The sequence below is a fragment of the Microcaecilia unicolor genome, chromosome 2, assembly GCF_901765095.1.
Source record: "Microcaecilia unicolor chromosome 2, aMicUni1.1, whole genome shotgun sequence".
In the NCBI taxonomy this organism is placed as follows: domain Eukaryota; kingdom Metazoa; phylum Chordata; class Amphibia; order Gymnophiona; family Siphonopidae; genus Microcaecilia; species Microcaecilia unicolor.
The window spans coordinates 45,343,833-45,547,497 of NC_044032.1; the positions used below are offsets into that span (position 1 = coordinate 45,343,833).

The following is a 203,665-nucleotide window of genomic DNA, read 5'->3' on the forward strand; positions in this document are numbered from 1 at the left end:
TCCCCTCCGATTCCAGTTCTAATGCTCCTGCGACGAAGCCCGGGTGCTACGAAGACAAGCAGCCGCCTCTAGAAACACAGTGCCTCCAGCAGCTGGTGTGTCTGTCCCAGCTCAGCGATTCCAGGAGGGGAGGGAGGGAAAAGGAAAAAAAAAAATAGCGTGAAAGGAGCCTTGACTGGGGTGTGATGTATGGAAGAGCACTTCATGATGTCCCTGCAGTGATGGGCAATTTGGTTAAAACCAAATAACAAACAGCATTTTGTCCTGAGAAACGCCTGACAATAATGCTTTAGATTACCATTGATATGCAACGTGCATTCTCTCGCCCAGGCAAGGTCACTATGCATCTTTTCAAGGACAGAGCTGGCAGTGCCTGCTTACTGATGGACTGCAGGCGCTGGATAGCAGCTTTAGTGCCACCCACCCCCAAAGCCATTCTTATTACAGGCTTTTGAAAGCTTATTTACGTCCTTCTACGGGTAGATCCTGGGTTTCGAACACTGAAGCTCTGCTCTGATTCATTTGACACAACAGGAGCACTTGGCAAAACCCACAAACCTATTCTTTAGGTTAGAGAACGATGCACCCTTGATTCTGCAGCCAGTTCTGCTTCTCTGAAAAAACTGAAGGTTGCCTAGTGAATCATGTGTTGCAAGAGGCACAATAACGACACCCTTAGTTTACTGTGTTTCCAAATGCATCATTAATGTAAAAAAAAAAAGTCAGTCTTTTTTTTTTTTTTTCTTAATAGTGAAGGGCTCTGTGCTGTTCTGTTATCCCTTTTTATTCTTTCCATCCCAATGAAAGTTGGAAAGAAGTATTAGGGCTGAGCACTTAAATGTATATTCAAAATTTAAATAAACTCAAACTGAGCAGCATAAAAGTGGGTAAGCAATGGGCTGGATTCAGGCAAGGAAAAAAAAATCGTAGGAGCTTAGCAATGATTTTCAGCATTAGGCTCATACATTTTCAACTGAAAACTTAGGCTCCTAAGCTTAGCTGAAAAATAGGGCAAAAAATTAGGAGCCTAAATTAGAAGTCTATATTTAGGCATTCAGCTTTTTGCAAATATTGGGCCCTTCATTTCTATAGGACAGGAAGTTGTCCCATCTAATCACCTGCTTCTCTGTGACTTGATCAGCTCTCTTATGCTCCACCAACATAGCCTTACCATTGGCTGGATCCTATCTACACTGGAAATATTAAGGACAGGCCCACTAATATAGGAGGGAGAATTGGAGATCTGCAGATATACTGGCCAATGTTCAGTCACGGGCAGAAATAGGCCTTGATATTCAATGCTGGGTCGTGTCTGGGCACCGGCCTTGAATATCAGTGGCTGACCAGAGTGAGTCAGGCCATCAGCACTTATGTAGGTTCCATCGGATAGTCGGGAGGTGCATAAGACACTTATGCAGGCCCCAGCTGAATATTGGCCAGGACCCACATAAGTCCCGTGCCCATATCTTCCCTCCCATTCTCAGTACAAGTACCATGAGATTGCCACTAGAGGTAGCATCAGCCATTTATACCATGGAGTTGCTTGGGGCAGGTGTGAATGGGGTTCGTTCCTTCCCTTATTGCCTCGTTAGACCACCAGGGAGTTCAGATAGGCCAGGAGGGCTATTCTGACTGGGGATGGGTGGGAGGAAGGTGTTTAATTGTCGAGGTGGGGGATGGCTGGGAGGAGAGATCAGAGCTTGCCAGGGGGCATCAAATCATATGCCAGCTGGTACTGGAAGTTATGCTGGTGCCAGCCAATATTCAGTGCCAGAACCTGCATAAGCTAACTGGGCAAAGTTAGGATTGCTTTTTATGCAGTCCTACATGCAGGTACAGGACAGGCATTAAATATTGCCAGAATCCATATAACTCCCATCTCCTTCCCGACTCCCCCCCCCCCCCATAACATTCCTGACCTCCCACTTGTGACATGGCTGGTGAGTGTTGATATTCAGCGGCACTGTATGGTTAAGTGCCGCTGAATATTGGCATCTAGGAAGGCACAAGTAATTTAAATGGACAGGAACCTCTCCTGCCCATTTGAATTGCTTTGAATATTGACCCCAGCGTATTTAAGTATATTTTGTAAAAAAAAAAAAAATTTTTTTTTTACTTTTATTAAAAGTGCCAAGACATGTTAAGGGATTTATTTTTCTGGAACCCCTGGTCTGATTTGGCCTATTTTTGAATTCACTGTGTCTTTTTACTGGGGTTTCATCCTGGGGACATTCCATTAAATGTTCTGAGTTATTTTGCTCCCAGACAGACATTCCCAACTCCTTTTGTATAATTCTTTCCAACCTGATGGAATGTTGCTACTATTGGAGATTCTAGATGGAATGTTGCTACTAGTCATAGTATTTTTGGAAAGCGAAAACAGACGCTTCACATCTACACGTTCAACTCCACTCATTATTTTATAGACCTCTATCATATCTCCCCTCAGCTGCCTTTTCTCCAAGCTGAAGAGCCCTAGCCGCTTTAGCCTTTCCTCATAGGGAAGTTGTCCCGTCCCCTTTATCATTTTCGTCGCCCTTCTCTCCACCTTTTCTAATTCCATTATCCAGCTTATTTTCGAAAGAGAAAGAAGCCCATATTTTGACCCAAATCGGGAGATGGGCGTCTTTCTCCCATGTGCGACCAAATCGGTATAATCGAAAGCCGATTTTGGCCATCTTCAACTGCACTCCGTCGCAGGAACGAACAGTTGACGGGGGCGTGTCGGAGGCGTGGCAAAGGCGGAACTGGGGCGTGGTTATCAGCCAAGGAGAGATGGGCATCTTTAGCTGATAATCGAAACAAGAAGGGCGTTTTGGACAAGAATTTGGTCTGCTTTATTTGGACCCTTTTTTTTTCAGGTCTAAGTCCCAAAAAAGTGCCCCAACTGACCAGATGACCACCGGAGGGAATCGGGGATCACTTCCCCTGACTCCCCCAGTGGTCACTAACCCTCTCCCACCAAAAAAAACCCACTTTAAAAACTTTTTTTTCCAGCCTCTATGCCAGCTTCAAATGCCGTACCCACCTCCATGACAGCAGAATGTGTTCTATCCTGTGACAGCCTTTCCCTGGTTCTGATGTGGCTCTTGGGTGAGCATGACACCTTTTCTGTTATGCGCACTGCAGAGTCACATCGGCAATGCATTGTGGTGGGTGTAGGGTATTGGGCTCCGTGATTCCAGCAGCTTGTGTTAAATGCTCACGATGTTGGTAGTTGGTAGGCTCTACTCCCATGGTGCTTTTCCCCCTGTGGTCAGAGTGTGCCCTGTTTTGTTTCCAGTAGTCCATGAGGTAGTAGCCATTTTTGTAACACAGTTTTAGATCCCTTTCATGTGTTAGCCACATAGCACAAAGGCAGACGGTCTGCAAACTCCAAGATGGAAAACAAAAAAAGCAGATCATGTAGAAGTAAAATATAATTTATTTAAACAGTATGTCAATACTCATGAAAATACAAACAGCCCGACACAGGCCGTGTTTCGCCCAACTGGGCTGCTTCAGGGGCTATGAAAAGATAAAATATATAAATATTTGTTATAATATTACACATGTAGATAACATATATACTATATATATATACACATACATGTATATACACACACAACAATTATATCGTACATATATAAATTAGAAATAATACATCATCTAAAATTATATTAAATGTTAATCAAACAGATATCAAAAAGAATAAAAGGAACAGCTAGCGTTTAAAATTGAAAATTGTGGATTAAAATGTCTCATATACACATACATAGACGGACAAACATAAACTAAGACACCCACCTATACTATTCCCTTCTTGGACATCAATATATGTATTCAACAAAATAAATTCATTACGGATATCTATCGTAAACCCACAGACGTTAATAAATATTTACACTATGAAAGTTGCCACAGGAAAAGTTTGAAAACCAACTTACCCTACAGTCAATTTTTGAGATTGAGACGACTCTGCTCAGACTCGAGAACATATATAGACAGATCTAAAGATATGTCCAAACGTTTCATAGAAAAGGGCTATCCGCAGAAATGTGTAAGAGAAGGCTTTCAGAAAGCCTCGAAATTTACAAGGGAAACATTACTTAGACCAAGTCATAAAACCAATACAGATAAGATTGTGTGCACATTACCTTTCACTAATATGTCTTATTCCATTGTTAGTATAATTAAAAAACATTGGCACTTATTGGAAAATTTAGAAATATTCGACCAAAAGAAACTCATTGTTGCTTACAAACGAGAGAAAAATTTGAGAGATCTTCTAGTTCCATCTACACTACCGAATACAGATCTAATATAATAAAACGCACCGTGAACGTTCTGAAGACAACGTTCTGTGAAGCCGGAAGCTTGAAGCCGGAAGCCTGAAGCCCTGAAGCCTTGAAGCCATCTGACGTCACTCCCAGGCTGAGGCTGAAGGGTTCGTGGATTCGTGGTGTGAAGCCTTCAAGCCAGCCAGCCGTCTCTGCCCCGCCCTCTCGACAAAACAAACAAATCCGGAAGCGAAACGTCAGGGAAGGAGGCGGCGCTCCCGACGTCTAGCCTTCCCTTCGCTGTGTTCCGCCTTAAAAAGAAGGCGGAACACAGCGAAGGGAAAGCTAGACGTCGGGTGCGCCGCCTCCTTCCCTGACGCTTCGTTGCCGGAACCACGGAGGTAAATTGAAAAAGAAGAAAAAAAAAAAAACAAAACGATGCATGGATGCGAAGGGGGGGGGGGGGGAGAAGAGGGCGGGCCAGGCTGGGACATGGGAGAGAGAGTAGCATGGATGCGACGGGGGGGGCATGGAAGGGCGAGAGGGGACTTGCTGGAAAAGGATGAATGGAGGCGGCAGGGGACAGAGGAGCATGGATGGGTATGGATTGGGAGGGCAGGGCACAGGGAGAGAGGGGAATTACTGGAAATGGATGAAGGGAGGGGGCAGGGGACAGAGGAGCATGGATGGGCATGGATTGGGAGGGCAGGACTCAGGGAGAGAGGGAAATTGCTGGATAGGGAAAAATGGAGGGGCCAGGTGACAGATGAGCATGGATGGGCATGGATTGGAAGGGCAGGACTCAGGGAGAAGGGAATTGCTGGATAGGGATGAATGGAGGGGACAGATGGGCATGGATGGATATGGATTGCAGAGCAGGCCTCAGGCAGAGAGGGGAAATGCTGGATAGGGAAAAATGGAGGGGCCAGGTGACAGAGGAGCATGGATTGGAAGGGCAGGACTCAGGGAGAGGGGAATTGCTGGATAGGGATGAATGGAGGGGACAGATGGGCATGGATGGATATGCATTGCAGAGCAGGCCTCAGGCAGAGAGGGGAAATGCTGGATAGGGAAAAATGGAGGGACCAGGTGACAGAGGAGCATGGATGGGCATGGATTGGAAGGGCAGGACTCAGGGAGAGGGGAATTGCTGGATAGGGATGAATGGAGGGGACAGATGGGCATGGATGGATATGGATTGCAGAGCAGGCCTCAGGCAGAGAGGGGAAATGCTGGATAGGGAAAAATGGAGGGGCCAGGTGACAGAGGAGCATGGATGGGCATGGATTGAAAGGGCAGGACTCAGGGAGAGGGGAATTGCTGGATAGGGATGAATGGAGGGGACAGATGGGCATGGATGGATATGCATTGCAGAGCAGGCCTCAGGCAGAGAGGGGAAATGCTGGATAGGGAAAAATGGAGGGGCCAGGTGACAGAGGAGCATGGATGGGCATGGATTGGAAGGGCAGGACTCAGGGAGAGGGGAATTGCTGGATAGGGATGAATGGAGGGGACAGATGGGCATGGATGGATATGGATTGCAGAGCAGGCCTCAGGCAGAGAGGGGAAATGCTGGATAGGGAAAAATGGAGGGGCCAGGTGACAGAGGAGCATGGATGGGCATGGATTGAAAGGGCAGGACTCAGGGAGAGGGGAATTGCTGGATAGGGATGAATGGAGGGGACAGATGGGCATGGATGGATATGCATTGCAGAGCAGGCCTCAGGCAGAGAGGGGAAATGCTGGATAGGGAAAAATGGAGGGGCCAGGTGACAGAGGAGCATGGATGGGCATGGATTGGAAGGGCAGGACTCAGGGAGAGGGGAATTGCTGGATAGGGATGAATGGAGGGGACAGATGGGCATGGATGGATATGGATTGCAGAGCAGGCCTCAGGCAGAGAGGGGAAATGCTGGATAGGGAAAAATGGAGGGGCCAGGTGACAGAGGAGCATGGATGGGCATGGATTGGGAGGGCAGGGCTCAGGGACAGAGGGGAATTGCTGGAAAAGGATGAATGGAGGGGGCAGGGAACAGATGGCCACTTTCACTCTGACTCTCAAACACTCACTCTCACATACACTCTCCCAAACATACACACTCAGAGGAAAACCTTGCTAGCGCCCGTTTCATTTGTGTCAGAAACGGGCCTTTTTTACTAGTGTATCACTAAGAAACCTTCCTAAAGGACATTTTCTGTGTGGAAAATGTTCTGTATGCAATGTGAACATTAAGACCAAGTGTTTATTTATACAATCTGCAAACAAAGAGATTCACTTACACCATTTTTCTAACTGCCAGACAAGCAAGGTGATATATGTTGCTATATGTCCCTGTAATTTAGCCTATATAGGCAAAACAAAGAGGAAATTTAACATTAGAATTATAGAACATAGGAGCGCCCTTAAAAATCAAGTTTTAGAGAAACCTTTAGTAGTGCACTCACTAGCCTTAGGTCATAAGTTTGATGAGTATAAATTTTGTGCGATCTATGTATACAAGAATAAGTGGAGAGGAGGCTCAGCAGACACATATTTATTACAAAAAGAGCAGGAATTTATCTATAATCTAAATACCCTCCATCCACATGGTTTAAATGCTGATACGGATCTGTCTGTTTTTCTTTAAAAAAAATGTTATAATTAACATTGCAATTTTTCTGTATGTCTCTAATATATGTTAACAAGTGTTTTTATGTAATATTCTTAATGAATAATAAGACAGACATCTAAGACATCCACCATACATACAATTCATTTATTCCACTTTTTTTCATTAATCATTCCTTTAATCTGTTTTTTTATTATCTACTTTTTATTATATAATTTTTTCACGGATTGATTTATTTATATATTTAAGTATTCCGTTCACACCAATGACCCTTGACCCCCCTATTTCTGTTTCGATTTTTGAACTATTTGACCCTCTATCCCTGTATAATAAATATAGGAAAGGTAGATTCACAAGACATTTCACATGAGAAAGATCTGCTGAAGTCATCATTTGGGCATTACTAAGTTTGTTTTAGTAGTCTGAAGTACGATAATCGTGATGTCATCAGCTATAAAATCTATCTATTTTTAAAAACCTTTTTTATTAAACTTCTCATTTTACATGGTTCCCCTTTCCCCTTTTTTTGAACCGGCATAGTACTGGTGTTAGCAAAAGTGAGATTTTCATGTTTTGAAGCTTGACCTTTGAACCCCCATTTCCTGTTTAAAACTTCCTCTGTTCACTGCCGGCTTTTTTCAGCGATTTCAGAGATACGTGACTGTGGTACTGGCTCTATGTAAGTAAACACTTTTTTATTCTAGCGGTTTCAATGGCGAGCATGAAATGTTTTTTTAAGAAATATATAGGATGCTTGAGGAATACAAATTTAAAGGAAAGCGTCCGTTGTATTGGCCTAATACAAGCAGTATTTTGTTCTCATCCTTTCTATTGGCAAGCATGACAGATATAAATTTAGAGAAACGTGACAGCACTTCTTTTCGCGCGTTTTTCAATGATAAACACGATATATAAACTTAGCACTGGCCTTATATAAGCTGCACTTCTGTTTTATATTTCTGTATACAAGTAGCATTTCTATTTTTGCTTGACGAATATAAGTTTAAAGGAAAGTGTCCTTAATACTGGCTTAATACAAACAGCATTTTGTTCTCATCCATTTTTAATGGCAAGCATGACAGATATAAATTTAAAGAAACGTAACGATAGCACTAGCCTTATATAAACTGCACTTCTGTACTATTTTTTTCGCGCGTTTTTCAATGACAAACTTAATACTGGCTTTTTGGAAGCAGGCTTTTTGGAAGTAGTCTTTCTTCAGAAACGTGACGACAGCACTGGCTTCATATTGAGGCAGCCATGGGCAAAGAAAGTGTTAACTCTGAGAAATAATTATATATATATAAGAAATGATATTAAAAGCTTGAAGTTTGAATTCTTTTCACTCTGCCAGCAAAGTAGTGAAGGAATGCAGGCTGTAATTAATTAGAGTCTAGTTTGGCCGAGCTAAGGTTAGGAAAGGTCAGTGAGAAATGAAACTCTGTCCCTTGTGAATTGCCAATGCTAGCTGGCACATCTGTAAATTATTAGGCTTACTGAATAGTTTTGTAAGCAGGTACGAGCCAGACATATGACATATTGTAGTTTAAGAATAGGCTGAAATACTATTTAGAAGTGCTTAATATGTAGATAGCTTAGATATAGATATATCTGATTATGCTTATTTTAGAATATGTTGTATTCTGTGTAAATTAATAATTCTGTGTAGGATGTTTGTTCAACTCTGTGTTACTTTTAAAATGATCCTTTGTCTGCTGAGTAGGGCTACAGTGAAGGGGGGCCAACATGTGTTTTGAATTAACTATGGTCTTAGCTAGTTCTGTGTATGGAGCTGAGAGGTGAAAAAGGTCAGAACTAGTCAGCTCTCTTCTCCTTGATTAATTATAGGTAAAATGCAGGAATGGTCTTGGAAGTGATAGCCTGATATGTATGCTATTAATTAAGATTGGCTTTTGACCTCTTTAATGAATGCCAGAGTTTAGTTAGCAGTTAGTACTAGGAATATGAGAAATCAATCATAATAACATGTAAGAGACTGGAGACCAAATGTCTGGCTTAAGGGGCCCCAGGTCAGAGGTCAGTTTAGGATGTCTGGAACCTAGGTAACTGATATTCAAAAGTAATGATTGGTTGAGGCAAGGTAGCCAATCTAATTCCTTAACCAATTGGAGAGTAAGGGGGCTGGGCTAGGCTAGGCTGGATAGAACAGTATTTAAGTAGGAGCAGAAGCAGTTTACGTCAGAAAGAACTCAGAAGGAGCTCAGAAGAAAGAGAAGGACAGAAGGAACAGACAGAAGAAGGAGAAGACAGCATAAGAAGAGAGGCAGCTGAGACAAAGACACAGAGAGCTGAGAGAAAGACCCAGAGAGCTGAGAGAAAGAGAAGAGAGCTAGAACTGATGTCTTGCTTTGTTTGCTGGCAAATAAAGAAGATTACTCTCTCATTCTGGTGTGTGCTGTCTGACTCCTGAAGTATCACAAATTCCTATCTCAATTCCTGCAACAATTCTTGGTGGCAGCGGTGGGATCCTGAATCCTGCATTAATCCCAGCACCTAACTGACTGGAGAACATTCGCCGGGTATGTATTCTGTATTTTGTATTGTAATCCTAGCTAGGAAGTTGTAAACCAGCCCCTCAAGAAGGAGGGAAGGAGAATCTGATCAATTCTCAGCAAAGGCCCTAGTACCTTCTAGTCGCGGGGACTAGAAGCGAAAACGCTTGAGCTTATCTGTATTTGAGAAATCTGAAATTGTTGGGTGGGATTTTCTGTATGGAATGTGTGATGAGTGAATGATTAAATGAGTGCGGACTTCTTATAGCTGCATTTCCAGTTAACGCGAGTTCAATTGGTCAGCAACGGAAGGAAGCGATTGTTGTCTGTCTACCTAGTGTCTCGAGAGTGCAGACCCCTTACTGCATTCTCAAAAATTCCCCCCCTTTTTGTGTGTTGTAACTGTAAGCATTATGGGTGGGACATCATCTAGACAAATTGTTACCCCCCTAGATTGTATGCTTAGAAATTTCAAGAAAGGTTTTTTAATTAATGACTATGGACAGACTTTAAGCTCAGGTACTTTAAGAACCTTGTGTGAAGTTGAGTGGCCATCTATGGGAGTGGGGTGGCCCCCTAGTGGCAGCTTAGATATTGAAGTAATCCGGAAGGTATACAGCATAGTTGTAGGAGAATCAGAATATTCTGAACAACTCCCTTATATAGATTCCTGGGACAGCCTTGTGACTGACCCTCCCTCGTGGTTGAAAACTTATATGGGATCCCCAGTAAAATTCATGTTAGGTCGTGTTCAAAGAAAGATTAGAAAATCTAAACTAGAAGAGGGAAAGAGCCCCAGGAAGCTTACCACCCAATCGGTGGCTTCCGCCCCTACCCTGTCCGAGAAACCCATACTCTCTGATGACCCCTCAGACCTTGAGCCACCACCTTATGGCCCATTGTTGGGGTTTCGTGCCACCCCCAGAGATCCACGCCGCCCAGCCCAAGCCTCTCCAGCACAGGCTTCTCCGGATAGTTCTTCCCCTCCTGTGCCAAACCTGCCACACCCTAGGTTGGACTTTTCACCTGGCCTCTACCCTTCTGTGCCAAATCCTCTCCTGTTAACCTCTGTAGACCCACTTTGGGCTCCACTCCCTGACTCCTCAACTCCTGACAGCCCAGCCTCTCCCTCTAGTACCCCTACCCACTCATTAGGGGCCCGGCATCCCTTTCAATGGACTGACTCACCTGTGACCACCTCTCAGTCTATGAGTACCCCTCCCCATCCCTCAGGGGTTCAACACACCTCCACTGAATGGGTTAGACCTGCTGCAATCACCTTTGAGCATGATAGGAGGGTAGCTCCTAGCTCTACCTCAGGTTCCATTCCCACCTCCTCGAGAGTTCTGCCACTTCGTCAGGTAACTACCACTCGACCGGATCCTAATAATCAGGGTCAGGTTATACAGGCACAGGCCTATCAGTATGTACCCTTCACAACCACTGATCTCCTGAATTGGAAGACGCATTACCCCTCTTATACTGAAAAGCCTCAGGCAGTGGTGGACCTAGTGACTAGCATTATGGCCACCCATAACCCAACCTGGACTGATTGTCAACAACTTCTCCTGACCCTCTTCACAACTGAGGAGAGGCGGAAGATTTTGCAAAATGCTGAGGCCATCACGCGAGAGCGTGTTCCCGACGGGACACAGGATCCAGAGGGATCGTTAGAGCTCGGTTTCCTCGCGCAGCTCCAGCTTGGGATCCAAATGATGGGCAGCACTATGAACTGTTGTCTGGCTATTGCCGGGACTTACTGGAAGGTATGAGGAAAGGCATAAAGAGGCCCATTAATCTGGCAAAGGTCTCTGAAATTCTCCAAGGGGCAACTGAATCCCCTGGGGCCTTTCTAGAGCGACTAATTGAAGCCTACAGAACATACACCCCATTTGACCCTGAAGCCCAAGAAAACCAGAGAATGGTGAATAGCGCATTGGTGGCCCAGAGTATGCCAGATATCCGGAAGAAGTTGCAGCGTCAGGAGGGATTCGCAGGGATGAATACCACCCAGCTAATTGAGATCGCAACCAAGGTTTTCATTAATAGAGATCAGGAGGTGCGCCGAGAGGCTGACCGGAAGATGCAGAAGAAGGCCGACCTTTTAGCGGCAGCCATTACTAATTCCACCCTTAACCGAGGTCGACCTCTAGCTAATGGGAAGCCAAAGTGGGACCCCGGACCACCAGCCAGGCCCCGAGATTCCTTCAATCAATCCCGGCCAAGGGGGGAGAATCCCAGACCAAGATTGGAGAGGGACCAGTGTGCCTATTGTAAGGAAAGAGGGCACTGGAAAGATGAATGCCCCCAGAGGCGCCAGGGACTGAGAAGGGGACCAGGAGATCGAGGAAGCCGAGGCCGAGTTCGAGAGGGAAGATATGAGCCTCCTGAATCTGACATCATCGGGATAGCCGAGATGGCAGAATGGGACGAATAGGACAGACCGGGTTCCTATAAACTGGGCTCCCAGGAACCTATGGTCAAGCTAACTATAGGGAGCCGCTCAATTCCATTCATGATTGATACAGGAGCTGAACATTCTGTTGTGACAGAGCGATTAGCGCCTGTGTCTGGAAAAACTGTCCGAGTGGTGGGAGCCACGGGGGTGCAGAACCGGAGGCCCTTCCTGACAACCCGTAGATGCCAATTAGGCTCACACATAGTCACTCATGAATTCCTGTATATGCCAGACTGTCCAATCCCTTTGTTAGGTCGAGACCTGCTGTCCAAGCTTAGGGCCCAAATTTCTTTTGACTCTGATGGCCAGACTTCAGTCTCCTTTCGGCCTCCGACATCCAGCCCTAAGGGTATATTGAGTTTCTGCTGCCCTCTTGAAGAAGAATGGCGGCTGCATCAGTCGCATGGCCAAGTTGACCTACCCCTGGCAGACAGCTTTCAGGTCAGTGGGGTATGGGCAGAAGATAATCCCCCAGGGTTGGCCCGAAATATTCCTCCTGTACATGTAGACTTACTTCCAAGTGCCCGGCCAATCCATCTTCGCCAATACCCAATTCCCAGAAAGGCTCTGGAAGGGATTCAAGCACATTTGAATCGTCTGTTATCCCATGGAATTATTCGACCTTGCCAGTCTCCATGGAATACGCCACTATTGCCAGTTCAAAAGCCAGGGACTGAGGACTACCGGCCAGTCCAAGACTTACGAGTGGTCAACAAATCCACTATCTCATTACATCCTGTAGTGCCTAATCCATATGTCCTGCTAGGATTGATACCTTCTGGGGCTACCCATTTCACGACACTAGACCTAAAAGATGCCTTCTTTTGTATTCGGGTGGCCCCAGCCAGTCAATTGCTTTTTGCCTTTCAATGGGAAAACCCAGTAACAGGAAGGAAGCTTCAGTATACATGGACTCGCCTGCCACAGGGGTTCAAGAATTCCCCCACCATTTTTGGGACTGCCCTAGGACAAGACCTTAAGACTTTTAAATCTGAGCCTTCCAGGCGAGTTTTACTCCAGTATGTAGATGACCTCCTGATTGCAGCAGTGACCCAGGAAGAGTGTTTTGAGGCTACTAGAGAATTGCTGGAGCTACTCTTGGATGCAGGCTATAAGGTCTCACGCTCAAAGGCCCAACTTTGTCAGTCAGAAGTGAAGTATCTGGGCTTTTGCATTTCCCAGGGAAGTCGGAGACTGGATGCTAGTAGGAAGCAAGCGGTAGCTGCAATTCCCCAACCCAAGTCCAGAAGAGAAGTTAGGGAATTTCTGGGAGCAGCCGGATTTTGCAGAATTTGGATTCCAAATTTTGCATTGATGGCGAAACCCCTTTACCAAGCCACAAAGGGGGGTGAAAAGGAACCATTTGAATGGGGACCTACTGCTCAACAATCCTTCATTGCCATAAAGAAAGCCCTACTCCAAGCCCCTGCGTTAGGCCTTCCTGATGTGGAGAAACCTTTCTCACTGTATGTCCATGAGCGACAGGGGGTTGCTCTGGGTGTGCTGACCCAGATGATGGGATCCTGGCAGAGGCCTGTTGCATACCTGTCTAAACAGCTGGATGGAGTGGCTAAAGGATGGCCAGCCTGTATGAGGGCCATTGCAGCAACAGCCTTACTGGTCCAGGAAGCTGATAAGTTGACCTTGGGGCAAGAACTGGTTGTTAAAGTCCCCCATGCAGTTCTCACCCTCATGGAGTATAAGGGCAACCACTGGTTTACAAATAACCGTATGGTTAAGTACCAAGCCAGCTTGTGTGAGAATCCACGGATACACCTGGAAACAGTGGCTACATTTAATCCCGCCACTCTTTTGCCAGCATCTGAGGGACCACCAGATCATGACTGTATCCAAACTATGGATGAAGTGTACTCCAGTCGACCAGATCTTAAAGATGTTCCGTGGAGGGACCCAGATGTAATTTATTTCACAGATGGAAGTAGTTATGTGGAGAACTCCAAGCGATTGGCAGGCTATGCTGTGGTGACAGAAGACAAGGTGATAGAAGCAAGAGCCCTGCCCCAAGGAACTTCAGCCCAGAAAGCAGAACTTGTGGCCCTCATACGAGCTCTGGAGCTAGCAGCAGGACTGGTGACTAACATTTATACTGATTCTAAGTATGCTTTCACAACCCTACATGCTCATGGAGCTTTGTATAAGGAAAAGGGACTCATAAATGCTGCAGGCCAACCTGTTAAGTATGGACCCGAAATACTTCAGCTGCTAGAGGCTGTGTGGGCCCCTAAGAAGGTAGCTGTCATTCATTGCAGGGGACACCAAAGGATAGATACTCCAGTGGCCCGAGGGAATCGCCATGCTGATCGGGTGGCCAAGGAAGCTGCTCGAGGACCCCCAGCAAGTACTGTGACCCCCCTGTTCCAAATTCGACTGCAAGAATGGACACCTATGTATACCCAAATGGAAGAGAAATGGGCTCAAGAAGAAGGTGCAGTAAGGAGACCTGATGGCTGGTTACATCTCCCTGATACCAGAGTTCTGGTGCCACGCCACCTAGCTTGGCCTGTAGTGTCTCAAGCTCATGACCTATCACACTTAGGGAAAACAGCACTAGCCCGCCTACTCAATCGAGTAGTGGTGCTGGAAGGATTGGATAGTCTGGTTGCCACTGCCTCTGCCCGATGTACTCTCTGTGCCCAGAATAATGCCCGTCAGGGACCCCGTATTCCACCAGGAGTTCAGTCTAGAGGTCTAACACCCTTTGAGTCCCTAGTTATAGACTTCACAGAAATGCCCAGGAGTGGTAGGTTCCGATACCTCTTAGTCATGGTCTGTACCTTTTCTGGGTGGGTGGAAGCATATCCTACAGTCACTGAGAAAGCCACAGAAGTAGCTCGAGCCCTCCTTAGGGATGTCATCCCCAGGTATGGACTGCCCCTTGCCATAGGTTCAGATAATGGTCCCGCCTTTGTTGAAGCTACACTTCAGGCCCTGTCCCGCGCATTGCGCATTACCTGGAAATTGCATTGTGCCTATCGTCCCCAGAGTTCAGGGCAGGTTGAGCGAGCAAACAGAACCTTGAAAAATAGCCTAGCAAAGATTTGTCAGGAAACCCAATTGAAATGGCCACAGGCATTGCCACTAGCCCTCTTTCGCCTCCGATGCACCCCAACTAAAGGAACAGCCCTTTCTCCCTTTGAAATTGTGTATGGGAAGCCCCCAGCCATTTTACAGGGAATTAAGGGAGACATAGGGATTTTAGGGTCTGCCCAGGTGCAGGAACAGGTAGCCCTCTTGGGTAAGATAATTTCTGAGCTTCAGTCTTATGTGAGAGAAATAAACCCTGTCCCCTTCCAGGCTCAGGTACATTCCTTCCTGCCAGGGGATAGAGTTTGGGTGAAAGACTGGAAGCTCCAGCCTTTGGGGCCCCGATGGAAAGGACCTTTTACTGTTTTGCTTTCTACCCCTACAGCTGTGAAGGTCGCAGGGATTACTCCATGGGTCCATTGGTCTCGAATTAAGTCTGCTGATCAGACTGAGCCCAGCACGGATCAGACGGAGCCTAAACAGTGGAGAGCAGAAAGTGATCCAGCGGAGCCATTGAAGTTGCGCTTGACCCGAACCAAAGAATCTACTAGCTGAAAAGAAGGGTCAACTGCATACTGCAGGAGCGGCTGAACTTCGGCTTCATACTGAGACTCTTTCTTGCCGGATTCTGGCTTTCCTGGAATTTGAGAGCTTGATCCTTGTCAGTTGAGGGTCTATCCCAACTGGTATAAGAACTCAAAGACTGAGAACACTATATTAGAGTAATCTGTGATTAGCACAGACTGTTGAAATATTACTGCTTAATTAGTTTGCTGTATTTGTTTTAGATTAGGAAGAAAGAAAATGTTAGTAGTTTGGATGCTTTTGTTGTTTTCTACTCCTTGCCTCCTTGTTCCTAATATCCCAACTCGCTCCAACCTTTGGTTACACTCAGTCCAGGAACTAATTAGCCAGGCAAAGATTACTTCCCCTTGTATTGTGTGTTCCCGATTTTCTCCTTATACTACAGATGTCCCAGCTGTTCCTGTTCCTGTGCAACTCCCAGCTCTTATACCTCCCTACTTTTCGAGTTCAGGTCCTTGGAGCCAGGATTATACTTGGTGGTCCTTTTATAATGCTACTTCCCCCTCTGAATCTTCTCTAAGGCCAGTTTTTACGTCTCCCTATCCAGCTTCTGGAGTGTTTTGTTTAACAAGAAGCATCTCAACTGTTCTTCCCATTCCCTGTAACTATACTAATGTTCTCCCAGAAAAAGGAGAATCTGTGTGGGTAGTTTCTCCAGGTACTCCTATGTGCCCTGCTACCATACCTGTAGATTATGACCCAGGTGATTATCTGGCTCCTAAGCGTACCACTGAGAAGACTATAGTGTCCAAGCTTATTTTCTACTTTCATAAGTCCCCGGGGTATGAAGAGTTACTAACAAATGAGCAGCCTGTCACAATTGGGGATTGGCGCCTATGGTGTGCAAAGTCTCCATTTCGTCTTCGTTCCCCCTGGGATAGGGGCTCGCATTATGGGCACCCTAAGTACCCTGTCCAGCCTGAGCCAACATTTATTGGGAACTTTCCTCACCCTCTCCTTGGTCATTACTGGCTCTGTGATAATGTCCTCCACATGATTCTTCCCTCCACATATGATTTTTGTGTATTGGTAACCTTGAATTATTTTCCTAAAGTTATTCCTCTTAAGCCGCTATCCCCGCACCGCTCTAAGCGAGAGGCTTTGTCCTTACCTTCCTCCGTTGCCACAGAGGATGAGGCGATTGAATTAGCCCTCCAGTATATTAATTCTACTTATCCTCTGACTAAAAAGAGACTTGTAGCCCTTTCTGCCACGGCCTGGATTCCAATTGGAGGCCCGGTAGCGGGTATTACTGAACTAGGTATGGCTACCCGGAGACTTCAATCCCTACTCCATGTTTTAGTTCATGAGCTGAACGTGGTAGTCAATGCATTGCAGGATCAAATTAATGAATTAAGTATAGTTTCTCGGTATAATCGTATGGGCCTTGACTATCTCTTTGCAGCCCAGGGTGGTCTCTGCACAGTGCTAAATTCTTCAGAGTGCTGTACTATTGTCATAAATAGGACGCATGTAGTTAGGCATGCTATGGATAAAGTCCTACAGTTGGCCAGCCTTAATGTGGAGGATTACCGAGGAGGATTAGATCTTACCTCCTGGTGGTGGTCATTGACCTCCTGGATACGTCCCTTGTTCATTTCCCTAATAGTCTTAGTTTTAGCAGGGTTTTTGTTTTGTTTCTTGGCCTCATGTGCTTCGGCAGTATGCCGTCGAACCTTAACAAGTAGGGTAATGGTGATTCACAAGTCTATTCCTAATTAGGATCACTATAATCTCCAGAGTTTGAGTTGTGAGACTTATTTCTGCATAAGCTGATTTTAGTCTCAAAGGGGGGAATGAGGCAGCCATGGGCAAAGAAAGTGTTAACTCTGAGAAATAATTATATATATATAAGAAATGATATTAAAAGCTTGAAGTTTGAATTCTTTTCACTCTGCCAGCAAAGTAGTGAAGGAATGCAGGCTGTAATTAATTAGAGTCTAGTTTGGCCGAGCTAAGGTTAGGAAAGGTCAGTGAGAAATGAAACTCTGTCCCTTGTGAATTGCCAATGCTAGCTGGCACATCTGTAAATTATTAGGCTTACTGAATAGTTTTGTAAGCAGGTACGAGCCAGACATATGACATATTGTAGTTTAAGAATAGGCTGAAATACTATTTAGAAGTGCTTAATATGTAGATAGCTTAGATATAGATATATCTGATTATGCTTATTTTAGAATATGTTGTATTCTGTGTAAATTAATAATTCTGTGTAGGATGTTTGTTCAACTCTGTGTTACTTTTAAAATGATCCTTTGTCTGCTGAGTAGGGCTACAGTGAAGGGGGGCCAACATGTGTTTTGAATTAACTATGGTCTTAGCTAGTTCTGTGTATGGAGCTGAGAGGTGAAAAAGGTCAGAACTAGTCAGCTCTCTTCTCCTTGATTAATTATAGGTAAAATGCAGGAATGGTCTTGGAAGTGATAGCCTGATATGTATGCTATTAATTAAGATTGGCTTTTGACCTCTTTAATGAATGCCAGAGTTTAGTTAGCAGTTAGTACTAGGAATATGAGAAATCAATCATAATAACATGTAAGAGACTGGAGACCAAATGTCTGGCTTAAGGGGCCCCAGGTCAGAGGTCAGTTTAGGATGTCTGGAACCTAGGTAACTGATATTTCAAAAGTAATGATTGGTTGAGGCAAGGTAGCCAATCTAATTCCTTAACCAATTGGAGAGTAAGGGGGCTGGGCTAGGCTAGGCTGGATAGAACAGTATTTAAGTAGGAGCAGAAGCAGTTTACGTCAGAAAGAACTCAGAAGGAGCTCAGAAGAAAGAGAAGGACAGAAGGAACAGACAGAAGAAGGAGAAGACAGCATAAGAAGAGAGGCAGCTGAGACAAAGACACAGAGAGCTGAGAGAAAGACCCAGAGAGCTGAGAGAAAGAGAAGAGAGCTAGAACTGATGTCTTGCTTTGTTTGCTGGCAAATAAAGAAGATTACTCTCTCATTCTGGTGTGTGCTGTCTGACTCCTGAAGTATCACAAATTCCTATCTCAATTCCTGCAACAATATAAGCTGCACTTCTATTTTAGTTTTTTGTATACAAGTAGCATTTTTATTTTCGCGCGTTCTTCAACGGCAAACATGATACATAAACATAATACTGGCTCTTTGAAAGCAATCTTTCTTCAATGGCGAGCAGAACCAAGTAAAAGAAATATAACCGTGATATTGGCACTTCTGCTCTAGCATTGTCTTGATGGTAAGCACGATAAGATGCCATCATTGATTCTCCAATAAGCAGTACCCATTATATATTACACTATCATTCCTTTTTCTATTAGGTCAGCGGATTATTATATATTGGAATCTCTGATCAAGCTGTTTTTTCCAAACAATTCTCCATATATGTGAGTTAAGATCATTTTTTGGATTTTAGTTTGTCGTATTTCAGTAGTGGATAAGCTCTTTTAATTAATAGGAACTCTTTTATCCATATTCATTTTTATTTTTATAGCTATTGACAGGACTTACTCCGTCTGCCTAGTATTTGGCAATAAAGGACTCCTGTATAGGTGGGTGTCTTAGTTTATGTTTGTCCGTCTATGTATGTGTATATGAGACATTTTAATCCACAATTTTCAATTTTAAACGCTAGCTGTTCCTTTTATTCTTTTTGATATCTGTTTGATTAACATTTAATATAATTTTAGATGATGTATTATTTCTAATTTATATATGTACGATATAATTGTTGTGTGTGTATATACATGTATATGTATATATATATAGTATATATGTTATCTACATGTGTAATATTATAACAGACAATATTTATATATTTTATCTTTTCATAGCCCCTGAAGCAGCCAAGTTGGGCGAAACACGGCCTGTGTCGGGCTGTTTGTATTTTCATGAGTATTGACATACTGTTTAAATAAATTATATTTTACTTCTACACGATCTGCTTTTTTTGTTTTCCATGTGTTAGCCACATTACAGAACTTAGTTCTTCCCTTGAATGTGGCTGAAAGAGGGCCTTGTACAACATTCTGCCAGCTCTGACCTACTGCTCATCTCAGTACCAGGGAGACTCTTTGCCAGTGGGGCACAACCTCTGATCTGCAGTTAACTGTGAGTAAACGTGCGTATTCAAATATAGGACTTTTTCAAAGAGATTAGTCTTCAGGTGTCAACTGGTGTGCCAAGGTTATACAGCAGCAACAAGTCCTAGAACCTGTGTGTATGCAGGTCCCTGGAGCACTTTTAGTGGGTACCGCAGTGCACTTCAGGCAGGCGGACCCAGGCCCATCAGCCCTACCTGTAACACTTGTGCTGGTAAATGGGAGGCCTCCAAAACCCACTGTACCCACATGTAGGTGCCCCATTCACCCCTAAGAGCTATGGTAGTGTTGTACATTTGTGGGTAGTGGGTTTTGGGGGAGAGGGGTTGGGGGCTCAGCACTCGTGGTAAGGGAGCTATGCATTGGGAGTGTTTTTTGAAGTCCACCGCACTGACTCTAGAGTGTCCAGTTGGTGTCATGGCATGTCAGGGGGGCGAGTGTACTAGAAATCCTGGCCCCTCCCACGACCAAATGGCTTGGATTAGGACGTTTCTGAGCTGGGCGTTTTTAGTTTCCATTATCCCTAAAAAAAAAAAAAAAAAACGCCCAGCTCACAAACGACTAAATCCATGGCATTTGTTCCGTACAAACCATATTTTAGAAATGAAAGATGGACGCCCATTTTTTTTTCAAAAATATGGTCTGTCTCACCCCTTCACGTACCCGTTCTCGGACATAGACGCCCTTGGAGATGGGCGTTCTTGTTCAATTATGCCCCTCTGCATCTTTTTTGAGATGCGGCGACCAGAATTGAACACAATATTCAAGGTGCGGTCGCACCATGGAGCGATACAAAGGCATTATAACATCCTCATTTTTGTTTTCCATTCCTTTCCTAATACCTAACATTCTATTTGCTTTCTTAGCCGCAGCAGCACACTGAGCAGTAGGTTTCAACGTATCATCAACGACGACACCTAGATCCCTTTCTTGGTCCGTGACTCCTAACGTGGAACCTTGCATGATGTAGCTATAATTCGGGTTCCTCTTTCCCACATGCATCACTTTGCACTTGCTCACATTAAACGTCATCTGCCATTTAGACGCCCAGTTTCCCAGTCTCATAAGGTCCTCTTGTAATTTTTCACAATCCTCCCGTGATTTAACGACTTTGAATAACTTTGTGTCATTAGCAAATTTAATTACCTCACTAGTTACTCCCATCTCTAGGTCATTTATAAATATGTTAAAAAGCAGTGGTCCCAGCACAGAGCCCTGGGGAACCCCACTAACTATCCTTCTCCATTGAGAATACTGACCATTTAACCCTACTCTCTGTTTTCTATCTTTAACACGTTTTTAATCCACAATAGAACACTACCTCCTATCCCATGCCTCTCCAGTTTCCTCTGGAGTCTTTCATGAGGTACTTTCCAGCTTATTTTCGAAAGAGAAAGACGCCCATATTTTGACCCAAATCGAGAGATGGGCGTCCGTTTCCCGTGGGCGCCCAAATTGGTATAATCAAAACCCGATTTTTGGCGTCCTCAACTGCAGTCCGTCACGGAGACGAACAAAGATCACGGGGGGGGGGGGGGGGGGTGTCAGAGGCATGGCGAAGGCGGGACTGGGGCGTAGTTATTGGCTGAGGAGAGATGGGCGTCTTTAGCTAATAATCGAAACAAGAAGGGACTTTTAAAAAAAGATTGTATTGGGAGGCAAAAACACATAGTAAACATTTTTTTTAGGTATATTAAAAGCAAGAAGTTGACCGAGGGTAAAAGTTATAATCAGGGAAGTCAAAGCCATAGCAGAGAGATTAAATGAATTCTTTCCTTCGGTCTTCACCAAGGAAGATTTGGGAGAGATACCAGTGCCAGAAATGGTATTCCAAAGCTGACGAGTCAGAGAAACTGAATGAAATCTCTATAAACCTGAAGGATGTAATGGGGCAATCTGACAAACTGAAAAGTAGCAAATCTCCTGGACTGGATGGTATTCATCCCAGAGTATTGATAGAATTGAAAAATGAACTTTCTGAACTATGTAATTTATCTTTAAAATCAAGCATGGCACTGGAAGATAGGGTATGATACATACCTGTAGCAGTTGTTCTCCGAGGACAGCAGGCTGATTGTTCTCACGACTGGGTGACGTCCGCGGCAGCCCCCACCAACCGGAAATAAGCTTCGCGGGACGGTCAGCACGCAGGGCACGCCCACCGCGCATGCGCGGCCGTCTTCCCGCCCGTGCGCGACCGCTCCCGCCAGTTGAATGACTAGCAAAAAGTATGAAACACACAACTCCAAAGGGGAGGAGGGAGGGAAGGTGAGAACAATCAGCCTGCTGTCCTCGGAGAACAACTGCTACAGGTATGTATCATACCCTTTCTCCGAGGACAAGCAGGCTGCTTGTTCTCACGACTGGGGTATCCCTAGCTCTCAGGCTCACTCAAAACAAGAACCCAGGTCAATTAAACCTCGCAACGGCGAGGGTATAACAGAAATTGACCTACGAAGAACAACTAACTGAGAGTGCAGCCTGACCAGAATAAATTCGGGTCCTGGAGGGTGGAGTTGGATTTACACCCCAAACAGATTCTGCAGCACCGACTGCCCGAACCGACTGTCGCGTCGGGTATCCTGCTGGAGGCAGTAATGAGATGTGAATGTGTGGACAGATGACCACGTCGCAGCCTTGCAGATCTCTTCAATAGTGGCTGACTTCAAGTGGGCCACTGACGCTGCCATGGCTCTGACACTATGAGCCGTGACATGACCCTCAAGAGTCAGCCCAGCCTGGGCGTAAGTGAAGGAAATGCAATCTGCTAGCCAATTAGAGATGGTGCGTTTCCCGACAGCGACCCCTAGCCTGTTAGGGTCGAAAGAAACAAACAATTGGGCGGACTGTCTGTTGGGCTGTGTCCGCTCCAAGTAGAAGGCCAATGCTCTCTTGCAGTCCAATGTGTGCAACTGACGTTCAGCAGGGCGGGTATGCGGCCTGGGGAAGAATGTTGGCAAGACAATTGACTGGTTAAGATGGAACTCCGACACCACCTTCGGCAGGAACTTTGGGTGGGTGCGGAGCACTACTCTGTTGTGATGAAATTTGGTATATGGAGCATGAGCTACTAGGGCTTGAAGCTCACTGACCCTACGAGCTGAAGTAACTGCCACCAAGAAAATGACCTTCCAGGTCAAGTACTTCAGATGGCAGGTATTCAGTGGCTCAAAAGGAGGTTTCATCAGCTGGGTGAGGACGACGTTGAGATCCCATGACACAACAGGAGGCTTGATAGGGGGCTTTGACAAAAGCAAGCCTCTCATGAATCGAACGACTAAAGGCTCTCCAGAGATGGCTTTTCCTTCCACACGATAATGGTAAGCACTAATCGCACTAAGGTGATTCCTTACTGAGTTGGTCTTGAGGCCAGACTCTGATAAGTGCAGAAGGTATTCAAGCAGGTTCTGTGCAGGGCAAGAACGAGGTTCTAGGGCCATGCTCTCACACCACACGACAAACCTCCTCCACTTGAAAAAGTACTCTTTTTAGTGGAATCCTTCCTAGAGGCAAGCAAGACCCGGGAGACACCCTCAGACAGACCCAACGCAGTGAAGTCTACGCCCTCAACATCCAGGCCGTGAGAGCCAGAGACTGAAGGTTGGGGTGCAGCAACGCTCCGTCGTTCTGCGAAATGAGAGTCGGAAAACACTCCAATCTCCACGGTTCTTCGGAGGACAACTCCAGAAGAAGAGGGAACCAGATCTGACGGGGCCAAAAGGGCGCGATCAGAATCATGGTGCCGCGGTCTTGCTTGAGCTTCAGTAAGGTCTTCCCCACCAAAGGTATGGGAGGATAAGCATACAGGAGGCCGGTCCCCCAATGGAGGAGAAAGGCATCCGACGCTAGCCTGCCGTGTGCCTGAAGTCTGGAACAGAACAGAGGCAGCTTGTGGTTGGTCTGAGAGGCGAAAAGGTCCACCGAGGGGGTGCCCCACGCTCGGAAGATCTTGCGTACCACTCTGGCATGGAGCGACCACTCGTGCGGTTGCATGACTCTGCTCAGTCTGTCGGCCAGACTGTTGTTTACGCCTGCCAGGTACGTGGCTTGGAGGAGCATGCCGAACCGACACGCCCAACGCCACATCCCGACGGCCTCCTGGCACAGGGGGCGAGATCCGGTGCCCCCCTGCTTGTTGACGTAATACATTGCAACCTGATTGTCTGTCCGAATTTGGATAATTTGACAGGACAGCCGATCTCTGAAAGCCTTCAGTGCGTTCCAGATCGCTCGGAGCTCCAGGAGGTTGATCTGCAGATCCTTTTCCTGGAGGGACCACAGACCCTGAGTGTGGAGCCCATCGACATGGGCTCCCCACCCCAGGCGAGATGCATCCATCGTCAGCACTTTCGTGGGCTGCGGAATTTGGAATGGGCGTCCCAGGATCAAATTGGTCCGGATGGTCCACCAGAGCAGTGAAGTGCGGCAACTGGTGGAGAGGCGGATGACATCTTCTAGATTCCCGGTGGCCTGGAACCACTGGGAAGCTAGGGTCCATTGAGCAGATCTCATGTGAAGACGAGCCATGGGAGTCACATGAACTGTGGAGGCCATATGACCCAGAAGTCTCAACATCTGCCGAGCTGTGATCTGCTGAGACGCTCTGGTCTGCGAAGCCAGGGTCAAGAGATTGGTGGCCCTCGCTTCGGGAAGGTAGGCCTGAGCTGTCTGGGAATTCAGCAGCGCTCCTATGAATTCCAGAGACTGAGTTGGCTGGAAATGGGACTTTGGGTAATTTATCACAAACCCCAGCAGCTCCAGAAGTTGGATAGTGCACTGCATGGACCGGAGGGCTCCTGCCTCCGAGGTGTTCTTGACCAGCCAATCGTCGAGATATGGGAACACGTGCACTCCCAGCTTGCGTAGATAGGCCGCTACCACCACGAGGCACTTGGTAAACACTCGTGGGGCAGAGGCGAGCCCAAAGGGCAGCACACAATACTGAAAGTGCCGTGCGCCCAGTCGGAATCTGAGATACTGCCTGTGAGCTGGCAGTATCGGGATGTGAGTGTATGCGTCCTTTAAATCCAGGGAACATAGCCAATCGTTTTTCTGAATCATTGGCAGAAGGGTGCCCAAGGAAAGCATCCTGAACTTTTCTTTGACCAGGAATTTGTTCAGGCCTCTCAGGTCTAGGATGGGACGCATCCCCCCTGTTTTCTTTTCCACAAGGAAGTACCTGGAATAGAATCCCTGCCCTTCCTGCCCGGGTGGTACGGGCTCGACCGCATTGGCGCTGAGAAGGGCGGAGAGTTCCTCTGCAAGTACCTGCTTGTGAAGGGAGCTGAAAGACTGAGCTCCCGGAGGACAATTTGGAGGCAGGGATGCCAAATTCAGGGCGTATCCGCACCGCACTATTTGGAGAACCCACTGGTCGGAGGTTATGAGAGGCCACCTTTGGTGAAAAATTTTTAACCTCCCTCCGACCGGCAGATCGTCCGGTACGGACACTTGTAGGGCGGCTATGTTCCCGTGGATCCAGTCAAAAGCCCGTCCCCGGCTTTTGCTGTGGAGGCGCAGGGGGCTGCTTAGGCGCACGCTGTTGACGAGAACGAGCGCGCTGGGGCTGTCCCTGTGCCTGACGAGGCCTTCGGGCCGGCTGGTTGTACCTACGCTTTGCAAAAGAATAGGGTGCAGCCTGCCGTGCCCGGGAAAAACGCCCACCCGTGGGGGCGGGTGCTGAAGGCGCCCGGTGGGAGAGCTTGTCGAGAGCGGTTTCCCGCTGATGCAGTTGGTCCACCATCTGCTCGACCTTCTCACCGAAAATGTTATCCCCCCGGCAAGGGACGTCAGCCAGTCTCTGCTGGGTGCGGTTGTCCAGGTCAGAGGCACGCAGCCATGAGAGCCTGCGCATCACTATACCTTGGGCCGCAGCACGAGATGCCACGTCACAGGTGTCAAAAATCCCCCTGGACAGGAACTTTCTGCACGCCTTCAGCTGCCTGACCACCTCCTGATAAGGCCTGGACTGCTCCGGCGGGAGCTTATCGACCAGGTCCGCCAGCTGTTGCACATTGGTCCGCATGTGGATGCTCATATAGAGCAGGTAAGATTGGATGCGGGTCACGAGCATGGAGGATTGGTAGGCCTTCCTCCCAAATGAGTCCAGAGTGCGAGACTCCCGCCCCGGGGGCGCCGAGGCGGTATCCCTCGAACTCCGTGCCCTCTTGAGAGCAGAATCCACGACCGCTGAGTCATGGGGCAACTGGGGCCGCATGAGCTCTGGGTCAGAGTGGATCCTGTACTGGGACTCTGCTTTCTTGGGAATGGTGGGATTAGTTAGTGGTCGCACCCAGTTCCGGAGCAGCGTCTCCTTCAGGACATTGTGCAGCGGTACCGTGGAGGACTCTCTAGGTGGTGATGGATAGTCGAGGACCTCGAGCATCTCGGCCCTCGGCTCTTCCACAGAGACCACGGGAAAGGGAATGCTTATAGACATATCCCGCACAAAGGAGGCAAAGGAGAGACTCTCAGGAGGTGAGAGCTTCCTCTCCGGTGACGGCGTGGGGTCCGAGGGAAGGCCTGTAGACTCCTCGGAGGAGAAATATCTCGGGTCCTCCTCTTCCCCCCACGAGTCCTCGTCCTCGGTATCGGACATTAGCTCATGTAGCTGAGTCCGGTACCGGGCCCGGCTCGACGTCGAGGCACCAAGGTCTCGGTGTCGTCGAGCGGTGGACTCCCGCGCCGGCGGGGACGGAGCTCCCTCCATCGACGTCGACGGGGACTCCACCTGCGTGGCTGTCGAGACCGGCACCGCAAGCGGCGGCGGTGTCGACTGCCCCGGCGCCGGGCTAGAGCTCGCCGGCGCCACAGTCATCGGCGCCGAGGGCGCAAGCACCCCCGGCGCCGGCACAGCCTGGCGCATCAGCCCTTCCAGGATCCCCGGAAGGATGGCTCTGAGGCACTCGTCCAGGCCCGCTGCCGGGAAAGGCGGTGGGGCCGGTAAGGGTGTCGGTGCCGGAAGCTGCTGGGGGCCAGGAGATGGCACCGAGGTGCCGGAACCCCGACGCGTCGGTACCTCCACCACCGACGGAGATCTCTCCTCTCTGCGATGACGCTTCGGCGTCGACTCCTCTTCAGGGTGCACCGAGGGCTCCCGGTGACGGCGCTTCTTGTCTTTTTTCCGGTGCACGTCACCGGTGCCGGAGGGCATGGAGGAGGAGGAGGTCGATCCCCCTCGGTCTCGGGGTACCGGGTCCGACAGGGTTCGGTCCCGTGGCTCACGAGTTGAGGGAGTGACCGGGGCCGACTGCCCACGCGGTCTCTCTACCCCACTCTCGCCGGCGGACCGGCGGGCCGACGGGACCTGTTCTCCTGGGGTCGCTGCCATCGGTGCCGATGTCTCGGGCATCGATACCGGTACCGAAGAACCGGCCTTCGATACCGATGCCGTCGAGGTCGACGTCGAGGGGCCGGCGCAAGTTCCAAAAAGACGGTCCCGCAGAACTTGCCTCGCAACCTGAGTCCGTTTCCGGAGACCGAGACACAAAACGCACGACTTGAGATTGTGCTCCGGCCCGAGGCACTGGAGGCACCAAGCGTGGGTGTCGGTCTGCGAGATCGGCCGGCCGCAGCGACCACACTTTTTAAATCCACTCGGGACCTTCGAGGACATCGACGGAAAAATCGCGTCGGCGAAGTCAAAGTCGGCAATGGTGGCTAAAATCACACCACGAAAATTGTAACCGACCGAGCGGCCACTAGGCCGCAACGAGGCGTCCCCGCTAGAAAGCGAGGGAAAAGAAGGAGCGCGTGCTCCACACGCGCAAAATTCTTTTTTTTTTTTTTTTTTTTTAAAAGAGAAAGAAGAAAAAGAAGAGGCCGAACAGGCCAAAAGCGACGATCCGCGTAAACGCGGTCGAAAAAATCCGGCGGCTGAAACGAGAGAGAGGGGAAAACACAACTCTCTCAGTCGCGGAAAAAAAGTAACTGGCGGGAGCGGTCGCGCACGGGCGGGAAGACGGCCGCGCATGCGCGGTGGGCGTGCCCTGCGTGCTGACCGTCCCGCGAAGCTTATTTCCGGTTGGTGGGGGCTGCCGCGGACGTCACCCAGTCGTGAGAACAAGCAGCCTGCTTGTCCTCGGAGAATGGAGGGTAGCCAATGTAACACCGATATTTTTAAAAGGTTCCAGAGGGGATCCGTGAAATTATAGACCAGTGAGCCTAACGTCAGTGCTGGGCAAAATGGTACAGACTACTATAAAGAACAAAATTTCAGAGCATAACCAAAAGCATGGATTAAGGAGACAAATTTATTTGCCAACATGGATTTAGTGAAGGGAAATCTTGCCTCATCAATCTATTACATTTCTTTGAAGGGGTGAACAAACATATGGATAAAGGTGAGCCAGTTCACATTGTGTACCTGGATTTTCAAAAGGCATTTGACAAAATACCTCATGAACGACTCCAGAGGAAATTGGAGAATTATGGGATAGGAGGTAGTGTTTTATTGGTCAGTATTCTCAATGTAGAAGGGTAGATAGTGGGGTTCCCCAGAGGTCTGTGCTGTGACCACTGCTTTTTAACATATTTATAAATGATCTGGAGATGGGAGTAACTAATGAGGTAGTTAAATTTGCTGATGACACAAAGTTGTTCAAAGTAGTTAAATCGAGAAAGGATTGTGAAAAATTACAAGAGGACCTTACGAGACTGGGAGTCTAAATGACAGATGACAGTTAATGTGAGCAAGTGCAAAGTGATGCATGTGGGAAAGAGGAAACCGAATTATAGTTACATAATGCAAGGTTCCACATTAGGAGTCAGTAAGAAAGGGATCTCGGAGGTGGCGTTGATGATATGTTGAAACCCTCTGCTCAGTGTGCTGTGGCGGTTAAGAAAGCAAATAGAATGTTAGGTATTATTAGAAAGGAATGGAAAACAAAAATGAGGCCGTTATAATGCCTTTGTATTGCTCCATGGTGCAACCGCACCTCGAATATTGTGTTCAATTCTGGTCAACGCATCTCAAAAAAGATGTGGAGGGGCATTTTCGATATGACGTATAAGATTGACTTTGGACGTTTTGCAAAAATCGTCCACAATCGGAATAGTAATGAAAGTCATTTTCAAAAAAGAAAAATGTCTATCTTTTGTTTTTGAAAATAGAAGGTCTTTATGATTTGGACTTTTTGTTTTTTGGTCCATTTTCAAACAAAATACATCCAAATGCAAAATGCCCAAAATCAAGCCATTGGGATGTAGGAGGAGCCAGTATTTTTAGCAGACTGGTTCCCCTGACATCCCAGGAAAGCAATAGGGCACCCTAGGGGGCACTGAAGTGGAATTCATAAAATGCACCCAGGTGCACATCTCACCATTGCTCCCTTACCTTGTCTGCTGAGCCCCCAAAAACTCACTACCCCAAACTGTACATCACTACCATAGCTTTAACGGGTGAAGGGGGCACCTATATGTGGGTACAGTGGGTTTCTGGTGAGTTTTGGAGAGCTCGCAGTTTCCTCCACAAGTGTAACAGGTAGTGGGAGGTAGGAGCCTGGGTCCACCTGTCTGCAGTGCACTGCACCCATTACTACACTACTCCAGGGACATGAATTCTATTCTGATGGGCCTGAGTATGACATCTGAGGGTGGAATAGAGGCTGGCAAGTAATGGGGGTTAGTGACAACTGAGGGAATAAGGGGTCATTCCTGATTCCCTCCAGTGGTCATTTGGGGCACCTTTTTGTGTGGAGTGGAGGAGTAGCCTAGTGGTTAGTGCAGTGGCCTTTGATCCCGGGGTAGTGGGCTCAATTCCCACTTTAGCTATTCATTATAAAAACAAACAGATCTAGCTCAAAACGTCTAAGTTTTAGTCCTGGACTGGTTTTGTTCCATTATGGCTAAAAAAAACGTCTAAGTCTTGGGCATTCTTAAGACTTAGACGTTTTTTTAGCCATAATGGAACAAAACCAGAATGCCCAAGTTCTGCCCTGAACACGCCCCCTGGTACACCCCCTTGAAATTTGGACGCACTTCTGAGGGACTTCAGAGAAAAACATCTAAAAATAAGTTTCAAAAATACTGATTTGGACGTTTTTGTGAGAAAAATGTTCAAATGCAGACTTATACTTTCTGGACGTTTTTCTCTTTTGAAAATCAGCCCATTAGTGGAATTAGAAAAGGTACAGAGAAGGGCGACGAAAATGACAGAGGATGGGATGACTTCCCCATGAGGAAAGGCTGAAGCGGCTAGGGCTCTTCAGCTTGGAGAAAAGACGGCTGAGGGGAGATATGATACAGGTCTATAAAATAATGAGTGGAGTGGAACATGTAGACATGAATTGTTTGTTTACTCTTTCCAAAAATACTAGGACTAGGGGGCATGCAATGAAGCTACAAAGTAGTAAATTTAAAATGAATCAGAGAAAATCAACGTGTAATTAAATTTTGGAATTCATTGCCAGAGAATGTGGTAAAGGCGGTTAGCTTAGCAGGGTTTAAAAAAACGTTTGGCCCGCTTCCTAAAGGAAAAGTCCATAGACCGTTATTAAGATGGACTTTGGGAAAATCCACTGCTTATTTCTGGGATAAGAAGAATAAAATGTGTTGAACATTTTTGGGATCTTGCCAGGTACTTGTGACCTGGATTGGACACTTTTGGAAACAGGCTGCTGGCCTTGATGAACCTTCGGTCTGTCTCAGTATGGCAATACTTATGTACTTATGTTATCCAAATGCTTTGTTAAGAATCCTAATAATCACCAAAACACTGAAATATTACATCTGTGTGCGTACTGTTAATGCTACACAAAATTAAATAAGGGATGGTTCTTTATTTCATTTTATGTAATATTATTATTATTACACATGCCTGTATTATGATTTTAAAATCAGACTGATCCAAATATAGACCATGCTACCAAAGCATACATAAGTTCATGAATGTTCATATCTCAAGGATGCCAGGAAGTAAATGTGTGTAGTGGTTTCCAATAGCAGCTTTAAACATTTCTTCAATAGAAGCAGAGACAAAATGAGCTGTAGAAAGTACCAGTGCTCTAATGTTATGAACATTGATATGAGCTTGTAAAAGACTGTCCTGCTTTGTTATAGTAAATTGATATACTTTCTGAGATCCAGTTTGTAATGTGCATTTTATAACTGCCATCTAATTCTATTCAGGTCTCAAGAGATGAATAGTTAAACAGATTCTCTGATAATACTTGGTTCTGTCTAATTAAAAGGAAAATTACTTTTTACAATGCAAGATAGGAAGGACCACTGGAGCTCTATGAATATGAGGTCTAGAAAAGAAATTTGGAAATGTGCAACTCCTTTTTGCTTTGGAAGGAGATAGGACTTGGCTATGCTGAATTTGAAACGGGCTGCAGAAGGTTGGTACTTATGTGATGTAGAACAGGTAAATGTGAATCAATTTTGTACTCTTTCAAAAAGTGCATAGACTAGGAGACACTCAATGAAGTTACATGGTAATACTTTTAAAACAAATAGGAGGAAATATTTCTCAACTCATTACCAGAAGATGTGATAATAACAATTAGAATATCTGAATTTTAAAAAGGTTTGGACAAGATCCTGGAGTTAAATCCATAATCTGCTATTAAGATAGACATGGGGAAACCACTTCTTAAACCTGGGATTGATAGCATTGAATGTTGCTACTATTTGGGATTCTTCTATGAAAAAAAGTGGCTACTTAGCTGCACAAGCAAACAAAGCACTGGCTGAAGGAAACTTGAGCATCTGACGCCTACATGAATTTTAGCGTTTCGGTCTATAGACCTGCTTCTGGGGAATATGAGACAGTTGCCAATTTTCAAACTTAAAACGTAGCAGAATACCGTCCAAACTAGAGTTGTTTACTCTGAATGGTGTTCTGCCATGGTTTAAGTGTGAAACGGGTGACTGTCTCAGAATCCCCGGAAGCAAGTCTATTGACCGAAACACTAAAATTCATGTGGGCATTGGGTACTCAAGTTTCCTTCAGCCAGCGCTGTGTCTGCTTGTGCAGCCAAGTAGTCAGTTTTTCCCATACACTTATCTAATGTGATAGGAGCTGTTCCTAAGAAGGTTTGTTATAAATACCGGGTGCCATTTTGGATGCGTTAATATTCTGGTTCTACCTCCTGACACAATGAGTTTGCGAAACAAGTGGCCCTTGGGGTTTTGGCAGTGCTGGGAGTCACCTTTGGAGAGTATGGACAGAGGAGTTTGAAAGTGGGGACTGTTCACTGGAAGTTTGAAAGAGCCGGGTGAGTGTCGGCACGAGGATGCTGACCTTCTATAAACAAAGCTAAGTACTTGTGGAACTGTATTTTTGTGAGATTTGCCCAGCTGAGATTTTTAACTAATTAGGAGAGGATTTGGAATTTTTTTGTATGTTTGAGATATTTTTGACTGTTTCAGATTGCAAGTGTTTTTGTTACTTTTTCCCAGTTTTTTTGGATGGCAACTGTTTTTCTCCAATTTTTTGGAGTTTTTCGGTTGCTTTCTCTTTTTCTGGAGTTTATGTAATAAGTCCAATGATAATAATATGGACTCTCAGTTGAGATACTGATATTTAGTTGTCAGCTACCGTGCTTATTGAGCTTTGAGGCTTTTTTTTGTTTGTGTTAAAACATTTTTTGGTCCCAACTATCAAAACTGACTGTTTACCTGTCCTTTAGATTGTAAGCTCTTTGAGCAGGGACTGTCCTTCTATGTTAAATTGTACAGTGCTGCGTAACCCTAGTAGCACTTTAGAAATGTTAAGTAGTAGTAGTAGTAGTAGCTTATGATCTGATTCAGCCACATCTGATTGGCAAATTATATTTTATAAGGTTGACATTTTTTGAAAGTTTGCTGGCCCTGGTGATATTATTGTAAAAGGCTTTAATAGTAGGTAAGCACAGTAAAGTCACAAAAAATGTTCTGAATTATTATACAATTTGCATTTAAGTTCTCTAATAATGTAAAATATATACAGAAGGAAGAGGAAAACATTGAGGCAAACAGTCCATATCAACACAGTAAAATACAGTAGAGTCTCACTTATCCAATGTTCTGGATTATCCAACATACCTCAATGAGGTCACAGAATTGTCAATGAGATGCACACAGGTTTCTCTTGTCTGGCATTACACTTACAGTGGGGGAAATAAGTATTTGATCCCTTGCTGATTTTGTAAGTTTGCCCACTGACAAAGACATGAGCAGCCCATAATTGAAGGGTAGGTTATTGGTAACAGTGAGAGATAGCACATCACAAATTAAATCCGGAAAATCACATTGTGGAAAGTATATGAATTTATTTGCATTCTGCAGAGGGAAATAAGTATTTAATCCCTCTGGCAAACAAGACCTAATACTTGGTGGCAAAACCCTTGTTGGCAAGCACAGCGGTCAGACGTCTTCTGTAGTTGATGATGAGGTTTGCACACATGTCAGGAGGAATTTTGGTCCACTCCTCTTTGCAGATCATCTCTAAATCATTAAGAGTTCTGGGCTGTCGCTTGGCAACTCGCAGCTTCAGCTCCCTCCATAAGTTTTCAATGGGATTAAGGTCTGGTGACTGGCTAGGCCACTCCATGACCCTAATGTGCTTCTTCCTGAGCCACTCCTTTGTTGCCTTGGCTGTATGTTTTGGGTCATTGTCGTGCTGGAAGACCCAGCCACGACCCATTTTTAAGGCCCTGGCGGAGGGAAGGAGGTTGTCACTCAGAATTGTACGGTACATGGCCCCATCCATTCTCCCATTGATGCGGTGAAGTAGTCCTGTGCCCTTAGCAGAGAAACACCCCCAAAACATAACATTTCCACCTCCATGCTTGACAGTGGGGACGGTGTTCTTTGGGTCATAGGCAGCATTTCTCTTCCTCCAAACACGGCGAGTTGAGTTCATGCCAAAGAGCTCAATTTTTGTCTCATCTGACCACAGCACCTTCTCCCAATCACTCTCGGCATCATCCAGGTGTTCACTGGCAAACTTCAGACGGGCCGTCACATGTGCCTTCCAGAGCAGGGGGACCTTGCGGGCACTGCAGGATTGCAATCCGTTATGTCGTAATGTGTTACCAATGGTTTTCGTGGTGACAGTGGTCCCAGCTGCCTTGAGATCATTGACAAGTTCCCCCCTTGTAGTTGTAGGCTGATTTCTAACCTTCCTCATGATCAAGGATACCCCACGAGGTGAGATTTTGCGTGGAGCCCCAGATCTTTGTCGATTGACAGTCATTTTGTACTTCTTCCATTTTCTTACTATGGCACCAACAGTTGTCTCCTTCTCGCCCAGCGTCTTACTGATGGTTTTGTAGCCCATTCCAGCCTTGTGCAGGTGTATGATCTTGTCCCTGACATCCTTAGACAGCTCCTTGCTCTTGGCCATTTTGTAGAGGTTAGAGTCTGACTGATTCACTGAGTCTGTGGACAGGTGTCTTTCATACAGGTGACCATTGCCGACAGCTGTCTGTCATGCAGGTAACGAGTTGATTTGGAGCATCTACCTGGTCTGTAGGGGCCAGATCTCTTACTGGTTGGTGGGGGATCAAATACTTATTTCCCTCTGCAGAATGCAAATAAATTCATATACTTTCCACAATGTGATTTTCCGGATTTAATTTGTGATGTGCTATCTCTCACTGTTACCAATAACCTACCCTTCAATTATGGGCTGCTCATGTCTTTGTCAGTGGGCAAACTTACAAAATCAGCAAGGGATCAAATACTTATTTCCCCCACTGTAGTTAAAAGGCAGCAGTGCTAGGTAAGATTATTGGGCACATTAAGGGGTCCTTTTACTAAGATGCACAGAAAAATGGCTTGCGGTAGTGCAGGCGTGGGTTTTGGGTGTGCGCCGATCCATTTTGCAGTGCACCTGTAAAAAAGGCCTTTTATTTTTCAAAAAAAAATGGATGTGTGACAAAATCAAAATTTCCACGTGTCCATTTTGGGTCTGTCAACTTACCGCCAGCCATTGACCTAGTGGTAAAGTCTCGCATGGTAATGACCTACACGTGCCAAATGCCACTTGGCGCGCTTCCGAAAATAAAAATTATTTTTCAGCCGTATCAGATGCACGCCAAAAATAAAATTACCACAAGAGCCATGGGGTAGCCGGGCAGTAACTCCATTTTGGCATGGCTTAGTAAAAGGGCCCCTCTGTTTTAAACTCTTTTTTACTGCTTCCTCTTTTGAAGCATGCATTCAATATCCTTCTATTTTGTCCCCCATCCACTGTTTCTATATTATCAGACTTTCCAATTATCTTACAACCTGTTGGTTCTATTTACACCTGATAATCATTGCAAAAGAACATAAGAATAGCCATACTGGTCAGACCAATAGTACATCTAGCCCAGTATCCTGCTTCCAACAGTGGTCAATCCAGGTCACAAGTAACTGGAAGAAACCCAAACAGTAGCAACATTCCATGCTATCAATTCCATGGCAAGCAGTGGCTTCCTCCATGTCTATATCAATAACTGACTATGGACTTTTCCTCCAGGAACTTGTCCAAACCTTTTAAAATGCAGATACACTAACCACTGTTACCACATCCTCCGTCAACGAGTTCCAGAGCTTTACTATCCTTTGAGTGAAAAAAATATTTTCTCCTACTTGTTTATAAAGTATTTCCATGTATTTCATTGGTCTTTGTACTTTCTGAAAGAATGAAAAATAGATTCACTTTTACCCATTCTACACCACTCAGGATTGTGTAGTCCTCAATCACATCCCCTTCAGCCATCTCTTTTCTTTTTTTTTTATTTTTGCAGATTACAAACAAGCTAATAAGATTCACAATAAAATAAAACGTTCCATCAACAAATGAAAGCAAAAAACCAAAAGACCACATCACGGAAAACTGATCTAACTGTGCAGAATAAGAGAAAAAGAAATAACAATATTATAGGGTTACATAAGAATAATGTTAAAAACTTCACCCAACAATTTTACCCATCTTCCCCAAGAAAAAGAAAAAAAAAAAATAAGAGATAAACTACTTGTTCATAAGGAAGGCCTCCAAGAAGGCTCATTATAAATATAATTAATGGTAGGAAATTAAGGACCCCTTTTACCAAGCTGCAGCAAAAGGGGGCCTGTGCTGGCATCAGTGCATGTTTTTCACATGCACCGAGGCCCCCTTTTACCGCAGTGGGAAACAGGGTAGACTTTCAGGCAGGAAATGGCCGTGTGGCAAGTAAAGCACTTGCTGCATGTCCATTTCAGGGGCGGGGGGGGGGGGGGGGGGGGAGTCTTTACCACCACCCATTGAGGTGGTGGAAAGGGCTCCTGTGCTAACCCAGTAGTAACTGGCCAGCGCACAGCACTGTCTGATTAACGCCAGGTACCTTCCGGCACCAGATATGATGGCACGCTAGGGGTGGGAAGTACAGCCGGGCTGCTGCGGTAGTCTGGCAGTACTTCCTGTTTAGCGAGCAGTAAGCCCGCATTGGGCTTACTGCCACTTAGCAAAAGGGGCCCTAAGCATCTACAAGTAGTAAGTTCACATGGTTTTAAAGGAAATTGCTCAATTAAACCTCCAAGGACTAGAGGAAGGAACCCTTTCAATGGGGCTAAATGAAACCCCCAGACTTGAGACAGGCCAGGTTGAGGAGTTAAGCTGAGTGGAGGAGTGGCCTAGTGGTTAGGGTGGTGGACTTTGGTCCTGGGGAACTGAGTTCAATTCCCACTTCAGGCACAGGCAGCTCCTTGTGACTCTAGGCAAAGTCACTTAACCCTCCATTGCCCCATGTAAGCCGCATTGAGCCTGCCACGAGTGGGAAAGCGTGGGGTACAAATGTAATAAAAATAAATAACACTCTTCTTAATACTCCTCAATGGATAAGCACTTGGAACTGGAGTAACCAAGTGCTTATTAGATGGGGTAGAAGCTGCCTTGGCCTTGACCTTCCTTTTTACCACTATGAAAGGAAGACAATCTGAACGAACTGCTTATCAGTCTTACCATGACTTGGCAACATCCTAGGACCAGGCTGGCTTATGTGAGGGAGAGTCTACAGTTGTACCCACCGGCACTTTGCCAGGCACACACTGAACCATTTCAGGGATTGGCCGGGCCGGGGTCTATTTTGGATGGCCCAGACCCGATTTAACCCTGCCAGTATTTCAATTACATGCTCTAATGTCAAAGCCACCCCAGCCTTGGTTTGTCAGGTACTGCGGCTTTGGAGACGTGTGCTGCCTGTCTCAGTGTGGGTTCACCTTCAACCCTGTGCTTGCTGAGTACTGCTGCTTGGGTTTGTGTGAGCTTACTTCTTCACCTTGCATGTGTGTGTGTGTGTGTTATCAGCGCAGCGTGTGCTGCTTGTGTCAGTGTGGGTTCACCTTTAACCCTGTGTTTGCTGAGTATCTCCTAGGCAGGCTGTTGCTGCTTGAGTCTGTGCAAGCTTGCTTCTTGACCTTGTATCTGCCAGAGTTCCTAGTGCAGAGTGTGCTGCTTGTGTCAGAGTGTGTTTGCCTTTAACCCTGTACTTGCTGAGTATCTCCTAGGCAGCATTTTGCTGCTTGAGTCAGTGCAAGCTTGCTTCTTGACTTCATGTCTGTGTGAGTTTCAGCGCAGCATGTGCTGCTTGTGTCAGTGTGTGTTCACCAAGTATTCCCAGGGAGCGTGTGGCTGCTCATGTTTCTGTGGGCTTGTCTTCAGTGCTTGCTTCTGCCCACTTCTTGTACTCTTTTTTTTTCCTTTTCTTGTTGTTTGGGTGCCAGTTCAGCCTTAAGGTACGGATTCCAGTTCGACCAGTTCCCCAGGAGTCTATGTGTGGACTGCTGCTTTTTAACATTTATAAATTGATCAAGAGATGGAAATAACTAGTGAGGTAATTAACTTTGCTGATGACAGGAAAATTAGGTTCTTACCTTGGTAATTTTCTTTCCTTTAGTCATAGCAGATGAATCCATTACGAATGGGTTGTGTCCATCAACCAGCAGGGGGAGATAGAGAGCACTGAAAAACCATAGTGCCTCATGGCCAGCTAGCTCCATCTGCCTCTTCAGTATTTGAAGCTTCCACCAAAGCAGTGTTACACCGCAAAGTAGCACAACATGAACTTTCCTCACAGCGGATGAACGCCCCAGAACAGGAGCAATAACACAGAGGAGGGACGAACTCAACCTTCTGTAACAGAACAGAAATCCTGAAGACTTTTTTTCCAACTTCTCCCAATGAGGGAACATATCTACAGGAAAAACTGACCATAAAACAACATCAATAAATCACTGAGGGAGGGCTCATGGATTCGTCTGCTATGGCTAAAGGAAAGAAAATTACCAAGGTAAGAACCTAATTTTCCTTTCCTTGTCATCAAGCAGATGAATCCATTACGAATGGGATGTATCAAAGCAATCCCTAGATAAGGTGGGAACAAGCCACACCACGCACCAGCACTTGTGCTCCAAAATGTGCGTCTCTCCTGGCAGCCACATCCAGCCTGTAATGTCAGGCAAATGAGAGCTTAGAAGCCCAAGTAGCTGCACTGCATATCTCTTGAAGAGAGAGTGCTCCAGTTTCAGCCCAATAAGATCACCCCACCCCTCACCTATCCACACCCATCCTGTTAGAATATCAATGATATGCTTTGATGTTCCCATGCATACCTCCTACCCACCCCCATCCTCCCACCCTGTCAGACTGTCATAGTAATGCTTGAATGTTTTCACTTATATACACTGTCAGCTAGCACATTTGCTTATTTCCGATCTGACGAAGAAGGGCAACCTTCGAAAGCTAATCAAGAAATGTATTAAGTTATGTCCAACAAAAAAGGTATCATCTTATTTTCTTTTCCATGTTTTATTTTGTTTGATTTCTATTGATAGCCCAATAAGAGGAAATTGCTCTAGTGGAATGTGCCTTGAAGGCTTCAGGCGGAGGCCGGCCAAACAGCAGATAGGCTGAAAAAATAGCTTCCTTGAGCCAACGGGCTACAGTGACTTTAGACTCTGGAGACCCTCTGCGTGGACCTGATAACAGGACAAAAAGATGATCAGAGGTCCTAAAACCATTTGTCATGCTCAGATACTGCAACAGAGCCCTTCGCACATCTAGGAGGTGCAATTGCCCAAAGGCTTCCGGAAACTCCTCTCTGGAAAAGAAAGGCAAGAAAATAGGCTGGTTTGGGTGAAACACTGAAACCACCTTAGGCAGGAAGGAAGGCACCGTACGTAACTCCAGACTCTGAGAATTGCAGAAAAGGGTCTCGACAGGACAGCGCCTGGAGCGCAGACACCCTTCTCGCCGAAGTAATGGCCACCAAAAAGACCGTCTTTAGGGTCACATCCTTCTCTGAAGTTCGCCTTAGCGGCTCAAAGGGCGAACACTGAAGGGCCTTTAAAACTAACTCCAGGTTCCAGACCAGATATGGAGCCCGCATGGGAGGACGGAGCTGAAGCACCCCTCTAAGAAACTGTGCCACATCCGGATAAGCAGCCAGGGAGAGGCCAGCGACCTTCCCTTGAAAACATGCTAAGGCTGCCACTTGAATACGAGGGAATTATAGGCAAGGCCTTTTTGTAAACCATCTTGCAAAAAGGTCAAGTATCGGCGAGACAGAAGCCCATATAGGTGTAATCGCTTTAGCAGCACACCAAGCCTCAAATTGGCGCCAAATCCTGGCATAAGCCATGGAAGTGGAACGCTTGTGGGCCTGTAGGAGAGTGGAAATGACTTTACTGGAAAAACCCTTGTCTCTCAATTGCGCCCTCTCAATAGCCATGCCGTAAGACCAAAGCGGCATGCATCCTCCATGGTCACCGGTCCCTGTGACAACAGATTCGGTACCAGAGGCAAAGGAAGGGGAGCCTCTACCAGCATCCGCCGGAGGTCCGAATACCATGGCCTCCAGGGCCAATCCGGGGCAAAGAGAACCACCTCTCCTTGAAGCAGCCAAATCCGCAGGAGTACTCGCCCTATCAAGGGCCACGGAGGGAACACATACAGGAAGTGATTGATGGACCACTCTGACTCCTCGGGTGTCAAGAGACCCTGGGCACGCCTTCCCCAGCAATGTGCACCCCAGCCTTTCAGGCTGGCATCTGTTACCACCAGGCACCAATCGGGGAGCGCTAGCGGCATTCCTCGCCGCAGCATGCTGTCTGAGAGCCACCGCTCCATACTGAGGTGGGCCGCAGGGAGCCACGCGAGTCTGCACTGATAATCCTGAGAAACTGGAGACCATTGTTGAAGCAGGGAGCACTGCAGAGGTCTCAGGTGCGCTCTCGCCCAAGGCACCACTTCCAAGGTGGCCATCCTCGACCCTAACAGCTGGACAATGTCCAAAGCGCGGGGGCGAGGCATCCTCAGGAGCAAACGGACCTGGTTCTGAAGCTTGCACCGCCTTTGCTTGGGAAGAAAAACAAACCCCGAAGCTGTGTCGAACTGGACCCCCAAATATTCTAGAGATTGAGAGGGGATCAGATGACTTTTGGCCATATTGACGACCCAGCCCAGAGACTGAAGTACTGAGACCACTCTGGCTGTTACTTGATGACTCTCCTCTGTCGAGTCCGCTCTGATGAGCCAGTCGTCTAGGTACGGATGAACCCGAATACCCTCTCACCTGAGAAAAGCAGCTACTACCACCATTACACCTTGGAAAAGGTTCGGGGAGCTGTGGCGAGGCCAAAAGGCAAGGCCCGAAACTGGAAATGTTTTCCCATCACCGCAAACCGAAGAAACCTTTGGTGCGGGGGCCAAATAGGAATGTGCAAGTAAGCTTCTTTCAGGTCCAGAGACATGAGAAACTCTCCTGGCTGTACCATCGCAATGACGGAGCGCAGGGTTTCCATGTGAAAATGCCGCACTCTCAGAGACTTGTTGACTTCTTTTAAGTCTAGGATGGGCTGAAAAGACCCTCCTTTTCACGGCACCACAAAGTAAATGGAGTAACGGCCAGAGCCGTGTTTGGCGGGAGGCACCGGGGACACCGCCCCTAGGTGAATCAAGCCTTGCAAGGACTCCTCTACCGCCGCCCATTTGACGGCAGAACCGCATCGGGACTCCACAAACATGTCTCTCACCGGGGCACTGAATTCTATTCTGTAGCCATCTCTGATCAGGTCCAAAACCCACTGATCTGAGGAAATCTTGACCCACTCCTCGAGAAAGAGGGAAAGTCGTCCTCCTATTGCAGGAATCGAGGAGAGGGCCGGCGCACCATCATTGAGAGGGTCGCCCTTGAACTCCAGGCCTTGAGCCAGTCGCTGCGGAATGTTTGTCCGAACGAAAGGAGTTCCTCTGCTGAAAGCGGGCACGAGAAGTGAACCCAGCAGAATGCCCCGGGCGGTACCTTCTAGCTTCACGGAAGCGAGGTCTGTAAGAGGAGGGAACCGCCTGACCCTTGGAGAGAGGCCTCGGCCTATCCTCGGGTAAGCGCTGGGGTTTAGCATCCCCCAGGCCTTTAACAATTTTCTCCAACTCCTCATCAAATAGGAGAAGGCCTTGGAAGGGCAACTTCACCAACCTTTGCTTAGAGGCCATGTCAGCCGCCCAATGCCGTAGCCATAGAAGGCGGTGAGCCGCCACCGCCATAGCCACCTGTTTAACCGAAGCTCTGACCAGAACATAAAGGGCGTCAGCCAAGAAAGACAAGGCCGACTCCATCCGTGGAGCCACCTCAGTAAGGGGCTCCGCTCCATCCCCGGGCTGTTCCACTGCCTGTTGCAACCAAGCGAGGCAGGCTCGGGCAGCATAGCAGCTGCATGCAGACGCCCGTAAGGATAGGCCTGAAATTTCAAAGGACCGTTTCAAAGCTGATTCCAGGTGTCGGTCCTGCATGTCCTTCAGGGCGACTCCTCCTTCAACTGGGAGGGTAGTCCTCTTTGTCACAGCCGTGACTAGGGCATCCACTTTAGGCACTGCTAGGCGCGCCAAATGCTCCTCACTTAGAGGGTATAATTGCCCCATTGCCCTGGCGACTTTCAAAGGCCCCTCGGGGTCAGCCCATTGAGCCGAAATAAACTCTTGGATGGAGTCATGCAAAGGAAAGGCTTGAGCAGGCTTCTTAGTACTTGCCATCCTCTGATTACCAGAGGAGGCTTCTCCACTCCCAGGATCTTCAATAGAGAGGGCCTGCAGGGCATCAGAAATAAGAGCTGGCAGCTCGTCGCGGTGGAAAATCCTCACCGCGGAAGGATCATCTGGATCCAGTGGCAATCCTGCACCTTCCCTGGCTCTTCAGACCACGAGGGCCTGCCAGACCCCTCAGAATCCTCACATCCCGACCACGGGGGGGGGGGGGGGGGGGTGGCACCACTCTCTGAAGGGGAATTAACCCTTCTGCGCTTGTCTTGCAGCCAGCTGTCAGGGAAAAACGTGCCATTCCCCTGGAGGGAGAACAGTTAGCAGGGCAGAATGAGACCCCTGCAGGAGAGCTCTTTTTAACATGAATGCTTTATGCAGCAGTAACACAAACTCAGGGGAGAAGGGCTCACCCTGGCCTCCCGGTTCCAGTCCGGGGATAGAAGCTCCCCTGTTAGCCTCCACACGAGGCTCCCCTCCAGTTTCATACCCCTCTGCTTCTGCAGGGGTCGCGCCGTCCAAAATGGCGCCTGCTGCCAGCTCCACTGAGTGGGAAGAAACCTCGCTCGCCATGCTCGTGCTAGCCCTGACGTCTGAAGAACACGATTTACAGAGCCCTGCTGCGGATCTGCACTTGCCACAACGGGAACAGCGCTTAACAACCTCTGCAGCCAATGCCGAAAACAGCGGAAAATTCAAAATGGCGGATTTGCACTAAAAACGTCCCGATCGACCCACCTCGATGGGGATCCAAGATGGCCGCTTGAACCGGTAGCACGTCTCCACGCTTGGATAATTCTTGCAATGCCCAAACGACGAGGGAAATCAGCTGGAGCGGCTCCCCCAAGCCGACTTACCTCTACGCTAGTGGGACCTATAGATTCCTTTTTGAGGGGACGTGATGTGCCTGGAGGATCGGTGAGCGGCGGCGAGGACGACAAGTGGAGAGCCAGAAACGCTGCCCCTGCTAGATGTGACCTTAAGCCCCGATCAACGAGCTCCTCCCCCGCAGCCCCAGAGTGTTTCCTCTCCAGTTATGGCGTCGTCTCCGAAGCTGCCAAAATCGGGTGCTGCTGAAGGAACGTCGGGAGCTGGGGAAAACTCATTGGAGAGAAGTAGACTTGAGGGAGTTAACCCTCGAGTTCCTCTGGAGGAAATAAGTCAAGCTGCTGGAGGGACGATGACTGAGACAGTGAATTCAGCAGGGAAAGAGTTGTTTACTGCAGGTACACAGAAACAAGGTATGGTTTTCCTTATCCTTTTTAGAAGCCAAACCAGCAGAGATAACCCTGGAAAGTTTGTGGGCTTTGACTGCTAATTTGGGGAAGGTTTTATGCCCTCAAATTCAATACTTAGAATCCCGTGTTAAACACTTGGAACAAGCTGCTGAACTTGTGGAATCTGATAAGAAAGAATCCTTTGAAAAAGTGAAAACTTTGTCAACTCAGGTAGGGCAAGTACAAGAACTACAGATTATGACAATAAAAGATATTTCTATTTTGAAAAGAAAAATGGAAAATTTGGAGAATGTACAAAAATCAAATAATTTGAGACTTTTAAATTTTCCAAGGGCGATTACTGTTTCACCAAGAGAAATGTTTAATAGATACTTGAAGGAAATCTTGGGATTTACGGATGATACCTTACCACCTTTGACTAAAATTTACTATTTGCCCAAAAAGGAAGTCAATGATCCAGATCAACAACAAACGGAACAACCATTGGATGTCTCAGCACATTTAGAGACTCCGACTATAGATTTGACATCAGCAACTTTATTAATAACTCTGGCAATGTCTATGGATAAAATGTTAATTATGAAAAAAAATTTTCAAAGAAGAGAAAAAGAATTTCAGGGATTCAAAGTCTGTATATTTCCAGATGTTTCTAAAGACACCCAAAAAAAACGTAGGCAATTTATTTTATTAAAACCAGGGGTGCTCAAGTTGGGGGCAACTTTTTTCTTACGATATCCTTGTAAGTGTATTGTATACCATCAAGCGGTTAAATATGTGTTTTTTGAATCAGTCCAACTTTCTGAATTCATTACAGCCAGAACTCCTTAAAGGTTAGCTCTGAATAGGATTATAGACACAGACAATAGACCGGTTTAATTTCCTTTTGTATTTACCTGAGTTAATTCTCCAATTTTGTTAATCTTGGATCCACAAAGCGTGGACTTGAGTGTACTCAGTCAAGTACTTGTTTCTTTATATTTGCTACTAAAATGTTATTGATGAAGGTACCTTTTCTTGTTTCAAATATATGTGTTATAATTATTTGAAATTAATAAATATATATAAAAAAAAAAAAAGTCCCGATCGCAGGCCTTCTCTGGAGGAGCTACAAAACGCTCTTACCTCACCAGACCGAGTCCACAGAGCTCCGGTCACGCTGCACAATCTGAAGAAAACCTCTTTTCTGGAATCGCAGCACAAAAGCACGGCGCAATTGTTTTTAACGCTGTGAGGAAAGTTAGAGGCAACACCAATAGCGGCAAATTTCCAACTCCAGAGGATCAGTAGAGTGGGAAAGGCAGGGAAAGGACAAACCAATGTGCCTGCATCCACAAAGGAGAGTGTGGGAAAAGACAGGGAAAGGGCAAACCTGTGTGTCTACATCCTCATCGGGGGCCGGGTAAGGCAGGGAAAGGGCGGGCCTATGTGCCTTTAAAGTGGAGATGCAATAGCCCCCAACACCCCTGCTATCACTGGCCAAAGCACAGGAGCCACCCCAGGCAGATTTTTTGAAGGAGCTGAATAAGCTGCGACCACCCTGCTGGGGAGATAGAGAATACTGGAGAGGCAGATGGAGCTAGCTGGCCATGAGGCACTATGGTTTTTCAGTGCTCTCTATCTCCCCCTGCTGGTTGTTGGACACAACCCATTCATAATGGATTCATCTGCTTGATGACAAGGAAACAAAGTTACTCACTCACAACAGACTGTGAAAAATTGCAAGAGGAACTGGGAGATCAGGCATTCAAACAGCAGATGACAATTAATGTAAGCAAGTGCAAAGTGATGCATGTGGGAAAGAAGAACCCAAACTATAGCTACATAATGCAAGGTTCCACATTAGGAGTTGCTGCCCAGGAAAAACATCTAGGATACGTTGAAACCCTCTGCTCAGTGTGCAGCAGTGGCTAAGAAGGAAATAGTATGTTTGGAATTATTACGAAAGGAATGGAAAACAAAACTGAGAATAATATGCCTTTGTATCACTCCATTGTGGAATTCTAGTCCCCGCATCTCAAAAAAGATATAGTGGAATTAGAAAAGGTACAGAGAAGGGCAGTGAAAATTAAGAGTATGGGACAACTTCCCTATGAGGAAAGGCTAAAGAGGCAAAGGCTCTTCAGTTTGGAGAAGAGACTGCTGAGGGGAGATATGATAGAGGTCTATAAAATACTGAGTAGAGTGGAAGAGACAGACTTAAATTGCTTATTTACTCTTTCCAAAAATACAAGGACTAGGAGGCACACAATAAAACTACTAAGTAATAAATTTAAAACAAATCTGAGAAAACAATTTTTTCACTTTTTTACATGTAATTTAACTCTAGCATTCATTACCAGAGATTGTGGTAAAAGCACTTATCTTAGCAGAGTTTTTAGACTGGATAATTTCCTAAAAGTCCATAAGTCATTATTAAGATGGACTTGAGAAAATCCACTGCTTATTTCTAGGATAAGTGGCATAAAAAGCGACGTTACTCACCTGTAGCAAATATTCTCCAAGTACAGCAGGCCAAATAGTCTCACAGTTGGGTGACATCATCTGACTCAGCCCATGGCAGATGCTAGCAAGAAGACTGTAGAAATTTCTAGCAGCATCCCTCTGTATATGCACTGGTGCCTCATGTGAGCGCAGGTCTCTTAGTCATGTAATATAACTAAATTTATTTTATTTTTTATTTGTACCCCGCGCTTTCCCACTCATGGCAGGCTCAATGCGGCTTAGGTACTTATTTGTACCTGGGGCAATGGAGGGTTAAGTGACTTGCCCAGAGTCACAAGGCGCTGCCTGTGCCTGCAGTGGGAATTGAACTCAATTCCTCAGGACCAATGTCCACCACTCTAACCACTAGGCCACTCCTCCAAAGAATTCAATGCCAAGGGGAGGCGGGATGTTTGTGAGAATACTTGGCCTGACTCCTCGGAGAACACCTGCTAAGAGTAATTTTGTTTTCTCCTAGGACAAGCAGGCAAGTTCTATTCTCACAGTTGTGAAACCCTAGCTAGCAGGTTCACTGAAAACGACGACACTAGGACAATAGGGACTTGAAAAGCTGAGGCCTTGAAGTCAATCAACCTGAAAACTATATACATTATAGTTAAGATACAGCCTAGAACAGAACAAAACTGGGCCTGGGGGGAGGGTGGAATTGGGTTCTAGAAGCTGGGCCTGGGGGGGGGGGGGGGAAGAGGGTGAAATTGGATTCTAGAACCTAAACAAATTCTGCAGAAACGTCTGACCAAATCAGCTGTCACTTTGGGTATCCTGCTCAAAGCAGTAGTGAGATGTGAATGTGTGGACAGGCCACATTGCAGTTTTGCAGATCTCCTCTAAGGAAGCTGACCTCAAGTGAGCCACAGACATCGTCATGGCTCTGACATTATACTCTTGACATGACCCTTTAGAGTCATCCCGGGCATAAGAGAGATGCAATCTGCTAGCCAAGGCCACATTGCAGTTTTGCAGATCTCCTCTAAGGAAGCTGACCTCAAGTGAGCCACATACATCGTCATGGCTCTGACATTATACTCTTGACATGACCCTTTAGAGTCATCCAGGGCATAAGAGAGATGCAATCTGCTAGCCAATTAGAAATTGTGTGTTTGCCAATGGCTACCCTCCTCATTCGGTTTGGTTCAAAAGAAACAAAAAGCTGGGTGGACTGTCTATGGGCTTTAGTCTGCTGTAGCTAGGACAAGCCTCGCTTCCAATCTAAGGTATGTGGTACTCGCCAGGATGGGCATGTGGCTTTGGGAAAAAATGTTGGCAGAACTATTGACTAAGATAGAAGTCCGATACTACCTTAGAAAAGAACTCGGGGTGTGTGCAGATAATTACTCTATTGTGATGAAACAAGTGTAAAGTGGATCCACTAGTGGGGCCTGAACTCGCTGACTCTGCAAGTTGAAATGACCGCCACCAACACCACAACTTTCCAGGTCAAATACTTAAGACAACTGGAGCCAAGCAGCTCAAAAGAAGCTTTCATCAGCTGGGTGAGGACAACTTTGAGATCCTATGACAGCTAGATGTTTGATTGGGGGGGGGGGGGGGGGGCGGCTTTGTCAACAGCAAACCTCTCATGAAGCAAACCAGAGGTCTTACAGAGATGGGTTTAAGTCCTATACGTTGATAAACACCAACTATGCTAGAATGAACCCTTACCGAGTTGGTTTTCAAACCAGATTCATAGAGGTGCAGGAGATATGAAAAGTTATTCCCTTATTATACTTCCTCTGTGCACATCCCTATGAACAAGTTGGCGGCATTTTTAAAAGTTTAAAAAAAAAAGTTAACAGTATCCACCCCACCTACCTACTACTATTATTTCTAAAGCGCTACCAGGGTTGCGCAGCACTGTACAATTAACAAAGGACAGTCCCTGCTCAAAGGAGCTTACCTCCTCCCCGCTCCCCTGAGCCAAATGGTCCCACTCCCAGCATATACCTGAAGGCAGCATCCCTGGTGGTCTAATGGATTCTTCGGGGAGGGAAAGATCCCCAGTCTTTCCTGCCTGCTGCCGGAAATGACCCTCCTCCTCCCGCATCTTCTTTAAAATGGCTGCAGAGACATACAAGGGTGGCCTCGCAAGACTTTAGCTCTTTGGAGCGTGGACATGGTTCTACTGAGCCAAGGCAGGCACAGACTCGCTTATTCTGGTCTCAGTACGAACAGGATCTAAGGTCTTGCTCTCACACCAAACAACAAACTTTCACTTAAAAGAGTAACACCACTTAGTGAAGTCTTTTCTGGAAGCCAGCAAGACGCGAGACACACGCTCAGACAAATCTATGGACCTGAATTCTATGCTCTCAACTTCCAAGCCATGAGGACCAAGGATTGGCAGTTGAGATGGAGAAAGAATCCTTTATTCTGTGTGATAATGGTCGGAAAACAGACCAATCTCCATGGATCTTCAGAAGACACCAGATTCCTCAGCCAATAAGGGAATCTTTAAAAATGACTGCCGAGACTCACTCACTTTGAATTGGCCATGTCGACACTAGCACATGGACAGCCGCTAGAGTTGCTTTGTAAACAGACCCCTTAGTGATTTAAGCTAGATAATTGAAATATGGAAGAAAAAGCAAAAGGGCTGGGATAGACAGGAGTAGTGGGAGGTGGGATGAGGTAAAAATTAATGCCATGAGTTTATTTGAGAAGATTATTTCTTTAAAGGCTAGACTGAAGATGTGAGTTTTCAATACATTTTGGAATAATAATCAATCATCGGTGTAGTTGATGGTTTTAGGTAAGGAGTTCCAAATGTTAGTGCCTTGATATGAACCGTTAGCAGTATGGAATGCCAAACTGATCCATCAGGCCCAATAAAATATTATGGCCCACAGTATCAAAAGTACTAGACATCAAATTGTAGGATCAAGATTTTTTTGCCCTGACTTAGGTCCGTTCTGAGGTTGGTAACTAGGGTGGTAAGGACTGTCTCTTTACTATGTGAGGATCTAAATCCTGACTGAGAACTATGCAAGACAGTATGAGCCTGCAGATAGTCCATGAGCTGACACCAGGCCTTCCATAACCTTAACTAACAATAGTATGGAGGCCACTGCCCTATAATTATATACTTCGTTTATGCTACTCTTGGGGTTCTTAGGAATAAACATGAGAATTATTTTTCCTTTGTCTGTAGGGAATAAGCCCTGAGACAATATGAAAATGTTTAATCAAAAGACAACTAATGAAAAGGTCGGGTGCCCACTCAATTAGATAAGACAAGCATCAAGAAGACAATGCAAATTAGAGTACTTTGAGAGAATTTGACAGAATCAATAGTTGGCTAAGAAATGTGTCACTGAAATATGAGATTGATGATATTGTTAATAAGGCAGTGCTTGGCGGTATTTTTTCAGTTAAAGAACAGAGGTTCCTATGCCACCCGTGTCCCAGTATCCCTTATATTTACTTTGTGCCTAAGGTGCACAAATCTTTAAGCGACCCTCCCGGCCGCCCAATTGTGTCCACTCGCAACTCGGTGTTGGAACCGTTGTCTAAATTTATAGACAGGATGTTAAAATCTTTTGTGAGAGATTCTACACATTTCATACAGTTGCTTGAAGGTATACATTTAGTTGATTGCCAAGATGAGGATTTTATATGATTGGGTTAGACGTAGTGGCGCTTTATACAAACCTGCCTCCGGATAAACTGATTGAGTTGGCTGGTGAGTATTTGTCTCAGGTCAGCATTTCAGAATCCAAACAGATAGTTTTGGGTCAATTATTAACTTTGGTTATATGTCATAACTATTTTCAATTCCAGAACGAGTTCTATGTGCAGAAGAGAGGGGTGGGCTTTAGGTGCGACCGTAGCCCCGTCTCTTGCCTGTCTCTATATGACTCGGTTTGAAGAAAAATTTGTATATGCCTCACCATGGCATGATATCGTGCTATGGAAGAGGTATATTGATGATGTCATCATGTTTTGGCACGGGCCTAAAGAAGAAGCACTAAGATTTATAGGGAGTCTTAATGGAGCTGACCCTCATAATAAATTTACTTCTCGCATTGCTAAGTATAATATTGTTTTTGGACATTCAAATGATAAGGACGGAGCAGAACATTTTTTCCACTACAATTTATAGAAAAATAACAGATCGCAACACATTACTTCATTACACCAGTTTTCACCACGCTGCCCTTAGATGGGGGGGTTCTGGTTAGCTAGTTCTTGAGATTACGCTGCTTATGTTCTACTAAGGAGGAATTCAAAGTACAAGCTAGGAAAATGACGCAGCGCTTCTTGAACAGAGGGTACCCTATTGGGGTCATTAAAAAGGCATATAAATGAGCACGTTATGCACACAGGCTTTGGTTGCTTCTGTCCAGACACATAATTACGCCTAGCCCTTTATCATGTGTTCTCCTGTTTTCTCGCTGTGCCCCTAAAATTGGTCATATTATCCATAAATTTTGGCATATCCTGGCTGTGCATGCTGAATTTGCTGAGCATCCGAAGGTCGCCTGCTCCCGTAGGGCTAACCTGGGTGAACTGTTGCATAGACCCACTGTGAGTGGGGATGATGGTTTTCATTACCCATGTGGGAAATGTGTTTACTGTAAGTTTTCGTTGCCTACACGATGGATATTGATACGGTTCCACTAGGAAATATTATTTACGAAATAAAACAACTTGTACCAGTGAGGGCTTTGTATATTGTATTATGTGTCCGTGTGCTCTATATTACATAGGACACACTAAACGCCAGTTAAAGAATAGGCTAGCTGAGCATGTAAGTAATCTCAGAATTGGTAAAAAAAGATGCGCCTTTAGTCACTCATTGGACACAGTTTAAACATACTATTGATGACTTGAAATGTGTGGTATTGGCACAAATTTGCCCTGAGAGGGTTGTGATATCACCGCACAGTTGTTTTCTATGGAACAAAGGTTCATTTTCACATGGGATACGGTGGCTCCCAGGGGACTTAATTTAGTGGTAGAATGGATATAACTGAAGAGTTAAGCAAACAGGTGAATTTAACTGTGTGAGCGCCAGGATACAATGCAGGCGTTCTGGGGATAGTCAGGTATTATATTGTTTGAGATGGTCGGCAGAGATCCCCCCTGCGGACGTCTGTTCCCGAAGGTAGGCAGCCATAAAGTATGAAAAACATTAGATAATGAAGATATGAGAGATATGGTTAATGTGAACTTATAGGTTGAAATAGTATGTGAATGATTTTTTGTTACACGTCTCGGGAGTTGCTCCTCCTGATGAAGGGCAACAAGAAATGAGGTCTCACATTGAGAACCTAAAGCAAAATCAGCTGTTGAGTGTCTGGTGATATCCTACGGAAGCTCTCTTCAAGCTGCGCTTTGCTATCGATCTATCCCACTTTGATTCTTTACAACAGTGGATCCCTTTTGGAAAACGTTTTGCTTGCAAATATTGTAGTACAGAGGAGGCATAACACAGAGGATATGGTATCCCAAAGGGACTAATTTTGAGCTTGAGAAACTGTCCTGAGCTTGCCAAATGGACCTAAGTGGAAGCAAATGAAGTATATGTCTGTAATAGTTCAGATATATTGCTATAAAGAAAAAAATAGTGGACGTGGAGGGACATAATCGAACGGAAACGCCTATCTCCATGGGTGTTTATCTCTGAGAACGGGTCCGTGAAGGGGCGGGCTGAACCGTATTTTCGAAAAAAATGGACGTTTTTGAGCTGGGCGTTTGGTTTTTGTAGCGATAATGGAAACTAAAAACACCAAGCTCAAAAACGTCCTAATCCGAGCCATTTGGTTGTGGGAGGGGCCACGATTCGTAGTACACTCGCCCCCCTGATATGCCAGGACACCAACTGGGCACCCTAGGTCAGTGTGGTGGACTTCAGAAAAAGCTCCCACATGCATAGCTCCCTTACCACGGGTGCTGAGCACCCAACCCCCCTCCCCCAAACCCACAAATGTACAACACTACCATAGCTCTTAGGGGTGAAGGGGGCACCTACATGTGGGTACAGTGGGTTTTGGAGGCCTCCCATTTACCAGCACAAGTGTTACAGGTGGGGGGGGGGGGGGGGGGGGGATGGGCTTGGGGCCACCTGGCTGAAATGCACTGCGGTACCCACTAAAAGTGCTCCAGGGACCTGCATACATGCAGGCCTCTAGGACTTGTTGCTGCTGTATAACATTGGCACACCAGTTGACACCTGAAGACTAATCTCTCCGAAAATGTCCTTTATTGGAATAACCACCTTTACTCACAGTTAACTGCAGATCAGAGGTGGTGCCCCACTGGCAACGAGTCTCCCTGGTACTGAGATGAGTAGTAGGTCAGAGCTGGCAGAATGCTGTACAATGCCCTCTTTCAGCCACATTCAAGGGAAGAACTAAGTTCTGTAACGTGGCTAACACAGGAAAGGGAACTAAAACTGGCTTACAAAAATGGCCACTACCGCATGGACAACAACAGGAAACACAACAGGGCACACTCTGACCCAGTAGGCAGGGGGAAAAGCACCATGGGAGAAGAGCCTACCAACTACCAACATCGTGAGACTGCAACACAAGCTAATGAAATCACGGAGTCCAATACCCTACACACACCACAATGCAATGCTGATGTGACCCTGTAGTGCACCCAAGAGCCACAACTGACCCAGGGAAAGGCTGTGACAGGATCGAACACATTCTGCTGTCATGGAGGTGGGTACGGCATTTGAGGCTGGCAAAAAGTTTTTAAAGTGGGTTTTTTTTTTTGGTGGGAGGGGGTCAGTGACCACTGGGGGAGTCCGGGGAGGTCATCCCCGATTCCCTCCAGTGGTCATCTGGGCAGTTGGAGCACTTTTTTGGGACTTGTTCGTGAAAAAAAAAAGGGTCCAAAAACTGACCCAAAATCACGGTAAAAACGCCTTTTTTTTCCGATTATCAGCTAAAGACGCCCATCTCTCCTTGGCTGATAACCACTCTCCAGTTCCACCTCCACCACGCCTCCGACACGCCCCCGTCAACTTTATTCGTTTCCGCGACGGAGTGCAGTTGGAAACGCCCAAAATCGGCTTTCGATTATACCGATTTGGGCGCCTTTGCAAGACAAACGTCTATCTCCTGATTTAGGTCGCACTATAGGCATTTTTCTCTTTCGAAAATAAGCTGGATAGTATGTGTGGGTGGCTTGATAATGATATGAAAGGCTTGGATGAGTTCCTTAGATATCAGGATAGGTTAAGAGGTATGTATGTATATGTTATAATGATGATTAAAACGTCATTGTGATAAGAATAAAAAATGAGTACGGATGTATTTTAGAGTGTGGATATTGTACTCTAATACAATTAATGTACCCCTATTGAAGTAGATAAGAAAAGGAGGTCCAAACCCTACCTGCATGCGAGCCTAGGGAAAAACCATGAACAGAACTAAGATGGTTGGCGAAGGAAATAGCACCACTTAGTTTCCTTTTAATTTTAATAATTTTCTGCTCAAAGTAGCTTGCAAACTGGTCTGCAAATGGGATAGGACAGACCACGGCTACTGAATAGGTGCTGAGCATGGAATTAACTAAGTGTAACTTCCAAATGCTTAGTTTGGGGCTGCCTATATATTTTGCATAGTAAGCAATATTGACTTTCCTAATTGTGTGCTTATACTCCTTACACAGACTCCTCCAGGTGGCCCAACTATTCTTAGATTTACCCCAGAACCTTCTTGACGTTTACATTTTCCCTTCGCCTCTAGAATTTCAGCTGTAAACCAAGAGGAAGGTTTCCTAGAAAACCTGAGTTTTGTTTTCTCAGGTGCAATTCTATCTAATGTTGCCCTGCTTGACCGGACCTGGGGCCTACTTTCAGCACTCAATATTGAGAGAGGTGGAGACCTTCTGGATACTGATGCATGCCCAGTGGTTGTTAAAATCTTAGCAGCATTGAGGTCAATGCTTCCTGTGCCGATGTATCAGCCTTCAAAAAACAGAAACAAGAGGCAGACCTACTGAATTCCAAAAGCTCCCAGAGATTCAAACATCTGGGTCCACAGATGTTGGAATCTAAGGGAGCTTTTGGAATTCAATAAAGACTGTTTGCTTCTCACCAGGTCTGCCTCTTGTTTCTATCCTTCACATTGGATTTGGTGGACCGCTTGGCCTTGTTGCTTTCTCTCTTGGCCTTTGAAGAGCCAGTCTTTCTTGATGGACCTGATGCACCCTCCATGTTCTCAGCTGCAATTTTAAACAGAAAGAACAAGAGGTAGGGTCATGGTGAGGTCCAATATACAAGGAGTGCAGGTCCATTACTGAAATCACCCGATTATATTGGGTGCACCATTTGAAGTCACTGGAGGTCTTCTTGGAAAGTGAGAAAAGAATTGCAGCACAATTAAATTCAATTATGAACCTCAACAAGGGGCAGTGTTCAAACTGAGGTCAGCACTCCAGCCTAAGCAGGCCTAGCAATTTATGAAAAATAAAGGAAATTTTAAAAGCCAAAAATCACAACCCCCCTCCCCCCAAATTACAAACAGAAAAGGGGGAGGGTAAAATAAAAACAAAACTAAAGCAAAAATACCCACATGAGAAGTACTGTGAATAAGAAACACACACAGTAAGGAGAACACAATGACATGTCCTCCTGCTCTGCAGAAACACGAAGACTTGGGGACCCACACTTGTGCATCAGACAGGAAGGCATCAGTGCATGTGCGCTAGGACACTGCTAGAAACTTCTACAATCTTTACGCTAGTCAGCATCCACACCGGGCTGCGTCAAGAGGATGTCACCCAACTGAGAATACAACTGGCCTCCTTGCCCTTGGAGAACCTGTTTTACTTTTTTTGGAATCTTGCCAGGTACTTGCAACCTGGATTGAAACAGGATACTGGGCTTGATGGATCTTCGGTCTGTCCTAGTATGGAAACATTTATGTTCTTAAATCTGTGATAAGTAGTTCTATATACAGGTCATTATTAGGAATTTAAACAGGAAGTACACCAAGATTAGCTCTTTTTATGTTTACCAACATAAAGAATGTCGCAAAGAATTATATAAATGAGCTTGACTGATATCCATCTCATTTGTTGCCTGTCGGCAGAGACAACTTTCCTAAAAAGGAAGAGGAATCCACTAAATTGAGAACACATGGGAACAAAGTTAACATTTTACATGATTCTGAAAAGCAAAACAAAAAATTGGGTCAATTGTTTCAGGACAGAATTTCTATGTAAAATTGTTAGACCCATTAGAATGGATACCAGCCTCCATCCCCTCTTCCAGCATTTTGCCACAAAGCAACTGAAGTAGAGACAGAAAAATAACCAAAGCAGACTGCAATGGCTAGTACCAAAGACTATTTCAAAGCCATCTCCTGATAATTCTGAAGTCAGAAACACACCCTCCCCACACACACATACATTCTGAAATCTTATTTTCCTACACATCTCTACACACACACACAACCGTCCCAAAATTGTACCCCAGCTACCTACTCACATCTCAATAAATACAGCTATTTAACTATATATACTACTACAAATAACATACCAGCACCTCCCAAATATCGACAATCTATCCCATCTCTCCACACACCTCTCTCACCTGCCAGATACACATTTGTACAATGCACACCTACATACTCCCTCTCACATTTTATTGTATTCCTCTATCCACACTGACTCATAAATAACACATCTTTCATACACAAGTTCATCATGCACCACACAATACTCTCTGCCATACCCTCCAACACCCATACACACTTCTTTTACACATTTATTGGAAAGCATTCCTAAAGTAAACTACTTGCTTTCCCTACTTTATTACTTATCTTTTGTGTAGTAAACCCATTATATCCTGGGAAGTAGCATCAAAAGCTAGGCCCTAAAACCCAAAGTAGGTATGTAGCCATACCAGCAAGATCTTGACAATTCAAGGCAACAACTTTAAGCAGTTCATTTCTCCAGACAACAAAGACACCAAGGAGACTTTATTGGAGTTCCTGGCCTGCTAAAGACATGATAACCAGAAACAAAATGTAGATGAGGTATAAGAAATTATTAATTTAAAAAAATATATATACATTGTCAAAAAGAAACAAGCAGCAGCAGCTTGGAGTTATCAACCTGAAATATAAATTTAAAAAGGCCTAGAGAAAAATAAATTATTAACAGAAGGTGATACAATCTCAGTCTTGACAATAATTGATTCTTCCTTAAACACAGCAAAAAGAAACTGAGGAGCTATGTTACTAAAATATCCAAGCTGAGTTCCCACTTGTCCAGATTTTATGTCAACAATTTTTGTTTGCTGTGTCCAGATGGCAATTACTAATCCCTAGAGCCACATTTATATACTACCTCTTTCTTCTCAACAGGAAAGCAAACATTAAAGTGACCCCCCCCCCCCCCCCAATGGATTATGCCAGAGACCAGCCAGCACTGTGCATTTCAAACTTCGAGACTGCAGCTGGGCAACAGGAGAGCTACACCTTAAAAGCAATGAAATAACACACACATAAAATCAGATATGGATATGAAATACAGCTCACCTGAATCAGGGTATACAAATAGGTCCAATTATGGTCTGTGGAACTTTAGAGAAACTTGTTCCTGAATAGTTTGTATCATACATCTTATATGTGTAACTATTGGAAAATATATTACAGTGGAGTCTTACTCTTGATATGAATTTTATTTTACTTCTTTCAATTTCATAAAATATTCCTGGGCAGAACAGGTTAAGGACACAGCAGCTTAAATTATCTGGTCTTTCACAATTCAATTACTCGTGAATTATGCTGATCATGCACAACTATTTATCAGAGCAATTTAGAAGTGATATAAATAAATGCGCATGAATTTTAATTTAAGTAGCATGTATCTCCTATATTTGTACATGCAACATTATCAAGGAAAACATTTTGTTCCTGCTACAGTTAAAATATCACGATAAAAAAATATGGAAAACTCAAAATGTTGCAACTATTGTATAGTAAATTTGCATTTGTCACAGCTGTTTTACATACTTTTATTAACTAAATAAAAGCCAGTTCTAAACATTCAAGGATAATTTTAGTAACCCAAACATCAGCCAAGTTGCTGAATACATGTTTTTCTTTCATCCAAGATCAACAACTTATTACCTTAGAGGGGGTAAGTGCTTTTTTAATTTAAAAAAAATATATATATATTTACAATTTTATTGCTAGGTAATGCAGCAAAAAGAACTTAAAAAATAGTTGCTGTGTTTATTCAGCAGTGTATCAAACAAAACCAACAGCGGATACACTGAAGTGTAGTGCTGCTCCGTTTCCTGAACGCATTCTAAGCACATTATGTTCAAGAGTTAATCTTTATATGTCCACGCAGTACCTATGCTTTACTTTGTTGCCCATACACTTGAAGGGAAATGAAAGCAAAGATACATACCTGTAAGCAGGTATTCTCCGAGGACAGCAGGCTGATTGTTCTCACTGATGGGTCGACGTCCACGGAGGGCCCAGGAACGGAGATTTTCCAAGTAAAATCCAACAAAGCTTTGCGGGAGCTTCCAGCGCACGGGGCACGCCCACCGCGCATTGGCGACCGTCTTCCTGCCCGTACGCATCCGTTCCCACTCAGTTATATCAAACAGCAAAAAAGAAGAACAACAACAAACAACTCCTCCAAAGGGGAGGAGGGCGGGTTTGCGAGAACAATCAGCCTGCTGTCCTCGGAGAATACCTGCTACAGGTATGTATCTTCGCTTTCTCCGAGGACAAGCAGGCTGCTTGTTCTCACTGATGGGGTATCCCTAGCACCCAGGCTCACTCAAAACAACAAAGAAGGTCAATTGGACCTCGCAATGGCGAGGACATAACAAGGATTGACCTACGAAGCAGAACATCTGAGAGTGTAGCCTGGAACAGAATAAAAATGGGCCTAGGGTGGTGGAGTTGGATTCTAAACCCCGAACAGATTCTGCAGTACCGACTGCCCAAACCGACTGTCGCGTCGGCTATCCTGCTGAAGGCAGTAGTGAGATGTCAATGTGTGGACTGATGACCACGTCGCAGCCTTGCAAATCTCTTCTATAGAGGCTGACTTCAAGTGGGCCACCGACGCTGCCGTGGCTCTAACACTATGAGCCATGACATGACCCTCAAGAGTCAGCCCAGCTTGGGCATAAGTGAAGGAAATGCAATCTGCTAGCCAATTGGAAATGGTGCGTTTCCCGACAGCGACTCCCCTTCTGTTGGGATCAAATGACACAAACATTTGGGCGGACTGTCTGAAAGGGCTTGTCCGCTCCACATAGAAGGCCAATGCTCTCTTGCAGTCTAATGTGTGCAACTGACGTTCAGCAGGGCGGGTATGAGGACGGGGAAAGAATGTTGGCAACACAACTGACTGGTTCAGATGGAACTCCGACACCACCTTTGGCAAGAACCTAGGGTGAGTGTGGAGGACTACTCTGTTGTGATGAAACTTGAGATAAGGAGCATGCACTACCAAGGCTTGTAGCTCACTGACTCTACGAGCTGAAGTAACAGCCACCAAGAAAATGACCTTCCAGGTCAAGTACTTCAGATGGCAGGAATTCAGTAGCTCAAAAGGAGGCTTCATTAGCTGGGTGAGAACGACGTTGAGATCCCATGACACTGGTGGAGATTTGATAGGGGGCTTTGACAAAAGCAAACCTCTCATGAAGCGAACAACTAAAGGCTGTCCAGAGATAGGCTTACCCTCTACATGCTGATAAGCACTAATCGCACTAAGATGAACTCTTACTGAGTTGGTCTTGAGACCACGCTCTGACAAACGTAGAAGGTATTCAAGCAGGGTCTGTGTAGGACAAGAGCGAGGACCTAGGGCCTTGCTATCACACCAGACGGCAAACCTCCTCCATTTGAAAAAGTAACACTTCTTTGTGGAATCTTTTCTGGAAGCAAGCAAAACCTGGGAGACACCCTCAGAGAGACCCAAGGAAGCGAAATCTACACTCTCAACATCCAGGCCCTGAGAGCCAGAGACTGGAGGTTGGGGATGCAGAAGCGCCCCTTCGTTCTGAGGGTCGGAAAACACTCCACGGTTCTTCAGAGGACAACTCCAGAAGAAGAGGGAACCAAATCTGACGCAGCCAGAAAGGAGCAATCAGAATCATGGTTCCACGGTCTTGCTTGAGTTTCAGCAAAGTCTTCCCTACTAGAGGTATGGGAAGATATGCATACAGAAGGCCCTTCTCCCAATGCAGGAGAAAGGCATCTGACGCTAGTCTGTCGTGGGCCTGAAGCCTGGAACAGAACTGAGGAACCTTGTGATTGATTTGAGTGGCAAAAAGATCCACCGATGGAGTGCCCCACACTCGGAAGATCTTGCGTACAATGCCCAAGTTGAGCGACCACTCATGAGGTTGCATTATCCTGCTCAATCTGTCGGCCAGACTGTTGTTTACGCCTGCCAGATAAGTGGCTTGGAGAAACATGCCGTGATGGCAAGCCCAAAGCCACATCTGGATGGCTTCCCGACACAGGGGGCGAGATCCGGTGCCCTCCTGCTTGTTGATGTAGTACATTGCAACCTGATTGTCTGTCTGAATTTGGATAATTTGATTGGACAGCTGATCTCTGAAAGCCTTTAGAGCGTTCCAGACTGCTCGCAACTCCAGAAGATTGATCTGAAGACCTTTTTCCTGAAGGGACCAAAGTCCTTGAGTGTGAAGCCCATCAACATGGGCTCCCCACACTAGGAGGGATGCATCAGTTGTCAGCACTTTTTGTGGCGGAGGAATTTGAAAGGGACATCCCAAGGTCAGATTGGATCGAATTGTCCACCATTGAAGGGAATTGTGAAAATCGGTGGAAAGGTGGATCACATCCTCTAGATTCCCTGCAGCTTGATACCACTGGGAGGCTAGGGTCCAATGAGCTGATCTCATATTAAGGCAGGCCATGGGAGTCACATGAACTGTGGAGGCCATATGGCCTAGGAAACTTAACATCTGCCAAGCTGTGATCTGTTGAGACGCTCTGGCCATGGAAACTAGAGACAGAAGATTGTCTGCTCTCGTCTCGGGGAGACAGGCGTGAGCCTTCCGAGAATTCAGCAGAGCTCCTATAAATTCTAGTTTTTGAACTGGAAGAAGATGGGAATTTAGGTAATTTAAAATAAACCCGAGTAGCTCTAGGAGTTGAATAGTCATCTGAACGGACTGTAGAGCTCCTGCCTCTGAGGTGTTCTTCACCAGCCAATCGTCGAGATAAGGGAACACATGCACTCCCAGTCTGCGTAGTGACGCTGCAACCACCGCCAGACATTTTGTAAAGACTCTGGGTGCAGACGCCAGACCAAAAGGCGCTGAGAAGGGCGGAGAGTTCCTCTGCAAGTACCTGCCTGTGCTGGAAGCTGAAGGACTGAGCTACCGGTGGGCAATTTGGAGGTCTGGAGATCAAATTGAGGGAGTAGCCTAACCAAACTATTTGAAGAACCCACCGATCGGAGGTTATGATAGGCCACCTTTGGTGAAAAAAGTTTAACCTCCCTCCAACGGCAGATCGCCCAGTAAGGATACTTTTTTGGTGGCTATGCTCAACTGGAGCCAGTCAAAAGCCCGTCCCTTGCTTTTGCTGGGAAGCTGCAGGGGCCTGCCTTGGCGCACGCTGTTGACGTGAACGAGCGCGCTGGGGAGGAGCCCGAGAAGGCTTTCGAGAAGGAGGATTGTACCTACGCTTGCTATAAGCATAGGGAGCATTCTTCCGTCAACAGAAAAAACATCTACCTGATAAGGTAGAGGCTGAAGGCGCCCGGCGGGAGAGATTGTCCATAGCAGTTTTCCGCTGGTGGAGCTGATCGACCACCTGTTTGACTTTCTCACCAAAAATATTATCCCCCCGGCAAGGGACATCCGCAATCCACTGCTGGGCTCAATTGTCCAGGTCAGAGGCACGCAGCCATGAGAGTCTGCGCATCACTATACCTTAAGCAGCGGTTCTGGATGCAACATCAAAAGTATCGTAAGCACCCCTGGACAGGAATTTACGACACGCCTTCAGCTGCCTGACCACCTCCTGAAAAGGCCTGGCCTGGCCTGCCCCAGAGGGAGCTGATCGACCAAGTCCGCCAGTTGCTTCACATTGTTCCGCATGTGGATGCTCGTGTAGAGCTGGTACGACTGAATCTTGGACACGAGCATAGAGGACTGATAGGCCTTCCTCCCAAAAGAGTCCAGGGTTCTACATTCTCGCCCTGGGAGCGCCGAGGCAAAGTCTCTAGAACTCCCGGCTCTCTTGAGAGCGGAATCCACAACCATAGAGTTGTGAGGTAACCGCGACTTCATCAACTCAGGTTCTCCGTGAATCAGATATTGGGACTCAGCTCTTTTGGGAATGGTGGAATTATTTAGTGGTTTCGTCCAGTTCCTTAGCAGTGTCTCTATGAGGACACTGTGCAAAGGAACAGTGGTCGATTCCTTAGGCGGTGAAGGATAGTCAAGGACCTCGAGCATCTCAGTCCTGGGCTCATCCTCAGATACCGCAGGGAAGGGAATTGCCTCAGACATCTCCCGGACAAATGAAGAGAAAGAAGACTCTCCGGAGGAGAAAGCTTTCTTTCTGGCGAAGGAGTGGGATCAGAAGTAAGACCACAAGACTTCTCAGAAGAGAAATACCTGGGATCTTCTCCTTCATCCCATGAGGCATCCTCCTCGGTATCGGACAAGAGTTTTTGAACTGCAGTCCGAAACCGGGCCCGTCTCGATGCCGAGGAACCATGTCCTCGATGGCGATGTTGAGAAGTCGACTCCCATGCCGGCAGCGATGAAGCTCCCCTCCAGCGATGTCGACAGGGAGTCGACCTGGGTGGCAGCCGATGCCGAAGGCGGTACTGGCGTCAGAGACATCACCACAGGCACGGAGCCAGCTGCCGCTTCCAACGACGTTACCGAGGGCACAAGCACCCCCAGTACCGGGGCAGACTGAAGCTGCAGCCCCTCCAGAAGACCTGGAAGAATGGCTTGGATGCGCTCGTCTAGAGTCGCTGTCGAAGAAGGCTGTGGGGTCGATACAGAAGTCGGCATCAGAATCTATGGAGGTCTGGGAGGCGGTACCGGGCTGTCCGAAGATCGACGCACCGACACCTCTTGGATGGAGGGTGAGCGTTCCCTCCCAGCGTCGACGCCCCGGAGCTCCCTGTACCGTGCCTCGAAGGAGACCAATGACGATGCTTCTTCGCTTTCACTCGAAGCACGTCACCAGTACTCCTCGGTACCGACGCGGACGTGGAATCCACACACCTCCTCGGGGTCGGGTCCGACAATGGACGGTCCTGGTGGGCCTGTACAGCAGGAGCCTTCGAGAGAGGTGGAGACCCACTCAACAGCTCACTGCTCCCAGCGTGTGGTGATGTTCGGGCAGCCATTACCTGCGCTCCCGATGTCAATGCCATCCCCGGAGCCGATGTCAATGCCGAGGAATCAGGCAGAGCTCCGAAAAGACGATCCCGAAGAGCTCTTCTCTATGCCTGTGTCCGCTTTTTCAAGCTCAGGCACAACTTACAAGCACCTGGGCGATGGTCAGGTCCAAGGCACTGGATGCACCAAGCGTGCGAGTCAGTACCCGAGATCGACCGCTGGCACCGAGCATACTTCCTGAAGCCGCTGGGAGTCTTCGATGACATGGGCGGAAAAATCGCGTCGGCAAAATCAAAAGGCTCGATTGTGCCAAAAAGAGGGCACAAAAATGAGAATCGTGTACGCAACGAAAGGAAACTTAAAAGGGACTAAATCTGAAGAAATAAGGTTTTTTGTTTTTAAACTTGGAATATAAAAAGGGGAAAACAGTGATGAGAAACAAAAAGAAAGCGCGAAACAGCTCAAACACTCGGCAAGGAGTTTCTCTGGGCCTGAGGGAGAAAGACCGACACGCAGCTTCTCTCCTCCACGGAAAAGAAGAAACTGAGCGGGAACGGCCGCGCACGGGCGGAAAGACGGCCGCGCATGCGCGGTGAGTGTGCCCTGTGCGCCGGAAGCTCCCGCAAAGCTTTGTTGGATTTTACTTGGAAAATCTCTGTTCCTGGGCCCTCCATGGACGTCAACCCATCAGTGAGAACAAGCAGCCTGCTTGTCCTCGGAGAATCAGTCTATCTTTAATGAAAATAAATACCAACATAAAACTGAACAAAAATGGAACTCTACAGTTAGCAGCAGGACAGTGAACTTCGTGCTACTCCATCATGAACTTTTCTCTTTTAATTTAATCCAGTGAGATGATGTCGGAAACGGCGCTTCCACTGCTGGTTATGACTGCCGTCTCATTCTTGTCTGAAGATCCAACTAGAGTGCTGCTCTCATAGTGGCTGGTCAAGGTCAAGATGTTTCCAGCTGTGTTTGTTGGAAGTGCCGAGGTAAGACTATCCAAAAACATAGGGGGACAGTACTGCTTGAAATAAACAATGGTACTGATAAGAACAAGAAGTAAATAAACGGCTACAAGTCCTGGTTGAAAGTTACCTTCAGGATTTTTTTTTTTTTTGTAGTGAAACTGACACCATAAACCTAAATCTGAATTTCTATGACATTTTTCATGAAACTTGGATTAAAATGTGTTTTAATTACAACATGGCAGCTACTACAGGGTAACAGAAAACAGAGCTATAGAGAGAACACAATATAGTTTCTGATAAAAATGAAGATTCATCATCATAAATGGCTAAGGGATGAACTAAATGTGGAAAGGCCTTTCCTTATTAGTAAAAAATGAAATAAAAATTGCATCCAATAGAAAACAATTCTGCATTTTTGTTTTTTAACTGAATATGAATTGCAATTATTTTATTTGTATTTAGCTCACTCCTTTCCAGTATTAGTTTAAAAAGATATTGACTCCTATTTGTTTCAGGGATGTTTTGATTTGAAGTGTTACTGTTTAGTTACTTCTGTGATGTCACCAACCACTGTGAACAAACAGATCTCTGATTTCAATCAGCAATGCTTTACATTCTAATTAGACAAATTTTCTATAAAAGACTCCTTTGCCAAATGATGAAGGTGTCTTATTATCATCACCCAATTACAGCTGTAAAAACGCAGGCACAGGAAACAAGAGCAGCTTTCCCAATGCCACAGATCACCACAGGAAGGAGATCTGAATTCATTTCCCGAGTTCTCTGGACTAGAAGTTCTAGGGTCCCACTAACAAACCACACCTCTTAATTGGCATAAAGGGAAAACATTGCAAGCTCAATATTCAAGAGATTTACCCGACAAAGTATATTTTAGCCAGGTAAATCTTAGCCGATTAAAATAACCCCTTTCACTTAGCTAATTTTGTGTGGACAACTTAATCTGCACAAATACTAGTCCAAAATCTATCTACATAAAATCTGTTAGAGTTTCAAGTTATTTATACTCGATATACCACTGAACAGAGGCACAGCTTGGGGGTTATTTTAAATTAATGGGTTATCTTATCTGTTCAGCAAGATTTTGAACACTGGGCCCATATTTTATTTATTTATTGCATTTGTATCCCACATTTTCCCACCTTTTTGCGGGTTCAGTGTGGCTTACAATATTTTATGAATCATGGAAATACAATTTGTTACAACTCAATTATGGATTACATTGTGATGAGTTATGCGAGACAAAGTCAAAGTATCGTTAAGGAATATAATAATGGAAGAGAGCACTGAAACATTGGAAGGAAATAACAGAAACAAAAAGGGGCAATATATAATAACAGGAAAACATTTGGTATACATTTTCTGTGAGTAAAGGTATGAGTGTGGTGAGATTACGGGGGATGAGAATTCAGAAGTGGCTGTATTGATGCATTACTGAACAGTGAGTTTGGGCTTTATATGTTTTGGGTCTTTCCGTAAATTTTCTCAAAAAGATGGGTCTTCAATAGTTTGCGGAAGGTGGCTTGCTCGTAGATCGTTTTCAGGTTGCACGGCAGTGTATTCCAGAATTGCGTGCTCATGTAAGAAAAGGTTGACGCGTGCGCCTTGTATTTCAAGCCCTTGCAATTAGGGAAGTGGAGGTTGAGGAAAGTTCGGGATGATCTTTTAGCATTTCTGGATGGTAAGTCTATTAAATCAGACATGTAGGCTGGGGCTTCACCGTGAATGATTTTGTGGACTAATGTGCATACTTTAAAAGTAATGCGTTCCTTGAGTGGGAGCCAGTGTAGCTTCTCTCATAAGGGTTTTGCACTTTCATATTTTGGTTTTCCGAAGATGAGTCTGGCTGCTGTATTCTGAGCTGTTTGAAGTTTTCTCAGTATTTGCTCTTTGCAACCTGCGTATAGTGAGTTGCAGTAGTCCAGATGGCTGAGTACGAGGGATTGCACTAGGCTGCGAAAGACGGATCTTGGGAAGAATGGTCATATTCTTTTCAGTTTCCACATGCAGTAGAACATCTTTTTGGTTGTGTTGTTTGCATGAGTTTCGAGTGTTAGGTGGCGGTCGATAGTGACTCCAAGGATTTTGTAAAGCTGTCAAGATATATATACACACCAGGCCAGGCCAGTAGCTCTACGGTGGTGCACTGTCAGGCAGAGGATCTTGGATTCCCAGCTCAGGTGTTCTGCAACCTGGATCAACCACAGCCTAGGATGCTACAGCATTCATAAACCCTGAGGAAGGATAGATTTCTTCACTGTACAACAGTGACGTTAGAGAATGACACGGGGACCCGCAGTAACCGTGGGCATGGGGACGGGGGACAGAGCTTGCGGGGACAGGCAGGGATGGGGACCGAGCCCACAGGGATGGGGACCTCATGTCATTTTCTACTTTGAAGCCTGTTAATGAACTGGACTGTTATTTATGTTTGAGTGATGAAGACAATATTTTGATTTTTTGGAAAAACAAGCAACTATGCTGGCCCAACTAGCAAAATTTGCATGGGGGATCCTGTACATCCTACCAGACATCTTCTAAGAAAACATCTTCTATTGCAGGAACGACTGCGGAAGACAGGAGAGCTAGACTGAATCCTGACATTGTTGATGACTTATTCATTCACAGATTTAAAAATTGTAACAGTGCTTTATAGGGCATATTTCTCCCCTCTAGGGCATACAGAATGGGTTGCATTTTGCACTTCCTGGACATTTTAACAGGGTGGATTAGGATTCCTTCAGGTAGCAGAAATAAGCTATTGTTGGGGTTGGAAGGGTAGAGGGTGGTGGTGAGGAGGGTTATTATAGCTGCTCGCTGTTATTGTTGTTTTCTATTTGCAATTTATACACAACAGTTGCATAGCATATTGTTCCTTTTTATAGTTTAATAAAAATATTTAAATATAAAATCATAATTGTTCGAGGCTTCTGCAGATGAGGACAGAGCCCATGGAGATGGGGGAGAGATGGAGCAGAACATGCAGGGACGGGGCGGGAGAGGCAGAACATGCAGGGGCGGAGACAGAACCCACGGTGACGGGGACAAAACCTGCGGGAACAAACTTTGTCCCCGTGTCATTCTCTAAGTGACATCCAGTAAGTGGGTTTAGGTCTGGTGTTTGCTAATTCTAAAAAAAGAAACCAGGGCCCAGATGCTCAGAACTCCGACCCTGTACGAAACAACGCAGGAAAATACCGCCACAACAGCACCAAGGAATTACTCCTAATGTTCAATGCTAATAGTATGCAAATGATATGCGCTCTATTATTTTCAAGCATTAGGCAGTAAAGCGGGAGGATGGTGCCTGGCACATATGCCCAAGAGGTGGAGTCCAGAACACCGGAAAGGACGAGGGAAGGAGATGGAAGAGGTGTTAACTGCATCCATGGCTCAGAAAGCAGGCTAGAATCCAGGTCAGAAGGCTGCAGAAATGCTCGGCTCATGCACAGGTACCAGGCTGGCCTGTTCCTCACTCACATCTCTCTCTTTAGCAAGCAGCTTACGAGATCCCTCCAGTATTTGGTGTCACTAGGCCTTTTTCTGTTGCCCTGCAGCTGCTGCTGGCACTGCCTGGACAGATTTCTCCTTCATCATTTCAAAACTGCTTTTGTCAGCTCTGTTCCTGCCATCCTCACTGCCCGGACACCCTAATGCCAGCTCCGATGCAGGAGCAGCACCACTGTTTGGCGTACTGCTCGCCGAGCATTGGGAAGGAATAGCTAATGAGCTCATCAGCATGCATTTGCATTTTTATTGCGCTACTCCTTTCCATGCTCAATTGTTCCTGCGCTCCAAGCTTTTGAACATCCTGCGTCGGTCAAGAATGTGCTAGTCAGGCGATAATGGCCTCTAGCACCCACATTTACTTTTGAGCATCGGAGCCCAGGTGAACAGAACCTGGCCAAAGACAGTCACAGCTATGACTGTGGGTCAGAGTGACTTTTTACTTTGTCTAGTTAGGGGTTTATGTGCATTTGCTCTGAGCTATTTCTGTAACAAGACCTGATGTGACTATATTCTTGCTATCCTTGTACATTACCTTCACTATTATAAATAAAAATAATTGCCCTATTTTTACAACAGACTGTGGAGTTAGCTCTTTATTATTTGAGTATTGTGGGCTTTGATCTAATGATAAGGGGAACATTCGCTTCCGACACGTCACTCACTAATTTTAGTCTTGTCTGAGACTAATTTCTTTTAGAAATTATACTAAGTGTCAGGTACCCCAATAACACCCCAAAAGTGTGTTATCTATATACGCTCTACAGACAAGAATCCTGTATTTAAAATAATGTACTGGATCAATACGAAGTCCAAAAAGAAATAACTGAAACTGAGGTTGAGTGATCCTGAGATCCAACAAGCAACTGTCTTGCTGGGATCAGAATCAGCTTATGATGTAAAGTCAGCGTGTCAAAGACTTGAAACAATCCTGTAATGGTTGCAAGCCAATATTCAATGAACAGGTAGGAAAAAAAAATCAGTAAGATGTCATCTGTAAAGAAAAACAGTTTATTACTGAATGACTGAATAAATGTGGATAGTGAGCTTAAGTAAATATTAAAGAGCAAAGGAGAACGTATAGAGCCCTGAGGGACTCCAGAAAATGAGACATGCTTCAGAAGTAGTGCATGATCTACCAGATCGAATGCAGCAGAAAGAATCAATGAGACTATCAAGGCAATATTCCCAGAGTCCAAGACTGCATGAAGTTCAATGATAAGGGCGGTAACTAAAGTTTCTGTACTATTAAAGTGACGGAATCCTCCTTGCCACAGATAAAGAATCGAAGAATGTTCCACATGGGAAGAAAACTGCTCATATACAATTTTCTCCATTAGCTTACGCATGAAATATATGTTAGAAACTAGACAATAATTCACTGGAAGAGAAGGGTCCACTATTCATTTTTCAGAATTGGCTGAATAAAGGTGTTTTTACCAGCTCAAAAGGGACTTCACCCGAAGCAAGACTTAACCATATGCAAGGTAACAGGCCAGAAGAAGACATTTTCAGCCATCAAGATAAAAAGGGATCTAATGGGCAAATAGTAAGTTGCACTGAATTCAGACAAGACGTTACGGCTGTGAGTGCCGGAAGATTGAAAGAATCCCATATTATAGATAAGCCTACCATAGTTGGAGATAGCGATATTACACTCTAAGAAGAAATGCCTGCCTTACTATGGAGTTACTATATCTTTATTCGAAAGTAACTGGGAATTAACAACAGAGAGATCTGAGCAGTACAAACAAGCAGAACTTTTTTTTCAGCAAGAGAGTAACAACTAGTGCTCTGCATAATTAATCTTGATACAGAGGAAAAGAATTCTACTTTGTCCTAAGCCAAGCCAAATGACCTTTTATTGCTTCTATTGTTGAGAGGAGAAACTTCAGAGAGCTTCAAAGGTTAACAACATATAGGACTAACAAAAAAAAAATAAGAGGACTGGTACAATTTGCATTTAGATGAGAGGACAAGTTGTTTAGAAAACTAGGGCGGTTATACCAATTATCTTTTCTCAACATATACAATTATCTTGTTTATGTAATATAAATTAGTGTGAATTTTATTCAGAGTATAATTTTGTACATGAGTAAGTACTTAGTCAAGACGTATTAGTGGTAATATTCGAAAGTAATGGGATAAATCATCAGCCAATGGTAATCGGTGACTCTCTAAGTTGCCTGAGACAATAGCAATGAGACACCTGGTAGGAGTAACTGAAGTAGACAGAACAGAGGAGTATTTCCTCTTAGCTAATTTCAAGCGAAAATTATAAAGTCAAAGTTCAGCTTTACAGTAATAGCCAAGTTCAGATGTTCTATGCTTATGCCAAAGACATTCCACTCTCCTTAGCTTCCGTGCCAACAAACGGAGATCTTGACAGTACTAAGAATTTCTGGGACTGGCCCTTTAAGTAATAGTATGCATGGGTGCAAAAGTATCTTGACCCCATTGGATAGAAGAATGCCAAGTACTAATTTGGTCTTCCAGAAAAAGAAAATCTGCAGGAGAAAATTGAGTAAGTGGGGTGCAAGTATCAAGTTTAAGAAGATGTAAGATGGCAAGATAAAATTGTTTGAGGACAGAGGAAGAATGGATGGCGATGCAGAAATTGTCATCCAAAATGTTACAAGAAAATGATCAGACCAGAATAAATGGGTATTCCTAAAAGTCATGAAAGAAAACGTTGGAGATGGGCCTGAGAGAATCACATCCAAAGTATGACTGGCTACATGGGTAGAAAAGTTTACTTGCTGTGAGAGCCCCAAGTCTTCCAAAAATGTGCAGAAAGATGATGGTTTACTTTGAGTTGGTTGATCAACATGTGTGACAAAACAGTAGGTTTTAAGCCTGTAAACTGCATCGATTATTTCTTGATGTGTATTGATGTGAACAAATTTCCTGAGCCCATACGCTATGCGCCCTCCCTGCCCATCTTAAAATCCTTACTCAAAGCCCATCTCTTCACTGTAGCTTTCGGCACATAACCACTTACCTCTATTCAGGAAACCCACACTGCCCCATTTGATTGACTGCATACTTGTCCTTTACATAGTAACATAGTAGATGACGGCAGAAAAAGACCTGCATGGTCCATCCAGTCTGCCCAACAAGATAAACTCATATGTGCTACTTTTTGTTTATACCTTACCTTGATTTGTACCTGTCCTTTTCAGGGCACAGACCGTGTAAGTCTGCCCAGCACTATCCCTGCCTCCCAACCACCAGCCCTGGCACAGACCGAATAAGTCTGCCTAGCACTATCCCCTCCTCCCAACCACCAGCCCCTCCTCCCACCACCGGCTCTGGCACAGACCGTATAAGTCTGCCCAGCACTATCCCCACCTCCCGCCACCGGCTCTGCCACCCAATCTCGGCTAAGCTTCTTAGGATCCATTCCTTCTGAACAGGATTCCTTTATGTTTGTCCCACGCATGTTTGAATTCTGTTACCGTTTTCATTTCCACCACCTCCCACGGGAGGGCATTCCAAGCATCCACTACTCTCTCTGTGAAAAAATACTTCCTGACATTTTTCTTGAGTCTGCCCCCCTTCAATCTCATATCATGTCCTCTCGTTCTACCTCCTTCGCATCTCCGGAAAAGGTTTGTTTGCGGATTAATACTTTTCAAATATTTGAATGTCTGTATCGTATCACCCCTGTTTCTCCTTTCTTCCAGAGTACACATGTTCAGGTCATCAAGTCTCTCCTCATACGTCTTGTAACGCAAATCCCTTACCATTCTCGTAGCTTTTCTTTGCACCGCTTCAATTCTTTTTACATCCTTCGCAAGGTACGGCCTCCAAAACTGAACACAATACTCTAGGTGGGGCCTCACCAACGACTTATACAGGGGCATCAACACCCCTGAGCTCTTTTGAGCAGGGACTGTCCTTCCTCGTTTGAACAGCGTTGCGTAACCCTGGTAGCGCTTTAGAAATGTTAAGTAGTAGTATTTCTCCAGTTGGCCAGCAGGTGGTGCATGTTTATATTTAAAGCTGTTACAGAGAAAATGACTGTTCCTTCTTCAGTTAGCAAAGAGAGGAAGTAACCTGAAGTGATGTATAAGATTCAAAATTTGCTGTTCTGATTGGCCCAGGAATTCAAATCCAATCTGGAAATACTGGATTTCTCTCAGTCTCAGATTGGGATGGAAGAGAGACCCTGTGAGAAGTTATATTCTATAAGCTGTGAGCAGCTATATTTCCTGTATTCTCCAGGCTCTATTCAGGTAATGAACAAATGTTTAGATAGCATTATAATTTATCTATATTTCAGTTACCTGTTATTGTTTGCTGATTGCACCTTTTCTGTTCATTGTTCTAATTTTTCATGACAATAAACATTTTTAGTTTATTGTCTCTGCTTGTCTGGACTGACTAAGAATCCTGGTGGTTTATGTGTTGGATCTGCGAGTGCTTTCTAGGAACTGTGGGACCACTGAAGTGTGGCCCCCCAGTATCCTAGAAATCACTGGGGAATAATTTGAGAGTGGGAGACTCGCCCAGAGGCAGTTGAGACCCAGTTGGTGGGAGGAGGGTGCAGGAGGACCTGAGCTGTGCTGGGGATAGACCATCTAAGTGTCTACGGGGTAGCCCCAGGTGTATGGCTACGCATTTCGTGATAATATGAATATGAAAGTCCCCCACGATCAAGAACTTAGGGAATTTCACAGTTATGTCAACTTAACATTTGTAATAAAACCTCCCATAATTTTGGTGTTAAAGAGGGAGAATGGTTAAAGACAATCTGTGTAAGTAACATAGTAGCATGAGCAAACATTGATGCAGCAATTTTGACTGTCGAAAACCAGGAGGGTAAACTAATCATGTCTCCCCCCCCCCCCTTTTTTTTCAATCCTGGAGGTCATCTGCTGATGAAGCAGTTTACCCTCAAGGGTAACTGGGTGGGGGCAGTTCCAGCAAAAACAGGCTGCAGCTCCAGGCTGATCTGTGGTGGTGTCTGCTGATCACAGCACTAAGGAGGCATCGTTGAGCCCTGTGGAGAGCAGCTGCCCTGCAGCCTGGTTCTGCTGGAGGCGGGCCTGATACACAGAGTTTTGTCTGTGTTTTGAACCAGACCCCAAACCAGTTACTGGAGGCCAAGCCAGTTGCCATATCTTCCCCTGCTGAAGCTGACAGTGGATCGGATTATTTCAGGGTTCTTCTCCCCCATTTGAAATATGAACAGATTATATTGTCTTTATATATTAAGTACTGCTGTGCTGTGAACTACAAGTCCATGAATTTTTGTAGTTTTTCTGTAATTGGCCCTTTCTGAGCACACGTTTCCTGTTCCCAGTGTCTGATTGGTTTTCATTATTGTCCTGCCTGGTCTCCAAGCATGTGGGGTAAGGAGCCTGTTCCCCTTCTCCCATCGTGCCTGTGAAACTGAATTTGCCATGCTGTGATCCTGCTGCTTGTGCCTTTCAAGTGCCTGCAATTTCATTGCATTTTTACCAATATACATACTTAAAACATTACCAGCCAGCTTTGTGTAAGCTGAATTCACCAGCTTCTCTTGCCTGAGAGAGCTGGTTACAGAATGGGCCCTTATTCTGCAGCAGAACTGATTATTTCCAATTCATCTCAATAGCAAGTTTTGTTTTTCTTTTCCTTTAAGTGCATTAAAGAACAATTAGATCAAGAGTTTTGAATCTACCTGGTGATATTAATACTGGTTTAACTGTCAAAGCATTGTGAGATACTCTGCCAAGACAGAAGGCAGGTCCTGGATTTTGCTGGATTTGGCAAGGAGAAAGAGCTGGAGAACTTGAAGGCCAGCCGTTATGACTATGGAGTTACTCTCAGAGTCAATACTAGGAATTAATTCTTCCCTCTGAACAGTGGTTTCCAAACTGGTAAGCGATTCTTTTGTGACTACCCAGGTACTGGACAATCAAGCTCAGATTTTGGAATGCCATGTCTCTAAAATTGAGAATGTGGAGTCTGGAATGGCTGCAGTACTGGCGGGTAATGCAACCTTGATGAAGGACATTGAGTTATTACATAGGAAGATTGAATTTTGACAGAACCAGTTACTCATTTAAGATTTTTGCATTTTCCCAGGTCCCCTATCACAGCTACTGTTACAGTATGGAAATATTTTCTGAAGGTATTGGGAATGTCGGCTTCAGTTGCTGCCACCACTTGTTAGAGCCATCTATGTGTCAACTACAGGGAGGACTAGGACTGATCAACTGGAAAGTCAAGGACAAGATGCGAGATCTTTGAACCTTACTGGTTTTCCAGAATCATCCTTGGAGGTAATTACACAGAACACCATATTGGTGATTACCTTTGCATTGCAATCTGATTGCAACCTGGTACTACATATATTTGAATGATGTGTTTTGGGGGAGGGCTAAGGTACATTTATTTCCTGACTTGTCAACAGCAATGCAGAAGAGGAAACAAATGCAAAGTGATGCACATTGGGAAAAATAATCCAAATCATAGTTATCTAACATTAAGTTCCACCTTAGGAGTCAGTACCAAAAAAAAGATCTAGGTGTCATCATGGACAATACATTGAAATCTTCTATCCAGTTTGCGGCGGCAGCCAAAAAAGCAAACAGAATGCCACAAATTATTTAAAAATGCCTGACTGTACAGTAAATTTGTTGTAGTCCCGCCATTAATTTTTTTATTGCCTTGATTTGGCTCCGTAGATTCCATGGTCTCTGTATTTAGCATTATGGTGTTAAAAACTTATTTCCTAATTTCATGTATGTATGTGCATGTATATGCATGTGCATGCATGTGCCTGTTAAAATTAAGCATCTAGCACCAATTTTAAATACTAAGCATGTAAATTATGTGTCTAAGCTTAGTCTATGAACTGCAGCCTGGAAGACTTTTAAAATTTCATACTTAGTGATAGAACAATTCAAAACATTACAAACCTCATTCTAAAAACATTGCTGATAAAACCAAATAAATGCTAAGTAGCAGGACATCAAAGAAAACTGATAAATTGAACCTGCAATTTTTTTTTCATTTTTTTTAAACAATTTCAATCTTATATATTTACCATTCATTGTATTTCAAATAAGGGACCTTACCTGTGGATCAACTGGAATTAGTGAAAGTAAGTCCAAGCCTAAACAGATAACATTGTAATATTAATACTCTCCTAGAGGTTTACTGAAAGGTGCAATATAGCATACAGCAGCAATAACTTTCTAGTTAATTGCGTTTGCTATTAGAAAGTTTGAACTATCGAATGTACCAAATACATTCGGTAAATAGCCATATGTACCAAATACAAGGTATTTAAATTGCATAAAATCTGTGTAGACTCCAAATAGTTTACAGTTTATTAGTTGTAAACTGTAAATAGCCATATGTACCAAATACAAGGGCAATATGAAGCAGTGAACTAGTGATCACTTCTTCATATTGCCCTTGTATTTGGTACATATGGCTATTTACAGTTTACAGCTAATAAACTGTAAACTATTTAGAGTCTACACAGATTTTATGCAATTTAAAGAAGACACCTGTGAGGTTTGGAAAGATCATTTACTACAAGATCTTGGTTCTTTAAAAGGAAGCACAAACTCTCCCGTTAACTTGTTACTGTAACTAGTTTAACTGAATTAAAAATGAAATTGCAGAACAATTTACTGCCTACCTCATAACAAATCCTCTGTACCAAGAATATAGGCAAGATGTAAATGAGTGAAACATAATTCAACACCATTTTTTGTGGGTTGTTTGAAAGATATAATAGCCTACAAAAACTTCAGTTTTCTCCATGACCAATACTGCTAAATTGTTTTGTATTGTAGAGTTCTGTTAAGAAACAGAAAATGTCAATTCTGCAAATATGATCTACACAGACAGACCCAAGCAATCTTAAAGAAAGTTCTTACATCAATCATAACATTATATTATGATGCAAATGTATTTATTTCAAAAATCGCTTTTTTACTAATAAAGCACAGCAAACTATCAAAAACATATAAGACATAACTCCACATTCATACATTCATTCCCCACATCTCTAACATCATTAAAAAAAACCTTGTCCCATGCTTAGGAGTCAGTCCGTGGTGAAAGTTACTGCAATAAAATCGCTAATCCTCCAAATGGTCCAAATTAGTCTGTTTCTTTATTTTATTTATTGCATTTGTATCCCACATTTTCCCACCTCTTTGCGGGCTCAGTGTGGCTTACAATAAGATATGAATAATGGAAATACATTTGTTACAACTTGGTTATGGGTTACATTGTACAAGTTATGCGATACCATCGAAGTATCGTTAGGAATTTAACAATGGGACTTCAACATAGAAGCATTGGAAGGAGACAATGGGAAGCATTGGAAGGAGACAATGGGAAGCTTAAAGGGCAGTATTAAGACATAAAGACATATAGTGTACGTATTTCTGTGAGTAAGTGTATGAGTGATGAGGAATTACGGGGGATGAGGTCGGAAGTGGATGTATGGTGCCTTGATGAACAGCGAGTGTGGACTCTATGTGTTTTGGCTCTTTCCGTAAATTGTTTCAAACAGATGGGTCTTCAATAATTTGCGGAAGGAAGCTTGTTCGTAAATCGTTCTTAGGTTGCACGGCAGTGTATTCCAAAGCTGCGTGCTCATGTGAGAAAAGGTTGACGCGTGTAGCGTCTTGTATTTCACGCCCTTGCAATTAGGTTATGTCTTACATGTTTTTGATAGTTTGCTGTTCTTTATTATTAAAAAAGCGATTTTTGAAATAAATACATTTGCATCATAATATAATCTTATGATTGACGTAAGAACTTTCTTTAAGTTTGCTTGGATTTAATATTGAGAAAGTATTGTTTGACTAGATTCCTGTGTAAGTATTGTTGATCTACATAGACAGACATCACACTGAAGTTTTACACCTAAACTCATTCTGAATATCATGCATCTGGACAGCCTGCTAGGTCTTTAACTTTAAATCCTCAGGTTTTCTTCTAGTATACAAAACACCAAACCCACTTACATATATGGAATAAATACATAAATGTTACAGACACACACCTGAATGCCATTGTGATAAAAGGGATCGTAACTGCAACTGGAACCAGTAAGCATGGAGGATCCTTACATATGAGGCTATGCGGGGGCAAATCTGAGAACAGGTAGATCTTACAATAATATTGGGAATGGGCAGGCTATATGGGCCCTATGACCTTTTTCTATCATCGTGCTCTCTGTTTCTGCAGCAACTATCATCAATCAAAGGGACGTCTTCCTCCATAAAAACAAATATCTGTGACCTTCTTCGTGTTGCCATACAATGTGTATACATAAAGGAAAGCAGACTATTGCTTACCTGAAAAAGATCATATTGCCTACCTGGTAAATCTGAAATATTTGATATTGGTGGATGATGGAATGGCAAGGTGTACTCTGATAATGACGGAGGTATAGAAGTTGGGTCAATCATGGTCATACTTGGCACTCCAGATGGTTGATAAGTTAGGACTCTGTTATAAACAAAACAGGAAATTACCGATAAAGAAAAATTGCCTAGCTGTAAACTGTGGTAAAAAAAAGTCATACAGATTTGGGTCACAAAGCTCCATCTTGAACCTACTTGGGCTTTTCCCTGCACAATGGTTTCCCATAAGACATCAGACCCACAGCTTCTCAGTTTAATATTTAGCAAGTAAAGAACATGTATTTATGTCTGGCTTGTATTTATGTTTGCTATGTATGCCATTTTGAGCTTTTTAAAAAATTATTATTATTAATGCATTCTCAAATACCACAAACAATTAACAAGCATAAAGAGTCAAGTTCACATGTATAGAAAGTGAAGATACTTACCTCTAGCAGGTAGTCTCCGAGGACAACAGGCTTTATATTTTCACAATTGCATAATGCGGCCCCGTGCTGCTTGATATAGAGCTTATAACAAGCTTAACAGAGCTTTGTGGTATGCAAGACATGCTCCACCGCACATGCGTGTCTTCCTGCCTGCCACGAGAGCACTGTTACTGAAGTTAAATACTACAGTATAAAAAAATGAAAAAAAAAAATAGGAAACAACTCAAGGGGAGGTCGAAGGGTTTGAGAGAATATAAGGCCTGCTGTCATCGGAGAATACCTGCCACAGGTATCTTCACGTTCTCCAAGGACAAACAGGCCATTAATTCTCACAATTGGGGTATCCTTAGCATCCAGGCTCAACGAAAACAACAAACACTGGTCAAATGGACATTGCAACAGCGAGGACATAACTCAGAGTAACCTGAAACTATATACAAACTGAGAATGCAGCCTGGAAGAGAATAAAATGGGCCTTGGGGGGGGGGGGGGGGGGGGGGAGTTGGATTTTAGACCCCAAACAGATTTTGCAACACGGTCTGCCCGAATCGACTGTCGCGTCGGGTGTCCTGCTGAAGGCAGTAATGAGATGTGAATGTGTGGACTGAAGACCATGTCGCAGCCTTGCAAATATATTCAATGGAGGCTGACTGCAAGTGGGCTACCAGACACAGCCATGGCTCAGAAACGGTGAGCCTTGACATGACCCTCCAGGGTCAGCCCAACCTGGGCATAAGTGAAAGAAATGCAATCTGCCAGTAAAAGATGTGTGTTTCCTACTGGTGACCCCCAACCTGTTGGGATCAAAAGAAAAAAAAAAAGTTGGGCAGACTATCTATGGGGCCTTGTTCACTCCAAATAGGCCAAAACTCGCTTGCAGTCCAAGGCATGCAAGATACTCTCGCCAGGATGGGTATGAGGTTAGGGAAAGAATGTTGGCAACTCAATCGACTGGTTCAGATGGAACTCCAACACGAACTTTGGCAGGAACTTGGGGTGCGTGCAGAAGGCTACTCTGCAGTGGTGAAACTTAGTATAAGGTGCATCCATCACCAAGGCCTTAAGCTCAATGACCCTACGAGCTGAAGTAACAGTCACCAAAAATATGACCTTCCAGGTCAAGTACTCCAAATGACAGGAATTCAGTGGCTCGAAAGGAGCTTCCATCAGCTGGGTGAGAATGACGTTGAGGTCCCACACAGGTGGAGGTTTGACAGGGGGCTTTGACAAAAGCAAACTTCTTGTGAAGCGAACAACTAGAGGCTGTCTAGAGATGGGTTTATCTTCTACACATTGATGAAAAGAACTAATTGCACTGAGGTGAACCCTTATGGAGCTGGTCTTCAGACCAGACTAAGAGAGGTGAAGAAGGTATTTAAGCAGGGTCTGTGTGGGGCAGGCAATAGGATATAGGGCCTTGCCCTCACACCAGATGGCAAACATCTTCCATTTAAAAGAGTAATACCTCTTGATGGAATCTTTCCTGGAAGCCAGCAAGACCTGGGAGAAACCCTCAGAAAGACCCAAGAAAGCAAATTCTAGGCTCACAACATCACTGTGAGGGCCAGAGACTGAAGGCTGGGATGTAGAAGAGATCCCTCATTCTGTGTGATGAGGGTCGTAAAACACTCCAATCTCCACGGTTCTTCGGAGGATAACTCCAGAAGAAGAGAGAACCAGATCTGCCATGGCCAGTAAGGTGTGATTAAGATCATGGTCTCGTGGTTTTGCCTGAGTTTCAACAAAGTCTTCCCCACAAGAGGAATGGGAGAATATGCATACAGAACTCCTGTCCCCCAATGCAGGAGGAAGGCATATGACGATAATCTATCGTGGGCCTGAAGTCTGAGGGACTTTGTGGTTTAGTTGAGTGTCAAAGAGATCCACAGACAGGGTGTCCCCATGCTCAGAAGATCTTGCGGTCAACACCCATGCTGAGACCACTCGTGCGGTTGCATAACCCTGCTTAGGCTGTCGTTTATTACATCTAAAGGTTTTGTCTCCCTGATGTAGCATTTATCCAATCAATATTGGGAAACTGAAATCACCCATTATTATAGTGTTGCCCAATTTGGCAGCTTTCCTAATCTCTGTAAATATTTCTTCATTTGTCTGTTCATTCTGTCCCAGCGGACAGTAGTACAGCCCTACAAGAATACTCCTTCCCTTCACACATGAAATTTCTATCCATAATGATTCCATGCTGCTGTTTCATGTGGAATGTTTATTGTATTTGACTCAGTTCCCTCTTTAACATAAAGCTCAACCCCACCCCCCACCCCACAATTTGATCCTCTCTATCACTGTGATACAATGTGTACCCTGTTAACACAGAGTCCCATTGATTGTCCTCTTTTCACCAAATCACTGAGATGTCTATTATATCTATATCATCATTTAGTGCTATATAGTCTTCCATCTTATTTGTTAACATAGGGGCTCAATTTTCAAAGCACTTAGCCTTCCAAAGTTCCATAGAAACCTATGGAACTTTTGAAGGCTAAGTGCTTTGAAAATATGCGTCATAGTAACATAGTAGATGACGGCAGAAAAAGACCTGCACGGTCCATCCATTCTGCCCAACAAGATAACTCATGTGTGCTATTTTTTGTGTATACCCTACTTTGATTTGTACCTATGCTCTTCAGGGCACAGACCGTATAAGTATGCCCAGCACTATCCCCGCCTCCCAACCACCAGCCCTGCCTCCCAGCCACCGACTCTGGCACAGACCGTATAAGTCTGCCCAGCACTATCCCCGCCTCCCACCACCGGCTCTGGCACAGACCGTATAAGTCTACCCAGCACTATCCCCGCCTCCCACCACCGGCTCTGGCACAGACCGTATAAGTCTGCCCAGCACTATCCCTGCCTCCCAACCTCCATCCCGCCTCCCACCACTGGCTCTGGCACAGACTGTATAAGTCTGCCCCGCACTATCCCCGCCTCCCAACCTCCAGCCCCGCCTCCCACTACCGGCTCTGCTATCCAATCTCGGTTAAGCTCCTGAGGATCCTTTCCTTCTGAACAGGATTCCTTTATGTTTATCCCACGCATGTTTGAATTCCGTTACCGTTTTCATCTCCACCACCTCCCGCGGGAGGGCATTCCAAGCATCCACCACTCTCTCCGTGAAGAAATACTTCCTGACATTTTTCTTGAGTTTGCCCCCCTTCAATCTCATTTAATGTCCTCTCGTTCTACCACCTTCGTATCTCCGGAAAAGGTTCGTTTGCGGATTAATACCTTTCAAATATTTGAACGACTGTATCATATCACCCTTGTTTCTCCTTTTCTCCAGGGTATACATGTTCAGGTCAGCAAGACTCTCCTCATACGTCTTGTTACGCAAATCCCATACCATTCTCGTAGCTTTTCTTTGCACCGCTTCGATTCTTTTTACATCCTTAGCAAGATACGGCCTCCAAAACTGAAGACAATACTCCAGATGGGGCCTCACCAACGACTTATACAGGGGCATCATCACTCCCTTTCTTCTGCTGGTCACACCTCTCTCTATACAGCCCTTCTAGCATTTGTATACAGGTACTTCAAATTATGTTTTTTCCTTGGATCTACAAGCTGATTACAAGTTGAAGGGGATAATGCGCATCCTTTATCCTGCTTTCTCATTAAGCACACCTGCTTACTTTCAGCATTGTTTAAACCTCTCTACTGGGATTCCCTAAATGTCCTGTTTCAAGACCTATGCATCTCTCTGTACAATGTAGTATGTTGGATTAGATTTTCCTCCACCTTGAACTTTATGATTAACTGGACTACAAATGCCAAAATGAAATTAAATTACAGAATTGGCAGAATCATATACTGGTGTAGTCTACAGACCTCAAACTCAAATGGAAGAACTGGACAGAGACTTCATCAATGCTATTGCAAAGGAGGCAATGATACTGGATGACTAATCTACCATAAGTAGATTGGAGTACCTCCATCTGTAAATATGGAAACCCACCAAGGAAGGGTTACTGCTGGATTTAATATTTATGGAGATTGTCTAATGTCTGGGTGGGCAGCCATTTAGGCAGTCATAACCATTGCATGGTATGGTTTGATATAAGGGGAAATGTATAGGCTAGTTACACCAAACCCAAAGTCCTAGATTTCAAAGACACAGACTTCAGCAAAATGGAGAAGTACTTGAAGGAGAACCTGGTAGGGTGGAAGGAGACAAAGGAAATGGCAACAGATTTTTATGTAAGTAAAGTACAATTAAAAGGAAACTTGGGGGTGACGTCATGTCCGTGAGAGGTTGAAACTCGCGACCTCTCCGGCTCCCGACCTCCTCCAAAACCTGGGAAATGGAACCCCCTGAGCCGCAAATCGCACCTTCAGTGACGGCAAGACTCCCAGCAGCAGGCGAAAACACCCGCGATTTGTTCGGCGGCGCAATGGCGACGAAGACCGCGCTTAAAGATAAGCTCCGAGGCAGGGGAGGAGAAGACAAGATGGCACCACCTGTAAGCCCACCCGGCCCGCCAGCAACGTCAGCGTGGGTTGCCGAAATCACGGCAGAAATGTCAGTAATAATGGAGGCTTTGCTGGAACGGCGGCTATCCCCTATAGATTCAAAGCTGGAGAAAGTGCAGGCTCAGCTGGCTGACCTCTCGCGTGACTGTGCTGTATTCCAGACGCGAGTAGGCGAAGTAGAAGACAGAATGGCCGAGGTAGAGGGCTCACAGACCTCCATGAAGAAGCAACTGCAGGAGATGGAAGACAAAATCGAAGACCTAGAGAACAGGTCCCGGAGGAATAATATCCGTATGATTGGTCTGCCGGAAAGTGTTGGAGAACGGGGCTTAGAGGTCTTTCTGACTAGGTGGATTACAACTGAACTACATCTCCCAGAATCCACGGGGCCCCTGCATATAGAACGGGCGCACAGGTTGGGAGCTAAAACAACTGGTTCAAATAAACCTCGGGTGGTGATAATGCGCTTTTTGGACTACGCCCAGAAGCAAGAGGTGCTGCAACAGCTCCGATCTGGTAATGCCTTAACATATGAAGGGTCAACGATTCGCTGCTTTCAGGACTACTCTGCAGGGGTGGCAGCCAAACGCCGTAAGTTCTCAGAGGTCTGCTCACAATTGTTTCACAAAAAAATCAGATTTGCACTGCAATACCCCGCAAAGCTGCGAGTGACCTATAATGGCACCTCAAAAATTTATGTAACGGCTGAAGCGGCACAGGATTTCTTGAGACAATTGGAGGCAACAACACCCGAGGAGCGCTGAATAGCGAGAGGATTACAATTTCCTGAGTGGAGATGCGGAGTCGTGAGGCGGTGGCCTAGTACGGAAAGATGCAAAGAGCGTCTCTGCTTAAATCAATTAACAAGGCAGCTTGGGTGACCATGGAAGAGAAAAGACACTTGAACGTGGAGAGATATCAATATTTTCTTTTTGGACTGACCCAGTTGGGGGATTAAGTTAAGTTAATACAGCAGCAGCATTAGTTCACCAAAGAGGCGAACTACCTGGCTACGGAAGGACTGCCTTGTTTGACTGCTGCAGCTGTGAGGTTAGAGTCCCTGGATGCTGGATATATTTACTCGCAGAGGACATGGATAAAGCGTGGAGTAGGTAAAACCCTGGTGAGGGGGCTACGACACTACAATTCTTGACCAGCTGAATATTTGGGGGAACTGTTTACTGTTTTCTGTTCTATTTGTTAACTGTTTAAAAAAGGAGGGAGGAGCGAGGGAGGGACGTAAGGAAGTTATGGTCCCATTTAGTGGGCCCAGATATAGGGGACAGGGGGGGGTTAGGGGGGGAGGGGAGATGGGAGGAGGGAGGGGGGTTGCGGGTAGTGGTAAGCAGGGGATGAGATTTAAAAGGAGAAGTGGTAAAGGACGACAACGAGGATTTGCGTGGGGCCTAGTAATACCGATTTCCCATGAAAAGGGCATTGTGGGTAAGGAGCGGGATACAGTGGGATTGGGCTTAGGATTCAGAGCTTTTGAGGACAAGTTGGAATTAAGAGCCAGAGAGGGCAGAGGCTGGGCTGCTCTCTTGGCATATAAAAGCAGTCTTATATGGCATCAACTATTCAATTATATATAACAAAATAGTAAGAATTATATCATGGAATGTAGGCGGGGTGAACTCGCCCATAAAAAGATCTAAGATACTACAACAGCTAAATAAGCAGAAAACAGATATTGCACTCCTACAAGAGACGCACTTAGACCAAACCGAGCACGCCAAACTCAGCACATGGTGGGTAGGGAACTGTATTGCTGCAAACGCACAGGGAAAAAAGGGAGGAGTAGCGGTGCTATTTCGAAAGGGTATAGCCTCAGCGATCAAACCACTACTGATTGACGCTGCAGGACGATATGTCATTCTGGAAGCGGTTGTCGGGCGGCAGAGACTGCTAATCTGTAACATATCTGCCCCAAATAGCTACGATCGGAGATTTTTCCAAAGCCTGCTCAGCTTCTTGTTAAAACAACCACACACAGCTATGGTAGTGGGGGGAGACTTTAACGCAGCCTGGGACCCCTTACTGGACAGATCAGCCCCGGGGGCAGCTTCTTACTATAATAACAAAGGGCTACTGCAGATGGGCCAGTTGTTAGACCTCATTGATGTCTGGCGGGTGTTGCACCCAGGCGAAAAAGACTATACTCACCTTTCACGGGCCCATTCAACTCAGTCGCGAATTGACTATATTTTGACATCGCGCCAAATGTTCGGGGAGGTGACCACGGCAGAAATTGGACCATATGCGGTATCTGATCATGCCTGGGTCAAAATTGAGTGGATGCCTGGGGGTATGGCCCAACAGAAATATAGGTGGCAATTCCCCCTGGAATTCAGTTCGGATCCAGTGCTTAAGGGCCGCTTGCACGCTAGCTGGGCAGAATATAACACACATAACCAAGAACACTTAGACGACCCTGTTTTGTTCTGGGAAGCGGCTAAGGCGGTTCTCAAAGGGGAAATTATAAGTCATGCACATTATGTGAGGAAAGCACGGGACAGAGAGATATTACGTCTCAGTAAACAACTGTGTCAGGCGCGAAAGAGGTATGGGGACACACATGCAATAGGAGACAAGCAGCAAGTGCTAGAGCTTCAGACCGCCCTGAACGTATTGTTACAGGGGAGGGCACAAAAGTCCCAGACCTACTACCGCTACATGCTTTATAAGCATGGTAATAAAACGGGCAGACTGATGTCGAAAGTAATTACTCCTCGGGGTGGGACACGAAATATCTTGGCACTTCGGAAAAAAAGGGGAGGTCTCCACACAACAGATAAGGCAATTTGTGACACTTTCCAGACATATTATAGGGGGCTATATGCCGCGCCAGAGGAAGAGGGCCTTCCTAGCCAGATGTACTTAGATAACATAGCACTGCCAAAACTCACAACACAGGAGCTGGACAGCCTTAACCAATTAATAACGGAATATGAGGTTAGTTTGGCTATAACACGAAGCCCACGGTTAAAGGCCCCAGGCCCAGATGGCCTTCGAGGGGAATTCTATAAATTGATGGAGGAAGGCGTTATACAAGCCCTTACTAGATTTTTAAATCAACTAATAGAGAAACAGGCAATGCCCCCCGATTTGAACCGAGCCCACATAATAGTCCTGCTAAAGCCTGGGAGGGACCCTTTAGAGCCGACCTCGTACCGCCCTATCTCCCTACTGAACTATGATGCTAAGCTGCTGGCGAAAATTTTGGCCAACAGGCTGGCAAGACTGTTGCCTAGATTGATCCATGAAAGCCAGGTTGGCTTTGTGGGAGGTAGGGCGGTGAGCAAAAATTTGAGGAAGATCCTGACATCATTGGAACAAAACTCACAGGGTAACACAGCGTCATTGCTTGTTAGCTTCGACGCGGAAAAAGCTTTCGATAAAGTCCAATGGGACTTCCTCTTTGCCACCTTGGAAGGATATGGTTTCTCCGGGCGGTTTGTCGAAGCGATTCAAGTCCTATATGCTAATCCTAGTGCAACGATGTGGATAAATGGGCTGGAGTCGGAGAGCTTTCCTATTAGGAGGGGCACGAGGCAGGGATGCCCACTATCCCCCCTTCTTTTTGTACTGACTTTAGACCCCCTTATAAGAGAGATTATGGAAAACCCTATGATTCAGGGAGTCACAGTGGGACCCCACATTTTTAAGATCGCAGCATTCGCAGATGATCTCCTGGTACACCTCACGAACCCGAGAGAATCGCTAGACACATTATTGGAGGCATTTCGTGAATACGGAGACTATGCAGGCTTTAGAATAAATTTGGACAAGTCTGAGGCTCTGGCCTCGCCAGCGATGAGCCAAAGTGACTGGGGACCTGGGTTCCCATTGAAATGGGCCAAAGATTCTTTTAAATACTTAGGCATTAGACTTGCAATGAATACCTCAGATCTATATCAGCTAAATGTCAAGATCCTACTAGAACATACTAAGAACAAATTAGATTCTTGGATGAACCTCCCTTTGTCTTTGATGGGGCGAATACACCTAATACAGATGGTGCTGTTCCCCCGCTGGCTATATGCCTTACAAACACTGCCAATCCGCTTGACGAAGACTGATTTGAAACGAGTGACCCGCCTTTTTAGTCGATTCTGCTGGGCAGGGAAGAAACCAAAATTCAGACAGGACATGTTAGTGGGAAGCTGGAAGCAGGGAGGCATAGGTTTCCCGGACTTGTTCCTATACAACCAGGCATGCCTGATGCGACACCTGGGGGATTTCTTTCAAGACACGCAATATTACACACCCTTAACCGTTGAGAAGGCCTTTTTTGCGCCTTACGATGTGCAGGCACTTCTCCATTTGCCTCGTCGCCTCATCCCGTTCAAATTTAAAAAAAGCACTTTACTTCAACCTCTTAGAGAGACGTGGCAATGGTGGATGAGGCAGCTGGGAGGACATCCACACGTCACTGACCAGATACCGATTATAGGCAACCCAGTATTTAAAGCGGGGTTGGACAACCCGGTCTTTGGTGAGTGGCAAGGGCTGGGTATCACGAAATTGGAACACTTATTAATGGAGAATGGGGAGATGCAGACATTTAACGCCCTCCAGGACAAGGTGGGGGCAACATGGGGCAATAGGTTCGCACATGCACAGGTTACACACTACATGAAATCCCTAAACCAGGCAGCTCTGAAGGGGCGAATGGGGGAAGCAATTCGAGGTTTTTTTGAGGAGCTGTTGACAGAGAGGTACTCGGTATCGGGTCTGTATGCAGCTTTGGCCCGGCGTCAACCCAAGAGACAATACGAGGATCTCAAAAACAAATGGGAACAAGATATAGGGTCCTCACTAACGTCTTGGGATGTGGCAGCTACATTGAAAGGCATTAGTATGCTAGTACAGGATGAAAGGCTGAGAGAATGCGGATATAGGGTAGTCCTCCGAGGCTACATGTCTAAAGCGCAGCTGGCTCATGTGCAGGGGCCAGACGGTTCAGATTGTTCCAAATGTGGAAGGGGTCCCTGCTCACTGTATCATGCCCTATGGCAATGTCCCAAGGTGCGCGCATTTTGGCAGCGGGTAAAGGGTTTTTTAAGCCGATTGGGGAATAAGATTCAAGGGACGGACAGGCAGTTTCTGCTGGATCAGCCAGGAGCCTTTGCTCCGCTGCGTGCCCCCGCTATAAAACTATGCAGGAAACTGAGTTTGGTTGCTCGGAAGTGCATTATGCAATACTGGACATCTCCAGAGGAGCCGGCCTACTGGCACTGGCGAAACCAAGTACACCTATTGGCCTCCTGGGAAGCAAGAGACTCCAAGCGATCGCCCAAACGCAGAGCACAATTTCTCCAGATCTGGATGCCATATCTGCAAGCCCTTAGCCCAAGGGGGCGTAGCTTACTCCTCAATGCCTGATAAAGTTGAAGCGAAGTGGTGGGGACGGAGGAGGCCTGGAATTAGAGAGTGAGACAGATCCATCCGCTGCTTGCCGGGAGGGGGGGGGGGGGGAGGTTGAAGGGTGGTGGGAGAGGGAGTAGCTAGAGGAGAGATGCGGGAGGGGACTGGACGTCTTGAGAGTTGGATGTTCTGGTGGAGGTAAAGCTCTGATAATAAGTCATCGCTGCAGGGACCAGGAACAAGATTTGATCCCTCGGTTAATGAGAAGTCCTATCTCGATGGAGACTGGATATTGAGTAGCTGATAGATCTTTAGGCATAGAGGGTCCTGAATAGCTGCATATCACAGCCTAACCAGTACATCAACACGAAGCTCCCACGCCTGCGGAACATATTGGGGATGGGGCGGAGATTGGGAGGGGGGAAGAGTGGTGGGGAAAACAAAATAAAAGTTTGACCCTGGTTAAATTTTAGGATAAGTATGTATAGTCCACTAGAAACGTTCTGTAATACTGTTTATATTATTGTGCTGTACCATATTGAGGTGTCAATAAAATAGTTGAAACATAAAAGGAAACTTGGTTCTCTAAAAAGGTTGCTGCAAAAAATAAAGGAAAAAAAGGATATCACTCACAAAATACAGAAGACCTCAAAGAACAAAATATACCACAAAAAGGTGAGACAGATGAAGAAAAACCAGGATAGCAAAAGTACAAGCAAAAGAAAGAAAAAACTGCAAAAGATGTGAAGTGACAAGAATTTTTCCCAACTATATTGGCAAAAGATTGAAGGCTAGAGGTAGAATTACAAGACACAAAGATACTAACAGTAAATGTGTAGATAGTGATGAAGGAAAAGCAAGATTCCATAAAGGGATAGTACAAATACAACACCATTCAGAGTTTTTAACAACTTCTTGCAAAAGTGAATATGAACAAAGCTATGGTACCAGATAAGATAGAGAGCCAAGGGTATTGAAGGAGTGCTTAACAGAATTGTTGAAGACTGAAGAAGTGCTATAGGATTTTAGAAAGGCTGATATGGTACCGCTTCACAAAAGGCGGTAACAGAGAAGAGGTGGGAAACTACAGACTGGCAAGTCTTACCATGGTGGAGGAAAAGGTAATGGAGATGCTGCTGAAGGAAAGAATAATCAACTTTTTACAATCCGGCAAGCTACAAGATCTGAGGCGACATGGTTTTTACCAATGACAAATCATACCAAACAAATCTGATGTTTTATTTCATATGCAATCGTTTGTTCAACAGTAAACATAAAAACAAGCAAGCAAGCATTATATCTCCTCATCTCAGGAATACTCAGTCTACCCCACTTATCAATACCTTTTTTAACCTATTTGTGACATTTTTATTGCAGATTATCCCAAAAAGTCTCCAGTTCAATGTGGCTTACAATATAGATTGAATAGGATGAAAAATTACATTGTCATAATACGTTAGATTGCGTAACAAGGAATAATGGTAAAATTATGTCTTACCTGATAATTTTCTTTCCTTCAACGCAGCAGATGAATCCAGGAACTAGTGGGTTAAGTCTGCCTACCAGCAGGTGGAGATAGAGATAAACAAACTAAAGGCAGTGATGCCAGACGGCCAGCTCCTTCCTCAATTAGTATGTCATTCGTAAGCATTTGCCAAGGCCAAAAATATGAAACCAATAACAACCAGAACCCATCCTCACTATGAAAAACAGAGAACCAAATAAGAACTTCAAAATAACTGCAACTTGATCCAGAAATTGGAATCCTTTCCATGTTCCCATATCTGTCTGAACTCTGCAAAAGAGAACCCGGAAGGAAAAAAATAGCCACACTGCGCGGAAAATAAAAAAAACGTCGGCTGAACTAGGGAGGGATCCTGGATTCATCTGCTGCGTTAAAGGAAAGAAAATTAGCAAGAAAGACATAATTTTACCTTCCTTGTCACTTGCAGCAGATGAATCCAGGAACTAGTGGGATGTACCAAAGCATTCCTTAAGTAGGGTGGGAAGCCAACGCTCCCTGCACCAACACTCCCGCCCCAAAACTCGCATCCTCCCGAGCTGACACGTCTAGCCTGTAATGCTTTGCAAAAGTATGACAGGATGCCCAAGTAGACGCCCAATAAATCTCTTCCAGAGATAAGGCTGACGCCTCCGCCCAAGAAGCCGCCTGTGCCCGAGTAGAATGCGCCTTAAGGGCCACTGGAGATGCCCGCCCTTGTAGCAGATACGCTGCTCCAATGGCTTCCCTAATCCAGCGAGCAATGGAAGCCTTAGAAGCCGCCTCGCCTCTTTTCGATCCCGACAAGAGCACAAAGAAATGATCCGAGCGTCGAAACTTGTTAGAGATCTGCAAGTACCGAAACAAGGCTCTCCGCACGTCCAGGAAACGCAGCGAGGCAAACTCCCCCGGATAATCCTCTCTTCGAAAAGACGGAAGATAAACCGCCTGATTGACATGGAAAGCTGAAACCACTTTAGGTAGAAACGACGGCACCGTCCTGATCAACACCCCTGCTTCAGAAAACTGCAAAAAAGGATCTCTGCAAGACGAAGCCTGAATTTCAGAAATCCTCCTAGCCGAAGCAATGGCCACCAAAAACACTGTCTTAAGTGTTAAATCCTTCTCAGAAACCTTATTCAACGGCTCAAACGGTGGGGCCTAGAGGGCTCGCAGTACCACATTCAAATGCCACGCCGGGCACGGCTGCCGCAGAGAAGGCTGAAGCCAAAGAGCCCCGCGTAGGAAACGGACCATGTCAGAGTGAGCTGCTAAAGAGGAACCGTCCAGTTTGCCCCTAAAACAAGCTAGCGCGGCCACCTGCACTCAAAGGGAATTATATGCCAATCCCTTTTGAAGACCATCCTGAAGGAACTCCAGAATAACCGGAATGTCCGCCCGAAAAGGTGACTCAGCATGCAAAGCACACCACGCCGAGAAAGCTTTCCACACTCGCGCGCACGCTGCTGAAGTAGACTGCTTCCGTGCCCCCAAAAGAGTGGCAACGACTGGTTCTGAAAATCCCTTCTTCTTCAGCTGCTGCCTCTCAATAGCCAGGTAGTAAGACCAAAGCGGGAGGGATTTTCCATCTGAATTGGGCCTTGATGCAGCAGATCGGGAGTCACCGGAAGTCACAATGGTGGCTCAGAGAGTGCTCGAACGAAATCCAAATACCACGGCCATCGGGGTCAGTCTGGGGCCACTAGAACGACCGGCCCATGATGTCGCCCTATGCGGCAAAGAACTCTCCCTATCAGAGGCCACGGAGGAAAAACATACAGTAGCAGTTGTTCCGGCCATGGCTGGAGAAGAGCGTCCAATCCTGCGGATCCTGGCTGTCGTTTGCGGCTGAAGAACTGGGGAACTTTGGCATTGCAAGCCATGGCCATGAGATCCATTACTGGTCTTTCCCAACGTTGACAGATCAGCCAAAAAGCCGAGTCCGACAGCGTCCATTCCGCTGCGTCCAAAACAATCCGGCTGAGAAAATCCGCTTGAACATTGTCTTGACCTGCAATGTGCGCTGCCGACAGACTCTGAACATGCGCTTCCACCCATACTAGAAGTTGAGACGCTTCCACTGCCAAGGGAAGACTGCGAGTGCCCCCCTGCCGATTGATGTAGGCCACAGTCATGGTGTTGTCCGAGAATACACGAACGCTTGCCCCTGCAGAAGGTCCTGAAAACTCCGAAGCGCATTCACGACTGCTCGCAACTCCAGACGATTTATCGGCCAAGTCGCTTTGAGAGTGGTCCACGATCCCTGGGCTACTCGATGAAGACAATGGGCTCACCAGCCCACAAGGCTGGCATCCGTCACGACTACCACCCAACTGGGAGACGCCAGAATTCTGCAAATTGGCTGACTGGAGCCATCACGCGAGACTGTCCATGGCCCGGCTCGACCAAGGAAGGCGTCGTTGATAATCCAGTGATGTCGGCGACCATCTGCTCAAAAGGAAATTCTGAAGAGGCCGCATGTGAGCCCTTGCCCATGGAATGACCTCTAAGGTCGCCGTAATGGAACTGAGGAGCTGAACATAGTCCCACACTCGGGGAGCGCGACTCAATAAGGTCCGTACCTGAGAAAGCAATTTGATCCTTCGCCCCTCGGGGAGAAACACCTTCCCCCGCTTCGTATCGAATTGCACTCCAAGATACTCTAGACTCTGAGTAGGAACCAGATGACTTGTCCATACTGACCACCCAACCTAAGGATTCCAACATCGCAATTACTCAGTCGGTGACCACTCGACTCTCCTCTGCTGTCGTCGCCCAAATCAGCCAGTCGTCGAGATGTGGATGCACTCGAATCCCCTCCTTCTGCAGGAACGCCGCCACCACCATCATGACCTTGGAAAAAGTGCGTGGGGCAGTGGCCATTCCAAAAGGAAGGGCCCGAAACTGGAAGTGCTGACCCAGCACCGCAAATCTGAGAAATCTCTGATGGGGCTGCCAAATGGGAATGTGGAGGTAAGCTTCCCTCAAATCGAGAGCCGTCAAAAACTCGCCTGGTTGAACAGCAGCAATAACTGCCCTTAATGTCTCCATGCGGAAGTGGCGAACCCGCAAAAACTGGTTTACTTTTCTGAGATCGAGAATAGGCCGAAAAGCCCCTCCCTTCTTTGGAACCACAAAGAAGATGGAGTACCGACCTGTGCCCCTTTCGAGAGGAGGAACAGGCACGATAGCCTCTATCCTTAGAAGGTCTCGCAAACACTGCAGAACCACTGTCCTCTTGGCCCAAGATACACAGCGGGCCTCCAGAAAAAAGTATGTGACGGGAGAGAAGAATTCTAGCTTGTAACCTTCTCGCACCACATCGAGGACCCACTGGTCCGAAGTAATTCTGGCCCACTCTGGAAGAAACAGAGAAAGCCGACCACCGATCTGCTCTCCTCCCGAGTGGACCTGCCCCCATCATTGAGGCCCGAGAAGGAGCCCCCTGACGAGAGGGGGGTCCATTCGGACACTTCTCGTTGTGAAAGGAAGAACGCTGCCCAAAACAAGGACGCTGAAAGGCTGCGTTGGACCACCCCGGGCGATACCGTCACGTCTCTCTGAAACGTGACCTTGAGGCTCCCTGCCTGGAAGTAGACTTGGGTCTATCCTCCGGAAGACGCTGAGATTTGGAATCCCCCAAATATTTAACAATCTTTTCTAGGTCTTCCCCAAAAAGCAAAAAGCCTTTCCCTCGGAAAGGCAATTTAATGAGCTGTTGCTTAGAGGCCATATTTGCGGCCCCATGACGGAGCCACAGAAGACGCTGAGAGGAAAACGGTCAAAGCCATGAGTTTGGCCGAAGCACGGACCAAATCATACAAGGCATCCGCCAAGTACGCCAACCCAATATCCATCAGCGACATCTGAGGAGTTCCCGGCATATCAGACTCCGAAATCGAATCCATGACAGAATGTAGCCAACTGAGACAAGCTCTAGCCACATAAGAACTACAAACAGAAGCTTGAAGTGTCAAAGCAGCCACCTCAAAGGCATGTTTTAAAGAGGCCTCTAGCTGTCTGTCTTGCATATCCTTAAGTGCCACACCACATTCCACTGGAAGAGTAGTCTTCTTAGTGACTGCGGTCACCAGGGCATCCATCCTAGGCAGAGCAAACTGCTCTAAACGGTCCGCTGAAACTGGATACAGCCGGGCCATAGCCCTGACCACTTTCAGCCCCCCATCCAGATCCGCCCACTTGTCCAAAATCAACTCTTCAATAGCTTCATGTACCGGAAAGGCCTTAGAAGGGCGTCTGGTACTAGCCATCATGGGGTTGCCTGCCTGAGAAGCCGCAAGCTCAAGGTCCTCTATATTCAGGGCTTCCAGTGCCTGAGAGATAAAGGAGGACAACTTCTCCTTATGGAAAGTCCTCAGGCGGAAGAGTCCTCTGGTTGGTCAGTGAGGACACCATCCTCCACCCCCGTCTGCTCTGAGAGAGCCACCACAGAAGAAGCTGCAGGCGACCATATGCAGGACCCCTCCTCAGACCCCAAAGAAAGCCTAGGCTTTTTAAGGGAGGAGAAATCCTCTGGGGAAAAACCCAAAATCTCTTGGTTACCCCCAGACCCCTTGAGAGGATCAAAGGCCAAAGCTGTTGTAGCCGCGTGAGTGGGGGGGGGGGGGGGGGGGGCAAGGCCCTTTTCAACAAGAACGCCTGATGGAGTAGCACAACAAACTCTGATGAAAACCCTTCCCCCGCAACGGAGGTCGCAGCCATGGGACCTTCACCACTGCCCACAGTGACTGACGGCCCCTGATTCCCCTACCAGCAGAGAAGCTTTGCCCAAAACCGCTACCGGAGCCGGCTCCGCGACCGATCGCAAAATGGCGCGAGAATCACCAGGCTCCAGGCGGGAAAGCACGCTCTCGAGAGGGGGGCCCACCGCTCCGTCGAGTCCCGCAAAATCAGCGCACCCCGCGCTGCAAAGGCCCGCCACCGAACACCGTTTCCTGCATCGGCAACAGTGTTTTACCACCTCCGCTACCATCGCCTGCCCCCGAACAGGAACCCAGCAGGACTTACCCGGACCGGGAAAGCGCGGGAACTAACAGCTGAGCCGAAGAAAAAAAACTCTACGACTCCACTTCGAGGTAGGCTCAGACAAGCAGGCAACAGAAAACAGGACGCGGACAACAGGAACACAAACCTGCTCTCGGCAAAAACACACTTCCCTGTGCTTCTCTGTTTCTCTTCTTTTTTTTTTTTTTTTAGTGAGGAGGCAGAAACAAACAGGGAAGGAAAGGAACAGCAAAAGCCTGTTGAGAGGGAATTTGAGGTGCAGCAGGGACCCAGCAACTGCGTATGCTGCCAAAGGGTACACCACCAGTCCGCCACCCCGCTCAAACTGGCCACCGGCTCAGGAGCACCCTCAGAGGCCTTGGGCCCAGGAGCTGGAGAAAAAGCAGTCCACCACCTGCTGAGATAGAGACATACTAACTGAGGAAGGAGCTGGTCGTCTGGCATCATTGCCTTTAGTTTATCTCTATCTCCACCTGCTGGTAGGCGGACTTAACCCACTACTTCCTGGATTCATCTGCTGCAAGTGACAAGGAAAGATTAATAGAAGGGTTATAACAATGTACAATTTAATAAAGACATAACACAAGTAAAAAGATAAAGTTGTCGACCAGTTAATTAGATAAAAAAAATTAGACTAATGTGAAGAAATTTGAAATGAATTTGTAAACAGATGAGTTTAACTTCTTTCAAAATTGCATATAATTAGAATGAAATCTAATACATTTATGGAGAGAGTTCCAACATTTAGTTCCGATGTAGGAGAAATCTGAGGAAAGTACTGATTTGCAGCAGACATTTTTAAAATTCTGCAGGCGGAGCCTGAGGAAATCTATGGCTCCAAGGCAGGCATTACATGAAGGCAATTCAATTAGACAGTGCATATAATCTGGAGCTAGTCCATATATTATTTGAAAGACAAAGGTACATATCTTAAACGAAACCCTAGTTTTACCAGGAAGCCAAAACAATCTAATTAGCAGAGGAGAGACTCTGAAATTTCAAATGTGGAACTTTATAATTAAATTGGGCGGCTGTATTTTGAGCAGTTTGAAGTCTATTTAGGACATGGCTCCTTGCAACCTGAAATAAACAGCATTACAGTAATCTAACTGGAAGAGAACTAAGGACTGAACAAGGAGTCTTAGGATACCAGATAGGAAATAAGGCCTGATGAGTTTAAGCTTCTAGGAGGTCGAGAATGATTTGGCAATGACCTTGTTCCTTGTTGCTCAAATGTAAGCTGCTGATCTATAGTTACACCTAGAATCTTTAGCGTGGATTCAATGGGATAGGATATTTGATTAATATCTCTGTTAAGTCTGAACTCAGATACTCAAGATTTCATAAGGTCAAGTCCAGATTTGATATGGATCAAAATTTCAGACAGCATTTACTAAATGGTAAGTATACAGTGATCGACAAGCACAGAACAAAAAGACCTCCACAAAGGTCAATGCAAGAAGGCAAACACAGCGAAGTCGACACAAAGGGTGGTGTAGAGCAAACTATGGTGTAGAACAAACGTCCAAAGGACTCAAAGAGTTCACATGAGAAGTTTATTTAAAAAATATGCAATGGATTCAACACAAATCATGTTTCGGACACGAGGGCCTGCATCAGGAGTCTCTGTATAGTATACAAGTTAAATTTCTCTGCGTTCTATGTCGTCTGAGAAGGATGACCCTGTATCTGGTGTGCAACATAGTAATGTGCACAACAGCATCAGAGGGCCGTGGAGGAGAGACAGAATCAGTCATCTTTACTTGGTAAGATCTGAACTTAACCAATCATAACACATCTTGGGCTTTGGCAACAGTTTTAAAGTGTGTGCTGATTTGTTTTTATTATCTTTTTAATAATCATTAAGGGGAAAGAGAAAGGGGACTTGATATACCACCTTTCTGTGGTATTTTGCAATTACATTCAAAGTGGTTTACATATATACAGGTACCTATTTTGTACCTGGGGCAATGGAGGGTTAAGTGACTTGCCCACAGTCACAAGGAGCTGCAGTGGGAATCGAACCCAGTCCCCCAGGATCAAAGTCCGCTGCACTAACTACTAGGCTACTCCTCCACTAGGCTTCTCTCCCCCCCCCCCCCCAAGTTAAACCCACAAGTGGCATGAGACTAGCAGTATCTAATCCTGTAAAGGTTGGACGTCAACATATGAGATGTGGTACTAGCTTGAAGTGAACAGCGTAGCTCAATGCCCTCGCTTGAACGTGGGACCAGCAGAACAATACTAATGCTAAGACAAAGAACATAAAAAAGAAGTGATACTTAGAAATGGGGGACGAGGAAGTGACGTCAGCCCTAGAGATGGCAGCTTGATTTATGAGCTCTGCTGTCTCCGGAGCAAAAAAGAAGCTTCCCCTGCGTTTAACTAAGAACTTTACTCACCTAAACGGCGGAGAAACCATCGGAACGATGGCAGCGAAGAAAAAGTTGGCGAAGTTCAAATTCGGGGCTGATACGCCCAATGCGAGCGAAGGATCGCGTCTCCGGACACGCGGTGCAAAGATGGCCGCCGAGGAGAGCGAATCCGACCCAGATCCCGAAGAGCAAATGGAACGCGAAACGGAGCTGAGTAAACGGGATTTCGTACGTTGGTTTAAAGATCTTAAAACTGAATTGGTGGCGACTCGGCGAAGTATTCAAACCGCTGTAACGGAGTTGCACGAAGAACTAAAAGAGATTGGCAATCGTGTGGCGGAGAATGAGGAAAAAACGGAGGCAGCAATGGCGGAAGTGAAAGAACTCCGGGGAGCGCTTCGAGCTGAAAAACAAGTAAGAGCAGACTTGGAAATAGCGCTGGAGGATCTGGAAAATCGCACAAGACGGTGCAATTTGAGATTTAGGGGCATCCCCGAAGAGGACCAGTATAAAGATCCAGAAAAGGTAGTGAAGGAAATTTGCGTTTTTTTACTACAGCAAGACTCTAATGGGCAGCAAGAATTAGAGCCCATAGAATTGGAAAGAGCCCACAGAAGCTTAGGGCCACCAAGAGGGGGATTGCCCAGAGACATAGTGGCATGCTTCCATAAATATACTGTTAAAGATGTAAACTGGCGGTCAGTTAAAGTTAAAATCTTCCAAGATTTAGCAAGGAAAACATTGCAGAAAAGAAGAGACTTTAAAGACATTACTGCTTATTTACAAAAGGCAGGACTGCGATATCGTTGGTTATTCCCATTTGGATTACAGATTACAGTGGGAAATAATACCAAACGCCTTCACACACATCAAGGAGCGTGGAAACTATTGAGAGAAATGGGATGTACGGATGTTCCCAGAGATGAAGAGGCGAACAGGCAATCTTCTAACAATTCGAGGAGGATGGAGCAGAATGGCTGGCAGAAGGTTGGGGAAAAAAAAAAGCAGACACCCCCAAGGGAGGACAGAGATGAAGATCAGTCAGTAGCAGTCACCTGAATGAGAGCGATATAGCTGCTGGATTTGAACTATTCATGTTTTGATTGGAGTTGGTGAGAGACATGGGGAAAGGAATGTTATATGTAGATGTTAAAGTAGAAGAGAACAAATGTTAATGATTAAGTTGGAAACGCAGGGGGTTAAGATTCTATGGATAAACATTAGAGTGGTCAGGCTCTGGGGAAGGCTAGCTTCCTAAAGGGTACGACTGGCACGAGACGAAGTTTGCCAGTTACAAGGGGGAATAAGGGGGGGGAAGGGGGGAGGGGGGTTGGGGTTGGGAAAGGGGGGGAGTACGAATTGGATCATGGAATGTTAATGGATTAAATAACCCGGGAAAGAGAAGTATTATATTTAGGGAACTGCGGAAACTGAATTGGGATATAGTAATGTTGCAAGAGACACACATTAAACAAAGTGATGAATCCCTGATCAAGAACAAGGGCCTGGGTACGGGGTACGCCCTAGCAGACTCCAGGGGAAATAAGACGTGAGGATTGGTGATTTATGTGAAAGATCACTTGAAGTTTAACAAAGAAGCAGTTTACAAAGATAAAGAGGGAAGATGCTTAGCAATTAAAGGGAATTTGAATGGTCGACAGGTTACATTTATTAATGTATATGCTCCTAATGTGGGGCAGGGAAAATACTTTGATGGGCTACGGGAAGAATTGCTCCCTTTTGTGAGGGGGGGAGTGTTGATGGGGGGGGGGGGGACTTTAACCATTCAGTGGGATCGCTGGACCACTCCATTAGACAGAAGGGAGGGGGCGGATATAACGGGCGACAATTCCACAGATTAATGAGAGAATTGGATTTGATTGATATATGGAGACTGAAACATCCGGGCAGACGACAATTCACGCACTATGCTCACGTACAGGGAACATATGCGAGAATTGATGCTATTTGGGGGAGCAGGAATGAGTGGGGGGAAGTGCGAGACGCAGAAATTGAAAACATTCATGCTTCTGATCATGCACCGGTTTGGGTGAAGCTAGATGGGTTGGGGGAGAGGAGGGGAAGTCAAATTTGGAGATTAAATGAATCCCTCTTAGACAAGGTCGAAGACTGCCAAGAAATAAGATCCACCATTAAAGAGTATCTAGAATTAAACGATACAGGGGAAGTGTCAGAGGGGATACTCTGGGATGCACTTAAAGCGGTGGTGAGGGGGGTGTTTATACGTAAAGGAACATACCTGAAGAAGAAGAGGGCAGCTCACGAGATTGAAGTAAGGCATAATTTGGCGAGACTAGAAGCACTACACCAGAGGGAGGGTAAACATCAGCAGCTTCTGGAGCTTAAAAAGTGGAGGGGAAAGCTGCAACAAATTCAGCTGAGAGCAATGGAGTTCCAGAGGCAATTACTACAACAGAGATTCTTTGAATTCAGCAATAAAGCGGGTGCTATGCTGGCAAAAGGGCTAAGGGATAGAAGGATTCGAAACACGGTTACTAAAATAAAAGGGCCAAAAGATGCAATGCTTCACCAAGATGGGGAAATTAGAGAGCAATTTGTAAAATTCTATAAGACATTATATAGCAAAGAATCTAGAGCCTCCAAAGGTGAAATTAGAGAATTTCTACAGAGTCTGGGATTGAGGAGGGTTACGGCCCAACAAAGGGAGAAAATTGAAGCTACGGTGACCCTAGAGGAAGTAGTAAAAGTTATCAAAGGGCTGAAAGGGGGGAAATCCCCTGGGACGGATGGGTTCACGGCCAAATATTATAAGCTCTTTCATCAAGAGCTAGGGCCACTACTGGTAAGATTGGGCAATGCTTGTTTTGTAGAACAGGGTTTACCGCCAAGCATGCATGAAGCCGGAATATCGGTGCTCCTAAAACCTGGGAGAGATCCAACATTATGTGGCTCCTACCGCCCGATTTCTTTGCTGAATGTAGACGTAAAAATTCTGGCCAAGCTTATGGCAGATAGATTGAGTGAGATTTTGCCTTCTCTTATTCATGAAGATCAATCTGGCTTTATACGTCAAAGACAAGTGGCAAATAACATTAGAAGAACTCTTAATTTGATTTGGGGAGCGCAGACAAGGGGGGATCCCATGACACTTCTCACAATAGATGCGGAAAAGGCATTTGATAGAGTGGAATGGGATTACCTATGGGAAGTAATGCTGGAAATGGGACTAGGAAGACCTTTCGTGGGGTGGGTGAAAGGGCTATATGAGCAGCCAGTAGCAAGAATTAAGGTCAACGGGGGATGGTCAGACATATTTAATATACAAAGAGGAACTAGACAGGGGTGCCCCCTCTCCCCGTTATTATTTGCTATCTCTATTGAGCCTTTAGCTCAACAAATTCGGGAGCATAAAGAAGTGAAAGGAGTTCGGATGGGAGGGCAAGAACACAAGTTAGCCCTATTCGCAGATGATCTATTATTTTATATAGGCTCCCCGGGGAATACCCTACCAGTGCTTACTAGAGAGTTAAACATGTTTGGAAGAATGTCCGGGTTTAAAGTAAATTTTGACAAATCGGAACTCATGGGGATAATAGTAACAGAGCAAGAGGTGGAACAAATGAAAAGATCCGGGTTCCGTTGGACCGACAGAAGTTTTCGGTACCTAGGTATACATATCCCAAGTGATCTAAATACACTATATCAGTTAAATTATGTACCACTAATAGCGGCAATCAGGAGAGATTTAGCTCACTGGAAGAAAGGATGGTTGTCGTGGTGGGGCCGCATAGCGGCGGTAAAGATGAATATATTACCAAGGTTGCTCTTCCTCTTTCAGACTTTACCAGTCGCGGTTCCTAAGAGGGAGTTACAGAAAATACAAGCAGAGGTGGGGGAATTTGTTTGGGGAGGGCGCCCAGCTCGACTATCAAAGAAAATAATGTGGAAGACGGTAGAACAGGGAGGAAGGGGCATGCCAAATATTAGCTGGTATTATTGGGCGGCACAACTCAGGCAAATTGGGGTATGGAGTAGTGTGGACTTGTCGCCCGTAACGAGATTTGAGCAGATTTTTGTCCAGGAGGGCAATCTGGATGCATTGCTTTGGGGTTCGGCCCCGGATAACATGTATAGATCTTTGACCCTAAACCCATTTATTTCCCACTTACTTACAATATGGGGGAAACTTAAGAAGAACATGAGGGGTACGCAGGCCCGTTCCACCTATGCCTGGATAACTCAAGAATCAGGATTCCCTGGTGGGCGGGAGAATAAGACATTTACAAGGTGGTTCGATAAGGGGTTGATAAGATTTCGAGAACTAATGGAAGAGGGGAACCTTAAGAGCTTTGAAAAGTTGCAACAAGAATACAATCTCCCACAGACTGACCTATATGCATACTTACAAGTAAAGAATTACATGAGCAAGGAAAAGTGGTTTAAAGATAAAGGGTTGGAGGGCGAGAAGTTTGAAAATTTATGGGGAAGAATAGGAGAGGGTGGGAAAGGAATCACAAAGCTATATGAACATATAAGGGGCCCTGAGATGGTAAAGCTTCCCTATATGAAGGCTTGGGAACAAGATCTTAAAATGGAAATAAATGAGGGACAATGGAGGAAAATATGCAAAGAGGTGAAAAAGGCATCAGTGTGTGTCCTCATTAAAGAAAATGCCTATAAGGTCTTGAGTCGCTGGTATTTCACTCCAGACCGAATAAAAGCTATGTATCCAAATGCCTCGGATACCTGCTGGAGGTGTGAGGAGGGGAAAGGAACATATTTCCATATTTGGTGGGAATGCCCGAAGATACAGATATACTGGGAGTTAGTTACTGGTTATATATCACTAGCGGTAGGATTTCAATATTCCTGTGAACCCCTATGGTGTTTATTAGGCTTGGGAAAAAAAGGAGGGAAGAAATGGCAAAATAGAATTATACGAATGGGCCTGGCGGCAGCAAAAACAACCATAGCATTGAAATGGAAGCAGAAGCTGGGCCCTACAGGGCAAGATTGGAAGGGCAAACTTCAGTTAATGACGAGGTTGGGAAAATTAACGGATAGACGTAAGGGTCATTACAATCCGGAAGCAGAAGAGTGGTTGCACTTAGCAGAAATTTGGAAAGATGATTAAAGGAGCAATACACTTGGAGTACAAGATGAGGACGGGGAAGGGAGGGGGGAGGGAGAGTGGGGAGGTTGGAGGGAGGGGGATCGAGAGCTCAGGGGGGGTGGGAGGGGGGGACAAAGAAGAGGAGGGGTTTAATAAAAAAAAAAAAAAAATTGGATTGTGATATTGCATAAATGTTGTTTTTCTTTTTTGAAATTTTCAAGGAGTATTTTACTCCAGATGTTGTTACTCTGAAGTGTTAATAAAAAACTTTTATAAATAAAAAAAAAAAAAGAAATGGGGGACAATGTTTCTAATGTCACAGTAAGTGGTCACCTGAAATCATGTGATCAACAGATAACTGTAGCAAAATGTAAGATCAAAGGCAAAGAGAGATCTAAGAAAAATCAGGGTCCTAAATATGGCAGTATTAACTTTGCTAAGATGGGGGTGGTGAGAGGTGAATACCAAAAAAGGCAGCGACGACACTGGAAGATTAAGTAAAGCAGAACAGCAGGCTAAACTAAAAGGATCTGCTAGAACACATGTTTATACTAAAAAAGAACATAAAAATAAAAGGATTAAGAGAACATACATATTTGTAAAGAGGTAATTAAAAATGAAGGATAAAAGGTCATTTAAAAGGTAGAATGGATCTCAGAGAGAGCATGAAAAATACCTGAAGGTCATCAGCAGTGCAGCACTACTTCAAACTTATGATAAAGTGCCTTTTTCCTGTTTATTTTCCCCTGAAAGGCTTTTCTTTGGTACTCCCTTCCATTCTGTCCTCAACAGTACGCTCTCCTTTGCAGCTTCATTTAGATCTATTTCCAATATTACTTTATGACCACCTGCCATCATGAGAAGTCAATGAGTGGTAGCCTAAACCTGAGTAGCAAGCACCTAAACCAATAAATCAAATCTAAGCCCCCTATTTACAGTGTCACAAAGCTAACTGAGAATTCTTTCAAAGATTTCAGGGCTGTTTTGTCAAAACAACATTCAGAAACGGAGGGGAAAAAAAAACCCCAAAGCCATATGAACTTCAAAATCACCAACCCATTGCTTGGGCTCTCCTGGGCTTCAGTCATAAATATGCATTTCTTTTTAGGAGGGGGTTCCTTCTCTTCATCTGAAGAAGTGTCTATTGTCAAATCAATCACATCTGCTTTCTTCTGGCTTATCTGACTGGTCATCTTTGTGGAACAAGGCTTGTTGATAACACTGGAACCTGCAAAAAGAAAATATTCAACAAAAAGGAGTAAAGCTTGCACAAATTTGTCTACTGTGCAAAGTTTCCACTGGTTTATACATTAACTTATATGTTAATATATATCAGTCCATATACTATGGTCAATATAGAGTAGCTGCTAAAAAATATAACAACTCTGAAGTGGGGTGGTATTATAGGTTTAATTTCAATTTTTAAAAGCTGTTATGCTACTAGGAAAAAAGTATTTCTGAGAAGTGACATCTGGGGGTTGAGATCTGCACTCTGATAAAGCTGAGGCTTAATGCCTATAAAACATGGTTAGTATTGGCAGCAGATCTGGACATAACAGCTGAAAATCAAAGCTAAACAGATCCCATTTAAATTTAAAATACTTTTCTAAAATTAGATAATAAGATAAAATGAGTTTGAAACAAAAGTATTAGGACCAATGAGGAGGCAGACAAGTCATGAGCAGATTGCTCATGTGAAAAGTCACTGCTGAGGTCATTTGATATTATTGTAGCAGTTAGGAGTGCTGAGTGTTTTGGGCTGTAGCATTTTTTATGGCTCCCGCTCTTTTATTAAACAAAGCTAAATATTCTGACAAACTAATGTAACTAGAAGCAAAAGCAGGCAGAAACTGTCATGCTGCCACAAAAATACAGAAATCTGCATCTGGATCATGCAGAATCAACATCCATATTGAATAAAAACAGATTAAAGGTTTATCGACTCTAAGAATAAAATCAAGAAGCTTAGGCATGAAAATCACCCTTATCCTTGCTCTGTTGGGCTTTACTGCCCAAATATAGTTTGGATGAAGAGAATAGTAAAGACTATCTAGAATGCAGTTCCTCATACCTGCTACTCACTGCCATAATCAGTCTCTGATGTTCACTATAATTAATGTTTCTGTTTTTGGGCTGTAACCAGAAACACCAATAAAACTGCCCCACTGAAAAAAAAAAATGAAATCAATGTCCAATCAGCACTCCTTTTCTGATCCATTTGCCTGCCTTCAACCCGCTGCTCTCTCTTTGCAATTCTTCTGTGGTGATGGCACCTCAGGTGAACAATTTCAATTCAACCTGTAGATTCCTAGTTTCCTCCTTATACAGGCTTTAGAAATTCCTGAAAAAAAGATTTTGAACGGCATTTTTGATATGAAGTCCAAATGGAGAAATAAACATTTACTGGAAAAAGTTTAAAACCTGGAGTCCATACCTGAAGAAAAAAACCAAAACATTTTCCGATATTTGAAAATGCCCCCTAAAAAAGTTTTAAAGAAGACATCACAAAAACTTCCTAGACATTCGGAGATAAACCAATCGAAAATACTCTACACAAAACGTCCAACAGCAGTACTGGTCCCCGTGTCCCAAACATATCTGAGGCAATGGCAGTCCACATGCAAAAAGCTAAGTTACATACCTGTATTCTCCGAGGACAGCAGGCACATCATCCACGGATCCTGGTGTGGACACTACTAATTGCACTGCCAAATCTTTGAGGCAGTGCCCACCACCATGCGTGTGAAGGTAGCTTCTCGCCTGATGCTTAAACATGGGACCAGCAGAACAGTAGTAACGCTAAAACAACTCGAAGGGTGGCGGGAGGGATATGAGAATAAATGCCTGCTGTCCTCAGAGAACACCTGCTACAGGTAAGTCACTTACCTTTCTCCGAGGACAAGCAGGCATAATATTTTTACATGTGGGATTCACTAGCTACCAGGCTCACAAGATAAATGAATCGTTTGGTAACTAAGTAGCTCACAAGATAAATGAATTTTTTGGTAACTAAGTAGCTAGTGAGCCTGGTGAAAATTTGGGGATGGAGAGCAGAGGTGACTTTTAAATAGTAAAAAGATTCTGCAGGACTGCTTGTACAAACCAGCTGTCCCACCTAGAATGCTGCTCCAGACAGTACTAAGCACTAAAAGTAGGGATAGAAGACCATGTTGCCTTGCAAATGTCTTCAATGGAGGCAGGGTGGAAACGGACTACTGAAGCCGCCATAGCTCTTACATTGTGAGTAAAGAGCTATGTTGGTTTCAGTAGCCCATTTCCATGAAGGGTAAGCCCAGCCTGAGTATACACGCAGGCAATACAGTCAGCCAACGAAGTAGATACAGTACATTTGGTGATGGGTATCCCTAATCTGTTAGGATCAAAGGATACAAAAAGCTAGAAGACTTCCTAAGTGGTTCAAAAAGGTTTCCTGAGAGCTGTGAGGATAACACCATGATCCCAAACCACAGGGGATGATGGTATTTCATACCAAATCTCCTCTCCTTTCATGAATCTTACTATCAAGGGATGAACAGAAACTGGTTTATTATCAACCTTGAAGTGAAATGCACTAATGGCACTTACTCTGATCGATAGTTTTGAGACCAGAATCTGAAAGATGGAGGAGGTAACCCATAAGGGTAATCACACAGCTCCTTGTAGGGTCGAATGCTCTGGATGCACACTAGAGGAAACACCTTTTCCACTTGAAACAGTAATATCTCTGCGTAGAAGTTTTCCTAGAGGCTAGAAGTATCCTAGAGATTCCTTCAAGAAGGTTTAAGGAACAAAAATCTATGTCGTGTAGAACCAAGCCATCAGGGCTAGAGAGCAAGGGTCTGGATAGAGGAGATCCCCCTCATTCTGTGTTCATAGAGTTGGAAATGGATCTAATCTCAATGGTTCCTTGGACAATAACTCTAGGAGAAGGAACCAGATTTGATGAGACCAGCAGGGAGCAATTAGAATCTTGCCCTTGGTCTCGATGCAGTTTGAGAAGCATTTTCCTTACGAGAGGTAGTGGGAGAAAGACCAATAGAAGATCTGTCCCTCAGTGGAGCAAGAAGGCATCCAGGGCTGAACAGATGGGAACATATATCCTGGAACAAAGGCAGGAAAACTTGCTGTGCTGAGAATGCAAACAGTTCTATTTCTAGGGTCCCCCACAGTGAATGATACATACCTGTAGCAGGTGTTCTCCGAGGACAGCAGGCTGATTGTTCTCACGACTGGGGTGACGTCCGCGGCAGCCCCCACCAACCGGAAAAAAACTTCGCGGGACGGTCGGCACGCAGGGCACGCCCACCGCGCATGCGCGGCCGTCTTCCCGCCCGTGCGCGACCGCTCCCGCCAGTTGAATGACTAGCAAAAGATGAAACACACAACTCCAAAGGGGAGGAGGGAGGGTAGGTGAGAACAATCAGCCTGCTGTCCTCGGAGAACACCTGCTACAGGTATGTATCATTCACTTTCTCCGAGGACAAGCAGGCTGCTTGTTCTCACGACTGGGGTATCCCTAGCTCTCAGGCTCACTCAAAACAAGAACCCAGGTCAATTGAACCTCGCAACGGCGAGGGTACAACAGAAAATTGACCTACGAAGAACAACTAACTGAGAGTGCAGCCTGACCAGAATAAATTCGGGTCCTGGAGGGTGGAGTTGGATTTACACCCCAAACAGATTCTGCAGCACCGACTGCCCGAACCGACTGTCGCGTCGGGTATCCTGCTGGAGGCAGTAATGTGATGTGAATGTGTGGACAGATGACCACGTCGCAGCCTTGCAGATCTCTTCAATAGTGGCTGACTTCAAGTGGGCCACCGACGCTGCCATGGCTCTGACACTATGAGCCGTGACATGACCCTCAAGAGTCAGCCCAGCCTGGGCGTAAGTGAAGGAAATGCAATCTGCTAGCCAATTGGAGATGGTGCGTTTCCCGACAGCGACCCCTAGCCTGTTAGGGTCGAAAGAAATAAACAATTGGGCGGACTGTCTGTGGGGCTGTGTCCGCTCCAAGTAGAAGGCCAATGCTCTCTTGCAGTCCAATGTGTGCAACTGACGTTCAGCAGGGCGGGTATGCGGCCTGGGGAAGAATGTTGGCAAGACAATTGACTGGTTAAGATGGAACTCCGACACCACCTTCGGCAGGAACTTTGGGTGGGTGCGGAGCACTACTCTGTTGTGATGAAATTTGGTATATGGAGCATGAGCTACTAGGGCTTGAAGCTCACTGACCCTACGAGCTGAAGTAACTGCCACCAAGAAAATGACCTTCCAGGTCAAATACTTCAGATGGCAGGAATTCAGTGGCTCAAAAGGAGGTTTCATCAGCTGGGTGAGAACGACATTGAGATCCCATGACACTGTAGGAGGCTTGATAGGGGGCTTTGACAAAAGCAAGCCTCTCATGAATCGAACGACTAAAGGCTCTCCAGAGATGGCTTTACCTTCCACACGATAATGGTAAGCACTAATCGCACTAAGGTGATTCCTTACTGAGTTGGTCTTGAGGCCAGACTCTGATAAGTGCAAAAGGTATTCAAGCAGGTTCTGTGCATGGCAAGAACGAGGTTCTAGGGCCTTGCTCTCACACCAAACGACAAACCTCCTCCACTTGAAAAAGTAACTCTTAGTGGAATCCTTCCTAGAGGCAAGCAAGACCCGGGAGACACCCTCAGACAGACCCAACGTAGCGAAGTCTATGCCCTCAACATCCAGGCCGTGAGAGCCAGGGATTGAAGGTTGGGGTGCAGCAACGCTCCGTCGTTCTGCGAAATGAGAGTCGGAAAACACTCCAATCTCCACGGTTCTTCTGAGGACAACTCCAGAAGAAGAGGGAACCAGATCTGACGGGGCCAAAAGGGCGCTATCAGAATCATGGTGCCGCGGTCTTGCTTGAGCTTCAGTAAGGTCTTCCCCACCAAAGGTATGGGAGGATAAGCATACAGGAGGCCGGTCCCCCAATGAAGGAGAAAGGCATCTGACGCTAGCCTGCCGTGTGTCTGAAGTCTGGAACAGACTTGTGGTTGGTCTGAGAGGCGAAAAGATCCACCGAGGGGGTGCCCCACTCTCGGAAGATCTTGCGTACCACTCTGGAATGGAGCGACCACTCGTGCGGTTGCATGACTCTGCTCAGTCTGTCGGCCAGACTGTTGTTTACGCCTGCCAGGTACATGGCTTGGAGAAGCATGCCGAACCGGCACGCCCAACGCCACATCCCGACGGCTTCCTGACACAGGGGGCGAGATCCGGTGCCCCCCTGCTTGTTGACGTAATACATTGCAACCTGATTGTCTGTCCGAATTTGGATAATTTGGTAGGACAGCCGATCTCTGAAAGCCTTCAGTGCGTTCCAGATCGCTCGGAGCTCCAGGAGGTTGATCTGCAGATCCTTTTCCTGGAGGGACCACAGACCCTGGGTGTGAAGCCCATCGACATGAGCTCCCCACCCCAGGCGAGATGCATCCGTCGTCAGCACTTTCGTGGGCTGCGGAATTTGGAATGGACGTCCCAGGGTCAAATTGGTCCGGATGGTCCACCAGAGCAGTGAAGTGCGGCAACTGGTGGAGAGGCGGATGACATCTTCTAGATTCCCGGTGGCTTGGAACCACTGGGAAGCTAGGGTCCATTGAGCAGATCTCATGTGAAGACGAGCCATGGGAGTCACATGAACTGTGGAGGCCATATGACCCAGAAGTCTCAACATCTGCCGAGCTGTGATCTGCTGAGACGCTCTGGTCTGCGAAGCCAGGGCCAGGAGATTGGTGGCCCTCGCTTCGGGAAGGTAGGCCTGAGCCGTCTGGGTATTCAGCAGCGCTCCTATGAATTCCAGAGACTGGGTTGGCTGGAGATGGGACTTTGGGTAATTTATCACAAACCCCAGCAGCTCCAGAAGTTGAATAGTGCACTGCATGGACCGGAGGGCTCCCGCCTCCGAGGTGTTCTTGACCAGCCAATCGTCGAGATATGGGAACACTTGCACTCCCAGCTTGCGTAGGTAGGCCGCTACCACCCCGAGGCACTTGGTAAACACTCGTGGGGCAGAGGCGAGCCCAAAGGGCAGCACACAATACTGAAAGTGCCGTGCGCCCAGGCGGAATCTGAGATACTGTCTGTGAGCTGGCAGTATCGGGACGTGAGTATATGCGTCCTTTAAATCCAGGGAACATAGCCAATCGTTTTTCTGAATCATTGGCAGAAGGGTGCCCAAGGAAAGCATCCTGAACTTTTCTTTGACCAGGAATTTGTTCAGGCCTCTCAGGTCGAGGATGGGACGCATCCCCCCTGTTTTCTTTTCCACAAGGAAGTACCTGGAATAGAATCCCTGCCCTTCCTGCCCGGGTGGTACGGGCTCGACCGCATTGGCGCTGAGAAGGGCGGAGAGTTCCTCTGCAAGTACCTGCTTGTGATGGGAGCTGAAAGACTGAGCTCCCGGAGGACAATTTGGAGGCAGGGAGGCCAAATTCAGGGCGTATCCGCACCGCACTATTTGGAGAACCCACTGGTCGGAGGTTATGAGAGGCCACCTTTGGTGAAAAAATTTTAACCTCCCTCCGACCGGCAGATCGTCCGGTACGGACACTTGTAGGGCGGCTATGTTCCCGTGGATCCAGTCAAAAGCCCGTCCCCGGCTTTTGCTGTGGAGGCGCAGGGGGCTGCTTAGGCGCACGCTGTTGACGAGAACGAGCGCGCTGGGGCTGTCCCTGTGCCTGACGAGGCCTTCGGGCCGGCTGGTTGTACCTATGCTTCGCAAAAGAATAGGGTGCAGCCTGCCGGGCCCGGGAAAAACGTCCACCTGTGGAGGTGGATGCTGAAGGCGCCCGGTGGGAGAGCTTGTCGAGAGCGGTTTCCCGCTGATGCAGTTGGTCCACCATCTGCTCGACCTTCTCACCAAAAATGTTATCCCCCCGGCAAGGGACGTCGGCCAGTCTCTGCTGGGTGCGGTTGTCCAGGTCAGAGGCCCGCAGCCATGAGAGCCTGCACATCACTATACCTTGGGCCGCAGCACGAGATGCCACGTCACAGGTGTCATAGATACCCCTGGACAGGAACTTTCTGCACGCCTTCAGCTGCCTGACCACCTCCTGATAAGGCCTGGACTGCTCCGGCGGGAGCTTCTCGACCAGGTCCGCCAGTTGTTGCACATAGGTCCGCATGTGAATGCTCATATAGAGCAGGTATGATTGGATGCGGGTCACGAGCACGGAGGATTGGTAGGCCTTCCTCCCAAACGAGTCCAGAGTGCGAGACTCCCGCCCCGGGGGCGCCGAGGCGGTATCCCTCGAACTCCGTGCCCTCTTGAGAGCAGAATCCACGACCGCTGAGTCATGGGGCAATTGTGGCCGCATTAACTCTGGGTCAGAGTGGATCCTGTACTGGGACTCTGCTTTCTTGGGAATGGTGGGGTTAGTTAATGGTCGCACCCAGTTCCGAAGCAGTGTCTCCTTGAGGACATTGTGCAGCGGTACCGTGGAGGACTCTCTAGGTGGTGATGGATAGTCGAGGACCTCGAGCATCTCGGCCCTCGGCTCTTCCACAGAGACCACGGGAAAGGGAATGCTGATAGACATATCCCGCACAAAGGAGGCAAAGGAGAGACTCTCAGGAGGTGAGAGCTTCCTCTCCGGTGAAGGCGTGGGGTCCGAGGGAAGGCCCGTAGACTCCTCTGAAGAGAAATATCTAGGGTCCTCCTCTTCCCCCCACGAGTCCTCATCCTCGGTATCGGACATAAGCTCATGTAGCTGAGTCCTGAACCGGGCCCGGCTCGACGTCGAGGCACCAGGGTCTCGGTGTCGTCGAGCGGTGGGCTCCCGCGTCGGCGGGGACGGAGCTCCCTCCATTGACGGGGACTCCACCTGCGTGGCGGTCGAGACCGGCACCGCAAGCGGCGGCGGTGTCGACTGCCCCGGCGCCGGGCTAGAGCTCGCCGGCGCCACAGTCATCGGCGCCGAGGGCGCAAGCACCCCCGGCGCTGGCACAGCCTGGCGCATCAGCCCTTCCAGGATCCCCGGAAGGATGGCTCTGAGGCACTCGTCCAGGCCCGCTGCCGGGAAAGGCGGTGGGGCCGGTAGGGGTGTCGGTGCCAGAATCTGGTGGGAGCCAGGAGACGACACCGAGGTGCCGGGACCCTGTTGTGTCGGCACCTCTATCACCGACGGGGATCTCTCCTCTCGATGGAGACGCTTCGGCGTCGACTCCTCTCCGATGTGCATCGAGGGCGACCGGTGACGGCGCTTCTTATCCTTCTTCCGATGCCCGTCACCGGCGCCGGGAGGCATGGAGGAGGAGGATGACGATCCCCCTCGGTCTCGAGGAGCCGGGTCAGACAGGGTTCGGTCCCGTGGGCCATGGGCTGAGGGAGTGACCGGGGCCGACTGCCCACGCGGCCTCTCACCTCTACCCTCACCGGTGGACCGGCGGGCCGACGGGACCTGTTCTCCTGGGGTCGATGCCATCGGTGCCGATGTCTCGGGCATCGATACCGGTACCGAAGGACCGGGCGTCGATACCGATGCCGTCGAGGTCGACGTCGAGGGGCCGGCGCAAGTTCCAAAAATACGGTCCCGTTGAACTTGCCTCGCAACCTGAGTCCGTTTCCGGAGACCGAGACACAGGGGACACGACTTGAAATTGTGCTCCGGCCCGAGGCACTGGAGGCACCAAGCGTGGGTGTCGGTCTGCGAGATGGGCCGGCCGCACCGACCACACTTTTTAAATCCACTCGGGACCTTCGAGGACATCGACGGAAAAATCGCGTCGGCGAAATTAAAGTCGTCGATGGTGGCGGAAATCACACCTCGAAAAAGAAAAACGACCGTGCGGCCACCAGGCCGCAACGCAACGTCCCCGCTGGAAGCGAGGGAAAATGGGAGCGCGTGCTCCTTTTTTTTTTTTTTTTTTTTAAGAAAGTGGAGCGCGCGGCAATTCAATAAAAAAGAAGAAATAAAAGAAATTCGCGTAAACGCGACGGTTTTTCCGGGGCTGAAACAGAGAGAGCGGCACAGGCACGACTCTCTCCAGGCGTGGAAAAAAAGGAACTGGCGGGAGCGGTCGCGCACGGGCGGGAAGACGGCCGCGCATGCGCGGTGGGCGTGCCCTGCGTGCCGACCGTCCCGCAAAGTTTTTTTCCGGTTGGTGGGGGCTGCCGCGGACGTCACCCCAGTCGTGAGAACAAGCAGCCTGCTTGTCCTCGGAGAATGCTGGAATATTCAACGAACTACAGAGATGCTGAGGGACCAAAGGCGAGGCTGACAGTCTCTCCTCAATTTGTCTGGTATAGCAGTAGTTAAACTTTTTTGGTTCGTGGCGCCCTTAGTGTCCATGCAATTTTTCATGGCACCTTCTCCCACAAGGTAATCTGGAAGCTATAAAGCAGCCCAAAAATCAAACAAAAACAGGGTGGAAGATAGAAGGCATTGAAAACAGTAGCCTACAAAACCCTTTAAATTCTAAACCTGTCTCTATTTAATTTTAAGACATGAAAAAATCTATTTCATTATAAAAATTCCAACAATCAAAATACAAATCACAAAAATTTTCACAGCAAGATTAACTTCTGAATACAATAATACATTTGCGGTTTATATTTTGTACAAATAAACATTAAGCAAGATGGTGATGATGTATGGTTTAACAATGAAGCAAGTAGTGGGAAAGTATGACATTAGAACTGGAACACTAATACTAGCTGTTAGAAAGTTTTAGCTTTGACATTCAGTAACTCGGGTAAACATACTTTCCATTTTAGCGCACTGTGAGCTGGACACATTCAGAGATTCCTTCTTTGGCCTCATGGGACACCAGGATCCATCCTCCTGAAATTTTATCTCATCCACATCTGAGCATTCATTAAGGATTTCCATGAAAAGTCTGGAAAAGAATTATTTTCAATAAATTGCTTTCACTATATCCCCAATGATGAGTAATGTGTTGCAACTGAAGAGTGGTCATTAATTTCTAGGCGGAGAACAATCACACGTTATGAACAGCTACGTACTCTAAAGGAAAAAAACCCTGCAGTTAAGATGGCATTACTAGATTGTACAGGCTATAGTTTTGGTAATTTGCTTACTGCCTTTTGCTAGAAGGATGTTGGGGGGGGGGGGGGGGGAAAGAGTGCGATAGCAAGTATTTAGTGATACACACTGAAGGTCGTGGCAAGCATACAGAAAGAGGGGGGGGGGGTCTGCTCAGAAATGAAAGGAGATGATCACGTAGAAGTTATGTAAATAACAGGAATGTCTCTTATATAAAATACCAGGCACATAGTATAGCTCTATTATACAGGTTATAAACTGGTTTGGGGCAGAATTTGTTTTCCTCAAAAAGTGTGGAGACGTGAGAGGTCAAGATACCTCTTGACCGACTTTCACTAACCATGCATATCTGAACTGGACTGTACCATTTTTATGCACCTTCTGCCAAAATAGGTAGTAATAAAGGGTATCACCTTAGTGAGGGGCAGTTAACAAAATTAGCTAATGTTATGTTCTAATCAGTGTTACATGTATGCACTAACAAAACATGTATATATATTATCCTGGGTCGTACTCAGTGGTGTGCTGGAGCCGGCTTGCACTAGCTCGCAAGAGCCGGTTGTTAAATTTTTTTTTAACATCTTATGAGCCAGTTGTTCTGGCACGATGAGCTGGCTCCAGTAAACAAGATAAGCATGGCAGAAGGGCGCCACAAGCCATGCTTACCCCGCTTACCTCACCTCCCACAGCCCTCATTTGCCTGTGCCTGCCCCGTGCCACCCTGGGGGGGGGGGGGGGGGGGGGGGGTTAAATCTTTTATTTACCTCCGTTGCAGCGGCCACGTCAGTGGAAGCCCTGCCCATCTCTAGCCTTCCGTTCGTGAGTTCATTCCCTGAGTCCCGCCTTTTTTTTTTACGTCATTTCCTCTTTCCGCGAGGGCGGGACTCTGAGGGAACGAACTCATGAAGGGAAGGCTAGAGACGGGCAGGGCTTTCAATGACGCGGCCACTGCGACGGAGGTAAATATAAAAGATTTAAACCACACAGGGTGGAACTGTGGCAGGAACAAAAAGGGAGATGTTGGGGGGAGAAGAGGGCAGGCAGGTGAACATGAATGGGAGGGGAGAGAGGAGAATCGCTGGAAATGGATGGGAGCGGGAGGGGAGGGGAGGGGAGAGAGGAGAATCACTGGACATGGATGGGAGCGGGATGGGAGTGGGAGGGGAGAGAGGAGAATTGCTGGGTATGGCTGGATGGAGGAGGCAGAGGAGAGAAGAGAATTGCTGGGTATGGCTGGATGGAGGAGGCAGGGGAGAGAAGAGAATTGCTGGGTATGGCTGGATGGAGGGGGCAGGGGAGAGAAGAGAATTGCTGGGTATGGCTGGATGGAGGGGGCAAGGGAGAGAAGAGAATTGCTGGGTATGGCTGGATGAGGGGGCAGGTGAGAGAAGAGAATTGCTGGATATGGATGAATAGATGGATGGAGGGCAGAGGAGAGGAGAGTTGCTGGACATGGGTGGGTGGATGGAGGGGAGGGGAGAGGAGGGTTGCTGGACATGGGTGGATGGAGGGGAGGGGAGGATTGCTGGACATGGGTGAATGGAGGGAAGGGGAGAGGAGGATTGCTGGATATGGGTGAATGGACGGGAGGGCAGAGGAGAGTTTCAGGACATGGATGGAGGAGAGGGAAGACAGGAAGGAGATGCACGTGGATGGAGGGGAAGGGAGAGAGAAGAAATGCTGGACATGGATGGAGGGGAGGGAAGAGAGAGGAAGGAGATAAGATGAGGGAAAAGGAAGAGAGGAGAAAAACTGCACATGGATGGAGAAAATAGGCAGAAACTGGATCCACTGGACAGTCAAGCCTGCGGAGGACCCAGCTTTTACTTATGGATGTAGGGCAAGAAATGAAGAAGAAAGGAGGAAAGTAAATAAATAAATGCAAAGGAAGTCCTGGAAACGGAGTTAAGAGAACAGATAGAGAGCACCAAAATCAGATACTGGGCCAGCATGATCAGAAAAACAAAGTCCCCAGAAAACAAAGGTAGAAAAAAATCATTTTATTTTCCTCATAGTGTTTGGAATATGTCCACTTTGAGAATCAGGTGCTCAACGTTAAAAGTTTATATTTATTTACTTATTTATGGCATTTTATCCCACATTAAACATGAATTAGATTGGAACCTGGGAGCATTTAATTTTTTTTTCCTGGCGAGAGTAATGCATTGCCCCCCCCCCCCCCCCAGGCTCCCTCCCCAGCTATAGCTAGCGAGGTGGATGGGAGTGGGGGAGGGGAGCAGAGGTGGACCGGGGAGAGAGCCTGTTGTTAAACATTTACCAGCACACCACTGGTCGTACTTATAGATATCACAATATTGTAACGCTATAAAAGGTGAGGAACAATGATTAATAATTCAGAGAATCTGATTGCTGAATCCCTCTCTCTCAGTGCTGATACAATAAACACTTTCTTATAATGCTATGGGAACTGGCTATTTAATTCTCTACCGGTGCTGGTAGATGGAAATCTGGAGACTTTAAATGGGACTGTTTTGGATTGCCCAGGGACACTGGTTACCACTTGGAACCATGAAAGAAAACTTCTCACTACAGTGCTTTGTATGGCTGGGTTTTATCTGTGGTCCCTTCAATGCCTCATCTTTCACTTTTCTTTCCCCTTGCTGGTACAAAGCCAATATAGCAATATAGAAACTTTGAAGGTGGGAAAAAATGTGGGATACAAATGCAATAAATAAAAAAAGGTGGTTTATTTAACTGAATAATTTGACCAAATATTTCAGCTTGCACTTTTGTTACTTCCATCTCACAGATGGAAATTCTTCTGTTCTTATCTGTGTTTCATTCTCACCAAATATTTCAGCTTGCACTTTTGTTACTTCCATCTCACAGATGGAAATTCTTCTATTCTTATCTGTGTTTCATTCTCAAGGTTGGTTTCAGGGCTACCCTTCTTTCCAGTTTGAAGGATCCTCTAACCCCCTCTGGGCAACATTCCTCTTTCATGATTGAGGGTTTTCCCAGGTCTGTCCTATCACTAGCTAAATTTAAAATCATACAGAATTTTCCCCAAGAATAAAATTTTACGTCCTGTGTTTCTTAGTTTATTGTACAAATATATTTCATGTATTTTGGATATCAGTGTACCTCCTACATCATTCATCCCAGAAATGTGTGGGGATTACTTTTACTTAAAAAAAAAAAAAAAAAAAAAAAGGAAAACATGAAATCAGCTGGAAAAAAAAATACATTACTATTTTTACATTACTAATACCAGTGCTTTTAGGGCCCCATTTACTAAGCTGTGCTAGAGGCATGCTAGTGTTTTTAGCACACGCTAACCACGTAGATGCCCACAGTATTTCTACACAGTGTGTGTTAATTTTTAGCATGCGCTAAAAACACTAGCACATCTTAGTAAACAGGGCCCATTTACTAAAGCTTAAGATGTGCTAATGAAATTAATGCATGCTAAATGTTAGGAAGCCCATAGGTATAAAATGGGCTTCTTAGAACTTAGTGCATGCTAATTCTATTAGTGTGCACTACGCTTTAGCAAGAGGGCCCATGTAACTATAAATAAACTTCTGACATTACAAGAGGTTATTCTCTGAAAGCACTTGGCACACAAGAAAAAACATACCTGGTTTAATATGTAAACAGTTTCTCTCAGTGTTGAATGTACATATAATTGCTTACATCACATGACAGTAAAACTGATGGTGTTAGATCTCTGTAAACCAGAATGCCTTACTAAACTGTTAACTCAGCATGGTCTACTTTTAAAGAGGACTCCTAATTCAGGATTTTAGGAGAGAACCAGCTCCTCTTTAGCTAGTTTAACAAAGGACAGATCTAATTATTTTGACTCATTTGAATACAAGTTAAACCAAAATATGGAGTAAAATAACTTGCTGAATACATTTAAAAGTTTAGAATTCAGTCTGATCTCAATTATTATTAGAAAGAACAAGGAGTTTATGTGTAAAACAACCTTCAGACATTTGGTGTCAGATGATTCATCTCAATAATGCCCTCCTTTAAGGTTAACAGGTTAGAGTGCAAATAAGTAATTAGCCTCCCACCAATATGGGGGCTTCGGTTACATTCTGTTTCAATGTCTACTGCACTTTGTACAGGGAGTATTGAAGTCATTTGGGGAAAATTAATTACTTCTTACCCATCTAGTATCAGGGTTTCATATGCAGCCTTTTTATCACAAACAGGGCAAATCCATGTAGACTTCTTTTCATTCATTTGTAGGTAAAGCGCAGCATCAAAACACTGTAAATGTGTGCAGGTCACAGCCCGGCATGGAATTGTCAATCTCATTTTGCCTAGCTGAAGAGCACAAGATTCATTCAGAATTACTACAAAGAAAGAAAAATAACTTTTCTGCACCCAATCATGGCTTAGCATAAAATTTCAAGTTCTAATTAAGTTTTATTTTGTTCATACAAATTTCCAAATATCAAATCTACCAGGAACCAGATTACCCAAATCTAAATTTGTAGGGTCACTGCCAGGAATGAGCGACACTTGTTTATCAATGTCATACAGCAGCAGCATTAATCAATAACAAATGTGAGGCATCACCAAAGAATCAGCAGCAGCTCACCAGGTCTGGTTCAGCACACAGAATGGGTTTATACTGTTACATCAATTAGTATAATTCTGCTGTTGTACTATGAATTTACACAAGCTACAAAGTTACTTCTGTTCTTGTGGAGGTGGACAGTATTATATTTAAGTACTATACATCTGTGTAGGGAAAGGTATTTCAAAGTGAATTAAAGTGGTAATTCAACAAATACTACAACTTATTAGAAGGCAAGCAACTTGGCCATAAGCTTATGAAATTTTAATTTTCTAAGTTTCAACTTATAAACTGCTATTAATCTTTATTTTTGATGTTTTGGTATGTTATGACATGCAGTCAGATTATAATTTGGAAATTTCTTCTTCCATCCTTAACTATATTAAGGTTTACTTACTAAATAGCTTTACTTACAGGGCACATCAAAGAAACTCGTAAACTGGTTGTAGCAACTTCGCTGTCAGGATCTGCAGTAAGTTTTTCTTTAACTGAGAACAAAGTTATACATACAAAAAAATAATAATTCTGGTGTGCTACATGAAACCAATTCTTTAACAAAATCGCAGCAGGTGATATTCAAAAATGCTGCGTTTCTAAATTTGCTAAATTTTGCACATTTGTTTAGCATATTAACACAGCATCAAGTACACAGCATACTTCCCTTAACTTAACCCCATCCACTTGTTTGTGCCCAGTAAAACTTGGCAATTAATCTAGATGCTCAGCAAGGGGGGGGATTTTCATTTAGATGATCTAGGCAACTAGATATTTTAAATATAAATGTGTGCACAAATGACAGCAGAAAAAGCGGTTGCTTACTTGTAAGTAAGTGTTCTCTGAGGACAGCAGGACTCAAGTCATCACATATGGGTAAAATCACTGTTGGGAGTCCAAAAAGTACCTCAACAAATTTTCCAGAAGCATTTGAGCCACTCATCACACACGTGTAACTGTTCATGCCTGCCGCTGTCACGTGGGACTTCCGCAGTCCATTACTAGCTATAAGAAACTAATGAGTTGTAAGGGACTCGGAGACCTACTGTCTTCAGAGAACACCCACTACACGTAAGCAACTTTGTTTTCGCTGAAGGCAAGCATGACTACAAATACTCACATACCAGACTCTCTAGCTACAGGTTTCCTTTAACATAAAAAGTGTAAAGAACAAGTAGTGTCGCAACAGGTATTTTTAGGTATAACTTGTCTGGAATGTTTTTACGTTTGGGGAGCGTGCCTGGATTGGCCACTGTCGGTGACAGGATGCTGGGCTAGATGGACCTTTGGTCTTTCCCAGTATGGCACTACTTATGTACTTATGTACTTATGTACGTATATTTTGGGTAGCAAGAGGCTATGTTATTGCTGTCTTCTCATTTTGCTAGCCAATGGCAGTCCTTATCCTGTTTAAGTCAAAAGAAACAAAAAGCTGGGCGGATTTTCTATAGGCTTCAGTGTGTTCCAGATAGAAAGCCAAGGCTTTCTTGAATACAATTTCACCTTTATGGGCATGAGGTTTAGGAAAAAGGGTTGCAAGGACTATTAACTAAGAAGGAACTCTGACACAACTTTGGGAAGGAACATTGGATGGGTTCGAAAACCAGTCTGTTATTTAAAAACAGTACAAGATAAACCAGTTACTAGGGCCTAAAGCTCACTAACTCTGCACGCTAAAATAACTGCTTAGGTAAGTGCTTATTTAAACTTTGGCAGATGTTTGGAGCAATGGCTACTGGACAAAAGGGCTTTATGAATTATCATACACGCCTTGGTGCTTTCACACTACTGTACCACTGTAACTCTTTGTTCAGGGGTCTGACTCAGAGTTCAAGCGACTTCAGCTGATCCAGAACATTGTTGTCAAGCTCCTATTTGGGGCGAAGAAATCTGACCATATTACCCCTTTATTGCAAGCCGAACATTGGTTACTGATCACTTTTAGAGTAACCTTTGAGATATTGGTAACGATTCATACGGTTCTTCAGGTGGGCTCCCCTTTGTTTTTATCTTGGGTTTTGATACCCTATATATCCTTGCCAGGGCTTTGTGTTCAGTGCAAAAGGGCCAATTAGTGGTACCTTCCTTTCATCAAGTCTCCCTGAGCTCTTTACATAATTCTTTGTTTACTATAGTGGGTCCTATGCTCTGGAACCAGTTACCAGGTTTCCTACGGATGGAAACTTTGATTGTAACATTTAAGCAGTTTTTGAAAGCACATCTTTTTTTGTGAAGCTTTTGTTGTAGACATTTCAGTTTGCTCTTCTTAGGCTGTTTTTAGCTGTGAGCAGTGGGGTGAGGGATTATACACCGGGACTAGGGACACGTGATCTTAGCAGTACTTTCACTTTTATCTTTCTTTACTTTATGTTGTTGGCATTCTTTTCGGACATCAATCCTAACTTATATTTTATATTGTATCCAGCTTTGACAGTTTTCCCTAAGCGGTTAATCAAATCAAATAACCTAAACCTGATGTAGTTCTGAAAGCTATAGCTATTCTGCAAGCAGTTTTAGATTCTTTAATTTGTAATTTTGTATCTCTTACCTTTTCATTACTTTTTATTCTTCAATTTATTTAGGGCTGCATTTTGACAAAATTTGTAATTGCAATTGCATGATTAATCATGTGATTAAAGGTATGTTGTCTGGGGGTCTTCTTTTTTCCCACTACAGCTCCTTGCTACTCTGGGCAATGAAGAGTTAAGTGACTTGTCCAGAGTCACGAGGAGATGCAGCGGGGAATTTTTTTTTGAGTAAGTTAACATACCTTTAATCGTGATGAAAATTTCAACTGAAATGCAGTCCAAAATAAAAGACCTTCCAGGTCAGGTACAGCGAATGCTACATACCTGTAGAAGGTATTCTCCGAGGACAGCAGGCTGATTGTTCTCACTGATGGGTGACGTCCACGGCAGCCCCTCCAATCGTAATCTTCACTAGCAAAGTCATTTGCTAGCCCTCGCGCGCCCGCTCGCACCGCGCATGCGCGGCCGTCTTCCCGCCCGAAACCGGCTCGTGCCGGCCAGTCTCATATGTAGCAAGACAAGAGAAGGGAAGACACAACTCCAAAGGGGAGGCGGGCGGGTTTGTGAGAACAATCAGCCTGCTGTCCTCGGAGAATACCTTCTACAGGTATGTAGCATTCGCTTTCTCCGAGGACAAGCAGGCTGCTTGTTCTCACTGATGGGGTATCCCTAGCCCCCAGGCTCACTCAAAACAACAACCATGGTCAATTGGGCCTCGCAACGGCGAGGACATAACTGAGATTGACCTAAAAAATTTACCAACTAACTGAGAGTGCAGCCTGGAACAGAACAAACAGGGCCCTCGGGGGGTGGAGTTGGATCCTAAAGCCCAAACAGGTTCTGAAGAACTGACTGCCCGAACTGACTGTCGCGTCGGGTATCCTGCTGCAGGCAGTAATGAGATGTGAATGTGTGGACAGATGACCACGTCGCAGCTTTGCAAATTTCTTCAATGGAGGCTGACTTCAAGTGGGCTACCGACGCAGCCATGGCTCTAACATTATGAGCCGTGACATGACCCTCAAGAGTCAGCCCCGCCTGGGCGTAAGTGAAGGAAATGCAATCTGCTAGCCAATTGGATATGGTGCGTTTCCCTACAGCCACTCCCCTCCTATTGGGATCAAAAGAAACAAACAATTGGGCGGACTGTCTGTTGGGCTGTGTCCGCTCCAGGTAGAAGGCCAATGCTCTCTTGCAGTCCAATGTGTGCAGCTGACGTTCAGCAGGGCAGGAATGAGGACGGGGAAAGAATGTTGGCAAGACAATTGACTGGTTCAGATGGAACTCCGACACAACCTTTGGCAAGAACTTAGGGTGAGTGCGGAGGACTACTCTGTTATGATGAAATTTGGTGTAAGGGGCCTGGGCTACCAGGGCCTGAAGCTCACTGACTCTACGAGCTGAAGTAACTGCCACCAAGAAAATGACCTTCCAGGTCAAGTACTTCAGATGGCAGGAATTCAGTGGCTCAAAAGGAGGTTTCATCAGCTGGGTGAGAACGACATTGAGATCCCATGACACTGTAGGAGGTTTGATGGGGGGCTTTGACAAAAGCAAACCTCTCATGAAGCGAACAACTAAAGGCTGTCCTGAGATCGGCTTACCTTCCACATGGTAATGGTATGCACTGATTGCACTAAAGTGAACCCTTACGGAGTTGGTCTTGAGACCAGACTCAGACAAGTGCAGAAGGTATTCAAGCAGGGTCTGTGTAGGACAAGAGCGAGGATCTAGGGCCTTGCTGTCACACCAGACGGCAAACCTCCTCCATAGAAAGAAGTAACTCCTCTTAGTGGAATCTTTCCTGGAAGCAAGCAAGATGCGGGAGACACCCTCTGACAGACCCAAAGAGGCAAAGTCTACGCTCTCAACATCCAGGCCGTGAGAGCCAGGGACCGGAGGCTGGGATGCAGAAGAGCCCCTTCGTCCTGTGTGATGAGGGTCGGAAAACACTCCAATCTCCACGGTTCTTCGGAGGATAACTCCAGAAGAAGAGGGAACCAGATCTGACGCGGCCAAAAAGGAGCAATCAGAATCATGGTGCCTCGGTCTTGCTTGAGTTTCAACAAAGTCTTCCCCACCAAAGGAATGGGAGGATAAGCATACAGCAGGCCCTCCCCCCAATCCAGGAGGAAGGCATCCGATGCCAGTCTGCCGTGGGCCTGAAGCCTGGAACAGAACTGAGGGACTTTGTGGTTTGCTCGAGATGCAAAGAGATCCACCAAGGGGGTGCCCCACGCTTGGAAGATCTGACGCACCACTCGGGAGTTGAGCGACCACTCGTGAGGTTGCATAATCCTGCTCAGTCTGTCGGCCAGACTGTTGTTTACGCCTGCCAGATATGTGGCTTGGAGCACCATGCCGTGACGGCGAGCCCAGAGCCACATGCTGACGGCCTTCTGACACAGGTGGCGAGATCCGGTGCCCCCCTGCTTGTTGACGTAGTACATGGCAACCTGGTTGTCTGTCTGAATTTGGATAATTTGGTGGGACAGCCGATCTCTGAAAGCCTTCAGAGCGTTCCAGATCGCTCGCAACTCCAGGAGATTGATCTGCAGATCGCGTTCCTGGAGGGACCAGCTTCCTTGGGTGTGAAGCCCATCGACATGAGCTCCCCATCCCAGGAGAGACGCATCCGTGGTCAGCACTTTTTGTGGCTGAGGAATTTGGAAAGGACGTCCCAGAGTCAAATTGGACCAAATCGTCCACCAATACAGGGATTCGAGAAAACTCGTGGACAGGTGGATCACGTCTTCTAGATCCCCAGCAGCCTGAAACCACTGGGAGGCTAGGGTCCATTGAGCAGATCTCATGTGAAGGCGGGCCATGGGAGTCACATGAACTGTGGAGGCCATGTGGCCCAGCAATCTCAACATCTGCCGAGCTGTGATCTGCTGGGACGCTCGCACCCGCGAGACGAGGGACAACAGGTTGTTGGCTCTCGCCTCTGGGAGATAGGCGCGAGCCGTCCGAGAATCCAGCAGAGCTCCTATGAATTCGAGTTTCTGCACTGGGAGAAGATGGGACTTTGGGTAATTTATCACAAACCCCAGTAGCTCCAGGAGGCGAATAGTCATCTGCATGGACTGCAGGGCTCTTGCCTCGGATGTGTTCTTCACCAGCCAATCGTCGAGATATGGGAACACATGCACCCCCAGCCTGCGAAGTGCTGCTGCTACTACAGCCAAGCACTTTGTGAACACCCTGGGCGCAGAGGCGAGCCCAAAGGGTAGCACACAGTACTGGAAGTGACGTGTGCCCAGCTGAAATCGCAGATACTGTCTGTGAGCTGGCAGTATCGGGATGTGTGTGTAGGCATCCTTCAAGTCCAGAGAGCATAGCCAATCGTTTTCCTGAATCATGGGAAGTAGGGTGCCCAGGGAAAGCATCCTGAACTTTTCTTTGACCAGATATTTGTTCAGGGCCCTTAGGTCTAGGATGGGACGCATCCCTCCTGTTTTCTTTTCCACAAGGAAGTACCTGGAATAGAATCCCAGCCCTTCTTGCTCGGATGGCAAGGGCTCGACCGCATTGGCGCTGAGAAGGGCGGAGAGTTCCTCTGCAAGTACTCGCTTGTGCTGGAAGCTGTAAGACTGAGCTCCCGGTGGACAATTTGGAGGTTTTGAGGCCAAATTGAGGGTGTATCCTTGCCGGACTATTTGGAGAACCCACTGATCGGAGGTTATGAGAGGCCACCTTTGGTGAAAAGCTTTCAACCTCCCTCCTACTGGCAGGTCGCCCGGCACTGACACTTGGATGTCGGCTATGCTCTGCTGGAGCCAGTCAAAAGCTCGTCCCTTGCTTTTGCTGGGGAGCCGAGGGGCCTTGCTGAGTCGCACGCTGCTGACGAGAGCGAGCACGCTGGGGCTTAGCCTGGGCCGCAGGCTGTCGAGAAGGAGGATTGTACCTACGCTTGCCAGAAGAGTAGGGAACAGTCTTCCTTCCCCCGAAAAATCGTCTACCTGTAGAGGTAGAAGCTGAAGGCTGCCGGCGGGAGAACTTGTCGAATGCGGTGTCCCGCTGGTGGAGATGCTCTACCACCTGTTCGACTTTCTCTCCAAAAATATTATCCGCACGGCAAGGCGAGTCCGCAATCCGCTGCTGGATTCTATTCTCCAGGTCGGAGGCACGCAGCCATGAGAGCCTGCGCATCACCACACCCTGAGCAGCGGCCCTGGACGCAACATCAAAGGTGTCATACACCCCTCTGGCCAGGAATTTTCTGCACGCCTTCAGCTGCCTGACCACCTCCTGAAAAGGCTTGGCTTGCTCAGGGGGAAGAGCATCAACCAAGCCCGCCAACTGCCGCACATTGTTCCGCATGTGTATGCTCGTGTAGAGCTGGTAAGACTGGATTTTGGCCATGAGCATAGAAGAATGGTAGGCCTTCCTCCCAAAGGAGTCTAAGGTTCTAGAGTCTTTGCCCGGGGGCGCCGAAGCATGCTCCCTAGAACTCTTAGCCTTCTTTAGGGCCAGATCCACAACTCCAGAATCATGAGGCAACTGAGTGCGCATCAGATCTGGGTCCCCATGGATCCGGTACTGGGACTCGATCTTCTTGGGGATGTGGGGATTAGTTAAGGGTTTTGTCCAGTTCGCAAGCAATGTCTTTTTTAGGACATGGTGCAAGGGAACAGTGGACGCTTCCTTAGGTGGAGAAGGATAGTCCAGGAGCTCAAACATTTCAGCCCTGGGCTCGTCCTCCACAACCACCGGGAAGGGGATGGCCGTAGACATCTCCCGGACAAAGGAAGCGAAAGACAGACTCTCGGGAGGAGAAAGCTGTCTTTCAGGAGAGGGAGTGGGATCGGAAGGAAGACCCTCAGACTCCTCGTCAGAGAAATATCTGGGGTCTTCTTCCTCTTCCCACGAGGCCTCACCCTCGGTGTCAGACACAAGTTCACGGACCTGTGTCTGCAACCGTGCCCGACTCGACTCCGTGGAGCCACGTCCATGATGGGGGCGTCGAGAGGTAGACTCCCTCGCCCGCATCGGCGAAGCTCCCTCCGCCGACGTAGTCGGGGAGCCCTCCTGGGAGGTGGCCGCAGTCGGTACCGCACGCGGCACCGACGTCGGGGACCTCACCCCGGGCGATGGGCCAGCCGGCGCCACGCTCGACGGTACCGGAGGCGCAAGCACCGCCGGTACCGGAGGGGTAGGGCGCAACAGCTCTCCCAGAATCTCTGGGAGAACGGCCCGGAGGCTCTCGTTCAAAGCGGCTGCAGAGAAAGGCATGGAAGTCGATGCAGGCGTCGACGTCAGAACCTGTTCCGGGCATGGAGGCTGTTCCGGGCTGTCCAGAGCGGAGCGCATCGACACCTCCTGAACAGAGGGTGAGCGGTCCTCTCGGTGCCGATGCCTGCTGGGTGCCGACTCCCTCGGCGACCCAGAGCTCTCGGTACCGACACGGGAAGGGGACCGGTGTCGATGCTTCTTCGACTTTTTCCGAAGCATGTCACCGGAGCTTCCCGGTACCGACGAGGACGTAGAATCCAGCCGTCGCTTCCTCGGGGCCGAGACCGAAGGAGGTCGGTCTCGGGGGGGGGCTGTACCGCAGGAGCCCTCAGGGTAGGGGGAGACCCACCCGAAGGCTCACCGCCACCAGCAGGGGAATGGACAGCCCTCACCTGCACTCCTGACGATGCACCACCGTCCGACGACATCAGCAGACAAGGTCCCGGTACCACCGACGTCGATGCAGCTATCCGATGTCTCGGCGCCGATGCAGAGGGCCGATGCCTCGATGCACTGGCGGCCGAGGATGAAGCTCTGGACGCTGAAGACGTCGATGCACACGATACCCCCGGTGCCGATGCCGACGAAGAGCCCGAGAACAAAACGTTCCACTGGGCCAATCTCGCTACCTGAGTCCGCCTTTGCAAAAGGGAACACAGACTACAGGCCTGAGGGCGGTGCCCGGCCCCCAGACACTGAAGACACGACGCGTGCCTGTCAGTGAGCGAGATTACCCGGGCGCACTGGGTGCACTTCTTGAAGCCGCTGGAAGGCTTCGATGTCATGTGCGGAAAAATCACGCCGGCAAAATCAAACTTTGAGGGAGAAAAATCTCGACCGAGGCCGAAAGAGGCCTACCCCGACGACGAAAGAAAACTTACCGGGGCAAAGACTGAAAATATGGGAAGGGACGAACGGAACCCGAAGGGCCTTCCGGAGCACTTCCCACACTTTTGAAAGATTTTCCGAATAAAAAATAACACGCCAAAGAAACAAGGACGCGCGAGGTCGACTTTCCGGGGCTCGACACGGCGAAAACACGACCGTACCGAGTGCGGACAAAAGAAGACTGGCCGGCACGAGCCGGTTTCGGACGGGAAGACGGCCGCGCATGCGCGGTGCGCGCGGGCGCGCGAGGGCTAGCAAATGACTTTGCTAGTGAAGATTCCGATTGGAGGGGCTGCCGTGGACGTCACCCATCAGTGAGAACAAGCAGCCTGCTTGTCCTCGGAGAATTAAGTGACAGCTATCTAGTAGCTTGAAAGGAGCATTCTCAGCTAGGTCAGTACAACATTGAGGTCTCATGTGGGAGGCCTGATGAGATGTTTGATAAGCAGCAAGCAAGGATGTGCAGAAATGAGTTTACCTTCTATCTAATGATAGTTCTAAATGCACTAAGGTAAAACCTTACTGAGTTTGTCTTGAGAACTGCCTCTTAGAGACGTAGAAGATATACAAGCAGTTTTTGTGTAGAGCAAATGAAGGGATCTACGGCCTCACCCTCACACCAGACAGCAAACTTCTTTCATTTAAAAACATATACCCTCAGTGAAAACTGCCTCTTAGAGACGTAGAAGATATACAAGCAGTTTTTGTGTAGAGCAAATGAAGGGATCTACGGCCTCTCACCCTCACACCAGACAGCAAACTTCTTTCATTTAAAAACATATACCCTCAGTGAAATTCTTCCTAGCAGCTATCAAGACAATGTCAGACAAGTTCAGGGACTAAAGGCTAGGGAACTGCAAGTTGGGATGCAATAGAGTGGTTCGTGGGTGATCAGTGCTAGAAAACAAAAACTCTTGACTCATAGGACACTCGACGGAAAGGTGCAACTGAAGTTGGAACAGCACTTGTCTCGGTCAACATGGGGCTTTGGGAATCATGGCTCATGAACCTGCCGGAGCTTCAGAATGGTCTTTGCTATGAAGGGTATCAGAAGATACACACAGAAGACACTGTTCCCAATGCAGAAGAAGGCAGGCAGGCATCCGAAGCTAATCTGCCATGGAACCCTATCCTGGAGCAAAACTGAGGCAACATCTTGTCGAAAGGAGTGGCAAAAAGTAGTAGTAGTAAATGGCTCATTTCCACATTAAAAAAAAAAAACAGTAGCTTATTGTAGGGTGCAGTGCACAAACAAATCAGAACATAACACAGTCTCCCAATAAAGAAGGTATGCCTCCAGTCCTTCCTACATGTTTACCTAACACATGGCCGTCTGGTTGTCCATCTGAACCACAATGACTGTAACAACCAATCCCTGAAAGCCTTTAGAGCATTCCAAATGTTTTTCTGGTGGATGTTTTCCTTAGCAGACCATATACCTTGGGTAGAAAGCCCACCTAAATGAGCTTCACAGCCCAGTCTGGGCACATCTGTCATTAAAGAGTTGGAGGGATTTGGAAAGAGATTCCTTCTGCCAGATTAATTTATCCACCAGGACAGGAAGTCCTATAGATGACTGGTGACAAATATGGTAAGACCAACAAAGAAAACAGAAGAACAAAGTCCCTTGAAATCACACAGATCAAACACAGCAAAGGTGACACTACAAATAAAGCTAGATGTACAAATTGTGAAGAAATTTATTCTAACATACAAAGACTAGAAACATGCTGTTTTTTGGCCTCAGGAGTCTAAAAATAATACAAATAATAAAATAAACATACTAAATAAAAAATGACAGTTACAAAACATATAGTTATATCTATAATACATGAATAAAAATTAAGGTAAAACAAGCAATACATAAATATTAAAACCAACAAATCAAAGTGCAACATATTACATACAACTACTAAAAACATATCATTAGAAAAGAGGTGTTCCATAACAATATACCGTACACATCATGTAAAAGACTGGTCATGGAGAATACACTCTCTAAACAGAGTAAAATCATATAAATTAACAGAATGATAAAGAACAAAGTAAAAAAAAATTAGCGAAAGCCCTGTCAACAAAAGCCAGATCTCTAATCTGTTACTGTTAGGCAGTCTCAACATATAAGAACAATCATACTGAATCAGACCAATGATCCATCTAGCCCAGTATCCTGTTTCCAACTATGCCCAAGCAAGGATACCATACCATAGCTTCCCCATGTCTGTCTCAATAGCAGACTATGGACTTTTTCTCCAGGAACTTGTCCAAACCTCTTTTAAACCCCGATACACTAACTGCTATTACTACATCTTCCGGAGCTTAAATATTTGTTGAGTGAAAAAAATTTTCCTCCTTTGGTTTAAAGTATTTCCACGTAGCTTCATTGAGTGTCCCCTAGTCTTTGTACTTTTGGAACGAGTAAAAAATCAATCTACTTCTACTCAGGATTTTGTAGACCTCAATCATATCTCCCCTCAGCAGTCTCTTTCCCAAGCTGAAGAGTCCTAACCTTTTTAGACTGCCCTCAAATGAGAGGAGTTATATCACCTTTATCATTTTGGTTGCTCTTCTTTGAACCTTTTCTAATTCCGCTATATCTTTTTGGAGATACGATGACCAGAACTAAACGCAATACTCAAGGTGAGGTTGCACCATGGAGCAATACAAAGGCATTATAGTATTCTTAGTCTTACTCACCATCCCTTTCCTAATAATTCCTAGCATCCAGTTTGCTTTTTTGGCTGCCGACGCACTCTGGGCAGATATTATCTACGACACCTAGATCTTTTTCTTGGGTGCTGACCCCCAAAGTGGACCCTAGCATCAGGTAACTATGATTCAAATTATTCTTCCCAATGTGCATTACTTTGCATTTGTCTACATTAAATTTCATCTGGCATTCGGATGCCCAGTATTCCAATTTCCTAAGTTTCCCTGCAACATTTCACAGTCTGCATATGTTTTTACAACTTCTAATAGTTGTGTCAATTGCAAATTTAATCACCTCACTTGTCATTCTGATTTCCAGATCATTTATAAATATGTTAAATAGCATCAGTCTACTCTACTATTTACCCTCCTCCATTGAGAGAAATGGGCATTTAACCCTACTCTCTGCTTTCTAATAACTGATTCCTAATCCACGATAGAACATTGCCACCTATCCCATGACTCCTTAATTTTCTCAGGAAAGTTCATGAGGAACTTTGTCAAAAACATTCTGAAAAACAAGGTATACTACATCAACCGGCTAATCTTTATCCACATTTATTCACACCTTCAAAGAAATAAATTGGTGAGACATACAAGATACATGACAAAAAGATATTGCCAATACCTCCTTGCAACCAAATTGGATGTTACTCTGGAATACAATAACTCGTCTGCTTCTAGCAGCCAGCCTCTTTCAGTCTTTATTCTTTTTTCTACACAAAACTCCAATGACCACTCGGAAAATGTGGCATGCTAGACTACAAGATTCAGATATCTGCTGGCATTGCGCCCAATCCTCTGGCACACTGTCTTACATGATATTTTCACTACCCTCAGATTAAATCATTCTGGTCTGACATAATGCTCACAATCCAAGAAATAGATAACTGTGCATTTGACATTTCAGTAGATGTTATCTTACTAAATTCTTTACATCCTGGATTTGCTGAAACTCTCTGTAAACCTAAACTGATTGATGCTTTAATCGGTATTGGCATACAACACATTCTTAGGAATTTTTTTAAAACACAAAATTTCTCAACTTCTGGTGAAATAGTTTGCCTTCACAGATGCTACGAACTTTATATGGCTGAAAAAAAAAATCATACCTACTATGTGGGAACCAACTGAACTATTTTCAAAAAACATCAACTTAATCTAGAATAAGTTAATTAGGATAAGTCTTCTCTTTTCTCTCTCTCGGCATTGGTCTCTCTATCATTATTAATGTCTATTTACATTTGTTAAATTCTACCTGTTTTAATATTTTTGTTGGTTATTTGTTGTTTTATATAACTTTAAAAAAACAAAACTGAACTAAAAAAGCTGCACATATTAAATATGTTCATGAAAAGCAAAATTCAAACATTTTAAACCTTCAGAAACAGAAATCCTGACAAAATTTAGAGGCAAATCTTACCTCTCCATATTCTGCTCTCTTCCCCATAAACACCGCAAACAGCAAATACAAAGTAAACTGATGTTTTTAGCATGCATACTTGGCATGTGCTAATTATCAAATAATGTGAGAGGTGTGGCAGCCGTGTTAGTCCACTCTTAAAGGTTATCAATAGAAATCAAACAAAATAAAACATGGAAAAGAAAATAAGATGATACCTTTTTTATTGGACATAACTTAATACATTTCTTTGAAAGCTAATCAAGAAATGTATTAAATTATGTCCAATAAAAAAGGTATCATCTTATTTTCTTTTCCATGTTTTATTTTGTTTGATTTCTATTGATAATCAAATAATGTGGAAAGTCACTTTGAAAAATTTGCATAAGGTATATGGATTAAAAGTGCCCATAGTTTGTAATTATATGGGCCTTTTGAAAATTGCCTCCTAAAAGCAGTGCACAATAGAATCTAATTGACCATGTATCGCTGAAACAAGTGTCCAAAGAAGATCCAATAGCATCCCAAAATGTTATGTATGTATACTTCTTAATATGGCATTCAGTTTATAGATGGATGGCGGTATATCAAATGCATTATCCTGAATCAAAAGTGCACTTAAATTCCAAAGAGAAAACAGGCTGCACATAGTTGCTGTGATCTTCTTTCTCTAAGACACTGGTTACATATCCTATTCCACAGGGTGTAAAACAATAACATACAACATAACTACAATGTTTTTACAGGCAAATGCAAGATATCTGACATTTCAACAAATGTTTCAACTGAAAAGTAAAGTTTACTTACTCAGTGCTCTGGAATGATCTGGATTTCGAATGCCTTTTAATTTCAACTTTTGCAACAACATTGCAGAAGTGAGTTGCCGTACAAGATAAACAGACATGGAGTAACTCTACAAAGCAAAATAAAATACAACTTGGAAAAGAAACATCTGAGTTTTATTAGCAAAAGAAATATCTGAATTTTATTAGCAACAATTCTAGAAGTGTTCATTTTCAGAAATGTCCCTGTGCAAAATTTCAATACAGTTGGGCAATCATTTTTATTGTTAAGAACATCACCTGTTTGTGAATTCTTCTATACAGAGGGAACATTTTAGCTTATAGGAAAAAAAATTCATAATTTGCTTCACCAATTTGCTACATCTCTTTGAAGGGGTGAATAAATATGTAGATAAGGGCGAGCCGGCTGATGAAATATATCTACAGGTGAGGTTTTAAAAAAAGGTAACCGCCTACAGGTTTTTTGAGTTTTCTTAGGAACCACTTTGAATTTCAACAACAAATTTTATGTACATACTCATCATCTAATATAATAAAACGCACCGTGAACGTTCTAATGAGGACAACGTTCTGAAGTCACTAAAAAACACTCCCTGAAGGGTTCGTGGGGTTCGTGGCGTTCGTGGTGTGAAGCCACCCAGCCGTCTCTGCCCCGCCCTCGCGTCAAACGTCATGACGTCGAGGGCGGGGAAAACACACGGATCGCGAGGGCAGAAAAAAAAACAAACGGATTGCACCCACGCACGGTGCGTTTTACTATATTACATTTACCTCTGTGGTGGCGGTTCCGGCAGCGCAGCGTCAGGGAAGGAGGCGGCGCTCCCGACGTCTAGCCTTCCCTTCGCTGTGTTCCGCCTTCTTCTGACGTCAATGATGACGTCAGAAGAAGGCGGAACACAGCGAAGGGAAGGCTAGACGGGAGCGCCGCCTCCTTCCCTGACGCTGCGCTGCCGGAACCGCCACCACGGAGGTAAATAAAAAAAAAAAAAAAAAAAGAAAAGGGATGTTGGGGGGATAGAAGAGGGTGGGCAGCAAAGTTGAACACTGGGAGCAGGAGGGCAGGGGAAAAACGACAGCATGGATGCGAAGAGGAGGGGGGGGGGGGGGAAGAAGAGGGCGGGCCAGGCTGGGACATGGGACAGAGAGGAGCATGGATGCGAGGAGGGGTCATGGAAGGAAGAGAGGGGAATTACATGAAAAGGAAGAATGGAGGGGGCAGGGGACAGAGGAGCATGGATGGGCATAGATTGGAAGGGCAGGACTCAGGGAGAGGGGAATTGCTGGATAGGGATGAATGGAGGGGACAGATGGGCATGGATGGATATGGATTGCAGGACAGGCCTCAGGCAGAGAGGGGAAATGCTGGATAGGGAAAAATGGAGGGGCCAGGGGACAGAGGAGCATGGATGGACATGGATTGGAAGGGCAGGACTCAGGGAGAGGGGAATTGCTGGATAGGGATGAATGGAGGGGACAGATGGGCATGGATGGATATGGATTGCAGGACAGGCCTCAGGCAGAGAGGGGAAATGCTGGATAGGGAAAAATGGAGGGGCCAGGTGACAGAGGAGCATGGATGGACATGGATTGGAAGGGCAGGACTCAGGGAGAGGGGAATTGCTGGATAGGGATGAATGGAGGGGACCGATGGGCATGGATGGATATGGATTGCAGGACAGGCCTCAGGCAGAGAGGGGAAATGCTGGATAGGGAAAAATGGAGGGGCCAGGTGACAGAGGAGCATGGATGGACATGGATTGGAAGGGCAGGACTCAGGGAGAGGGGAATTGCTGGATAGGGATGAATGGAGGGGACAGATGGGCATGGATGGATATGGATTGCAGGACAGGCCTCAGGCAGAGAGGGGAAATGCTGGATAGGGAAAAATGGAGGGGCCAGGTGACAGAGGAGCATGGATGGACATGGATTGGGAGGGCAGGACTCAGGGAGAGGGGAATTGCTGGATAGGGATGAATGGAGGGGACAGATGGGCATGGATGGATATGGATTGCAGGACAGGCCTCAGGCAGAGAGGGGAAATGCTGGATAGGGAAAAATGGAGGGGCCAGGTGACAGAGGAGCATGGATGGACATGGATTGGAAGGGCAGGACTCAGGGAGAGGGGAATTGCTGGATAGGGATGAATGGAGGGGACAGATGGGCATGGATGGATATGGATTGCAGGGCAGGCCTCAGGCAGAGAGGGGAAATGCTGGATAGGGATGAATGGAGGGGGCAGGTGACAGAGAAACATGGATGGCCATGGATTGGGAGGGCAGGGCTCAGGGAGATAGGGGAATTGCTGGAAAAGGATGAATGGAGGGGGCAGGGGACAGATGGCCATGGATTGGGAGGGCACGGCTCACACTCTCTCTCTCATATACAATGTCTTTCTGACTCTCCCTCTCACACACTCTGTCTCACACTGTATCACATTCACTCTCTATGTGCCACACAGTCACTCACACACTCGCTTGGTCTCATACACTCACTCTCACAGAGAATCTGTGTCTCACACACACTCTCTCTCTCGCCCACACACACACACTCTCTCTCACACTGTGTCTCACATACACACTTGCACACACTCTCATTCTCACACACACACTCTCTCACATACACACTTGCACACACTCTCATTCTCTCTCTCACACACTCACACTTTCACTCTGACTCTCAAACAGTCACTCTCACATACACTCTCCCAAACATACACACTCCAAGGAAAACCTTGCTAGCGCCCGTTTCATTTGTGTCAGAAACGGGCCTTTTTTACTAGTACTTACATATTACTATTCAGCAGCATTTAATTATCTTAAGCTATTTTGATGTTACTAACATTTTAGTGTTACTACCCAGTGATTTTTGTATGTTAATACTTGAGCTAAAACACAGTAAAATAACATTCAAACAATATAACTAAGTCAGAATTTTGCTGTCATGTTGACAAATTTTCTACACAGTGCTGAGCTTCAAGTTCTTGAAATGATACGTAGCCACTATCGCCTTTGCTCCTAAACCTTGCTCACACGGTGTCTGGATTCTCATTTTGTCCACTACCAATAAGTTGCAAATGATTGCTGTTCCAATCCGAAATGCTTTTAAAGAAATTTCCCCAAATTCTATATAGTGCGCCTAGTGTTCCATACCGAAATCCAAGTGTATTTTATAACCACACACATAACTTAGTTGGCTTAACAAGCTAATCAGCATTGATAACAGGTCTTAACAAGCAATGAGCACTAATTGGTAATTAGAATTTACAGGCACAACTCGCTAAGTACATAAGTATTGCCATACTGGGAAAGACCAAAGGTCCATCAAGCCCAGCATCCTGTTTCCAACAGTGGCCAATCCAGGTCACAAATACCTGGCAAGATCCCAATACCCGCTTACTCCAGAAACAGTGGATTTTCCCCAAGTCCATTTAATAACGGTCTATGGACTTTTCCTTTAGGAAGCCGTCCAAACCTTTTTAAAACTCCGCTAAGCTAACCGCCTTTACCACATTCTCTGGCAACGAATTTCAGAGTTTAATTACACGTTGAGTGAAGAAAACTTTTCTCCGATTCATTTTAAATTTACTACATTGTAGCTTCATCGCATGTCCCCTAGTCCTAGTACTTTTTGGAAAGCAGAAACAGACGCTTCACATCTACCCGTTCAACTCCACTCATTATTTTAGAGACCTCTATCATATCTCCTCTCAGCCGCATTTTCTCCAAGCTGAAGAGCCCTAGCTGCTTTAGCCTTTCCTCATAGGGAAGTCGTCCCATCCCCTTTATCATTTCGTCGCCCTTCTCTGTACCTTTTCTAATTCCACTATATCTTTTTTGAGATGCGGCGACCAGAATTGAACACAATATTCGAGGTGCGATCGCACCATGGAGCGATACAAAGGCATTATAACATCCTCATTTTGTTTTCCATTCCTTTCCTAATAATATGTAACATTCTATTTGCTTTCTTAGCCGCAGCAGCACATTGAGCAGAAGGTTTCAACGTATCATCAACAATGACACCTAGATCTCTTTCTTGGTCCGTGACTCCTAACGTGGAACCTTGCATGACGTAACTATAATTCAGGTTCCTCTTTCCCACATGCATCACTTTGCACTTGCTCACATTTAGACACCCAGTCTCCCAGTCTCGTAAGGTCCTCTTGTAATTTTTCACAATCCTCCCGCGATTTTACGACTTGGAATAACTTTGTGTCATCAGCAAATTTAATTACCTCACTAATTACTCCCATCTATAGGTCATTTATAAATGTGTTAAAAAGCAGCGATCCCAGCACAGATCCCTGGGGAACCCCACTAACTACCCTTCTCCATTGAGAATACTGACCATTTAACCCTACTCTCTGTTTTCTATCTTTTAACCAGTTTTCAATCCACAATAGAACACTCCCTCCTATCCCATGACTCTCCAATTTCCTCTGGAGTCTTTCATGAGGTACTTTGTCAAACGCCTTCTGAAAATCCAGATACACAATATCAACTGGCTCACCTTTATATCCACATGTTTGTTCACCCCTTCAAAGAAATGTAGTAGATTGGTGAGGCAAGATTTCCCTTCACTAAATCCATGTTGACTTTGCCTCATTAATCCATGCTTTTGAATATGCTCTGTAATTTTGTTCTTAATAATAGTCTCTACAATTTCCCGGCTCTCCTCTGGATCCTTTTTTAAAAATCAGCGTTACATTGGCCACCCTCCAATCTTCCGGTACCACGCTTGATTTTAAGGATAAATTACATATTTCTATCAGTAGCTCCGCAAGCTAATTTTTTTTTCAGTTCTATCAGTAAGCCTATTCTGTAATGCACTGTGCCTAAATTCAAAACCCTGTCCCCAGTTTTGGTTGAAGATCAGTCTGGGATTTCTAGGCCCTGAGCTGTCTGGTACAGGAGCAAGATTCCTGTCTGGACTGGGAAGAGCAGGTGATTGTAGGGTACCTACGCCTATTAGAGTAACAGGACCTCCAATATCTAGCACACTGAATCTTCCCAGAAGAGGCAGCTATGTTGAACTGGGCCTGGAGAGGATACGAAGGGTGTCACTATGCTGCCTGATGAGTGTTGCAGCCTCCAATACTACCACCAAAGAGATTCTCTTTATGGCAAGGCACAGCAAATTTTAAGTTTGAAGTCCTCAGCTGGGCGCGTCTCATGGCAAAAACTCTCAAAGCTACACAGAAAATATCACGCATGGACCATGCATTTTCTACACTCTTCTTTTGGCTACAAGCCCAAGGAGTTCTTTGGCATTCTTAAGGACAGTGTCCACTACACTGTGTGCTATGTTCCACAAGTACATGCCCATAAAGAGCTACTAGGATACTATGCGGGATGCGAGCACAGCGTTCTGAATATATTTTCTCCTAAAAGACAAGTCCCAGTTCCCTTCCAGGGGACACCAAGGAGTGAGTTTTGGCAATCTGGGCTCCTTTGAAAGATTTGACCACCATGGAAATGGGAGGAAGCTGCTGCTTCTCAAATCCAGGAGCCCTTAGGACTCTCTCTTATTAACAAGATACAGGAGTATTCCACATTCTTATTTGAACCTCCTTCAGGATTCTGTGAACAGGCATTTTTACAGCCTTCTTTAGCAAGTTGAGGAATTAAAGAATATCCAATATTTTTGCCCTGGATTCTTCCTCCATTTCTAACTTAAATGGGATGTCCTGCGCCATCTCCCTCACAAAGTCAATGAACAAGAGCTCCTCAGGTGGACATTTATATTTCTCGTGACGTGAGAAGGAATCTAAAGGAAGACCCGGAGACTCTTCCTCCAAAAAGACCTTTGACTCTTCCTCTGAATCCTAGGAGCAGAGGCAGACTCAAAGATACTCTGAGCTGCTCTTCAAGGGCTGTTATCAACAAAGCATGAATACCACAACAGGGTAGACATGTTCTCCTGAGTTACTTGGGAGTGTATCAGAACCAGGGGTCTCAGGTCCATGAAGGCTGTTACATACTTTCCAATGTCACGAGGATGAGCAGTTCTCATGTTGAGAGAATCTGGAGGACACCTGTGATGTCAGTGATGTGCACAAATGAGGTGCAAGGTCAAGGCAACCTAGCCTCCACCAGATGACCTGTATCATTCTCCCTCAGCACCAATGAAGACAAGGTCAAATTCTTCCTCCACTTCAGGCAGGAATCAAATTATGACCAATCCTGATGGCCTGTATCGATGCTCAATGTCAAGGGTGATCAAGACATTCTCAATGTCAATGCAATCCCCTTCTCCAATAAAGATCAGGAACATATTGAAACCAGTAAGACAGGTCAATTGGCCTCAGAAGTATCATCACTGAAAAGCCTTTCCTTTGGCTTCTCTCTACCACAAATCCCTCTCAGACACCTAAAAACAGATTACAATGAGAAGGGTCATGGTTGGGTCCCACGTATTGCAGGCAACAACCATGAGTATCCATTATAGATATGGTCCTGTCGCCCTGGAAGCTGCTGAAAGTTTTCTTACACATCATCAGGAAAAACAGTTGCAACAAAATCAATGAAAAATACCCAGACGAGAGGCCGAGGCCTATAAAATGACATACATTGGGCTAACAATGAAAAGTAAAGAAAACTTGAAAGTCACTCACTAACATAAGAAAAGAGACTGCATGACAGTGACAGGAATACAGTGAAAACACAAAAAAACAATCACTGAGACACCAAGGCGAGTCAGATGCAAACAAGCCCATTCAGCTCTGTGGAAAACAAAGAACTAAGCGGCAGACAAGAAAAGGCATGCAAGCATAGTGAGCCTTTCTCAAAGGATCTAGAAAGTGCAGGAGAAAAAGTCCCACATGGACTCCATCAAATGACATCACTAATACAATATGTGAGGATGTACTGACCAGGATGAACAGACAGATGTAGAAATGTTATCAGAAATTAGAGAGGCTAACAAACTGGGGAACACAATAATACTGGGTGATTTCAATTACTCCGATATTGACTGGGTAAATGTAACACCAGGGCAGGCTAGGGAGGTAAACTTTCTTGATGAATTCAAGGACTGCTTTATGGAGCAGCTGGTACAAACATGGTAACATAGTAAATGACGGCAGATAAACAGTCAATCCAGTCTGCCCAACAAGATAAAATCACTTTATATGGTATGTAATACTTTATATGTATACTGGAGTTTGGTATGTCCCTGCCTTTCTCAGGGCACAGACCGTAAAAGTATGCCCAGAACTGTTCCTGTACTAAAAGTTCTGAAGCTAACATCGAAGCCCCTTCATATCTATTCAGCCACGATCAGGGCACAGACTGTAGAAGTCCATCCTGCACCGGTTTTATTCTCCAAATACTGGCGTTGCCACCCAATCTCCGCTAAGATTCCATAGATCCAGTCCTTCTAAACAGGATTCCTTTGTGTTTATCCCACACATATTTGAATTCTATTACCATTTTCATCTCCACCACTACCAGCGGGAGGGCATTCCACATTATCTACCACCCTTTCCGTAAAAAAAATACTTTCTAACATTACTCCTGAGTCTGCCCCCCTTCCACCTCAATTCATACTGGCATTCTCCTACCTTTCCCTCCCAATTCGCCCACCAGTTGAACATTCCTTAAGGCACTATTTATTGCACTACACATCACGGAACAAACTGGGTACCCGCCGAATAACATAAAACCAACAGCCATCCCATCAGAACACCAAGGTAAGTAGCTGACTTTATATTGACAATTTTTTTTGATGCTCTTTGATGCACAGGATTTTCCAACAGGGTATACTTATTTGAACATTATTGGTAGGGAGGAGGCACTGGTGCGATGATGGCTGGTTGGGTATGACACAAATTAGAACTGCTAACCAGTTCAGCATGGTATACCCAGTTACTGAGCACTATATGCATATTTTAAAAATCTATAAAAATTAGAGTAAGTCTTTGAGTGGTTTTTGAACTGTATTATTAATCAATATAAGAGAAACCGTACGGCTGTAAATACCCCCGAGGATATTATTAGTTATTAAATTTTAACTGCCAGACCCTTGACCATTCTTCTAACTTTCGGAGATCCCTTCTCATCGTTTCTATTCCCTCCAGGGTATCCACTCTATTGGCTATCTTTGTGTCATCTGCAAAAAGGCAAACCCTTCCTTCCAACCCTTCAGCAATCTCTCTCACAAATATATTAAACAAAATGGGCCCCAGCACCGACCCCTGAGGAACCCCACTGCTCACCATCTTTTCCTCCGAGAGGATACCATTTGCCACCACCCTCTGCCACCTGTCGGTCAACCAGTTTTCTATCCAGTTCACCACTTTCGGTCCTAAGTTCAGCCCTTTCAGCTTATTCACAAGTCTTCTGTGGGGGACCATATCAAAGGCTTTGCTGAAATCCAAGTAGATTACATCTAGCGCACGGCCTTCATCCATTATTTTGTCACCCAGTCAAAGAAGTCAATGAGATTCGTTTGGCAGGATTTTCCTTTGGTAAAGTCATGTTGCCTCAGGTCCTGTAACCCGTTGTCTTCTAGAAAGTTAACTATCTTTTCTTTCAGCAGCGACTCCATTATTTTTCCTACCACCGACGTGAGTCTTACCGGTCTGTAGTTTCCCACTTCTTCCTTATCTCCACTTTTGTGAAGAGGGACCACATCCGCTCGTCTCCAATCTCGCAGAACCTCTTCCGTCTCTAAAGATCTATTAAATAAATCTTTAAGAGGTCCCACCAGGACCTCCCTGAACTCCCTCAGTATCTTGGGATGTATCCCATCGGGCCCTGTAGCTTTGTCCACCTTCAGATTCTCAAGCTGTTTATAAACTCTTTCTTCTGTAAACAGCGCAGTATCCACTCCATTCAGAGATATTCCTTCGGCAGCCAACTGCGGTCCTTCACCAGGATTTTCCTCCTGTTGAACACCGAAGAGAAGTAATTTTTAGCATATTTGCTTTATCCTCCTCACTTTCCACATAACCACTCATTATCTTTCAGTCTCGCAATTCCATTCATATCTTTTCTCCTTTCTCCAATCTATGTGAAAAAGATCTTGTCACCTCTCTTTACATCTTTACCCATTTTTTTCTTCCGCTTGCGTTTTCGCTAGCCGTATTTCTCTCTTTGCTTCTTTGAGTTTAATCCGATAATCTTTTCTATGATCCCCTCGTTGCATTCTTTTTTGTATTTCTTGAACAAAGCCTCTTTTGCTCTTATTTTTTCAGCTACTTGGTTGGAGAACCATATAGGCTTCTTGTTTCTCTTAGTTTTGTTTACTTTCCTCACGTAAAGATCAGTCGCCATATTTATAGCAGCCTTCAGCTTCAACCACTGATGTTCCACTTCTCCTATGCCTTCCCATTCCAACAGCTCCTTTTTCAGGTATTCCCCCATTTTATTAAAACCAGTATGTCTGAAATACAGTACTTTTAGTTTTGTGCATCCACACTCCGCCTTTGCCCTTATATCAAACCATATCGTGTGATGATCACTATTACCTAGTTGGGCACCCACCCGGATATTGGAAACACCTCCTCCATTCGTGAGCACCAGATCCAGCATTAACCCTTCCCTCGTGGGTCTGTCACCATTTGTCTGAGCAAGGCACTTTGACAGGCGTCCACAAGCTCCCTACTTCTTTCCGATTCCGCAGATGGGATGTTTCAATCCACATCAGACAAGTTGAAATTTCCCAACAATAGCATCTCCCCTTTCATACCAATCTTTTGAATAGCCTCAATCAGATCCTTGTCCAGCTTCTCTATTTGTGCTGGAGGACTGTAGATAACCCCCATGTGGATACAGGTTCCATCTTCTCTTCCCAGGACAATCCATAAAGCTTCTTCCTTGCCCCAGGTGCCCCGCATTTCAGCCGCTCTGATATTGTCTCTCACATACAGCGCCACTCCTCTACCCCTTCGGCCCTCTCTATCCTTCCTAAAGAGATTATAGCCCGGTATGGTCACATCCCATTCATGAGAATCGTTGAACCATGTCTCAATAATAGCAACAATATACAAGTTTTCTTCAAACAACACGGCTTGCAAGTCTTGAACCTTTTTACCTAGACTACGAGCATTTGTGCTCATTGCTTTCCATCTACATAGTGAGTTTAGGTGGTTTTCTATATTTAGATGACCTGTCCCTCTGCCATCAGGTTTATTCTGGGGGTGACTTTCTGAATTCCCTTATTTCCTTTTGTCACCTCCGCCTTCTAGTTTAAATGTCTAGAAACACACTGCCTGAATTTCTCTCCAAGGATCCTTTTTCCCGTCACAGAAAGATGTAGCCCATCATTACAGTACAGCTTGTTATTTTTCCACATATTACCCCATGCCCCTATGTAACTAAAATCTTCTTCTTTACACCAAGACTCAAGCCACTTATTGAACTCCACTGTTCTGCGTAGTCTTTCTTCTCCCTTCCCCCACATGGGAATTACTTCAGAAAAAGCCACAGTCCAAACCAAAGATTTCAGTCCCTCCCCAAGCTTCTGGAACACTCTCTGTGCTGTAAATTTGCTATTGTTGGCCAGGTCATTTGTCTCCAGGTGAATTACAACATCAGTATTCGAAGCCTCGTTCTCTTCTCGGATCACTTTCAGAATTTGGTCAGTACATCTAGTAGCTGAAGATCCTGGAAAGAATGTCACTAGGTTGAAACCCTTGAACTGTGTTACTAAGTTAATGTCTCTGGTAATGGAGTCTCCGAGCAGTAAGAGTTTTCTGCTTTTCATCAATGTCATTGTTTGGGGGATGTTTCTTGGGTTGTGCTACTGTCATAGCTTCTGGTTCCACCACAGTACTTCTTTTTTCAGCATCATAATGATGCAGTGCAGCAAAAGAATTTGACAGGGGCAAAGTTTGGGAAGGTGAGAGCTTGTGTGTCACAGATCTTAGTCTACCTGAGCCTACTGTGACCCATCTATTCCTCTGTTGTTGCATTCTCTGTGACAGTGGTGGTGGTAAATTGGCAGGGAATTGAGTAATCTTGAATGCTTTTTTAGTTGAAGCTAATTCTTTCTTGAGTTTGTTGATCTCATCTTTCAAAGCTGATAACTGGAGACAGATAGGACAAGCTCTAAGGCTCCAGATAGTTTGCCTTAGGATTAAAGCATAACATGTATTGCACTAAATAAAGGACATATTGATGTGATTCACAAGTGTAAAAAAGTTTAACTATGATAAGGGTAAGAAGGAATAAGATTGACCAATTATGGTGTAATGAAGAAAATTGTCCCTCGACTGCCCTCTATAAAGGGAGCTCACCTAGGGAAGGGTAGGAGAGGGGTGGGACTAGGACACAGGTAAATTCAGTTACCAATCAATCCAATTCTCACAGCTCCCAACGTAAACTTAAGTTCTGTTTTTTTTTTCTCTAACATGTAAGCCACATTGAGCCTGCAAATGGGTGGGATAATGTGGGATACAAATGCAATAAATAATAATAATAATAACTACACAGCTGTACACAAATTGCCCCTCCTCCCAACGTATGAGTCACTAGGTGCTATGTAACCAAATTGATTGAATTAGGTCTCTGGCACTGAAGATTCAAAACCTAATTCAATTCTAAAGATTCAATTCTAATAAACACAACTTTAAGACAGACACCAGAACCAGTCACCAAATTCTGTGTAACCAAGTTGATTGGATTAAGTCACTTGGCACAGGTTCAAAACATAGTACTAGAGAGAACCTTTAAGACAACTGCAGCATAAAAATATGAAATCACTGGCACAGAAGTTCAACACAGTTCAATTAAGAAACTACCAGCATAAAATTATGAAATCACAATGCAATTGTACACTATAGGCAATAGGATAGAAAGGTTTAGAGAGGACAGACCCTCAACGAGTGAAAGGACAGGTTTTTTTTTTTTAGTTGAGATATAATAGAGTCAACAGTTTTATCAGAAAGATTTTAGGACACAGGTAACCTCAGTTACCAATCAAACCAATTCTGAAAATATCCAGGGTAGCTCACAACTCACAAGAGCCAAAAAGAGGAGGAAAATTCTAGACCCAGTCCTTAGTGGAGCGCATGACCTGGTGCTAGGGCCACATGATAACAGTGATCATAATATGATCAGATTTTATATCAGCTCTGGAGTAAGTACACACAGGAAATCCAATATATTAGCATTTAATTTTGAAAAAGAAGACTATGATAAAATGAGAATGGTGGAAAAAAAAACTTAGAGGAACAGCTGCAAAGGTCACAAATTTACATCAGGCGTAGATGCTGTTCAAAAATATCATCCTGGAAGCCCAGGCCAGTTAGTCCAAGTATTAAAAAAGGAGGAAGGGAGGACAAACAACAGCCAGCACATTTAAAAAGGGAGGTGAAAGAAGCTATTAGAGCTAAAAGAAAATCCTTCAGAAAATGGAAGAAGGATCAGACTGAAAATAGTAAGAAACAGAATAAGGAATGGCAAGTCAAATGCAAAGCACTTATAAGAGAAAGCGAAATGGGACTTGATATACCGTCTTTCTGAGGGTTTTGCAACTACGTTCAAAGTGGTTTACATATATTCAGGTACTTATTTTGTACCAGGGGCAATGGAGGGTTAAGTGACTTGCCCAGAATTACAAGGAACTGCAGTGAATATCGAATCCAGTTCTCCAGGATCAAAGTCCACTGCACTAACCTCTAGGCTACGTGAAGGAAGGCAAAGAGAGACTTTGAAAAGAAGATTGCGTTGGAGGCAAAAAAAAACAAAACACACACATAGTAAAAACTTTTTTAGGTATATTAAAAGCAAAAATCCAACAAAAGAAATCAGTTGGACTGCTAGATGACTGAGGGGTAAAAGGGGCACTTAGGGAAGACAAAGCCACAGTGGACAGATTAAATGAATTCTTTGCTTTGATCTTCAGCGAGGAAGATTTGGGAGAGATACCAGTGCCAGAAATGGTTTTCAAAACTAACAAGTCAGAGAAACTGAATGAAATCTCTTTAAACCTGGAAGATGTAGTGGCGCAATTTGACAAATTGAAGAGTAGCAAATCACCTGGATTGGATGGTATTCATCCCAGAGTACTGATAGAATTGAAAAATGAACTTGCAGAATCTGTTCAAACAAGCCTACCCAAATGACCCAAACTAATCCTATGTACCCATCTACCCAACACATATCCAGGAAACGACGATGACCTAGACTACATCTCCCACCAAATTTCATTTGCTTATCCCGTGTCCCATCCCCCTCCCACCTCCTCAACCCCTCCTCCAATGCTCACCTACCCTTGCTCATACCTCTCCTACTCCCTTCACCCTTGCCCATTTCTATCTACCTATCTCTTTTATTATTCTGCTATACTTACTTATATTTTCTCTATCAATACTTTGAAATCCCTATTACTATGTAAGCCACATTGAACCTGCTTTAAGTGGGAAAGCTTGGGGTACAAATGTAATAATAAATAGTAATATGTAATTTATATTTAAAATCAAGCAATGTACTGGAAGATTGGAGGGTGGCCAATGTAACGCCAATTTTTAAAAAAAGTGCAAGAGGTGATCCAGGAATTATAGACCGGTGAGCCTGACGTCAGTGCCAGGCAAAATGGTAGAGACTATTATAAAGAATAAAATTATAGAGCATATTCTAAAGCAGTTTTTAATCAACAATAAACCAACATGAATTTAATGAAGGGAAATCTTGCCTTACCATCTACTACATTTTTTTGAAGGAGTAACAAAAACATTTGGATAAAGGTGAGCCAGTTGATATTGTATATCTGGATTTTCAAACAACATTTGACAAAGTATCTCATGAAAGACTCCAGAGGAAAGTGGAGAGTCATGGGATAGGAGGTAGTGGTTTACTGTTAAGGTAAAATTATGTATCATACCTGATAATTTTCTTTCCCTTAATCATAGCCGATCAATCCATAGACTGGTGGGTTGTGTCCATCTACCAGCAGGTGGAGATAGAGAGCAATCTTTTGCCTCCCTATATGTGGTCATGTGCTGCCGGAAATTCCCCAGTATGTCGATATCAAAGCTCCATCCGCAGGACTCAGCACTTAGAGAATTACACCCACAAAAGGGACACACTGCCCAGCTCACCACCGCCGAAGTGGGGGAGGGGAAATATTCCAGCGCACCACCGCCGGGGCAGTGGGCGGGAAACCACACCCGCCAACGAGGGGGGAACTGGCTTATCCTGCTACCGCAACCGCGGGAGGAGCTGGCTTACCCTAACACCGCCTAAGCGGGAGGGATACAAAGCTACCCTACAGCAGCACGAAGCGGGAGGGAGCGCCGGCATAATTTAGTTATCAATCCAGCCACCACCGAAACGGGGGGAGAGGAAGCAGCAGCTCACTGTAACACAAAATCGTCAACTCGAAGAGACTTCAATTGGAAGAACTTGAACACGAAGTCCTCGTGAACAGGAAATGAAGACTGAACTTGAACCTGAAATATAACCAGAACACAAACAATACAGATATCTGGGAGGGGCTATGGATTGATCGGCTATGATTAAGGGAAAGAAAATGATCAGGTATGATACATAATTTTACCTTCCCTATTATCAAGCCGATCAATCCATAGACTGGTGGGATGTACCGAAGCAGTACTCACCCAGGGCGGGACATGGAAATCCCTGAACGCAACACTGAAGCCCCAAATTGGCCCTCGGCCCGAGCAGCCACATCCAAGCGGTAATGTCGTGAGAAGGTATGAGCCGACGACCAAGTAGCTGCTCTGCAAATCTCTTCCAAGGAGACAGATCTGGACTCCGCCATCGAGGCTGCTTGTGCTCTAGTAGAGTGTGCCTTCAGCTGAATAGGCGGAATCTTCCCTGCCGCCACATAAGCTGCCGCGATCGTCTCCTTGACCCAACGTGCCACTGTTGGCTTAGATGCCTGCAGACCCTTACGAGGGTCCAAGAAAACAAAGGGGCAGACGATCTGCAAACTCCAAAGTGGAAACTGTACAAAGCAGATCGTTGATAAACTGAGATGTATTTTATTAATATAACAGAAATAAAATATGTATACAAAAACTCATATACATATACATATCATAGCCCGACACAGGCCGTGTTTCGCCCTACCGGGCTGCTTCAGGGGCTATATAGTGGTATTCCACCCTCAAAACAGGGATTTTACTGCAGAAAAAAGTATACAGTCTATATTCTGAAAAAAACAGCTCGTCTGGAAATGCAGAAACCATTGGTTGTAAACCTCTCAACAGTGATGCAGTCATCAATAATAAATGATCTCTGACAGCTCAGCTGCAATGTAATCAAGCTCTGCAATGTCTTTCCATAATCTAGCTGCTTGTAGAGCCAAAGATTTGTCAAAAAGCGCTAGTTTCCTCTTATCCTTAACCAGGCTTTGGTGTGTATTTTTTTACGTAGTGGGTCTCGTCACTGATTACGGTAGGAGTGGATAGCCGAAGCAGCTACCCACGTAGACTCTGATGCTGACGTGGAGTCTACGTGGGTAGCTGCTTCGGCCATCCACTCCTACCAAAGCCTGGTTAAGGATAAGAGGAAACTAGCGCTTTTTGACAAATCTTTGGCTCTACAAGCAGCTAGATTATGGAAAGACATTGCAGAGCTTGATTACATTGCAGCTGAGCTGTCAGAGATCATTTATTATTGATGACTGCATCACTGTTGAGAGGTTTACAACCAATGGTTTCTGCATTTCCAGACGAGCTGTTTTTTTCAGAATATAGACTGTATACTTTTTTCTGCAGTAAAATCCCTGTTTTGAGGGTGGAATACCACTTTATAGCCCCTGAAGCAGCCCGGTAGGGCGAAACACGGCCTGTGTCGGGCTATGATATGTATATGTATATGACCCTTACGAGGGCCTGCGAACAGCACAAACAGGTGATCCGACTTCCGGAAATCATTGGTCACTTCCAAGTATCTGATGATGAACCCTCTAACATCCAGGTATTTGAGCGCAGGGTACTCCTCTGGGTAATCCTCCCTACGAAAGGAGGGTAGGTAAAGCTGCTGATTCACATGGAATCGAGAAACAATCTTGGGCAGGAAGGAGGGCACTGGGCGAATCGATACTCCTGCCTCAGTGAATCGCAGGAACGGCTCTCTACACGAGAGAGCTTGGAGCTCGGAAACTCTTCTGGCTGATGTGATAGCCACCAGGAAGACCACTTTCAGCGTCAGGTCCTTCAGCGTTGCCCTTGGCAAGAGCTCGAAGGGCGGCTTCTGCAAGGTCCGTAGTACCATATTGAGATTCCACGTAGGCACTATCGAGTGCAGAGGGGGGCGCAGGTGATTAACTCCTTTGAGAAAGCGTACCACATCTGGCTGTGAAGCCAGGGAAGCCCCCTTCAGGCGACTCCTGAAGCAAGCTAGAGCCGCCACCTGGACTTTCAGTGAACTGAGCGACAGGCCTTTCTCCAGCCCCTCTTGCAGGAACGCCAACACTGAAGAAATTGGAGCAGCGAAGGGCGGGAGGGCAGCCAGCGGGGGATGGGCGCCTAAGGCGGGAAAGGCCGCCACGCCGGAGGAAAAACCAGTGAACTCTCCCGGCTCCGAAAGGGCGCTCAAAAAGGGCGGCTCTACCTTCGAGCCCCCCGCTTCCCCACTAGGCGCACGAACGCGTTCCGGGGAGCGTCTTTTCACGCCCTTGCCATCCGAGGCCATAGCCACGTGGAGACCGTTCAGGGGAACCCCCTGCCCGCTAGTAAAAGATAAAAATTACCTGCTTCTTGCTCCGAGCAGCGACGACTTGTTCCAGTGAGCAGCTGCAAATGGACGTCCTTTTTGAACGTTAAAAAAAATTTTTTTTTTTTAACAGAGCCAGCGGGAGGGGGGAGAAAAGGAGGGACCTGGCATCACCAGGTTTGCACTTGCTCACGAACAGCCCTCAACCCCAGGTACTCAACAAAACCTAAACAATTAGGGTTGCAGACCTAGCCAGAGCTGCTGCTGTGTGACCACACACCTGCTGAGATAGAGAACATACTGGGGAATTTCCGGCAGCACATGACCACATATAGGGAGGCAAAAGATTGCTCTCTATCTCCACCTGCTGGTAGATGGACATAACCCACCAGTCTATGGATTGATCTGCTTGATGATAGGGAAAAACTGGTTAAAAGATAGAAAACAGAGAGTAGGGTTCAATGGTCGCTATTCTCAATGGTGAAGGGTAGATAGTGGGGTTCCCCAGGGGTCTGTGCTGGAATCACTTCTTTTTAACATATTTATAAATGATCAAGAGATGGAAGTAACTAGTGAGGTAATAAAATTTGTTGATGACACAAAGTTACTCAAAGTTGTTAAATCAAAAGAGAATTGTTAAAAATTACAAGATGACCTTACTGGGCATCCAAATGGCAGATGATATTTAATGTGAGCAAGTGCAAAGTGATGCATGTGGGAAAGAGGACCCGAGTTCAGAAGGAATGGATCCTCAGAAGCTTAGCAGAGATTGGGTGGCAGCACTGGTGGTGGGAGGTGGGGCTAGTGCTGGGCAGACTTCAATGGTCTGTGCCCTAAAAATGGCAGATACAAATCAAGGTCAGGTATACACAAAGTAGCACATATGAGTTTATCTTTGTTGGGCAGACTGGATGCACAGTACAGGTCTTCCTCTGCCGTCATCTACTATGTTACTATGAGTTATAGTTACGTGAAGCAAGGTTCCACATTAAGAGTCACTGACCAGGAATGGGATCTAGGTGTCATCGTTGCTGATATATTGAAACCCTTTGCTCAGTGTGCAGCGGCGGTAGCAGCTAATAAAGCAAATAGAATCTTAGGTATTATTAGGAAAGGAATGGAAAACAAAAATGAGGAAATTATAATGCCTTTGTATCACTCCATGGTGTAACCGTACCTCAACTACTGTGTGCAATTCTGGTTACCACATCTCAAAAAAGATATATATTTGTTGCATTTGTATCCCACATTTTTCCACCTATTTGCAGGCTCATTGTGAAAGTGAATGGGATGACTTCCCTTTAAGGAAAGGCTAAAGTGGCTTGGGCCCTTCAGATTGGAGAAAAGAGGGCTGAGGGGAGATATGATGGAGGTCTATAAAATAATGAGTGGATTGGAATACATAGACACGAATCGCTTGTTTACTCTTTCCAAAAATACTAGGACTAGGGGGTACGCGATGTATCTACAAAGAAGTAATTTAAAACGAATCAGAGAAAATATTTCTTGCTCAACGTGTAATTAAACTCTGGAATTTGTTGCCAGAGGATGTGGTAAAAGCAGTTAGCTTAGAGGGGTTTAAAAAAAGTATGAATAGCTTCCTAAAAAAAAGTCCATAAGCCATTATTAGGATGGACTTGGGGAAAATCCACTGCTTATTTCTATGATAGCAGCATAAAATGTACTGTACTGTTTTGGGATCTTGCTAGGTACCTGCAACCTGGAGTGGCCACTGTTGGAAACAGAATGCTGGGCTTGATGGACTTTCGGTCTATCCAAGTATGGCAACACATGTTCTTATTGGCTCCAGTTCCAGTGAAACTTTAGGCTGATTCTCTGTCTTTTAAGGTTGAGCCTGTAGCTGTACAAGATCTTACTTTGAAAGATATTGGTCCTTCTCTATCCCGGATGGAAAAAACATTGCAGGAAAACTCATTACCTAAATTCTCAGTAGAAGTGACTCTTAAACAAACATTACTAAAAACTGATTCTCAGATTAAAATGGATCAAGCTATTTTAACCAATGTAATTAAGGATAATCGTTTGATACATCTCCAGATGGAGTCTCTTGAGAATTCTCAGTGAGCATGTAATTTGTGGTTACTCAACTTCCCAGTCACGCACTACCTGTCTGCAATGAAACTTTTTAAAATGTATTTACCTGATGTTTTGCAACTTGTTGATTACTAATTATTTCAAGTAGTAAATGCATATTACATGCCTAGAGTCTTTAAAGACACAAAAGAAGAGGAAGCATTTAATGTTATTAATTCCCCACATAGTTTAGAGGTTTCTAAATTTTTGGAATCCTCTCAGGATATCATAAATATACGTGCTACACTGTTACTGGTACTGCAATCTGAGGAATGCAAGTTGAACATCCTTAAAGCTTATTTTACTAAAACTAATTTAGTGTTTGTGGTCAAACAATATAATTGTTCCCAGATGTCTACAGGCCAACTCAACTTCATTGAAAGGCCTTCCTATGAGCTTAAATCAAGAGTTTCGGCTGTTAGAGGATTCTTTTTCCTTAAATTTCCTTGTGCCTAATAGACTTTGAGAACAATCATTATGTTTTCTTAGATCCTGTACAGCTGGAGGCTTTTCTGGTTAATAAAGTTGTTGTTACAGTATAGGTTAGGGCTGGAGTATAGTTCAGTTAGTTGGGGGATTAATTAGATTTTAGGTTTATTGGCCTTCAATGCAAACTATTTGATGTAGTTAGATTTCTTTTATATTTTTCCCTCTTTGTATACTTGATGTGGACTTGAAGATATATTTAACTTTTTTAAAATTATTTCCCCTGATTTATAATTACCTTTCTTTTTCTGTATTGTATGTAGTACAAGATTAAAGCTTAATTAAAAAAAATACTTTGTACTTTGTCTACTTTTTAGATATAGGCTGAATTGTTACTGTGGGATTGCCACGTATGAAGGTACTGATCTTGCAAGAGGTCATGGACAAATGCCTCTGTGGCCTTTGCACTTCTATAAGATCTATGAGGCCAAATATATTCAAACAAGATTCTGCCTCCTGTTGTAAATGGAAGTTAACTTCTAGACAGATGTCAAGTGTCTTCATAGTGAAACTCATTCCATACATTTTACGTTTCCACATTTCACCTTTAATATTCTGCAAATAAAAATATTAGCTAAGCAGTTTACACATAAAATAATAGGGGTGTGCAAAGAAATGGAAGAGAAATCAGGACACCTAGTTTATAATATTGATATAAACCTATAATAAAATATAAAAACTAAACAAATTAAAATGATTAATTGATCTAAGACAGAAAAGGAGGGGAGAAGATAAAGTAGATAACACAGTGATTGGGGGGGGGGGGGGGGGGTGGGTGGGTCTGCTAACAAGTGATCTCCACTCAAGTGGCGAGGAACAAGAATCTGGTGCCACTTTTCAAGTTTGAACAGGGAAGGTCTTCACAAAAGAGTGGATCTTAAGAGCCACCTTGAATCTCAGAAAAGAAAGTTCTAAATATAATTCAGCTAGTAAAGCATTCCATAAGGTAGGAACAAAAACTGAAAAACAGGCGATAAGGGAAGAATGATAACGAGCCTGAAGATGGAAAGGAATCATCAAAAGGTTCTGGTAGGCAGAGCATAGAGAACAAGTGGGTAAAATAGACTGGAGAAGATGCCTGTAGAATACTTCCCTTCTTTTAAGAACAATTCAGGTGGAATGAATGATGGATCTGCATAATAATTAAATTATTTAAGAATGTTCCAAACATAGTGAGGGAAGAGGCAGAAAATGATCTCGTTGTGGTTCAGAGTCAGAAGTAGACAGCAGAAACGGATCTTGAAAGGAACAAACATCTGAACAGGACTAACACCTATAGATTAAGAATGCGTTAGCTTGAGAATGCACTGCACTAGGTTGTTGATATCTGAATAAATTACTACAGTACCCCTTGACAAACTCTGGCAGAGTAACAAAACAGATGAAGACAACTTATCAGCCACTGCTACAAGGACTGGAGTGAATGCCAGCAGAGGCCGAGCCAAGTTCCGAATAGAATAATGACAGCACAATGAAAGGTAACCTCGCTGAAGGACTTGAGAAATCTGATTCTTGAAAGAAAGCTTAGAATCAAAACAACCTCAAGAAACAGAAGAAATAAACAGTAGAAAAAGGGACATTAAAGAGAAGAGGAGGGCAGGATGGGGGAAGACAAGTGTGGCCATGATCCAGCATGCTGTGGTTTTCAATGGATTTAATACAAAGTCTATTATCAAGCATTCATTGGGAGAGGGTGAAAAAAAAGTTGAAGAGACTGGATGTTGATAGAATATAGAGAAGTAGGGGGGAAAAAAAAGAATATCAGCATAAATGAAAAAAATCAGATATTTAAGTCTTGGATAATTAAGGCTAGGGGGGCTCAGGAATATACTGAAAAGTAATAGAAACATCAGGGAAACCTGGGGAGACCCACACAACAGTGAGTGAGAAGAGCAAGCTTGTAGAGGTTTGACAGAGAAAGATCAAAGATATGCAAAAAGAACCAGACCAGAAATACTCAAAGAACACAACCCTGAAATAAGTGATAAATGGTCAATGAGGTCAAAGGCAGCAGACAGGTCCAGAAAAACCAATAGCACAATAGACCCAGAATCAAGATGAGAGTGTAAGTAACACTGTAACTGTTGTTCCTGTGCTATGGATGGCCCTAAAACCCGTTTGACATGGATGGAGGATGGATTTATTTATTTGTGACATTTATATCCCACGTTATCCCAAACAAGTTTGAATTCAATGTGGCTTAAAATAAACAGTATAGGATGCATAACAAAGAGTAATGCATAAGAAAGTAATTTGTTGTATGAATCCAATTTTACAAAAAAGTATCATAAACATACTGGATTAATATTCCACATGAGAAAGTAGTTGTTCAATTACCATCTTCTACAGAATCTTGGAGACAAAAAGATTGTACACCAAGCAGTAATTTTCGAGAAGCAAAGGATCAAGGGTAGGCTTAACAACTGGATGGACAATTGCATTTTTCCTGACAGAGACAAAGCTCAAAATCAGGCTCTGGCAGATTTTGCACTGGGGCCGTCATTTCATTATCTGTGCAGGAATCCCGTGCACTTCGGTAGAACACCCCAAATGACATCTGCATTTCTATAGAACCTTAGATGGATTCTTCAAAGCTGCGTTGGCAATTGGGCTGGGGAGAGAATGTGCATAAGATAACTATAGTTTAATTCTGAAAGCCTCCAAGGAGATTTTTATTTATTTGTTACATTTGTATTCCACATTTTCCCACCTATTTGCAGGCTCAATGTGGCTTACATAGTGCAGTAGAGGCGATCGCCAATACTGGTAGGGACAATACAAAGTGAGGTTATGGTTGAGTGTGATAGACACATTAGGGGTCATAAGAAGGAAGAGTTGGGTTATGTCTAGTACGAACTTTTATATTGTTGTGTTGCGGGGTTAAGGCATTTAGGTTGGATCGTTAGGGTAGTCTTTAGGAGTTTTCGGAAGTTTAGGTGGTTTTATGTTGTTTTCACGGCTATTGGTAGTGCGTTCCATAGTTGCGTGCTTATATAAGAGAAGCTGGATGCATCCGAGTCCTTTGCAGCTTGGGTGGTGGAGATTTAGGTATGTTCGTGTTGATCTTGTTGTGTTTCTGGTTGGTAGGTCTATGAAGTCTTTCATGTATCCCGGGGAATTGCCGTAGATGATTTTGTGAACCAGGGTGCAGATTTTGAACGCAATACGTTCTTTGATTGGGAGCCAGTGTAGTTTTTCTCGTAGGTTTGGCGCTTTCGTATCTTGTTTTTCCAAATATAAGCCTGGCTGCTGTGTTTTGAGCAGTTTGGAGTTTATGATTTGTTCTTTACATCCTGCATAAATTCCATTACAGTAATCTAGATGGCTTAGTACCATGGATTGTACCAGGTTGCAAAATATTTCCCTTGGGAAAAACGGTTTCACTCATTTGAGCTTCCACATTGAATGGAACATTTTATTTGTTGTAGCTCGCACTTGGCTCTCTAGTGTGAGATTACGATCGATTGTAACTCCGAGAATTTTCAGGCTATCTGAGATAGGGAGGGTGTAATCTGGGGTGGTTATGTTGGTGGGTTTACTTGTGTTATATTGGGATGAGACAGTGTGTTTTTTCTGTGTTGAGTTTTAGTTGAAATGCATTTGCCCATGAGTTCATGATGATCAAGCTGAGTTTGATTTCTTTGGTGATTTCTGATAGGTTTTGTAAGGGATGTACAGTGTGATGTCGTCAGCGTATATGAAAGGGTTAAGGCCTTGATTGGATAAAGACTTGGCTAATGGGGTCATCATTAGGTTGAAAAGGAGCGGTGATCCTTGAGGTACTCCACAGCCTGTTTTCCATGGTGAATATATGGTCAACTGATTTCACTTGGTAAGTTCTAGTTGTTAGGAAGCCCTTGATCCAGTTAAGTACACTTCCACTAATCCCCACGCATTCTAGGATGTTTAGTAGAATGTTATGGTTCACCATGTCAAACGCACTAGACATGCCGAATTGTAGGAGAAGTATGCTTTTGCCTGTTGCAATTTCTTGTTTGAATTTGGCTAGAAGGGTATTTAGTACTGTTTCGGTGCTGTGGTTGGGGCAGAATCCTGACTGTGATTCGTGTAATATTGTGAATTTGTTTATGTAGTCAGTGAGTTGGTTGGTTGGTTACCACACTTTCCATCAGTTTGACTACCAGTGGGATTGAAACTACTGGGTGGTAGTTGGTGATGTCGTCTGTATTTTTCTTGATATCTTTTGGTATTGGGGTAAGTAGGATGTTGCCGTTTTCCTTAGGGAAGAGACCATGTTGAAGCATGTAGTTTAAGTGGGATGTGAGGTCTGCTATGAAGCAGTGGGGAGCGGATTTTAATAGGTAACTGGGGCAGGTATCCAATTTACAGTGAGTCTTAGAGAACCTATTAAGCGCTTGGTTTACTGTTTTGGCAGTGAGGGGAGCGAAGTTTGTCCAGAGTCTGTCCGTTGGGTATTCCCCAGGGGTTGGGTCCAGACACTCGAAATTTTCAATACCAGTGATGTTTTGAGGTAGTGTATTACGTAGGTTTACAATTTTTTCGTTGAAGTATTTGGCAAGTTTGTCTGCAGGTGGGATGTCTGTGTTGGTTGTGTTGACCACGGTGATGTCTAGTAGTTTGTTCACGAGTTGGTATAATTTTTTCATGTCATTGTAGTCAGGCCCTATTTTGGTTTTGTAGTATAACCTTTTGGCTTGTCTTGTTGCATATTTGCATTTTCTTTGAGTTTATTTCCATGCATTGAGTTTTTGTGTATCTTTTGCTTTTTTCCATGCTCATTCGAGTTTCCTGGATTGTGTTTTTAGTTTTTTCCGTTCTTCATTGTACCATGGTATCGAGTTATGCCTTCGTGAGGTTCTTGTTTGTAAGGGTGCTATTTCGTCTAGTATTTGTTTACATCTTATATTCCAGTCTGAGAGATAGTGTGCAGAGTCCGTTTGTGCTGTCCAATCATCATTGTACATCTGTTGCCAGAATGTTTCCGAGTCTATTTGGCCTCTTGTGCTGTAGGTTGTGCATTCTTTTGTACAGTGTAAGCCCTTTTCCTGCCAAAGTAGGGATGGTTTAGTTTGTAGTGGTCTGACCATGGTGCGGTTGTCCATTTGATATCTGATATTATTAGGTTCTGGTCGGAGGACAGTTTGTGAGAGATAAGGTTGAGTTGTCACGTATACACAGCAGGAACCTGGGTTTGTGAGCCCTTGGGCCACTGCCGAGGAGCAGCAGCGGCAGGAGAATCACCCCAACACCAGATAAGGCAGACCGGAACTGGAACACAGTGGACTGGAGTAAGGCTTCACCTACACTAGGCCACCTTTCACCAAAAGTTGAGTTCTGGGCTTCAGGTGGCCGGTAGGACTTGCAGGACAGAGCAGCAGGCTGACAAATAACAGGAACACTAGAAACACGCTGGGTTCCAGGAAAAAACAGCAGGCAAACAATCCAGAAACAAGCCGGGACAGGGCAGGCTGTAGACAGAAGAATAGTCCAATAAACAATCCGGGTCTGGGCAGGCAAAAGAATAGTCCAATAAACAATCCGGGTCTGGGCAGGCGGCAGGCAGAAGAATAGTCCAGAAAACAATCCAGGTCTGGGCAGGCAGCAAGTAGAAGAATAGTCCAAAAAACAAGCAGAGTAAAAGTCACCAACACGAAAAGCACAAAGGCACTGCAACACTTCACACCAAAGGAACGCCTCTGAAGAACACTGTTGCAAAGCAACTAGGAACCTTACCAGGTGGTTAATAAAGGCAGGTCACAAGGGAGTTCACCAGGTATGGGTGCTGCTTGGTTCCAAAAAAACTCCCAAAACAATCTGGAGAGCTGGAAGATCCGGACCAGACCAGCATATCTTCTGGAACACGGGAAACAGTAAACCATCACTTCGCAGCATTCCCCAGGTCTAAACCCTGAGGTGACTGCGAGCCAGGGACCTGGGCACAACCGTGACACGAGTGTGTGCCCTTTGACATGGGTTGCTTGAGTGTGCGGCCACTTAAGGTCCCATAAATGGAGGAATTCCTTGCATTAGTAGAGTTTGGGTCTTCTAGGTGGATGTTGATGTCTCCCAGTATTAGTATGTTGGGGTTGGCAGCACAGGTGTTTGACATGAAGTCCATGAATTGTGATTGGCATTCGTTCCAGTTACCTGGTGGTCTATAAAACAAGAGACAGTTTAGATTGTTCTGCAGGGTAGTGTGGTTGATTTTAATGGAGGCAATTTCAAGTTGTGGTGATATGGACTCGGCAGTGGTTACAGTAGAGAAATGTGGTCAGTGGATCAGTGCTATGCCTCCGCCTCTCTTTTCCTTTTTGGTCCAGTGTGTGATTTTGTAAACCGGGGAGCAGAGGACTAGGATTATAGGGTCCTTTTGGCCATGGATCCAGGTTTCACTGATGAAAAGCAGGTCGAGGTTTTCTGACGTGATCCAGTCTGTTATTATTGCTGTTTTATTTACTACTGATCTGGCATTGACATAGCCCACTTGAATTTTTTTGGTAAGGATCATCTATCTTTGGTGTTATGTGGATTTTTGTCAGTTGTCGATTTTTTGCTGGTGTGGGTTTGCTATGACCGTTCTTTCCCTTATGTTGAGATTGTCTGCATGTATGTGTTCCTCCTCTGTTTTGATTATAGTCAGTTCGGATGAGGAGTGGTGGGTCTGGTCGGACTTTGGTAGTTATGTAGTATGGGTATGTTGTTGTATTCAGTGTGTGGGGTTGTCAGTGTTAGGTGAATCAAGGATAAGGAGTAGATTGTTAGGATCAGTTTGCCAGTGTTCATTTTGGGATCAATTCGCTCAGGACTGCTGGTGTGCAATGTTAGATGAACACTCACAGTTAGATGTTCGGGAGGATTGCCCTGGGGTGTAGAGGCTCCTTAATTGTGTCAAAGGTTGGGGTTATGGATCTCCCCTGGGCTCTGAGATTCCTTAGTTATGGGGGCTGATTCGCTGGTCAGGGGTAGGATTCCTGGTAAACCGGCCCCAGTGGAGGGTTAGGACGTCCAGGCAGGCAGGTACAGGGTCCCGTCTTCAGCTGGAGAGGGCGTTGGTATTTCATGTCTTCTTGCAGGATCCCTGGTCATAATCTCTTGCAACTGAACTCAGTCACTGCATAGTGGGGCAGAAGCAACAGCAACATCTACAAAGGAGGGTCTAAGTAGTATGCAAGTCAACCAATCTCTGTGCACACAATGTCTTCATTTACTCCTTCTAGATGAGGAGCCTTTTTTTTTTTTTGGCCTTGTAGTAACTGTGGAGGCAGTTTGGGCTGTCCTCACAGACATCCTGCCACAAAAATGCCTGCAGTCAGCCTATGTTCTGAACCCAGACACATCAGGAATCTTTAACAGGTGACAAAGTTCTGATATTTCTTCCACAAAGAGGGAAAGACCAGAATCCTGACTTCATCTGCGACATTCTCCATAAGAATGAAGGAAAACCGTTTATTTTTAGTTTAGAAACAAGGAAAAAAATGGACACAACAGAAGTGAAAACCTCTTCAAAAATCAGAGCGCTTCATTTTCATGTCATTTCGGCAAAGCTATATGCGGGAAGTTCACAAATTCTTAGAGTTTTACATTTGTTCTAGTTCTGGGCTAGCTGTGCCATCCCAGTGCTGGAAGATGACACTTGTGTGCCTGACTCAACGCTGCTTTTCAAAAGTTAAAAGCATCCAACTTGTTGAAGCTCACTTCTTAAAGAAAGAATTTTGGGTTGTGCATCAAGGGCAAGTTTCAAACCGCCTGTAATGAAATCCACAAGTACTTTGTACCCATAATTTTTATATTAATTCAAAATAAAATATGACCGCACTTTAACTTTGAAAATTGTCTAAGGAAAACATACCAATAGAGAGTTGCAACTACTTATTTTGTGGATATTTTTTCCACTTAAAACTATCCACATCGTTATATCACCCTGTATTTCTTCACGTGATGGAGATATTCTTTTTTCCTTGTTTCCTTTGATGTATTGAGGAAATGTTTATTACATAAAAGCAAATTAAAAAAAAATTATCTACACTGTAAGAATCCCAACCCTATCCTTGCTCTCCTAAGAACAGCAATATCCCAATATTATGGAATATTTTGATAGCAACAGCAAGTCATTTTAAATATTTAGGAATTACTTTCAATACCAATCTTTTAGGACTCACACACTTTCAATTATGCAGTCTGGTTTCTTGGCATTGCGGCATCTACATTCTGTCTGTAGTTACTTTGACTTTGAGACTCTACACCTCTTATTTCATGCCCTACTGTCTTGCTTGGATTACTGTAACGCGGTCCTTGAAATTGTTGCACAATATCAACTAAAATGGTTGCAGCTTCTACAAAATACAGCTGGCCTGACTGAATTTGTGGGCTTTGCAAAGAAGTCATGTCACCCCCATCCTTAAAAGATTACACTGATTGCTTATTTCTTATCGTTACCAGTTCTAAGTTCTGCGGAATCCCCTCATACCTCTCAGTGTTGAATTTTCCATGCGTTTCAAATCATTCAATATATGAACAGTACCTTATTCTTCCTCCTCGGGCCCACTTGGAATCCACATGAGACTTGGTGTTCTGTTTTCTTGCCCCTTCTCTGTGAAATTCTCTCCCTGTTTAAGAACTCTTCTTGAAGAAGTTCAAAATCCTGTTAAAATCTTTTTCACCCTGGCCTTCACCTCTTAGTTTGCTGGGTTGGTCGTGGTCAGGAACCTAGTTACTTTCTTAGTTTGCTTGCTGCATTGGTTGTCTGTGTCTGCCATATATACTGATTAGGAGCTAATTCTTTCTTTTAATTTTTGGTTTTATTGTAAACCAACCACTTTGTCCTGTTCATCAGAAAAGGTGGAATAGCAAGTTTTATTAAACATTAAGTTTCACTGAAATGTGGGTTAAAATATACATCAGGTAAAACAGTCATCCGCATGCATCCACCATGAAGTGGTACTTGCAAATAGAGCATAAATCCATGGAACCCTGCCCGAGCTCCACCAATAAAACTCCATAATTTCATTGATTTACTTTATTATATCGTCATAAGAAACAATCTTCATTCGCAATATTTTATATAAACTACAAGAGTTCTCAGTGTTTCAGATGTTTGTTCTCCCAATTGTTAGCGAGCTGTAAGAAATGACTGCATCCTCTATTCCTCAACATGGACAGTATGAGATGATTTCTGATCTGACAAAAGAGTCTCCACTATCACTGAAAGCTAACACAGAGGTTCTCAACTTAGCCATTGGGACGCACCAAGCCAGTCTGATTTTCAAGATATCCACGATGAATATGCACAAGATAGATTTGCATACAAAGATATCAGTGCATGGAAAATTTGTCTTCTGCATATTCATTGCGAGTATCCTGAAAACCTGACTGGCTTTGATATGTCCCAAGGACTGGATTGATACTCCTTGCTCTAACACAAAGACAATGACCCCCCCCATCCACACATTATCCTTCCTAAGGAGAAGATAAGGACACCATTAGATAACAGGGGAACTTGTCTTAAAGCCAGAACTCAATATTAAAAGGGCTTGTTCTGGTAAATGAAACACAATTATATTTCTTTTCTTACTTTTGTTTGTTATCCTGCCACTCTGTGCTGTGGCACAGAAAATGACACGGGGACAAAGTCTGTCCCCATCCCTGCAGGTTCTGTCTCCGTCCCCGCCCCATCCCCGCAGTGCCTGTCTCCGTCCCCGCCCCATCCCCATGGGCTCTGTCCTCATCTGCAGAAGCCGCGAACAATTATGATTTTATAGTTAAATCTTTTTATTAAAGTATAAAAAGGAACAATATGCTGTGCAACTATTGTGTATAAATTACATATAGAAAACAATAGTAACAGTGAGCAGCCATAATAACTCTCCTCACCACCACCCTCTACCCTTCCAACCCCAATAATAGCTGATTTCTACTACCTCGAGGAATCCTAATCCACCCTGTTAAAATGTCCAGGGGCACAAAATACAACCCATTCTGTATGCCCTAGAGGGAAAAAAATGTGCCCTATGAAGCACTGTTATGACTTTTTAATCTGTGGATGAATAAGTCATCAACAATCTCAGGATTCAGTTTAGCTCTCCTGTCTTCTACAGTCCTTCTGGCAATAGAATATATCTTCTTAGAAGATGTGCTAGTAGCAGGATGTACAGGATCCCCCATGCAAATTTTGCTAGTTGTGGCCAGCATGTTTGCTTGTTTAAAAAAAAAAAAAATCAAAATATTGTCTGCATCACGCAAACATAAATAACAGTCCAGTTCATTAACAGGCTTCAAAATAGAAAATGACAAAGTTTGTCCCTGTCGGCTCTGTCCCCATCCCTCCCCGTCCCCTTCGGATCTGTCCCCATCCCAGCCCCCATCCCCACAAGCTCTGTCCCCGTTCCTGTGTCATTCTCTACTGTGGCACACTGATTAGTCACTGCTACTTGTGAAGGCTCTTTTAGAATAAGATGTTGCGCATGTATAGTTACAGTAATACAAATGTACAATTTACCTTCCCAATTTCAGATGCCCAAGAAATTGAGACCTGGTTTGGCACTGCTGACGATAACCTCACTAAAGAAGTAATATTCAGTGGACGTCCAGGCCTTTTCTGTTCTATTCCATTTTTGGGAGGTGGAGCATATCCCTGCAATAAAAAAGGAAGGGAAAGAAGAAATGTTTATTTCAGTGAAAAATTAGTTTTCTTATGTATGAAAATAACACTCCACAAGATTCTTCTCCTTTGCATGAAATGGATTCTTAAGGCATGACCATTACTTTGAAAGTACTAGTTGCAAAACTTATGATTTTAATGCAGCATTTGCATAGTGTTTATGGACAATGAAGTTTACTCTTACTTTAAGTTACTCACCTGTAGCAGATACTGTCCGAGGACAGCAGGAAATATGTTCTCACAACTGGCTGGTATCATCCAATGGAGCCCTGTTACAGACATTACCAGTGTTCTTTTGAGAAGCCTTTGATAGGCCCAACCACACAAGTGCCTGATAATGAAATCTTGTTTAGGGAGGATCCAAGCTTGTTGACTGTGTGTTGAAGGATCACTACCAAAAACAAAACCTTTCAGGTCAGGAACTTCAGGTGGCAGGTGTCCAGCGGCTCAAATGGAACTTTCATCAGCTGGGTGAGGACAACATTGAGGTCCCATAACATAGTGGGAGGTTTGAGACGGGGCTTGGTCAAAAGCAAACCCTACATAAATCGAACAACTAGAGGCTGTACAAAGATGGCCTTGTCTTCTACATGGTGATGGCAAGCTCCAATTGCACTGAAGTGAACTCTTATAGAGTTGGTCTTGAGACCTGACTCAGAAAGGTGTACAAGGTATTCAAGCTTTTGTGTAGGGCAGGAAAAAGGATCTAAGGCCTTGCCCTCAGACCAGGAGGCAAACCTCTTACTTAAAACTATATGACCTCTTAGTGAAATCTTTTCTAGAAACAAGCAGGATGCGGGAAACACCTGCATGTAGACAGAGAGAGTCAATTTCTAACCTCTCAACCTCCAAGCCGTGAGGATTAAGGATTGAAGGCTGGAGTGCAGGAGAAAGAGACCTTTCATTCTGGGAATGAGGGTCACAAAGCACAGGTCTTCAGAGGCTAACTATAGAAGTAGAGGGAACCATATTTGATTTGGCCAGTAAGGCGCATCACTCTGCTCAGTCTATCTGCCATGCTACTGCTGCTCTTTGCCAGGTATCTAGCCCCAAGGACTATACCATGGCTGGAGGCCTAGTGCAACATTCCAACTGCTTCCTGACAACAGGTATGAGCCCATGCCTCTCTGCTTGTTCACATAGTATATTGCAACCTGGCTTTCTGCTTGGATGAGAACAATTTTGTGCATCAGCCAATCTCTGAAAGCCTTTAAAGCATTCCACATGGCTCGGAGCTCCAGGAGGTTCACGTGAAGCTGAACCTCTTGAGTAGACTAATGATCTTCAGTGTGAAGCCCATCTATATAAGCTCCTCAACTCATTGTCGGTGTCTTGTAGGGAGGAGGAATTTGGAACGGAAGCCCCAAGATCAAATTGAGCTGAACTGTCCATCACAAGAACACAAGCACCAAAGTGATGGTGATGATGGACAGCTTCCCTGTGGCCTGCACCACTGGGAAGCTAGTCCACTGAACGTGCCTCAAATGGAGGTGTGCCATTGGTGGTGAAGGCCATGTGGCCTAGCAACCTCAATATCTGCTAATCTGAGACCTGCTGGCTCTGCTGAAACCTCAGAGTACTGTGAAACACTTTCTGAAAACCCTGGCCACAGATGCGAGGCCAAAGGGCAATACTGGTAGCTATGTTTCCCTACAGAAATCCAAGATACTTCAGGTGACAAGGATGTATCTGTATGTCCATGTTCAAAAATGTATGAAGGACAAACCTTGAGGGCATTTAAACAGCAAATGAATGAACACTGTAGCACTATTAACAATGGGCATACAAATATTCCTTTAGTTTCACGCTGTATAGCTGAATCCCATGATTTTTCCTTACTCTGTTTTGTACTAGATCAAGTTTTACCAAGTCCGAGAGGTGGTGATCGCCTGCATAAATTGCTCCAGTGCAAACCGTGCTGGATTTATACACTTAATTCTATGGAACCCAAAGGTTTAAATGGAAAATTGGAATGGATTAATTTTGCAGAGACAAGATGGCGTCCTGAAGAGAACGCTGTTAAGCGGCTCTCCACCCGATTTCCCTCAACCTACAAACTTTTACCTGAGCCATGCCGAAGCAGAGGGGCAGGCAGCAGGTGATCCCTCCCACAGCTGCTGGAGTTACGGGTCCGATGGACCGCTTCACAGTGCCTGGTGAAATTGTGGGGCTGGATTCTTTGCTGCTGGAGGGAGCGACGGGAGGTTCCTCGCTCCACCAGCTTGAGGCGGATATCACCTTTAGCCCCGAAGAACGGAGCCCTCCGACGATGCCGGCAAGGGATCGACTGCAGGGGCAGGAAGTACTCAGCGTCTCTGACCTAGGAGTGCTACCTGCAGAGGGACTTGCTATCGGCCAAGAATTACCGGTTTCTGGAGCTGGAGAAGAAGGAGTCAGCATTATGGCAGGTGAGAACCAGGAACAGAAGATTACAAAGAAATTGACAGAATTGGCTGCAACCAGTAAGTCATTTTGCCTTCTAAACCTGAAAATATAACTCTTGACTCGATATGGGATGCCCTAGCGGGGCTCGATAATTCATTTTCTCAAAAGTTATCTCAGATGCTCCAAGTAATTCAATTACCTTTGCAAAAGATTGCAAATTTAGAAACAAAAATGAGCAATACTGAGAAAACTTTAATGGCTTCATTTGATATTCTGAACTTAACACAAATACTTCAAGAACAAGAAACGGTGACACCAGCAACACTGATTGTCTCTTTTGTACTAGAACCCGACTGGGACTGGGTGCTCAAACAATTTTTCCGACATTGTGATGAACTTTTCGTGAAAAACAAAATTAGAATATTTCCAGATATTGCGAGAGGAACACAAAAGAGACGTCAAGTCTTTCTAAAGCTCCGTCCTAGGGTCCTAGTTAGGAGGACTATTTTGGTTAAATTTTTCATGTAAATGCGTGATAAAAGTTAATTCAGTTAAATATATATTTTTTGAAGCAATTGAACTGAGTAATTTTCTAGATTCTAAGTTAGCACCTGCCATTCCTATCCAACAACCATTGGCTTTGTCTACATCTACTCCGTAAATTAAAAAAGACTAGGCATATAATGTTTCTCTTCTATTTCTAAGTAATATACTTAAAAGAAAAAGTTTTCATGGAATTTTACCTCGTCTTTCCCCATATTGTGGACTTGAAAAATATGAGATAGAATACTGTTTCCTTATAATTTGAATTTGTAATGACAAGATGTATAATTTCTTCTTTTTTTGCATAGCAAGTGTTCTTGTAAAAAAATTATTAAAGCTTATAAATAAATAAATAAAAAAAGGAATGGATTAATTTTTTTTGTGAATACTGCAACATGTGAAGATTTATATATTAGAAAATGTTTTCAGCTTTCTTGTTTTGTTTTATTTTACCTATCAGAAATTTCATTGGGTGGTTATATATAGGCATGATAGATGTAAGCGCTTTTTTATTGGTTAAGCAGCTATGAATATTTATTCAAGCACTTTTCACTGGCACATAATGCGAGCGTTTTTAATGACTGGTCAGCCATGCAGATGTGCCAAAGATTTTCTGAATGGATAATTTAAGTCAGCATGTGACAAAGCCTAGGTGCCATGTTTGTGCAGCTTGATAGCTTGGAAGCAGCATGCGTGAAACTGAACTAAGGTGAGTTATTATAAAAAAAATTGCTTTTCAAATATTTATAAAGTTATGAAATGTATTATGTGTTTTGCAGAGTGGCAGTTTATGAGTGTGTTTTCTGGTCCCTGAAGCAGAAATGTGAAACATGTCAGACTAACTAAGTTTAGAAGCACTTCACATGCAACAATAGAAATAATGATTTTTAATTTTTGTCACCTTTTCAGCATTTTGTAACCTACTTAGAGAAGGTTTTTATGCCTATAATAAGATATTTAGTGTTGGTATATTCTGAAGCTTTTCCTTCTTGGTTCACACTATAGTGGTATTTGTAGATATGTTATTTTTACAAATACAATCACCATAGATACCATCAACAGTCACCATACTTTGATACCATCAACAACCACCCCAAAAAAGTGGCACTCTGTATAGGTCTGATTCCCAACTCTGTTCAGGATACCAATGGAGGAAACAAAGCACAGTTCGCAAGAGCAGCTACTCTACATATCCATATCTAAAGTGGTATTCAGAAGAACCCTGAAGAACATAAATTGATCAAACTGGTCATTGTGCCCTGATTTTTGAGAAATCATCAAGAATCAGTCTCTTACAGCTACTAATAACTGCAAAGAATGTAATATATGTTACATGGAAGGTGCTCAAATAAGCTAGTCATTACAGTAAAGACTATTTGGACTAATGGTTAAATAAGATATACTGCCAATTAGGTTTTAAAAAATGTATTCAAGAGATCAGAAACCATAATATATATTGAAAAACATCAAAAAATTATTACTTCTACTCTGTACTCTAGAAATCAGAAAAGCAAATATTTCCATAACATTTCCTTTGCTGTTGCAGCCACTACAAGATTTATTGTTAGTGGGTGTGACAGAACAGTGTGTTTTAAGCCCGTAAAACTACCTTAATTCCTGGTGTATTTCTCTAGTTTCGCCAGCAGGTGGTGCACGTTATCTTTTACTGTAAGCTGTTACAAAAAACTAAACTTTCCTTCTTTAGTTAACACAGATAAAGAAAATGTCTGCAGTGATATAATCAGCTATTTTTAGAACTTGTTGTTCTGGGCTCTGATTGGCCCAGGAGCTCATTTTCATTCGTATTTTACTGGCTTTTGCCCCACCTTAGCCAGAAAGAAAAGAGTAAGATCTCTTTGCTGAGGCTCTGTGACCAGTTCTTCCCAGGTACTTTTTAGAAAGAAAACAAATATTTAGATAGTTTTATAACTGATCCATATTTCAGTTACCTGTTATTGTTTGCTGATTGCACTTTTGCTGTTCAATTTTTAAGACAATAAACAATTTTCAGTTTGTTAACTGTCTATATTGACTCATTTAGAATTCTGGAGGTTTGCGTGTTAGGTCTGAGTGTTTTCTGGGAACTGTGGTACCACTGGGAGTGTGGCCCCAGTAACCTAGAAATCACTGGGGATAATTTGAGAGCGGGAGACTCACCCAGAGGTGGTTGGTAGTCAGGACCCAGTTGGTGGGTAGGAGGTAGAGCAGAAGTGTCAGGTGCAGGTAGACCTGAGCTGGGGATAGAACCTCTAAGTGGCCGTAGGGTAACCCCAGTCGAGTGGCTAAGCGTTTCATGACAGTGGGACAAGAGTAAAGTTACTAATCTGTAGTAGATGTTCTCCGAGGACAGTAGGCATATATTCTCACATGTGGATGATGTCATCCAAGGAGTCAGTGAAGACACTGTCACAGTGCACTTTAAAACTTCACGGCATTGCCCCTACCATGCATGTGATAACGGCACTCAGGTATACTCTGACAGTTAGTTTTGAGGCCAGAATCAGAAAGGTGGATGAAGTACTCCATAAGGGTAGGAAGAGAGCACTTAGCAGGGTCGAGTGCTCTGGCTGTATACCAGAAGGAAAATCTTCTCCACTTGAAACATTTCTGCATAGGTTTCCTACAGCATCCTAGCGATACCATTAGGAAGATTTAAGGAATGTTTATTGTTTATTAATGTAATACATGGCCTACATTGTGCCCAAATCAAGTTAGTCTACATTGTCAAAAGGAGTGGCCTAGTGGTTAGGGTGGTGGACTTTGGTCCTGGGGAACTGAGTTCGATTTCCACTTCAGGCAAAGGCAGCTCCTTGTGACTCTGGGCAAGTCACTTAACCCTCAATTGCCCCATGTAAGCCGCATTGAGCCTGCCATGAGTGGGAAAGCGCGGGGTACAAATGTAACAAAAATAAAATAAATAAATTTAAATCTATGTCGTCAAAAACCAAGTCGTTAGGACTAGAAAGCAAAGATCTGGATGGAGGAGAGACCCCTTGTTCTGTATTAGGTTTAGAAAAGGATCTAACCTCAATGGTTTCTTGTACAATAACTCTAGGATAAAAAATAAATAAATCTGACATGGCCAGTATAGAACAATTACAATTATGGCCCATCTGTCTCGATGTAGCCTGAGAAGAGTTTTCTTAATGAGAGGCAGTGTGGGGGGAAGCATATAAAAGATCTGTACTCCAATGGAGCAGGATGGCATCTGGGGCTACACGGTTTGGAGCATAGATTCTGGAACACAAGCGGGGAAGCTTGCTGCTCTGAGAAGTCAACATGTCTATCGCTGGGGTCCCCCACCATTGGAATATTTGACAAGTCACAGGCATCCTGAAGGACCATTCTTGAGGCTAAAGAACTCTGCTCAATTTGTCAGCATTCTGTTTGCTGGCTAGATAAACAGCTCTTATAGAGATGTTCTGAGTAGCTGTCCAGGTCCATATCTGGATTGCTTCTCGATATAGGTAGTAAAAACCTGTTCCTTCTTGTTTGTTCAGGTAATATATCGTAACCTGGCTGACCGTGCAAATGAGATTTATCTGATTGAGGATACGGTGTTGGAAAGTTCTGAGGACATTCCAGACTGCTCGCAATTCCAGGAGATTGATATGTTGTTGTTCTTCCTGTGGGGACTAAGAACCTCATATTTGGAGACCATTGAGATGAACCCCTCCCCTCCCCCACCAACCATAGAGGTATCCATGGTACGGATTTTGTGATGTGGAAAGGGCTGAAATGGAAGTCCCTGAGTGAGATTCTGGGGAACCATCCACCAAAGTAGAGAGTGGTGTAGCTGTGAAGTAACTCAAATATGGGCTGAAAACAATCTTGTGGCTTGAGACCACTGAGCGCGCCCCACTGAGGTATTTTATTACATTTGTACCCCACGCTTTCCCACACATGGTAGGCTCAATGCGGCTTACATAGTAACAATATAAAGAATTACAATTTGTCAGAATATACAGTTTGTAGTGAACACAAAATTAATGGGGTTAACGGATAAGTAAATTGAACATAAAAGGAATTGGTATTCAGAAATGAAGCAGAGTCAGTGGTTACATAGACTGCTGAAATCATGTGGCCGAGTAAGCAGAGCATCTGATGTGCAGACACTTGGGTAGATTTTGATATCTGGGTGAAGAGATGCATTATATTGTCTGCTCTCAGTTGAAGGAGGAAAGCTAAAACCAGAGTAGTGTCCAGAAGAGCTCTGATGAACTCTAAGGTCTGAACTGGCTGAAGATGTGGTTTGGGGCGATTTATCACAAACCCGAGTTCTACAAGACATATGATGGACAGAACTGAAATCTGTGCCGCTTCTCAGAAGGCTGCCTTGATTAACCAGTGATCAAGGTAAAAGAAGATGTGTAGACCCAACTTGCGGAGCAGTGCAGCTACTCCTGGTAGAATTCTGCGCAAGGAAATTCAAAGTTTTGCGCATAAAATTTGCAAATTCAGCAAAATTCTGCACAAAATTCTAAATCTAATATAGAACAAGGGGTCTCTCCTCCATCCAGATCTTTGCTTTCTAGTACTAACAACTTGGTTTTTGACGACATAGATTTAAATTTAAATTTGTAATTATTTTGTGCAGAACTCCCCTATTATAAGGGATGGCATCTCCCCCAGGCACGAAATACACACCCCTGCAGTTTCCCATGCACTTTCATATAGACCTCCACCCTATTCCCATGCATGTGTACACACTCCCCTTCATCCACCTTTTTCTAGCCCCCTTCCCTGCACCCACACTCCATACACCTTTTCAAGATTCACTCAATGTATAATTAAACTCTAGAATTCTTTGCCAGAGAATGTAGTAAAAGCGGTTAGCTTAGCAGGGTTTAAAAAAGGTTTGGATGGCTTCCTAAAGGAAAAGTCCATAGACCATTATTAGAATGGAATTGGGGAAAATCCACTGTTTATTTCTAGAATAAGCAGTAAAAAATGTATTATACTGTTGTGGGATTTTGCCAGGTACTTGTGACCTGGACTGGCCACTGTTGGAAACAGGATGCTGGTTGATGGACCTTCGGTCTGTCCCAGTATGGCAATACTTTGTACCCCCTCCGCTCCTACACACTCAGTGGTCCACCGCGGTAGGAGAAGGAGCTGCAGAGCCGCACATTGGGCTGCTTTCTCCTACTCTTCCATCTCGGGCCCAACTGTTCCTTTGAGCCACGCTGCTTAAAGGAACCACCGGGAGCCAAGACAGCAGGTGAGTACATACGGAGGTTGGGAGTCACTTTCCAGCTGCCGATCTGTACCATTCTGCTCTACAAAGGCAGACTGCACAGAATTCTGTGAGGAAAATTCTGTGCAGTCTGCTGAAATAGGGAATTCTGCACAGAGTAGTGGCACAGAATACATTTGTGATACTGAGAAATAGTTTTGACTTCAGAATGCTGAAATATACTGTTCAAACAGAGGAAATGACACAATAGTTAAAGTTAGAGGCCCAATTTCAAGTTTGCTTTAGCCACTGATGCTCACCGTGAAGTCCCTTCATTTCCAACTGTCTCATAGATCGAAACTCTATAGGACAGAGACTCTCTTCATGTGTACATATGTTGTAATTTGTTGTAGGGTACCTAGTTTTAGGAAACCACACAAATGCCAAAATAAAATAAAATAAAAAAACATTTCAATGACTTACTGGCAAAGGAAACAGCTTCCCATTTACTTTTATACACAGACTGTTGGGATAGTTATCTTCTTGAGGACAGCTAGTCTCAGCTAGACACAACCTATTTCCAAAGAGAAGTTTCATTCTTAAGAATTATTTCACATTTTTGATGAAGTCAGTCTTTGGATTAATATGATTTAGTGAGAAAATAGTTTCATGGAAAAATTAAAAACCACCTTAGTTGTACTTGGACTGTGTAATCTCTTCTGCCTCCAGGCAAAAAATCCCTATAGGAAAAACAGTGAGATCAACTTCAGTGATTCAGGCTAAAAATTCAAGAATTTCAATCATCAACTACCTGAAGGAATATAAAAACTACTACTACTATTTAGCATCTGTATTGATAGTTTAACTTATATTTTATCATATTAACTATACACCAATTTGTCACTGCTGCAAAAAAAAGTCTGCCCAAAAGGATCACATTAATCATCATAATGATGTATCCTAAAACAGTGAAATAGATACTTTAATAATATATAGTACAGGTCAAGACTAAGAAAAATTCTAATAGAGTGGGGTGGTGGGAAGAGGTCAGTGCTAAATGATTTGAAATCTGGAATACCCTCACAGATCCGTTCTGTATGCACAATTCTATCTCAGCCCACTTATATCCATTATCGTGCTGTTTAATATTCGATGCCTCTCTCTATCACCAGACAGTCTGCAGCTGCTGGGGCAAGTGATAAAAAAAGGTTGAGGCTATGGCTGCTGAGATGGTCGATTGCTATACATCACCTTGGGCGATTCATAAGAATGCATTAACAGACATACATACATAGATAAAATTCTAGTTGCTCCAAGTGTGGCTCTTAGATCCTAAGAAAATTTGCCAAGGCCTGTTTTAAGGCAGTTTGCAATCCACAAAAGGACATGACTTCCGATTCTATTCCTCTTCTGTTGACTAAAGGGTGTCTCATGAGGAACTTTGTCAAATGCCTTTTGAAAATTCAAACCAGCTCGCCATTACCCACTTGTTTTATTTTTTTGTTACATCAATTCATTAGATTTTTTTTTTATGGTAAGGCAAGACTTGCCTTGCTGAACACATGCTGACTCACTCTCATTAAGCTATGTCTATCTACATGGTCAGTAATTTTTGTTTTTTGAACTTCAACCATTTTAACTCCGCACCAATGTCAAGATCATTGGCCTACAGTTTCCTGGCTCACACCAGGAGCCCCTTAAAAAAAAATTGGTGTTACATTGGTCAACCTACAATTCTTTAATGCTGTTGCTGTTATGAATGATGGGTTACCAATTCCAAGGAACAGTGTAGTAATTTTATGTTTGAACTCTTTTGGGATGCTGGGGCGAACACTATCTGATTCTGGTGATTTGTTGCTCTACAGTTTGTCACTTTGAATCTATTACATCTTGTAGATTTATAGTGATGTGTTTTAGTTGCTCCGAATCACCACCATCAGAAAACGTTTTCCGTATGGGTATGACCCCAATAACCTACTCAGTAAAGGCACAGGCAAGGAAATCATTTAGCTTGTCTGCTATTACCTTATTCCTATCATTTCCCCCCAATTTTTATCAAATTGAAAAGTACAAATCAGCAAACTTAAACCCTCCAACCTTCTCTCATCTTATTCCTCTGAGCATTTTTTACCCTCTGATTGTCCAGAAATCCAACCTGTGCTTCAGATGTACTTGAAAGAAAGATTTTAGTATTAGTTCTTGCCTCTACAGCATGCTTCTCAGTGTCTCTTTTTTTAAACCAAGACAGAAGGTCATCTAATCTGGTTTACCTTTTACATTCCATGGGACAACCTCTGAGAAAAGTTTCCAGTGACCTTTCATTCACTTTGGCCTATTTGCTGCTTTTTGACATTGCTGATGACCTTTTATTTCTTCATACACTATCCTCACTTGGATTTTGGGATTCCTATCTCGATTCTCCTCTCACATCAAACTTCTAATACATCCTCCTCTGCCACTATACCATTATGAAAGTATCTCCATTAGAGGCCCACTGACAATGTGGTTTTTTTTTCATTTTCGTTAGTACCCGAAACTGCCACCGAAACTATTCATTCATTTTCTGCTGATAATGAAGACGTGCCTGAAACTGAAAACAAAAGAAAAGACCTCGAGTCTAGTTCTGTGAACAAATTATTTTTTTTATCATCATTTTTGAAATGTCCAGATAAAAGGAAGCCTCCTAAACATACTGCAACAACTGCACACCTTTAACAAATTAATTAAAATTTTATGTACACAAAGTGACATCTATTTCAAACAATGTTGTTAGAAACAGATGCCACTTTGTGAAGGGAGGAGGAGTGCACAGAGAAGACAGAGGGGGCTGCCAGGTTCAGTAACCATAGGGATCATTTCATAGAAATCCACCTTAACGTTGAAATGTCAAATTTTAAAATAACACTACCCAAAAGTTAGAGTTTCTAACACAGTTAATGTCAACCTGAAAGTCTGAAAAGTTTAGATCTGATGCTGAAAGTGTCCACCTTTCCCCCAAATATATTTACGCAGTTGATCCAGCTAACTTAAGTGGGATCAATAATTAAAGTCCAACAAGCGAATATTGTAAGTCATAAATAATAGTTTTTCAACGTTCTCCCCACGCAAGCTACTGCGTTGATCTGCATACAGCTGTCCTGCTAAACTAAACAACTGCTCACTTGCTTCAGTAGTTAGTGTAGCAAGTACTTGATGTTGGCTAATTCCAGACTTGGAAAAATGGACTACAATACCAATATCCAAAAATGTTGATGGAACAGGACACACGTGGCTCCTTCAAATATGCTTCTAGCTCTTGTTCATACAGTGGCTCCCATTCAGTTCCAGTGATAGACTCTAATGGTATGCTGTCATGTGCATCCCACAGTCCTGGTGATGTTGATGCAGGCTGCTGGGCAGTTGATGTCTCATGTCCCATTATGGTTGCTGCCGATTGCAAATATTCTGTGATTTCCACTATGGCAGCTGCTGCTTCCTGCCTAGAAAGATATGCATCTTTGAAACAAGTGTGGCAGCGATGGTGTGAAGAGATGTTTTATGACAGGTAAAGCGGTGATTTATGGCATCATACAGCACAGCCTTCATCTCCAGTAGACTTTGATCACCAGAAGAACTCTGCATCTTGCCCTCCAACACTGCAATGAGTGGAATAATAGAGATGCATGCATTAAATTGCTGCAACACTTTTACCACATATTCTGCGAGTTCCCATTTTGCGGAAGAAAATGTGTTAATGCCGCCATGGTCCACACTGAATAAATTGACAGCCCTGCACTGCTCGACCAGATGTTGTACCATTAAGTAGGTGATGTTCCAGTATGACTCCACACTCTGCAGAAGTTTGTGTGCTGGTATATCACAAGACTTTTGACAGCCAGCAAAAACTTTCTGCATGCCTGTTTGCTGTGATTCAACCAATGTTTCAGTGAACAATGCATTTTTTTTTTTTTGGCAAACCACGTACAGGGTACTTAAAGGATAAAAATCCCCTGAAAGAAAATCAAAATCCTTTATCCCTAAAATCAAAGCTACCTCACCAGACTATTGAAGACTGCACAGGCTGTCCTTCTACCTCTGCTGAGACTGAGAAAATACTGGCTACTGTATGTACTGCACAGGTTATATAGGCAGTGTTCAAAGCTCAGTGTTTTTCTCAGTCTCCCTCTGCTGGTAGGAGTACATAACCCACGCGTCTTGACCGGTCTGGAGGGTCGCTGAGGAAACACAGATTATTTGCACCATGATCATGACCTTTCCTCACAGTTCCCACTGTTACAGCTCCTTGCAGTTTTGAATTGAGGTATACATCATCATGATCCTCCTCAAGAACCACGGCACTTAAGATCATTTTATGCTTGGCTGGTCCATGGAGGAAGTGTCCCATGAAGCTGAGCAGGTCTTTGTTAAATTTCTCCATACATTAGTCGTGAAGGACACCCAGTTTGCCTTCCCTAGCAGTTTCTTTACATGCTTAAAAATGGTATTGTAAGTTGAAGGCATGAGTGAAGTATGATAATACTTCTGACTTTAGTTTGTAGTGCAGAGGACCTGCAGGATCAGAAAATTCAGTCGCTTAAATGCTTCACCTTCAACAATGGAGTATGGCAACATGTCGACAATCATGACATCCATAATTGATTTGTCATTACCCTTTGCATCTTCACTGTTATCAGCGAATGGTAGTTGACGGCCCAGCGTAGCTGCAAGAGTTGGCTGGATTAAAGCAGCAGGTACTGTGGGTTCATCTGCAACATCGACTCTGGCCTTTTTACGTGCCACTTCAATGGAGTTTTCAGCAACCCATTTCAGAAGTGCTGTTGATTTCCTTGTGGCATATTTAGCCAGGTGACATTTCAGTCCATGGACAGTTTGAAATCTAGGTTTCTCACTGCCCAGAGCCAACATTTTTTCACACTCCTTGCACAAGGCTTTTCCTGGCTCAGCAACTTTTCATAGGAATTCCAAATTAGATTTGTTGCCATATATTCTGGATTTATTCACCAGTGTCACTCTAAGTAGTCTGCCCAAGTCCAACAACTGCCCTGCATCAACATAAACCACATACATACTTAATGGAAAAACTGATTTTTAAATATAGTTACAATATCTCATATCTTTAAACTTGACCAGACACAAGTCTACTATAATGACAAACATCTCATCATACATGACATGATCCTGCAGTATAATTACAGCCCACCCAGTGGCATCAAACCATTCCTATCATTCATCCCATAGCTAGGCATCAGCCCTTCCCTACTCCCTCTCCCCCCCCCCCCCCCCCGTAGCCGTGTCAGTCCTGTCCTATCCCCTCCCACCATAGTCTGTCCATCTTTCCTGTCCTTCTCAATTTCCCTCCCCTCCCCACTCTGAAGCGTAACAGCATTAAATATAAAACTTTTTTTTTAATGTTACTGGAAATGCAGAGCCCACCCCTACTCAGAAACCCTATATTAAATATAAAATTTTTGTTTTGCTTTTTTATTTGGGCACTGCAGAGACCATCCCCATCTAAACACCCACGAACATGAAATATACAACTTGGGCTTTTTTTGACCTGGGCTCTGAGCCTAACCCCGCCCAGAAACCCACCAACAATCACTAAACCAGAGCTGCCAAGTTACCCACTCCAGCAGGAGACACTTTGGTCAGTCCTGGTTTTAAACTTGCATCCCAAAGCAGTGTAGCATTTGTAGTCCATGACTCTACCCAGATATCATCTTCTACCAATCACTCCTCATTCTTTCACACCACCTACCTATAGATTTCTTTATCCCTCCCCATTCCTCCTCTGTCTCCCTGTTCCCTCCTCTATATCCCCGTTTACTTATCCAGATAATTCCTTCCTAACCCTTAACCCCCGTTCAGTCCCTCTTCCATTCCTATTCCCTCCTCCCCCTCTCCCAGGCCCACTCGACTCCCAGTCCCAAGAAGTCTCCCAATTCCTCTTACCTGCACTGCATTAATCTCTGACAAGGGCTGGCAGAGTGCAGCAGCCACCCACGGGCTTGCTTCTTTCCTAGCCCTGGCCTCCTTGTGCTGTGGACAGTGCTGTGTCGCTGGGGAGGGGGCAGCAACAAAACTCTTTCAGCAGATAGGCTATGGTGACTTGGAGTTGCAGCAGCTGAGCTCCTTTTACAGCTGGCAGTGGCTGTGATGGAGACTCAGGTTTCACTTGCTGCCCTGAACCAGCCTCCCAGTTCCTGGTGTATCCAGGGGGAGGGGGCGGAAAGCAGAGCACCGCAGGAGAGGGCAAGGAAGCCCCATGTACGTCATTCACTCACTGTGCAGCCAGCTCAGCTCTTCTACGGTACTGGTCAGCTCCAGGCTGCAATTTATTAGTGCACAGTAGGCAGATGGCTTCTCAACTCACATCCCAGAGCAGTGCTTCAGAGCTGGACTTTCAGTGGTGGAGAGAGAGGCCGCTACAGTGTGCGCGAGACAGGTTCTGCACACATCACCATCAACATGCATGTACCATAGATCAGGTAACCTCTTCGTTGCTAGCACGTGCGTGTTGAGCCTGTAGGAAAAAACCCTGCTGCTTGGCCATTGAGACACTGTTCAAAAGCCTCTCTCTGTAACAGGAAGTTCTGCCTCAGCAGGTCAGGAATCTGATGATCCTACCGCAGTGTGGGTGTTTCGTAAGGAGTTGCCACCTTCCTATATATCTAAGGCTCTCAAGGTTCTGAATGTCTGCTTCTGATAATGCCACCGCTACCATCTGCTAATCCACTACAGTCTTTAGCAGTGCATAAGGCTATGTAGTAAGTCACTTCTGCTAAGTGGGTCATATCAGGCACTGCCCCACTATGCAGAGACGTAGCTAGGTGGGGTGCAAGGGGAGCAGCTGCTCCCCTAAAAGGATTTTGAATAAAATGGCACTTATGCGGAACAGCTCTTCAGCTTCACACAGACGCCTATTCTACAAACGGTCTGCTCCTCCTGACATCAAAACTGCTATGCCCACATCTGCCAATCTAAAAATGGCGAGCCTTCTTATGGTATCTTCCTATGGTCCCAAGCAAAGCAAAGAGTTGACCAATGGAACTTGCTGGTCACTTCCAAATAGTATAGGAGTATATGGTGAACATCCAAGAAGCGGGAAGAGAAAAAGGTGGAATGGGATGGAAGGCAGAAACTACCGTATGCAGAAAAGCCAGGACTGTGAGCCCGTCACTAGTAGAAATCTAGAGGATCTCAAACGAATGACGTTGGGAGTTCTGAGAACCTGCCAGACTGGATTGCTAAAGAAAGCTAGGCTGCCCAGCACGATAGCCCTGATGTCGTAAAGATAAGGGCGAGCCTGACCCGACCGAAAAGAACTTGTAGACATGTCCTCAGGAAGACGCTAAGTCTGTAAGTCACCCAGGTCTTCCACCAACTTCATGGAGTCCTCAAACAATAGTTGCCCTGAAAAGTGAGCTGAACCAGCCATCGTTAGAAACTGCATTCATCACCCAGCAGCGCAACCACATCAAATGACAGGCTGTGACCGCCAAAAAAGTCTGATGCCTAAAAGAAATCGTAGAAGAAAACTGGCAATTAAGCCGGCCTCGACTCTACATCTGGCAAGTGAGGAGGAGGTCGACTGTCTGTCTTCTGAAAGGGATCAGAAATCTGTTGCTGCCAGCTACGGCACACCCTAGCAGCCTACAAGCTGCAGATAGCCACCTCCAGGGAGAGAGAACTGAAATATCAGCAGAAAGCTGTGTTGAAATCACCCATTGAGACTAAGTTGGCATGAAAGGAACCATAGAGATGGGGACCAAAGCAGAGAAGGAACCCCTGAAGTGGTCTGATACAGACTCAGGCCAATGAGAGAATGTCCACGAAAGAGAACTTTGTGCCCATAATTTGAACCTATTCCCATATCCTGGACCTGGTAGGGAAAAGTAAAACCTGACTTGGGTTGGCATCTGTTGCTGAGGAGCAAAAGAAGGAAAGGACTTCCTAAGCCTATATGAAACAGCACTCCCCAATAAGCCAAGATTTGTGAGAGAAACAGCTGACTCTTGGTGACATTGATTACCAATCCTAAGGACTGAAGACGAGTAGGTATCTTGGATGATGTTTGCAGAGTTTCTTGATAGAGAGAGCCACAAATCAGCCAGTCACAAGGTATGGATGAACCTGCAATCCATCCACACGAAGGAAAGCTGCCACTACCACCATGACCTTGCAAAAATGTCCTCGGTAACATGGAAAGGCTGAATGACATCGTCATAAATTGCTAAGATCCCTCTGCAGAAAGGAGCACTGGGAATATGAAAGTAAGTTTCCTTGAGGTCCAGGGAGGCTAGAAACTCTCCTCACCAGACAGAACTATTACACACTGCACATTGTGAAAAGTTGAACCGTAAACACCCTAGACTCTTATGATGTCCAAACTCAGCTGGAAGGAAGCTCCCTGGTTGAAATTACAAAGCAAAGGGAACAACTTCCCATTCCCCAATTGCAACTGGGGACAGACTCGACTGTGCCTATAGGAAGAAATGTTGGCAAGGTGGCAAGAACTGCCTGACAAGTGTTTGAGCTTGCATGTAGACGCCAAGAAAAATCTGTAGTGAAGTCCAAGTTGTAACTGTGCGATAGAAAAACTAAGACACATCTGAGCTGAGGTAATCTTGGTCCACTCCTCCTGAAACCAGTACAGGAGTCCTGCCTGAGGAGTGACCTCCCATCATTGGAAGATGCAGCAGGCATAGGTTGACCTGGAGTTGAAACAGAGCTCATTCTACCAGCAGCCAGGTGGCTTGTCATACTGGAAGTGGAGACCCTGAAAGTGGTTTTCCTGGCCCCACAAACCCTACGACAAAACCAAGCGGATTAAAAATCATCCTTAAACTTGTCCCCTGGCATCTCCGAGACTTGGAAGTCCCTCAGGTCTTTACCCAACTGCCCTAGATCTTCTCCAGTCCCAAGGTTACTTCCAAAAGGCAGGTTGCCAAATGTGACTTGGAAGCCACATCAGTAGTCTGATGCCTAAGCCAGAGCTAACTTCTTGCAAATAGGGACAAGAATTGGCTGGTGTGACTATGCACTATAACTGCTGCGCATTGGAGCTAACAAGTGTGGCTGAGAACCAGAGACAGATGGTGTAGCAGAATATGGCTGTTGCACCATTGCGCACTACAGATAGCAAGCTACAGTGGGTCATGAAGCACCCCTAGAGCTCTGTGCTAACTCTCAGCTATTAAGCTACCTCTACACTGAAGTAGCTCCCGGACCTCTCCTCATGAAATTTAGGTACCCCATACCATGAAAAGATGCCAAAAATGCCATAGAAGCAATTAGAGGTACCTGGTACGCTGCAGATACCGGGGCAGCTGAGGCTAGTATGCGAAGGTGTGGCCAGTATCAGCGTGCAAAGAGAGACAGAGAAGGGCAATCTTTAGTACAGTAGAGTCCTGACAACTGTTCCAGCCAGGCAAGCAGTGAGAGAGAATGAAATAAAGTATGTCCCACAGGAAACCTAGCTGAGCCCACAGTTTCTAATAGGATGGATAAAACCAGCCATGAACTTGTAACTTTCAGGCTGAAAGGCCAGCCACCGTCCTGAATAAAACTAGTTTGATGGAAACAGTACACACAGAGCAAATGCCACCAGGGCAGTACAGAGGGTGCAGGATTACCTTGGAAACCGAGAGAAACCTGAGAAGCCTGCACTAGCCTCAAAATGTAACATTTCTCACAGAAACATGGAGTCAACAGCCTTAAGACTGACTGACTAAACAAACTGTATACTGCCATGCTCTGAGAAAGAGGAAGAGGGAAAGAGTGAAAAGCCTAGAGTAGAATCCCTAATCCTGATCCCTTTCTCACCTCCATTAATGATGTACACACACCCTGAACCTCCTCAAGGAGGGTCCAGAAATATTCTTAGTGTAAATCACCTAGTGAAGGACAGGCATCTCTACCAGAAGACTTTCAGATAGTCAGTACTTTCCAAGCTGAAGCTTAAGGCTCTCGCTGCCGCAGAACAGCTGCAGGGGCTAATAGGTCTCCGACCTCGTCCCTGGAAAGCTGCAGGAGACTCAAAGCTGTGGGAGACCCGAGGACTCCCACAGGAGTCTGCAAACCACCCCAGGCCTCCTTTCTTAGAAGCCCTTAAATATCAAATATGAAGAAACTGGGAGTGATCCACCCCAGTTCCCCAGTCACATTTCTGAAAAGCCTACATATAAAACTGCCTGAATCGCAAGCAAATCAGGCCCCAGGGGAGCGTTGGGGCTTCAGCATTGCCACGTGGATTAGCAAGAAAGATGGCGCCCTCAATCCTCACTGCCCTGCGCCCACCAAAATGAGCATACCACTCCACGGAGTTGGGCTATACAGTGATCTCCAGCACGGGAAACTGCAGCAGCCCAGTGGTTCCCACCACAAGCTTTTGCTGTGCCCCACCAGCACAGATAGGATAATGACTACTCACCCCCTTGGGAAATCGCTGTCACATGCCAAGTCGGTCCTCACACCATTCAGCCGGTACTGCAAACCGGCATGAGCTTGCCGTGCTGGACAAATCAGACTGAGGAGATTTTTTTTTTTTTTTAAACAGTGCTCAAACGGCATTTTTTTTTTTAAAAGGCAGGAGAGGAAGCCAGAGCACAAGAAACCTCAGACTCCTTTTAAAGTCAGGAGAGTGAGAACCACAAACCAGTCAGGCAGAGAGGAGGGGTTGATGGGGGAGGAAGGGAGGGACCTGGCACCACCAGGTGTGCACCCATGTCAGGACACCTCAGACCCCAGAAGCTTGACTAGACCCAGGGGACTAGGCAGGAGTCAATCCAGAGCTGCACAGATATGACCATCCACCTGCTAGATAGAGAGAATACTGAAGTTAAGGTGACTGCACATGACCACATATAATAAACCTCTGAAGGTCTCTCTATCTCCACCTGCTGGTAGAGGGACATAACCCACAAGTCTCTGGATTGATCTGTGGGACGCTATGGAAGTACTGGATGACATGAATCGTGTTTCAGCCACAGAGACAGAGCCTCCTGAGGCAGGCCTCTGCGGCCAAAACAAAATTCAAGTCCGTTGGTTGTTTTTCATCATCTTTTGTGTCTGCTTCGCTGTTTTACCTGCTTTGTCTGTGGGCATGCACCAGCTCACAATCCTGTGCTCAGTGAAAGATTGCAATCAGTCAGTTCTACTAGAGAGCAGTGCCCTGCGCACCTTTGCCAGGGCAGAAACTAGCTGAGGTAGAGACATATGTGTAGGGTTGCTCTGTGAATTACTGATAGGTGTTTTGTTTTTCTGCATCTTAAGTAGCACAGGCTTTTTTCTTTTTTGTTTTCTTTTATTTTTTTAAATCTTGACAAGCAGGTACGGATTGTGGCCAAAAATCTGCTTAGTAGAAATCAACCTCCAGAGTGGAGAAACAAGATCCGCTACAAGCAGAACAAGTCAGGAGAGGGAGTAGCGTGACCAACAAAACTCTTCCAATGAAGCCCAGGAGATGGAGAAAGTGTTGTTTGCTTTATTCCACAAATAAGTTAAATAGACTTGACACAGCACTGTGTTTCAGCAACAGTGCCTGCCTCAGGAGTCTGCATATGTGTTACAGCACCCAAATGTAGTAGTTGATGATTCATGCTGTTTTCACAGCTTTCATCGCTTTCGCGTCCTTGGACCGTTTAACATAAGAGATACCATCATTAGAATCATAGCTGGATACAGCTCTGGTGCAGCATTTGACCAACATTCTTTTTAAAGACTTGATCTTATGTTTAGTACCCTTTTGAATCACCAACTACTATGTAAACCGCTGAGACTGTAAACACAGAACAGTGGTATATCAAATCCCACCCCCTTTTCCCTTTCTTACTGCTCCATGCTTTGTCTGCTATTGCTACACCCCCAGGCTTCACAGCTGCATGAACCATGCCAGTAATTTATGAAGCAGTACATCTCCACATAGCCTGCCCTCTTAAAGGCACAGGGATTTACGGGCTGGTAGTTATTCCTATACTACTGGCCTGAAAACCTCTACATCATTAAGAGGACAGTCTGGAAGTGGTCATATTGCTGCAGTCTGTTACATCAGTAGCCCAGCAGGGTATGCTTGATCCCCTAACGGGGGGCAATCCTTCCCACTGACAAGCCATTTCTTAATATTTTTTCCTTTAATTCAACTAGGATTTTTTTTTTTACTTTGTTTTCTATTTTCTGCATAGAAGATACCTGAATACAAAATGATTTATGTATTTAACATGAACTGGCACATTACTATTAGAAATATATTACTTATCTTACCTGGAAATGCAAATTTCTCTGACCTGCTGAGGTGTTAATGCAAAAATAAAGAATTTTTCTTGAAACCGTTGAATAGTGCTCTGTACTAGAAAAACAAATTGAGGTTTATTAGTGTATATTATGACAAATAGGTTTACACATTTAACTAACTATAATCAGGCCACACCATCTCAACTAGGGCAGCAGAGATGTATGTACCAGGGTAGAAGCACACAGTACTGCAAAAATGAGAAGGTTCTTTACTTTGAAAGCTTCCAATGTTTGCCGGTAGTAGTGAAACTTACAAAAGGCTAATGACGCCTTACAGACTAACTGATTTATTGAGGCATGAGCTTTCAAGTCCAATTTATGGAAAGTTCTAAGGTGACACCAGCCTCTGTTAGCAAAAAAAAAAAAAAAATTGTTGTCCCCCTCTCACTGGAAATTATAGTTCTTCCTCAGATGCCATCATAATCCTTAGTTATTAATTTGTACAGTGCTGCGTAACTCTAGTAGCGCTCTAGAAATGTTAAGTAGTAGTAGTAGTAGTTATTGTCCTCGATATGGTGAAATTTGGTCATATCTGTTAATTTCCTTTCCTTCAGTCCAGCCACACCAGTTTGAACAAGTTGGATTGTGTGTCTTTCCTACCAGCGGGCACAGGTAGAGACATCACCAGGATATGTTGGTGCCTTCTGGAACTCTCCAGTGTGCAACCAGCAAAACATCCTGTGAGCCATACCCAAGCCCCATCTGCCACTGCAGCATAATTAAGTTAACCAATTACCCTATATAAGGAACTATGTACACCCAATGACAGAAAAGCTGAGATCCCACCGTCCCAAAACTCAGTCTTCCAAGATGGGTCTCCAGTAGTGTGGCTGGACTCAAGGAAAGGAAATTAACAGTTTTGACCAAATTTCACCTTCCTTATTGTCCAAGCCACACCAGTCTGAACAACTGGAATATAATCTAAGCAGAATCTCACTATATGGGGGAAGACAGGACCCCCAAATCACTGCTCTGCCAAAGGCTGAAGTCTCTGGCTAGAACAATTCTGTAGTGTATCACAGAGTGAAGAGAAGACCAGGTCACCACTCCACAAATGTCTTTGGGCAAAACAGCACAAGCTTCCACCAAAGAAGCCACCTACACAAGGGTAGAGTGAGCTCCAAGACTCCCTTGGAACCCATTTGCTCCAAAAAAAAGGAACCCGCCTTGATAACCACCTTGATCCAGTGCCCTACAGATGACTTGGAAGCTGCCACACCCTTGCACAATCCATGGAACAGCACAAATTGACTGAGAGGCAGAAAAAAATTTCTTGCAAGTAACGAAGCAACACTCTCCGAAAATGCAGTTTGTGAAACTTTCCGGTATGCATGTCTGCCCTCATTTCCCAAAGGTGGGGAGGAAAACCTCCTAGTTAGCATGTAACAGGGAAATCACATTCTGCAGGAAGAAAGACAGTACAAACGGCAACAAACATTTCCCGAAAAGGATAAATATGGGTCACAAGATAGTGCTTGTAATTCTGAGACCCTGAAGCGATGGCAACTTGGAAGACTATCTTCAACAATGTTATCTTTCAAAGAGGTGGGACAAACGGGTGAGCTCAAATGTGCCACCCCCTGAAGAACCACGAGACATTCGGCTGTGCTACCAGGTAAAGATCACCACTACTAAATGGACTTGGGAAAAATCCACAATTCCAGGAATAACATGTATAGAATGTTTGTATGTTTGGGAAGCTCACCAGACGCCAGGTGCCCTTGGCCTGGATTGGCCGCTGTCATGGACAGGATGCTGGGCTCGATGGACCCTTGGTCTTTTCCCAGTGTGGCATTACTTATGTACTTATGCACAACAGGTGACTGTAGCAATTTGAACATTCAGGAAATGGAGGGCCAAGCCCTGTTGAAACCCCCTCTGCTGAATTCCTTCACAGCTGGGTTCTGTACCCTCCTCAAGGAGAGGGGCTCACATGCCTTCCATACCCAAATATAAGCTAGCAAAGTAGAGGATTTGTAGTCCCTTAGAAGAATGGAAATCACAGAATGAGAGTCCTTGCTTTTGCGAAGTGTTACCTCTCAAAAGCCATGTCAGAAGCCAGATTCTCCATCTCCACCGGCCCCTGCTAGAGAAGGCCTCAGCCCCTGGCAAGGGCTGTGGGGCCTGCTAGAAGGCACACAAAGTTTTGGCGTCAGAGCTTCTGATAGATATATAGAGCATACAATTCCAAATTTATCTGCAGTAAAAAGCTTTTAAATTTGATAGTGGACCGAGAACTTCCGGTGGAGCAGTCGGCCAAGATGGCTGCTACGAGGTAAGCTCCCGTCAAATCCCAACTGCAAGACAATTTTGGCAACCAGAGCACTCTCCCACAGCCTTACCTCAGGTCTTCTTGTTCCCATTTCCCAGTTGGTACAAGGAACGTATTGTGTGCAGTTTAGCAGCGCCGGGAAAGACTGTGTAAAGTGAGAATTCATGCCCCCTCCCCCATCGGAAGTGAAACAGCAACCCGGGTGGAGAGCTTGGCGGTGGAGCACAGCTGAACAAGACTGCCGGCCCGAGGAGCACTTTTGCGGGGCGCAGAATCAGGGAGACACTGACAGGCCCCTCTCCCTGGCAAGCAACTCCCTCACTAGGAGGACCACCTAATAAAACCATTCCAGCAATGGAACCCCAATGGTCCCCACTAGCTCTAATGTGGGTTTTGCCAGCACCCATCCTCACACATACAATATACCCCCTTCCCCAGGGAACTGATATATGTGTTCCTACAATACGGGGGAAGGAGCCATGGGGAAAATGGTTGCCATTCCCACCAAACTCATCAGGACAACAGGTCCCACAGGGTAGGCCAAATGGGACTGGAAATTCCCTGGGAAGCTTCCCTTGACACCCCACTCTACCAAGAACCGTTTCTGTGGTGGGAACAGCGTACCACACACAGGACAGAAGGAACCAGTAGCAGTATTAAGTTGCCTATTCCCACAGGCTGTGCGTCTTCTAATGGTCAACACACCAAACCACATGATCGCCATGCCCCTAGCCATTGCTCTCCTGCTGCTGTCCAAGAAAGTCACAGCCCAGGTCTCACTGGGTTCACATAGTTCCCTTGGGCTTCTCTGGGGTGGCTCTGGTTTTTTTGTTTTAATCAAAACTTATTTCCCTGAACAGCAGAGAAATAGAGTAAAGCCAGGAGACACAGAACCTGTACTCCCCCCCCCCCCCCCCAAAAAAAAAAGATCTAAGCATAGCCTAGCGCTCCAAAGAGAAGTAGGAAAAAAGTGTGGGGAGGTGGATGGGGACCCATATCCCCGCAGGCTGAGATCACCATGAAGATTGTACCTGGCTAGTACACAGCAGGCACCCTAGAGTGCTAGCTGAGATCTGCAGAGTCTGAGAGCTGCAAATGGACTGAGGCAGTTAGTTCAACCACAGCGAATGGCAGAAGCCTGCTCACTTAGTTAGGCTTAGTACCAGCACCAGCTTGAACACCCTTATCATCTGCTGGAGGCAGAGAAAAGCGTAGCAGGTATTCTCCAAGGACAGCAAGCTTTACATTCTCAGACATGGACGACACCAATTCGCGCTGCCTGGTCCGGCATTTTGCCATAGCTAATAGAGAGCTTTGTGAAGCGCGAGCTGTGCTTCACCACACATGCGCGAGTGCCATCCTGCCCGTCGTGTGAATGCGGTCTCCTCAGTTTTATACTATACCAAAAAAATCAAGTAAAAAGAAAAAAAAAAGGAGACAACCCCAAGGGGAGGTGAGAGGTACTGTGAGTATGTAAAGTGCTGTCCTCGGAGAATACCTGCTACAGGTAAGTATCTTCGCTTTCTCCAAGGACAAGCAGGCTTCTATATTCTCACAAGTGAAGAATCCCTAGCATCCAGGCTCAATTGGGCCTCGCAACGGTGAGTGCTGCTTCAGGGGCTACACGATATTCCTTTACTGTCACAATATAATGGATATATATCGAAGAAAGCAACTGAAACAGAATGTACAGAAGATCACAGTCATTGATCCACTTGAAAGCGCTTTCAAAATCAAGAGAGTGTCGGATTGATATCATGTCAGTACACTCTTTTTTTTTTTTTTTTTTTTTGTACGAAGTCTTTATTGATAGAAAATACAGCAATCCAGTAAAGTATGACAAGAAAGGCCTTATATCCTAATACATTACGTTGAACACAGCTCAGAAAGATCATAATGCAAAATACATTATTCAGTTAACATCACATTGCTGCCTCCATAGGCCCTAACCCGGCTGTTGGAAGAACTAAGAAACCGGAACAGCGAAACCATCACAAACTTCAAATTTTTTAGAACTTTTGTCAAAAGATAATAAGACCCTAGCCCCTACCCCCCTTATTCCCCCCTCCCTCCCATTCCGGACTTGCATCACTAATTCCCATACTTTCATCATGTGTGTGCATAGCGGAGATAAGCATCCCATGTTGAGCGCCACCTGGGCATTTGATTTCGTCTCTCAGCCATGAGCCGCTCCATCTCACAGACATACCCCATCTTTCGGAGCCATCTATCCAGCGGTGGGACCACTGGTAATTTCCAACAGGCCGCTATTACAATTCTAGCTGCACATGTGGCAAAGCGCAAAAGAGCTTGCTGGGTAGGAGAAAATCCCGCCACTCTTGCTGAGAAAAGGAAAATGGTTGGCTGCCAGGGAATCGCCCCTCCCAGCCAAATCTGCAATCTACTTCGGACCATTTTCCAAAAGGCTCTAATCTTCCTACAATGCCACCATATATGACCCATGGAACCCTTGAGACCACAGCCCCTCCAGCACAAACCCGACAAAGCAGGGTAAATGTGCTGAAGACGCTCTGGTGACATATACCACCGAAACAGTACTTTAATAGCATTCTCTTTAAAAGGTACATGAGACGACACCTCCGCCGCAGCCCGCTCCATTCTCTCCCATGCCACTTCCTCTAGTTCTATACCCAGCTCTCTCTGCCAGCTCTTCCTGTGTATGGTATGACGTGGTATAGACTGATTAAGAATGTGGTGCAGTCGGGATATCAACCCACCTGTCGTGATCTGTCTCTCACAAAGTTTTTCCAAAGCTGAATGCTCCCTCTTTATCACCTCCCGGACTGCTCGTGTATTAAGGAAATGAGACAGTTAAAAGTATGCATATTCGTCTGTCCCCACTACCGGGAATTGCTCTCGAGCCGTCGGGTATGGTATAAGGGACTCCCTCTCAAATAATTGACCCCATGTTTGCAAGCCACCCTCATACCACCTAGTAAAGGGTCCTACTTCAGTTCCCGGGTAAAACAACGGATTGTATGCTATCGAAGACAGGCGAGATAGTGTACATTGACGCTTTGGAAAGAGACTATCCCAATTGGTAAAGGTAACATATATAGAAGGGCACAAACCCTCCCCCAAAGCCCGATGAGAACTCGGCATCCACATGAGAGCCCTCAAGGGCCGAGTACCCACTGTAGATTGTTCTATATGCACCCACTGCCTGTCTGGGTAATCCTGATACCATTCCACCGCCGCACGCGCCTGCACTGCCCGGTAATACCGAGCCAAGTTGGGGACCCCAAGTCCTCCCCTACTCTTCTCCTGATACAGAAAAGCCCTTGCTAGCCTGGGGTGCTTACCTGCCCAAATGAACCTCACAATACGATCTTGCAGCGCAGCTAAAAATTTGCGGGGCATCTCTATTGGGAGTGCCTGGAACAAGTACAGCAGGCGCGGCAAAATATTCATCTTAATGGCGGCTATACGGCCAAACCAAGAAAGCCCAATATCTCCCCAACTTTCCATATCTTCAGCAAGTACCCGAGACAAACCCTTATAATTTGCAGTAAAGAGTTCCGAAAGCTGAGCAGTGATATTCACTCCCAGATAACGAAGACTCTGATTGGCCCACCGAAAGGCATACAGCGATTTAACTTCATCCACGGTTCCTACAGGAAGAGTCACATTTAAGGCTTCAGTTTTTGACATATTTACTTTAAACCCAGAAACTGCAGAGTACTCTTCAATGTCCCTCAAGAGCCCAGGGAAGGTAGTTAGAGGTCTAGGGACAAACAACAGCACATCATCCGCAAATAAAGACAGCTTATGTTCTCTCCCCCCTATGGTTATGCCAGTGAACCCTGGGTTAGATCGAACCCTTGATGCAAACGGTTCCATAACCATGGCGAACAATAGCGGAGAGAGAGGGCACCCCTGCCTAGTACCCCTGTGTAGGGCAAACATATCGGAGTTACCTCCATTCACTCTAATACACGCTTTGGGTGAGCTATAAAACGCTTGAATCCATCCTCGAAACTGCGGCCCTATCCCAAAGGTCTCCAACACTTTATACATGAAGGGCCAATGCACCCTATCGAAAGCTTTTTCAGCGTCCAGGCTCAGGAGACATAAAGGCCTGTCCAGTTTTTTAGCTAAATACATGATATCGATTACTCTCCGCGTATTGTCTGTTGCCTTGCGGTGTGAAACAAAGCCCACCTGATCAGGGTGGATTATCGCAGGGAGCAGAGGGCCCAGCCTATTAGCCAGGACCTTAGCTAATATTTTGGCATCAGCATTCAAAACCGAGATAGGGCGGTACGAGCCACAATCCGCATGATCTTTATCAGGCTTAGGTAACACAGCTATCCACGCCTCCAGCATAGAGGAAGGAAGCGACTCCCCCTTCCCAATTTGATTAAACAACTCAGCCAGTAGTGGTGCTAATTCGGGGGCAAATTTCTTATAAAATTCGTTCGGGAGGCCGTCCAACCCTGGGGACTTGCACGATGGCAAATGTTGGATAGCTTGCAGAATTTCAACCAGGGAAACCGGGTCATCCAAAGTTGCTCTCTGTTGGGGTGTCAAAGAGGCAAGATCGCTCTCCGCTAGATATTCTGTAATGGAGTCTGCTGACGGGTTAATCTCCCTAGCATACAACTCCTATGTCAGTACACTCTTAATTGAGCTGTTTTTTCAAGTGGATCAATGACTGTGATCTTCTGTACATTCTGTTTCGGTTGCTTTCTTCGATATATATCCATTATATTGTGACAGTAAAGGAATATCGTGAAGCCCCTGAAGCAGCCCTGCTGGGCGAAACACGGCCTGTGTCCGCGGCTGATTTGTACAAAAGTTTTTAATAATAAATCATATTTTGTCTCTTAACGATCTGCTCTGACCATTTTCCATCTCGGAGTTTGCAGATCGTCTGCCTTTCTGCTTTCTTTGAACCTCGCAACGGTGAGGACATAACACGGATTAACCTGAAACTATACACAATCTAAAAAAGAATAAAACAGGCCTAGGAGAACAGAGTTAGATTCTAGACCCCAAACAAACTCTGCAACACTGACTGCCCAAATAGACTATCGCGTCTGGTATTCTGTTCAAGGCAGTAGTGTCATGTGAATGTGTGGGCTAAAAACCATGTTGCAGCCTTGCAAATCTCTTCAATGGAGGCTGACCTCAAATAGGCTACCGACGCAGCCATGGCTCTGACATGACCCTCCAAGGTTCGCCCAGCCTGGGCATAAGTGAAGGAAATGCAATCTGCCAGCCAAATTAAAATGGTGCATTTCCCGATAGCGACCCCCCATCCTGTTGGGAGCAAAAGAAACAAAAAGCTGGATGGACTGTCTGTGGGGTCTTGTCTACTTCATGCAGTAGGCCAATGCTTTTTTCGAATCCATGGTGTGCAAGTTAGTTTTGCCAGGATGGGCATGAGGGTGGGGAAAAAATGCTGGCAAGACAATCGACTGGTTCGTATGGAACTCCGACACCACCTTTGGCAGGAACTTAGGGTGCATGCGGAGGATTACTCTGTTGTGATGAAACTTTGTATAAGGTATATCCACCATTAAGGCATGAAGCTCGTTGACCCTACGAGCTGAAGTAACAGCCAACAAGAAATGACCTTCCAGGCCAAGTGCTTCAGATGGCAGGAATTCAGTGGCTCAAAAGAAGCTTTCATCAGCTGGGTGAGAACGACGTTGAGATCCCATGACACTGGTGGAGGTTTGACAGGGGGCTCTGACAAAAGCAAACTTCTCATGAAGTGAACTAGAGGCTGTACAGAGATGGGCTTACCTTCTACTCACTGAAGATGAGCACTGATTGCACTAAGGTGAACCCTTACAAAGTTGGTCTTGAGACTAGACTCTGAAAAGTGTAGAAGATATTCAAGCAGGGTCTGTGTAGGGCAAGTAAGGGGATCTAAGGCCTTGCTCTCACACCAAACCGCACCTCTTTGTGAAATCTTTCCTGGAAGTCAGCAAGACATGGGAGACACCCTCCGAGAGACCAAAGGAAGCAAATTCTAGGCTCTCAACATCCAAGCTGCGAGAGCCAGAAACTGAAGATTGGGATGTAGAAGTTACTCCTCGTTCTGAGTAATGAGGGTCAGAAAACACTCCAATCTCTATGGTTCTTCAGAGGATAACTCCAGAAAAAGAGGGAACCATATCTGCCGTGGCCAGTACGGCACAATCAGAATCATGGTTCCACAGTTTCGCTTGAGTTTCAACAAAGGTTTCCCCACTGAAGGTACTGGAGGGTACACGTACAGAAAACCTGTCTCCCAACTGAGAAGGAAGGCATCTGAAGCTAGTCTGTCATGGGTCTGAAGCCTGGAATGGAACTGAGGGACCTTGTGGTTGATCTGAGTGGCAAAAAGATCCACCGAGGGGGTGCTCCATGCTCAGATCATCTTGTGGGCTATGACCATATTGAGAGACCAATCATATATTTGCCTTATCCTGCTCAGCCTGTCGACAAGGGTATTGTTTGTGCCCGCCAGATAATTGGCTTGAAGGAACACGCCATGTTGGCGAGCCAAATGCCACATCTGGACGGCCTCCTGACACAGAGGGTGTGATCCGGTGTCCCCCTGCTTGTTGGTGTAATGCATTGCAACCTGTGTTTGTTTGGATGAGAACAATTTGGTGAGATAGCCAATCTCTGAAAGCATTTAGAACCAGAACGCCCAAAGTTTGAGATTGATCTGAAGATATCTTTCCTGGGAGGACTAATCACCTTGAGTGTGAAGTCCATCTACAAGAGCTCCCCCCCATCCCAGGAGAGATACATCCATCGTCAGCACATTTTTGTGGCTGAGGAAGTTGGAATGGAAGTCCCAGAGTCTAATTGGATCGAATTGTCCACCACTGAAGAGAGCGTACAAGCTCTGAGGACACTTGGATGACATCTTCTAGATTCCCTGTGGCTTGATACCACTGAGAAGGCAGGGTCCACTGAATGATCTCATGTGAAGATGTGTCATGGGTGTAACGTACACTGTGGAAGTCATGTGGCTCAACAATCTCAACATCTGCTGAGATGTGAGCTGCTGAGAGACAAGATTGTCTGCTTTTGTCTCTCAGAGGTAGGCTCGAACTTTCTGTGTCGAGAAGTGCTCCTATGAACTTCAATCGCTGGACAGAGTGGAGATGGGACTTGGGGTAGTTTAAATCAAACTCTAGTAGCTCGAGCATCTGAATAGTCATCCACATGGACTCCTGAGCACCGTCCTCCAAGGTGTTTTTTACCAGCCAATCATCAAGATGCAAGAATCCCTTAAGACTCATCTGAGAAAAAGTATCTGGGATCCTCCTCTGATTCTCATGAGTGCTCCTCTTCGGTGTCGAACAGTATCTCCCTACGGGATTGCCGAGACCGAACCTGCCTCAGTGCACGAGGAACCATGTTCCCGAAAGCGGCATCAAGAAGGTCAGTTCCCGCTTCGACTCCAGTAAAGCTTCCTCCACCGATGTTGAGCAAGTGCCAGCTTAGGCGGCAGTCGGTACCAGAGGCCACACCGCAGGCTGAGGGCAAGGGGCCACAACAGGAAGTAGGGCAGCCAAAAGTACCCCCGATACAGATGCACACCATTGCAGGCAGCCATCCAGCAGCTCAGGTAAGCTGGATCAAGGCCTGGATGCGCTCATCAAGGGCTGACACCAGGAAAAGTTGAAGTGTCAGCTGAGGCACAGATTGCAGAACCGCTGGGGTCGACACGAGTGGGATCTTGGCTGCTTCTCAGGTGCCGAATCCTTCAACGCCCCGGAGGGGCAATGTCGCCTCGGGGTTGGGTCAGACAACGGATAGTCCCAGGGAGCCTGCACAGCAAGAGAACTTGAGACAGGTGGAGACCCACTCGATGTATCACTGCTCCCAGTGTCTAAAGGTCTAGTAGCAGCCATGTGATGTTCGACATCAATTCTGACACTTCCGACCTCGATGCTGATGTCAAGGAACCGGACTTAGCTCCAAAAATCCTCTCTGGAAACCTACATCCTCTTCTTCAAGCAAAGACAGAACACAGCAGGGATATGGTCGGGCCCTAGACACCAAGAATGAGTGTCTTTTTCCAATATAGCTCGAATGCACTGGGTACATACAGCATTTGAACCCACCAGGAATCTTCGTGAACATGAATGGAAAAACTTTGTCAGCTAAATTAAACATCTCGATGGTACCTGAAAAAGGGGCAAGGCACGGTAAAAAAGAAAAGGGAAAGACCCAGCCAAAGTCAAGGCTTGAAAGCGACCTGATGACAAAGGTAAAAATAATAAAACTTAAAACCCGGGCAAAACAATTCTAAGAAATATAAAGGAAGGTTAAAAAAAAGGTTCCAATAAAAGGAGCTCAATAACAAAGACAGGAAAAGTAGCTCTCTAGACCGAGTGAATGAGGACGAGAAAAAAAAAAAACACACCTTCTCCTCATACGGAAAAAAAGGAACTAAGGAGACCGCGTTCACGCAAAGGGTGGGAAGGCACTCACGCATGTGCAGTGAAGTACAGCTCGCGCTTCACAAAGCTCTCTTTTAGCTATGGCAAATGCTGGACTGGGCGATGCAGATTAGCGTCACCCACTTGCGAGAATTATAAGCCTGTTTGTCCTCAGAGAATACTGCAGAGTTCCAGAAGCACCAGCTTATATCCAGGTGACTTCACAGGAATACTCAATTTTCTACCTCCATCTTCTGGTAGGAAAAGAACACAATCCCACTTGTAGAAATTAGTGTGACACTGTCAATAGGTAAAAATAAATATTTTGTCCCGGAGCTGGCCTGATGGCTCAGTGGAAGTTCTGTACAACACCCTGCGGAGACCCTGAATTCAATTGCCAGTCTATGTCTTTCACTTCCCAAGTCATATGAGGATGCTGCAGAGGAAGCATTTGTAGCCCTTCTGAGAGAGAAGATAGAGGACATGGATTCATATAGTTCCACAATGACTAATAGATGAATTAGGGTCCATGACTACTGAATTGCAGAAGGTGCAGACCCATTGGTCAAAGACAGTTGCTTGCAAGGACCGAATTAACCATGCTGAGAAAGAGGAGACAAAAATCGGGAAAAATTCCTGGGTAGCTCCAAATGAAGGTTCTTGATACTAGATCCCAGTCCTGGTGCTAATTGAATTTGAAGACCAATGAGCAGTTGGGAAACTGCTAGGTCAAAAAAACCTCTTTCTTCATATCCACCCAGAAACAATGTATTTCAAAACTTGTTAGTTCAATAAAATTCAGCTACAGTTTTTCAACAGTAGTGACTACTTGAAAATACAGTACTATGTAACAAAGAGTGAAAATATACTAGTTTTAATTCAGGACCTGAGATTACATTACTACCTAATATTGACATTTCTTTTTTGCAATTTCATGGAAATGAAAAGAACGGGCAAATCAGATAATTGCTAAAAACAAAATACAACAGTCTTTTCTTCAAGTTGGGGTATTTCGCAGCTGATGCTTACATCATTCACAAAATACTCCAGCCTAAAGTTACTGGTGTAAGAAAAAATTTGCATGACATTATTAACACTTACCTAAACTTGTTGGTTTGAGAAGGACATCAAGCACATCATAAAATGGTAGGCTTTTCAGTTGTACATCTGGATGCACAGGTGGAATAGGGGGCGATGGCTGCTGCATCTCAAAATGAGGCTTTGCTTCTTTAAGAAGTACAGAACCAAGAGGCGAAGAAGGGGAATGAGGTGTAACCGAAGTTGAAGGCAGCGAATGGAGACCACCTACAGCCAGTTCAGGGTCTATAGGAGATTTTTTATCAAAAGTGAAGACAGATGATTTTACAGTTGACAAATTAGACAGACTTTCAATTGTCCTTGGGTATCGACGTCTATAGAGTTCTCTAATTTTAATTTGAACTGCTGGGCTACAGCCACTCTTTAATAAATGCAATGCCCTCATCACAAGGTCATGTTTTCTTCCACTTTTGTTACGTCCAGCGAAGCCCAACAAAACCTGTAGTTCCGAAACTCGAAAACTTGATACCATATTCTAAAGAAGAGGGAAAAAGTAACAGAAAAAAAATGAATGGCCCCTCATCATAAAATATATAATGTGCAATTTGAGATAACATGTTTCATTAAGTTAGAGTAGCCTAATGCTTATAGCAGTGTGATGAGAACCTGGGAAGCCCGACTCAAACACCATTACAGCTCATTGTGATCTTGGGAAAGTTACTTAACCCTCCACTTTCAAGTACAAACTTAGGGCTCCTTTAATAAGGTGCACTAAAGGATTTAGCATGCACCAACGATTAGCATACACTAAAGTGAAGAAGCCCATTTTATTCCTATGGGCTTCTTAGGACGCGCTAATCATTAGCGAGTGCTAAATCCATTAGCAGACCTTAGTAAAAGGAGCCCTAAGAGTGTGAACAGACAACTACCTACTGTACCTGAATGTATATTGGTTCAATAGCTTTGGAACTTGGATGTGGTTTATTAGGATGATTAACCATCAAGTGGTTCTTCAAAATAATCTCTGGACAAGGCAACACTTGTATACTATAGAGACTGATGGCACCTTATAAACTGATTTGAGGACATGTAGGCAGTATGTAAGAGTGATAGACAGGTTTACTACAGCATAGCCAATCATTTTCCTGAATCATGGTGAAATGGGTGCCCAGAGAAATCAACCTCAACTTTTCTTTGATCAGGAATTTGTTCAGGGCCATTAGGTCTACAATGGGACAAAATCCCCCCCCCCCCCCCCCAACATCTTTTTGGGCACAAGGAAGTAACTGAAATAGAATTCCTTCCCTCTATCCCCTGGTGACACACTTCCCTCCAGGTTTGACCGCATTGGCCTATAGAAGGGCTAAGATTTCCTCTACAAATTGCTCTCAGTGGGCAATTTGCTGGTCTTTGACGCCAACACAGGGTATAACTGAGACAGACTAGCTGAAGAACCCACTGGTCAGAAGTTACAAGTTGCCACCTGTGTTGGAAAAAATTCAGCCTCCCCACTACCAGTAGGCCATTCAGGATTGTCACTTCAAGTGTGGCTATGCTCTCTTGGAGCCACTCAAAAGCTTGTCCCTTGTTTCGACTGGGGAGCCAGCTGGGACTTCAGAGGTCAGGACTGGCAAGGCCAAGAACACTGAGCCAGAAAGTTTTGGACAGAGCGAGAAGGCAGCAGAAACTTACGCCTTTGAAAGTAGTAGGGTTGCCCCCTAGGCCCACTGAAAAACCTCTGACATGAAGAAGTTGCCGAGACAGAGCTTGGAAGGTATCAGTATGTTTCTTTATAAGGTCTGTGACTTCCTCCACCTGGTCCCCAAAAAGTCTCCTCAGAAAGGCACATCCACCAACCTCTCCTGACTGCTGTTTCTAGGTCAGAGACATGGAGCATCCCTACACCCATGGCAGAGAGTCTGGTCGCTATTTCAAAAGAATTGTATGTGCCCCTAGCCAGCTATTTACTGGACAATTGGCAAAGCTCTGTGGCCTGCTCCTGTGAAGGAGAATCCCCAGTACTTGGTATACTGTGTACCGACCCCTGCGGCACACCACTGATAACATCCCTTTTCTCAGAGAAAGCTCCATTGACCACTACCCTCTGCTGCCTCCCATTTAACCAGTTTTTAACCCAGTCACTTTAGGTTTTGCTAGGAAAAAGCCATAGATTCCAATCAAATCTGTAGATTCATATAATTAACAAAACTTGGGTGGAATTCTGAGTGAGAACTCAGGGATTTGGTGGAAGGACAGTAGGGATGAGCAGGGATTCATGAGAACAATGGGGACTAGGTGACTGGGTGAGGGATATGAATAGGGTTGTGAGACTAAGGGCCCTGTTTACTAAGGTGTGCTAATATTTTCAGCGCATGCTAAAACTTAGCGCGCACTAATGCTACAGACACCCATAGGAATACATGGGTGTCTCTAGACTTAATGTACGCTAAAAATGCTAGCACGTCTACAGCGTGGCTTAGTAAGCAGGATCCTGAGTGCAGAAAATGAGGCGGAAAGTTGGTCTAAAGCATCTGTTGGGAGACAGATATAGAGTACTGCTGAGAGGGTGAGAGACAAAGGAAGGATTCACTGAAAGAGGTGAAAGTAAAAATGGGGAAGATAAAAGGGAGGGAGGGGAATCTGGACTGCTGCTGTAAGACATAAGAAAATCAACTCCTCTTCATCTCCAGTTAACAAGGAAGGAGTTCAAAATGGTGAAGGAATAAGACGCCCAAGAAGGTAGGCAAGGCTGGAGAGGGGGTGAGTACAAAGGGTGAAAATGGGGGGACTAGAAAGCAGGTACAAAATGATGGAGGATTGGAGGCTAGAGAAAATTAGAGATGCAAGGAATGGGAGTAAGAGTAGGAAACTGGTGAAAGGTGAACACGAGGCTGAAGATAAATTAAATCTAGCTACAGTTAAGTAAATGCAGATGAGGGAAATGGAGAAAAACCAGAAGGATCAATGTCAGACACAATGAAGGAGATAAAGGTAATATGTGAGGGAGAGAGAGAAGAAACAGAAATGGAAATCAGATCCTGGAAAAGGACTTGGGTGAAAAACACGAGCAAATGTGGAAAAAATAAATAAACAAGATCAACCCAACTAGAAAAGTAAAATTATAAGACAGCACAGGTACTTTCTGATGTCTGGGCTCACACCATGAGAATGATGGAGGAGCCTAGTGCTTAGTGCAGTGAACTTTGATCCTAGGGAACTGGGTTCGATTTCCACTGCAGCTCCTTGTGACTCTGGGCAAGTCACTTGATCCTCCACTGCCCCAAGTACAAATAAGTACCTGTATATACTATGTAAACCGCTTTGAATTTAGTTACAAAAAACGCTGGTATGTATGCCTTCCCCCACCGCCACCCCCACCTGCACACTTCATACCAAAAGACCTGTCTCCCAAAAAAGGGGCAAAAATGGCTTACTGAGCCACAACAACCCCTTAAACAGGCCTTGCTTGGTCAACATTCAATCCTATCACAGAACTAGAGTGGGCATAGGTGCCAACATTTCATAATGATTTGGGATGCCAAACACAAATTACTGCTCTTTTGACATACTGAACAAGGACCTGGGGGTCCTAGCCCATTATAAACCATAAAGCTGTATGTCTCTGTTGATCACCCCACCCCTCACCTATCCACACCCATCCTGTTAGAATATCAATGATATTCTTTGATGTCCCCATGCATACCTCCGACCCACCCCCATCCTCCCACCCTGTCAGACAGTCATAGTAATGCTTGAATGTTTTCACTTATATACACTGTCAGCTAGCACATTTGCTTATTTCCGATCTGACGAAGAAGGGCAACCTTCGAAAGCTAAGCAAGAAATGTATTAAGTTATGTCCAATAAAAAAGGTGTCATCTTATTTTCTTTTCCATGTTTTATTTTGTTTGATTTCTATTGACATACTGAAAGAACTTGGTCCTGTCTGTTTGTCCGGATTTAGATTGTAAGCTCTTTTGAGCAGGGACTGTCTTCCTTATGTTCAATTGTAAAGCGCTGCGTACGACTGGTAGCGCTACAGAAGTGATTTATAATAGTAGTAGTAGCTTAATATTGGGTGTACTCAGCACCTACTGCACCCATACCGCTGGTTCTTTTGAAACCGTGTACTAGTCCTACACTCTCCTACATAGGCGACCAGCCCAATGGAAATTAATAACTAAAAATAGCTTAGCAAAACGACTCAATTATATCTTGATAACCCCGCCCACAAGGACAACATACCCGTCTCCACAGTGCGATTTTTGCTCTACGATTTCGATCGTCTTCATTTCACCTCGCTAAAATTTATTATACAATATGTAAGAATGGCGCTAAACGCATTCGTATTTCTAATTGTAGGTTTGAAAGTTAACGGCAACGGACACAAGAGACAGGCACAGTCGGACACAAAACACTGCGCCCCATCACCCCCCCCCCCCCCCCCCCCCCAAGTGCATAGCTGAAGTAGCTGCCACCGTCCAATGGGCCCAGTCGCTCTCGGGCACCTGCTCCTTCACACTCAGCCATTACTCTCCTTCCCTCGCCACCTTCACGTCTCACCCTTCTTCTGCACCGCGGGGCAGCTATTGGACGTGTTTCACTCACCCTCAGCTCTTCAAAATCCGCCATTTTTCGTCGGCCACTGCCGTCGCAGTCGTCGCTTGCACCATCCTGCGTTGCGCTCACCGGTGCCCCGGTCTCCGACCCGTCACGTCACGATGACGTCTCCGCGCGGAGAGAAGCTCTTTGGGCGCAAGCGCGCAGTGACGATCGTCATCAACGTCTTCTTCTGACAGGAACAGGATACGTTCTTTTCGAAGGTGGAAGGTAGTGAGTGGTCTGTTTTTGTGAAGGGGTGGAATCCGTCAGAAGTTGTAAATATTTTTTTTTCGACTTATAAATTGCGGGGCATAATCTGGACCGACTTGGGACGGCGCAGCGAAAGGCCACGGCCCGAAAGACTTTAGGTACTGCAGCTTGGGACCGAGACCGGGTGGAGGTTAGTGTACCCGGTCCGGACGAGACGCGTTTTAGTAGTTCGCTCCAGATGAGCTGGTCGCTCCGACCACACGTTCGAACAACCGCGGGCGGGTATAGCCCGCAGACATCCTCCAGTCAGATCATACAGGAAAAGCGGGAGGAGCGGAGGAACAAAGTCAACGTGAATGATTCTAGGAAATTTACGTCCTGTTTGAAATCACCACCAAATCAACGGGGGATTACTCAGAAAGGTTAACTTACCTATCAGTGAGGTTCCTGCCTACCTGCTGCTCCGGCTCCAGTCCTGCTACATAAGTACATAAGTATTGCCATACTGGGAAAGACCAATGGAGGCATATTTTCAAAGCACTTAGCCTTCCAAAGTTCCATAGTTTCTATGGAACTTTGGAAGGCTAAGTGCTTTGAAAATATGCCTCTTGCAAAGGTCCATGGAGCCCAGCATCCTGTTTCCAACAGTGGCCCATCCAGGTCACAAATACCTGGCAAGATCCCAAAAAGTACAAAACGTTTTACACTGCTTAATCCAGAAATAGTGGATTTTCCCCAAGTCCATTTAATAACGGTCTATGGCCTTTTCCTTTAGGAAGCCGTCCAAACCATTTTTAAACTCCGCTAAGCTAACCGCCTTTACTACATTCTCTGACAACGAATTCCACAGTTTGATTACACGTTGAGTGAAGACAAATTTTCTCCGATTCATTTTAAGTACATAAGTAATGCCACACTGGGAAAAGACCAAAGGTCCATCGAGCCCAGCATCCTATCCACGACAGCGGCCAATCCAGGCCAAGGGCACCTGGCGAGCTTCCCAAACGTACAAACATTCTATACATGGACTCAGGAACCGAACCAGGACTGGAACTCTGAGTGGACTCAGCATCTCGGCTGGCACTGGAACTCGGAGTGGACTCCGCATCTCGGCTGGAACTGGAACTCAGAGTAGACTCAGAAGCTTGGCCGGAAGAGCCACTCAGGCTGGACTCAGAAGCTTGGCCGAAAGAGCCGCTCAGGCTGGACTCAGAAGCTTGGCCGGAAGAGCCGCTCAGGCTGGACTCAGATGCTTGGCCGGAACTCAAAAAAGGCTGCAGGTAAGCCCTGACCTCGGTACTTCTAAGACGCCTTCTTTCAGCGGCAGCATCAGGAGTATCCCGCAGGGCTGGATCCAAGATAAGTTGGTCACGGTACTCAAAGAGCTTGGTAGAAGGGTCAAGAGTAGTAACTGGATTCCTCCTGATCCCACACCACTGGCAACGCTCTTTCTCAGCAGCAGCTTCAGGAGTATTCCACAGGACTACATCAGAAGAAAGTTTCCAACTGTAACAGGAAAGTGTCATCAAAGGATCCAGAGCAGAAACTGAGTTGGGACCGGAATCCCAACTAGAACTAGGAGCTGAACCTGAGCTGGAAAACTTGACAAACAGAGCATCAAATAAACTATTCATTTGCTGCCAGCACTGCTGGAGGTTGAATTCTGCCGAGCTCATGGCCTTCGCAATCTGTCACACTCTCTAGGATAGTCTGGAATCGTGAGCCCTTGGGCCATTGCTGAGGAGCGACAGCGGCAGGAGAATCAACCAAACAAGAGGCAAGGCAGAACACAGATGGGCTGGTAAAAACAGAACTGGAACCGCCGAACTGAAGCTGCAGCTGGGGCAGAACAAGCTGGAACAGGCAGGGCAGGAACAGCTAGACTTCACCTGCGCTTGACCGCCGTTCCCCAGGGGTTGAGCCCCTGGGTGCGGGCGGGCGGCAGGATTATGGGACAGAAGGGAAAACCAGAACTGCAGGGTCCAGCAGGTGGCCAGCAAACAGTCAAGTAGCCCAGGAAACAAGTAGGAACAAAGGCAGGCAGTAACAGTAGAGTACTCCAGAAAACAAGCAGGATCGAAGGCAGGCAGGAACAGTAGAATACTCCAGAAAACAAGCAGGATCGAAGGCAGGCAGCAACAGTAGAATACTCCAAGAAACAAGCAGGGTCAAAGGCAGGCATAAGAAGTAAGCAGGGTAGCACTGCAACAAACACTCATCAGATGACCTCTGTTGCAAAGGCAACCTAGAAAGTTCCCAGGTGGTAATAAAGGCACTACAGATGAGGTCACCAGTAAGAGTGGGGCTTGTCAGCAACAACAGCAGAGCACAGCTTGGCTGGAACAGGATCCCGGACTGGACTGGAACGAATTTCAAGATTTTCACACAGGCTTCAGGATTTACAAACAGACTTGGCTTGGCCGGAGGAACCCCAAAGCAAGTCTGAAAGGGAATATAGTCACAATCGTGACACGTTGATCTTATTACCTCACCATCTCTCTTGTCCTCTTCCTCCCTCCTTGCTTTCTGCCTTCAACACTTCATTCCTTCCATTGTGCCTTCCCCATTCTATCTGAGTTCATCTCGCCTTCGTCGCCTCCATCTCCACTCCTCTCCTACTCTCCTCTGCACTCTCTTACTCCTTCTTCTTCTCTCTGCTGGAGACATCAATCCCAATCCTGGTCCCCCTCACCAACCCTCATCCTATTTGTGCAGGCTGCACCGCAACCTCTCTAATCTCATCTCTATTCCTCTCCTCCCCCCCTCCACCTCTTCTCTGCCCTTCTCATGCGCCCTATGGAATGCCCGCTCCATCTGCAACAAACTTTCCTATATCCATGACCTTTTTATCTCTCGTAACCTTCCATCTGCTCGCTATAACAGAAACTTGGCTCTGCCCTGAAGACTCTGCTTCAGTCGCAGCCCTCTGCCATGGTGGTTATCTCTTCTCCCATACTCCTCGCCCTGCTGGCCGCGGTGGTGGTGTTGGACTATTACTCTCACCCTCTTCCAAATTTCAGTCTCTTTTGTCACCTCAGACTCTCTGCTTTTCTCCTTTGAAGTCCACTCCGTCCACCTATTCACTCCTTTGCCTCTTCGAATAGCAGTTATTTTTTGTCCCCCTGATAAATCCCTTTCATCCTTTTTCAGCAACTTTGACGCTTGGCTTTCCTTCTTTCATGATCCTTCTTCCCCCTCCCTCATCCTTGGCGACTTTAACATTCATGCTAATGATCCCTCCAACTCTTACATTTCCCAGTTCCTCGCCTTAACATCCTCCTTCAGTCTCCAACTATGCTCCACTTCCCCCACTCACCAACATGGTCACTGTCTTGATCTTATCTTCTCCTATAACTGCTCTCCCTCCAATTCCTTTGCCTCAGATCTTCCCCTCTCTGACCATCATCTAATAACCTTCACACTTAAACTTCCTCCTGCCCAATCCCGTCCAATCTTAACCAATTTATATAGGAATCTTCAGGCTATTGACCCTACTACCCTGTCCTCCAGTGTCTCGAACCTCTTCTCTACCACTGCACCATCCAAATCTGTCAATGATGCCGTCTCTTCCTACAATACTATTCAATCCTCTGCTTTAGAGACTCTTGCACCTCTCATGCCCTGTCCTATAAGGCGTACCAAACCCCAGCCTTGGCTGACCTCTAAAATCCGCTACCTACGTTCCTGTGCCTGCTCCGCCGAACGCCTCTGGCTGCAATCTCATACCCTTGCTGACTTCATACACTTCAAGTTCATGCTGACCTCCTTCCAATCTGCTCTTTTACTTGCCAAACAGGACTATTACATCCAGCTGACTAATTCCCTCGGCTCAAACCCTCAACTTCTCTTCGCCACACTGAACTCTCTCCTCATGGTGCCTCCATCTCTAACTCCCCCCCCCCCCCTCACTATCTCCTCAGACCCTAGCTGAGTTCTTCCATGACAAGGTTCAGAAGATAAACCTCAAATTCTCAACTAAGCCACCCCCACCTCTCCCTCCCCTTGTCCATTCCCCTAACTCCCTATCTCCTGCGTTCTTTTCCTCCTTTCCCGAAATCACTGATGAGGTAACAACACGTGTTCTCTCCTCCTCAAAACGAACTATCTGTTCCTTTGATCCCATTCCTACCCACCTTCTTAACACCATCTCTCCTACTCTCACCCCTTTTATCTGTCACATCCTCAATCTTTCACTTTCCACGTGACCGTTCCCGATGCCTTCAAACATGCCGTGGTCACACCGCTCCTTAAGAAGCCTTCACTTGACCCTATCTGTCCTTCCAAATATCGACCCATCTCACTCCTCCCCTTCCTCTCCAAGATACTTGAACATGCCGTTCACCGCCGCTGTCTTGACTTTCTTTCATCTCAAGCTGTTCTTGACCCACTCCAATCTGGCTTTCACCCTTTTCATTCAACTGAAACTGCACTTACAAACGTTTCCAATGACCTGTTACTGGCCAAATCCAAAGGTATCCATTCTATCCTCATCCTTCTCAATCTATCCACCGCTTTTGACACTGTTGATCACAGCTTACTCCTTGATACGTTGTCTTCACTTGGATTCCAGGGCTCTGTTCTTTCCTGGTTCTCCTACCTCTTGCTTCACACCTTTAGTGTACATTCTGGTGGATCCTCTTCCACTTCTATCCCACTACCAATCGGTGTACCTCAGGGTTCTGTTCACGGTCCCTTATCACCTCTCGCATAGATTATTGCAACCTGCTCCTCACCGGCCTCCCACTTAGCCATCTCTCGCCTCTTCAATCAGTCCAAAACTCTGCTGCGCGACTCATTTTCCGCCAGAGTCGCTATGCTCACATTAGCCCTCTCCTCAAGTCACTTCACTGGCTCCCTATCCGTTTCCACATTCAATTCAAACTTCTCTTACTGACCTATCAGTGCATTCACTCTACCGCTCCCCAGTACCTCTCCACTCTTGTCTCTCCCTACGCGCCCCCCCCCCCCCTCGGGTACTCCATTCTGTGGTAAATCTCTAGTCTGCCCCCTTCTCCTCTACTGCTAATTCCAGACTCCGTTCTTTTTATCTCGCTGCACCTCACACCTGGAATAGACTTCCCGAGCCTATACGTCTATCCCCGTCTTTGGCCATTTTCAAATCCAAGCTAAAAGCCCACCTCTTTGACGCTGCTTTTGACTCCTAACCACTACTCACTTGCCCTGTACCCTTTTATCCCTCTTTAATTCCCTTACCTCTTAGTTGTTCTGTCTGTTTGTCTGTCCTATTTAGATTGTGAGCTCTTTGAGCAGGGACTGTCTTTTCATGTATGGTGTATAGCACTGCGTATGCCTTGTAGCGCTATAGAAGTGATAAGTAGTAGTAGTAGTGATACGTTATTATGAAGGAAAATGTTATGGTTTGGGGGCATGTGCCTGAAAGAAATATCCTTTAGTTCAATCCTTATAAGAGGCATTTTAAATGTTAGTTCAGCTTTACTTAACTCAAACTGTTTACTATGTTGAAAAACATTTCCTGTGGCAATATAAGGAGTATTTTAATAATATGCACTACCGTTTTTAGCTCGTGCTAGAAATCAGCTGGAACTAAACGTTGAGACGCCTATGCACCAGGTGATTTCTCTAGCGGGAGTTAAAAACGCTAGCGGGCACCATAGTAAAACAGAAACTCCAAGTTACCCAGTTGCAGGCTGGAGATTGTAAGATAGTCCTGGATTTCTGACTACCCTGTGATGCTGCATTATCAGACTTATAAACCACTTGTCCCTGAAACATGCTCAAACAACAGAATAATCCATTTGTGTATCTAAAAAGGTAAACCTCTACAAAACAGATGAAGATATGATTCCAAGTGTCTCAATGAAAGGAGAGTGTAATTCTACTTCCATTTAATTTCATTATATTCCATTATCTTTATAACACCTGGCTTCCCAAGGCAGATTACAACAACATTTAAAATGAACCCATCAGGAAATGATACCCTCACTGAAATTTGGTCATCTGCATTTTATACAGTGTATTTATTCAGTTTTTAGTATAGAAAAATTAGCACAAAATACAGAGTTTAAAATTGCTGTTTCTACCAGCTATAATCATTTTTAAGCCGTTTTAGTGATATTCAATTGTTATTTCATGATATGTATATCTACATATGGGAAGCTTTCAAATATATTAAAAAGCTGTCTAATAAGTACAAAACAAAAAAAAACTTTTGTCCTCCACCTTTTAAGGCACTGCCTATCCATAGAAACAGCTTTAGACTTGTTACAGATGGACCAAGAATAACAAACGACAATGTGGATGCTGCAGCTCATAGGTTTGCTTGCTTTGTTTTGTGTTGGTCTGAAATCCCCAGGTCCGACCACTTTAAACTTAATTTATCAATACTATGGCTGAGGAAAGGGCCTTACCGTAACCAACAACACACAAATATTAGCACAAGAGGTCGAATAGATCCTACGGAGTTTTGGACTAGGATATATGACAATGAGTGGTTAACTAACACGGACTCTACTCTCTTTCTGTTTGGGACAGAAGATGCAACAACATATTAGATGATTTAGCTCCTTTAAAAATCAAGGCGCAAAAAAGGTTTAATTCTACACCATGGTACAATGATGAACTTAAGTTATTAAAGTCGCAAACCAGGAAAATGGAACGCAAATGGAAAAAAATAAAAAATGAACACACACTCAAAGAATGCAAATTAGCCCTCAGAAAATATAAATATGCAACTAAACAAGCATGAAAGCTATATTATAAATCAAAAATCGGCCATGATTATACAAACTCAAAGAAATTATTCCATATTGTTAACAATCTCCTCTAAACCAACTCAGTTACTTCTATAAGCGCAGATTCCCCATCACTCCCTGGCCAACTACTTCAACGAAAAAATTTTAAAATTATGTAACTCTCTTACCCAGCAAAACTCAGATATTGACTTCTTTAATCTACTTGAGTCTACCTCTGGAGACCACCCAGCAGATCGTACCTGGTTGCATTTTACCCTTCTCTCCATTGACTTAGTCTTCAAAGCAATTTCCAAATTCTCTTTCTGCAAATTGGATATTTGCCCTAATTTTCTACTTAAATCCGCTCCTCTTTGTTACATCCAAGATCTCACATCTCATCTAAACTTTATGCTTAAATTTGGTTTTTTTTCCCTAAAAACTATGGGAATATCCTTCTTACTCCCATTCCTAAGGATAACAAGAAAAAATCAAATGATATTACAAACTACCGTCCAGTTGCCTCTATACCACTGGTAATTAAGTTAATGGAAAGCATGGTAACCAAACAACTTACGGAGTATTTGGACAAGTTTTCCATTTTACATGATTCACAATCCGGTTTTCGATCCTTATACAGTACTGAAACGGTGTTGGTTACCCTTATATCCAAGTTCAAACAACAAATTGCTGGTGGCAAGAGTATATTTCTTCTCCAGTTCGACATGTCCAGTGCATTTGACATGGTTGATCACAATATCCTATTACATTTTCTGGATTATTTTGGGATTGGTGGAAATGTACATAAATGATTTAAGGGTTTTCTTTCATTTAGATCTTATCGGGTGAAACTTAATCTTCCTTGTGGAGCGCAGCTTGTGAATTCCCTCAAAGTTCGCCACTTTCCCCTACATTATTCAACATAATGATGATCCCATTGGCCAATGCCCTATCCAAATTAGGTCTAAATCCATTTATACACGCAGATGATGTTACAATATATATACCGTTCAGAAAGGACCTGGTTGAAATTACCAGTCTCATTAAGTTAGGTCTGAATACAATGAACGAATGGGCTACCTCATTTCACCTGAAACTGAATACTGAAAAGACTCACTGCCTCATCTTATCGTCTCAGCATAACAAATATAATCCTACTACTTTAAATACTCCTAACCTTTCTATACCTATTTCGGACAGTTTAAAACTTCTAGGGGTCACAATTGATCGGCACTTAACACTGGAAACCCAAATAAGTAACACCACAAAG

At 45.0% G+C, this 203,665-nt stretch overlaps 1 protein-coding gene across 3 annotated transcripts; it reads right to left on the reverse strand.

Annotated features, from left to right (window-relative positions):
- Positions 1 to 62,316: 62,316 nt before the first annotated feature.
- Positions 62,317 to 195,576, reverse strand: PIAS2 (protein inhibitor of activated STAT 2). Of its 3 annotated transcripts, none has more exons than XM_030192910.1 (14): positions 195,482 to 195,576; positions 190,937 to 191,408; positions 179,120 to 179,204; positions 167,548 to 167,598; positions 167,342 to 167,432; positions 158,593 to 158,727; positions 128,912 to 129,017; positions 115,763 to 115,836; positions 114,932 to 115,092; positions 110,493 to 110,626; positions 100,814 to 100,985; positions 75,433 to 75,563; positions 73,163 to 73,200; positions 62,317 to 62,620 (listed from the first exon to the last, which is right to left on the reverse strand). In XM_030192910.1, exons 1-14 carry the CDS (start codon positions 195,503 to 195,505, stop codon positions 62,438 to 62,440), a joined length of 1,857 nt encoding a protein of 618 aa, XP_030048770.1. In that variant the 5' UTR covers positions 195,506 to 195,576; the 3' UTR covers positions 62,317 to 62,437. The 3 variants fall into 3 exon arrangements, with proteins under 3 accessions (XP_030048770.1, XP_030048773.1, XP_030048771.1); XM_030192911.1 differs by having other exon boundaries at positions 62,450 to 62,594; XM_030192913.1 differs by lacking the exon at positions 190,937 to 191,408 and having other exon boundaries at positions 179,120 to 179,199.
- Between the last annotated feature and the right edge of the window lie 8,089 nt (positions 195,577 to 203,665).

What these genes read in the sequence shown, in the direction of transcription:
- PIAS2 (XM_030192910.1), bottom strand. Translation starts at nt 195,505, where the DNA reads ATGGCGGATTTTGAAGAGCTGAGG. An exon ending in AGATCATTCCAGAGCACTGA is followed by an intron (nt 115,837 to 128,911) that starts GTAAGTAAACTT and finishes CTTTGTTCTCAG; the next exon opens with TTAAAGAAAAACTTACTGCA. An exon ending in AAATATTTCAGATTTACCAG is followed by an intron (nt 73,201 to 75,432) that starts GTAGGCAATATG and finishes TTATCTGTTTAG; the next exon opens with GCTTGGACTTACTTTCACTA.